At 41.8% G+C, this 280,841-nt stretch overlaps 19 protein-coding genes and 1 non-coding gene across 35 annotated transcripts; 7 read left to right on the plus strand and 13 right to left on the minus strand.

Moving 5' to 3' along the window:
- Positions 1-5,229: 5,229 nt before the first annotated feature.
- kri1 (KRI1 homolog) lies at positions 5,230-12,094 on the plus strand. Its single transcript, XM_086288416.1, has 18 exons — positions 5,230-5,447; positions 5,585-5,661; positions 5,757-5,859; positions 5,945-6,047; positions 6,897-6,954; positions 7,038-7,087; positions 7,166-7,268; positions 7,364-7,441; positions 7,548-7,660; positions 7,741-7,969; positions 8,074-8,244; positions 9,798-9,873; positions 10,034-10,149; positions 10,248-10,410; positions 10,485-10,615; positions 11,132-11,196; positions 11,279-11,374; positions 11,458-12,094. The coding sequence occupies exons 1-18, from the start codon at positions 5,363-5,365 to the stop codon at positions 11,945-11,947; spliced, it is 2,307 nt and encodes a 768-aa protein (XP_086144542.1). The 5' UTR covers positions 5,230-5,362; the 3' UTR covers positions 11,948-12,094.
- On the plus strand, positions 10,947-11,045 carry LOC147332024 (Z30 small nucleolar RNA). The gene has a single exon (XR_015128965.1). It is a non-coding gene; the product is annotated as a Z30 small nucleolar RNA (small nucleolar RNA).
- A 613-nt stretch (positions 12,095-12,707) lies between the features above and the next one.
- spc24 (SPC24 component of NDC80 kinetochore complex) lies at positions 12,708-16,635 on the plus strand. The gene is made up of 6 exons (XM_086288427.1): positions 12,708-12,816; positions 13,310-13,484; positions 13,648-13,792; positions 13,873-13,977; positions 16,237-16,313; positions 16,415-16,635. The coding sequence occupies exons 2-6, from the start codon at positions 13,319-13,321 to the stop codon at positions 16,519-16,521; spliced, it is 600 nt and encodes a 199-aa protein (XP_086144553.1). The 5' UTR covers positions 12,708-12,816; positions 13,310-13,318; the 3' UTR covers positions 16,522-16,635.
- A 1,285-nt stretch (positions 16,636-17,920) lies between these two features.
- Positions 17,921-21,632, minus strand: s1pr5a (sphingosine-1-phosphate receptor 5a). The gene is made up of 2 exons (XM_086288421.1): positions 21,402-21,632; positions 17,921-20,721 (listed from the first exon to the last, which is right to left on the minus strand). Exon 2 carries the CDS (start codon positions 20,421-20,423, stop codon positions 19,287-19,289), a length of 1,137 nt encoding a protein of 378 aa, XP_086144547.1. The 5' UTR covers positions 20,424-20,721; positions 21,402-21,632; the 3' UTR covers positions 17,921-19,286.
- Positions 21,633-37,948: 16,316 nt separating this feature from the next.
- Positions 37,949-99,283, plus strand: LOC147332027 (uncharacterized). Of its 7 annotated transcripts, none has more exons than XR_015128762.1 (6): positions 48,418-48,571; positions 49,814-49,960; positions 90,593-90,797; positions 94,598-95,653; positions 97,291-97,461; positions 97,657-99,283. XR_015128762.1 is itself a non-coding variant. In XM_086288428.1 (5 exons), exons 1-4 carry the CDS (start codon positions 60,392-60,394, stop codon positions 94,612-94,614), a joined length of 312 nt encoding a protein of 103 aa, XP_086144554.1. In that variant the 5' UTR covers positions 60,270-60,391; the 3' UTR covers positions 94,615-95,653; positions 97,291-99,279. The 7 variants fall into 7 exon arrangements, 1 of the variants encoding a protein (XP_086144554.1); XR_015128759.1 differs by having other exon boundaries at positions 97,291-97,840; positions 97,915-99,281; XR_015128758.1 differs by lacking the exon at positions 48,418-48,571 and adding an exon at positions 37,949-38,077 and having other exon boundaries at positions 97,291-99,282.
- foxd7 (forkhead box D7) lies at positions 74,913-76,425 on the plus strand. The gene has a single exon (XM_086288424.1). It carries the CDS (start codon positions 75,171-75,173, stop codon positions 76,140-76,142), a length of 972 nt encoding a protein of 323 aa, XP_086144550.1. The 5' UTR covers positions 74,913-75,170; the 3' UTR covers positions 76,143-76,425.
- Positions 96,555-104,131, minus strand: LOC147332029 (GTPase IMAP family member 7). The gene is made up of 3 exons (XM_086288423.1): positions 104,008-104,131; positions 103,485-103,633; positions 96,555-98,107 (listed from the first exon to the last, which is right to left on the minus strand). The coding sequence occupies exons 1-3, from the start codon at positions 104,030-104,032 to the stop codon at positions 97,253-97,255; spliced, it is 1,029 nt and encodes a 342-aa protein (XP_086144549.1). The 5' UTR covers positions 104,033-104,131; the 3' UTR covers positions 96,555-97,252.
- A 748-nt stretch (positions 104,132-104,879) lies between these two features.
- On the minus strand, positions 104,880-111,807 carry hmgxb4a (HMG box domain containing 4a). Its single transcript, XM_086288419.1, has 13 exons — positions 111,721-111,807; positions 111,002-111,088; positions 110,697-110,833; positions 110,539-110,614; positions 109,842-110,438; positions 109,466-109,669; positions 106,719-106,894; positions 106,548-106,629; positions 106,380-106,444; positions 106,200-106,296; positions 105,947-106,110; positions 105,702-105,824; positions 104,880-105,563 (listed from the first exon to the last, which is right to left on the minus strand). The coding sequence occupies exons 2-13, from the start codon at positions 111,036-111,038 to the stop codon at positions 105,519-105,521; spliced, it is 1,803 nt and encodes a 600-aa protein (XP_086144545.1). The 5' UTR covers positions 111,039-111,088; positions 111,721-111,807; the 3' UTR covers positions 104,880-105,518.
- A 128-nt stretch (positions 111,808-111,935) lies between these two features.
- On the minus strand, positions 111,936-116,816 carry ankrd54 (ankyrin repeat domain 54). The gene is made up of 8 exons (XM_086288425.1): positions 116,121-116,816; positions 115,573-115,620; positions 114,811-114,909; positions 114,604-114,675; positions 114,448-114,495; positions 113,172-113,296; positions 112,937-113,044; positions 111,936-112,793 (listed from the first exon to the last, which is right to left on the minus strand). The coding sequence occupies exons 1-8, from the start codon at positions 116,497-116,499 to the stop codon at positions 112,719-112,721; spliced, it is 954 nt and encodes a 317-aa protein (XP_086144551.1). The 5' UTR covers positions 116,500-116,816; the 3' UTR covers positions 111,936-112,718.
- A 220-nt stretch (positions 116,817-117,036) lies between these two features.
- foxred2 (FAD-dependent oxidoreductase domain containing 2) lies at positions 117,037-123,738 on the minus strand. Of its 2 annotated transcripts, XR_015128756.1 has the most exons (11): positions 122,706-123,738; positions 121,428-121,645; positions 121,024-121,329; positions 120,688-120,939; positions 120,297-120,605; positions 120,039-120,205; positions 119,696-119,861; positions 118,462-118,688; positions 118,204-118,374; positions 118,014-118,076; positions 117,714-117,841 (listed from the first exon to the last, which is right to left on the minus strand). XR_015128756.1 is itself a non-coding variant. In XM_086288415.1 (10 exons), exons 2-10 carry the CDS (start codon positions 121,640-121,642, stop codon positions 117,609-117,611), a joined length of 2,046 nt encoding a protein of 681 aa, XP_086144541.1. In that variant the 5' UTR covers positions 121,643-121,645; positions 122,706-123,737; the 3' UTR covers positions 117,037-117,608. The 2 variants fall into 2 exon arrangements, 1 of the variants encoding a protein (XP_086144541.1); XM_086288415.1 differs by lacking the exon at positions 118,014-118,076 and having other exon boundaries at positions 117,037-117,841; positions 122,706-123,737.
- A 147-nt stretch (positions 123,739-123,885) lies between these two features.
- LOC147332033 (piggyBac transposable element-derived protein 4) lies at positions 123,886-127,741 on the minus strand. Of its 2 annotated transcripts, none has more exons than XM_086288417.1 (2): positions 127,455-127,741; positions 123,886-125,718 (listed from the first exon to the last, which is right to left on the minus strand). In XM_086288417.1, the coding sequence occupies exons 1-2, from the start codon at positions 127,586-127,588 to the stop codon at positions 124,038-124,040; spliced, it is 1,815 nt and encodes a 604-aa protein (XP_086144543.1). In that variant the 5' UTR covers positions 127,589-127,741; the 3' UTR covers positions 123,886-124,037. The 2 variants fall into 2 exon arrangements, with proteins under 2 accessions (XP_086144543.1, XP_086144544.1); XM_086288418.1 differs by lacking the exon at positions 127,455-127,741 and adding an exon at positions 126,609-127,437.
- hmox1a (heme oxygenase 1a) lies at positions 126,510-131,283 on the plus strand. The gene is made up of 7 exons (XM_086288426.1): positions 126,510-126,833; positions 129,080-129,220; positions 129,297-129,346; positions 129,451-129,562; positions 129,657-129,872; positions 129,961-130,233; positions 130,409-131,283. The coding sequence occupies exons 3-7, from the start codon at positions 129,297-129,299 to the stop codon at positions 130,571-130,573; spliced, it is 816 nt and encodes a 271-aa protein (XP_086144552.1). The 5' UTR covers positions 126,510-126,833; positions 129,080-129,220; the 3' UTR covers positions 130,574-131,283.
- Positions 131,078-136,132, minus strand: mcm5 (minichromosome maintenance complex component 5). Its single transcript, XM_086288413.1, has 16 exons — positions 135,788-136,132; positions 134,931-135,057; positions 134,714-134,842; positions 134,448-134,620; positions 134,210-134,365; positions 133,957-134,126; positions 133,697-133,868; positions 133,495-133,606; positions 133,261-133,404; positions 133,076-133,141; positions 132,817-132,993; positions 132,617-132,729; positions 132,389-132,517; positions 132,136-132,278; positions 131,848-131,975; positions 131,078-131,638 (listed from the first exon to the last, which is right to left on the minus strand). Exons 1-16 carry the CDS (start codon positions 135,958-135,960, stop codon positions 131,537-131,539), a joined length of 2,214 nt encoding a protein of 737 aa, XP_086144539.1. The 5' UTR covers positions 135,961-136,132; the 3' UTR covers positions 131,078-131,536.
- Positions 136,133-145,134: 9,002 nt separating this feature from the next.
- Positions 145,135-149,623, minus strand: gcat (glycine C-acetyltransferase). The gene is made up of 9 exons (XM_086288429.1): positions 149,316-149,623; positions 148,457-148,587; positions 148,274-148,375; positions 148,052-148,198; positions 147,772-147,926; positions 147,378-147,460; positions 146,851-147,022; positions 146,532-146,653; positions 145,135-145,846 (listed from the first exon to the last, which is right to left on the minus strand). The coding sequence occupies exons 1-9, from the start codon at positions 149,527-149,529 to the stop codon at positions 145,695-145,697; spliced, it is 1,278 nt and encodes a 425-aa protein (XP_086144555.1). The 5' UTR covers positions 149,530-149,623; the 3' UTR covers positions 145,135-145,694.
- Positions 149,624-150,552: 929 nt separating this feature from the next.
- tom1 (target of myb1 membrane trafficking protein) lies at positions 150,553-161,146 on the minus strand. Of its 4 annotated transcripts, none has more exons than XM_086288432.1 (16): positions 160,962-161,146; positions 157,338-157,422; positions 157,167-157,245; positions 156,934-157,083; positions 156,697-156,831; positions 156,447-156,578; positions 156,106-156,222; positions 155,734-155,864; positions 155,576-155,618; positions 155,347-155,479; positions 155,150-155,213; positions 153,516-153,585; positions 153,166-153,231; positions 152,698-152,760; positions 152,411-152,450; positions 150,553-151,225 (listed from the first exon to the last, which is right to left on the minus strand). In XM_086288432.1, exons 1-16 carry the CDS (start codon positions 161,011-161,013, stop codon positions 151,137-151,139), a joined length of 1,449 nt encoding a protein of 482 aa, XP_086144558.1. In that variant the 5' UTR covers positions 161,014-161,146; the 3' UTR covers positions 150,553-151,136. The 4 variants fall into 4 exon arrangements, with proteins under 4 accessions (XP_086144558.1, XP_086144556.1, XP_086144560.1 ...); XM_086288430.1 differs by having other exon boundaries at positions 155,734-155,867; XM_086288434.1 differs by lacking the exon at positions 156,447-156,578 and having other exon boundaries at positions 155,734-155,867.
- An 8,425-nt stretch (positions 161,147-169,571) lies between these two features.
- On the minus strand, positions 169,572-179,927 carry LOC147332038 (bMERB domain-containing protein 1). Of its 4 annotated transcripts, XM_086288439.1 has the most exons (7): positions 179,882-179,927; positions 178,270-178,352; positions 174,122-174,239; positions 172,069-172,142; positions 171,177-171,291; positions 170,504-170,574; positions 169,572-170,382 (listed from the first exon to the last, which is right to left on the minus strand). In XM_086288439.1, the coding sequence occupies exons 2-7, from the start codon at positions 178,346-178,348 to the stop codon at positions 170,258-170,260; spliced, it is 582 nt and encodes a 193-aa protein (XP_086144565.1). In that variant the 5' UTR covers positions 178,349-178,352; positions 179,882-179,927; the 3' UTR covers positions 169,572-170,257. The 4 variants fall into 4 exon arrangements, with proteins under 4 accessions (XP_086144565.1, XP_086144564.1, XP_086144566.1 ...); XM_086288438.1 differs by lacking the exon at positions 179,882-179,927 and having other exon boundaries at positions 178,270-179,871; XM_086288440.1 differs by lacking the exon at positions 179,882-179,927 and having other exon boundaries at positions 169,572-170,376; positions 174,122-174,242; positions 178,270-179,871.
- A 439-nt stretch (positions 179,928-180,366) lies between these two features.
- Positions 180,367-184,314, minus strand: mfsd6l (major facilitator superfamily domain containing 6-like). The gene is made up of 2 exons (XM_086288435.1): positions 184,201-184,314; positions 180,367-183,061 (listed from the first exon to the last, which is right to left on the minus strand). Exon 2 carries the CDS (start codon positions 183,007-183,009, stop codon positions 181,237-181,239), a length of 1,773 nt encoding a protein of 590 aa, XP_086144561.1. The 5' UTR covers positions 183,010-183,061; positions 184,201-184,314; the 3' UTR covers positions 180,367-181,236.
- Positions 184,315-185,062: 748 nt separating this feature from the next.
- pik3r6b (phosphoinositide-3-kinase regulatory subunit 6b) lies at positions 185,063-193,279 on the minus strand. The gene is made up of 19 exons (XM_086290546.1): positions 192,931-193,279; positions 192,674-192,769; positions 191,202-191,314; positions 190,977-191,045; positions 190,713-190,848; positions 190,564-190,633; positions 190,288-190,471; positions 189,396-189,543; positions 189,224-189,316; positions 188,773-189,112; positions 188,591-188,687; positions 188,406-188,510; positions 188,218-188,328; positions 186,592-186,694; positions 186,427-186,500; positions 186,261-186,348; positions 186,095-186,147; positions 185,874-185,974; positions 185,063-185,792 (listed from the first exon to the last, which is right to left on the minus strand). The coding sequence occupies exons 1-19, from the start codon at positions 192,944-192,946 to the stop codon at positions 185,648-185,650; spliced, it is 2,142 nt and encodes a 713-aa protein (XP_086146672.1). The 5' UTR covers positions 192,947-193,279; the 3' UTR covers positions 185,063-185,647.
- Positions 193,280-193,449: 170 nt separating this feature from the next.
- LOC147332041 (phosphoinositide 3-kinase regulatory subunit 5-like) lies at positions 193,450-203,857 on the minus strand. 2 transcript variants are annotated; one of them, XM_086290548.1, is made up of 18 exons: positions 203,730-203,857; positions 201,513-201,630; positions 200,911-201,011; positions 200,747-200,815; positions 200,498-200,636; positions 199,672-199,741; positions 199,353-199,530; positions 198,851-199,022; positions 198,690-198,758; positions 197,794-198,590; positions 196,713-196,838; positions 196,062-196,193; positions 195,855-195,948; positions 195,660-195,736; positions 195,468-195,561; positions 195,297-195,376; positions 195,089-195,207; positions 193,450-194,075 (listed from the first exon to the last, which is right to left on the minus strand). In XM_086290548.1, exons 2-18 carry the CDS (start codon positions 201,619-201,621, stop codon positions 193,928-193,930), a joined length of 2,574 nt encoding a protein of 857 aa, XP_086146674.1. In that variant the 5' UTR covers positions 201,622-201,630; positions 203,730-203,857; the 3' UTR covers positions 193,450-193,927. The 2 variants fall into 2 exon arrangements, with proteins under 2 accessions (XP_086146674.1, XP_086146675.1); XM_086290549.1 differs by having other exon boundaries at positions 201,513-201,627; positions 203,730-203,851.
- A 2,897-nt stretch (positions 203,858-206,754) lies between these two features.
- On the plus strand, positions 206,755-255,742 carry ntn1b (netrin 1b). Its single transcript, XM_086288441.1, has 7 exons — positions 206,755-207,014; positions 207,184-208,231; positions 235,020-235,208; positions 242,303-242,452; positions 243,552-243,605; positions 245,866-245,940; positions 252,910-255,742. The coding sequence occupies exons 2-7, from the start codon at positions 207,217-207,219 to the stop codon at positions 253,227-253,229; spliced, it is 1,803 nt and encodes a 600-aa protein (XP_086144567.1). The 5' UTR covers positions 206,755-207,014; positions 207,184-207,216; the 3' UTR covers positions 253,230-255,742.
- The last annotated feature ends 25,099 nt before the right edge of the window (positions 255,743-280,841 follow it).

Genomic DNA, 280,841 nt, shown 5'->3' on the forward strand with positions numbered 1-280,841 from the left:
TAAATAAAGGTTTTATCTAAATACCTTCTGATCATTAATCATTAATTTAACCACTGTGATTCTTTTAGTTTCTTCCACAGATGAACATGTATAAGTTCAAGCGCCTTTCTGCCGTGTGACTCGTTATGTTTCATGTTTTTTAATATTTAATTTGATATTTAGGCTCTGTGGTCGCATAAACAGGATGGCTACTTTTACATAACTCCATTAATTAGGGTTAAATATTATTCATATGACAAATTTGACCGATGGTTCCTATAAAAACACCGAATGCTTAAGGGATGTTGTCCCTGAGTGGGTTGGGATATGACATTACTGCTCACCTGATACTGAGTAAACAAACTCCGTCAGCTGGGCAGACAGTTCCTGGACCAAACACTGACCTTTGCTCAGATCGTGTTTTTTGGAGACACACAACCCATATTTGAAAGGCACACACTGTTCACCAGACAGCAAATTTATCAGCATTGTTAACAATAATAAGAAGTGCATCGACTTTAAAGTTTTTAAAAAACATTTTGTGTTAGGAGTGCTGTCGATGCCTAAAACTTAAATTTATTTCCTTTTTTTGAATGATTTGTGGGTATTTTATCAGACATGAAAACAGGATCTCTTATAACCGCTGTATACTTTTTAAATAAATTAGAATTACTTATAAAAAAGCAATGAGGCAAGTTGTATAAAGTACTCAGTGCTCAGGTAGAGTATAAGAACCAGTCCAGTCCATGCATCACTGTATGAGTGCTATTTTAATTGTTGGTTTGGGTGAAGCTCTTTTTCTGAAAATAGCAAAAATATCACATATCCTCAAACAGTATGCAAATAGCTGAAAGTCTATTTAGTCAGTCTTTTTCCTGATTTGTTTATTTACTATTTGTTTGAGCTATACTTATAACAAAATTTGTTATAACAAAACCTCATTTATTCTTTCATAATGTTTTGTGTTCAAATTCCTTCATTTGTAAAAGTAACTGATAGCTAAAGCTTTCAGATGAGTGTAATGAAGTACAATATTTGCCTCTAAAACATTGTGGAATAGGAATAGAAACAAGCAAGAAACAGAAAAGAGTCATAAAACACAGCTAGCTCAAATGTGTATTTGAAGTAAATCATACAAGATAATGTCTGCACTTTACAACCAATCATTTGTCTAAGCTTTAGTTATAATGACTATTTTCTGTTAGTATTTGTATACTAAGAATTGGGGAGATATAAAACTTCATTAACTATATAAATTACCCTTTTTTGTCTAGCTAAAATATTTAATGTAAGATATTGCTGTTAGCTTCATATTTAGAAGCTTTACCTGTCAGTTCAGCCTCTTATGAGTGTATATGTACGTTACAATGACATTGGGTAAGATTTGCAACTCTATCCTATGAGTCACCTGTGAGAAATCATTAATATAGCAAATGTTAGTGGACTTAATATCTAACCGTGTCGTAGGGCCATTGTAAACCTGAGGTTAAACATTAGGTTTAATGAATTACACTGACTGCTTTGTAGAAAGATAAACAGAAAGCAACAAACACTCTACTTTTTTTTTTTTTTTTTTTATCTTTAGGCTTCATCAAAAGGTTTTCTCTTATTCAGTAACTTAATTATTTTGGAAAGGAAAATATCAAATCCAAAAGAAGAAACAACAACATATCAGAACAGCCTCATATTTCACACAGTCTTGCCCTCCTCCATCCTGTTCAGTAACTTCTCTCACCGTTTTTTGTTTAAACTAACTTTGCTCCACAGAAGTATTATTTATGTTTTGATGGTATCCATTTATGCATTTTCTGTTGTTGAGTCATAAACAGTTGCTTTACCCTCAAACTTTTTGAACATTTGTCTGAGTTTGGGACGATTTTTGAGCCCAGTAGATTTCATGCATATTATTTTTAAAGACTTTTTATCTGTAACTGTGTAAAGTTCCTTTCCAAATCATGGCTCTTTGCAATTTTCTGTTACTTTTCAATGTTTTAGCAAAGCATTTGAACACTAGTGTAGCTTATGGACATGTCTGCAATGTTACTTCTGTTAGAACAAACATAATCTGGTGAATAAAGCAGCATAGATGTAAATTCCTTTAAACGGGAAACTATTCAAAAATACAGTATAATCAATATGATGTAAAAATTTAGGCCACGCAGTCCAAATAGGTACACAAAATATGTACTTACAGAAGAGCTGACATCAGGGGCGATTTTAGCCCATTTTTGGGGGTGCTTCAAAGCACCCCCAAAGATTTCTTACTTTTTTTGACAATATTTGCTGTTTGTGTGTCACACTACTAAAAATATAAAAAGCATACAAGTGCCTGACTTAAAACAGGACATATTAGCTGCATTTAACCTTCAGTTACTCTTTATATAGTTAGGTAGGAGTCACACCATGTTTCTTTCTAGCTGACCGTCCTGTTGCTCCCATTGAAAATTATGCAGCCTATTTAAAATCTAAAACTTAAAATTGTTTTAGCCTACTGTTGTTGCTACTGTCCTGTTTGAAATGGAATGAGAGAAGCTGCTTATTTTGTCATATGTGCATGTGCCGATATTAAACCCAGGAACAACATTCAGGTAAAAATGAAAGAACAAATGATCCATCATTTGTTCTTTCATTTTTGTTCTTGTTCTTTCATCATCCAGACCATCTCCAAGGCAAGCTTTCCCAGATGAATGTGCCTGATCCCATCTGCCGGTGGATCACTGACTTCCTGACGGACAGGAAGCAGCATGTGAGGCTGGGAAAGAATGTCTCGGACTCCTGGACCATCAGCACCGGCTCCCCTCAGGGCTGTGTTCTTTCTCCCCTGCTCTTTTCGCCGTAAACACCAACTGCTGCACCTCCACCCACCAGTCTGTCAAGCTAAGCTCTGTCAAGTTTGCAGATGACACCACCGTTATTGGACTCATCTCGGACGGGGATGAGTCTGCCTACAGGAGGGAGGTTGAACGTCTGGTGTCCTGGTGCAGCCACAACAACCTGGTGCTGAATGCCCAGAAGACAGTGGAGATTATTGTGGACTTCAGGAAGCACACAGCCCCACTCCCCCCCATCATCCTGACTGACACCCCCATCACCTCTGTGGACTCATTCCGCTTCCTGGGTACCACCATCACCCAGGACCTGAAGTGGGAGCCCACCATCACCTCCGTCATTAAGAAAGCCCAGCAGAGGATGTACTTCCTGAGGCAGCTGAAGAAATTCAACCTGCCAACACGGACGATGATGCAATTCTACACTGCAATCATCGAGTCCATCCTCACCTCCTCCATCACCGTGTGGTACGCTGGAGCCACTATCAGGGACAAACAGAGACTGCAGCGTGTTGTGCGCTCTGCTGAGAAGGTGATTGGCTGCAGACTCCCATCTCTGCAGGACCTGTACACCTCCAGGACACTGGGGCGTGCAGCTCGGATCTCAGCTGACCCTTCTCACCCTGGACACAGTCTGTTTGACCTGCTCCCCTCAGGCAGGAGGCTCCGGTCCATTCGCACCAGAACCTCTCGCCATAAGAACAGTTTCTTCCCCTCTGCTGTTGGACACATGAACAATAACCATATGACTGTACCCACCACTAACACATGACCCTACGCTGTGTCACTGCATCATTCTATGTTTGGCACTGATCACCACCTGCACTCATGTATATATCATGTATATATCTATCTACTTAGCACTTTTAATTCTTATTCTCATTTTTATTTTCATGTCTATTTAAGCTTAATTTATAACAGTATGTTTGCACTGAAGCACCGCAGCAATTTCCTAATGTTGTAAACCCGCTCAACATTTGGCAATAAAACCCTTTCTGATTCTGATTCTGATCAATCAAGAATAATGTTGGATCAGTGTTTCAATATTTATATCTTTTATAAGATGTACATGTGGTTTGGTTATTTGCCTTTTGGTTGAAAGTACACTGAGAGAGGACTTTTTTTTATTAGTGATCTTAATAATATTTTTTTTCATATTAATGTAATTTTTCATCTAATTGAATACAATCTATTTGTGTATGATTGTCAGTCCAAAGAGGGAGAGAGGAAAGAGGGAACGTGAGGAGAAAGTACAAGGTCAGGAAGAAACAGGGAATAGTGACAGGCACAACAGAAACTGTTAAACTGCTTGAGAGAGTTGATCACCAAAAAGTGATAGACAGATTTGCCAACCTCAAGGTGAGGCCACATAGGTTAAAATAAAATAAAAATCTGCAGAGCCGTAGTAGTATCTGCAGTAAAGATTTTTTCATACATTGTACCATAGGCAAAGTTGCCTCCATTTTTATATATTTTTTTATCAATATTTTGTACATTTGTACATTTCAAGGACTCTATTTTTGGAGTGTATTTTGTGTATTTTTTGTGTATTGAGTGTATTGTATGACACATTCAAAATGAATCTCTGACAAAAAATGCACTCAGTTTACTTCTTACTCACTATGAGCATCATTCATTATTCTCCTGCAGTAATCAAGGTTAGGATATGTATTTTTTTTTTATTCCAATCCATTCTTCGTTTGCAGCATTTAAATAACCTTTATCAGATTTGATGGTTTTGTTACAGACTTTTAAAAAAAAAGTGTTTTGCTTTTCTTTCACAAATGTGGGGATTAAATTGTGTTAAAATGTACAAAACAGTGATGTCATGTTTTGTGACGAGGACCCAGGCACAGAGAGACTTGATGAATTTAAGAATCTTATGATTTAATCAAGAAATTTGCAGACTTGCACAGAGATGGTAAAATTATGATGGATGATAACGGAGAAGAAGACAACAGACGATGAGGACAGGGAGGATGCAGGGACTGACAGAGACAGGGAAGAAGTCTCATCGTGACGAGTAAAGTTTAGCTTGCCTGGCTGGGCAGCTCTCTGGGTGCCCAGCACCCCCAAAACTCTGATCCTAGAATCGCCCCTGGCTGACATAATGTACAAATATGGATAAAATTAAATTAATTCAACTAGTTCGTGCAAAGATCTTTTAAGGGGATAAACATTTGTAAATGAGTGCAATTTGTTGCTTCATATACGAAACTTTGTTACAATTTAAAATAACAAAAAAAGAAGCACTGGCAGTGAAAATGGTCATTTAAATTTATTGCGCAATTTATTCAGATTTTTCAGGACAGAAAAAAAGTCACAAACTCATGATACTTGGCGTTACAGTTACAGGAAGCGCGAGGATTTTGGGCTTCAACTCATCAAACTGGTAGTCGCGCGCTCCCTGCCGGCCAATCGACGTAACGCACGAATCGTACACCGGAAACCACGTGTTCCAGCGTTACCATGCTTCTGTGAGCGACCTGGATTACTTCTCTTGGCTGTGTTTACTTGTGAGATTTAAACTACAGGGGACTTTTTTCTGTGAAAACATGTCGGGCAAGTCGGAGCTGAAGATTAATTCTCAGTTCGCGCAGAAATATGAGAAGTATCGACAGAAAGAAGAGCTGCAGAGACGTAAGTGTGTCACTAGCTAAGCAGCGTGTTAGCATCCCAACGTGGGGAAGTATTGCTAGCTTTAAAAGTAGTTGTTTTCTCCAGGGAAATGTGAAAGTCGCTATTATAATCTCTGCGTTCACGCTGTGTTTGTGCAGTGAAGGATCGCTACGGAGACCGAGAAGATGAGAGTGACTCGGGGTCTTCAGAGTCCAGCTCCGATGACAGTGAAGTGGTCAGTTAGCATCTCTAACTTTTCTTTTGCTTCCACTCCTTATCAATGAGGTGCTTGTATACATAACTGTGTGTGTGTGATTTTCTCACCTTCAGGAGCTGGACCCTGGTGTTGAGAGGGATTTTTATAGGACTCTGTCGCTGCTGAAGAAGAAGGACCCAAAGATCTATGAGAGAGATGCTAAGTTCTACTCAGAAGGTGATTGTTGGGTATTGACATTAGCGTTGTTGTGATGGTTAGTAATAATCTTCATGCAGTGAAATGACTTACCTGTTGCTTTCAGGCGCATCCAGCAGTGATGCAAAACCTTCCACCTCGAAGGAGAAAGCAGTAAAGCCCATGTATCTTAAAGACTATGAAAGAAAAATCATCCTGGAAAGGGAAGGGTGAGTGAAAGTCTGTTTAACTGCATCAAATAGCGTGAGACTACATCAATCAGGGATATACAGGTAGTACCAAATTAGAGCCTGACTAATGTGCTGGTAAGCCGCTATTACTGTCTGATATTGACACATCAATATGGGTATTGATGGATATGGTGTCTGATATGAAAAATATTTTACTTAATGCTGAAAAGGTTGAGGTGTTCTGGTTGGGAAGTGTCACAAAATGACATGGTAGGGATGCAATATACACTCATATACAATCATACACTCACTTAATTAGTTACACCTGCTTTCACCCTTGTTTGCCTTCTGGACTGCCTTAATTCTTTGTAGCATCAATTCAACAACAATCATCAGAGGTTTTGGTTCATACTGACATGACAGCATTAAACATTTGGTTCAGATTGGTTAGCCCCACATCCATGAAGTGAAACACCACATCCCAAACATGCTCCATTGGATTGAGATCCTATGAATGGAAGCCATCTGAGTGCGGCAAATTCATTGTCATGTTGAAGAAACTTTCACATCTTCAGAGTCACTTGAATTACAATCTTCCCTGATTCTGATGCTTCGTTTGAGCTTCAGCAGGTTGTCTTGACTATGGTCCATATGTCTAAGTGCACTGACTTCCTGCCATGTGATTGCGCGATTAGTTGTTGAACAGGTGTGCCTAATGTATTGGCCAGCAAGTGTATTTATAATTAATTACACAGATCTTGTAAGATGCCAAAGAAAGCTAGTCCCTGATTTGCTGCTTAGTGGGTCAGGAAGCATTTGGTGTTTTCCTCCTTCATGTGTTTTCTGTTTAATTCTCTGCCTGTAACACGTCTTGTTCTTGTTTTGCAGCAAATATGAAGATGATGACGACGACAGCGATGATGAGGAGGCTGTCAAGAGAAAAGAGGTAGGCAAAGTTCTTCACTAATATGTCTCCTTAGGAATGAACAAACTGATGCTTTCATTCATCACCTCTGTTTTCCTTCAAAGAGAGCCGCCTCTCCCAGCTACATGCAGGAGCAGAAGGAGCTGAAGGAAAGGTAAGTTAAGAGACACCTCGTGCTGTCCTGCTCTCGCACTCAAAGGCTTCTTACTGAAGTCGAAATCTCTCTCTGCAGCTTCCGGAAGTTCATCCAGGACAGCGATGACGATGATGAAGCTGGTGAAGCAGACAGAGCATCCCAGCTGCTGACCAAGAGGATCAAAACACAGGAGGAGAAGGTCAGAAGCTGATACCTGGTGCTCTTCATCTTTAAATTGGCGTCATTTACAGATGATTTTCAGGTCAGGTTAAACTTATCTGTGGATGCTCGTAGGATAAAGAAGAGGCAGATTATGTGGAGTGGCTGAAAGGCCAGGGAGAACTCGAGGGTGCAGAGGAGGTGAAGGACATGGTGAGTGTGTGTAAAAAAGGCTGGAGAGACTTCAGGAAGTTACATTTTGGTTGAGAAAGATGTTTGTGTTTAACTGACTGGTTATAAATGGTTTGTGTTGATATAGAAATATTTAAAAGACTACTGGAATGACCCAGAGCTGGATGAAAAGGAGCGTTTCCTGAGGGATTACGTGCTAAACAAGGGCTACCTAGATGACGATGATGATGATGATGAACGGTATGTGGAGGACCAGTTGGTTTATGTCTTACTCGTGAAGTGAAGAAACACTGCCAGCTTTAACAATGGGCCACATGCAGGATCCCAACCTACGATGAGGTGGTCCAGGATGACGTGGAGGATTCGGAGGAGGAGGGGGAGACTTTCTTAGAGCGCCAGGAGAACTTTGAGAGGAGCTACAACTTCCGCTTTGAAGAGCCCGATTCTCAAGAGGTCAAGACCTACCCCCGAAACATCGCCACCTCTGTGCGCACCAAGGACGACCGCAGGAAACGCAAAAGGGAGGAAATTAAAGAAAGGAAGCAAAAGGTGTGGATCATGTAGGAGAAGGAAGGGAAAAAAACCCACAGGAATCCAAGTTGATCCTTTATTCGTTTGTCAATATTTGACCCCTTTCCTAAAATTTACTTCAGGAGAAAGAACAGAAGCAGGAGCAGCTGAAGCAGTTGAAGAACCTGAAGAGGAAAGAGATTATGGAGAAGCTGAAGAAGCTCCAGGAGCTGACGGGGAACGAGCAGCTCGCTTTCGATCAAGCCGACCTCGACGGAGACTTCGATCCAAAACAGCACGACCAGCTCATGCAGGTCAGTGTACACACACACACACACACACACACACACACACACTTTATTTATATATCCCCAAATCCCAAATATCACAACAATAGCTGTTTGGAGGTTCTTTATATTGTTAGGTAAAGCTAGCAATGCAGTAATACAGACAAAACCCCGACAATCAGATGATCTCATATGAGGAAGCACTTGTTGACAGTGGGGAAGAAAAACTCCCTTTTAACAGGAAGAAATATCTGGCAGAACCAGGCTCAGGGAGGGGCGGGGCCATCTGCTGCCATGTTGTATGTATGAAAACTGAGAGTCTCTGTGGAGTTTACTGTGGCACATGCAGATAGTCCAAGGTGTGGTTCTCTGTAATCCCAGGCTTTTTAGCTTTTATCATGACAACTAGCTAAAAAAAAAAAGGTTAGATTTAACCTTTATCCTGTACAAGTACATAAGCTAATCATCCAAACAAACTTCAGGCTTTACACCAGTGAACAACAGCAATTGTTCGTATTTATTTGGTGAGGATGCTGCTTTTTATATGCATAACGTTTTACCACGATGTAATCGTAGAGTGAATAGTATTAGCTGCTAAAGCTAAAAAAAAGGTGCTTCACACTGCAATGATAAAGCATTAGGATAGAACACGTTAATCAACAAAAAAAAAAAAAAAACATGTAAAATAAACATGCCAGAATTTAGCTTATTTTTTTATAAAGCAAAAGAATTGTAAAAAAAATCTTTTATGTCAGTTTTTAATGTTTGGTGTTGGAGAGGGCAAATTCACCTGTGTTTTAATCGGGATGTAGGGACAGCTGGGAGCATTTGCTCAGTACAACACACTGATCTAGTGCGAGTGTGCAGGGTTAAACCTTCAGAGAGGTACGGACGTGCCAAGGCATGCGGTGACTTGAGAAGAAATTATTAGAATCTGCTGTAAAACTTACCAGGACTTGATGTAAGGAAAACACATTTGCGGCACCATAAATCCTGCTACACAAACACACACTGAGGAGATAAAACCCACATATACTCTGTTGGGAGGAACCAAACAATCAGTGGCATATGATTGTGGATCACAAAGGAAAGTATGAAAATTTACTGCTACCCACATTTAGAGGACTTCTGGTTTTATATTCCAGTGATAAGTAACAAGATAACAATGAAACAACTTGATGTCATATAACATTTGAAAAAAATCTTTTTTGGGGGAGAAATTTCTGAAATCTTGTTAGGGTTGATCTGAGACTTGAGAGATTAAACAGAAGGATTATAACCCAAAATTTGGACTCATTTATGGAAAATGTATTTTTTTTTTTCAGTCGTAGAGAGAGAAAGGGGGGGAAGAGTGGCGTAAACAAGCTACCTGCTATGATTGTAATATGGATAAAGCTTCACATCCAGAGCAGGAGCAGCAAAGCAACAGCTGTCGGCGTTGACCTTAACGATGGCCGGCCTCCGGCGGTTCACACAGCTGCGTTGCGTTTGGCAGATTTCTCTGCTCCAGCATTTAAACCAGGAGGTCGAAGGAGGAACTGAAAGTCTCGTTTAACTTCACCGGCAGTTTGTGTTTGCAGAAATTCTTTGGCGATGAATACTATGGAGAGGAGGAGGATGAGAAGCCTCAGTTTGAGGACGATGATGAGCTGGAGGGTGAGCTAACTGAGAAGCCAGTTTTAATCAGATTGAAGCTAACATGTGCTAAATACACATTTGTGGGTTGCACTGAGTCATGAGTAGAAAGTTGATGTGATTGTGGCGCTCAGTTTATTTTTTGCATAAATGTCTGAACACAACCTCCTGTGTGTGACAGAGCACTGGAACTGGGACACTTGGACCGGAGAGGAACGTGAGGAGGACTATGGCGAGGAGTATGATGGAGAGGAGTACAGTGCTGCTGAACCCTACTGCGAGGATCAAGACTTTAATGTGAGCTTATGCTCCTTACTGATCAGTTGTCTGATGCTGATTGTCCTGATCAACAGTCTCTCTCACTAAAAGATCTTTGTTTAAACCTGTTTCTGCAGATGGATGCAGACTATGACCCCAGTCGGCAAACAGTTTCCAAGAAGAAGAAGAAAAAGGAGAGGAAGATGATGAAGAAGGAGGATCTGCCTCAAATGGGCAAGAAAAAAAAGAAGTCTCACTTTGCAGAGGTCATCACCAAGAACAAACCTGTGTTTGATCCTCGTAAGTGCCGTTAAAGCTCGCACGTGCTCTCTAACACAGCGTGGATGTTGTCTAATGGAGCGCTGTCGTTTCAGAGGAGAAGAGCTTCGAGCAGTACTTGGACGAGTACTACAAGCTGGACTACGAGGACATCATCGATGACCTCCCGTGCAGGTTTCGCTACAGGCAGGTGGTGCCCAATGACTTTGGCCTGACCACAGATGAGGTGAGAGAGGTTGCACTTGCAGGCTTTTCATTTTTGCGCAGTGGCAGGTTAATGATGATTACCACATTAAGCTGAAGTCAGCTCACTTAGCTGTGTCCTCAGTGTTTCAGTCTTCTTGTAGCCTCCATATTGGCTCTTAATGATGTCATGGATGTGTTGCAGTAGCCATGTAGTGATAATCTCATTTGCTCTCATTATTTGATCTGGCCATGCATGAGTCCGGGCACATGACACCCAACTCTGTTCTGTTCCCACATGCACCAGCATATAGAAGAGTTCAAAGCTGCAGAGCATGTGCGGGAGACGGTGTTTAGGCTGTAGGTGAATTGTTCTGCGGTGATGAGCCTTGGCTAGATTGATCTGGTATTGCTTCCTTCTGGGGAGAGCTCTGACCAGGGAATGATCTCAGCTTAATCTTCTCTCTGAGCAGACCACACAGGGATTTGATGAAGTGGCAGCAAATGCAAAATTATCCAAAAATTGATTTGAACTAATGAGGCTGCTTCCTCTCCGCAGATTATAAAGGCTAATGACAAGGAGCTGAACCGCTGGTGCTCTCTGAGGAAGACGTGCATGTTCAGGTACGCTGGTTCTGTCTTCTTTTAAGCGTTTCGTCCCTTTATCTGATGTCTTTTGTTCAACTTTTCTTCTTTGTTTTGACAGGTCTGAAAAGGAAGAGCTGAGCGATCTGAAGAACTATAAAATCAAGGCTCAGAATGACAGGAAGAAGAGAGAAATCCTTAACTCTGTGTATCTGGAGTGAGTAACATATTGATCTACTGTATTAATGAATGTGTTCCAATCATTTTATCAATATGTGACTATGTTAATTTACCCTACAGAGGCGATGAAGATGTGATTGAGGCCAAGACAAAGGTGGGCAAGAAGCGAAGAGATCGTCTGAAGAACGCTGAGAAGCAAAACACAGAAGCAGAGGATGGTAGTGCAGTACCCCCTGTGGACTCTACAGAACAGACTCTTGTTCAGGCTCTTCAGGAGGCCGGGGATGCCATTGAGGATGAGGAGGAGATTCTGATTCCCAAGAAGAAGAAACATGAAGGAGAACCCCAGATTACAGAGGAGGCGGTGTCAGCAGCTAAACCAGAAGAAGTGAAAAGTGGGACTGCGAGACCGAAATGGTCTAAGAAGAAGCACAAGCATTCAGGTGGTCGTATCCTCTCAGGAAGAATCGGGGTGAAGATAGGCGGCCGGGAGTTCAGTAGGCAGAGACTGAAGGCCTATGGCCTGAACCCCAAGAGACTGTACTTCAGACAACTCGGCAGACAAAAACGAAAAGCTCAGGAGAAGAAGGAGAAGCAGAAAAAAGAGTGACAGCTCTGCCACTGTTTCAGATACAATCCTTCATAATCATGGTGTGAAATACAGCACGGAGAAAAATGGCAAATTTTCCAAATGTTTCACTTCTTCACATTGACCCTTTTGACTGTATAATGTAAATAAAATGTGTATTAAATGGTAGCTATGAAAACCTGAAGCTCCAGTTCTGTTGTGTAATCTTGCATTGGTTGGAGTCATTTGTGCCCGCTTATGTTTAGGTGTGGGTGGTTTTTGTATGTCAGGCATTTATGACTCAGATCTGGCAGCAGCTCATTGATGTACTGGACCCCTGAGAACCTGCATGACTTGCTAATTTCTGAAACCCCAATGGCATTGTGGTTTGTTTTAAATGTCATCCACGGGGGCTCTTAGAAGTGCATCATAGCTCTGTGCTCAAAACAGCCTGCTGGTCGGCCTGTCTTATAACTGCAAAATCAATTTGCTGTATTGAGTGGGTTGTATCTTTTGTTTTGGCCAGTTTCAAAAGCGAGTGGTTGGGGAAAAAAACATTTCCAACTATAGTTGGAAAAATAACAAGGGGGAACAGGGTTGAAAGTGTATCAATACACAAAACTTGTACCTTATTCAATTCCTCATGCAAAGCTGTTTTAAGAGGTCGACATCTGCAATGTTAAATGATTAACCAGCGTGTTAAAATCACTTAAAGTGGGAAATTTAAAGTAAAATTACAACAGGAATTTCTGTAAAGTCAAGTAGTCCTCACATGTTTTGTCATTTGACTGGTGTACATTAGGGGGCGGTATGAGCTTAAGGCCGGTCTGAAAGTCAGGCTACTACCAACGAAGAAGAAAAGAAGCGGCGCGCTCAGCGGATGAATTTGAATCCTGGAGGAGTGCTAGTCGGTATGTTTGCTGTTCTAATTTGACCTCAAAACATGCTTCTTCCTTCCATAGCCCTGTTGTTACTTGATTGACATACCCTGGAGGATATTGTTGGGTACTCGTACTGTGTTTGTTAGCATTTTTAGAGCATGCTAGCTTGATACGCAACTACCGTTCAAAGGAAGCTTTGATTCGTAAACGTAAACAAGTCTTTATGGGCCTTAAAATTTCACCTATAGCGCTTAAAATGGAAACTAATGTTTTCTAAACTTTTTAACGTACAGTTTGTAACAGGAACGTATGTCCAAGAGCGAAAATAATCTCCTCCCCTTGTTAAACGGAATTATCAAGATACTCAAACTTTACTTTGTGTTATTACACAGTCAGACTAACTCATCTGGGTGTTTCTCACAGTTGCATGTTTACCCCTGAAGCTTAATGAGTCTTCATAAACTCTTTCACAGCATTAGCCGACATGTTTTCACTTTAATGTAGTATCTTCTTTGCTTTCTAGCTGCCCACTATGGCTCAAGGTCATAAATTTCAAGACTTGGAGGAGACTGGGGAGGCTTTGGTGGGATTCATCAACAGCAGTCAGCCTGACAAACTGAAAGGACTGAAAGATGAGCATCAGGCTCTTTTTGATCAACACACAGAAACAGTGAAGATTGTCACACAGATTTTAAAAGGTAAGCAAACAGCCCGTTTGTTCCTTTTACACCATCGTGTGCATTTTCATGGGCACATGAATCCAAAGGGAAGGCTGTGAAATTTTGTGGCACTCGTGTAAACTGTCTGTGTCAGAAAAACTTCATTGTATTCCCTCTGTGTGTCGCTGTCCTCCATCCTCAGATTTGGCTCAGATTGAAGAGAATGCAGGTCAGAGGCTGTTGGACATGGAACAGGAGAAGATGCGAAGGGAGAAGGAGCTGGAGAGCTTGGAGGAGCAGCTGAGGCAGTGCACAGCGAAGAGCCAGATCACTGACTCAGAATTACAGTATCCTTTTTTATAGGTGTGTTTGTCGTGAAGAAAAACGGCTATAAAACAAGTCCATTTTATCCTGAACCCTCCTCCAGGTTTCTTCAAAAAGAGTTGGAAAGTCTGAGAAACGCTGAAAATGAGCTCGAGATTCTTCAGAGTGAAGTCGAAGAAGACACCACCGAGGTCATCCCTTCAGCAGTGTGAGTGTGGTACAGTTAGTTAAAGAAGGGTTTCATCTCAAATAAGATTTAGACAAGTCTAAGAATATATGTGTGTGCAGTTGTGCATCAACAGTAAAAGTGCAGATGCTCTCAACTTTACATGTTACAACAACATTCAGTGTGAACAGTGAAGACAATCTGGATATTTTTTAATTCTGGGATTTTTCTTTAAATTCTTTCAACTTTTTTATCAGGATGGATGTGAGATGGTTCTTAAAAAGTCATGTTTAAGTTATCGAATTCTCAGAAATGGTTCTCATGGTCTGGAAAGTTCACTTTTTAATGTGTGTTTGACTTGCACAGATGGATGGTAGTGGTGGTTCAGTTATGCAGTCATTCCAAAAAAAGTCACATTAATGCATAAGCAAGCATGAGATTAGAACTGTGAGCATGTGTTTCTTTGACCTTAGTTGCTGAGGTAGCTAAGTAAATCATTGTTTTTCACGAGCAGAGATCACCCCAAACAGCAAAAACATGATCATAAAATTCATCTTGCCTGACACACCAGCTTTATGTCACAATCTCACTGTGCTGTGCATGCCTAACAGGCTGCACATAGAGCAAAGTGTGAACATCAGGGTTTTTTTTTGTTTTGTTGTTGCATTCTAGCATCAGCATTGCCCTATAAATATCACAGAGGAAAAAAAGCAGCAGGCATGCCTGTAGTTGCCAGAGATGTGCACAGACCTCTGCAAAAATAATTTCTGTTTACCTTTTTATTTAGCATTACAATATTCAACCATTAAAGGTGATTTAAAAAAAATCACTTTACTGTCAAATATTTAATGCAATGAAGACACATCTTGACAGTCAGGATTAACAAATAATCAGTTATGACAATAATCAAAGTTTTGATAAAGTTAAATGGAAGAGGAAGTGAGTTTGTTGCCTGTGGGTGTTTGTGGAAATCTTTCCTCTGAATTTGCTGCAAACCTGCACTTCCAGTTGGCTGTTTTTGTAACTGCTATGCTTCTCCAAACGGTTGCCTTTTAATGTTGCCCGGGCTTTTGACAGCTCTGGAGTAAACAGCATTTCTTATTATGCATACTGGATATGAATGATCAAAGTTTGAATATGCTTATATCAGCTATTGAATTAAGGCTTTACAAAGAACATTTTAATAAATAATAAATTAAAATAGTCAGGGAGTATGACAAATAAGAGAGCTCATCTCATGCACCACCTGGTATAATGTTGGCTGAGCAAACTTGCATTAAATCAACACTGGTTACACTTAGCTTGGCAAAGCTACCTCCTATTTCAGAGCAATCTAATGGCTGAGTCACACAACAGCAGTGTTCTTACGTCTATGTCGGTGACTTCCTATTGATTTTTTTTCGCATTCTGCAACTTGTGGTGACTGAGTTGCGATTGCACGGTTCACCTGATAGGGGGCAACCTTTCTCCAAACAGTTGCACTCTGACTTGGACTGACCGCAGTCACTCAGAGAGATTGTTGAAGGTTTGCAGATAACTATCTGATTTCTAAATACAGATTGCTCACTGCAATAATTAAATATCAATTTTTGTTAAATGTGAATTTGTCTATGTAGACAGCAACAGTGATTTTTGAAGTTGTATTACAATTAATTGGTGTATTATCAGAAATAGATTGCATGTAATTGCCAGCTTGACCCCATTCAGTATCAGACTGATTGCAGACTAATGGCAGGTTTGAGTGTCAGTGTTGGTATGTTTGATAATATCATCTTTCAGCAAAAAATAACTGAAGGGAGAGAACTTCAGTTTTATCGCATTGGATAAAACTGACAAAGTTGAACTTTGAGCACATCATTTGCAGTTGAAAAAGGTGCTAAATCACAATGTAAGGTACTGCAATAATCAGCAGATCCAGAATGTTAAAAATCTCAATATTATTGTATCTGATTATTCCCACCTCGAGTATTTCACTTTTTATATGCTTTTTAAACAATGTTGTGAGTTTGAATAATTACCACTATGACCAGATCTTGGTGGGGTTTTTTTGGGGTTTTTTTTAATCAATTGTTTGTTTGTTTTTTATGGTATCGGTACTTCCTTTTGTTTTTATATTCTAACCCTTTTATGGTACTTCCTGTTAAAATAGAAAAGGCAACATGTCTGTCTACATGTCTATCATATCTGTAAAGAGCTTTAAACGCTGCACTGTGCAGGCATGTAATCAGAGATGATCTGAAGCACTGACTGTTTGTGAATTCTGTTTATTCTTGTTTCTTTTCTCTCTTTTTTTTTAAACAGATACGTGGCTCAGGTCTACTACCTAATAACCAAGATCAAGTGGGAATATGACACCCCGGCGAACATTTTAAAAGGAGGTACAGTCATGTTTTCTCATTTTTAGTGTACCATCTTCTCTCTACTTGAAGTTTGGTGTTGATGTGGCTTCAGACCATCAGCTTCTTTCCTTACATTGCAGTGCACTATGGTGCAGACCTGGCAACCCCCATCAACATCGACACCACCTCGCGCTCTCGCATTGATGTAAGCGACCAGCTTTGGGGCTTCGTCAGCACCGAGTGGTAGCCGAAGGACGGATGTGAAGTAGTCAGAGGTGTTGAGTGTGTTATTTTTGTTTGTCTGTGGAAGTGCGTGTTCTGTTCTCGTGTTTTTAAAAATTAAAATTGTCACACCCTTGGATTTGTGCCTTTTTTGTTTAGTGCCTAAAATGTTGGTCGGGGTGCCCTCAGTCTAATGTGTTTCAGTAATGAGGATGGGATGAGACTGAGTGGTTTGACGGTCACTAGATGTCGCTGTAGAGTGTCATCTACAGCTTTTCTAAATGTCTTTAGAGATGGCATTTTGCTTTACTGAGTTGTATAGTTTAAAGATTAAAGGAAAAGGCTGTTGACAGATTTAAAAAAAGATTTAGAGGTTAAATCAGTAAATAAAGGTTTTCATTTTTTCCCCTTCATTAACGTCACCATATCAAGGTAGTCTAATTAATTTATTATAAACTGGGTGTCTTAGTATTTAATTTAATAGCTTTACTTTTCAGTGTAATTTTATTATCAGAATCTAGTTTGATTTGGCAATCACGCTCATCCTGTAATTTTAGCTCTATTTAGTTTTTATTGATCACCTTAAACATCCAAATAAAAATATCAACTTTAGTTATTTTTTTGAATTTTCCCCTCTATGTCCAGTCTGCAGTGGCTGTTGTTGGGCCTTTCTTTTTCTTTTTCAAAAGTAAAACATGAACTACGAGGCCATTAAAATCCCCCCAGCATCATTTATATGTGGCTTTGCTGAACTAGCAAGTTGTGCATTTGCAGCAGGAGAAAGATTTTCAAATATAAAGTATCCTGGTTGCCCACGCATGACACTGTGGGTTGTGTTATATACCCTCAGGCCTTGTTCTACAAGAACTAAGTCACCCCTTTCTTTGCAGGATGGTGTTTGGTTTAGAGTGGGCAGGATGACATATACAGACTTAGGGAGACATAAATTCACAGCTACCAGAATGTGGTTTCCTTACGGTAAACAGAGCATTAAGCGCACAGTTCTGTTTTTTTATTTCTGCAACTTCATCGATACCTCTGCCTCAGCACACATCATTCGGTGGTTTTGGCAAGTGGTTTCCATGGAGGTGGGGTTTTGTCACTTAAGCCCGCGTTCCAGTGTAGTATTCTTGAGCTTTCCTTTGATGATGTTTGAGTAGGTATTTGAGCTTTCAGTTCTGCCGAATTATTTAAGCGATGCTTCTGTGTAACTTGGTAAATGCTCCACTTATGGTCGGTTTAGGTATTTTAGTATAAATTAAGTAGCGGCGTGATAATTTAAGACCAGCTTTAGTAAGTAACGGTGTTGTTTCGTCTCAGAGTACCAGAAATGTGTCGAATCAAACACAAAGTGCTACAAGCACATCATTTATTGCGCGACTTCACATTTTTTCTCCATGTACAGTAGGTGGTAGAGAGGTGACATTTTTAAACCTGTCTATTGCTGACTTTTTCTTATATCTCGAGTTGGTAATTTTATTGTTTTCCTATTGTATATGTCAGGAAGTGCCAGGTATAAGTAGATATTTTCGTTGCGAGAAACAGGAAGGATGTCGACCTCTTGTGAGACTTGTGAAACTTTAGAAGACACAAAGACCTCGATGTAAAAATCGTTCACATATTTTTATTCAGTGCACTTATAAAACCATCATAACTTAAATGACAATTATACAAAAAAATACTACGCAAGTAGGTTAGAAGTATTTACAAAGTTTACAAAAAACTGTAAATATATATTTTACTCTCATTAATGTACAGTATTAAAATAATTACAGAATTAATTCACCAGGTTGCACACACTCTGATGGGTTGTGATCGGTCGCTACTGTTACTGCTGCATCAGTTAAAGCTGAGGGGGGAAAAAAAGTTTACATCATTTCATCAAACACAACGAGCTCGAGCTTTCTCCAAAGTCCACAGTAAAACATCTCACTGCCACATACTGCTCTGTCAAACCCAGAAGGCGTCTGCAAGCCTCCGCTGTCAGCTTTTATTGCTTTTAGGTATTCATCTTGTGTCGCTACATATGTTAAAAGGACCTCCAAAGCAGCGAACCACCCAGCTCAGCCCCCCCGTATGACGTCCTCTAGGCCGCTGAGCGTATGATGTTGGCAGAGGAAAAGGGGGGGGGGGGGGGGGCTCTACTGAGCATTGCCACTGACCAGAAACTCATATGGCAGAAATTACATGGGTTTGGCAGCAGCTTTGCTGGGTGTGGATGCTCCACATTTATGACAACATATCATTATGTGCTACACAGGCTGAGGAGAGATAAGGATGAATCTCGTGCTTTGGCTTTGGTTTCACTCTATCAAAATGCATTTATGTGAAACATCTGCACACACTCTTTGATTTCTCTGTACGTGCAAACACTGCTAAGTGCTCAATCAGAATACTGGCCTTGTTAAGAAGTCAAAGGAAGAAAAAAACTAATGCTGTTTTTGTTGTTGTTTTCCTACATGAAACTTAAAGCTACTATTTAAGGCACTGATGTTTCTGTTAGTCACTGTCACACTTTTATATGAATTGTGAACATAAATGTTTATATTTTTACACTGAATGCTTAACTATAAAGGTATTTCTCCCTGTTTGGACATCGCCACAAACATGTTGCACATTCTTTAGATGAGAACTGAAACAATGTCAGAGTGCACAACACAAAACTTCAACTTCTGTTGCATAGTTGATAATGCGTCTTAGTTCATAAGGGGTAATCGAATCACACACTAGAGGCAAAGTTCTTAGTCCGAGTGCTTGCTGTCAGTGTTAATTCAAGAGCGAGGCACAGTGTCATGTCCTAGATATCCTAGGATAAATGGCTTTAATCGTCGAGGGTGTAAAGTTACCGGAGGAGACTGTCGTGTCCAGGCCCTCCAGCCTGTGTGAAGCTGCATCCGTCTGCGTCTTAGTGGTGCTACAATCCAGGAAGGGCATCCCGATTTTCTTCACCTGCCCGTCTTCTGTCATGAGACAGGGTCGGCAGAGCAGCCTGATGATGGCCCTCCTCATGTCCTTGCTGGTCAGGGTATAGATGATGGGGTTAAGAAGAGAGTTGATCATAGCAATGCCCAGGAAGTAGTCTGCCTTATGGAGCACCTTGCACTTTCCGGTTGGGCAGGAGAAATCCAGCAGGAGGAGGATGAAGAGAGGCAACCAGCATGCGATGAAGACTCCCAGCACTATGGTGACTGTCTTCAGCAGGGCCATGTACTTCTGGGACTTGCGGTAAAGACCTTTCCGGTGCGGAACCGAAGCGAGGCGTTGAGTGTTGGCCTTGACGATGCGGAAGATGCGGACGTACAGGACCACGATGGACATGAGGATGGCGCTGAAGATGGTGATGCAGAAGAGGATGTAACTCTTGGCGTAGAGTGGCAGGACTGTGGAGCACTGGTCCAGTTTACCCATGCAGTGCCAGCCGAGGACTGGCAGGACACCCAGGAATACAGACAGCACCCAGCTCGCTCCAATCAGAGCGAACATGCGCCCCTGTTTATTGCCCTGGTACGGCTTCATCCTCACCATGGTGACATGGCGCTCGATGGCAATGGCCAGCAGGCTGATGACGGAGGCGGCCAGCATGATGAACACACCACCTTCACGCAGGAAATACATCACAGGTGTCATGTTTAATGTGTGGACACCAGACGTAATGATGTTCACCATGTAGGTGAAGCCTGCGAGCAGGTCAGAGAGAGTCAGATTGCCCAGTAGGTAGTACATAGGAACGTGGAACTTCTTGTTCTTCCATATGGCCAGAAGCACCACAGCGTTTTCTGCAACAATGAGCAGACAGACCAGCAGGAACGCAATGGCCTCGGGTTTGAGTCCATCTTGCTGGTACTTCTCATTGTCGAGCTTGCCCACGTACCTGTAGTGCTCTGTGATGATAGTCTTGTTCTGGTACTCACTAAACATCACAGACATAGTTGCAGAGGTAAGCCTCGGGGTAAAAGATGGGGCTGCAGCAACACAGGCAGCACGTTGTTGCGTTTCCCAGAGATTTTTTTTCTTTGCCTTTTCTGATTTTAGGTTAGATCCACAGATGAGGTGTCATACAGTCCTCCACCTGAGCATTGTTTCTTCTTTCGGAACTTAAATATGCAGGGTGGAAAGCCTTCCTTTGATGCTATCACTTAGGATTTCCTGTGGTATGACAAAGTTTCCTCCAAAAATCAAAATATTCAATGCTTGGGGCGCGCACTAGGAGGCGATGATAGCGAACCTGCATAAAACAAGAGGAAAAAGTAAACGTGAGACGTGAAACAGCGGAGGAAAGGAAACAGGGGATCACTTAAACTCCAATATTCGAAAATGCAACAACAATAATAAAAAGACTACACTCGATTGGAATTACATTAATGACTAATGAGGACAGGAAGTCTCCAGCGGGAAATGACCATTTACTGTAACAACTTCAAAATAGTTGTAATGAATTCATCGGGGGAAATGGTTTAAGCTTGAATGGAAATAACGAGGAAGCTGTAATTGATCATTTTCCTTAATTCGTTGCAGTAGAAGCTATAATTTTCTGCTTTTTAATTTCTTAAATTAATGTTTTCTTTCACCGCTACTACACATAAAAACTTCAAAGTGGCTCCCAGCTCATAGAGAGCCATTTGCCATTCATGCGTAAATATGCATTAACCTTTCCAAACCTACAAGTCCTATAGATAACATAATTAACCCTGTGCTTTTTGTATTTTATTTCATTTACTTTGCCATTTATTTATTTAACAACTAAGTCTAGCCTTAATTGCCATACGTAAAATAAGAGCTGGCCAACACACGATATGAAGTCAAAATGAACTACACTGATGAGTTTTAAAGCGAGTCATACATTTTACGCAGAATAAAAAGAAACAAACTAAAAAAAAAAGTTGGAGAATAAAAACTTTAACGCACCTTAAAAACGTTGAAATATCCAGTAAGAGTTTGAAATGAGCCCTCGGCAGGAGGAGAGGACGCAGGCTCTGCGATCACAGCGCACTACAGCCACACGCGACTGTGCTGTGGGAATAGAGGAGGGCAGGACTGAACTTGCTGCAGTGGGTTGGTCTACGACTCTTTGTTTCAACGAGATTTTTTCTCCCTCTTTTGCCTGACCCCTTCATTTTATATGTATATATGTATATATATGTGTTTGTTTGTTTTTGCCGTTATGATAAATTGCACCTCTAAGACAGATTGTTTCTGTTTTCACGGCAACACAAGAAGACGAAGAGAGTGGGATTTTTTTTCCACCTTATCAGTTTGTCCCCAGGGTGCAGCTACGCGCTGCTGTAACAGAGCTGCCAAGTGGATTTTTTTTTTTTTAATTTCAAGTGTGTATGGAAGTGTGGCTCCGTCCTGCTCCTCTGGTTTTGTCTGATTTTCTCCTTCACTCGCCCTCTCCTCTCTCAGTTCCCCACAGTTCATAAAAAATAGAGACTCCGAAAGGGAACTCAAAACTCCAAAGTTAATTTGTCAGTGGAAAAAACAGTCATTCTGTGCAGCTGGATCTGTTTAACAGTCCAGAAACCCCAGATTTCAGAAAATAACTCGGTCAGATAGGCCTCGGCTGTAATTATCTTTTAGCTCACACATCAAAACTCAGCTTTTCTTTTTTTGGCCAACATGTCATCTATAAAGCATTACAAAAATCCCTTTCAACCATGTGTTTAGACAGAAACATGTTTCTGCTTTGAGTAATAATTCGTCTCTGATATGGGTTTTCAACACACACACAAAGTTTTTGTCCTTCTCTGTCATTGAAAAAGCCCGACTGTTTGTACATAGAGACATTTAAGTGTCTGCCATACATTACTCACTTCCAAAACACAGAGAAAAACCCATAACTTGTAATATCTTCCGTTAAAATTCACACATCTCACACCTTTCATCCAGCCCTCTATCATTCACTCAACTGATTTGAAACTGCAGAAAAGGGAAAAACTTTCTTCTCTGCATGAAATGTATTTTAACAAGCATTTCCTGAAGTGACTGCCAGCTACAGATGACAGAAACCAGCTTACTTATGCTTAATTTTTTCTTCTTAAGCACAAAAACCACCAAACATGCAAGGTTTACAGCTATTTCCTTTAAATCAAAAATAAAACAAGGAACTTGAAATCAAGCGTCTTCTTCAAATAATTGGAAGCTAAATGTCATTTTGATGTTCTGTAGACTGAGCAACCAGCAGTATGAGTCCCGTGGCTCTTCATCTTCATTCTGAGCTGCGTCTCCAAACAGAGGGCAGCTTTCATCGGGAAGGTTTTGAAATAAATAGACTTCACTTCACTCTTTTTTCAGCTTTATGAATTCACTAATTGATTGTTTTCTTTACAATAATGAAAGCGTATCATTCCCAAAACCCCAGGAGGAGTGGACTTTGTGCAATGTGAGGGTGGGTGAGCAAAGGACTGGACTCTCTAAACAGGAAGCTGCTTCATTGTGCCTCGAAAGGAGAGGGATATCCTTGAGAAAAACACAGATGAAGTCACTGGTCGGAGATGACACACGGTGAAGCCACGCTGTGACTACAGATTGACGTGCAAACAACTCTTAGTGCATCTTACTCATTTCCAGATTTGAATGACTAATTTTAGAGGTTAATGAGGCCTTAAGTGGCCTTTGGCTGCAGAATTTAGGGTCTAAAATAACTAATACAGGCTTTATTTGTCATTCTCTTATTCCAGCCTCATCAGTTGCACACCTGCTGGTCTGGGGACTCTTTTAACCGCCTTAAGTGATCATGCAGTTGGTGTCTGCCTGGGCTGCGGTCGAACGGTGGCCCTGACTTATCTCTTCCCCTGCTTCCTAAAGCCCACCCAGTGATAACCAGGCTGAAGCTCTCCTTGTGAGCCTTGTCAGTCAAATGGCAGTTAGACCCCCGTAGTGACACTGTGACAAGTTCTCACTGTGCTGCCACTGATTAGTTAACACACAAAGCCAACGACAGCAGGGCTTTCTGCTCTGTCTTCTTTTCCTTTTTTTCCCACAGTAGGGAGCTGCTCCTTCAGCCCTTCCTCCCTCAGGCCACAGGCAGGCTTTTTAGCAGCAGAGTGACCAGTCGTGACCCACCCAGCCGTCTCTCTGCCTGTGGAGGCTTTCTGTGTTTGGTATGTTCTGTCCAAACCGCCAAGCTCGGGCTGATGTTTTCCTGTGACGTTAAAGCACTTGCAGAAAGGAAGTCAGTCAGTCCTGCTTTTGTCGTGATAGCTCCCTTTAGATTTGCTGCTGCTGTTTTGAACACCGTCTGCTTTGCTCTGTTTATCTCTGACTGAAAATGATTGTTTGGCCTCACAAACATGAAGCAATCAATTTGAGTAAGATGCAGCTGAAATATATGAAGTCAAAGGGTTTGTTTATTCAAGTACTTCATCATTAAAACATAAGCTGAGTGTACACCAATCACGTAAATTTCATTTGACAAGATTTTATTAAATATAACATTAAATTAAATTGACATGCAATCAAATCACTTAAAGTCAGTGTTTTGGGACGTAAATATTTTTTTGCGCATATGTTTGAAGTAAATATTGTTAAAGCGTTTGTTTCTCTTTTATTTATTTCACATCAGAAACGAAAGTGGTTTTTCACACACTTTATAAAACACCTCTTTCACGATGATTGTGTTAACGCACTATGAAAACCTGTTGCTCTCACTGCGCTGACAAGTTACTGGTGGCACACTGGTGGTGCAAAAATCACACCTCGAAATGAGATTCTCACCTTATGCTAACACAACACACAGATGCCTTTAATGTTATTTAGTGAACACAATGAAAGGAATTCACACCCCTCTAATTCTAAAGTTAGTGCTTTTTGTAATGTAGAGATGCAGTGCGCTTTAAATAAGAAAACATAAGACAACTAAGACAGGCTCATTAGTGAAGTAATTGAATCTGCGTTACAATATATATATATTTTTTTCCCCTTGAGCATTAGCTTCCCAGAGTCGCTGCTGTATTTTGCAGTGATCCAAACAAGATGTAGTTTCTAAATCTATGAGCTTTAGTTGAAGTGTGCTATGCAAACCTGCTCCGACCTGCAGTTAGGTTTGGCAACAGATATGAGAGTGGTTCTTATCTCACTATGAAGAGCAGATGGGCAGAGTCACTAGTTTCATTTAAGATTAGATGCAGAGTTCTTTGTGGGTCAGGAGTGTGGATACTGTACAAGGAACATTGCAGTTCTTAAAAACCCATTAGTAAGGTTGTTTTTTACCCCCACTCTTATGAGGGAGCAGATACTTTTTCCAGCACGAGATAAACTGCGAGTGATGTGGTTATTGTGATTGTTAGTGTGATTGACCAAGATATGAAGGTGCACCGACTGATATAACAGCAGGAATTCATCACCAGCATCTCCAGTAAAAAGAAATCTTTGTTTTTTGGTGCTACTTTAGTATTAATGCTTCATATTAGCCATTATATATATTTTAGCATTTATGTCCTAACACAAGACATAAAAACCTGTATCCTGTTAAGCTTTTAAAGCATATAGGCTGTGCAAAAGTTCTGAGCCCCCATTTCTTTATACTTTGCTAACAAAGAGCCAGACTTTCTCATCTCATCAGACTGGCTGTCTGGCGCAAAAGCTCTCCGGGCTTATTTAAAACTCGTTTTCTGTCCAGTCCTTGGACCTGACCATTTTCAGTGAAAAGCTCTGTTGTTTGTTAAGTCACTTAACACTGACCTATGAAGCATTTGAGCATTAAAAAGGCACTTAATACAAAGGACTAACCAGTGTTGTGTCTGCACAAAACAAATAACTTAGGAAAGAACAGATTTTTAATTGTATCTTTAGGAAATTTGTGACAAGCAGCCTCCCACAAAAACTCATAATTTGTTCCAATTGTTTTTAGATGAATCTATAAAAATGCCAATTTAGACAAACATAAAAAAGTATTTGTACCAAAAACTGATCCTCAAAAAGCTAGAAAATGAAATATTGGCATATCTCAGCTTGATGTGCAGTGTATCTTTAAAAACTTCAGGAACCTGGAGAAGTGGAGGACAAAAGAGGAAGTGGTGGGCATCACCAGATAGCTGAAAACGTTATGTCCTTAAGAAACAGACAAAAGACCGAAACAGGACCTGAGAGATGCGTCTAGACCTTCAGTTGATCCATTTAAAGAATGAAGCCTCATCAGAAATGGTCTCAGTGGAAGGGTGGCTGTCAAGAAGTCAGTCTTAAGGACGGGAAACAGGGAGAAAGGCTGAGGTATGCCACATTAGACATTACAAAAGTGCTGGACTAAAAATAAGTGGCAACAGGTCTTATGGAGAGTTGAATTCAAACTGTAAAAAAAACAGGTTCAAATCTTGTCGATAAATACAAAAGAGGTGAGGAGAGAGGCACAACAGTGAGTGTCCACAGCCATCTGTAAAACACGGCTCTGTCATGGTTTGGGCTTCATTTCGGTCAGTGGTGTTGGAGATCTTATTAAAACTGATCGATTTATGAACACAGAACAGTGACATCAGATTTTGATCCACTATGCAGGAAAATCTGGAAAGTGTCTCATTGACAAATATGTTTTTAGCATTTTTCAGCATGACAGTTGATACTGTGAATATGGGTAAATAGAGGATTTCCATAACGGCACCTGGGAGTTTCCAACAGATGTTCCCAAGCATTCACAAACCCAAAGAGGAGCCACAAGGCCACTAAGGAGCCTGATTATGTAAGCTTTTGTAAATTAATTTAAGATTAGCAATTACAATAACATTTCTAAAGGACATTGCTGAAAGGCTGAAAGGATTGCAAGAAAATAAAAGACCACATTGAGCATTAAAGATTCATATGCAGCTGCTGACTGGATATCACATCACTTCAGAAAAGAATGTGTCCATAAATTAGCTCTGTCTGTTAGTATCTATTCTTTTGGCATTCTTCATCTTGGAATTCCTAAGTTATGTATTTATCTTAGTTGCGTATGCTTTGTGTCCCAGTTCTTGTCTTGTGTGTTTTTTGTCTACATTTCTCAACAGTTGAGTTGACTCTAAGGTCAAGATTTTGCTCCTCCTGTCTGTTTGCAAATAAATCAATCTGAATCTGCAGGGAATATATGGAAAAACTACAACACAGGACTATTACAAAAGAAAAGAAAGAACGAGGGAAACAAACCAGAGCTGTATAAACTCAAATGTCCAGCATTGTTGGTGCTGCCAGAGATTTATGGGAGCCCTAGAAATAGCCTGTCTCTGTCCAGCTTAACTGCCACACTGTTCCATGTGCAGCTGTCCCAGGCAACATCCATGCTTTGAGCTCCCAATAAGGAGAAATAGGAAGAACATATGTAAAAACTGGATGTGTTTCTACAAGCCTGCTTCCATGTTGTGTGTTTCTGTTCAGTCTCCTCACACCTCAAACCCAATCATGGCCACAGGATACTTTGCATGGTAATTAGTTCTGCATTTAATCTAATTGTGCTTACCAACTGCATGCAGACTGATTGGAGTCTTTAAAGTTGGCATCTGATTGGTGCAAAAAGTGACATTTACATAGAGTGTGCATTACACAGCATAGAAATTCTTTCAGCAGAGCTGATCATCTAATAATGCTTTGCTTCTATTCAGCCCATGTTTGTTATTTTTAGGCAGAACTGTTAAACCCTTTCCTCCTTGTTGAAGCAAAACTGAAGGCCTCTGCAGAGCAAAATGCACTATTTTATTTCTCACATTTTTCAATTTATTCCCAAGTCTTCAGAGTCAGGAGGCGGAAAAGCTTTGTTGGTTGAAGTTGATATGGTCAGTGGGGATTTTCTGGCATAAATAAACACAGGAAGAGGCTGCCTTTTGGGACCATTCTGATTAGACATTATACGGAGCATATGTGAAAGTTAGTTATGTCCATATGAAAACACAAACATCCTCATTTACTATGTAAACCTCCACCAATTCTCACCGTAAAGCTAGACGAGCTGCAGAAAAATTATCTGTCATTTTCTCCTTATTCACAACTTTGTCTCAGCTCGCTTGCAGCTGTGTTTACTGAACTCCACAGTGGTATGAATGAAACTGAGCTATGCAGAAGGGAACTTTAGCTGACCACTCCACTGTCTTGGCCTGCATGAAGAATTAGCTTTGTATTTATATTTAACCCTCTCAGGCTCAAATTAAACTTTTTGTTGCTAATGCACAGCCAAGTCCTGCAGTCGTACTTCTGAGTAAAAAAAACTCATAAAATATGTATGTGGGGTAATCAGGTTCTTAGTTTTTAACTGTTGCAAATCGGCAACGCCTGCCTTGAGAGGGTTAATGGCAAACAGTCTGAGCGGCATTGTTGAAGCCAAGCGTAACACCTCATTAGTGAAAAAAGCTGCTTTTTCTGCCATTTGAATCTCAATAGTTTGGGTCACTTTCACTTGCATGGCTTATTGCATTGGCCTGCCTTTTGTTTTGTTTGCAGTTACCCTAAGGCCTTTCAGAGCTTTTGTTTGCACGAGAGGATCAGGACCTTTCTCATGTCTGTCTGTTAAAAAGATTTCTTCTGGGAAAATTGTTCAGAGTTGATAAGCGCTGACTGGGACTGTTGTGGAGCCACATCAATGAGCTGAACTCAATTCGAATCTTTATTTGCTTGTCCGACATCACAGATGATGGAGCTGCCATTTCTAAATGATCCTAAATAAACAACAGTGGTAATTTATGTTGTTCAGCAAGTCCTACAAGTAAACAGTCATACCAGTTTAAAAAGGCCCAATATATTAATTTTGAAACTGCAAATAAGAATCTAGAAGTTACCTTATATATGAGATCTCATACATTAATTTTGGCGTTACATATTTTTCATTTGAGTATTTCAAACAGGCAAAAAAGTCTAGAAAAAGTCATTAGTGTTAACCCGACTCTACCCCCAACACGAGCCCCAACAGGTTGAATGAGCTGTGCATTAAGAGGTTACTTGGTTACCCATTTATAGCACCAGCTCATGTTAGAAAGCTCAATTCTTTGGTTATATAAGGGTGTCAAAGTCTGCAAACTTTTTTTTACACACTGGAAGGTGTAAAAGCCGTTTGATTATGAAAACACCTTCTTGCCCTTCCGCTGTAAACCAACTGGCAGCCGTAAACACACCTGTTTTTGTTATAAGATTAAGAGGAAAGAAATACCATTTTTTACTATCTTGCTAACATATCACAGGTTACGCTGTCTTACTAATGTCTGCAGGCAATAATTGCAGCACAGTGTTCCTTACTCAGTGACACCTTCATCCATCTCATCATCCTCAAGCATTTCGCTCTTCTAATGAATTTAGACTTGCTCTTTCCACAACTTGAGCATCAGTGATGTGACCTGTAGCCTATCCAGTAGCTGTCTGCTAAGCCTTGCATTGGCTAATTGGAGATACTGAACTGCCCCTGCCAACTGCATTTGTAGCTTTTTGAAGATTTTTAATGAACTTACAGCCTGTTCAAGACGTTTTTGCTTTAGTTTGGGTGGGTAAAATTTAAGTAGTGTATTATTTAGTTACTTAGCAGTAATTAGCAAATATGTCTACGCACAGATTTTGACCGCGGTAAAGTGAGCCGTCATTGGGTTGCAGCTTATGAGCAAAGATTTGCAGATAAGTTAGCACTTTACTCTCAACCAAACGTGTTTACTTCAGTCTGTGGGTGGTTTCAGATGGCTGCAGAGGTGTCAGATGGGGTCACTATTAAAAATATGTGGTGCAACCGGTCTGTTGGCCGCTCTTGCATGTGCTGTTGTTATCTCCACGGCTATCAGTGAACCGTGGCCATAAGGGGAGACCTAGCATTCAAAGAGCTGAACTAAAATGATAGTGTCCACTGCATTTTAGTTCAGCTCTATAAAAAGCCTGCACTTTTTATACTGTATTTTTTTTTTAAAGAAAATCTTTGATATATTTTTCACACGTCTCCTGTTCCTGGTGTTCTAGAAAACACCTCTTCTAATGCGATAGCATAAAATAAGCATTAGGGACCAATTTGCAAACATTGAGGCTTTAAGTTACAGAGTCCAGAAACAGGTGATGTCACTATGGCTACATAACTATTACCCTGTACAGTCTATTTTCTCCATGGTTTGTGTGGAATCATTGCATATTGCACTATTACTTAATACAATGATTTCCTGAGGTTGCCCATTACACAGCGGTCCCACAGGAAACAGGGCTTTAGACAATGAGCGACACCCCTCTCATATGTGCAAAAAATGTGGTTGTGCAACCAACGGTAACCACTTTTTGCTTTATAAATACAAACACTCACAACAGATTAGCATGGCAGATTATTTCATGAAGTAACCGGAAGGTAACAGGCACAAGAAAAAGGACTCCAGGAAGTTCTTGCCCACAAATCACCCCATAAAACCATTTATCATTTTTGTTCAGCTGCCTGCGTATCTCTGGACTTTAAGCTAATCTTCTCCTGGCTGGACTCATAAAAGACTCATAAAAGAGTCTTGTCAGCTACACTCGCAGCAAGACGAAAAAACTGTAGAGCTGTTGCTTGAAACTCAGATCGTCTCGTCCTTTTCTGTGTTTTACCATGCTGTGTTTCTCGGTAACAACGCCGCAGCCTCCAATCCTCCCACAAACCATGGAGGCTTTGTTTCCCCTCATGTTCCACTTCTCAGACATTTCCTTCTACCGGTCGCCACATTCCTACATTTCAACATTTAACCTTCCACCTTTTACCCCCTTGGTTTTCTGCATTCTCTGATAAGCCTCAGAAAGTCATGGGGTCACCTTTGATAAAAGGGCATTCTTGCCTAATAGGGTTCCTCTGCGAGAAGTTTTTTAACTCTAACGATTCTGTAGTCAAACCCGAACCAACGATGACGTAATCCCATGTCGGTTTCATGAGCGAAATAGAAAAACGTAAAGTTGTAGATCGAAACTGAAAGGCTGACATTTGAGATGTTTCCACGGTGACAGTGTGCTCCACTGAGACTTTGGTGCCCTGCTCAGTGACTGGTTCGCTCATGTTTTAATCCATATGTATTTTTTTCCATATTAGCTGTTCGGAGGGGTGACATGTGAAGGGGCAGTTTTATGAAAGCTCGTTTTGTTCACAGAGTAGTGGTTTTTGAGATGAGTTCATCTTGGAGGCCAGAGTGGAATAAAGAGCAAAAAGAGCATTCCCACATCGGGGAAGAAAAGGAGAGAAAAAGAGTGGGCGTGGGCGGGGGAGGGATGCATGACAGGCTGTGTGGTTGGGGTGAGTCATGAGAATTACTAAACGGTCTCTGTGAGATTTATTCAAACTTTTTCAAATACAGGCCCGCCAGCAGCCCACCAACACTCTCCACCAAAGGGTCAGACTCTGGAGCTCCCTTCACTTCCACACAAGGGGAGCGTGGGCATGCTTGGCTGCTCGGGAAAAGACAGATGATGATTGTTGATGATGTTTTCGGGGAATTCAGCATCTCTCTCCGGGAAAGATCCTTGAGTCTTTGTCTGGGTTTCATCATTGGTCAGGTACCCAATGATGATCAAAAGATGTTCAAGATCAAACATAAGATTTATAATGCTGTAGATGTTGTTTACTAGTCTGTCCTGGGCTGCGTTGTCTGCGAGAACACACACAGACTACATCTGCTGTGAGTTACTGACTGCTTCTCCCAGTACAAACTACTGAATTAACTTCCAGCACGGCTGTAGTTTGTGAATGCAAGTCTGAATAGCTGTATAGATAGAAAGTGAGGGGCACAAACAGGTAGGGGCAGATTAGTGATACAATAGTCACTCTTATATGTCCCCAAAAAGTGACACAGGTATGAGTAGACAGATTGTGTGGCTCGAGACAGCAAATGACGTAGAAGTCATTTCAGCGTAGTTAGCACAGCGGTTAAAAATACCCCATTACACCACCCCATTGTCTACATTCAGCACCTCCTACCTCTCACCACATACTGACCAGTGGCCACACGCACACTTCTGTTCACCCAACTATTGTATCTGAGCTTCACCTCTAATAAAAACAAGGCTGTAAATTTCACAGGCCACAAGCTGGACTTCCTGGTAGCCTTTTTTGTTGTTGTTTTTTAAACTGAAAACTGCAACAATCATAAAGAAGCTGATCCAACGACGCGCACACACTCACATCGGGGAGATCATACATACATCAAGTCTTCATTTTTTCCCCTCTCTAACTGGTTTTTAAGTGTTTTGATTTTTGGTCCTCTATAACAATGCATTGTTTTGTTTTGTTTTCCTGTCACACAATGTTGCACTTGTATGCAGGTTACACTGCAGGAAATACTTTTAACAACGTTCTGCTGAACATGTCATCGCACAGACTATCTTAACTTTTTTTCTTCTCTTAATTCTTACAGTTTATTAAGATTTCTACTATTTATGAAACAATAGTAGCATGCAAACGTTTGGTCAGCACTTTCTTGAAATTTGTTAGTATATAAAGTTGACTACTGTATGCTTTTCCTTCATTTCTGTCATGCTGTTGCATTGTCATATATTACAGAAAGAGTCAAATAGTAGAATAAGTATGTGCACGATGTACTTGGCCTAAAAGTTCAGTCTTCAAATTGATCTAAATGCTCAGTTTTGTAGTTTTCCCCCTGCTTTTGCATTTTTATGATTATCGCATGTCTGTGCCATCTTAGGCCCACAACTCTGGCTGCTGCACAGTAGCTCCTCTTTGAAGTACCACTGAGGGTGCCTAACCACTCTTTTGTTATTTCAGGGCATTGCAGAAGAGCCATATTTGGTTCCAGTTACCACCTTTATTTTCTGACTCTAAAAGAAGTGTGGCCTTAAAGTAAGATGAGCAATGACTTCTGTGAAGCAGTCGATATATTGAGGGATTCTACTGAGACCCAGTATAAGTTACCTGAGGTTTATTTTGAGCTGTGAGTTATGTAAACCTAATCTTGAGTTTAAGAGTTTCAGAGGAGCTGGGGTGAAATACTACATTTATTTTATTTGGTATTATTATTTGTTTTAATGTCTTAAGCAGGTATAGTGTTTTTTCTGTACTATTTTAGAGTGAAAAAGAAAAGTGACACCATGCAAAACATGCAAACATTACAATTTAGATATCACTGTTAGGAAATCCCCAAGTGACGCAAATTTCAAATATCTATAAGCACACTCCTCAGCACCCTCCAAGCACCTGCTTAATATACTTAATGCAAAGAACAGTGGCCTTTAAGAATAAGAAAAATGCCCATGGGAAAGTTAGAAAGTCAAACCAAAACTGGACTGACTCAAAAAAGGGCAAGCTGTGGGCTCACGCCTAGATATCATAAAAGACATTTTCTGGATTAGTTCAGTGCATGCAAGACCACCCAAAAAATCTCACAGATTATTTTTTAATAAGGACTTTTAACTGTTACAAAGCCCGTTTCTGTTTTTGTTGGCATGAAAGACATGTTTTATCTTCGACATTAATACTTTTGAACATGAAGTCTTCCTTTGCTACCTTAAACATTTACAGTAACAGAAACTTAGAAACCACTGTAAACGCTAAACACCTCCACAAACACTCATCATAGCATACTGGTTAAACTGGCTCATTAAACAAATGTCATAGTCAAACACAGCTTTTCATACCGATGAAAGAAAATAATGAGGTCTGTGTAACCTCAGAAACCACTATTATTAATGACATAATATTGCACAGTTGCATTGGAGTACATCTGCATTCATTATTACTGTACTGTGTGTGCGCTGTGCGAGAGACATAAAATTGATCGGTGCTAACTAATAAGGAATAGAGTTTTTCCTTTGTAATCATGCAGTGACAGCTAATGGAAAGGTTTAGACAGCTGTTTACATGAGCGTGGTTTTTTGTTTTGCATGAATTTATATTAAACTTGGCTGTAGTTGCCTGATGTGGTGAAATCACTTCCTGTGGCTATTTATAACATAGTTTGTGGTTTCTGTATGTTCTATGCCATGTAAATAAAGACAGATTTTGCAAACCACAAGAAGATTTTTCACAGTTGCGTTTCATTATAACTGTTTGTTTGGCATCTGTTGATTAATGCTGCAATTATTTATTACTGCATGTCTGACAGGGACGTTATGAGCCTGTTTAAACATCTTTGGTGTTACAGTGCAAGTGGATAAGCACTTTTTACTGCTGCACAACAGCCCTGTGGAAAATATTTAACTTGCTGAGCATAAAAGAAGATATGCAAACACTATAAAGGCTGACATCCACCCTCGACCCATGTCTCTGCTTATATTTGAGACACACGTTCTTAGTACATATATAATCTATACATTGTTCCATAGGGGTTCCCTCTAAAAAAACAAACAAAAAAGCAGCCAAACAGAAACCCTTCATTACGAGCGAGATCTGTGTGTGTTGTGGGCCTGCAAAGGGGAAATCGGGAGGCTTTTTGGCTCGCCCAGACCATCACAGAGGCCAGGCTGGGTATGTTTTACTGATCCTGTATTTAACTAAGACCCAAAGTATTGTTATTCACTCTCCGGTTTCATCTGCGTCTGTCGTAAAAAAGAGGAGGGAGAAAGAAAGGGAATACTGGACCACTGGTAGGAATTCTGAATTTACTGGCGTTCCAGTGTTTTACTGTTAGTTGTGCTTCATTAGTCCAAAAACTGTAATAAAGAGGTGATTTTTTTCATTACTGGCTTGTAGGGCTTTCTCCACTTTGATTGTGGACATTTATGGATTAGATGTCATGTTTAGCAGCTTATGTTTAGTTTCACTGACTCACCTCTTTCTACTGTGTTTCCTGTGGCTCGTACAGGATAGATGCGTGTGAAAGTATTATCGCAGTACAGTATCCTTGCAAACACAACCAGCAGAACAGGTCAGGTCTTTGGCACTCGTAGCATTGATAACCTGGTGAACACAGGAACTGAATTGCTCAACGTTTTCTAGGTGCTTGTGTTTTTATTGGCTGACACGCGTCAAACCTCTGGAAACTATTAAAACCAGCTCGGCCTGCCTCGCAGACGATCACACAAGTGTGCGCTCACTCACACGTACTGTAGACACATAGCGAAACACCCCGTGTTTCACAGTGTGAGAGCTGAGGTATCGAGCGTGTCTGCCAGCTGAGCGCTTAACTCGCGCCCCCAGTGTGATTTTGATGTAGCGACGAGCTCGACTTCACTTTTATCTGCAGCACAGCCAACTCAGTTCGCACACCCACACACACAGAGACACACACTTACACACATAAACAGACTGATGTCACGGCCAATGCCAGTTCTTACAAAAAGAAACTCAACCAAGCAGTGAGTAAAACCTTCACTCTAAACATTCCACTGAAATTACCCCCAAGCCACAATTACTGTCAAGTAATCTTTTGTAAACTTTTGTAGCAACTGAGGATTTTATTTTATCTGAAAAAAGCAAAAAGACCAGAAGAGCCCAAAACCAACAGTGAATTTATCCTCCTAAATGAGCCAAACTGAGCGTGATATATTACTTCTCTGCACCACAGGACTTCGTTCTTTTTAACAAACTATTAAAAATGAATCAGTGAGTCACATCATTTCACTAAGTGACTGCAGTTTACTTTCACTCAGTCACACATGTTTCTTCCCACTGCTGTCTTTTTCTGCAGCTGAAAATAGTCCCCAACTTTCTTCCCTCTGCAAAGCAAATGATGCTTTTTTACAGGAAAAACTGAAAGAATAAACAGTCATCAAGTGAGCTAAGGGTTGGAGGACGTGTCTGCATTAGAGAGTTTGCATGACCTGGAGTTTTACATTTGATTTTACATTATAAACTCTTTAACTGAAAGCAGAAGTTATTAAAACTCCAAATGTACGGTGGAATAAATGTAATTCAGTGTTATCTGGTCTTGATGAAGTTGGGATCTTATGAGCTGGAACTTTAACGAGCATGAAATGCAGCTGTCAAGTTTCAAATCTGAGCTTTTCATCTCTACTCAGACTCTGATTTTACTCTTCTAGCAGGAAATATGCAGGGCTGCAAAATATGGTTACGTGTTTTTGAAAGTATATTAAAAAAAACCCTTCACCAAAACCAGGCAGCTCACAAGGATTGCATTTAGTATAGATTCATTTGGTTTTGGTTTTTCATTTGGTTGGTTTGTTTTTTTTAACTTACTTTAAGACGTTAGCAATGCAGTAAAAATCAAGTAAGAGTAGCATGACTGATGTTTACTTTGAATACATATAGAGGAGGACGCATGTTGGAGCATATGATTATTTAGGGGTAGGAATTTGTATTGATTTTTAAAAAGGCTGGACATGAATGACTTGAGTTTGTTATATGATATTATACTACAGTATATTTCTAACTTGGCACCTCATTCTTTTTCTCTTAAACATACTTTCTTTAAACACAACACATTCTAGGTTCAACTTGAAAGAAAGGCAGATGTGAAATGTTAAAGTGAGGTCAGAGGTCAAAGGTAACATGATATTTGGATGCGAATTATATGAGATTTAGAGTCTGCATATAGCAGTGTTATTTCCTAAATGTTGCCAGTTCAAACAAAAACAGCATCATTTTAAAGATAAAAACCATTTTATGAAAGTTTGACCTTATTTGACCTTGAAGGAGAGGTCAGATGACATCATAATTTAAATCTTTATATGGTACATTCAACATGTTGACAATATAAGCCACACTATATACATTACTTGAATCATAGTTTATAAGGCCTTTTGTCCGTTTTGGACCAATAATCATTAAGTTGACTTTAAAGACATTGGTGGATGTAAACCGAATTTGAATGGACTGTTGAAATGACTCTAGCAATAAATAACATCTTTATGTTTTTAAAAATTTTAAAAACATTTCATCATCATGTCAATAATATGTTTTTTCACATGTCAGGTTCAACATACGTAACAGTCACCAAGGTTTTCTCCTACATTGTTAAATAAAGTGTTATATTTTCTAAAAATGTTCTATATTATCTCTTTTTTATATAGATTTTTAAAAAATTATTCCATAAGGAAGAAAAAGTCAAGTATACTATATGATATTACCATAAAATGATAAGTAGACAAATGTTACAGAATGATTAAAACTCATATAAACATAGTACATAGGTGCACACAGGTACATATCCTTGGAGTACCAGTCTTCTTTATTTTTTAAAGCTTGGATTCAGCAAAACAAAATCTATAAAAAATGGCACATTTTATTTGCTGACCAATGATATCAGGTTAGCATAGTTCAGTCCCTTCCAATATTATTATCTGCGATGATGACTCGATTGTTGTAACTGTCTCCAAAACATTTCTAATGTAGTGTAGTTAATGCAGTTTTAGAAAAGGCAAAACAATCATAGGTGTCAGAAGTGAGATGTTGGTATGTGTCTAAGCTTCTGCTTCGTCAATTTTTAAACACTTTTGAAAAACAGCTTGGTGCAAAAACGTTTTCTATTTATAGATTTTCAACACCTGCTGCCATTAGCTTTCTGCTATCACACCCATGCTAATCCAGATCACTGAGCTACATCTCTCAACCATGTTTGTGCTGTTAGTGCCGTTCATAGCATTTTAATTATCTGACAAATAATATGGCCTAATGTGTGCTGCAGCCCATCCAAAAGGCAAGAAGAAGGTCTGGTGAGAGAAATTATGGTATTCTGACTTTGTTTCTTTGATTAGTAGATATGTGAATTTGTGCAATATACTCAAGTTAATGGATGTATCTAGCTAACTAATACCTCCACACTCCTAGCATTAGCTGATAACGTAGCACGGCATCTTCTGGTCTAAATATGGTCCAAAAAAGCACTCACTCAAAAGAGATCAGAAACATTACATTTACAGTACATTTAGGCTGTGGCCATTTCTTCTGTGTATAAATCTGTTTCTTCTGCATTTAAAAACATTTCTGTGAACACTATATTTTTACATATTTAAATATTATCAGCACTTAGCAATAAAAGTTTATGGGTTAAACAAATACTGATATCTGTATTTTACATTTTTACCTCCCAGTCACCCAAACACTCTGAGTGCATCTATTTAATTTAGACGATGTTACGACCCGGCTCAGCTAGGCGAGAGGGGAGGTAACATAAATGAGCCCAAAGCCAGTAAGGTCAGATTAAAAAACTTAAGGTTTATTACTGAAACTAAAAACCATTAGTGAAGCGAATCACTAGGCAAGTAAATAAAGCCAATGTACTCTCACATGCTCAAGCAACACGTTCAAATACCAAGAACACTACTCATAAGGGCTGTAAAAAAAGTATAATATGGGTTGATGAGTCACTGGCGCTCACCTGTGACCATTGACATCAATACTGAGGTGAGTTTTTGAGGATCTCCTCAACTTTTCTGTTTGTAAGCGTTCCTGTGTTTGTTGTTGTTAGCATCAGTTAGCCTCTGTTAGCTACTGTTAGCTGGTGCAACTTTTAGGACATTCAAGAAGCTGGCATAATGTTAGCTTATAACCAGCTGTTGTTGTTGTTAGCCGCCTCATTATCAGCTGTCAAGAGATGGGAGTGTCACATGTTTAAACTGCTGACAATAAGTAATTGTATGTTAATGCACATTTTTGTGTGTTAGAGCCCAGATTTTAGGCTTGAGGTGAGGACAAAGAGGATGACGTTTTATCCAGACCCCTGTCGCGTTGTGTCTTTCCTCCATGTTCCCACTTATCTGATGAAGCGGACCCCTTATCAGATGATAAAACACAGGTGTGATCCTTCATATCTTATCGGATGATGAATTAAAAATGAACGCCTATGAGTTTTTTCTCCTTTGGAAATGTCTAGCCATGTATGTAAAACATGAGTCTGAAGGGTGATGTCGATCTCAACCACAGTATTCAAAACAGCAGGGCAAGATGGCGGCTTCCCTGTACCAGTGTCCACTCCACAAGTTCATCCTATAGAAGGAAGACGTAATTACACAGTAATCTGTGTATATTTATGAGTACTACATTCTTTTTTCTATAAATAACCTCAAAACCTGGTGCTTTAAGAGTCAAAAATATGGAGTCCACAAACTTAATGGGTGACAGTAGTTTTGTCCATCGTTTAAACACCATCTATGTTTGTGTCTATGTTATGGCTTGTTTCAACATAACATAGACACAAAATCGTGTGAACTGGATTAAAAAAAAATTGAGAAATTTACTAAAATTAGATATATCAAATGTGCTTTTTGACTGGCACTACACTTTGATAGACTACTGGCCTCTTGTGATACATAGTTTCAAGCAGTAGGTTTAAACAGTTGTCCCAAATTCCTGTCAGGGATACATGTTTTGTGACTCTGGACAGTGTAACAGTGACGGGGAACAACACATGGTGACAAGCGGACCTCATCCTACTGGCTTGAGTAGTGGCTGTATAACTGCAGGCTGTGAAGTTACGTGAGGTATCCCCCTACAAAAAAAACAGACCAAGCAGGAAGTGGGATATTTTCTTTCCAGTCTAATGTGTAACCCTTGGGGCTGAATAACTGTTGCATTACATGAGAACATCTGATGCTATACACACACCTCAGCCTCCAGTCTAATTTCCCAGAGAGTCAAAATTCCCCCAAAACTAGCTCATCTGGACACGTTAATAGCAAATAGCCACAACTCCAAGCAGTCATATTGTGTTACATATTTTTGTTGATATTCCCTGGAAACTGATGACTTTGTGATGAGTCTCATCCTACTGTAGTGTTTATTATGATGAGCTGTCTAACATCAAGACAGAGCTGTGCCATTGCTGGAGAAAGTAATTTATTTAAACACATGGTTGCTGTTACTATTATCGTGATTAGCCCCAGAGATTTACTGTTCTTTAGTCGAGTTTTTGGAAATGGCCCCAGTGTCCTCGTCTTGTATCAATTCAAGCCAATTATTCCCCAATCCCTTTCCCACTGTCCTCGCTATGAGTCACATGTTTATGCATGATTCTCTCACCAGTTTTAGGCAGATGCTGCCCTTAATCACTATAAACAGATCATTGCGGTGTTCAAGCTGAATGAGGTTTATAGATCAGATCGGATGGGTTTGTTTAAAATACAAGGTTTTATTGCAGAGCTTATGTGGGAGATGATTGAGCTAAGCAGGAAGGATGGGGAGCTGGGTTTTAGTTCTGTTTGGATACCTGCGGTTTTAATGAGATAATCCTGCCTCCAGCCAGCTCAGTCAGTCATAGCTCCCGCTGTCATGTGTGCGTTGTTAGGATTTACGTGTTCTGGCCGACAACGCAAAAAGCAGCAACGTCTGGACAGCACATGTAGCTTCTCTGGGGAAGAACTGAGCAGCGCGTACTGGTACATGTACTTTTTTCTCTTCAAAGCTTACAGGTCATTGGTCACGATTCTCCCAAGGCCTTGTCGCACACACAGATTTTTTCCCCCAGTGAACTACAAATATTTGACCCACTTACTCCCCTGTGCTCCCCTTAACATTAACTGTCACAGTATTGGTATCTGTGGTAGGAAATGAGCAGCTCGGTAATTAATGCTGTACACTAGGGCTTGTCAAAGGAGTCATAAAACATCCATAAATCAGTGAGACTGGGTGAAATGCACTTTAGGTAAGAAAGTGTTTGAAGGAATGTTTCACTGCTGCTTTTCCTGGCGTCAAATCTTATTTGTCTTTGTGCTTAACACAAAGACAAATAATTACAGGAGAGGATAATTACAGGAGAGGATTCGATCTAAAAGTAATTCTTTGGTTATAGGTTGCTATAACTGCTTACTGCAAGTCTTTGTATCTGAGTAAGGATACCGTCTTGCTGAGAGGTTGGATAACAAAATTGACACCACTTGCATGTGTGTGTGTGAGTGTGTGTGATAGAAAGGGTGTTTGTAGCTAATTAGTTTAATTTTCAGAATTGGAGGGAGGAAGCTAAATTGGAGGGAGATGAACAATGACAACTTTAGTAGCAACAAAGAAAACATTGCCCCAAAAAATGATAAATAATTCACAAACTGGTCTCATCTGGCCATTATAACCACCGACAAGGAAACAAGAGAGTGGAACACATCCTGACTTCATGCAGGATATGTGAAGAAGAAAAAAGAAGGGTCTGCCAAGGTTAGGATGAGTCCAGGCCAACATTAGAGATTTACTGGGTATGAGAACTCATCTGCAGGAAGAAAATGCATATCTAGGTTTTTGTAAGCAACCGCAGTAATTACAAGACTTCAGTGCAATTAGACAACAGCGTATATTGTGCATAATTATGGACGGCTTAAACAACTAAAAGAAGGAGGCAGTACTTCAGCTTAAAAAGAAAGCAGCTGCTGTGAAACCTCAAAGAAGATGTTGGTTTAGATTAACATAAACATTAAAAAAAGAAAAAATCAAGTAACTTCACACTTTCTTATGCAGCCGCAAAGGGATTTGTGTCTCCTCCTAAGATCAAACCTGGGATCTATTGTATGCTAGGCAAATGTGAAGACCACTGCACTATGGAGCCACTAACAACTCTGAGTTGTAATTATTTTTGAGAAATATAAGAACGATTTTTCGATTTCAAAATCAAAAGCCAGTGAAACCCCAACTGGCCTCCAACTGGTAATGACATTGCAAGTCTCATTTGTACTTTGCTTCCAATTCTAATGAGAAAATGCTACCATGCTAACATTAAGATGATAAAAAAATATATAAACTGATAAACATCTGTATGTTAGACAGTGCAGGACATGCGGATTGTTGGTATGACAAAAAAGGATGCAAGCAGAGGTGAAAGGGGGCCCGACTGACCCGGACTGGAATTTTTAGCGTTGCTTCCAGTGACAGCATGGAGATACAAAAAGAAAAAACATCCTTTCATTGTTTAGATGTAAATAAAGTTGCAGTTGCGGTACTTCGGTATTTAGCTAGTGGTACAGAAGAGGAGCAAGCAATGTTTTTTTAAGTGACAGGTAATTAGTTTTTTTTTCCAGTGGATGAGAGAGTTGCTTCCCTCCTCCTTTGAATTGGAGAATGGGTCATCACTGTCGTTTGTGCTTGTGCACCAAATGATGTGCAGAGTACCCAGCTTTCCTGGAGTCACTGTGTAGGGCGCTGAAGGGTTCGCCATCTGGTGACTCCATGATCCTACTGGGTATTTAAAAGTGTATGTGGCACCAGTACACCCTAGGTCACAGGCCTGGAAAATATAAATATGTACTGAGGTTGGACTAGGAGTGCCTGGCAGAGGCCTTGGTACACCAGATCTTCACCTCCAGCAGAACTTAGACAGATTTCTTAGGGAGGCTGAGGACATTGAGTCCAGATAGACCGTTTTCTGCACCTCCATTGTTGAGACTTCTGCACAGAGCTGCAGCTGCAAGGTGGTTGGTGTGTGCTGGGTGGTAACCCCCAAACCAGATGATGGACATTGGAAGTGAACTAGTGTAACCAATTCCATCACACACCAGAAGGACTGTTATCAGGCTTGGTTTTCCTGTGGGACTCCTAACAGGTACTAACAGACCAAGCAGAGCACAGCTCTGGTGGTAGCTGAAGCACAGTCTTGGGTGTAGCAGGAGGTTGGTGAAGCCAAGAAATAAGCCTTTTGTAGCCCGGTGGCGCCAGTGTTCGGCAGCCTCGCCTCTGTCAGTGCGCCCCAGGGTGGCTGTGGCTACAATGTAGCTTGCCATCACCAGTCTGTGAATGTGTGTGTGAATGGGTGGATGACTGAATGTGTAAAGCGCTTTGGGGTCCTTAGGGACTAGTAAAGCGCTATACAAATACAGGCCATTTACCATTTTTACCATTTGTATGGCCTCAAACTGATGTTGGCAAAATATCAGGTGACTCAGAAGAGGAATTGGTGCTCCACTCACACAGGGTATGCAGTGCAAAGTGCAACTCCTTAGTGGCATGGCCCCTCGGGTGTATGAGATTTACCCTGACTTCCTTAAGGCCCTGAATTTTTTAAGGCTGTCTTTGTTGACATGCCTCTGCAACACTGCATGAAAGCATGGGGCGGATTCTCTGAACTAGCAAACTGAGGTGGTGGTTTCCATTTTTTAGAAGGGGGATTGGGGATGCACTTCAACTATAGGACCCCACGACTCAGCCTGCCTAGAAGGAGGCAACGAATTGGACTCCAAAAATAACTGCTCATTGTTCTGTAACCAATTCTGTAAAACTAAAATTAAAAAATTAAAGTAATTATTGTGGACATGATTTCTAGGCAGAATGAAGTGGTGGAAGACTTCCACTATGGTGGCCTCAGAATCTCATCTCGCCTTTTTGCAGATCATGTGATTCTGTTGGCTTCATCAAGGGGTGGCCTCCAGCTCACACTAAAGTTTGCAGCCGGGTGTGAAGTGGTGGGAGTGAGAATTAACATCTTTAAACCTGAGGCCATGGACCTTAACAGGAAAAGGGTGGAGTGCTCATTCTGGGTCTGGGATGAGTTGCTAACCCAAGCAGAGGAGTATAATTATCCCAGTGTATTGTTCAGGAGTGAGGGGGAGAGGGGATATTGCTAGACAGACTGGGATAGATCTTTTCACCAGTCTGTAGGATAGAATGATAAAGAAAGGTCTGAGAGTAAAATTGAAGCTGTTTCTCCAAAAGGTGGCTGGTCTCTTCCTTAGATACAGTGGGGCAAAAAAGTATTTAGTCAGCCACCGATTGTGCAAGTTCCCCCACCTAAAATGATGACAGAGGTCAGTAATTTGCACCAGAGGTACACTTCAACTGTGAGAGACAGAATGTGAAAAAAAAATCCATGAATTCACATGGTAGGATTTGTAAAGAATTTATTCGTAAATCAGGGTGGAAAATAAATATTTTGTCACCTCAAACAAGGAAAATCTCTGGCTCTCACAGACCTGTAACGTCTTCTGTAAGAAGCTTTTCTGTCCCCCACTCGTTACCTGTATGAATGGCACCTGTTTGAACTCATCATCTGTATAAAAGACACCTGTCCACAGCCTCAAACAGTCAGACTCCAAACTCCGCCATGGCCAAGACCAAAGAGCTTTCGAAGGACACCAGGAAAAGTATTGTAGACCTGCATCAGACTGGGAAGAGTGAATCTACAATAGGCAAGCAGCTTGGTGTGAACAAATCAACTGTGGGAGCAATCATCAGAAAATGGAAGCCATACAAGACCACTGATAATCTCCCTCGATCTGGGGCTCCACGCAAGATCTCATCCCGTGGGGTCAAAATGATCATGAGAACGGTGAGCAAAGATCCCAGAACCACACGGGGGGACCTGGTGAATGACCTGCAGAGAGCTGGGACCAAAGTAACAAAGGTCACCATCAGTAACACACTACAACGGCAGGGAATCAAATCCCGCAGTGCCAGACGTGTTCCGCTGCTGAAGCCAGTGCATGTCCAGGCCCGTCTGAAGTTTGCCAGAGAGCACATGGATGATACAGCAGAGGATTGGGAGAATGTCATGTGGTCAGATGAAACCAAAGTAGAACTTTTTGGTATAAACTCAACTCGTCGTGTTTGGAGGAAGAAGAATACTGAGTTCCATCCCAAGAACACCATACCTACTGTGAAGCATGGGGGTGGAAACATCATGCTATGGGGCTGTTTTTCTGCCAAGGGGACAGGACGACTGATCCGTGTTAAGGACAGAATGAATGGGGCCATGTATCGTGAGATTTTGAGCCAAAACCTCCTTCCATCAGTGAGAACTTTGAAGATGAAACGAGGCTGGGTCTTCCAACATGACAATGATCCAAAACACACCGCCCGGGCAACAAAGGAGTGGCTCCGTAAGAAGCATTTGAAAGTCCTGGAGTGGCCTAGCCAGTCTCCAGACCTCAACCCCATAGAAAATCTGTGGTGGGAGTTGAAAGTCCGTGTTGCTCGGCGACAGCCCCAAAACATCACTGCTCTCAAGAAGATCTGCATGGAGGAATGGGCCAAAATACCAGCTTCTGTGTGTGCAAACCTGGTAAAGACCTATAGTAAACGTTTGACCTCTGTTATTGCCAACAAAGGTTATGTTACAAAGTATTGAGTTGTATTTTTGTTATTGACCAAATACTTATTTTCCACCCTGATTTACAAATAAATTCTTTACAAATCCTACCATGTGGATTCATGGATTTTTTTTTCACATTCTGTCTCTCACAGTTGAAGTGTACCTCTGGTGCAAATTACTGACCTCTGTCATCATTTTAGGTGGGGGAACTTGCACAATCGGTGGCTGACTAAATACTTTTTTGCCCCACTGTATAGGATAAAGAGTTCAGTCATTAGGGAAGGGCTGAGAGTAGAGCCAAGAGCTCCACATTGAAAGGAGCCAGTTGAGGTGATTCAGGTCTCTGACAAGGATGCTGGGAGGAGGCCCCCAGGGTACACGAGGACAAGAGATTGAAGACTGAAGAGATTAGATCTTTTGGCTGGCCTGGGAAACATTCTGTGTTCTTGGATAAGCTGGAGGAGATCTGCAACACATCCGATTATATTTACGGTGATGATGCTGATTAGATTCACTTGTATACTACCTTTCATACCAGCTTTATAGTCTCTAGGGGCTGGAGATCAGCCATATAGCTCGTGACACATTCTGTCTTGTTGTGTTTGGGGTCATTGTCCTGTTGAAAAATTAATTACACAAACCAGATAGGATGGCATGTCGCTGCAGGACGCTGTGGTAGCCATGCTGATTCAGTGTGCCTTTAGTTTTGAATAAATCCACAACAGTGTCACCAGCAAACTACCCCCACACCAACACACCTCCTCCTCCATGCTTCACGGTGAGAACCATGCATGTAGAGACCATGTGTTCGCACAAAGACACAGTGGGTGGAACCAAGATCTCAAGTTTGGACTAAAGACCAAAGCACAGATTTTCACTGGTCTCATCTCCATTCTTTGTGTTTTTTGGTCCAAACAAATCTCTTCTGCTTGTTGCTTTTCCTTAGTCATGGTTTCTTAGCAGCGATTTAACCATAAATGCTTGATTCATACAATCTCCTCTGAACAGTTGATGTAGAGATGTGTCTGCTGCTGGAAATCTGCGTGACATTTATCTCGGCTCTAATCGGAGGTGCTGTTAACTTGTGATTTCCGAGGCTACTCTGAGGACTCTAAAATATGAGACATATTTAGAGTCATCAATTTTTCCTGTGCAAAGATAAGATACACCTTTATTAGTCCCACACCTGGGAAATTTGTTGTGTGACAGCAGAAAATGGACAGGGCAAAGTTACGGCAGCAAAAATTAAGATAAACAATGGAACAGAATAACAGAAAAGAATAACCTACTATATAAAATAGAATAAAATACTATGTTGTCAGAAAAATTACACTTAGTGGTATTGCACGTGTGTGTGTGTGGATGTGTGTGTGTGGGTGGGTGTGTCTGTCTGCACGTGTTAGGTCAACTGCAAAGTCTTTGTTGTGGAGTCTGACAGCTGATGGAAGAAAAGATCTATCTATCTATCTATCTATCTATCTATCTATCTATCTATCTATCTATCTATCTATCTATCTATCTATATATCTATCTATATATCTATATATATATATATATATATACACACACATATGCTGAGGCTGCATCCTCTGCATATATTTCTAGCAGCTCCTGCCTCGTGGATTGCTAGATGATTACACCAAATAATGTGGTTGAATGACATCAGACAAAGCCTTTCTCATTTCAGCTTGTGCAGATAAAGAACGTTTCTAATTTTCTCTAATTTCATGTTTGCTCAGTAATTAGAGTTGCTGATTACCCAGCGTGGGCCAAAAACTTAGTTACACTTAAATGCACTTAAATGCCTCTGCTGTAGAAAAACTTCCCTTTCCTTTTTCAGCTAAAGAAAAGTCATAAACCACAAAGGGGAGAGCTGCTGTGAACAACCAGTAAACCCTTATGGAATCAGACCTGCAAAACATTTTGGAAATTTGCAAGCTGTGGCCTGGGCATTTCCTCAGGAAACTGTGGCAGGGAGCCTGAGGGTGGGCCATTTTTGCTGTTTTGTGGTTTTACACAATGCATGCATCTACAGCGTGTATTTCTGTAAGTGAGGAAATAGATGCAAAATACAAATCTAGACCACACTGGGGTTTGCCTTTTTTTTTTTTGTATTTATTTTGGGTTTTTTTAAACAAAAAAGTGTCTGTTTTGTATTTTTAAATACACACCTTTTAACTTCTCTTGTCAAACTTCACCTCTGAGGAACTGCAGAACAGGAATAGGACTTTCACACATCCCTCAGACCCAGTCTTATACAATCTGTTACACCATTCAATCTATTTTAGGTGGTGAAATGAGCTTCCCATTTTTATTTGTCTTCCTTCACCAACAGGCACAGCAGCTTCATAAATGGGACGTGCCCTCTGAGAAACAGGGGATAGAGGCCTACACACACACACACACACACACACACACACACACACACACACAAAACTGCACACACTTTTTTAGTACCAGACAGGCTTCACCGATTGCCAATGAGTCACAAACGGGTGCCACAGTGAGCACAGACAATGGCACAGTTACAATTACTGGACTGAAATGTGTAATGGCAGGCGCACCTGCAAAAAGCAAAGAGCCATGTGAACCAGGCCACTGCCAGAAAACAAAGAGGGGATTTGTTCTTTTTTTCACTCTTCTATCTTTTCTTTGTTCCAGTAAAGAACAAAAACAAGAGCGTTTCTGCGTAGGGTGAAACATTGACACTGTGCAGCAGCTGTGGCGCAGATCGGCTCTGACCTACACATAAACCTTCACGTTTAGATTTCAACTCTCACCACAATTCTCTGTCATCCTGCATCGTCCCTGTTATGTAGGACACATGCAGCATTAACTAACTAATGCTTCCACTTTCACACACTGAATCAGAAAGTGAAAAAAAAAAAAAGAAGAGGTAGAGAAACACTAGTGAGCGCTATCAAGGATTCAGTGACACAGGTTAGACGAGTTCAAGGTGGATGACTCAGGGCTATCAACAGATTAAGAGTTCATTTTAAAGTCATCATCGCAGCAATTTACTAAATCTGTACAAACCTGATGCTTCCTTTACATTTCTTGGGTTTTAAGTTAATCTACATCTAAAAATAACAAACCATTTGCAGTAAGTTGTGCTCTCCTGCTCATTAAAAAAAAAAAAGCACGGTTATAACAGGCTACAGTGCTTGATGGAGCTTAGGGGAAGCCCTTTCGTAAGTTTTGGAGGCCAGCGGCTGAGTAACAATCATCGAACCTGACAGGCCTCTCCGGAGTGTTTCTGGGTGGAGCAGATGTATGGTTGTTGCACAGCACGAAGCATCACACTTAGTCCAACACTCAGATTCACAGTTGTGTTTAATAAAAAAAAAAAAAGGTGTGAACGCTCTTTTGCATGCAGCCATTTCTATATTAATGCAACACTTAACACCAGGCCTGTTTCTAGGTCATGAGGTTTGTGATCTGACTTTTATTTACCAGAATTAAGTATATGGGCTTCTTAAGCAGAAAATTCAAAAAGAACTGTTAAGATAAACTTTGTTTTACCTCGGATGTGAGCCAAAACAATAGAATGGGAACACATAAGCGTGAGACTATCTTACAAAGTTAAAAAGCTTTCGCTTTATTTCACTGTTAGATGTGCCAGCGTGGCCAGTATGTAGGACGTATGTATGTTCTCAAATGGTAAATGTAGTTTGTAGATCAGCAGCAGCGTTATCAGTTGAAAGTTTCCTGTTGTTTTCTCCCTTTTGATGTATTTCCTCTGTGCCATTCACGTTTGAGCTTCATTGTCCTGCAGTTAATGTGCTCTTTTGCTGAGATGTGTTGACCTAAATAGATTGTTGTGAAATTGTTCTTAGGTATCCGAGAAGTAGCAAAGTCACGTCTTACCGGCTGATTGCCAATAAAGAAAACTGGTAAAATGAAAATTATTTGTTGTTTTGTTGTTATTGTTGTTGTTGTTGTTGTTTATGTGTGTGTGTTTTGTGAAACTCAATTTAAAACACATATTTCTTTTTAAAACAGACTGATACTAAAAGAAGCTACAACCTTTGAAAATTCACCATCCACAGCATTCAGTAAAACTCATGTTATAAAATAAAATAAAACTAGACCTCAGTTAGTTCTTTAGCTAACAATGTCTTTGTAAACAGAAGATTTTCACTTTCCCTTAAAGGGAAAGGACAAGAACAAGGACTAGCAGATGTTTTTCATGATCACTATGTTAAATGTCTAAAAAAACGAACTAGCATAGAGCTGCTAACATTGCTATAAGCCCAGACAGCATCAAGGATAAACTTGTCCTGTTTCTAGGTAAATAATACACGACTTCTTTAAGTGTGTGTGTCTGTTTTTAAGAGAAACATCCTCCAAAAAATGTTATTTTATGATAAACTACTTAACCTTGGAAGTAATGTGTTGATTTTTAAGCTAGTTAGCTTGAGCTAAGTTGAGCTGCTAAAGCTTTTTTTTACTTTTATCAATTTCTCACACTTTTGCTCGTGTTTGTCTTGTTTTAGAGGAGTTAAAAAAACAAAACATGTTCTTATATCATACAAATTACACCTCACAGGAAACCTGTCATTTGAACTGGTTATTGTCTGACTAGTTAAAAGATATTAAGCTAATGCAACTTTTGCGATTAACATGAACTTGAAATGGTAGCATCTCTTCTGAAGTAACCAGCTGTAAGTGTGTTAATGTTCTTCTGACTGGCAGCTTTGGCGAAACTAAAAGCTAGCCGTCGCGGTTTTCTGGGCTGTGTCACAGATGTCGTTCTCATCACTTAACACCAGCGTTTGGAGCCTTGCTTATAACTCAAAGATGCTTCTTTAGACCCAAAGTACAACTCTTTACTGCTAAGATGACAGAGAGGGTTATTCCTAAAACTCTCAGTGATCATCAGAACAGAGGTTTAGCAAACAGTCAGCAAATGCCATCACTGCACATAACTGTAGATTTTTATTTAGTTGTCAATATTCTATATGAACAAATGCCCGACAATAGCACGCTGACTAACAAAGCAGCAAAGTTAGTCATTTGACAGCCCAAATATCTCCCATAAAGCTCAGTGGTTACAAGAAGACACAACCTGAGAGAACTGTACCCTCCTCCACGTTTTCTCAGGCTGCCATCAAAGCTATTTAAAGGTTCCCACACACAGTGCAGTCCTGGCTTTCTTTGGCCTCTTCAAACACAGCTCGCTTTTCTATTCTTATTCTGCTGTTAGATTGTAACTCTTCATTCGTCTCACAGGGTGAAGTTAAAGTTAAAAAACAAAACAAAGGATACCTCGTGACCTTTTTTACTTGCATTTCCCAACAGAAAAATTTGTTTTAGTTGATATTTGAATCATTTCTGACTTCTCAGAGTCCAGTGTCTGACTCAAATTTGAGTATAACAACATGAATGCAGTTCAGAGAATTCATGAATTTTTAGTCTTAAAACTGTTTAAAAACTGTTTGTTCTTGTTTTGTTTAACATATATATGTCTGTAGAAATTCCAAAACTTGTAAACATCTTTTCCTCCTGTCACATTGTCTGTTCTGTGCACAGCTGGAGCCTCCGTGTCTGTTTTCATTGTGTCGGAGAATTCCAGTGTTGAGGCTACGAGTGCGCTTTTCCTGGCTCTTCACGCTTTCCTCCCGAAGAATCGGAGAAGGTACCAAGCGTCATTCTGCCACCAGTGCACTCCACTCTAAGGTGGGTGTGCCTGTTTTATTTTCCCATGACATCACTGTTTTGTTTTTTGCTGTTGATGTGCTGTTTTGGAACACTGTGCATGTCTGGACAACAAGTTACCTCCCTGAAGGAAATATGGCCGTGCTCCAGGACTATATATTACTTGGAAATGGCAAATCTGCATGCATGTTTGTTTGTAAAAAAGTCCTTATGCATGCATGAAACTCTGATGTCAGGAGTTGTTAACTTAACTTAGAGCAACTTCCTTTTTAATGCAAATCCTAATTTTGTATCTATGGTTTGCAGCGCTCTATTTTTGCATATAAAACCTCACTTTTATTTTACCACTCAAAAAAGTTTCCCATGATCACTTAGGTTGTGTTTCTTTCTCTTTTGATGCCTTTTGTTTCAGTGGGCATTAAAAACATTTTCACCAAAAGACCAAACCTGTCCCTTCCGGTGCTATCCACCGGTCTGTGTCGAGAACAGCAGCAGACAGTAATGGGTGGTTAACCACATAAGGGTTCACACTTTGCAGTAAATTGCTGTAAATCAGCAGACCTTAGAATTACCCACTCAGTACAAATTAAATCAAGTATAATGATTCAGAGGACACATATTTAACCTTCCAGAGTCATGCACACACCACCCCCACCTCTCCTTTAACCCTTTTGCTATTTTTCCAACTAATTATGACTAAAACGCTGCTTTCCTTGGGATTTTGGAAACAGTCCAATGGGATTTTTACAAGTCCCCATGAAAGACGAGAAGTGAAATGAAAAGGAAGTAACACAACTTGCCATGCATTTTGACAGGAAGTCATTATTTACTAGTTTTGGTCTGCGTGTGTGGGGGGTAGGAATGACGTGGGTGTCGCTTAACCCACTTGATTTTACTGCTGATACATTTGATCTTAAAAAAATCCCCTTGTAATGGACTGGCTGCTTCCACGGTAGAGGAGCTCTTTCTCTTTCTCTCTTCTCCCTCATGCAACGACGACTGGCTGCTGGCCTGATGGACATGATGGAGAGCAAACACCAGCCAAATCCCCTTACACAATGTTGCAATTCCCTCAGTGTTTGTGGTATTAACCAGAATCACTTGAAAAGCAATTAAGACTGCATTGTTTCACAGAGTGATACCACTGGCATGCCTTGTGTGTCTAGACACAGAGATAGAGCTATCTAAATTACTGCCTGATTTCTTGTGAAGAAGAGAGTGGGATTCCTGAGCCCTATTGTTTTGGAGGACAGTCCAAGGCCTTGATGTGGGCTCTGGGAGCAGATAAAATACCTAGAGACGGATGTCTGTGTGCTCATTTATTGAAAGCAGTTGAGGAAACATATGGGCTCTCTGACCAGCGATGAGCCCCCATGGTTTCCTCTGATTGCACAGGAAACGGGGCCGGTACATACTGTAAGAGCTGCTTATTCAAAATTCACAAGTGCTATTCGGCACCATGACTGACAAAAGTCTGTGTGCGCGTGCAGAAGCCACAGAGGCAGGGAGTGTAAACAGTTTGGAAGTCTGCGGCCTGAGGTCAACCAGGATCAAGGCGAGTCCTTAAAAAGCCCGTAAACAGTCAGAGTAGGTTTGTTTTCAGCTTGTGTCCAAACAACGAATGACGCGGCAGCTGGGAAACTGAATTTGATTCATCATCCGCGTGACGCAGTGAGACGAGCTTGAGCTTAAGAGCGAGGGGACGTTACTGGACAGACCTAAGAATAGGGGCCCGACAAAAGCGCATCATCCAAGAAAACAACCCGAAAAACACCCACAGCTTGTTTGTTTATTGAGTAAAATAGCAGCTTAATCTTTCTCACGGAGGAAGCGCTCATTCTTATCATCACTCTATCAGCTAAGCATCTATGGAGAGGAAAGGGATCTCCTTTGCACTTTCACACCTTAAATTAAATCAGAAGGCTTTTGAAGACTCGTGGCCAAACCGGGAGTGAGAAAAAACGAGCCTGGCTGCCCTTGTACCCATTACCCCATGCCTCCCACACACATACACTCATAGCCCCTTATCACAGTTTGTCATCGAACACTCATATCCTCACATTGTCCCAGAGGAAAGCTGACCTCCCAGCTGTAGATATAAACTCGATCCAGCCCTCGTGTTCCCCCTCATCCTCCTCCTCCCTCTAATGAAGAACAGCCACAGGGTGACAGGGCACGAACGCTGCACTCTGAGGCAAAAAGCTGTTTTCGGCCTCTAAAAAGTGGGCTTTCCAAAGATCTAAAAAAAAAGAAAAAGAGCTAGCCTTCCCCAGCCCAAACTGATGTTTTCCTCAGACTTGGGATGCAGCTGTGGCCTTGCGTGACGTCCACGAGGAGGGGATCGACGGGAAGGTTGTGAGGTCAGCAGAGGGCGTTCGCATAGGCACCGGCCCAAGTCTGGAGAAAACACTCCTCTTGTCACCGTGGAGATGGAGCGAGAGACTCACCTCTTTCTTTCTTTCACTATCTGTGTGGTTTCACTCGATGTGTTTGGCTTCACTGCTTTTGTTCTTTTGCTCGGAAGTTTACTGTGAGCTCTCGGTAATCCATCACTGCTTTTATCGACAGATGCGATCGTTCACTGATTAAAGCAGCGCTGCAGGCGGCTCATAATGAGCTCACATTCAGTTCAGTGATATCCGAGGGCAGTGATATCAGAGTGTGTTAGTTGACGCCATACTTCTTTTTTATTTTTTTTTATTTGTGATCGCGGCATTCGAGGTGAAAGCAGATGCTTGTATTCCTCCTAGTTGAGTCTTAAAAGGAGCATGTATGCATTTGTGTGTTTAAATACACCACACACACACTTGCTTATTTACGACTAACTTTACTTGTTAAGACAGTTAGTCCTCTTCGCTCTAGCTTTACACGAGCACAGCTAAACACACCATGCCCTGCAAACCCTGCTGAGTCCTGTGGTTAGCATTGTGGTAAGTGTGGGGCCAGCTGGCAAGGCTATCACGTGGGCATCTTTTGCTGGAATCATATTTGGGTCATTTCTTGGTAACAGCTGATAGCTGATACCCCTCATGTTTATTTTCATTTTACTTATTAGCACCACAAATTGCTGATATTGTAGATATCGGTGTGATACAATGGTTTCTTGAGCCCCTAGATTCTGGTGTTCTAGAGATGCAGATCATGCCATACACACAAATGCAGGAAGTAGTATACAAGCATTAAATGTGAGTATGTGTTGGGACTGAATTAAACTTTCTCAAAATTTAACTGAAGGTATCATAGAAAGAACAGACACAAAAAAGGACAATTTGTTTGTGATTAAAAAACATTACAAATATGTATACATAGTATAGGGAGAGGGAATGTAGCCCTAGTTATTATATACTATCCTTTAAAATGAAATTTTGAATGAAATGTTTTGGGGGGTTTAAAGTTATTTAATACAGTTTTATATAAAACTGGATATTGTTCAGATAATTTAATCAAATATCAGAGTTAGGTTGATTTGGTCAAGTATTTATATCCATAACCTATTTTTCAGCTGACCAGTATTTTTAGGTACTGCATGCCAGCACTTTACTCCTTGTAGGTCACTGCTTGGCAGCCAGTTTTCACTCATTTATATCAACAGTTTCACTGCTTTCCTGCTCACATGCACAAAGGTCATATCTTTTAGGCTGTCATGTGACAGTTAAATGGAAAGATTGTGATTAATGCCTCGGTAAAAAGGAAACTTAAATTTCTTACGGAAACGCTGTGATAATAATAAAATATTTGTTTAAATGATAGCATCCTTCTGAGTCTTTTTTATTTTTTTTTGGTAGGTACATTTTGCATCTCTATCACATGCAGGCATTCACGTTATTTTGCAAAGAGCGCAGTGATAAGAATACATTTACTGTGCATGTGAAACTTTGTGTGTTTGTTTGTGTTTGTGTTCAAAACGTGTCTGCGCAGGACGGGCAGACTGTGGGTTCGCAGCTTTCTTGTGAACCACTCGTCCGACAGTGTGAGTTACCGTTTGTCACAGGAAATGAAAGGCAAAAAAATAAATAAATAAATAAACAAAAAAATCATAGTGTGAATTAAAAAAAATGTCCTGACTACACAATTCTTTTTTCACAGCCTTTCTAAGGCCTGTTTGTCTGTTTCGGTTTTAGGGTTAAAATCATACGTCTTGTTATGGTTAGTGGAAGGGTTTTAAGACTTAGCTGTAAGCTGGTTGGTAGAGTTTAGAGGTAACAGACTTTGGGAAAACACTGGAACCACAGCAGAGCTTTAGCCAAAATGTGAGAACCGCTTGTTGAGAAGACCTTAAATTTAACAGGTACGAGCACGCAGGGTTGAGGTTCTCTTAATTTACTGTAAACCTGTATTTTTCATTTCTTCTGGGGAGACTCTGCAGACCTGGTGATTCCTGATAAGATAAGTCAGCTAGCTGCAAACAAGTCATGCTTCTCTTCCAGCAGGGCGTCTGCATCTTCACTATCACTCCTCTTGTCTTGTATCATAGTTTCCCACGGATCGTGGGACTTAACAGGACTCTGTGCTTGCTAAATATGGGGATTACATTCTAAAGTAAACCGTGGTTGATTAATGCTCAGTGGAAGGCCGAGAGATTACCAAGGCCGCTATCTACGAGGAAAACAATGAGATAAAGACACAAAGAACAAGAAACAGAGCAACGGTGTGAATGGTGTCAAAAAAATATGTGCGCACTTACTTTCTGCCTGTAGTTATTTTTTTCTCAAGTGATGTAAGACCTGGCCTCGCACTGTATTTGGATTCCCATCATCATAGTTGTGATATTAACAGACCCGATGTTTCTTCTTTATAAGAAAATGCATTTTGGGGAATAGCTGATGCCTGTGAGATGTTAATACATCAGACTGTGGGAACCTGTGTGTGCCTGAATCATAGCATTATGATATTAGACATCAACAGCTGAGTAATAAGTGACAGCTAAGACGTGGCAGACGTGGCCTTGTAGAAAAATGTCCTTGTGTGAACTACTCACACCCCAGTAAGATTCCTAAAACTGAGTTAAAAACAGCTGTACTGTATTCAGAGTTGTCTTGCAGAAACTGTGGGGGCATGAGCAGCACGAGGTGGGGTATGACCCAGATTTGTGCTTCAGCTTCAATCACATGTCAACTTTCAGCCACAATTCTCAGATTCAGAAATACAAACAGTGTGCCACTTTGCTTTGCGGTTTGCTTCTCAAGGTGGCAAGGCTGTCGCCCAGTCTTGTTTTTACTCTTAAGTATCTCCGTTTAACTTTTTTTTTTCCATTTCATACTTTCTCTTTGTGCGCGTTCGCACCTGCTGTTGTGTGAATGCTCTGTGGTTTTCAGAACAAGACGAAGAAGAGACGCTAGAATGCAGGATGCAGGAAATTTCCATGAGCTGATTAAATATTCTCACATCATTGTCGTGTGCCTTCCTCTTCCCTTCCATGAGGCTGTTTAGTGTATATTCCAGACAGTCAATTGGGAGTTGGGTGTTTTTTGGAGACTATTTTGTTTTGCACTTCTGCAGTAGATAGAGTGGGAGGGGGGTGGGGGTGGGGGGTTGCTGTGGCACGATTGTTTGTGCTGGATATTTGAATAAATTTTGGACAAAACTAGAGAGAGAGCAGAGAAGAAGTTAATCCATGTCCAGAAGTGAGCATGCCAAATCTTATCCCTAAGCAAATAATTCAACAGCATAAATTTAGGCCTCAACAAAGGCCTCAGTCAAAATCTATATGACTGTAAGGCTGATTTGGAGCCAAAAATGATTTATCTTTCTATAATATACAATAAGCTATCAAAACATTGCAAATGTATGATCAGTAACACAGTGTTTCTATCTGCTAACAATTCAATAATAGCAGCAGTTTCTAACAGTTCACGTTACTTGTTTGTTAGGAGACATTTGTTTCCAGATAAACGTTCAATAGTTACACTTTTTCTTTAAGTCATCTTGTGGGTTTGAGCTTTTTTTTTTTTTTTTTACATCTTTACTGTTGATATTGTGTCTCCTGCTTGGTTTAAAGCCAAAATTCAATCCAAAAGTTTTCTTTAAAAAGGTATAAAAAGCATAAAAACTCAAAACTGCAGTGGCCCTAAGAGGTCAAAAACACTGCAACTTAAGAAAAAGAAATTAGAAAGAGACATAGAAATAGAAGGAAAGCTATTGAAAAAAAATCCACTGCACAATAAAACACATTAAAACTGAATAAAACACAATAGAAACAAACAAACAAAAAAACTGGGACACTTAAAAGTAGCAGAGAATTATATATATAATATTATGATTATTCATATAATACTGTAGATGCATGTTTGCTGTTCCACAGCTATTACCTCACCAAAGACAGTTCAGTTGAGGTTTGTTTGTTTATTTCCATTTTGTGTTATTAATTTAATTCAACTTTCATTTTGCAGTGTTTTTCTATTTTCTGTCCTTTGACCTTTCGGGGCCACCGTGCAAAACAAAACAGAGTCACGGGGAACTACAGAACTGACTGATCATTTTCTGTAGGCTTACTGAGAAGCTGAGAAAGTTGGCCCCTTTCTCAATATTCACAATCACAGTCATTGCATGCCCACTGATTAGCACTACTTTAATGTTAAACAAAAGACAAAGAAAACAACAGTGTACAGTTTATCTGGCTATATCTGGTAAATAAGGCCTTTGCAGACATCATTTCATATGTGACGCATATGTGAATGAGCTCCGCGGCCACTCTCGCTTCTCTCTCGTCTTCATCAGCTTGGTTCTTAATTTGGAACAATATTAAAGTATTTATCTATTAGGCATTTTTGACATTTCCAGGAAGAGAGCTCACTGTCCCTGAGCCTGTGTGCAAGAGGCAGCTGTTGCAACACTGTGCAGCACAGACACGCATACACACATAGACACACACACACACATAGACCACTCTTTCTCACCAACATGCTATCTTTGCCAGTAAGTCTATTTTGCTGCACTGTTGAGAACCTTATGAGAACAAATCCACATATCAACCGAACTTTACATAAATAAGGTCATCTCCGCTGGAAGAAAGGAATGGCAGACACAATCTGTCAGCTTCATCTGCAAATCATTAACCTCTTTTTCTTTTCTTTTTTTAAACATCAGTTGTTCCAGTATTGGGTCCCACAGTACTGTTGTGCCAGTGCTAAGCTGGCACTTAATCAGCCCTTTTATAATAGAAATACATAGAAATATATGGCACCTCTTTTTGTGAAAAGAGCGAACAGAGACGCTGTTCTTGTGAGCAGCTCTGTCGAGCACTGTCACTGGGATGTCTGAATACAAACAAATGACATTTATGTATAACTGACCTATGTTTGGTTGACAAAATGCCATCATCGAAAAGAAAACAACTGTCTGTCTCAAAAGGGCTTTAGTGGTTATGCCACCACGCCTGAAGGTGAAAACCCCTGCATTTGGTATGGTAATCTGCCCCGTGAGCAGCGGCTGAATCAGTCACTCTGAGCTAAACAGAAACCCTGCGACCCTTATTGGACTTTTGATGTAAAGGTTGTCTCCCATGGGAAAAACTGCTTCACAGAGCAAGCTGCATGCTAAAAAGTACATGTTTTATCAGCTCTAGTGACAACATCACTACAGCTCATACATACATGATTATCTCAAGGGGAGATTGTTGTGTAAAGCTCGGCTTTACTCTAGTTACTGTAGTTGCTGCGTACCAAAAGGCTCTGAAAGAGTCCAGATTCTTAGGAGTCTGAATGGTTGGCCAGGGAGCATCACAGCACCAATAACTGAAAGCAGGACTTATGGCTGATTTAGACTTCTGCGGTGAGTCTTTGTAGAGTGTACTACATAATCTAAACGCTGGGACTTTTTTCCCTCCTTGGTCCCCTCTCTTTGTTGTGGTCAGACTTTTTTTCTTTGTTTTTCAGAGACAAACATATTTGTCCCTCAAGTTTTTCCACTTTCTTTGCACATTCCCTCACGTCCATTCCCATAGTTTCGGCAATCTCCCTCCAGGAATTTGCTGACATTTGAGAGTCCTCATATTGAGGCGATGAGTGTTATTCTCTCGCTGAAATTCACAAACTGCAGCGACAAAGTAGCCAAGTATGTGTAGGAGGAATGAAGAGTACTGAACGGGCCAATCGCAACAGTTACCGGCAACACGTAGTTATGCTTCCAGGGATGTGCATGTGAGGTCAGTTCTTCACAAGGGTTTGTGGTTACGAGGTAGGCAGGGCACAGATTTAACACAGAAGTATAAATTCCCTTGTGAGCTGCCCGCCAGTCGCTGTGCTGATATTGTGCACAACTCTACAGTCCAGTATTGTTTTAACTCCCCTAAAGCCTCATGAACCCAAACTTCAAACTTCCAGCAGATGTTCAGTACTACATGTATTCCACTAGTGAATCTATTACTGTTTTTTTTTCCCTCCCTCCTTGGTTCCCTGCCTTCATGGGGCAGCTCGACTAAAGAAGGCCGTGGGCTGTTTGTTTTACGCTGAAGCCTGTTTTTAAAAAGTTCCTGAATGCTGGCTGGGAAATGGAGAGGCAGGAAGAGAGCAGGAAAAAGAGCCAAGAAGAGAAGAAAAAGACTTTTAAAAAATACGACAAAAAGTAAGAAAGGATGCCAAAGAACACTTGCGAGAGATATTGCTCATGTCACCGGTTTTGGCCTCCCCTTGTCTCTGTAACGTATTTCTTGCGGTTCAGAAGGTGAAAGGGAATTGAAGTCAAAGGCTCAAAAGTTTGCTTTGACCCTGCCCCGGTGTCACCAGTTTATCGCTTTTGATGATTTCCATGAGTCCGGGTGGAAGACAGTGACGATATCCGTCTGTGTCAAAGTAAGGAGGATTCAGGATGGAGGCCTGGGGATTTTGATGAGCTTTGCTTTATGAGAAATGTGGAGTTCTGCCAGGGGATGTGAGGGACTCAGAAGGGGGCCTGTGACCTCAACCGCTTCTCTGCTGTGACTTAAGAAGGGGGTTGTGTGAAACGGGTGCCTCCCTCACTCGTGGTTGTGCGTGGGAGGGAGGTCACGGACCCACCCTCCCTATAGAGAGCGCGGGCTGATGAGGGGAAAATAACAGGGTGAAGTGGCCTGAGGGGAACGCTGTAGTGGCACCCTCTAATCACAGCCGCCTCACTCACATATGGATGAAGAAAATATACGTTGTGCAGGGTCAAACAAAGGAACGCACACACACAGAGCAGATTCTTTTATAGTTAAGACATATAAGTGAGTAGGGCACACACACACACACTGGGTGTTGTTAAAGCTATAAAAGTTCAACTAAAGTACAATTCTGTTGACCTTTTGGCACAAGAAATTGCATCAGTGACCAATAAGAAGTTACCGATCTTTGAGAGAACAGAAAATTGGAGGCATAGATAGGAAAATTGTTCATAAATGATAAACTAAATTAAACAAATTAGGGAAAAGATCATAAAACACTGTGGCTGATAACGTGGCTAACTAGCATGTTAGCTCACAGGATAACCTTGGTTTAAAAGGTGTATTTTTGCATTTCTTATTTTCTGACATACAAACGCTGTTGATATGTAGACGGTAATATCAAACATGGCCAAAGTTTCAAATAATGATGTCACTTTATGAACAAATAATCCTTGTGAAACAAAAGCTCAGATTTCACTCAGTTTGGTCTGTGGGAGACGATATTCCTAATGAGCTCATTCCGAGCACATAGCTGTTGCTTTAAGCAAATCCCCACCCAGCTGGTGTTCAAACCTTCAGTTTTGGGAGTGGCAGCCAATCAAAAGAAAGGTAGTGAACATCAAAGTGCTTGCGTTACAAAAAGATGAAGCTTAGTATAAGATAAACAAAGATTACTTGGAAGTCTGAATCATGCATCTACTTGAGATCAAGAATAAAAATATGTACAGGACCATGTGAAAGTCTGGAGCTACGCCTCCATCTTTATATTTAGTTTTTCTAAGGAGATTTTTGTCATTTTCTTAGAAGAAGACGTGAGCAGTAGTTCTCCAGGATTTCTGGAGAAAGTTTTTCTTTGCATATTGGCCAGTTTTTCCTTGTACCTGACCATTTTCAGAGGAGTGGGTTTTTGTCTGTTTAACCACGTAACATTCACCTGTGAATCAATCAAACATCAAAATGCACCTCAGGAATGAATCAGTGTTGTGTTTACTAGGGGTGCAACGATATTCGTATCGATATTGAACCGTTCGATACAGTGCTTTCGGTTCGGTACGCATATGTATCGAACAATACAACATTTGTAATTTATTTTATCAATTTTCCTTCTGACGATGCTGTCTGTGTTGAGGGCTCAGTGAATCTGTGTTCGACTACTCCGCCTAGGCTGCACTGTAGAGCGCAGATCCACTGAGCGCTCAACACAGACAGCATCGTCAGAAGGAAGAGCGCAGGGCAAGCTAGCGAGACAGAAGTTAAGCTCTACTTGCAACAGGCAAATTGAACCTCATTCAGATCTGGCGTTTGGAATTATTTTGGTTTTCATGTGACGTATGACCCTGAAGGTAAGCGAGTCATGGACTAAAGTAAAACAGTATGTTGGATGTGCCATGCAATGCTCAATTACATTGGTGTGAACTAGTGTGTTAGCGCAGTTAGCTCGTTAACGTGTTGGCCGTCTAGCCCCATGCACGGAGTGATCGGCGGTAGCTCGTTAACGGAGATTTGCCGTGTTGTGGCGTTAAGGTCATTTCAACGAGATTAACCTTAAAGCACTAGTGGGAACACAACGAATATGGCTGCACATTTATGCCGACATCATCCTAGTGCAAAGACAAAAACAACAAGCATGCTACTAACTTTAGCCGAGTCATTTAGACAGCTGTTAGCACATGATTCTCCTTATGCTGCTGAGAATATAGCCCAGAAGAAGCGGATAGTATAGCTTTTATTTTGGAAAGAGCCATTTCTCTGTAATAAACTCTCTTTTCCAAAGATGAGTGATTCCTCAATCAGATACAGGGCTCGCAATATCACTAGCCCAACGTCCTGGAGCTAGCGATTTTTTTCAGTCGGGCTACCAAAATCTTTCTCTTCCCTGCCCGTCGGGCTATTGTAGGAAAAATATATGTCAATGCTTTTGCATTTTTTCAGAAATGTAGCTGGGTAATTATGTCATTGGCATCGGTGAGCCACTGTCAATATGTGACATATTGAAGTCGCGTTTGAATTTGCGCTTGTTTTTTTGCTTTCACTTTGCAATCGTGCGAACTGTGTATAGAGAGCGACAGCACTGATCTGTGAGTGATGATAATTTGTGCACCAATTCCTCTGACATCGTCTTATTAATCGTTAGCTTACTATGCAAACATGACAAGTGAAATCTCCCGCAGCTTACACATGTGAGAGGTTGATCGCGCAGAGAATCGCTGAGCTTATGTGAGTGAGCGTGTAAAAGCATTTCAGTTCTGCTGAGCCAAATAAGACAGGTCAGGGTGAAGAAGTGACAGCCAAAGAAAAGCTTACCACAAAACGGAGAAGTTATGACAAATCAGACTATAAGGCAAAAAGAAAGTGCAGCTTTATGGTTTCATGGACAAAAGAATTTCTGTGGCTGCAATATGATGAGCTAAATAACCAGGGCTGCACATAAGTGGTCCGCAGGTGCGCATTCGCTGTCAAAATAAAAAACACGCACAAGGGTTAGGGTTAAATTTAAAAACTGTACTTTTGAGTTAAAATATATATTTATAATTTTAATAAATGACAAATTAAAAATGCATGAACATTTTTTTGTATCGAAAAAATATCGAACCGTGACACCAAAGTATCGAACCGAACCGAACCGTGAATTTTGTGTATCGTTGCACCCCTAGTGTTTACCCATAACAGACAACTTATCTTTAGACATTTTTGAGTAAACTAGACGGGTAGAGGACAAAAGTACTGTTCTGTGTCTGTAAACGATCACAATGTGTGATCTATTCCTGTGGCACACAGAAACCACACTGGCTGAATTTGCACCGTTTCAACTACACGTCATTGAACATAACCTTTAAATAGACCGGTGGGATTTGATTCACAGCACAACAGACTTCAGACAGATTTGCTTTATCTGAACTTCTTGTCTGTTTTACTTCCATTTCACATGACTCTTTTCAGAAAGTCGGGGGCTTAGAAAGATGAAAAAGAGACTTCACAAAGCTTAAATTGCACAAAAGAAAGAATTCAGTAGAGTATTTGTCGATCCCATGTAGCTGGTGCAGCGTGTCAGGGATTTTGGTATCGTGTGATGGAGACTTGGCTGCCAAGCACAGAAAGGGCAGAAGGGCTAAAAAGTCTTTTGTTACACATGTGCACATGGTCCCATGTGTTTGAGAACAGATGAAAAACTGGTGGTTTTGTTTGAACGGCGTAGCTTGAATTAATATGTGATGTTCTCCGGTCACAGCTGAGAGCCGGTCTGTGGCCGCTTGCACGGGCCGAACAGCTTCACACATTGTGCTATTCATCATCTCCTTCAGGAAGATTTATTTCCACTCAGTTCCTGTCTGACGTCTTTATTGCCAACATTTGTTCCCGCTGTTAACATGTTCAATGACTTTGGTGTTTGTGTGTACGTGAGTGTGTTTTAAGTCCAGCATGATCAGATCAGAGGAAGGTCCAGGCTGTTGGCTGGATCTCACCTCTGGCTCACAGGGAAAAGGGGGATGACCACTTTACTGAATATCTTCATTGTGCGGTGTAGGCTTTATGGCTACGTTAGGCGATTAAAACAGCAAATGAGACACATGCGAACACAGTCACAGTTAAAGATTGATATTTATTCATACCACTGCCTTTAACAGTTGTGTTTTTAGTCCTTTTTTCTGATGCTCTTGTTGATTCTTTAATCTGTTTGGGGAAAAACTAAACGTTCGCAGGATTTGAGTCTCAGAGCTACATTTAGTTATGGTCACTATCACTGAGTCTGAACACAAATTTTTGCTTATGACTCAAGTGCGCGAAATTGCCACTGTCAGCCATTTGACGTCAACTGTTTTGCAATGTGGTTACACCAAAAACACATGCCAGCATCGATAAAAGGAATGAATAAGCCTGGGGGTATATGATTTTAATGGATTTCGCAATTAGAAATCAGTTGCCAGGTCCCAACCCTAATCACAATAAAAGATCTGAGTGTCAGGGATCTGTGTGAAAAATAAAGACAGTTTCTTCAAAGAAGTTGGACCAAAAGCTTTTGGTACCATTGTCATTAAAACCAAACAGAGAAGAAAAGCACTATATAAATGCCAGTCCTTTTGCCATTTGTGGCTCTTTCATCATCATAAAAATGTGTTATATAAATGATGAACATATTAACAACAGCAGAAGCATATACATGTAATCTAAAAGAAACGTGGTGCAATAAATATTAGTTTGCGGAAGCAAAACCATGATGCCTGCAGTTATTTAGCCATAAATTAAAGTGATACAGAGAGTGAAACCACAGGAGGAGCTGGATTAACCCTCGTGGACAAAGAAAATAATTGATCCTCTTAAATTAACAAAGAAAGTCCCAGCCTATCTCAGCTACCATAGGACGAGAGGCAAAATATACACTAAAATATACACTCCAGTCTGTTACAAGGAAACAGATACCCATCCAAACTCACAGCCAATAACAATCACCAATTAATGGGGAAATAAAAGATTTTGAATTGCTTTGGCACCGCCATCCTCTATGTATCACATTTATTTGATTGCAGAACCAAACGTTTCCTGAGCTTCGATCAGATTGTTGAGCTATATCATTTGCAGCGCAGTCAATTCTGAAGATATGTCCAAATGCGCAGCTCTTTATCGAAATGAGCTGTCCTGTGGGCAGCCCTGTGGAAGCACTGCTTTCGAGATCGCCCTTTGGTAAAGGTATTACCTCTAAGATCTACCGTTTACTGCAAGATCAGTTAGCTGACCCTCTTTCCAAAGTTAAAATGGTAAATGGTAAATGGCCTGCATTTGTATAGCGCTTTTCTAGTCCATAGGACCCCAAAGCGCTTTACACTACATTCAGTCATCCACCCATTCACACACACATTCACACACTGGCGATAGCAAGCTACATTGTAGCCACAGCTGCCCTGGGGCGCACTGACAGAGGCGAGGCTGCCGGGGGGGGGGAGAGACGGAGTACCTAGACAGAAGCTACACAGACATTATATATATATATATATAATAATCTTTTTGGAGCCAGGGTTTCTCTCACGAGAAGACATTTTCTAGTACTAGTTTGTGTTTGCCATCACTTGTAAATGTGGATTGACTCAAACCTTTCGTCTTGTCAGCTAGCTGGCGGCAACATAGCAGCAGGAGTTGTTTGTCACACCCTAAAAAAGGTGACTGATTTCATGACAGATTTGATGTGTCACAATCACATCAGAGTTTACATTGGTCCTGAAGATAACACGTGAGAAGCTTACAGTCCTGTTATGTGTGGTTCACAAAATCTACTTTAAACCATTATTAGTATTGTCCTGGACGCCACCCCCGTCCTCCGAATTCCTCCTGACTCCAGTGTAAAATTATCAGATGAAGCCAATAGCAATAAAGATTTTCTCCTTAAAAACAGGAATCTGTTTGACCATTTCACAGCTTGAAAGGCAAAGTTAGAAAACATAAACATTCCTCTGTTTCATACTTGTTTTTCTTGGCTGGTCGGTTTGTTGGACCGGCAACAATAAGCACAGACACCAGAGCCTTTGAGAAAAACACTCGCTGTAATCGGCATATCTTTAGTCTTTTAATAGCTCACCATTTTTTCCCACACACACATCAAACAAAATGCATTCCATCTTTAAAGCCTACAGTCAATAAGCTGTCTTGGCTGCTCATAAATAGTTTTCACTCTAGCTAAAGACAGCTGTTGTTTCTGAGGAAGCTGGTTAACAATATTTAGTACTTATGCCAACACACAGGACTTGTCAGAACGTGCTTGCCCTTTGTTACACTTTCTCTTTGGGATTCCAACGTCACAATGACAAAGAGCTACACCCACGGGCATCAGTCATAGCTGTTACTTAATCACTGATGAAGGAATTTTTCAAGCGTTTCTGGCCAAGTTTATAGGTCCCACAATTCTCATGGTAGCTGTTTGTGCAAATGCCTGTGTGTATGTTTATAGGGTGTCTACGTGAGCAGTCACATGCTTGCATTTTGGTCTGTGTGGGGGGCTGAGTAGGCAGGTGACCTGGATTTCCCATCACTGGACACTTATCCCCAGGAAAGAGAAAGGGAAGCTGCAGCGGGTCTGTCAGCAGAGATCCCCTCATTGATCATTGGCACCGTGACACACTGCAAGCACACATCAAGTGATTTGTTGGCTAACACTGCTCGAGACACCTTGGTAAGAGTTCACACGCCATTTAAAAGAGACAACTTTCATGGTGTCACTCCTGCACACAAACAGATTAAAATAAACACACAACATTTCACTAGAATTTAATGGACTTGCGTATAACAAGGATAAGTGGGTCTTTAAGCTTTGGGATGGTGAAAAGCGGGACTTGTACTGATACAGAGAAAAGACTTTGGGTGTTGTCACAAAATCAAAACATCAGTTTCTGAAAAATACAAGCACAACAATTGAATCAGCGACACAGGATTGTCTGTTCCAAAATGATCTTACTACTTACCCTACCATTAAAAGAATACCTTAATATCCATGTTACTGTTTATATTTTTGAACATTAATATTTACACAAATCCAGAGGTGGGTAAACCTTTAGCAGCAATAACTTTAAGTAATGGTTTTCTGTGTGACTCTCATATGGTTGTTTGGTCTTTTTTAAAAGATTCCTTCAGTTCATTGAGGTTTGTGGACATTTTCTTTAATGCACACCTCTCTTATGGTTTCACTGCAACATATATAATGAGTTGAGGTCTGTTTAACGCAATTAACCCATCTCAAAATCCCTGAAATGTCTCTGTCAATGCATTTCGGGCAGTTTGTCCAAAGTTTGTCCATTCTGCACTCCAGATTGAGTTAAATGCGTTAAAACAAATTTTTATTGCATAAATCTAACATGTTAACATTGACAGCCCTACTTAAAAGTAGAGAGGTTGTCTGTCTCCTGAGTCAAAACTGAAGTGCTGTGGTTTATTCTGATTCAAACCTTTAGAATTCAAATTCTTTGCAAACCTGGGCTGTTTCCTCCTGGGAAACAAGCCATACATGAAACAAGCCATACTTGTTTAGTCTTTTTCCATTTGCATTGTCATGACATTTAATATGTAACAGACTGACAGAGTCTGAGATATCGCGCTTGGGTTCTTTGCAGTCTCTCTCAGCATTGCATGGTCTACCATTGGGGTCAGTTTGCTGGGACATCCATTCCTGGAAAGACTGTGGCATTGTGTTAACACACACCTGAATTGTGCTGCTTTTATTGAGGCGCTGACATTTATTGACGGCTAATTAATGGAGAAAATCAGATGATCAGCACCTGGCTGCTACTTACCATCCTAATTCCTACAGAATCAGTACGGGTGTACTTGGTCTTTCACAGGACTAGATAGAATTTTGCAAAAGCTTCATTTTTTTTATGATTCTGCATCCATCAGTTTTATGGATGCAACACCCATGTACATGCTAATTAGCACTAACAGCTCTATAAAATACTAGAATTTCTCTCGTCACGTACAGTTGTTATGAAGAACTGATGTTATTCATAGAGACTAACCTCATTTTTTGTACCACAATGTAAAAATGTTTTTTAATATCTATTTATCGTAGGGATCAAGAGTTATTAACCAGGCTCAAGTGGGCTTTCAGGAAACGTTCTGCTCTTTTTAGATACTTTTTGACGTATAGCTAATATCTATGAGAATTCCTATAACACAGTATCCAGCATTACTTCAAAGACCAGCTTTCAGTTCTTGTCCATGTAAACAGGATTAACAGTTTGCCGTAGCATACTCATAACACACCTTAGCTACAATTAGCTGACTTAGCTAACTTGTGTAATATCAGCTAGGTGTAAAACATTTTAACAAAGCTTAGCATTCAGCTGATAAAAGTGACAGTCACACTCAGCAATCATTTGGTCTATTTTTGTCTGCAGCTGCCTGAAATGTAAGACTTGTTATGGTCAATCCATAAGAGAATAATTTCACACACTCCAAACACTTGCACGTTTGCTTGTATGAAGCTTGTGAGGCCACTGCTATTAAATCAGAGCAAGGTGATCTTCCATTAGCCTTTTCTGCCAAATGCTGGTAAACTCAACAAAAGACTTGTGTCTTACATCATCTGTGCAATGTGTAGTGTTGTACTGCGCATCTAGATCGGCATTATTCAACAGACAGCTGAATGAAAACTAGAGCCAAATGTCGTTTGTCATCCCACGTCTCCTACACGTTTCCAAAGCAAATGGTCCCATTCCAACAAAAATAACATGCTCAACACATTAGGTTTGAAAAACCTGTGGGCAAAACTTGGAACAGAGGCCCTGTATCTCAATCCATCCACACCTGTGTTTTAGTGGCAGCGCTGTTGCTATCCAAGGATGTCAGAAAGGTCACGGGCTTGAAAAGAGAGCCCAGCTGGGTTTGCTGATGTGACTCCGATGGAAGAATGTGTCTGTCAGCGTTGAACTTGTCCAGTGGGACTCACCCCTGGAATGTGTTTAGTGTCACGGCTGAAGGTTTTAGGTTTTGGCTTTGGTGCCTGTCTAAAACCACTCCTGCAACGTGCGTATGAGTCTCTGGACATGTAGCTGGAGAAGTTATGAAAATGTGATGGCTGATTTCAGAAATGGTTGATATAAAAAAGTATGCCGTTGTTTTAATCTTTAATGTTCTGTAGGAGTTCATGACAAGAACGCACAAGTGTTCACGGTTTCTCTGTCAGAGGGGTGTTGATGGATTACGAGGAGAGGAGTGTACGTTTGAGGCCCTCAGAGTAGCAGCCTGACTTCTAAATACACATCTGAGCCACCAGGGGTCATGACCCCAGGGTGTCAAGGGACCAGTTGCTGTGCAGGGCCTCTTCATGCACAATGGAGCAAGTGGGGGTGAGTGCATGTTCTTAAACCACTTGCTTCAGATGTCAGAGAATAATTTACACTCATGCTTTCATGTCACACCAAGAGCTCTGACATATGCTACATTTCCTTATTTAGAAAAGTGTTACTGTCGCACATATGTTATTTTAAAGGATAGAAAACCCCAAAATTAGTATGAAGTATATGGGGTTTTAGAGCTCTGATTGGAGAACACGTTTTAAGTTCCCCTTTTCCTTTTCTGTTCACCGCAGCTGTTTGGAAAATCTTTGCCCTGTGAGTAAATGGAGAAAACTGGCTGTGCCGAGTTTCAGTGTAAGCAAACCATCTCACGCTTGTGTTTTTCAAGGATTACCAAAACCAGGTGGTCTGCTCCCACCAACCTCTGAGATTTCTCACATCCCGTCTTCGGAAAACCTCATGAAAGAAAGTGTGCGGCTGCAGCTTGGCCGAGCGTGTTTATACGCTGGATTCTGAAGTATCATTGCCCAGGCTCTCTGCCATCTGCCCGCTTACATCACGCATCCCTCCAGCCGAGATGTTGTCTTTTTGTTTTATTTCTCAGGAGATTTTTATCCAAGCAAACTCTCTTCATACCACATTCATATTTTTTTTTCCAGTGAAATACATCCGTGTCCCTTTCAGACAAGTACAAACAAGTTGCCAAAGCAGTGCCAGTCCAAATGATGACAGTTAAAGATTAGCATCACATCTGAGGCCAGCCTCAGATGGGAAGTGAAAGAGTTCAAGCAGAGCAGTAATGTGTTGTATATTTTTTGCATTGCTGCTGTAGGTCTTAAACTGTGCCAGAGTATCTCTCTTCATCATCCACTTGAGACTGTGAAGGCAGCCAAGCAGACAGGCAGGACAAACCCAGCAAAAGCTCTCCTGTGACTTCTCATTACAGTCTAATAGCTTGCTAGCTGCTCCAGCCAGCATCCTGACCTCTGACTATCACTCAACATGGTACCTGCTGAGCCTTAAAGCACTACATCTACATTCTTTCCATCCTTGGGCCTCTCCGCACAGCGGCTCAGGGGCGAACACTACACTTCAGACAAACCGCTACTGTCAGACTCAATAAAAAATAATGTAGGAAATGTCAACCCTGTCTTCCACAGGCATTTGGCCGAGCACAGCAGTTTTCTGAGTCAAAGAATACCAGAAGAACACTTAGTTCACTTAGTTTAGCAGAGCGCTGATGCATTCTGACACTCTGACCGAGGTGCAGCGTGTTACTCCGTCTTACATGGCACACGCTCCACTCGACAGCACGCTGAAAGAATTCCCACACCACTTGTGGCCCTAAATGTAAACAGAGAAATAAATGTAGAATTGAATGAAGGCCTTGTGGCAACCCAGTTTCAGACGCCTGGAACTTGATGTAAAACATTTCTGGTGTAACAGCGCCCTCTATTGGACATTTCAAGAAACTCCATCCATCTCTTTCTGGATAGGGTACACAGTTTTCAGTCAATCTGTAATCACACAGCAATCACTGTGAATGTTAATTGGAGTTATATGTGTCCATTCATTTAGTCACTTTTTTAACTGCTTGTCCATTTTAGGGTCTTGGAGCCTGGAGGTTATCCCAGCTGTCACAGAAACAGGATGCTCCCTGAGCAGGTTGCCAATCTGTCGCAGGGCTGAATAAGTGAGACAGGCAACTGTACACTCTCCCAAACTCACCTGTGGCTAATTTACACTCACCAGTTAAAATAACAAACATGTCTTCTTAACTCTGAGAGGAAGCTGGAGTACATGCAACATGCAAACTCCACACAGAAAGGCTCTGTTTTTCCAAAATTGTCAAAAAAAAACTGATGTACATAGAGATCTGTGTGCATAACTTCCAAACTGTAAAGTTACAGAAGCTGGATGCCATAAAAGCTCAGAAAATCAAAGGAGGTTTTATTGTTACTGAAGCCAGTAAATTGTTTTAATGAGGTGTTGAGCTCGCTACAAATCAGTTTGCTAATGGCAGCAGCTGTTTTTGGCTTTTCATTGTAGTGAGAGACTCAGTTTTAACTGTATCAATCTGACAACACTTTATAATAAGCTAAAAGCTGTAACTTCTCTGTAATTAAATGGAATTTCAATGTATTTTATTTGATATTATAATTTATTATTATTTACATACAAATACTTAAAGACAGGTCCACCAGAATAAGGGGGTAACAAGTCAGAATTTTACAGGAAACAAAGAAATTATATTTGCAAATATACTGTAGGTTAATTAAAGTAGTCTTTAAGTAATTTTAAGTACAAAAAGCAAAAACAAGCAATATCTCCCCATTTTAAATACGCTGTTAAGGGCGCAGCCCATGTGGAGTGGCTTATCTTATCTAACTTCCAGGTATTTCACAGACACTGCTTACCTCTACTTTTTTTCACAGTTATGTTCAAACAGTTTATTGTGAAAGGAAAAAAAAGTTAGACTTGGCTCCATCATGATAAGGTCACATAGGCCTGCAAATCTTTACATAATTTATTTATTTATTTTTGGAAGTCGGTAAGGCAGAACAGTCCTTATCACATTTACATTGATCAAATAAAAGGATAATTGAATAATAAAACATCATCGAGCAAATCAAGACAATGCATATTAAACAAATCTGCAAAAAGAAAAGAAAAAAACATAAAGAGACAAAATTAATCGGCTCCAATAATACATCCTGTGACCCAAAAAGTATATTTGTGATATAAAATAGGGAAATATTGCTTGTTTTTCTGGAAGAAATTACCATAAAATTGCACACTACCTAAAATTATTTTTGCAGTACTTTACTTACACTATAATTATTCATTTGTTTTCTGTAAAAACTGCCCAGTTACCTCTGTATTCTTTAAGTATTTGTAGCTAAATATAATTAATTTCAAATAAAATACACTGAAATTCCATTTAATTACAGGGTTGATTACACTTTTACCTCCTGGCTGTATTATAAAATGTTACCACTAGTTCAGTTAAATTTGTTGATCGCTGTTCTGTCTCAGGGTGTTTTTAGGGAAACTGGGTTCAGAGCGAGAGTTAATGATGACTTAGACCTCTAAAGTAGAAAAAAGGTAAGCCTTTGAAGAGTCTGCTCATACAGCACAGAGACGGGCTGGGTTTGTGTTTCTCTTTAAAATATAATTGAGTGGAACTCTACAGAGTATTCATTCAAGTCAGAGCAATTCAGGAAAACATTTGAAGAGTGAATGCAGAGTTTCCATCCATAGGACTGCATACTTTTAACAGTATTGTGGTTAATGTGATGCATAATGTCCAACAGACATTCAGGACACAGTTCTAGGGTTGGTAAATGCTAAATGGACTTAGTTGCTCTCTACTCTAACTAAACACTCAAAGCTTTTTTTCTTTAACTAGAACTCAAATACACAATCTATTCATACAGTTATAGCTTTATTATATTGTATATATATTTTATGATTGATTTTATTGGTGCTTCTGTGGTTAGCCCTGGTTCAATTTCAGGAGGAGACACAAGCTCAGCCTCAGTGGGGTCACAGACCCAGATAAATGGGGGGGTTGTGTCAGCATAAAAGCCGTGCCAAAGCAAACATGCGGATCCATCTGCCGTGACAATCCCTCGGGCATTAAGGGGACAGTTGAAAGTACCTCTTATATTTATTTATCACCACAAAAGAGTGACATTATTGGTAGAATTCAGTAGTCTGTGTGAAAAGATGAAGAGAGGTAGGAGTGCAAGAGATGATCAACTTCCAACAGACACAGAAAACCCCCTGAGGAGCAGAGGGCAACAGGAGAGAACGAGCGAGAGTGAGAACAACAGGTGTGTGTTTATGAGGACACTCATGCCCATCCATTTTCTTCCACTTATCCAATTCGAGGTCCCTGATGGGGGTCTGGAGCACATCCCAGCTGTCACCAATCTATTGTGGCGCTAAAACAGAGACACTGACAATACAGTTCAATTCAATTCTAAGCAATTTTAATTATATAGCACCAAATCACAACCAATTTGCTAATGTTTTAGTAAGGACCCTGCAATATTACAAAGGACCCCCAATAATCAAACAACTTCCCTATGGGCAAGTACTTGGCGACAGCGGGAAGGAATTATTTTTCAAAGTATTTTTCATACTTTTAAAACACATTTTCACCAGATTATATCTTCATTAGATTGCTGCCTCTAGCTTTAAGCTATAGCTCCGTGTTTATGGAGGCAGGAGCTCCGTGCACATTTAAATGATTGTGTGCCACCCCATTTTTGAGGTCTGCGGGGTCCCTCTTTCTGCTATGTTCCTGTAGGCTGTGTTCTCTAATTATGTCGATGACCTGTAGCTAAAGAGTTTACCCCTTTTGCACCACAAGATGTCAGCACTTAGTCAGAGCACCACTGTCTTGTAACTGATAGCTTGTGCCATTCATTGTAAACGGATCCAGTCACTGAGCAGAGTGGCTGAAGGGACAAGAGCGCGTTGAGATAACGAGATGCAGGGAACAGGTTGCATCACCGCCTGCATGCTACAGAGCTGTTTGTCAGCCCGTAAATATTGTGTTAATGACCAGTTCAGCTCGTGAAATTTACACATCTCGCCCTCCCCTAAACGGTGTGAGCGTGCGTATGTGTGTGTATCAGATGTGTGTTTGGCTCAGCACATCTGTTTTTTTCTCTTCTTCTTCTCTCTTTTTCTCTCTTCATCCAGTTATGATTCATGATACCTTAAATTACACGTTATATTATGTTCACTGCCCTGCCAAGATTTTAAGGGAATCAAGATGAGAGAGGGGGGCATTGTGAGAAAACAACCTCAGCTCTTTGAAGCAGTTTCAACCTCTTCCAATGAAAAACACGCTCGGAGGTTGGTTTTTTTGGGAGGGGGGGGGGGGGGGGGGTGTTTTTATCACTCCCTGAATCATGTGAAGTGCTCGAAGCTTTCACTGAGATAAGAAAACATTTTAACTGAAGGAGCCCGCAACAGTTTCATAACCCAGTTTCTGACCTGCGCGTATTTGCAGTGTTCAAGAAAGATCCAGTGAGACCCCCCCCCCCCCCCACGCCGGCACAGCTCCTGCCAAATGATGTTATTACACCGGCCCTTCGGAGTCTGTTCAGTCTCCCACTTTCTCATCTGCGATACAGACAAATAAAATCTGTACAATGGGCGTTTTTGTTAGATAGCAGGGTTGTAATTTTATTTTTTAAAAAGGCCTTGTTGATTCCCAGATTTTACGCGTTTTATCATAAAGAAAAGAAGAAAGGCTTCATAGAGGGGGCCCCGGGTTTAATGTTGCATAGCTTTTTTGGTGACCCTTACAAAACAATTACCAGAAATAATAACATTAATTTATAATAAAGAAAGAAAAGAAAAGCGGAGGCCATATTTGTCACTGTAACATCGGGACTCATTCATCGCCACCTGAGTTCATCTGACAGCGTCTCCTCCACCGTCGGTCCCCCAATAAGTGACTCCAGCGCGTGCAAGCTCGGGAACCGTGCCGCCCTGAGAGTGGCCTACCTTCAGCTTTTGTAGTGATTTGACGCTCTCGCCTTATTGAAACCACACATTGCGCTCGGGCCTGTTTCCAATGTGAAGACATGCGTGATGAATTTGGGAAATCATCTGCAGCTTTGCTGGTACCGTATAGCCCACCCAGTCCGGACCCGGTCTCTCTCTTTCTCCCCCCGCGCCTCCCCTCTGCCCCGGGGTATCAATACGATTAGAGGCAGGAAATGTGGGAATCCCCAACAAAGGGCTCCATCATTAAACACAAACAACCAGAGGCCTCCCAACAATACCGAGAGCGCCCTCCTCTCCACACTTCTCTTTTATGTCTGAGCGAAGTGAAAATCTATTACTTTCATCCCAATATTACCAGTCTGCGTTCAGCTGCGCATTATTAAAGAGGATAATCTGGCGAGGTTATGACGGATTTATAGGTGTTCAAATGGAGAGCAGGCGGTGTAGAGTTTCGCCCAGCAGATTACGCAGACTGCACATCAAATATTGTTTCTCCCTGCATTTCACACGTGGTCACATCTAGCAATATGTCCCTGAGAGAAACGAAAGAATTCAGAATAAAATTCAGAATAAAATAGATATACGTACATAAATAAATAAAATAAGATATGAGATATAAAGGGCGCATAGTCTCTTCTTATCGGTTTATTCAAGGAAGGCGCTCATGCAAGGCAACAAATTATTATTTTCACAGCTGCCCAAAAGCAGTCATTCCAGTGTTGTACGTCTGAAAACGTGTAATTGTGAGTCAAGTGTGCATAAAGTGCGGCTGCAGGAGACTTCGAGAGGGATTAGGGTTTAAGTCCTCGCCTCGCGTAGAGAAGTGTTTGGGGATTTTCCCTCTCACACTTTAAATTATAATCTGATATCCTCCCTCCAAGGCGTCAGCCGGCAGATTCGGAAATATAAATGTGTCATTTTGGTGTAAACTGACTTTCCATCACCACCGTGCTTTAGATTTGATCGCTTTTCCTGTTTTAGTTGGAAAATAAAACGAAGAGTGGAAAAAAATACAAATAAAAAATATTTTAAATTCTTTGTATTTTGAGTCAAATCTCATTAGGTTCCATACAGAGTTTATTAAAGACTGCTTCTAGTGGCGAAGAACATACTCAAACTTTAATATTTTGCGATACAAAATTGTGATTTTAACTTATAGCCGTGAAAAGGTCACGCGTCACACTTTTCTCCAATTAACGTTTTCTGGTGTATAAAAAACACTCTTACTTGTTGCATTTTTATATATAGTTGCCAATGTTTTACGCAATTATTGTGAAATTAATTTTCCGTGGAAACTTTATTATTCCGCTCCAAACAATCTTTCCTCTGATTTCCTCGATGGATCTCTGATGTGTCCGCGTGGACTTGGCACTGATGTGCTGATGATGAGAGTGCACTGGCTGGATGGCTGGTATAGGCCTCTTTGGTCTTTGCGCCTTTGCGCGGTTTTCATTGGTCAGGAACCTTTCCCTCGTGCCTCGACGTGACATCACAAGCACCCGACCAGCAGGAAAGCAGGAGAGTTTACAGATGGTGCTGGACATCTCCGAGGACGCACGCACTTTTACGCACAGCCAGTCCTGGCCGCTTTTTTTGCGCTAAAAGTTGTGAAAATAAAAGGATATCAGCGTAGATGCTTTGCGGTTTGGAGAATCTAAAGTAGGAAGTGGACTTCTCTCGGATCGTGTATTTGTGAATGGAGATGGGCCGTGCATAAAAATCTTTTCGTCGCCTTTGAAAGAAGAGCTCTCGCTCTCCCACCTGTTGCCAGGTGGCGTTGGCTTTAAAACCGCGGATATCTACTATGATATTAGGTTTGGAAATCATGGAGGATATTGTTATCGACGTGGTGGGGGAAGGACTCAAAGACAGCGCAGAGGAGCAGCTTTTACCTTTGGATGAGTCGCGAAGCGAGCACGAAGACGGCACGGAGACGTCCAGCAGCCAGAGTAAAGACAGGGAGACCTTCAGCCCTGCGCCGGCGTGTCTCCCTGCTCCTAAAACCAAAGGTCCCGCGTCGGTGAAGCCCCCATACTCATACATCGCTCTGATAACCATGGCCATCCTTCAGAGCCCAAAAAAGCGGCTCACCCTCAGCGAGATATGTGACTTTATCAGCCACCGCTTCGTTTATTACCGGGAGAAATTCCCCGCCTGGCAAAACTCTATCAGACACAATCTTTCGCTCAATGACTGTTTTGTAAAGATGCCAAGAGAGCCCGGGAACCCCGGGAAGGGCAACTACTGGACGCTGGATCCCAACTCCTCCGACATGTTTGAGAACGGGAGCTTCCTGCGGCGGAGGAAACGCTTCAAGCGGCAGCATTTTCGCTTCGACCCGCTCAAAGAACAGCACCTGGAGCCCAGCGCGCTCCACGGCTTTCCACACAGCGCCTACGGGCTCGGCACGGCGGCCCTGCAGCTGCCAAGTCTGGAGATTTACCCCTACCTCCATCACCACGCGCCTTCGCAGTGCGGCCCCGCCACCATCCCACCTGTGAGCAGTATCCTGCCGGCTCTCTCCAGCTTCTTCTCGCGCAGCGCCCTGTCAGCCAAAGCTTTCCTTCAGTCTCAGCCGGGCATCGACGCTTTCTCGCCGGCACAGTGCACAGCGTATTCCTCTCCTCTGACCTCCAGCGCCGCATACGTCTCCCCCGCGCTCTTCCACCCGGCGGCTTCTCCGCACTTCCTCAGTTTACACCAGGAGTACCAGAAACTACAGACTCAGCGTGGCATCGGCGACCTGGCCAAACACATCCACACCAACGATGAATAATCCCCCCCACTCCCCTCTCCTTAAAGCGGACTTTAATTTGTATTTTCTCAGGTAAACGGAGACATTTGGAGCAGATGCTTGCAGTGGAAATTGGATGGATCTGTTTTTGTTTTTTTACAAGAATGTTGCAGAAATGCTCAAAACTTTTCCTCGATCTCCCCAACTTCATGGCAAAAACAACAGACGCCCTTTAAAAAAAAACCTGATCATGAATTATCATCTTTTGTTTAAATATTTAAATGACGAGTTTCCTTTACGTCTTTTTTCTGTAAAGAAATAAAGCTGAGTATTTAAACCTTGCGTTAATTTGTATTTTGCACACATGCATGTCAGGAATCATGCTTTTTGAAATCATTTAAATGTGCGTGCACGGTTTTGTTTGCTAACAGCTGTTATACCTGTTATTATTTTTATCTCTGGGTTTAAAGGGTTTTATATTCCTCGGTTTCATTTTTATCTAAATTCAAATTATTCATAGTAATGTTCAGAGGGGCAGAGAAAGTAAGCAGTCAAATTGACCTACATTAAATCAGTGCGCAGTCTTTTTTAGCCTTATGTCTTACACGCTCTCATTTTAAACACGTGACTTTCTTCTGCTTTAAATAACTGATCAAATACAAGCGAAGGTAACACTCGTAATTTTGGGATTTTTTTTTCTAATTATGGGTCTCCAAGATCTTTTATTATTTATTTAATAATCTGATGTAATATTTAAAAGGAACAGTGGCTTGTTAAATAAGAAATGTCATTATTTTTCAAAGTAATGGAGAAAAGCAACATGATGTTAAAATAAATAACAGGCGGGTCGAGGTCAAAGGCACTTTGGATGGCCTCGTTTTTAATGCGCTTTAATAGAGAAATAAGAAAGGTTCTAATCACACCAAGCTTTTAAAGTAAGACTAAGCGCATAGCTTATATTTATATGTATAAATATGTATAAATAATATTTATACAAGCTACGGTGTGTGTGTGTGTGTGTGTGTGTGTGTGTGTGTGTGTGTGTGTGTGTGTGTGTCGTTTTTATAGCCATAACGCTGAAAACATACATGCCAATAATAATTGGCTTATTTTGCAGGACCACACACAGAAAATGTGTGCAACACATTTTCATGTCAGATATTCATAAAGGCTTTCTGCTCATTTACTGACCAGAGTTTCCACACAGGAGGTTTTCCCAAACATTCCTCAATTCAGTTTATGTTTTTTCCTTTTTATAATCATGGTTTTGTCGTCTTACTTAGAAACATTAAAGAAAAAAAACTTTTAAAAATCCGATTTGAGTATTAGACAGTTTTAAAGAAGTAACTTTATTTAAATTCTGTTTTAAAAATAACAGAAATAAATAAATTCTGCCTGCGTTTTAAGCAATGCCCCTAAAAACAATCCTCCACCTCACAGGTTTCACAATAAGAAAATATATCAATCAGATATCACTCTATTTTTAATGTTGTGTTTTTTTCCAATTATTTCTTTTCCATTCCCAATTTATCTTCCAATCTTTAAATCTCAGGTAAACCCAGTCTGATTAAATCAACCCCAATCTGAGGCTAAAATAAATATATCAGTCTTTCTGCTTGAGCAGAAACGCTGTGATTCAATCTGCGCGTACACAGAATAAATCTAAAAATATGTATTTCTGCTCATTTTCTGCTATTTCAAATTATCTGATTTATTTTCCCCTTTCCTTTTCATTTAAGTGCACGCGGCACTGCCTCGTAGTGAGAATGACAGTAGTAAAATAATTCGGGGGTTGCAGAGCATGGAAGTATTTATTTAATTCTATTCTGACTCTGCTTTAGATGGATTACCACGCTGAAGCTCTTGGACGGGGCTGATGGATCGCACCACACACTTAGTCCTTTAGCAGGCTTTGGCACCCAGCGAGGGACTGAAACAAATAAAAAGATTGTTACCTGATGGCGAGCTGTTAAGCTGCCCACTCCTAAAGGAAGAGCACATGCTTGCGCTGCATGTCTTCCTCTTTCTCTGCACTCCATTCAGGAAATGTCTTACCATTTTGGGATGATCAGATTTAATTCAATCTGTACTGAGGATTTGTTTTTTGCTTTTTCTTTCTGTCTTTTTTTCCTCTTATAACCAAATGTCTAATATTTCTGGTGCTAATCTTAAACAGTGTGGCAAGAGCTGTGGTTCAGCTAATCCGTCATAAGATTCCTATCATGCACCGGGGCCCTCTTTTGCTATTAGAACTTATCTGATTGGAAAGCTAAACGTGCAGCTGCACATATATACTTTTAGTCAGCATCTGTGCTTTGCTTCTAATAGTGCTGTGCTCTACTAGAGTGTGGTGACTCTTCAAAAGTGCTAACACAGGGTCTTTATTATGCACTTTTGTTTCGCACAGAAGGTACTGATGCAGCTTATAAACAGCCACACGCATGCTTAGTATGTTCACTGAACTCTATTGTTATATGACTACAAGGATAAGGGAACTAAAATGTAGTCTGAACCATAAGTAGCTCCAGCATAATAATTGAATGCTTACACTGTTTTTGTAAAGGGAGCGCTTCATTCATAAAAGGATCTTCTTCAGGCTCCAGGGTGGATGTGCAAACCTTTTTACTCTTACTCTAGTTTTATTTATTTACTGCCCGAATGTGTGCGCACACTCGTTCTTTTCCTGTAGGTATGACTAAGGCACAGAAACGCTAATAACCCCATGAAATCATTTTCTTATAACAAGCTTGTTCTGCTGGTGGGGAGCCAAACAGAAAAGTGAAGCAGACAAACGCTGTCACAGAGACTGATTGGCAGCCAGGAAGAAAGAGTCAGGGTCTTTTACTTTCTTTTTTCTTTTTTTTTTTTTGGAGGCAGAGCACCAGTGCACCTGATAAAATAAGCAATTCAGACACCCCGGGCTCATACTCATGTGCACACACATCGGTTTTCCATACTGAGGGAGGTAAAAGTTGCCAGTGCAGTGCTTAAAGTCTTTTTTACTCTCCTTTTTTCCCCTTTGTGCGTCATTAAGTGTGACATGTTTTATTAAGTCTTCACTCGTGCTACGAGTAATACCTCTTTTTTTTCAATCATTAACAGCAAGATTTTCCCACTTTCAGCCAGACCTTTCTCTCTCTCTTTTCTGTCTTTTTACAAGGTCACCTCAGAGTTAAATACAATCTGCAAAGTCATTCTGAGTTATGAAACAAGGGGATTGAGTTTCGCACCCTAAACGGGACCACAGAGAACTTAAATCAGTGTCATATTAAGATGATTCATCACATAAGTGGATGTGCAGCTATGTGACAGCGTGTCAGCGGTTGCGTGCCTTGTCGCACCAGCTGCGGAGGAGTTTCCGCTCAGTTCCACGCCGATGACCAGTCGGGAGCTATCTCGGCTCGTATCTGATGCGGAGCTCGCTTCTCTGGGAAAAGTGAGTCGATTCGGTCAGAACTCCATTCATGCCTGACAGCATGGCCGTACCCTGCTTTCGTTCTCCGCTCTCAAACGCCAAGCCAAACAGGCAAGATAAACTCATTGGCGGAGCACCCCGCCTCGCTGCCTTCGCTTCTTCTCCTTCCACACAGCGAAAGCGGGGTGAGCGGTGCATTCTGGGACAGCCCCTGCGAGTTCAGCCAGGACAGGAAAAACAATGCGACTGTGTTGTTTGAAATGCGTAATTTGAAATAAATTCCCCTTGAATATTTTTCTTGCCCTACACTGTGCTGTTTCTTTTAATAAGCGTCTTTATTAAGAGGCTGCCTACGAGTCGTGGGTTAAGAAAGTGTCCGAATTTGGGCTGCAGTGGGTTAATTTCACTATGGATGAACACGTTGAACCGACGTTAGTGTTATATTTCATATTTCTGTCAGATCGCCGGATCAAAACATGCCCTTCATCTTGTGCGAGTTCTTTCCAAGGGTCGCTTGTTTTAGTGTAAATATGAGCTCAAATTGACCTAATTTGGGAAATGTTACCCCCGTAGCCATGTAAACTCTGCGTCGGGTAGATCCACTGTTGCAGATAAAGTGGTCAGTGATTTGTGTTATTTCACTGGGGTGTTTTGAGTTTTGTTTTTTTCTTTCGTGCAGATTCAGAGTGGGGTGAACAGAATGGCTACTAGGTGCTGTGGTTTTTCAGTTATCATTAGTAAATCTCACACCTTTCTGCTGAAGCGGATCACAGCTGAGGTTTTCTCTCCTCTCACTTTAATGGCTGACTTCCACGGGCCTTGCTCGCTCCTTGGCGTTTGCTTTTCCTGGCAGGGCCAATCCCCGCTGCCCTGCTTCAGGGAGTTATTCAATTATAAATCTTCCACCCTTCTTTTGCTGCCTTTTCTCTCTCTCTCTCTTTCACCGGTCTTTGTGTTACCCAGCCAAGCCCAGTAAAACGCACTGCTCCGCTGGTACACCCCTCTCCAGTCTCGTGCCCAAGAATTTATTATGCTCAGGGTGGTGAAGCGGAGTGCGGTGTGTTTTTGGAAAAGGGACCCCCCCTCGAGCCTCAGTGCCAACAGATGACAGTGACATATAGCAGGAAAGCCACCCAGAAGGAGAATGATCTCACACCTCAGCCACGCGCTCACAGGGAGTGGGAGAAAATAAAGAGTAAAAGATCTACAGCTGGGGGTGGGTGAGTCGAGGGGGGTGGCGGGACAATAAAAATCAGAATGAGAAGAGGAAAGGATGGAGAAACACAGAGGTAGAAAAACAAACAGCAAGTGAACGATCCCTTGAAGCACAGACTTATTCAAATACTTTAGGTTACTTGCTAAACTCGGACGCTGTAGTTTAATAACTTCCAAATAAACCAAAGTATGTTAAACCTCTGAGATATTCTCTTCCTACCCTCAGACCTCGGCTTGTCTCCGTCAGCCAAAATCTGGAGGAAATGCACTGCCCCATTAGGCATCTTGAGAAAATCCACAGTTGCGTTCAGGATTATACAGTACATAGATCGTTCTTTTTCTTTTTTACCACATCTGTTCTCAAAAAAACCAAAAAAATCTGCAAAGCACTCGATCTGTGCTTCACTGGGTGGCACTCGGTCTTGGCCTTGCTCCCTCCTGTGCTGCTCTCAACCTTCCTGGTGCCCTTCTGTTCCCCAGCTGGCGGCCTCATGCCCTTGCCCTGCCCATGCAGCTTGGCATTACCCTCTCCAATGTTTTTTTTTTTTTGGTGTGTGTCTGAAGCAACACGTGCCGGCTTGGCGTCAGCGTGTGAGGTATGCGCTGCAGGTAGAAGTCAGCTTACCACGAGAAACGCTCACCCTTTACAGGCCTCAGATCAGTGTGATGTCACCCACAACAGCCCCTGAACCACTTACTGCACTAAATGAGAGCCATTAGCCGTACAAACAAAGACTTAAAGACTCGGTGTCATTTAATCAAAAAAAGGGAGCAGGAAGCACAATTAACATCAGGGCTAAGGTGTGTCAGAGAGGGGTCAGGTTATAACCATGCAGGCTCATGTTACAGTCGCGCAGTCAGAGTCCCGGTGGTCGGTGTAAACCTAATGAGAGTCAGTAACCCCAACCTGGCTGCAGCCCGCCCGCTCCGTCTGATCTCCGTGGAAGACAAAGTGGTCTGCCTTCCACACCAGGCATCGCTATGAAGAGCAGGGTACGCTAGCCAGTTAATAGTTGGAAACCTCTCTTTCTCCCTCTCCGTCTGCTCTTTTTCTCTATACCGCTCTCCCCCATTACATTTGGTTTTTCCTCCCTTCAATAACGTCTGCAGTGGCATATTACAACTTGGAAATGGATTTTAAAAGGGAGTAGAAAAGGGTGCCAGAATGGGAAAAACATGGATTGGCTCAAGGGAAGCAGATTAAGTGGGCATGCCAAACCTCACGCTTTGTAAGAAACAAGAAAAAGACCCCCTTTTTACATTAATGCCCTGAGTTGAGGACCAACCGCATAGTGGAGGGAAATCAAAAATCCCACCCTCTTCGAAAGGGAGAATGAAAATTCCAGGCGGTGAATTGTCACCTCATATGGATCCTTTCCCCTTCGGTGTCCCTGGAGTGAATAAGGCTGTAAGGTGCCGTAAGGTGCTGTGAGGCTGTCAGTGTCATTGCTGCAGGTCTCTGTGTGCTCAGGGAACTGTAAAGCCAATTCACAGGCCTGCAAACATCCTGTAACAGCAACATAAATCCACTAATTCAGGCCTTTGTGTTTGGTAATGGATGTTGTGCCGTACTATGTAGATGTGATATGATAGGATTGATTGCTCTGAAGATCACTGAGGCTGCTTTCTAGCACCGCCCTGCCACCCAAACTGTCGGCCGACGAGCCGCTCATCCCATGTTGCCTCTGTTGGTGGTCCCTGGTGTAAGCTATATTTTCCCCTCACTTCTCTCTCTCTCCCTCGCTTTTTTATAGCTAACACAAAATTGTTCCTAATTCGCTGCTGCTAGAGGGGGGTAATTTGCGGCTTTTGGCTGAGTGTTGCAAGCCCCAAATTTGAAAAAGCTGCTGAGTTGAAGGCGTTCTGTGAAACGCGGTAGGAGCAACAGTAGGGAGAGGAGACAGAGAGGGCCTAAATTCAATCAGCTAAAAAGGGAAAAACAGCAAAAACATGATAATCCTCAAAAGGCTGAAGGCTGCTATGCAATAATAACTGTAGGGTTATGTAAGCTGTAGCCACCAATAATTATGGCTCTTTTAATGAAATGACGACTTTAATGTCTCCTCTTTTATTCCAAGTTAATGCGATTTCCTTTTTGCTCATATTTTTTTGTCGTACTATCTTGGCTAAAAAACTGTAGCTCGTACTTCACTTGTGTTTATTTTATCTTGTCTTAAATTCCTTTCGATTAAAAACAGCTACAGCTGATTCTCTGCTGCAAAAATGCTATCTATGAAAGCAGAAATGGTTGCTTCTTACTAATGGCAATTTAATGACGAGCCGTATTCTGGTTTAGCTCTGTATGATGGTCAGCAGGAAGCAGTTCAGTTTGGAGCACCTCAAGGACCTGTGATCAAGCCACTTTTATTTTCTCAGTAACAACAATTTTCTTCATTGCTATCCAAGCTCTCTGCAGCTGTGGCTCGTCTTACCAAGATGTACTTAATTAACTCAAAATCATTTTTAATATTTGGCAGTCTTAGGTTATTAAACTCTGACGAGCTTCCTCCAAGTTGACTTCTCTTCAGTCAGCCGAAGACAAGCCAACATAAATAGTTTCCTGTTATAATTAGACATTTAAATAGTTATTTGACTCAATAATTGTCTTTCTTTTATAAAATTTTGGCATGTTTGCTAGTATGTTTGTTAACATTTTTGTTCTTGGGTAAACGAAATGCACCATTCTCATTTGTCCAAGCTAAAGCTATCACCAGCAGCTAGCTAACTTAGCTTAAGGTAACGACTGCAAACAGTAAACTAAATCCCCAGTTTGTGTTTTAAATGTTTTTACATTCACTTAAGGAACACCATATGTAATATTTGGTGAGCTGACTTTTGTTACTATTGGATAAAGCAAACATATTTTCCCCTCTGTTTAAAATTGCTTTGCTAAGCTAATGTTGACATCTATTGTTTGTAAAAGCAACAGGGACTGTGATGATTTATTTGATTTGATTTGATTCCATCAGCACAGTACCAACACTTTTGGAATCCAGTTATTGCAAAGCACTGACATTTGTAACCAGTAAACTAATTAAGTGAATTAAGTGGCCGGCTTTATCAATATTTCATTTGGATCAATGGTACTTTTCAATATCAGAAGATGCTATAGTCGCATTTCTGCAAATGAGCAGCTTTGATAATTAAAAAAAAATAAATAGAAGTTATGATTTGAAAAAATTGTTTTGGTAAAGGTATTGATAAGCTAACAAAGATTTTGAGACAGCTAGCTAAAAATAATAACATAAAATAGCTTTTATCTCCAAGTTGTTCAATTTTAAAGCTGAAAGCAGATAAATGAAGAAAAAGCTAAAAGTAGTATATGGCTGAAAAAGATGCAAGTATTAAAATAAACAGCTGGGGGAAAAATATCCAGATTTGTCTAAACTGCTTAACAACTCTAAAAGAATAAATAAATAAAATATATTTTTTTATTCTGACCTACTGTCTACATGACGCTGGAAGGTCATGCAAACAGGAAGTACGAGTTTGGTTGGCCACTAGCTGTGTTGGTCACAGTGTCTGGATCTCTCTTTACACCCAGTGCTCTACTTTCCCAGAGCGAAGGGGGCTGAGAGCTCTTCCACGGCCTCGTCGACACAAGCGCCCTGAGAGGTGCTCATTCATTTTGATTAACAGGGCCTTCCTCGCTCTCATCCCGTCCTCGGTGGTTCGCGCTCTCCTTGGGGGAAAAAGCCCACATGGATGTTTTTCTTTTTTTATCCCACATGGTTTTTCACTTCCACAACAGCACGTCATTACCCGCGTGTTTAAACACTTAAGAACAGTTTAAAAAGGAAGGAGAGGAGGTGGCGGTAGAGGAGGAGGAGTGAAAAAACACTCACGAGCAATGAACAGTTCTACATTAACTCTGTATCACTCAAGGGAGCTGTAAAGGCTGCCCTGTAAGCGAAATGAAGTCAATAAATAAATGTGGCTGTTGTCAGATGTCTGGAACCGCTTGAGAGGGTTTCAGCAACAGGGCAGCCCACCATGTTGAAATGAAGGGTGATAAGTTTGGGCGGCCCCGCGGAATTAAACGCTACAACTTGCTGAGTGCCATTGACTAATGAGGGCGGGTTTGCCGCATGATAAATTCAAAAACAAGAGGAATGTTTGATCTGCAAGAAACCACAGTTTGTTGAAAGTCACAATGCCTGCTCAGCTCCGGGTGGGAAGAGAACACCATCACAAGACAGAGGAGGTTTATTATTTTATGCAGATCCCACATGAGCAGCCTCTGATAATGAAACTACTCCCCCAGAGGCCTGCTTTCACTACAGTCAATCAAAGCACATGTGACAACAAACAGAAGAAAGAGACAGGAACTGTCAGTGGACCGCTCCAGTTCATGACTTCATTGGATTCAAATATCTGTCAAAACGCCAACTTGCTGTGATGCGACTGCAACTCTTACTTGGCAGGCCGGCCGCGTAAGAGAAAATATAAAAGATGTGGAAAAGCAGTAGCAGCTGGACGAGTGTTTTGCCAAGTTAAAGCAATTGATCGCGAGGGTCCAAGGAAGAATGGGTGGGTGAGTGGGTGGGAGCATGGTTCAGAGGAAGCGGCAGGTGTGGGGAAGAGAAAACACAATCACATCTCAAGTCAAACAAATCCGTCTCCACTGATGGAGATGGATAGAGGGTCAGCATTCCAATCCTTGCTGGAGATCCCCACCGCGTAGCCCCGGGTCCTCGCTCTCACTGCTGCTGCTGCTGCTGCTGCCACTGGGCCAAACATCTGGACGGACGGGGAGAAAGGAAGTAACAAAGAGGAGTGGAGGGGAGAACGTTTTCCAGAGATGAGTGAAAAAGGTGGGATGAACTGAGGTCAGGAGGAGAGGTGAAAGGTGTTAGAGGAACAGGCTTGTTTATCTTGGGTACTCCCCGTGGAGGAGGGAGCCCACAAAAGTGAGCTTGTGTTGGTGGGGGAAAGTTCACACCCTTCTTGTGGCTGCCTTTTATTTCTCTTCATCTTCATCTGGTTCGCTTTGTCTCTTTGGAGCATTTTTCTATCATCATCTGGCCAGCTGAAGGTCAGAGGCTGCGGTAAATGGGGGTAACATTGTGTTTAATCCTTCACCCAACACTTCAGCCTCTTCTATCAGTCATCCTTCACAGTGCAGAAGCCTCTAACTGCCTGCTAAAAACTTTGCTCTTTTATTTATTTATTTTTTCTTTGTGTATTCCCCAGGAGTCCTATAAAAGCCTGTGCAGCTCTTGTTTTCTCTGCAAGTCGAAGGATGAACTAGAGCTCATAAAGAGAAAACTCAGAGGGCACACTGAGGTCCTGGGCTCTGTAAAAGGCGGGGGCAGCAGCTCTGGTGCTGGTATAGTGGCAGTGGAGAGAAATGTAGAGTTATATAGACACACACACACTCCACACCTTGGGAGCATTTGATCCCCGTGAACACTGCACGGCCCGGAGAGGACACGCTCTGTAAATTTTCCTCGCTCCTGCGTGCTGTGTTCTCTGTAACAGCAGCCTGAGCTTGTAAAAATAAAAAATAAAAACCACACACATGACAGGTGCCAAAGTCAGGAATGTAAAAAAAAAGTGAATGATGAAATATTATCATGGTGCTTGCTTGTTATTTTTCTTTATTTTTTCTTGGTGTCGTGTACTTTGAGAGAAAGCGTGTGCCAAAGTGTTAGCGTGTGTATTCCACGTGTATGCAGTGCTGGGATTTGTTACTTGTGACAGTTCTGGATAGAAAAATATATTTTTTATTTAGTATTATTAGCAAGAAATGGTTAAAATATCAACCTTATGATGAATTGTTATAAGTGATGGACACACTGTCCTATTGGATTATGAGTACTAATGCAGTATTTGGCATAATAATTGGTATGTTACTGTTTTATTTACCTCCGAGCTCATTTACCTATCCTGTTTTTCTTTCAGCTCTTTTATTAATTGTTCACATTTACACCAAAATCCAGTAATATTAGCTGTTTCAGTAGTTTATCTGTTACTTTTAGCCATTACCTTTTTATGTGCTAATGTCAGCTATTTAGCTATTGCTAATAGCTAACAGTTTTAACTTAGCTTAGCTGAACACTTTCAGCAGTTCCCCTGTTTACTTGATATCAGTCTCTTAAGTTTTATATTCTGAAGTTTTATTAATTTCATGCTTTTGCAATATGTAACATTTTCTCTCATCCTCTCTTAATTTTTAGCTAGCTATTACCGTTTATCCATTAGGCTACTCTTAGCTAACAGTGTATTCCCTGTTGACTTGCTGACCTGTTTTCTTGTGTTCTGCTGATCATATAAATCAGCATTATGCATATGTTTTAAACTATATAGTCCAAAAAATATTTTTGTGGGACTGAAAGTTTGTTCAGAATAAGTTTTACTAAACCTCTCAATTACACACTGTTGTGGACAACAAGTAGCCTAGCATAAAATCACATTTCCACTGTCCAAAGCCACCAAGCAAATATGTGAACAAATATATTAACCAAAATGTGCTTGTATGCCTGAGATTTCTTCTTCTAAATGTGCTTAGTTACATTCTGCTGCAGCTTGCATGTGTGTGTTTTTACTGCTGATGGCACAGTGGAGGATTTATTTGAACAGATGTGAACTCTCAGTACCAGAGTGACCTCAGGTCCTACTTGGCTACACTGCAGCTGATCTCTCTGCCCTGGAAAAATAACACTCAGTTTAACAGACTGACCTGTGGAGGAAAAAGCTCGCAAACACACTGTCTAATAAGTCGAGGAATAAGTCTACATTTCCTCTCACAAGTTAACTGAATCTCTCTGTAACCTTATCAGAGCGTGCCTTGCTGCAATGTGGAGTGCATATGTCAGGGCATGTCCTTGTCTTCTGTGAAATATCTCAGTTACAGTAACCAGACAGTACAGTAAAACCAGAAGTTATATTCCTTTCAAAGTCAGATATATGGCTCGGGATTTATACTCTCATTGACTGAAAATGGAGGGTTTTATACCAAATGCACTGCACATTAACAGCGTTGAGCATGAGTTAGAGGAGTCCAGAGGTTGCCGACAAGAGCCATAAAGGAAGTGAATTTATGTCTCAGAGTGATACAGGCGGGAGGTCAGAGGCAGAGTTAAGTGTGTAGGGTCGACAAGGATGAAGAGACAGCAATGTTTGGATAGAGGACAGGGGAGAGTGATTCTAATTTATACCCCACTAATTGGAAACAGCAGAGTCCTGCACCTGAATCGCATTTTCGGCCCTGTGGCCAGCGCTAGGCCTGGGGGACGTGGGAGGGCGATGAGGGCTTTGGGGGGGTGGAGGGATGGACTGGAGGTTAGGGTCAGTGTCAAAGGCAGCATTGTTGTTTCTATCCCTGCAGCCAGGACAGAGGTTTTGTGGTGTGTGCGTGCATGTGTGCAGATTTGGAAACGCAAGATGCCCGTGTCTGAGCAGAATTAGTGTGTGTATGTTTGAAATGTTCTGGGGGTCATGTTGTTGTGACAGTCTTGAAAACACACCACACACACACACTAACGAGGCCGGAGCCAGAGTGAGGACCACCCTGGTGCAACAGAGCGAGAGGAAGGAGGGGGGAAAATCAGCTTAATGTGTCATGGTTTCAATCTGACACGATCTAACATATGACATGGCTGGACTTCAGCAGTCTTAGCTTCCTAGTTAAATAAATATGACAGCCTCCTGAGGTAATTACCATGCTGTGACCAAGTTGAGTCATAGCATCCGTTAATTATGAGATGGGCCGTGTGATTACAATCCCTTTTTTTTTTGTTAAATCCATGCTGCGAGTGAGTTTCTGATGTCTGTAATATTTCAGTGAGTGATGGTGTATTCAGATGTTGGCTGTGACTGGGGTCTGGCATTGTGCTTAAAAGTGAAGTAATCTTGGAATTTAGATTGAAAAAACACTGACTTTGCTTGATGGGCTTCATATCGGCACGATCTGTTTGCACTGCTAAGCCACAAGTCAAATCCGGGCCTATGCCAGAGATTCCCACCCAAGGGCACTGGCGCTGTCCCACAAGAAGGTAGTTAAGTGAGGTCCATGAACTGTATATGAAAGGTGACGCCAACTGTGTGTTTGTGGACTCGAGATGAGCAGTTTGTCTGTGACTATCTTATTTCATTTCATTTTTTTTTCAGGGGGTGGATCTGCCTGAGAAAAAGTAAAGAAACAATCCCTCATACTGAAGTGAGCTGTCAATCAAAAAGTAGCCAAAACTTAAAGAATCCTCTGTTTTATTATTTATTTTACTCTGAATGGAACCATAATTGATAAAATGAAATTCATAGTCACTGAAACTTGTAATTATTGCTTAAGACTACAAATTAATTTAGAAGGGCCATAAATAAGGTGAAAATTTAATTTTCTAATAGTTTTCTACACAATCTGCCACCAGAGGAGTCGCCCCCTACTGACCACTAGCAACAATGCAGGTTTAAGAGACTTCCACATTAGCTTCACTTTCATCTGTCTTTTCTACACATTCTGAGTATCTCAACTAATTTGGAAAAAATACAAAGTATGTAATAGATATTGATTAAAATATTCAGAGAGTCGATACATTTGAAACATTTGCTACATTTGAATTGCATGAAAATATGACTGAATTTGAATGAATTTGGCTTGTAGTGTAAAAACATTTTGAAAGCCCAGAAATAGCAGAAGAGCTCTACATAAATGCCAGTCTATTTAACAATATATATAACAGAGTGAAATGGGGCAAAATAAATTTGTCTAAATGAGCCCATTAGAGTAAGGTAGCTTGCGGTCGGAAAGGAGCACTCAGGTTTTTCTGCTGAAAAAAAAAGGGGGTAACACGGGCTCTGAACTAGAGATTTATGCCTGTTTTTCTAACACTGCTGTGTGTCTTTGTGCGTGCGTGCTTATGTGAAAGCAACGCATCAATTCAGTGCTAAGTGACGAGCTGTCAGCTTTCACAAAAGGACAGACAAAGACCCCCTTAATACGAACGATGCACAGTGCAGATAAACACACATAAACCCCGAAAACCAAATTTCTTGAAAAAAAGGGGGAAGAAATGGCGGCTGGATTTAGACATATGGGGAACATATTGGTGGCGGAGATCTGATCACACGAGTTTCCTCTGAGGAGAAGAGAATACAACAGGATTTAGATGTGGTGGGGGCTGTTTTGTTTCCCTTTAAGTGTGTGTCAGTCGTCTGCCCTCCTTGAGGATGTGAGAGAAAACGTTTCTCTCTGCTTCATCGCTTCTCTTGATCGACAACTTGATAGCCTGCGCACATGACTGAGTGTGCGCAGGCCAGAAAGACACACGCGCACTCGTCCCACTGTAGTGGTTTGCAGAGAGACAGTTGTCCTATGATACTGCTTTTTTTTGTTCTTTCCACCTAGCATGTATTCTGTTGACTGAGCTCTGAGCGCACATCAAAGCCACCACAATCTGTCTGTTTCTCTCACGATTTGCCCCCCCACCACACCACGTCGATCTATGACTGAGCACAAACCATGCACAAACTAAAACACATTTGTATATGTGTATGGTACGGGAGGGACTCTGCATTTTCTTTGATCACTGTTCATCTGACATTGAATTAGTTCCTTTGTAGCGTTCAGAAACACGATCGATTTGTTATTTGACGTTGAAATCCTTGATTTTAAAATAGCCGCTCGTATTCTTTCCCTTTGACAGATCATGTTACTTTTTTGTGTTGAAAAGACACAGAACCAAAGTTAGTGCGTGCGGGGTATCCCCAGTTTTTTCCTCGCTGTCTTATCATTTCCACATTGATTCCACTGCCCTCTCTGGGCTGAAGTAAAGCCACTGCAGCTGCACATCTTAATCTTACTTTTCCCTTCATCCTGCCTGTCATGTTTACTCCCTGTTTCTCTCCCTCCTCTCTTCTGCAGGATGCATGGTTTCAAAGGGACCACAGAACAAATCAGAGGCCCATCCCTGCGCACCAATGGCCTGTCTCTCATTTCAGATGGAGATTGAAGGGCACGTCTGCTCCGGGGGCGCCCACCGCCCTGAGGGCCTCTGCGTCTCCCCTGCGTGAGAGCTGGACCGCTACACGCACCAAAAAACCCGTCGACCCCCGCAATCGGCTGTCTGGTGAGCTCAGTCGCTGGAAAAGCCCTAAAAAGCCTCGCCTACATCCCTTGTTAGCTCAAGGCCGTGTGTGAGTGGAGTGTGTTTTGGGTTTGGCGTCACTTTGAAAAGATATGACAATAAACGGGCCCTGGAGCAGGAGTTATTATGTGTTTGGCTGAGAAGCGGGAGCTCGTGTTGCCTCGACGGAAGCTGGATCTTTCCCAGCGTTGTTTTGAGGTGCTTTGGGTTTGTTAGTCATAGCTTACTGTAAAGTGCCTCCTGAGACGCTCCTATTTAGAGATTGTTTTGTGCGCCTCAACTCTGAAGTGGTATCACGGGCCAGCTCCCCTGGCTTTTTCCTGGCGGAGGATGTGTATGCATCTGCAAAAAAAACCCAACAAAAAACCTACAAAAAAAACCAACCGAGGCCACAGAAGATCAAATCCAGGTTTGGACGACGCATTGTATCAATGCGAGCTGTGGCTCCAATCTCCCAGAGTATCTGTCTCCAGCTCTGGTCTTTCTAGGCCTCCATTAAGCTCCTCTAGCTTTCATATGACACGCCGATACCCATCATAAGCTGCATGACAGCATATGGACCTGAGTGACATTTGATGTACGTGGCAGGAGCGAGTGCAGCTCCTCTTTGCGTCTCCCATTCATGTGGTGGAGGGAGGATTAAGACTTGATCCAATAGAGCAGAAGTGGAGGAGAACGAGCCGGGGTCAGATCTGCCTTGAATTAAGTCAGTGTTGCAGCAGGAATAATACAGTCACCTCCCCCAGAACCCAATAATACTACTGAAGGATAATGTGTGTGTGTGTGTGTGTGCTTGGCCTGTGCCGAGGCTGCGACCAAACCACAGGCTGGTGTCCTTTACAGAGAATAGGGGTCTCTGTTGACGGTTCAAACACAGCTCGCGGCCCCAGCTTCAAAAAGGCCCCCAATCATCGCACCCACTTACAGCCAACGGCGCATGTCACTTAATGTGGACCACACTATCCATCAATTATGGTGACGCTCAGGGGCCATCTAACACCCGCACCGCAGCTCCGCGTAGTGAGTTGTCTTCTTCTCTGACTGAAGCCCCCCTCCAACCCCTCCTGCAATCCTCAAAGCCCATCTGCTGCAGGAGGTGCAGCGTGAGGCCGCTAACTCCTCAGAGCTGTCACACCAGCAGAGCTCAGGCTTTTCTGCTTCTTTCATCCCGCGATGTTTCGCTCCCTAAAGCTCATCCTCCTGCAAACGTGGCCTCCTGCAGTGCGCTTTAATAGCTCACTTCACCCCTTTTCTCATTCTGATTGTCATCCTTTTTGCACCATTCCCGTCATGCCATAGATTCCCTTTGAAGTGTCCCAACAGTAGGCTTATCCGCACGCCTGTAAGACACACGAGCCCGTGACCTTACCCTCCTACTAGCTGTTTATCTGTCCCTTGGCAAGCGAACTGAGTCAAACTGGAACTCATTTATCGTCATCCGATTCTGACATGTTGCCACGGGGTATTAGTTAAGCCCCAGTGCCTTTTTGGCATCCAAGTGTCAGAACGTATGTTAAGGTTGTACGAGTGAAAATAAATGACTCAAATGTGGCGACCATATTGGGAAGTTCTCTTTTAACAGACGGATGCCGGCGGGGCGTACAAACCTGAACCAGACCGCACATCCGAGTCTCAGCCCTTTTCCTCTTTCTCCCGTCTCCAGTCGCTGTCCGCACAGGACATCTTCCTCTGTCACATCTGGAGGGGGGTGTGGGCGAAGAGGCTCGGGTCAGGCCGGAGGGGACGAGGGGTGGCTCTCGTTCCGGCCGATTCGCCGAGCTGTCCTCCCGCTCGAGTCAGCTGCTCGTACACGTGCAGAAGCTTTGGTGTGCATTCATGCGTGTGTGTGTGTCCATCAGAGCCCTAACCTCAGCAGCTGTGTGTGATTTTGTATTCATATCATCTGGGGGGCTTCTTTCTTGTTGTAGTTTTTTTTTCCCTTTCCTTCTTCTTCTTCTTCTTCTTCTTCTTCCTGTCTGTGCTGACACCTTGTTCTGTGCGCTGGAGGTCCTTTATGGTCAGATCATGGATGGGAGCTGCTTCGTGTCAGCTGCACTGCCTCTATTTCTGAGTTTCCACTTCATCTGGGAAATAGTGCACAGACGCTTTTCTATTTTCAGCAGTGTTTCAAATTTAGGAGAAAGGACATCCATGCTCTTTTTTTAATAGCTCATCTTTGTCTTCCATGTTATTTCTGCCATTTTAATTTCTTCTTCTTTTTTGGTTTTCAAAGCAGTTTTGGTATGAAGTGTTACTAATTGACATTCATGAAGGTTCTCTCATATTTAAGTGCACAGCCTTAATTCATGCATTTCAAAAAATAATTGGTGGGAAAAATTATCCCGTAGCTATTGGATATAAAATTTCAACTAGTTTAAAAAAATGTTTATAAGCCATATTTGAGATTTTCAGTAATGCCTATATTCATGTACTGCAGTTAGTAGAGCACTCTGTAATGACAGAGAGAGACATGGTACTCAGAGAGTTTAAAACTTTGAGAAATCCTTTTTAAACCTTATTTTTGAGAGACAATGATCAACCACTTTAGGCACCTTTGACAGCTGATCACATGAAATGTTTTAAGTCTGCTCTGACCATTTAAATTTGAATTAATTTAGGTAATACTCCAAAATAGCTCCCCAAATATGTGCCCACAGGCAGGGCCGAGTGGGAAGACTTTGATAATAGATTGCATAGCTGATGAGTATAGTGTCAGACGGCTCACTGTAACTACCTACAAAATACTAAGTTTGTAAGAGTTAGTAAAAAGTAATAAATCACAGCTTAAATGGTTTAAATACAAATGTGACTAAATGATTTTTAAAAAAGAAGCGTTTGGAAAATATGTAAAATGTTAGAAATCAGTCAAAAAACATCTGGTGAATTTTAAAGCTAACATAAGAAAAATAAAAAGTCTGGACTCACTGTTTAAAATTTTACATTTCATATTTAAACACTTTAAAATTAATTTCTAACACTGCAGTAATTACATTTTAAAATGTAGAAATAATTAAATGAAGCATCACATAACTTTTTCTTCTTCTTCTTCTTCTTTGTTTAATGATTATTTCCTATCATAGTCTGGACCCGCTGTCAAATACTCCCCGCTGGACACACACAGACACAGACGCACAGTCGGACGGGGCGAGCACTGCTTGGTAAACAATCGCAGCCACACATGCTCACGCTAGGAAGGAACATGAAAACAGCACTAATGGGAAAAAGATGAGAGGGCTCACAGCGAGCACACCCAGAGAGGAGGAGGAGAGCGAGCCGGCAGTCGGACACCGCTCGCTGCCTCAGCCCTGCATGCCGGCACACAAAAACAGCCCTCAGATAGAAAGATAGTTCCTGAGGTCACACTGTTTAAAAAAAAAAAGGAAAAAGATTGGTGGGTTAAAAAGCACTCAGCTGATTTACAGCCTCTGTGAACTCGTGTGATTATTTTATCCGAACGTTATATTATTATAATTTTGCTGTACTACTTTATTTCTTTCCAGCTATTAGAGCTAAATTACCTTAAATTATTTTTGCTTTTTTGTCAAATATATTTAGAATGTTTTATTTACCCACAAATTCTTCCAGTTACAATCTGGCAAACAGTCATATTTATTTGTAAATAAAAAAAAACTAAATAAAATTTTAAACATGTTTAACCACTTGCCATAATGGTCGTGCGCTGTTCCTGTAAAAAAAGAAGAAGAAGAAGGACGGCCTTGTGCTGTGAGGGGAAAGAGTGTGTCATCTTGTTTATTTTCCTTTGGTTTGCTGTCTTTTTCCAGGCCATGGGGCGCGATGATAACAAAAAAATATTGCGGGCGTCCGTGTCTTCACAGCGGACTGCCCTCCCCCACCACCACCACCATTACCACCACCAGACTGGATCCGACGGGGGACCGCAGGGCCCTCGCAGCAACATTTTTGCCGTGAGGGAGAGGAGCAGAGAAGTTACCGCCTGTGAGTCAATGACGGCTCGCTGCTGATTCCCCTCACATGTTTTGCTTGTTTTTTGGGGGCTTTTTGCTTTTTTCATACAGGCACAAATCAGCTCCCCTCTCTGTCCCAGTGAGGTCTCATCCTCCAGAGTTAATACTGGCCGCCGTCACAAGCTACGGAACTGGTCTTGATTAGTGCTACTGAACTGAGATACTTATGTACGCCACATCCTTCTGGAAAAACAAAAAAAAAATAATAATAATTACACTCCCAAAAAATTCTCATTAATTTTTCTCCAGACTTCCAACTCCGTCTCCGCGCTCTCTGCCTTATCCGTGGTGTGTATCCACTAAGACTGAATAATATTTGGACAGGTGTTCTTTCATATACATTCACTTGAAGGAGTCTAGCGTGCAGTTTCATAAAGCAGGGGGGAAAAGAAGCATATCCTGGTGAGTGGGTTCTGAAGTTGGTGCTGTATGCTGTAGTCTGTACTGTATGTGTAATCCCTAACAATAAAAAACTGTTTAGCACTAATTTTCCTGTACTTTTAAAACCTTTTTTTCCTCCCCGTTTCAGACAAGAGGAGGCCACATCTGGAAGACAGATGTAGTCCCAGAGCTTGTTCTCTCCCTTTGACTCTTGCTCTCTCTCTCACTGCTTCTCACTCACTCTCTCTTTCTCCTGTCCTTCCCTCCCTCTCCTCTCTCTTTGGGAAACATGAGAGCCGGGCTAATTCTCTCTCTCTCTCTCTCTCTCTCTCTCTCCCCCTTTTTCTCCCTGCCTTGCTCTCTCCCTCCCACCCTGGCCGGACCACCCACATTCGGAAACGCCTAGCTGCTCCTGAGGCAGAGCCGCCGGCAGCTTAGAGAGACCAAGAGGCAACAGCGAACAAGAGAGATGTAAGGACGGGCCATGATGGACGGTTTAAGCAAGAGTGTCAGTTACTGCCGTGTCAAAGCCATTGTGTGCTGCTGAGAGAGTCTGAGGGACTCATCTGCTCCAGCGTGAACCCTGGGCTTTTGTTCCTCGCACCACAGATATCTATATCCATTCATTTTAATCTGCAGTATGGTAGAAGCCATTGTAGAAAAGCATCTCAAGAGAACACATACATACTACAAGTAACCACAGCTCATCTCTGTGAAGAACAATCACTTCAGATTAAAAAAAAATCACACTGGAGTGTACTTAAAACAGCAGCTTTTATTTGCTTGGTAGGCAGTAAATGATTATCTTTCAGTTCACCTCAGAAAACTTCAAACTTCTATATAAAGGTCAATGTCACCACCTTGTGGATTCTTCTTGGTATTGCCTCCTAACAAAAGTGTTTCAAGCCTTCCCTGTGCCCTCTCTAAAAAGCATAAAACAGGTTCAGGAGTTGTTACTTAATGATAAATAATTTCTTTAGAGATCAGTAATAGTCCACTCATAAGGACGAGCTGCTTGCAAGGTTATGAATAATCGATTTGGCTGTTGTATGATATCCTTTTTATAGGAAAGTTAAAAGGATATTCAAAATTTTCACAGTAATGGGTTTAGATGCAGTTAGTTTGACGAGCTAGTGTAGCGCTAGCTCTGCACTCTAGGTCAACTCTTTTAAGCTTGTTGATTTTTACGTTTTCGCTGACTTTTTTCATTGACAGAGGAAGGGAGGGAAAAGGGAGGGGAAAACACAAACAAACACAGCAAAGTCAGAAACTAGCTTGTGAACACAGCAGCTTAAAAGTTTGACATTTTCCTCAGAAGCTGATGGAGATCAAAAATAGAGCTAAAAGGAAAGGCAAGTTGGACAGAACCAGCCACCCCCAAATAAATTTTATTATGTGTCTTTTCACTGTGTCAAGAACCAACTATTTGCCAACGTGAAAAAAAAAGAACACTGCTAGCAAGCTTGGTTAGAAAGCTGCATTCATCAGGACATCTCGGATGCTCTGTTAGGTCCCAGTCACAGAGGCCTCCACAACCAGCTGATAACTAACGGTCTTTAGGAAAAAAATGTGCATTCCCTGATCAATTGGCAAGTGGCTGCAGAAGGTTGCGTGCTATCACTAGTTGAAATAAGGTGTGTCCAGTGCTCCACTGAAAACCTCTGATTACTTTGGTTACAGCAAACTGCTGCAGTCTCCCACAGTTTGCATGGAAGACAAGTTTTCGCTACCACTCAGTGGTTTGTTTACAGACGAGATGGCGTCTTCATGTACTTGAAGTACAGAAAGAGGCAAAGATCTGAGTCATGCCGACAATATTGAATACTAAGCTAGCAAAAAAGACAGCGGCAGTTACATTTGAGAACATACCAGCCGAAAGATTTTTCAAATCCAGCAAACCCGTAAATAATTGTCCTTATTTACGGGTTAAAACTGATCTATAAAGCATTATTTGTAATCAGGGAAACATGTTATTTTGTGTTAGTGGGTAAGCCCACAGCCCAGTAATACAGTGGTTTGTGGAACACAGTAGAGTGGCTTTAAGGTGCAACTTAAACATGAGATTGCTTCTCATTTAGTTTTCTCTGTTTTTCTTCGCCCCACTTCAGTAGCCACAGACCCCACAGTGGCCCCAACCATACCTCCATACGTCCCTCCCACGAACAGGCCGACCAGTGACCCCAGCAGCGACTCCCTTCTCACCAGAGAGGACAGCCACCTAATCCACCCAGTCAGCTTTTCCCACAAGCCCCCGAGGAAAGACGGAGCAGAGGTGGAAGGTGAAACATCAGTAGAGGGAAAAATGCTATCTACATCTACATTCAGGTCACCTATGCTCCTCTCTGCTTCTTCGCGGACCTCTTCCAATTCTTCCTCATTCTCCAGTTGGGAGTCTGTGGGAGACACCTGGTCATTCAGCTCCTCTCTTCTTTGTCTCACTATCTCTGCCTGCCTCTCTCTCACCCTTTCCTCAGCCTCCTGGTACAGAGGGCAGCTAAAGTGTAAACCCCCACTCTTCATAACTGCCTGCTCGACTTTCTCCAGCAGCTCCTCCACCGATGTCCTTCCATCTTGTTCTCCACTGCGGGCTTCCAGGGTGTGGTAGCGCTCTCCACATCTCTCCACCAGCTCCATTAGGTCCTTTCGCCATGTGACGAGGTATTCTTCCAGCTGCTCGTCCTCATCCAGCACATCTGTGTGGGTGAAGAGTATGATGGTATTTCTGCTTACAGCAGAGGAACCAAAGAGCTTCTTCAGGACATCCAGTGCCTTGGCCTCTTCATCAGCCGGCTGGTTTGCTGGGACACAGAGCAGAAAGGCGTGTGGTCCAGGGCTGGATGAGGCAATGAAGGAAGAAATGTAATTTCTTCTTTCCTCTGAGTTACAACCTGAACCGTACCAGGCTGGACTAGAGACTATCACCACCTGCAGAGACGTGACAGAAGCATAAAGAAAAAGCAATTACAATTGATTACAATGCACCTGTTTAAAAAAATGTCTTATTTACAAAGATTTTTTTTTTTTACTTTGGTATTCTTAAACTGAACTCACTACGTGAATGAAGTTCAGTCTGTGTGTGCATGGCAATTCCAAAATTTCTTCACAAATTTCATGGATATTTACACTTTTATAAGGATTAAAGTCAGTAAATTCAGAGATTTACTGAACACATTTTTCATGTTGGAAATAAAAGCACTGAAAAAATATGAAAAGACTGAACTACATTGGACTGCACTGTTGAGATACCTTTGCATCTTTATCTATAAGTGTGTTTAGGACTTACTCTTGTCTTAATAATACACTAACTCTATAGCAAACCCTAATATTACAGCCTTACAGAATCCACTACATGTTAGCATCAGTGGTTCTGCTGATCCACTGAAAGTTACTACAACCTGCAGTTTGCTAGCTCCCTTTGACCTGTAAATTGTTCTTGGATGTCAGAATTTGAATTGCAGAAGCCAGTTTAACACAGATTTATGGATCAATCTGTTACCAGTGAAAGCTATGGAACCAAGGAACAAATCTCAGGGCTCAAACACAACTAATTCAAATTACTACTTGAGGCTGGCTCCAAAAGCGAGTCGATCCTCTGCTGTTAAAATACTCGACTCAGAAATGAAAATAACACATTTACAGCTAAAACAGTTTTGGTCTCAAACATTTATTCACATCCTTATAACAATTGTATGTTTGTATAATCCACCTATTTGAATTTTTTAAGGCTAGTCAGTTGAGTTCTTGCTTGTGGCCCTTTGGCCTGTTTTTAATAGCTTATCTGACAAATAACAAAGCTTTCTGTGTGGCACAGCCCGTCCGAGAAGTGTGCACTCCAGTTTTGGTTAGTAAAACTTGAGTATTTTATTAGTTTATTACAAGGCATTAGCCAGTATCTCTGTTCATACAGTTTACAGATGCAGGTTGGCAAGCAAGCTTGTTAGCATTAGCTTATGATACAGAAATTCACAATCTTGACCTAATACGGGCACTTCTGACTCGGAAAAAAACAAAAAACAAAACATTGGTGGAAGCCAAACCCTAATGTTAAAAAATTAAGATTAAAAAATGTGGGTCACAACCACAGTGGCTACATCCATCTTTTATTTACAGCCTGTGTATATCTTAATCTCCCTCCCCTTCATCCTCCTGTCCTTGTCCATTGTCAGCAGTTCCTTCACACTAATAAATGTATCTTGCCTTGTTTGCTTATATTAGAATTACACTAGGCAAGCATTTCACAGCAGTATAATAATAATAATAATACATTTTATTTAAATAGCGCCTTTCAAAGCACCCAAGGACACTGTACAACAGATAAAAACTGGAAATATACACAATGGTAAAAATAGAAGATAAAAGTTAAAACATACAGAAATTTAAGAATAGGCAATTTTAAACAGATGAGTTTTGAGGGTGGACTTAAAAAGAGAGAATGAACTAATATTTCTGAGGTCCGGGGGTAGGGAATTCCAAAGTCGAGGGGCAGAGCAGCTAAAGGCCCTCCCTCCCATTGTGATCAGACGAGCAGAGGGAACAGAGAGAGAAAGAGAAGATGAAGATCTGAGGCAGCGGGATGGGAGCTTCATCTGTAATAAGTCAGAGAGGTACGGTGGAGAGAGAGAATGAATAGCCTTGAATGTATACAGAATTATTTTAAAATGGATGCGAAATTTGACCGGGAGCCAGTGAAGTTGCTTCAGGATTGGGGAGATGTGGTGGGTAGAAGAAGTCCTAGTAATAATACGGGCAGCAGAGTTCTGGACACGTTGGAGCTTGTTGATAGATTTTTGTGTGAGGCCAAATAATAATGAGTTGCAGTAGTCAATTCTAGAGATAACAAGATTATGGATGAGAATGGCAGTGGCGTGAGGTGTGAGGAAGGGGCGGAGGCGATTAATGTTACGGAGTTGGAAATATGCTGCACGTGTAATATTATTGATATGTGAGTTAAAGGATAATGTGCTATCGAGAATGACACCCAAGCTTTTCACAGAGGGAGAGATAGGGACCAGCGAGTTATTGATGGTGAGAGAGAAATTGTTAATTCTGGATAGCAGTCGTTTAGTGCCAACCAGAAGAAGTTCCGATTTATTGCTGTTGAGTTTAAGAAAGTTGGAGGAGAACCAAGAATTAAGTTCAGCTAGACAGAGGATGAGGGAGGGTGGAGGAAGAGTAGAGTCAGGTTTGGTAGAGAGATAGAGCTGGGTGTCATCGGCGTAGCAGTGGAACTGAATATTATATTTACGAAAAATATGTCCGAGTGGAAGAAGGTAGATGATGAAAAGAAGGGGCCCGAGGACAGATCCCTGGGGCACCCCAGTGGATAAAGGAGAAAGCTGAGAAGTGAAGGATTTTAATTGAATGAACTGAGTGCGGTCAGATAGGTATGATTTAAACCAGGCTAGTGGAGTGTGAGAGAGACCAATAGAAGCTAATCTGCTAAGGAGAATGGGATGAGAGATGGTGTCAAAAGCTGCACTCAGATCAAGAAGGATAAGGATGGAGAGGAGACCAGAATCAGCTGCTATAAGAAGGTCGTTTGTTATTTTTATAAGAGCAGTTTCAGTGCTATGTAGAGGACGAAAGCCAGACTGGAACTGTTCATAAAGGTTATTATCAGTTAGGTGAAGATGGACTTGTGAAGCAACTATTTTTTCAAGGATTTTTGAGAGAAATGGTAGATTGGAGATAGGACGAAAATTATTAAAGTTGTTGGGATCTAGACCAGTTTTTTTCAGAATTGGGGTAATAGCAGCAACTTTGAAGGAAGCAGGAACAGTTCCAGTGGTGAGTGAAGAGTGAATAATAGCAGATATGAGGGGAAGGAGAGGGAGTAAGCAGGCTTTGACGAGGACAGTGGGGATAGGATCGAGCTGGCAGGTAGAAGGCTTTGATTTATGGATGAGATCAGCAATATCAACTAAGGATGGAAGTTGAAAAACAGAGAGGAAGTGAGAAGGGGGAGAAGTTAGGACAGAGAAGCTACATTGAGCATTAGGGTCCAGGTCTAAGTGTATTTTATGAATTTTATCAATAAAGAATAGCATTAGAGCATCACAGAAGTTAGATGAATAGAGATGAGCAGTGGATGATACATTTATTAGTATCATCCACTTTGCCTTCCTTGGAGGCTGTAAAACAAATTTAACTGCATTGACCACCCAGCAGATTCAGGTGTTTGTTTTTGCTTTGGTGTGAAGGCTAATGGTAGAATTACTGAGCCTATTAACCACATTTGTTTGTTTTTTATATATATAGTTGACCACATGAGAGCAACAGCTGCAAAGTGATGAATATATTTAGTATCAGTGTGCATCAAGATTTCACACCATAGAGTACATATAACAAGGCTATGATTTTACAACTAACGTGTTAAAACAAACCCAGGTCTGTTGGCTCAGTTTCTTTTGGCTGGTGCGAGCGCTGTAAACCAAAGCCTTGAGCAGATACGCCCCGAGAGTTTCACAGTTGCTTATTGGTTTTTTTTGCAAAATTTTGAAACCCAGTCATGCTTAATTTTGTGGGTTTTCTTGATCATTTAAATGTGCCTGGTTGGTTAAGCACACATTTCTTTTTTCCTGTGAGGTAAGAAACTCAAATGAATACTGCAAAACTGGCTTTTAAATGCATTCGTGCTCATTGTTGCGTCTGAGTACATCAGATTGCATTTCAGATGAGAGGATTCAGTGATGTCGACATGCAAGAAGGTGTTTACAGGAAATGCCACTGGACAAAATTCAGACCGCATCTATCATCTGCACGATTAAGCAGCAGCACGTTAACAAGAAGAGAGAGATTTATTAGGAGTTACATTTTCTTTCACACAAACATGTTTCTGTTATTAACCATTGTAACCACTGGTGTCGCCAAAACAACCAGAAATGGATCCTTAATATTTATCATGTTTATATGTTTTTAAACATATATGTTTAAAATATTAACACAAGCCCTTAAATCCTTCATGTAAATATGCCACACAGACTAATTTTCATCTGCAGTCAATGGCAGGTTTATGGCAAACATTAAGACAAACATGAATTTGATGGTCAGTTTGTCGTCTTCACCACTGTAGCTGACAGTTCTTCAGCAACCTGCTACTTGATTTTAGCATGTAGCTGTAAACCAATCAGGCATAACATTTTAACCACTGTCAGGTGAAGTGAGTAACACTGATTATCCCTTGATCGTGGCAGTTTTTAGTGGGTCCTGACTCCTGCCCACCACCAAAAGCTTCAACAATGAGCACATGAGCACCAGAACTGGACCATGGAGCAATGGACGAAGGTAGCCTGGTCTGATAAACCACATTTTCTTGTACATCACATGGATGGTTGGCTGCGTGCGCATCCCTTAACTTAGGAACATCTAGGCTCATGATGCACTGTGGGAAGAAGGTGAGCTGGCAGAGGCAGTGTGACGCCTTGGCCAATGTTTTACACGCAAACCTGGGATCCTGCGAACCATGTGGTTACTTTGACATACCTACCTAAGCATTGTTACAGAACATGAACACCCTTTCATGGAAACAGTATTAACTATGGCTGTGGCCTCTTTCAGCCGGATAATGGACCCTGCTACCAACCAAAAATGGTTCAGGAATGGTTTCAGGAGCACAATGAGTTTGAGGTGCTGACTTGGCTTCAAAATCCCCAGATCTCAATCCAATCAAGCATCCGTGAGATGTGCTGGACAAAGAAGAACAATCAATAGAGCCCTCCCCCCTTCACATTTTGATGCTAGATCAGGCCTTCAGGGGTCTAGTGGAGTCCGTGCCTCGATGGGTCAGGGCTCATTTTGGCAGCAAAAGGGGGACCAACACAATATTAAGCAGGTGGTGATAATGTTATGCCTGATTGTTGTATAATCATATTATGAACATACATCTGGCAGGTTACAGTAGGTGGACTAAATGTAGGTAAATTATTACTTTATAGACTAAACTTAAAACTAAATCATATTTAATCTAAATTGTAATAATTTTGTCTGAAACAGGCCTCTTATGTAATGAGACACTGAGTCTCAATGACCACCATTATAAAAAAAAAACACATAAAACAACAGAGGACCCAAAATTGAACCCTGGGGTACTTCGATATTAATGTTAACTGTTTAGGAAATTAACACATTAATAGATAATAAAGTTTTTGTTTTTTTATTGACATTTATACTCATATTTTAAGGTATTGTATTTTGTAAACATCTGGCTATAATGTTTCAAAAGCACAAAAGAGACATGCAGACTTCAGAAATAAGCAGGTGAACTTATAAAGGACCACAGTCCATACTCGTCAGTTATTGTTACCTGTCTGCCCGCGACTTCCCCTCTGTGTTTGCTGCACTCCTGGACAGCATCATCATCTGTGTCCTGCTGGTAGTCTTGCAGGCCGAGGATTTTGCATATTGCAGTCTTCTTCCCTGCCCCACTCCGGCCCAGCACCACCAGCCTCAGCTCTGCTCAACAAGAGAGAGAAAAAAACGTTTTCATGACACGCTGCACTTATTTCATACACTGAAGTGTGCTCACTTTAAAGGGACCGAGTTTTTAAATTCACTTATAGCCCAAAATAACTGCCATGTATAAGCTGTCTGCTCTTTATCGTGCGAGTTGTTTACAGAGATAAGGCCCACCCTGTTTGCCGGGTGTGCGTGTCGTAAGCTCGTCTGCTACATTGAGCTTTGAAGCGTTTCACCTCAGCTGGCTGCGCCCTTTGCAGCTGCTGCTTCCCGTAAACCGACCGTGGAGGAGCCGCGCCCCTAACTTTCCTTTCTTATTTCATGGTTTCTGCCCCCGAAACGCCACATGCGAGACAATTTATCAAACCTACCTGACTGTGTAGCAGATGCTGACATTTCTGTTCCTGCTCGCTGTCGTATGTAGCGTTGAATCAGGCGTAAACACACACTTCCTAATTCCTGCGGGCTGACTCAGCCCTGCCTCTGAAGTTCACTCCGCCAGAGGTGAACACAGCTCCATCTGTTGTGGGAAGTGTTGATGGCACCATGCGCACATCAGGGCATGGATGTCGGCACCGAAGTTTACAATTGTTAACTCGGGGGGAATAATTTACTCAGTTTAACTGGATGACTTTATTTATCAAATGACCAGTTGGTTTTTGAGCATAGACTTCTTACTCATAAGGTAAGACAGATAAGCCATTTATAACTGCACCAATCCATCTGCTGTTAATGCAAATATCTAACCAGCCAATACTCAGTGCATTTAGAAATGCAGACATGGTCAATATGACCTCCTGAAGTTCAAACTGAGCATCAGAATGGGAGAAGAAAAGTGATTAAAGTGACTTCGAACATGGTCTGGATGTTGGTACCAGACGGCCTGGTCTCAAACTGCTGATATACTGGGATTTTACCACACAAACACCTGTAGGGTTTATACAGTTGTCTGAATAAAAGAAAATATCCAATGACTTAGTTAACTGTAATTTAAATAATTACAGCCACAGTATGCACAAGATCTGACTAAACAACGCATCAAACCTTGAAGCTGATGGGCTCCAGCAGCAGAAAACCACACATGGTGCCAGTCCTGTCAGTTATGAAAAAGAAACTGAGGCTACAGTTCACCACAATCAGAGAGTAGTGGATGGTACCTGGTCTGACGAGTCTAAATTTCTACTGTGAAAACTGAATGGTAGGGTCAACATTTGACATAAACATGGAAGCATGGACACTCAGAATTCATTAAAAAATATTAGCTGAATCTGGGAAGTGATCATTTTAATGTTGCCACATGGTTCAAGTTTAAGCCGGCGGTGAATTGTTGGAACAGCTCTTCACGACAACAAAGTCACACCTAAAGGTGTATTCAATCAAGTTTTCACATGTTATATACACAGTAAAATATTACATGTATAAAATGAGTCATTTATACAGAATAAAAGAACAACTAAGCAGATGTGAAATATATTACATTATGTCAGTGATTAGCAGGGAACTTAAAGGTTTCTGTACACTTCTGTAAAAAAGAAAAAAGTTCAATATGTAGACATGTATTGAACTCTCATGCAATTAACGTGCCACTGAAGAGCTAAGCATACACAAACACACACATTCAGTCCACTACATCCATCCATAAAACAGACAGTTGTACAGTAACAGTAAAACCAAGCTGACGTGCCTTGTAAGATTAACATGTTCCATTCAAAAATACAGCAATTAGAAATCTAAGAGAAACAAGTTCTTAAAAAAATACACTTTAAAAACACATCGATGCTAAAAATATCCACATTTTTCAAATGCCAAGCCGAGGCTTAAATTAAAGTCCAAAGGATCTCCCTGGTCAAGTGTTTCTCCCAGATTTCCAGTCATCTTTTCCTCAAAGTCCAGGCATGATGTAGGCGATGTTGTCCAATGTATTTGACTGACAGAAGGAGACAAGAGCTTTGTTAGCAGTTAGCGATAAAAACCACATATTATACATTGAACGGTTATCAAAAACAAGCAGAAACGTTTAACAGCAGAATCTGTGAAGAATTGAATGAAGCTGATGGTACGATACCAGGACGTTTCGAGGACATCCATTTAACTGTGGTATCTGTGCTGTGAGACAGGTCAGCGGGCCCAGCGCGCACAAGATAGAGTCCAGAAGAACAGACAAACTCCCGGATACAGCCACCATCCCCTAGTGCGAGAAAACATGGCTTACTGGTTTCATTGCACATTAACAAATTCAATTTAAAACTTTGCATTTATGCTTTTATTTCTAGATAAAAGCTTTTATAGGTGTGCGCATTTAAAACTCACCTCTGTTTCCTGGAGCCGATGTCCAATTAGGGACAGAGACTCTCCCAGCAGCTGCAGGTGAGCCGCTGCATCGATGGGATCGACATCTGGGACTCGAGCCGGGGACAAGGACATGGTGCCAGGCGCTCTGGTTGGAGACACCACTCCTGTCGATGTCCCTGCAACTTTACAGAGAAAACGGCACTTACAGACGGCAGCAAAGATCCAACAGTGAGTGGACTAAAAAAAACACCGCGCTCACAGTCAAATATACCTTTGCTTTTGGTCTCGCTGGACGTCTTGTGTTTGACCGTCGTGGCTTCAGCTTTGTTTTGTTTGTGTTGCAAATACTGAGCTTTCTGCCTCCAAACCTACAGAAAAACACACACATGAAGCACACCACCAGCACTTAAGTGTAAGCCACACTGGATTATAGCAAAAGACAAAAACCTACCAGCTTGTCCTTTTCAGGCATCGCCTTCCAAACCTCTGCCAACTTTTTACTCAGTTCGCCAAACACTGCAGATTATATGCAAACCCATTCAGTTTATATGTTTTTTTCTTACCGTTAGATTTAAAGTGCTTCATCACAAATTATACTGTATTTCAAAGTTTTTCTCACCTAGTCCCGGCTGTTCTGCATTTATGTTGACCCTGTACTCCTTACAGAACACCTGATACGCTGTTGTGTTTTTCTTCTTGGGCTTGATGACAGAAAAACAACAACAACAATTGAGCACATCATTAACATTTCCTTACAAAGAACGAGAAATGTAACTAAATACTATCTCACCTTATCTTTATCCTTCTCGTGCTTGTCTCGATCTTTGTCCTCCTTCTTCTTCTTCTCTGTCGTACCGTCGCTGCCTTGGTGGTGGTGCGGAGGGATAGGCGTGCCCATGGCATACATAGGGCCCACAGCACTGTGAGTGACCGTGAGATGGGAGTGACTGTGGCTCTTTGATGAGTCTGGTGACAGTCATACAAAGATAAATGGGCAGATGTAGAGTTAATTACACTGGCTTCAGAAAAGAAATGGGCCCTTTTGTGAAACATTGTTATGGATGGAGTCAGTATTAATACTCATCAATTCAACTGCCCAATAACTGCATTAATTCCCTTCTCCTCTAAGGAAGCAATGACACAATCCTGTGTTGGTCTCTGATGACAGTTTAGTACCTGAAACAGCCTCAAACAAAGCACAACGCTTTGCAGAATATGCAAGAAAACGGTTCCTGCTAAAAGTGGAAACCACAAAAACACGATCAAGTACAACCAGACTATGAAGGAGGAGATACTAGAAGTTGGTGTTATGCAGTCTAAAAGCAAACAAATTTACACCATATGACAGGAAGAGGAAATTACTGATTAGGTTAGACGGTGGGAACGCTGGGTTTTAAGCAGCTGGATAAAAAAGTTCAACCCAAGATCCAACATCCCAGGTGGATTTTTTTTTTTAAATCACTAACAATATTGTGCAGCTGCTGACTGCCACTAATGGCAGTAGCTAACTGGAAAAGGAGGATGGCAAATAACCTTTATTTACTTAAACTTATAAATGCTGCTGAATACAAGTAGCATTTTTCTATATCATCAGAAATATTGTTATTGAGAATCTGGAGCCTATAGCACCCTCCTCCCAGTGGTTTTTAGCTCACACTTAGTTCAAAGTGCTTCAAAGTGACTAACTCAGAGAGGGCCCTCATGACTAACCCCACCCGTTAAACATGCCTCCAGGCCGGTATCACTACTAGAAAAAGAGGTGGTGGCTGCTGTTTAACCTACATCATTTTAAGCTATAAAGCTTCAGCAGTCACATCAATTCATTTCAGCTTAAGCGTGCTGTAAAATGTAGCAGCAGTGAATAGGAAAAGAATCACTGGCTTTTCCCCTGCCAACGTTACAGCTGTGTTTACATTACAAAGAGCTTTTAAAGACTTCAGCCTCTAAATGCCACCTCCTTCCTTGATATCATTTGCGAAAGCTCTCGGTGAGAACTAAAGGATAATGAAATGCTTCTGCTTCAAACCTAGCTAAATCCCACACTCGACGGTGTCCTCGAAAGCAGAGTTTCCTGGCAGAAACCTTCAAATGCCATTTCCCTTAGTCATCAAAAGCCACTGTGTTGACAGCATTAATCAGAAGACAAATCACATCATGAGACATTCAAACCGGTCAGGTCCCATTCATCAGTCTGCTCAGACTGTTTGTCATAATGTTGTTTGCCAACTTCACACACTAGTTTTTATCTTAATGTACTTGACATGACAACAATATACTCTTACCACAGTTGTTTATTCTTTTTTGTTGATCACATTTTTATGTTTATCTTTATTTTGAACACTATGCACAGTGTAGTTTGTTTTATCTTTATCATTGTTTATTCTATTACAGTTGCATTGTGTGGTTACTGCTGATCCTTGTTTCATGCTGAACTGGGCTTTCATGAGGCAATCACTTACCTATGCCTCACTGACTTGAGGTGAACACTGAACCTGAACATAGGAAGCCGATTTTAAAAATGCTTTATGAAAACAGAGGATATCAGACACCTGAAACATTTAGTTTGCTAGCCCTAGAAATGTGTCTGTCACCCAGAGAGGAACAGCTCAGGCTCCACTTGCCCTCCTCACGCTGTCGAGCACTGAAATACTTTCCAAGTTAACTCATTATCGCCTTGCAGCTGTTTGTTTGTTTTTCTGTCTTTTTATCCAACACAATGACAGTGGATTTGATTTTGACATCTGACAGTATGTTACTATTTTTTTTTTTTAAATGGAGCATAAACTGAAGCTAACTGTATCTCAAGTAACTACAGACTTATACAGACATACACTGTTACCTTCACTTGAGGTGGAAAAACGTTCATATTTAGCCAGTCCTCTTGGACACTTTGCTTAAGCAAACAGCCTAAACTATTTTTAGAGAATGCTGAGTTTTCTGGAGTTGCCCTGATGTTTAATTTATTTTTAACTTAGTGTATTGCATTTAGCTGCGTTTTCTGAAAGACTGATTGCACCACATTAATACCATGACTCAGGGTAGTTATACCAAAGCGCATGACTTTGGTATAACTACCCTGTAAAACACGAATTTAAGTATCACTGTATCAATGTTAGTGCATTTCCTAAGGTTCCTAACATTAGAAAAGTGTATTAGTATAGTAAATCAGCACGTGTTATGTTGTTAACAGTTATGGTTACAGTTATGCTGACACTTTTAACAACTAACAAAAACCATGGGGAGAGTTGAAGCTGACTAAAGCTAAATTTTCCAAGTGAAACCCTGATGCAGCAGGTTTCCTCTTGTCAGCCATAAGGAAACCAATTATTAAATGTTGGCATGAAACCACAATAACTGCTGGCAGCTAGACATGAGTCTGGCTAGCTGGCTAACTAGCAAAGACGGTCCCAAAAAGTGTAAACTGTGTTTTTATGATCATGTATAAACAATAGAGACGCCTCTGTTTCCACAGTTTGATTCCAATACCAAAAATGCAGGACAAAGTGTTTCCAAAAAAATGCTTCTGAGTGAACTCACCGCTAAATCCTTTGCTGTGCTTCTTGTCCTTCCCACTTTTCTCCTTGTCTCTGTCTTTTTCTTTGTCCTTTTTCTTTTTGCTTTTCTTGCTCTTCTTCTTCTTTTTTGACAAGTGCGTATATGAATCGTCTATAACCAGTTCACCTGCCTCCAGTTCTGCCCCAGAAGAAGAGCTTTCATCTCCCATGCCACCTCCATAATGTCCTTCATACCAGAGTAGAATAACAAATATTAATTTAAGAATAAATAAAAACTGAGGAAATGGATAGTGTGCTGTGTATACAGAACTGTGCAAAAGTCTTAAGTCAGACTTTTTTTTGTAAGTGATTAATCCAAATTTGAACATTTTTTGATCGAATGTACAGATTCATCCTACCTTCCACTTCCACCTCTTTCCCCACCACAGGCAGCGGATCTCTATTCTGCTGCAGCTTCTTCTTGGGCGACTTTGAAGGTAGTGCCCCCTCCCGATCCTTCTCTTTCTTCACCCCTCCTTTGGAGGAGTGCGGCGTGCATGGGAAGCTCTCTCCCTCCTCTTTCTCTGGCGACATGATGAGCTTCATCTTCAGCCCATCCGCTTCACGTAATGTCAAGGGCTCTTCTTTGGGGACGCCGCCGTGGAACAGAGAGGATTTGGAGGAAGAGGAGCTGGAGGAGTGCTTCTTGGAGGAAGATGATGACGAAGAGGTGGGACGGGAGTGAGAGAAAGAAGAATGGCTCCCCGTGCTTCCACCGCCGCCGCTGCTCTCACGTTTGCGGTCCTTGGAAGAGTGCGAAGAGAAGGACGGGTAGGAGGGCTTCTTATGCAAGTGGGGGCTGGGATCTGAACCTGTGGCCAGGGGAGAGGTGATAGCCTGCAGGAGACCCATCGCCGTATCTGTGGGATGGGATGATGAGGGAGAAGAAAGGGGCGGGGAGCGGTCCGAAGACTTGTGCTTCTTCTTGTGGGGAGGAGGGCCTGAACCATCATGGTCTGTTGAGAGAATAAAAAGAAAGAAAAATACAAGCTCAATTACAAGAACACAACATGACAATATATCTTCCCAGTGTTAAATTAAAACACAACCACTCACCTCTGTAATGGTAGTCATCGCTATGCTTTTTCTTCTTTTTGTGTGATTCTCCTCCCAGCATGAAAAGTTCTGAATCCTGATTTGAAAAATATCAAAACCATAATAAATAGCTTCCATCATGAACACTGACGGTGAGCTACTGATGACAAATAACTTACCTTAGGCCTTTTCTTGGAAGACTTCCGTACTTCAGCAGCAATCTCCTCCTCTTCCCTCAACAGATCTTTGTACGACCTCCTCTTCTCTCTCTGGCTGCGACCAGCCACGAGCCCCCTGTCTCCCTCCATTCCCACATCTAAAATGCACAAAATCCACGTCATATTTCTGGCTTCCACAAGAAAAAAAAACCCTAATTATTCTGGTCACATGTGCATCTCATTCAGAAGAGCAGCGATTAGACTAAAATGCAGTTTTGTTACAGTTCGTTTGTGTTTCTGGGGGTACTAAAGTCACACTTCATTACCAATGGCTTCTCTACCCTTGATCTCCTCAAAAGCCATGGTCTCCCCTTTGCCAACACTTGATATGAGATGTCAGACAACACACCGACCTGTTAAGTAAAAACACCAAGAGCAAAAATCAAAACACTAGTCCAGACATTAAATAACATATCAACACCAGGGGGAAAGAGAGTCAGAGCAGTTTCAGTAAATGTTACAAGTGAAAATAATAGTCAGGTATAATTTCCTTGCAAACAGATTATGTCTTGCTTTAACTATTCCCGGTTAATCCTACACTCAGCCCTCGAAGCAGCTTGGATGTACCTAAAAGTGCTCAATGAGTAGCAGTTACTTCAGGAAAAATGCTATTTGTGTTATACTGCATTTATAATATGGCCCCACTCCTATAAAAAGAGTTACAGAAAATTACAGCTAAAGAAAATTTCCCGCCTACTTTCGTAAAGATACACAAACACACCCCCCTCTCTATCCACTTTCACCCTGTCGCTTCCCAACATTTAAAGGCTCCCAATCAGTCATGCCGAGTGTGCCTTGAGCTAGCCGGCGAACAGCGCTAAGGAAAGCTCGAGGCTTTTCCCACAAGCTAGGCCGCGGTCAGCTCAAGTGGACAAAAGAAACCCGCGGGCATGCGTTTAACTCCGCTCCTGTCTCCATCTCCTATGCAGTGCAAGAATGTGTAGTTTGGAAACACCGGGAGGTGAAGAAAAATAATTTTTACTACCTCCAAGAGATCTCCAATTTACGCGGGTCCCGTCGCCATCTTTAGTATCGGCGAGACAATACGCGTCGGTGCGGGGGGAGGGGCTTAGGTAACGTAGCCAATCGGCGTAAAAGTAGCCATATTAGCAAGCCTTTGATTAAATCTCTGTATCCACTGAAACAAATGACAACTACAAAGGCCCTCTCATATAAAGACACAGACAAAAATACTATACATATATCCAAAGATAACAATTTATTGATTTACATCAGTTTCTAACAACCAAGTCAATCTTACAGTACAGTTCACACAGACATGCAACACAAGAGGAAAAGGCAACGATACAAAGAGGCTGTCCATAAGAACCAAAAATCACAACAGTGATAAATGTTAAATTATTTTGTCTCAAATAATCTTTACTGGTAACCTGCAAGAAATTAGCATGAGCACACAAACACAATCGCACGTTGACTCAAATGCTGTCACTCGCGCAGCACTTCCACTAGCTTCCTGTTCTCAGTGTGTTTTGTCCTGGTGAGGGGGGTTCTTATATGATTAGCATCTAATCATTTTAGCCAAGATAATAATGTTGTGTAGCACTGTTAGCACCCTGGACAAACTGCGAAACTCTCACCGTTGTTTAAGTTCAATCACCAAAACGCACAATTTTTGGCATTCATTAATTTAAAAATAAAAAACGTCAGCATAACATCAAAACAACACTCATTTAAACACACACACACACACACATATATGAAGCCACATGCAGTGGCTTTGTACCCCACCAGTGAGGTACAGCCCACAGTTTGAGAACAACCAAATAATTACCAAAACAAACATATATAACAAAAAGTACAACTGTTCCAAAGGGCAATTTATCTTAACGCTCAGTTTAAGAGATGACCACAGCGTGGTGGTTCAGCTCGTGCTGGCCAGGTCGAAGCTAGTAAAGCAGAAGCTTGTGCCCCCCCCCCAAAAAAAAAGAGGCGCTGAGTTTCACTTCTTCAGTGTTTTATCTTCTACCTGTCGCCCAAATTCTGTTTCTGTAGACTGAGTGATGTAAAACTGGCCAATAAGTCAGTCACTTCATCCACCTGTAAGAAAACCACAGAGCTGTGTAAGAGCTGGTGAGAAAAAAAACACAAATCTAAAATACATATTAAAGTTTTGTTGCGTTGTCCAAATATTATGCGTCCATCTGAATAGGAGAATTGAAGACTGAGTGATGAGGTCTCACCTGCTCTTTGGTGCGCGTGTGCTCCAACTGTGTCGAAATGTGCTCCAGCCTCTCTTTAGCTTCACTCTGGCCCATTAAATTCAGGTATTCTCTCAGCATCTGAATAATCTGACAGGCAGATAAAAAAAATAAAAATAAAAATTCTCCATCAATGGGGAAGAGCGGCAGAGTCAGACTGCGTGTTTCCAAACTCAGTTTGCATCTACTATTCTAAGAAAGTAAAGCCATTTTCTACCTGTGTGACTTCCCCTCTCAGTGTTTCTAAGCTGCGTGAATCTCCCTCCTGCAAAATGTTCAGCTTAGAGCGTGCTAGATGCAGTGGGGTCCTGCCAGCTCGATCAAGGGCATCCACGCGGGCTCCTTAAGAAAAACAATAACAAACAAACCTCTCAATTACCCATTACCTTCAATTGCCTTTAAATTCTAATTAAGTTATCATCACATTTCCTCATTTATTAACTCAGATTAAAGATGGCAGCCATGAAGAAATCAATTATCAAGCTAACGAGTTTCCCGTCCAACATATGAGCTACATGGTTTGTTTTTTTCTAGTGAGGCCTTTCTGGTCAGATGGGAATATGGCACAATTTGGGGAAAAACAACAGACATCCACAGGGCATTTGAGTCAAGAGCCTCATTTGGTGTTGTAGATCAAAACCAGAGATTGTATATAAAAGATGGACAAAGTCACTGTGACATCACCAACTGTTTAGCGAAACCCTGTTACGAAGGTTTCTTGCAGTTCTGAAACCAGAACTGAAGAGTGAGGGGCAGTAAGGCCAAGAAACAAGAATACTGCAAGCTTAGAGGCTGATGGAGGCTCAATCACACAATAAAGTGAGCGTACTGATCAAGGGAGGTGGGAATATTATTTGATAGATTTCTATAAAACCAGATGCGTCGCCTCCTTGTGGCCATTAAAATGAGTCAGAGGTTCTGGGCACTTCCATATTTGCATAGTTTTTCAGATCTGGAAGCTATGTCCATCTTTTACATACTCAGTCCATGCTCAAAACCTGCCTCAAGCTGTCTTTCTTCAGGCTAATATTAGCTTGTGTACTTTATTAATTTATTAGCTAACACCATAAATTAGCCACCGCCAGAGTCAAGTATCATGTCTAATTTAAAGCTAGCTGGCTAACTACAACCCTACTAACACCACATTGTACTGCATGTTGTCTGGTGTATTACCATATCAGGACACTCTGTGGTGAATTATTAGCAGCTGATAGACAAATCTCTGATCGGCTGATGCATATGCACTGGATTTTAATTATCTGCCAGACTTGAGCGTTAAGTTTTTGGACAAACTACACTGGTAAAAAACAAATGTCATTGTAACTGGAGTACTCCACCCCCATTTCCACTGTTCCAAGTGCTTAAAAAGAAACATGCATGAATTCTTACACGTTTCCTTAGGGCGATACACCTCCTTATAATATCTAAAGCAATATAGTTCTGGTAATTGTTTCACAAAGATGGAGAATTTAGCTGCTGTACAAAAGTCTTACCTCCCCTTAGCAGTGTGGTGATTACAGGCACATGGTTGGTACAGGCCGCTGTAGGAACATGGGGTGAAAAAAGTGAATTGTGAAAGAAATACACGATCCGATGCAGAAATCTGACTTCAGTTTTAGTTTTGAGTTTTCTGGGTCATGGTCTCTTACCCAGATGGAGGGGGGTATTCCCCAGACTGTCTCGCTGGTTGGGGTCAGCACCGTGGCTCAGCAGCAACTGCACTATAAACATAAAACAGACATTGGGAAAGAACAATGATCAACTGATATTAAATCCAGGTAAAGGTAAGGACATTTATGAGCATCAGTCAGAGTTATATGAAGCGCAGTAAACAAAATCTGCCACTGACAACCTACCAATGCTCTCATTGCCATTGCACGAAGAGAAATGAAGAGCTGTCCTTCCTTTGTCATCTGCTGCACAGGGGTCTATATCATCTTGCAGGAGCTTTCGGACTGAGGAAGAAAATGTGAATTTCAAAAAAAGGAAATAGAAAAACACAACTTGAAGTCATCCCTCCCAGACAGTGCTCGCAAGGTGTTTTACTGTATTCGCCCATGCTTTTCTTTTGTTTAAGCAAGACCCCATGCAATTCTCTCCTTCTGGGTATAAATGAAAAGTCACTCACTCACCTCCAACTACTTAAAAATGCAGCAGCTAGGCTTTCTGATGTTTTAGCAAATGTCATCACATCACCTCAATCCTGACCTTTCTCCTTGTAGAGTTGATATTTAGGCCTGATTTTAACTTGTGGGGTGAAACTTTGTGAAGGCTATGATGTAACCTACACTGAAGTGGTCAATGTCGTTGGTGGCATTTGTGCTGGTGCATTAATTACAATGTGGTCACGTCGCAGTGTTTTACTGGCTATTCCAAGAGTAAAAATTACATTTAAAAGCCCAAGGCTCACAAAAAGCACATTTTTGTTAGTATTACTAATTATGTTGGCAATTTGTCTTTCATGTATGTCTATGCCGTGTTTTCCATGTAATCTCTAATGTTACCCTGTTCTGTTTTTGGCTTTAATGTCAGCCTTTCTTTTTAAATTTAATATTCTGGCTTTTGCCTGTCTGTCAACCCTGTTTTAATCTGCTACATAAAAAAAACATTGTTCATACCTGTGTCAATATCATTGCTGTTTGCTGCTTCCCTCAGTCTTTTGGCAGCTGTTAAAAGAAAACATTCAATGACAGGGACATTAGTATTTCTTCCGGATTTCATGGAAAGAAGCAAACTGCACTGCATTAGATGTGAGACCTTATACAGAGGAGCATTTTATCAATTAACAACACAGGAATAAGAACTTCAATACTGAGAATTATGTTCTTATTCACTGTGACACATCTTCTCAGCATGCATTACTTACTGACATGCATTTTCACTGTTACCATACCAGCTCTCAGTTTATGTGACATTAGCAGTATGAGTTAGTGCTGGTTAGTTAGTTTCAAAAGAATTTGCAAATTGATGATGATTCATCTCATGACATAACCTTTATAGGTTAAAAGCATCGGTATCGGCAACACTCGACCTGTTATTCACTTGGTATCGGATCGATACCAACATTTGCAGTCTTGCACAGCACTACTTAGTTTGTGCAGCGACATTTTCAAACACATAACTACAACTCCGCACACACTATTTCTTTTACCATACCGTTGCTTACCATAAACATCTTTACCGATGGGACCCAGGTTCCGCACGGCTCTGTGGTGCCGCCTGGCCCTGCTCCCCGTTATCTTCCCCAGTTTGCACGCCACATCACCCGCACCGAACTCTCCTCGCCCCGGCTCCCACAGCAAGTGCAGGTACCTCAGTTCTTTGTCGTCTCTCTGTCCGAGTCGACCCAGCACCACTTTGCCCTCCCCTGTCCCACTCATCCCAAACCCGACAGCACCGTTGCCCATGTCGTCCATCCCGTCCACGTTACCCCGCTGCTGCTCCCTGTCCGCCGCTCCCTCTACGGGTCCCTGCTCCACCATGTATTCCCCCTCCGAGCTGGACGGGTCATTATCCGAGGCAGGGATAGCGCTCCACCCATCCATACTTTATCTTGGCATAGAGAAGCTATTTTTGCGCTGTACTCGTTGCATAAGGTACCTTACAACTCCTGCTGAAGCTAAAGGGAAATAAAGCCGCGAGTAGCATCGGGAGTCCGCCTCGTCTGAAGCATGTTTATCTTGCACCGACTCTTCGGGCCGTTACACAGCGTCAGAAAACACAGTTACTCTCCCGGTGGCGTCACTGCATCCTGGAAAAATGTAAAGTGTTTAAACTGCGGACGCCTTTTTCCTTCACACATCAAAATGTCCCCTATTGCACATTTTCCACTTCATCGGGTAAAAGCCACGCCCATCATACAGCCAACAACCTCGAAGTATGAATCACCAATCAGATTAAGAGATGCTCACTCACTTCCGTCCAATGGCACGATCGCAATCGAGCAGCCAATCAAACTGTTCCAGTGCTGGGCCGACGATTGCGCTGGGCATGCGCACTGAGAAATGCACTAATGTTACCCAAAAGCCAATAATTTAAATTAAAAAAAACAAACAAAAATAACTAGAGTTTCCTTTTTGATGTTTGTTTAATCATTTACCATAATTTTTATGCATAAATATTTGTGATACCCACCCTCCACCTGTAGAGCTTTACATGATATATAGATCTGCATGATATGAAAATAACACACAACATCCTGTATACAAACACTTGTGAAAATAATTACTTGGGAGCTTTTATGGGACAGCGTACCTCTCCCTAAAGTGATGAGCAGTGGTTTCCAATCTGCAGGTCTTGACTCCCAATGATGGTCACATGATATATCTAAAGCATCAGCAGTCAGCTTAGAGAATAGGAAATATATCAACGTGATATAATAAAGGATAATTGTAGTTCTTTGTTTTATTTAATACTTTGAATACTAATAACATAAAGAAGGGAGAATTAGTCTTTGGTTGAAACAATCAAGCAGCAGAACTCTCTAAGAAAAACTGCTTTGTTTCAAGCCGGTAAACAGGTTGTGAAACACAGATCTGTAGGATGGCATTCTGTCCAAAAAAGATTTGGCCTCGTGGAGGTAATGACTGCAAGTGCTGGAGGTAGCAATTCTGAAAAATCTTACAGGTGCATGCTGCACGCTTAGGTAAAACAATCATAAGTCAAGTTTCAGTCCTGAAGATACGGATGCTCCAGCTGGTGCCAGGTAATTTGGAAATGTCGAGTCAGCATCGGATGTGCCTACGTCTTGCTCGGTGTGCGTCAATCCTGCGTCATGAACGCGCTGTCGCAGCTGGCTGTTGCGAGGGATCCCCTGCTGCTTCAGGTATCCCTGCTGGCAAAACAGTGGTGGCATGCGGTGGGTGAGGGATAAGTGGAAGCAGGATTCTGAAAAACCGGAGGACAGAAGGGAATGAGTCAATCTGCCAGCTGCTGAAAGAAGTCATGTTATTTATCTGATCATTTCTTAATTCCATTTAAATTTAGAACAATGGATTACACAGGGAATACATTAAATTACAGTAGATGTCTTTCTGAAAGTGATTTTTACTATTATTACCTTCACTATTATCTTCTTCAATACCATTGCCAACACAGTGCAGAGGAGCTACCTAAACATAAACTGAAAGCATGCTTTATTCACAGGTGTACTTCTTTTCTTAGACGTGTTTCTCTGGAAAATTTAAAAACTGAAAAAGTAGGAACATACCATTCTTTTTTTCCAGATAAGCTGTTAATGTGTGCATTACCTGCATAGAAGGCCCTGAGGTCAGTCTGGAGACAGTGCTCCAGGAAGCGTCGCAGTGGCTGGATGTGAGATATTGGAGCGTCCCATTCTGTGAGGAAGTCCTCCACTATGTGATGAATGGCTTGGGGGCGCGGTAAAGGCCAGCCGTTGGGACGTAGCTTCATTTCTTCCACTGGGGGGAAAAAAATATCACATTTTATTTTTTCCCTGTCAAGTATACAGCGAATCTTTTTTTGATGGTGACACCATTCCTACTCACCAGAAGGTAGTGTTTTATAGTAGTATAAAACAGGGTGAAGAAAGTTGGATTTCCAAGCATTAGTCCACTCTGTTTCTGCCCTGCTGCGCCCCAGATAGTCTATTTTCTTCTTCCCATATTGCATGACTACAACTATTAGTCCATGCATGGAGACATCGTGGCCAGAAAGAGAGGAGAGCTGAGGCAGGGCCTGGAGTGGAAACTCTTCCAAGTATTCACAGTGAGACCTTAGAGTCAAGTAGAAAGGAGAATAAAATATATAATGAATATCAACAACTGCAGCTTTGTTTCTTGTGATGATGTAAGGCGGTGTCATAGTTTGGAGACTTTACTCTTCTGGCAAAGAAGGACAATAACTGCCTAATATTGAAGGAACTGGACATCAATTTAGTTTGTTCGAAGATCAGAGTGAAATGAATGTATTTGATTAAACAGGTATTCTGTTCTAGTAGCTGCAGCTCCAGCAGTGTAAAACAGGCTAAACAGCAGATTAGAATCAAGGATAAAAACATTTTCTCAACAATACAAGCACATTTGTTTGACAATGCAACTTAGGCATGTAGACATGATCACTTTGAGCTCCCACAATTCAAACTGAGCAACAGAATGTGGAAGAAATGTGATTTAAGTGACTTTGAACATCGCATTGTTGCTGGTGTCAGAGTGTTTGAGACTGAGTGTTTGAGAAAGTACTGATCTACTAGGATTTTCCCCACATTACCGTCTCTAGGGTTTAAAGAAAATGTCCAGTGAGCAGCTGTTCTCTGGCTAAAAATGCCTTGTTGATGCTGCTTTAAGCCGATAGGATGACAACAGTAACTCAAATAACCACTTGTAACAACCAAGATATGTAGATGAGCATCTCTTAATGCACAGCATGTAAAAACTTGAAGCAAATGGGCTACAGCAGCAGAAGAAAAACGTTGCCACTCCTGAACAGGAAACTGAGGAAAAGATTACACAAGCTTACCAGAATTTGCCAACAGAAAACTGGAACAGTGCTGCAATTTTTGGAAGGTAGAATCAGATCATGGATACCCATGTTTTAGACTGCATACTTATTACTTGTAAAAGTGGCCTTTGACTACAAGGGATGCCCCAAAAAGTTAGCTGCTCCCCCCAAAAGTCAGTATGAATTCTGAGACTATCAGGACATGTAACCTAATAAGCATGAATGAGCAAGAGTGGAAAAAAGAGAACAGCTGGAACAAGCAAGCATGCAATAAATACTTACCCTCGAAGAAGTATGACATCTCCAAGCACCTCAAACATCTGGTATGGCCCCGAGGCCTCGTCGACCCGCTTCAGAATCCACGACTGCAAATGTGTTGCCAACAGTTGTGTTGATGGCCACGCGTTCCTGTGGTAACGGTGTTCAAGTAAACGATGTACAGCTCGTGCTGTGTTAGACAAAACACAGTTCATGTTAAAATCATCCTGATCACAGGTCGAACTGGCACAAAATTCACTTTTCTGTCGTACCAACTACATTTGCAATAGATCATCTGATGCCACGGTGCCTTTAACAAACGGTGACGGGAATTTCAAAATGTCACAAAACAACAGCAGTCTGTCACCTGTGTAACGGAATCCATGCACAAAGCCGCCAGCAGATGAGCGATAGTCTCTGGAGTGAGATGCAGTTCCCAGCACGAACAAACCCGGGGTGTTCTTCCCTTCGTACCAGGGCGTCAACTCAGGCAACCTCCCTTTGGCATTTTCACTGTTCGGTGGGCAGGCGGAGCTGAGGAGAATTTTTTAATACGATATGAGCAGGCTTATCTTACATATTGTGCTTAGATAGAATAAGAAGAGCACGTAACATCAGCCTTCACCTGTCAAATATGCTGAAGTTGAACCGGAATCCGAGGCATCGGATGACTCGATCATAGGGTTTTCGCATGGGGAAGTTGTCGATGTGATGCCCCGGCAGTTCTTCCTGTGTCGCATCAAAACTGTTCCTACTGTGCATGTACTTATTTAACGTGAGATACAGCTGTTTCCTTTTCTCTTTCTTCTTTCCACCCAGTCTCCTCTTGCCTTCCTCCTTTTGTTGAGCGATAACGATCTTCTCCAGACGGGCCTCCGCCAGCCCATCGAGGGACTTCAGCTGATACGTATCTATCAGCTCATTATTCACAGCTCTGGATAAGCAGGGGAGCAGGTTTAAGAAATAAAATGGGACATAATAAGTAATGATTGTTTTGAAACCATCCTTTATTTTACCTGAGATCTCCCACGTAATGCGTTTGCCACGCAAGGCGAACGGGGCTGGAACTGAGCATGTGCACCCGACTCGCTCTTCCTAAGATGCTCTGGGCTGTTTCAAAAGCAGAGTTTCCCTTTCCCAGAATGAGCACAGCCTGGTCCTTGTAGTCGTCGGGGTTAGTGGAGATGGACTCATAGCCCTCAACCAGGTCTGCACCGACAAAGTCCACCGTGTGAGGAACCCACAGGCCCGTGGCTACCAGGAGGACGCTGATGGAGAGAGGACAAGAGTGCAACAGAACAATCCAAACCAATGCAAATTTCTCCTCCGAGGATCATCAAGAGACAAAATACCTGCACGTGTAGTCTGACGCATGTTGGTCAGTCAGGATGTAGTGTCTTCCCGTTGCAGACTGCACTGCCCTGATCCTCCCAACATCAACACCATACTGTACCCTCAACCCTAGCTCCCCCACAAACAAGGACAGGTACTGAGGGAAGGCGTCAGCGGGCGGGTAAAAGTCATCGCTGATCCTCTTGAAGAGGAGGTCAGGTTTATCGCTCAGCAGCGAGTTCCAGTCGTGGCGCAGGTTGAACTCTCGGTTCCCCCTTCCGGTGTAGATCTTATTGATGCTGATGAGCTTCCTGTGCCTGGGATACCTTGCCATGCACAAAACAAAGCAGAGAAGACGTCCCTCAGAGTTTATACGGGAGGATAACGCGTGTGTTATGTTGAAAGCTCGCCCAAAGTTCCTTACTTGTTGAAGAAGCTGCCGGGTCCCGAGTTCCTCTCCAAGATGACATAGTTTCTCCTGGCCTTGGAGAGGAAATATCCCATCTGCAGTCCTGCGGGGCCGGCTCCAAGCACGCAGTAGTCGTACCGGCGGGTGACATTGTGGTGGCGGTTATCAAAAGAGCTTAAAACATAGCCAATCAGGATGAAAAGGATGACAGAAGGAAGGCTCGGATCCATAACCTGATGAATATGAGGCAATGATGGAAGTAAAAAAAATATATATATATTAACACGATGAATATATAGGTAATAACAATGAAACATCCGACTTTTAAACCCTTTTGAGATTATTTGCGACATGATTTGTTATCCTGCGTTATCCTGCTGGAAGCAGCCGTCAGAAGATGGGTCATAAAGGAATGGACACGGACAGCAACATCAGTCAGGTAGGATATGACATTTAAGTAATGCTCAGCAGCTACTAAGGGGCCCAAAGACAATATCCATCACACCACAAAACCGTTAGCACTAGGCAGGAGGGATCATGTTGTTTATTTCCAATTCTCACCGCGCCTTCTGAATGCTGAAGCATAAACTGAGACCCATCAGTGCAGGCAACACTTTTCCAGTTTTCTTTAGCCAACTGTGGTGTATCATCAGTTCCAATACAAAGCTGTTTACAGGTTCTTGTGCAGTGCAGTCCCACTTGATGTAATCCATATGTATAAGGGCACGGCACTACATCTGAACCTAAAAATCGTACAAATTTTATCCAAACCAGTTTTCTACACTGTATTTTTTATCATCGAACATTTTGATTTATCATCTTCCTCTTGCGTCCTCCCTATGTGCCACCTGCCCACACAAAACCAACCTATTTCAATAAATGAACAATTTTCAATACTACCTGGATTGTTATAAACAGAACAAGTCTGGATTTTATGATAAAACGTATTTGTCATGTAAAAATATCGAACAAGTTTGGTCAAGTTAACTGTGTCCGAGCCCAGCCTGCGTAGGTATTTGGGAGAACGGGCTCCATGCAGGAGCTCCACATGAAGCCACAGAAACGTATTCGGTATAAAACCTAAAGGGAACCCAAGGCGATAATTAGTAGGGCTGAAGCGAGTAGAACCGTGCTAAGAGACACAGGTGTAGGGTCCGCAGGGGATCCCGGGCTCTCCGTGAACTCTCCAGCCGATGTTATATCACTCCGTCGAGGATGCAGCCACTGCCTTCGCCCGCTCAACCAGATGTGAGAACAGCTAACGTCGTCAAACACGGAGACCTCACACCTCACCTTTCAAATGGCTCGATCCTTCACGCGCAGCATCTGGAGTTCACCGCGTGTCGATCCGGTCACGGCTGCCACATGTTTACTGTCCTGCATCTTACACAGATTTCTCTGTGCGAGAGAGAGCAGCAGTCCTCCACAAATCCACTGGCACAGCCCAGTTCGCCCCCGGATGACAAACACCAATGGAGGGGAGCGTGCATCAGGGGGCGTGTTTACGACCGGAGCAGGCGAGAAAGGAAGGAAAGACTCGTTCTTATAATGGGGAATTACTCAACAGTTACATAAATACAGTTTGGAATAACAAAATGTGTCTGATATAACTTTATCTAAAAAAATAAATAATAAAACGTGCTTAGACAATTAGCTATAAGTCATAATCTGGAGTAAGTAAAAGTACAAACATTTTAGCATCATAATACACTTCCATACAGCAAAAGTACTCATGATGCAGTGTGCCCCCTATTTGGAATAATATACGCTAAATTATTGCATCATTATTATTCTTTAATGAATAAAGCACTTTAATTATACAGCTACACACTGCTGGGTAGCTTTATCTGTAACTGCTTTTCCAGCAGTGTGGGCCAGGGCCCCCTGGTGGACAGCGAACGTACTGCAGGCTTAAGTGATAACAAATTCAGTTTGAAAACGCTAACAAGTATGTACAGTTACATTTTTATATACATATATTTATCTATATAAACATTGTATTAAAACCGGTAGCAAGAACAGGTTAGTTTGTGATATTACTCATTACTCTGACCTAAATTTACTGCTCTGAGGTTGAAGTTGTGTCCCAGTGGCAGGTGGGTCACACATTGGCCGTAACAATGTCCACGTGACTGAGCAGCACTGGCATTTTATAGCCAACAAGACGTATTGAAAAAAACCTGGTAATTTAGGGCAGCTGTGGCATAAGCCTTACATTGGGTGGTCTTATAAATTTAAGCACTGCTTATCTGTTGATTTATATATTTTAAAATTTCAAAATAACATGTATAGTTTTTAGATAATTGATATGATTGTATATTTAAAAACAAGTTAATATAGAAATACTTAAAAAATTTCAGCTATGTGTAATCAATATTACCTCTGTGGCTGGTTTAATCAATATTACTGTATATAAACATTTTGGGAAACTATGTGTGCTGCCGTGCATAAAGACCAACAACCAAGCATCTACTGAAAGTGAGAAAACTTTATTTCAGAACACAAAATTAAAGAACGTGAGTTGTTTTTTAAGGGTAAAAAAGCAATCCAAGAAACAGAGAAATAACTGTTTACACTGATTTCACATAAGTCCTTCCTTCCTGCTTTTTTTTTTTAATCTCGACATTATTCGTGCCACGCCTCGAAGCAGTTCCTGTCTGCAATAAGACACAGGGCCACATCGCACTCCCTACACTTCCAGGGGGTAGACTGATATTCCTTCTTTATCAGCCTGCACTGCACGCAGGTCCTTCGTCCGTACGAGGCCCTCTTGCTTGCATCGGGTTGGTTGGAGATCGGCACGGGGAGGTGGCCACTCGGGCCTTTGGTAGGGGGGACGGCGACTGTTACGCCACACAGCTGGGCAGTCAGCTCCTCCAGGAAGGCCCTGTGAGTCATGGGTTCCTCGTGTTTCTCTCTGCAGAGCTCCTTGTGAAGCAGGAAGCTGTTGGTGGCTGCAATCTCCAGGAAGTGTAAGAACAGTAAACGGTACCAGCGTGATGTTTTGTGGTGTACAGAGTAGGATTGTGTCAACTGTTCTAACATATCAGCACCTCCCATGTACTTGTTATATTCCATGACAGGTGTCGGGCATGGAATGAATCCGACGGTCGACTTGCCATCCTCACTTTTCACTCTCCTCTCCACGGTGTGTCCAGAGAACGCCTGGTGGACTGTAGAGCAGATGCTGACCTCACAGAAGTCCTTCCACTTCACATAAACCACAGGAGGTTCGCGGATCCACCTCAGGGTGCCTTTGGGATCCTTTTTTGTCAGAGCATTTGAATGTGTGGTTGGGCAGCCTCTCCTGTTGTCTCTGTATGTTCCACACGCTCCAACATTGAGGCTCAGCAGGTCTCTAAAGAGTTTTGGACTGGTGTAGAAACTGTCCAGAAACAGGTTATAACCACTGCCCAGGTGTGCAGACTTTATCAGGGTCATAACAGAGTCGTATGCAAGCCCAGTGCCTGACTCAAACCGTGACCTTCCAGTGTACACAGCAAAGTCCAAGATGTAACCGTTGCTGCTGTCAGACAGAACAAAGAGTTTGAAACCCAACTTGTTTGGTTTTGCTGTCCCTTTCTGAATCATTCCAGCGTGGTTCTTCCTCACTATTGTCCTCTCATCAATCAGAAGCTTCTGCCTAGGGTGGTAAAACGTATTGCAGGCGTGTTTGATGGTGTCCATTAGGGGGTTCAATCGAAACAGATGGTCGTATTGCGGCGTTCCCTTCTGCCTGTCATTCTCAACATCTTCCTCGGGATCACTCATGTGGATGTTCCAAGATATCACCCGATACCTGTCCTGTGACATGACGTCAGCCGGAAACAGCACACTGAATATCGTGTTCTTTTTCCAGTAGTCACAGATGTTATCCAGTTTCACCAGTGAAAAGAAGAAAGTGAGTCCGACATAATTTAGGAACTCTGGGACGTCGAGGTCAGTCCATGAATACTTTTTGCCTTTTCCAATGTTTTTGGCTGCTTGTTTGTTTGTGTTCTCACAAAGAGTTGAAATGGCTTCATTGCTGAGAAACAGCTTGAAGAGGTCCAGCGGCATGTGTTTGTTGTTTGAATTCAATTGATGTCCGGGTGGTCGGGCTGGGACGAACCTGTTAGGCGGCGGACAAATGTCTGGATCGTTCTCTGTTTTCCAGGATTTGGCTGTTGAATGTGGAGATCTTTTTCTTTTATGGCCTCTCGTTACACTGAGTGAAGAACCGTCTTCTTCACAATAAGCAGAGTGGTTGGCATCTTCTTCACCAGAGGTGCAAGGCTCTGTGTGCCCATCCTGTTGATCATCATAACTGAAAGAAACAGAATAAGTATTATGGTCATTTATCTCAGGCCAGTGTTTTTGTGGTTCAAATGTTTCGCAGTATAAACTATAAAGAATGGTTGAAATTGCCTGATGCTGTTCCTCCAACCCATCCAAACTTAAACCTGTAGTGTAGGTTTGCTTATATCCTGTGCCTGGAAGGCCCCATCCCCCACAAGAATGTGTACTATGAAGACTATGGCTAAAACCCTAACCCCCACCGTCCCACCCACCCACAGACACACACACACAGTGTGACCAGATAAAGTCCAAAGGTGCAAGTAAAGAACATAGCACTCATTTCATCAGTTCATTTCACTGACCCAAACCCCTAAAATACACCTACACAATTAAGCACATGTTGATCTACTGCCATCAACTGTGTTTTAACCAGTGTTGGTCAAGTTACTTGAAAAAAGTAATCAGTAACTAATTACTGATTACTTCCCCAAAAAAGTAATCCCGTTACTTTACTGATTACTTATTTTCAAAAGTAATTAATTACTTAGTTACTTAGTTACTTAGTTACTTTTTAAAAACACGATTTACAACCTGAAGAGGTGATAAAGCGATAGATCTTTCAGCCCAATTCTACTTTTTCTACATAATCCATCATACAAAATGTAATCAAATGGAAAAGTCTCTTTTTTAACTTGTTTTATCATTTTTAATCTTTTAACTTTATGCATCAAGCAAAAATTTAATTATATGCAACATTCTCTGACTTGAATAAATGAGTTTAACATTTAAACCTATTTTCTGCACATAAAATAAAATAATTTTTTGTGTTTACACTCACTCTTTCAAATAGATGCAAGTAAAACACAGCAGAACATAAATAAAGTCAAAGACTCAGCGGTCCTGTTGCTCTATTTTCACCTGTAAAGCAGGACTGCAGTAGGCGGAGGTTTACCCTGGTGCAGGTGTGTAGCGGTCAGTGGAAGGATACGGCAGTGTCTCTGTGAGTTTCCCATTACGTCGTTGCGCTCTTGGTGCTTCCTTGGAAGTTTAGGGGTTTTTTTCGCTGTAAAAAGAAGTTTTCTTCCCACGCACGATGGACGCTAATGTTTTTGTCACTTTTTATGGAATCAAACTCAAAGTAAGGTCAGTACTTCCACGCTTTAAACGCTGCATGCTCATACTCTCTCCCGCACTCGATATGTGATCCATTGTTGATCTGCACACAGCTGTTGTCACTAACGGCGCACTCGCTTACGTCACTGTCGTGAGACATTCTCGCAAAAAATCACGGTTTTAGTAACGCAGTAACGCAGCGTTCCTTCGGGAAAGTAACGGTAATCTAATTACCGATTTTGCAATAGTAATCCCTTACTTTACTCGTTACTCGAAAAAAGTAATCAGATTACAGTAACGCGTTACAAGTAACGCGTTACTGCCCATCTCTGGTTATAACCACTTAAAAACTTCATTTTATTATTTATTCCTGCCACACGTCACGTGTCATACCATACTTACATATTATGCCATTTCTACTCCTCATTTATGTATTCATGAGTTTTCTCCAAGTGCAAAAATCTGTCCTGTGCATTATCATGCAATCACAGCTCTCTCTGAATACATTAACGTACTTTAAAAATATATTTTTAAATATTTTATATGGCTGGCTTACGGTCTGCAGGTTTTTATACCTGCAGTCTTGCTCTAAACACCATCAAACTCTGCCCGTACTAAAGCTGCATTAGCTTGTAAATACAGTATACTTACTCTTCCGCTGGATCGAGCCCCTCGTCGTAAGCTAGTTCGTCCTCCGTGAGGAAACTTTCTGCGCCAGACTCTCCTTCGTCCTCGCTTTCAAGCAGTTCGGGAGCAGCTTCGTCGTCGGAAGCCATCGTAGCCATCCAGGATTTTTTTTTTAAAAAGACACAACTCCTCGCGTGAAGAGTCTCTTTGGCGTCACGAAAGTGAAGTAGTTATTGTTTCCTCTTCGTTTTTTCTCTTTTTTTCTTCTGCGCAGTTATTGGCGGTAAATTTTCAATTGGCAGGGACTGCTTTGTTCTGACATCACTTCCGGTAAAGTTCCCTAAAAAAATGGTACAGATGTTTTGTTCTCGGCTAAAACAGCTTTTAGTCAGCAGTTCACTACTTTATATGTCTGTGTGTAATACATCCAAATGGAAAGTTCTCCCTTTAAATTATTAAAACTAATTTATCTTTCTGAAATAACTTAATTTACTTTAAAATGTATTTTTAATTATTTCTAGGCAACGTTTTGCCAAATTTTGTTCATTGTCATTGAGTGGTCATATAGAGCGATGCAGTTCTGCTAGCTTTTGATTGGGTAGCGGACGTCATGGATAAGAAGATACTCATATGTGCGAAAATTTGCTTGTTGTCTTGTTGTCTTTGCTTTCAGCCTTGAATTTTAATGTTTTAGAGCTACCAAATATCCACAGAGCTTAGTTTCCTGTTTAAATACAACCTCATCTGTATATATTGATGAAACATCGAAGCAAAGATTTAAAATTTATATTTCTCACGTCATAAGATATATTGCCACTCATTTTTTGCTTGTAACAAAGTGTCTACAGATACAATTTCAAAGCTGTCTGTGTTATGCAGATGCAAAAATGGTTCACAGTTTGAGCTAGATGCTCAAATCTTTAAGGTATCAGTGTTAAGTTGCTTACTTTAAAAAAAAGAAAATCCTCTGAATACAGTCAGGTAACAGGACTGGACTGAAAATAAGTGAAAAAGCAGACAATGTGTAAAGAAGAACAGCTTTTAAAGACCTGCAGAAAGCCTGGAGAACTACTGAAATAATACTAAGAAAGTCTGTCTCCTTGGAAGTAAAGTGGTTTTGCACAGTAGTGTATAAAGCTTGATTGTGCCTTTCAGTGTTGTAGCTATACAAGAGTTACTACACACTTTTTACATGAACAAATTACAAAAATGTACTTCTAAACTATTAGAAGTTATACAGCCAGCAGATTTTTTCGGGGGGCCCTTATATTGCGAGGCAAACTTGGAGCCAATAAGCTCCTCGTCTTTTTGGGGCTTCTTGGTGTAGCTTCTTGTGACATTAAGTTCAAAATCTCTTGTTCTGTCCCCTGTTAATAGATGTTTTTTTAAATGGAAAAAAACAAAAAACAACTACAAAAAAAATGCTAACAATTGACAGATAATAGCTACAGGTTTTGAGAATACATTACATGCTACTTTGTTTCTCCATAAGGACTCTGTAGCCACATGTAGCCAAAGCCAGCTCAAACATGATTCAAGAAAATAAGCTTTAATGCCTCGTCATGTTTTCTGATATTGCTGCTGTGTCCACATCTCCCCTGTCATGTGAAGCATGACTCAGCAATCACACTTCTCATTTGACTCAGCAGCTGGAGCTTCACAGCTGTATATAAGAGGAGGGAGGGAGCTGAGAGGCCATGCACTGAGGAGCAACCGTTCAGAGGAACTGACCGGACACGCTGACAGCCGCCAGCTCTAAGGATCGAAGACTCAACTACACTTTACTGAATGTGAGTGAAATGCATTATATATGTATACTCTTACATTTTGTGTACCTATACTAAACCAATGAAACCATTTGAACAGATGGACACGATGAAGAGTGCGAGAACGAATGAGACAGGAGAAGTCGGCAGGTATGGGAGATCACTTTACTGGAAATTCGCAGCTTTTGCACTTAAAGACATTTTAGGACATGTTGAATGATTGCTCCCTTTCTGTGTTTCCCTTCTGGCCTCAGCGATTTATCAGAGCAGATTAAAGCAGCCACTAAGGACAACCACGTGAGGGCTGAAAACACACAGCTGATGCTGAGTTACCAAAAGGGAGAGATCACTCTGGTTCAGTATAAGGTGAAGTGTGCACAGTGGCTGGATACACAAACCACTTTCTGTTCCTTTTCTTTTTTTTCTTATAAGTGGATGTCTATCTTTATGCGTCTTTTAGGTCCTGCTGTGCTCCCTCTACGAGATCTACAGGGCTCTGGAAGATGAGATGGACAGGAATGCTTCCGATCCAGCCGTTGCACCAATTTACTTCCCTCAGGAGCTTTCCCGTGTGGAATCACTGGAAAGAGACCTGGAGCATTTCTTTGGATCAGAGTGGAGGAAGAGAGTGATCGTCCCTGCAGCCACACAGAGATACAGCCAGAGACTGCGACAGGTGAGCACCGCGTTTTGACGTGATTCATGATTCATAACTCAGAGTGCACAAGAACCAGCGCAACACTTCCCCCTTCTTACATTCTCAGATCGGCAGAGAGAACCCAGAGCTTCTAGTGGCCCACGCCTACACTCGCTACCTCGGTGATCTCTCAGGGGGACAAGTGCTGGGAAAGATTACCCAGAAATCTCTCGGTCTGAGCAGCAAAGAGGGGCTTTCCTTCTTCCACTTCCCCGGTGTGAGCAGCCCCAACCGTTTCAAGCAGCTGTACAGGAGCCGGATGAACAGCATCGAGCTGACAGAGAAGGAGAAGGCCGCGGTGCTGGAGGAGGCCGTGCAGGCCTTTGAGCTGAACATACAGGTGAGAGACCTCAGGACGAATTTTTCTGTGCAAGCCCTGACCAAAAATGACACCAAGAATTGCTCCACAGTTCTCAGTGAACTCAGCTGAAAGAGGAACTGAAGCTAATGCATGTAGAGCCAAAATGCTGCCAACACGCTAATCCCTTTTTTTTTAACCCCTTGTTTCCTCGTAGGTTTTTGATGACTTGCAGAAAATGCTGAGTGTTGCAACAGAAACTGCGGACCAGCACAAAGACAGATCCCCAGCGGCCGTCCTCCCGTCGTCATCCATCGTACAGTTCACCGTGGGACTGTGTGTTGCGCTGGCCACTATTGGAGTGGGAATGTATGCTTTGTAGGCTCTACCTGTACTTATACTGGTTGTGAATCATAGATTGTACATAAGACATGGCTTTAGCTTCTGGGTTTTTAAAAAATGAAGGCAAACAGGAGAATACGTATGAATGATTTTAAAAGGAAGTCTTGAAGGTTCATGGTCTCAATCACCAGTTTAAGGCATACAGATAAAGATGAAAAGAGCTATTGTTACATCACCTAGTTGTTCCTCTTGGAATTCTCTTAATTTAAAAAAATGACTCAATTTTCTTCTGAATATGACCTCAAACCAGTGATCAGGACCACAGAAAAGTCCGGAAAGTGTTTAGCAAAGTCATGAAAGGTTGTTTGTGTCGCCCCCTGGTGGTGACTGAAGAGATTGTAGTTTTAAAAGGTGCTTCCACCTTGGCTTCACATTCCAAACCCAGAAGCTACAACCATATTTTGCACCGTCGATGGTTCTTGCAGAATATAAATTACATTTTGTGATGTTGCAAGACTTGAGGCGTCACTAACCAGTGAGTGGGATTAAAAAGGCTCCATCCATCTTTTATATACAGTGTGTGACATGCACATTTTGCACTTTACTCAGTTTGGCTCTGAAAGAGAAATCGTGACTGACAATCTGTCAACTCCAAGCCAAAGCAGTGATTTTACTTGTCATTTGTGTATATTCATCAAATCGTGTCTCTGTTTATGATCTGTTTAATAAAAAAAAAAGAAATACTCTCAACATTTTAATGTGAATTTCAATACTTTATTGTTATTTATTTTTTTAAACACGGTATGCAGACATTAAGTAACATCTTTAGCTTGATACAAAGCACTAGGACCATCTTAGCAGTGACTCTTCATCCACCCTGTTGGCATGCATCCTGCTGTACAGAGCTACAGCTGAGATGAGACACTATTCTGGCAAACATAACACCACAAATGAAAACTATTTACAACAACAACAATATGGTTATCTCATAGAGCACTTTTCTCTACTTGACTCTGTAGAGCACTTTTCTCTGCATGCGGTGCTGAAGCTCCCCCCTCCTTAACATCAGGTGGAGGACTTTGTAGATGGCGTGCTCTGGATATTTCTGCAGGAAGGACAGAAAGAGGTCACTAACAGGACCCAGACCAAAACTGATTCTTTTGTCAGGCATGTAAAAAATGTTTCTGAGGTCTGTTTTTACATGACTGACAAAAGAGAACTGAACACTATTCCTGTAATCATCCCAATGGAACACGAAACACAAGCTGGGCACAGAGTCAAATCACTGTTGTGTCCCCAGGTTGATATTCTCACCTGTTTGGTGAAGTCCTGTATGATGCTGTGCTCTGACACTTGCGAGCCAATGGCGAAGCGTCTCTTCAGCTGCTTCTCGATGCGAGAGATCATTTCCTGGTCCTCCTGAGAAGTGAAGCCTTCCGCTCCTGGACACAAAATGTGGTTGGCATGCTTAGCTGAGGCTTAACACTTGGCTTCCAGCAAATTAAAAACAAAAACAAAAGATTCTTTAATGGAATAGCTAATATGGTTCAGTTTAATGAGGTAGATCTATCCACTAGACCCAAAAACATGACCAACGCCCACCTGAAAGGCTGCCAGACAGTGCAGCGTCCAGCGTGGAAACCTGGAAGAGCCTCAGGGCCTCATCCACCTCCTCTTCTCCAGCCACCGCCTGCAGCTTCATCTTAGCCAGCGACTCTGCGATGCGCACGACGGCCTCCAGCTGCCTGAAAACCCGAAACATCAGACAGACGATGAAGCGAGAAGATCCAAGTACTTAAGCTGGGGTAAAAAGACGCATTTACATGATCATTTATTAAAATAAATAAAAATCTACCTGACTGTGATGGGGATGGAGGCTCTTTTGTCGCTCTCCCTCTCGTGCTCTCGTGCTCCGCTCCTCATCACCACGTATCTGTTTTTTAGCTTCTCAGCAGCTGCAGCAGACAGCCGAGGACCACACTTACTGTAAATGGGCAAATTATTATTATTATTATTTATTTTTTAAACTAAGTACATGACAGTGTGTGCGATCAAACTAATATATGAACTCCAGGACACTTACGTTCTTGCATAAGCGATGTATTTCTTAAATGTGGTCAGCGGGATCTCGCCCTCGACACCCTCGGTCTGCGTCTGCGCGCTGAGGTGGACGTTCATCACGTGGCGAGCCAGCGTCTGTAAACAGACGCGTTCAAACAGTTACACTCTGTAACAGCTCCAACCACACGAGGGTTTAACGCCGCAGACCTTCGGCCTCCTTACCATGTCTCTCTGCTGGTCGTGCTGGTCCTTGATGATGAAGATCATATCGAAACGGGACAGGATGGTGGGCATGAAGTCGATGTTGTCTTCGCCCTTTGTGTCGTCCCAGCGGCCGTACACGGAGTTGGCTGCTGCCAGCACAGAGCAGCGAGAGTTCAGGGTGGTGGTGATGCCAGCCTGGGAGGAGAGCCCACGTGTTAGCTTGCCTTCAACACAGCGACTGCATTTTACTTTCCTTAAATGCACAAAGAGGCGATACCTTAGCGATGGAGATGGTCTGCTGCTCCATGGCCTCGTGGATCGCCACTCTGTCATCCTCTCTCATCTGGACAACAAACACAGTGTTATCTTTAATAATGAGGCCGGAGATCAACTGATAGTTTATTTTGTGCCAAGTTTGAATTCTTGTTTGCAACTTAGCAACTTGTGCTGCTTCGTTTTTACCTTGTCAAACTCGTCGATGCACACGACCCCGCCGTCGGCCAGCACCATGGCTCCCCCCTCCATGATGAATCCTCGGGTGCTGGGGTCCCTGAGCACGGAGGCAGTCAGACCGGCCGCGCTGCTGCCCTTACCGGAGGTGTAGACCTACAGGGGACAGAGTCGAGGTTCAGGATCAGTGTGAGGGGTTTACACCGGATTTGTCATAGTGACGACAATCCATTCAGGATTACTTACCCCGATGGGCGAGCATCTCTCAACAAACTTCAGCAGCTGAGACTTGGCTGTGCCGGGATCACCCAGCATCAGCAGGTTGATGTCACCTCTACGAGTGAGACCATCAGGCAGCCTGCAGAGGACAGAAAACGAAAGCACTGCTGGGTAAGTCAGGGACTTTTACAATAAAGGTGGGTATCTATGTATTGTGCTTAAAGCTCACCTCTTTCTTGAACCTCCAAACAGCAGACAGGTAATGGCCTTTTTCACATCATCGCTGCCATAGATGGATGGCGCTATAGACTGTGACAGAGAGTTGTAGACGTTAGGAGAAGCAGCCAGTGCCCTCAGTTCCTCCTCTTCCTGTGGGGAGACGGATCCAGTGGCACCACGGCCTAAAAAAGGAAAAAATATCCACACTTAAAGCCAGCTCTGCTCGCCTGAAACGCATCACACCCACGTCTTAATGCAAAACCTCTTCACCTGCGCCTTCTGTGTCCACCTGGATACCGACCACTCGCAGATAGGACGCACGAATACCCACGCCAACCCCTCTCTCTTTGCCTTTGGCTTTTGGTGCAGCCATCTTTTTGATGGAGTAAATACCCATGATGGTCACCCTGTTTCCTGGGACCACGCGGTCACACAGATACCTGAGAGACAGGTGGGAAAAAGCACGAGTGTAAAAGCAGCACAGCAGCAGAAAAAGCTCAGTGTCAGTCACACAGGTGCTTACCTGTCGCAGTAGAGCTGCAGGTGACGGGGCATCTCTCCGTGCGGTACAGCATCCGGGGACTCCTGCAGGCGAAGTGTCTGGAAGTCGACGCAAACGCAGCGGTCTGGGATGATGAAGTAAGGGTCCACAGGACACTTTACCCTGCCAGCACTCTCACTGAGAAAAGAGGGAGCCTCGTTAAAGGTGATTCTGGGTGAGGAACTCGAGCGGAGGGATGTTACCCCATCATAATACTCACGAGTTGCACTTGCGCGGCAGGGCATAACCCTGCAGCCCTGGAGGCAGGGGGATGTTGGGGATGACGGCGCGGCAGCCGCGACACTGCAGACACACCTTGGTGGCCTTGGCTTTGACCGCCGTGGCAGAGATGATGATGCCGTGCACCTTCACCAGACGAGACACCTGCTCAGACTGCAGTGGACAGAAAAAGAAAAAAACAAGAAAAAGTGTGATCAACCTGTCAGTAACTCCTACAGTATGACACACAAAGAGGCCTGAGAGTACCTTGAGGCTGCGGATGGATGCGTGATGAGCGTCGCTCTTCAACGTGACCTGGATGTCCTGCACAGCCTCTTCCCCGACAGGCCGGGGACGGGTCACCTCATCGGCCACCTCCTTTGCGGCTTCCTCCAGCTGTAAATTAAAAGCAGACCTTCAGACAAATGCGTCGGACAGATGGATCGCCCACCGGGACGGAGTTTGTGCGGTGTGACATGCTCACCAGAGGCAGGTTCTCAGTCGGCAGCTTGTAAAGACAGTCTGACAGATCCTCATCGAAGCTGGCGAGGTCCTCCATCTCCACCTCCAGCCAGTACTCTCCCAAGGTGTAGTGTCGCTTCAGCTCATCTCTAGTTGAATTTAGGTACAAGTGAAAATAATGCAAATTCATAGGCTGGATGAGCCCAAAATTGGCACATTTAGAGCTTTAATGGCAAATGATTCAGATGCTTCACAAAAGGATCACAAATATAACTACTGTTGGTCTCTACATGTTATGAAGCTCAAGACGTGCTAGAGCAGGGATGTCAAACTCATCAGCCACATACATCCTACTTTAATCTTAAGTTGGCCAGAGCAGTTTCCTTTTTCCCCTTTTTTTATCATTGATCCACTGTAAAACAAAACCAGATAGTCGACAGAAAAGTTCAATTTAGTCATTTAACTGTTTAGCTATTACTTTGGTATAGAATGGATGACCATGGGGGAGGTCTTTATTCACAAGAAAAGCTGTAAAACTGATAAAAAAATATAGTTAAAAGTCCAACATTTACACACTCCTTCACATTTTCCAAAGCCTTTCCTTGGGCTACACTGGAGTCTTCGTCGGGCCGATTTTGGCCCTCGGGCCTTATGTTTAACACCTCTGTGCTAGAGTCTACATTTTCCACAAATTCAGCAGCCCCTGTATTTAGGCCTCCTGCCAGACTAATGAGCACTTTAAAAAAAATAATCTCAACAGTAACTTTGTAACAAAGACAGTTCTTATTAGCTATATTACCCATATTGAGATCAGATCCTGAACACTCAGGGTGCGGCTGTGTAACAAACAACAGCACGGTGCGATCGCTGTTACCGTACCTGTATTTATAGGTGAAGCCGGTGCGGTCGGTCCCCACTCTGAATTGTCGCAAGAACTCACGGAACCGCTTCTTGATCTGGATCCGCTTCTGTCCACCTTCGTCCCCGCCGGGGCCCTCTCCACCTCCGAAGCTGTCACTGTAGTACACTCCTGGGTCGTCAAAGCCAGACATGCTGAATGAACCAGGTCGCAAAAGACACGAAGAAAGCGGAGTGTAAGGAAGCAAACCCAGACAAAAACAACTTTTTCTTCTTAGTAAGAACTAAGCAGGATGTAAGGTGCCGCACACAAAGCCTCCTTGCGGCGTCTCTTTCGCGGGAAAAACTGAACTCCTTCCCTTCACTTTCCCGCGAGCCGCCTCTGCGTGGCGTCATCTCCGGCACTCTGATTGGCTGATAGGAAAGGCCGTGCATAGCTATTGGTCGGCGTGGCTCCTCGGAGGTGGGTTGTCAAAGTAAAGGTGGAGCTTGTGAGCACTGATGGCGCGAAAAAGACAGCAGGAGGAGGGTAGAGGGAAGCGTGGGGAGCAGGGGCGGAGCGTGGGGGTGGCTTACTGGGCTTAAGCCCGGGTTGTTTTGTCAGAAGCCCGGGGTCTTTTGGAGTGTAATTTTTTCATAGTTAGATGCCTGGCTGACAACTGTATAAAACAAAAAGTAAACACAATATTCGAAGCACGTAGTGCACACTGTGGGAATTTACGACTGTGCGTGAATCCCCCCTGATATTGGTATGATCCGAGCTCAGGCATTAAGCGACTGAGCGAGAGGGCGGGGCAGCAGAAATCGCGCTGTAATATCCAGTTAACTGTCCACATTTGTACTCTGTTTTTCCATTTATTATATTTTTTTTTCATTAATTTGTCTGAAAAAAAGATCCACGTAGTAACCAAAGAGAGCCTAAATCAATGGTCTCTAATAGCAGCCAAATTATAAGAGCTTTCATTAGTGATGGTGAGATGAAGCCTTGTGATGAACTGAAGCTTTCCATCCAACTGGTCGACTCATGGTTCGAAGCACTGTGACGATTCATTGGCTCTACTGCGCCATCAAGTGGACGATTAAAGTCAGATAGGCTCAATGATTATAATGATGTGATGTGTAAACCTCTAAACTTAATAAATAAATTGTTTTCATGGTTATTTATCCCGAATATTGTCTCAGTATGTCTGATACAAAAGAGAAAGTGGAAACTATTAGGACAGAGTTTTGGTATGATTGTGTAACAACCATCATGGTTGTAAACCGCCATGAGTCTCCCATCAAAGTCAAACTTATAGACTTTGGCCTCGCATGTCCTGCGTCTGCAGTGATGCCTGGTGACTGTGTGGGAACGGTTGGTTATTGTGCACCGGAGGTTATGCTTGGCCTTCCTTATAACGAAGCAAGTGACATGTGGTCTCTGGGGCTGGTGGCTGTGGAGCTTGCTACAGGGGTGCCACTCTACCCTTCGGAGAATGACTATGATTATCTGAAATTCATCATAGAGACTCAGGGTCAGCCACCAGATCATGTGCTAGACTCTGGCGTGTACACTGAAAACTATTTCATTGGAGACAAATACAAACAACAGTGCTGGACATTTAAGACGGAAGAACAATTTAAAGGCTCTGTTCCAGGGACAGGACATGAATCCCTGGAGACAAGATACATAATACTTACACGTCTGGATGACCTCGAACAGCTAATGATGTTTAGACGAGGACCAGAAGCTGGCCAACGCTTATTTGTCAGCCTAATTAAAGAGATGTTGGCCTTGGATGCACACCAGCGGATAACACCCTCTCAGGTTCTCCGGCATCCCTTTTTCAGCCCTGGCCTCTCTAAAAGGTTCCCATGTATCAACATTGAAAGACCATACTGAATCAGTCTCCAGCATGGCATCTTCCACCCTGGACAAAAGTGATAAAAACACAAACTGGGGTTGGAAAATGACATTAACAGCAAATTATACTGCAAAAATTAATTAAGCTGCTGCAATAATGATCACTTTGGCTTTTTTTTTTAAATTTTCACTCCCCCCACCCCAACCAGTCGTGGCAGAGGGCTGTCCCTTCCTGAGCCTGGCTCTGTTGAAGGTTTCTTCCTTTTTAAAGGGAGTTTTTCCTTCCCACTGTTGCTAAATGCTTGCTCATAGGGAAATCTTCTGATTGTTGGAGTGGCTAAAACTCTAGGGGAAGTAGCAATTCTTGTGAAAATTAAAAAAAGAAAGCCTACCAATCTTCAAAGCGCAGCAGCGGACACCTTACCATCACATCAGTCCTTCAATCAGACCTAAAACACCACGTTTACAGAAATAAATTCCATACAAATTGGAAATAAATTGTGTAATAATTGTTGTTTTTGATTGTTTATAAATATATAGTGCTTCCATTCAGCCTCCTAGTAGACATACCTGTGTTATAAATGTAAAACTCCTCTGATTTTCAGAAAGGTTGACCTCTGACCTTGAAGTCAAGGTCACTGAGATTTTCAGTAGATGCAACCATGGTATTGACTTGAAAATTCTACACTATCAAAGACTTAGGTGCCCACAGCATCTCGCCATATACAAAAGATTAAAAGGTGTTTTTTCTAGGCTTTTATAAAGATTACAAAACACAAATAACAAAAATGACAATGCTATTTTGATGTTTTCTAATGTAGCGCAAAAAATGAAACAAACCCTAAAATTAATAAATAAAGCAATTTTTTTTAATCTTAAACTACTGGATAACAGCTCTTTTCTAATAACATTGAAGATGCTGTTTAACTGCTTTTCAGCAGTAGTGCCCTACTAATTAAAGACTCAGCATCACGCCTCTGTGCTGGGTCAGGCCACAGGACTTCATCCACATTACATGCTATGGGCTCTCTTGCAAGGCAGCGAGGAAAGAATCGTTTAGCATGCCGAATCCAGCTCTGGCAAGATTCCACTGCTATCTCACCACAAGCTCCATTCAATGCTTGAAGTAGATTTTCCTGTAAGGGTTTCGGTCTTATACTTTCAATCTCCATGCTGAGAAAAACTCCTCAATAGGGTTCAAAAAGGGAGATTGCGGTGGAAGAAACACATTGATAAAATGCTGTTCATTGTGAAACCAATTGCATATTCTTGGACTTCGGTGAAAGCTCACATTGGCCCAAATGATATGGGATGCTCTGCCTGCTCGCGATCTCTCTAATCAAGCAAAGCATCCCGTAGACCATCTGGGAATGTTACTATAAGTTCATTGTTGTACAGCCCAACAGTAACATGACTGTGGAGAACCCCATAGCTGCTGATGGCAGCACAGATACCGTAGTTACAGTTCCACCACGCTGGCCAGGCAGTTCAATAATGGCACGTTGACCTACGACATTGCGACCTTTTCTTCTCCTTTTTGCTAGATTCAACATGTATGTTGTCTTTTACATTCTCTTGCTGCATTTCACGCAGTCAAATTGCATTATTCTGATGGACCATATCCACAATAAGTGTCTCCTGGTGTGAGCACCCTCATGTGGCCTTCCTTCAATTCTAAACAAAATACCAAAATACCATAAGTATACTTGTATACATAGCACATGTATACATTATACTATTTCATTTACAGAACTAAAATTAGTTTGTTGTGTAAAGAGAATCTTTGAGCTTGACTCAATGGTTAGGCCTCATGAATACATCTTCATGGATGAAGCTGTATTCAGTCTAGCAAAAAGCAGAAGAAGAGGTTGCAACATGTGTTTTAAATTTTGAGTGGTAGTGTGTTAATGATGAAAACAGTGTGTTAGTTCTGTAGCCTGTGTGCACCATTCTGGGTACAAGTGTTAGGCTGCCAGGGTCGTCGACCCAGTGTTTTGTGTTTTTGGTTCTTTGATTTTGTTTATTTCATTATATTCTAGCTTTGCCTTATAGGTCATAGGATTATTCTTAGTTTAGGTTATTTGTGTGGGTTTTGTTAGAGTTTTAGTGTTCTGGTTTTCTGTCTGTGATCCATAGTTGCTGTCTCCCCTGTCTGCTGTATCCCTGTGTCAAGTCTGCATTTCTGTGTTATGTTTCCTGTTTTACTTTGAAGGTCCATGTCTTATGTTAATGTGTCTGGTTTTGCTTCCCCTGTCTCGTTAGGCCTGATTTGCCCCAGCTGTGTTTCCGTCCTGTTTCCCATTCCCTGATTGCTCCTCTGTGTATTTAAGCCCTGTGTTTCTCTGTGTCCATGTTGTGATCTACCATCATGTATGCGGTGTGGCCTGCCTGCGGCTACTTTCACACTGCAGGTGAAAACGCTCAAAGCGGTCCGCATGCGCTGTTACGTTCCCCTGGGGGGGGGGGGGGTCTAGGCGGTGAGGGGGAAGTAACAAAAGTGACCGGGTCAGAAAAAGGAGTCAAGGAGGCGAAACAGTTTAAATAAAACAGTTTTATTGAAGTAAGTCAACTAAAAGAGATGGACAAGCCGTTATCACCATAAAACACAAACAAAACGCAGGCGTTGGTCAAATAAAGCAAAAAGTCAAAAGGAAAGCACAGCTCACTAGCTGGAAACCACAACACACAGCTCACTAGCTGGAAACACCACACAAAATGGCACTCTGGCCCAGAGCTCACCTTTCCCTGGGCTTAAATACTTTTAATTACTGATGTGAGTCAGCTGTGTTACAGGGAAAGGTGGCACCTCAGGCAGAAGAGGTGGTGGGACACGCCCACACAGGCACCTTCAGGAGGAGGCCCTGCTAGGGCCGTAACACCCCCTCCCATAAATACAAACCCGTGGTTTGTCAAATTATCTCGATAACCAAAATGATTAATCAAGTCCGTAACCATTGCATCACCAAATTGCAGGTTTTCCACCTACTAAACCCCATAGCAACGGTTAGGCATTGTCAGCGGAAGCTGCCAACCCCATCTCAATGGGTTCAAAATACTTACTGAAGGTGGCCCCAGACCCTCAAAACAATGTCTCATGTGATGGCTAGGGCTTTGAGCCATCACATGTGGAGAACACAGGCAGTCAGAAGACCTTTCTGCAACACTTTGCAGACGATTCCTCAAGTCACCGGTACAGGCATGTTTGTTAGCCAGGGTTGCGGGTCTTACTGGTGGTTTTATACACAGCCTGTCCCCCTGCAGGTCATTTTGGGGACCTGGGAAATTGTCAACCAGCGGCCGCTCAGGGTTAATTGATCCCTTACACTGACCACAGGAGCCCCTTAAACAACTATGCCCCAAGTGTGGTCCTTTGCTGGGCCTGACAACCTTGTTAGTTTGAGAACCATGAGTGACTGTTTTCAAATCAGGCCTTCTTCCCTTTCGATACGCTTTCCGCTTAAGTGCCAGTTTCACACAATCAGCAACCACATGGCCAGGCTTGTGGCAGAAGAAACACAGTTTTGCTTTGGAACTTGAAACCACCACTTTTTCAGCCTCGTTAGCTGGCTCCCTCCTAGCTCTCCAAGATGTATTGTAGTGAGAAGGGATGTCACATTCTACAGCATTTGTTTTATGAGTTAGGGTAAACTCATCTGCCAGTATGGCAGCCTGCTGTAAAGTGGAAACCCTCTGTTCACTTAAATAAAGAGCAATACACTCAGGAACAGAGTTTTTAAAATCCTCCACAAGCATGAGCTCACGTAACAACCCCAAGCTCTTAACCTGGCTTGCAGAGCACCACCTACCAAAAAGCTTTGCCTTCTCCTGAGCAAAGTCAAGGTAGCACTGACCCTGTGCCAACTCCAAACCTCGAAAGTTCTGCCTATAGGCCTCAGGCACAAGTTCATAGGCTTGGAGGACAGCACTTTTAATCTTTTCATAAACTAGGCTGTCCTGCATAGACAGACCAGAGCAAACTTCCTGAGCCTTACCTGTGAATTTACACAGCAACATCACCCCCCACACGTCTTCAGGCCACTGTAATGCAGTTGCTATGCTTTCAAATACACTGAAGAAGCTCTCAACACTGGATTCACAGAAAACGGGAACCAGGTGGATGTTATTGCCCACAAACGAGCTTCTAGACACCTGTGCACTGATGGCTGCATCAGCCATTTTAGGGGCCGGAGAAGGGTTAGAAAACACACCCTAATTAAGACACAACCACACCTCTCTGCCAACTCACTCCGAAACTACACAACTTGGTTTAAATGACCAACTTACCTCTTACAGTATACACAACAAACACAACTTACCCAGTTCCTAAGCACAACAAACTTTACCTATCTTCTGGAGCGTGCCGGGCTCGAAGCAACTTGAAAGGCGAAACTTCAGCGACCGGAGCCCTGAATTGCCTACCCCCAACAGGGAACTAATCCCCGCCCAGGATTACTCTGAAAATAAAAAAGGCAAAATAACAAAAGAGTGCCCGAAGGAAGAACTTAAAACAAAGCTCAGCTGGACACTCAACTGGGAAGTTGAATCTCCAAAGGTAAAAAACAGCAAGATAATCAAAAACCAATTCCAACTCAAAACTCCCTTTTCAACGATCCCGGACGAGCCCCCACTTGTTACGTTCCCCTGGGGGGGGGGGGGGGGGGGGGGGGGGGGGGGGGTCTAGGCAGTGAGGGGGAAGTAACAAAAGTGACCGGGTCAGAAAAAGGAGTCAAGGAGGCGAAACAGTTTAAATAAAACAGTTTTATTGAAGTAAGTCAACTAAAAGAGACGGACAAGCCGTTATCACCATAAAACACAAACAAAACTCAGGCGTTGGTCAAATAAAGCAAAAAGTCAAAAGGAAAGCACAGCTCACTAGCTGGAAACCACAACGCACAGCTCACTAGCTGGAAACACCACACAAAATGGCACTCTGGCCCAGAGCTCACCTTTCCCTGGGCTTAAATACTTTTAATTACTGATGTGAGTCAGCTGTGTTACAGGGAAAGGTGGCACCTCAGGCAGAAGAGGTGGTGGGACACGCCCACACAGGCACCTTCAGGAGGAGGCCCTGCTAGGGCCGTAACAGCGCAAAATCAGACGTCACACACAACGCGCTCTGTTTAGACCCAAACCAAACAGTATTGTTTGACTGATGGCTTTAATATAAAGACTTGTTTCGGACTTTACATTTCCCAATTTTGTTTTAAGTTATAAAGTTATTGTGCTATTTACATATGGCCTAATAATTATCCTTATTGCTGTTTTAGAGAGGAGCGGTGCTTCAAAGGATAGTTGCAGATTTCTGTCAGAATCTGCAGATTATACAGTACAAATAAAATGTTCACGTTTCTCCAACGCTGTCTTCCCAACAGTTTCACTAACATCTATACTGGATGGCCCGGAAGCGTTCGCGATGTCTTCTTGGGCGCTGATAATTGGCGTCTGTCTTGTGTCAGTGACGTAAAAGACAGATTTAATGCGAGATGACCATTCAAACAGCAGTCGCTTTCTAAAACATCAGATTTGTATCGGATTCAGTACCACATACGAAAGTGACCCAGGTCGGATTTGAAAACATCGGATTTGTGCTGTTCACACTGTCACACCATGATCGGATATGGGTCGCACAGGGTCAAAGTCGATTTTTGATGCGCTTTCGCCTGCAGTGTGAACGCAGCCTAAGTTTTGTTCTGTTTGAGTTTAGCATTAAAGCTGTTTGAGTTCACGTTTGTCTCCACAGTCTGCACATTGGGTCCTTCATTTCACCACTCCTGCCTGCACACTAGTGATGTTGAGATGAAGCCTTATGATGAACTGAAGCTTTCCATCCAACTGGTCGACTGTCAAGAGATACATCACTACAAACAGGACAGTGGTAACAACAGTAGGCTACGGACAATTTTAAGTTTTAGATTTTAAATAGGTTATACAAATTTCAATGGGAGCCGGAAGGTTGCCGGTTCGAGCCCCGGCTCGGACAGTCTCGGTCGTTGTGTCTTTGGGCAAGACACTTCACCTACCGCCTACTGGTGTTGGCGAGAAGGGCCGATGGTGCGATATGGCAGCCTCGCTTCTGTCAGTGGCAACTGTGGCTACAACTGTAGCTTGCCTCCACCAGTGCGTGAATGGGTGGATGACTGGGTGTGTAAAGCGCTTTGGGGTCCCTGGGGGGGGGGGGGACTAGTAAAAGCGCTATACAAATACAGGCCATTTACCATAGTACGTCACGAGCTCCCTCGGTGGAGTGAAACGCTGCCGTCTGCTCCTTGCTATCTAAAATATAACCGGGCACTGACGTAAACTCTTCTGTTTAATCATTTTCTGTTTGACGTTTATTCAGCTGTGTGAAACCCCGGAGGAACCCTCCCGAGGGATTAATAAAGTTAAATTATAAAGTTTTATATATATATATATTAATATATATATATATATATATATATATATATATATATATATATTAATATATATATTTATATATATATATATATTTATATATATATATATATATTTATATATATATATATATATATATATATATATATATATTAATATATATATATATATATATATATATATTAATATATATATATATATATATATGAGCAAGGGCTCAGAGAAGAGCTCGAGAGGATGTGGAGGGTGAAGGTAACGGTGGTCCCCGTGGTAATCGGAGCACTAGGTGCGGTGACTCCCAAGCTAGGCGAGTGGCTCCAGCAGATCCCGGGAATAACATCGGAGATCTCTGTCCAGAAGAGCGCAGTCCTGGGAACAGCTAAGATACTGCGCAGGGCCCTCAAGCTCCCAGGCCTCTGGTAGAGGACCCGAGCTTGAAGGATAAACCGCCCGCAGGGGCGTGCTGGGTGTTTTTTTTTATAAATTAATATATATATAAATTAATATATATATATATAAATTAATATTAATATATATATTAACCCGAGTAGCGAAAGACCGCGGGGGTTTGAAAATGATGTGTCAATCGGCTCAGATATTTGAAGTTTACACAGCTACATTCTCACCTGAAAATATGTTAAGTTTTTTTTTTTTTTTGCAACCCAGAAAGAGAAATAAGAGTAATATTAAAACTAAGTCGCTGCCGCCATTGTTGGAAACTGGAATTGGCTGGGCCGCGCTATGAATTCTGCAATATGGTTTTTCAATTTTGTTGTCTGGGTGGAAAATCGGGAAAAATTTGGGAGAATGGTGGCTCCGGGAGATTTTCGGGAGGGGCACTGAAATTCGGTATTCTCCCGGAAAAATCGGGAGGGTTGGCATGTATGGTTGTGGCAACATCATTAACCTTGTCAAACACCTCAGAGTAAATCATATCACAGAATATGACGAGCGTATGCTGAGGTGAACTGAAGAGGAGGACAGGGACAGGTGCTGCTAGGGCGAGACAGACGTCTCTCACGGAGCCCTTTAGTGCTGCTGGCAAGGTGTTCAAATAGCGCACAACTTCAGGTTTTTTATTTCTATATGATGAACTCTGCATTATTAAGTGATAAGAACAAGTAATCTGATGTCCTGTAATCATTATGATGCTATAATTTGAGATACAATAAATAAAATAAGCTTTTGTACAAAGTATCGGATCAGTATCATCGATACCACCCTGAATATTACTTGGGATCGAAAAGGAAATCAGTGGTATCACACATCTAGCATTTAGCATCTCAACTTCAGAGGAGAATTATGGACTTTTCTTATGAATAAAACTCTTCTACTCTTTGAAGGATGTTTAATGTTTACCACACATGCTGATAATCTATGCACACTATGTGTCACCATTATCTTCACAGTCATCAGAATCACATTTGCGGGGTGGATAAATGCCCTTTCAGAAACATTTTCTCACTCATGAAAAGTGTTTAATCAACTGCCCTTTTTGTTCCAATGCAAACACTTTAGCAAAAGTGCTTTAATCAGTTAAGCAAGCACAAAAATAACATTCACCTCCAGTGACCTACAAATATAACTAAAATTTCCATCACCATCATTCATGGATCTTGAGTAACAGGCAGCGTGACCCTGCAATTTCAAGCAGTTTTCTGAATCCTTCTGATTCCAGCTCGTTTGTTCGATTCATGAGATGACGCCGTGCTTCCTGCCAGTCTGGATGAAAGCGTCAACACAGTGGTCGATGTCTTCGTCCGTGTGTGCTGCCGAAATCTGAACACGGATTCTGGCTTTTCCCTTTGGTACGACTGGGTAGGAGAATCCAATCACATACACTCCTGTGGAGGGAAGACACTACTGTGACACTGTATAAACACAGTGGCAGATTCACATACTCTCTGCTAAGTGAGTCAGTTTCATCTACATTAAAGAAAAAAATAAAGTTAACGTGGAAGTGCCAAAAAAACTGCAGTTCCTTGAGCGGCCACTTGAGGCTTTCTCCAAAAGTGAGTCAATCCTCAGACTCCCAGAAATGAACATGTTTTTTAGCTTGGTACAAAAAACTACTTTTGGTCTCTAGTTGTAGTTTCCCCCTTCACAACAACAGTGCAGGTGGTGAATTATTTTATTACTCACAATTTTAAACTGTAATAAGGTAAATTTAAGCTTGTGGGCACCTTGACTTACTGATAAATGGCTGTACGGGAAACAGGATGTTCTAGCTTGTCCAGCAAGTCAGTGTGGTCAGTTGATGAGTGTAAAAGCAGTATTTAATTTCTTTCTTACTTAGCACTAATTAGCTTGTGTAGCCATAGCACTTACTCAGGTTAGAGCTTGCTAACCAGCCTTGCTAGCATAATAAACCAATAACTTAGCAGTTGTCATTCATCAAAACACGGTCATGTCTGACTTAAAGAAAAAAACAAAAAAAACAACAACATGGCAGAGGCCAGAATTTGAACATTAATTCTTTGAAAATGAATGGCTAACATTCCATCTATTATATACAGTCTATGGTCTCACCAAATTTTAGCATATCGTCAGCCATTAAAGAGGCCAAACGTGCATCGCCAAGCATCACAGGGCAGATGGGGTGAGCTGAGCCTGCAATGGTGAAGCCGGCTTGCGTCATCTTGTTCCTGAACCTGATTTGACAGCAAAGAGAAAACTATTATACTCACAAATTGGTAAAACCAGTTGTAAGCAGTATAAACCTTATCACTAAGTGCAGGACATCCTATATATGATATTAGTATTGCTACAGATAAATCGATTGGCGTTTATGATGTACACAACACTAAAAACATAGAAGACTTCCACTGTTTGTAAGAACAAAACATACCGCATCGTTTTGGCCGTCATGCTTTGGGCAATCTCGTTGGAGGCAAGCAGCAGTTCCACAGCCCGTGTGGCACTGCCCACCACAGGAGGGGGGAGCGCGTTGGAGAATAGGTAGGGCCGTGAGCGCTGCCTGAGTAGGTCAATGAGAGGCTTTGGGCCGACTGTGTAACCACCTGAGAGAAAACAAAACAACTACATCACACCTTGGATAAGTCTGTTAGTACCTGCTCGGATCACTTGGAACCTCGGTTAGAAGGAGTTTCAAAAACAGTACCTGGGTAACAGGTATTATTAGCTAATGGAAAACCCTGAAAATCGAGTAGGTACTAATGGAAAAGGGACTTTACACTCGCATTTATTACAGGAAAAACTTTGAGTAAATATCAAAAGTGGAATTGTCAGGTGGGCCGATGCACTACACTAAACAAATGCTTCTTTTCTATGTCTGTGTTAAATGTACAATGTTTTACTAATTTATACTTAATAAAAAGATGTTATGAGAGCCTTCATGTTAGAATGGAGTCATACCTGCTGCTCCTCCCAGCGCTTTGCCAAGAGTGGAGTTAATAATATGAACTCTATCCATCACTCCAAGGAGTTCATCAGTTCCTCTGCAAATCAGAGGGAAGTGGTAACATTAGTTCGTCACCTCTTGATAATAGAGATAGCTAAACTTTATCAAGAGCCCAGTCTCACGGTAGTTACTGTAAGACGGGGCTTTGGCGACACCTAGTGGTCATATTGAAAAAGACACTGAATAAAAAAAAAACTGCCCTAAAAGGCTGTTCATAACAATCCACTCTTCTCTTAGAAATTAAAAATGATATTTGGGCACTACACTTTTATGATTAGGGGTCTTTTGTATTTTATTTTGCAAAATAACCGATTTATGATTTTTCAGTTGAAGTCTTTTCTTACCCACCTTCCCCGAGGCCCTAGGAAACCTGTGGCGTGACATTCGTCTATAAACACCATGGCTCCGTACTGCTCAGCCAGGTCACAAATCCCTCGCAAGGGAGCCACATCTCCATCCATAGAGAAGACCCCATCTGTCACTACCAGACGCATACGAGACGACTGAGGACAACAGAGAGTGCAGGTGATTGGTGTGTGACCTCCTCTGAGTAAGCTGTCATTTTTCACTCTCTTCTAACACACTGCAAGGAGAGTTGGATCAAGAAGGAATGTTTTACTCCACGCACCTGAGCTTCTTTGAGTTTGGTTTCCAGGTCACCGAGGTCCATGTGTTTGTACCGCAGCCTCTTTGCTCGACACAGGCGAATGCCATCGATGATTGAGGCGTGGTTTAGCTCGTCAGAGAGCACTGCGTCATCTGGGCTCAGCAGCACCTGTTGTGAGAATAATTCAGAGTTATACTGATCGTAACGGGGGAGGTCCTTAGCTTCAAATCCATTTGGACCTACCTCAAAAAGTCCCGCATTGGCATCGAAACAGCTGGCGTAGAGGATGCAGTCCTCTCTCTCGTGGAACTCAGCGAGCTTCTGCTCTAGCTTTTTGTGGAGATCCTGTAAATCACGCATTACGCAAAATTAACCTCATGAATTAGACAGCTTTGGGGTGATATGCGTGATCTTTAAGCACCAGACCTGCGTCCCACAGATGAACCTGACAGAGCTCAGTCCAGCACCGTGTGTCTTCAGAGCATCGATTCCTGCCTGGACCACTTCTGGATGACTGGACAGCCCGAGGTAGTTGTTGGCGCAGAAGTTCAGTATACCTGAGAGAATTTTGGATGCACAAAAGGAAAATTAAGGTTAAAAAAGAGAGAGTCACTGTCCCATAATAACCTCTTTGAGCATGTCAAAGCTGGGAGTAGAAGTTCTGCTTGTAGTTTTAGGCTACAGACGAGACAAGAGAGAGAAGACAAAGAGTGACAGAGAAAACAATGCATGGGACTGTGGCACTGTTGGGCACATGAAATGAACGGGGTCGTTTTGGTGCACGAGGGGTCACGACCTAAAGTCTGTGGCCCATTCATAAATCAGCAGAGTCAATCTCTGGCAAGGGTTCATGCTGAAATATAAACAGTGATCGGCTGCTTTGCTGGAACAATAGCAAATAAAGCAGAGATTAACTGGTGCAGTGCAGTTAAATGCTAGAGCCTTCACAAGTCAAACAATGAACTTTGCATTGTACAAAGCACAAAACAGCTTTCTGTTGATGATATAAAGACCACTTTACAAATTATTTTGAATTATTTAAAGCTTGAATCTCATACTTTTGCTGTTACGAGTTCTTGGTTAATGTTTTTCCAAAGGCTGCGCCGAGAATAGCTTCAGAAGTGCAAAACAAGGGAGTAGCAGGGATTACTTCAAGTTCACCGCTGAGATAAGAACGTGGCAGAACTGAAACCTTACCTGGGACGGTGCGTTTAAGGACCATCACCGAGGAGGGTGCTACTGCTCACTTATAAAACTGCTGTAACTGGAAACTCCTAGTACTCACTGCCACGACTGCCGTCCACGCTGATCTCAGGACCCTGCTTGGAGGTGATGATCCTCTCCGATTTCCACGTCCCCGCGGCTCGGATCGTCTCCAGCTCGTGTTCCAGCACCGCCCGGGCTTCAGCGGCAGCGGTGTAGCTGCGGCTCAGGCCCGAACACCGCAGAGCCCCCCGGAGCGGGCTCACCAAACTGCGGGCAGCTTTTCCGAGAGACATAGCGGTGAACTCGTTATGCTGTTAAAGATATATGAACCGTGGCACAGAAAGGCTCAATGTAAAGAGCAAGCGTGGTTGCGTCACGTAACAAGGGTAGGCGTCTGTCTGGAAGACCAATCAGAGCGCAGGGCCGCTGGCAGGTGGCTTGTTTGGGCCAATCGCATTGCAGACAGTTTTTTTTTAACTGGCTGATATCCACTTTGGTAGTCCACAGTCTGATGCCTAATATAAACTATAACAACATTTTACTCCTTTTAGTCACGTTTCGTACGTTCCAAATACTTTGTACATCACAGGAAGTACTTTGCGTTTTAAATATAGTACATTTATAGCAAAAAAAATGTGACAATACAGTATGTTACAACTAGAAAAAAAAACATTGCTTGTTTTTGAGTGTCGGCACCGAGATCGAGATCCCCCCCCCCCCCCCCCCCCCCACACACACACATTTATTTCAGTGTGTTGAAAGTGCCTTCAGTATCCAGACTGAATACACATCACGCTAAAACACAAACAATAAATGAACCATGCATGTGTTTTTTAAATAAAAATGTACTATTCCTTTGCCACCATTAAGTATTTTTTTATAATCTGTGATAGTACTATATGGGTACCCAGCTGTCACCAGCCTCACATCCAGCCCAGGTGGACACTGAAGTAGAGCGGCTTCTCTGGCAATCGATGGGTTGCTTCTTGGCTCCTGCAGTCTGGATGTCAAAGTATCCTTGTGCAAGATTTCAAGACCTGAGTTGATGCGTCCATCGGAGTTTGAACATGTGTATGAATGAATGTATGTGCGAGATGCTTTGAGTACTTGGGTAGAGCAGACCAGTCCATTTACCATTTACTATCAAAATTAGAAGAGACAGCCTGTGGCAATATAGAAGGACAGGACCAGTCTTTGCAAATTTGTAAATAATGTGTTCTTATGCCTCCATTTTTTTTTTTTTTTTTTTTTTTGGTAATGGCAAGAAAAAGTCTATAAACATATTTAAAAAAAGACAGACTGCAAACACACAAATCTCCAGTTAATACTTTTAGTTTAATATGACAGCAGTGTGTCATCACTTGTTGTTAAACTTCAAGTAAAACATCTTCATAGGGACAAGCTGAATGTGAAAAAAACTCATAAATTTTCTTCAGCATCCGACATCAACAACGACATAAAGCCTCAAACTATTACCACAAGTTATGGCTGAGCTTCTCTTACAAGTGTTTGCTACTTTGACAGGGGCATTTCTGTACCTCATCATCATCTTTAACAATATATATATATATGTATATATAACAGCAATATAGTACATCATCTATGTTGCAAAATTTGTAACAATATTCTCATTTAACAGCAGGAATGTAACCATAAAAAAATGTGCAAATGTTTGCTTGTGGATCAACCCTCGTAACAACGTCAAGTAAAAACTTCGGTCTTTCCGCAGACATTAGTTTTAAGTTAAAAAACACATTTGCTCCCCCCAGCAAAAGAGCAGGGTACACATATACAATGTCATTTGCCATTCAACTGTTCATTAATAAGAAATCTCCATTATCCAGCAGGTGGCGCCGGAGCTTCATGAGTAATGTTAGTTTTGGCAGGTTTAGGTGAGACTTTAAGACTCTGAGTTGTCTTGCGAGGAAGCTCTCAGGGACGGCAGACGCTCGGCCGCTTTCGCTCTCTCTGCCAGAAACCTGTCGAACTCTGGGGAGGCAAGCAGGAGTCACTTTAACAGACATCTATAGGAAAGTTCCTGCACTGAGTAAACAAAGCCACAACTTTGGAGTTAAAGTGAGCTGTGACCAGACATGTGAGTGCTTTATGTTTCATTTTTAGTCCTTGAAGTAGTAAACATTTGGGGGTAAAAACAAAAGTCCTTCTAACCTCCTTGGTTACCTTGGTAGAGGTAACACGGGGAGCTATTTACCAAGCATTAAAGAAGCTCACTGCAGTTCACCAGTGGCTCAAATATTTTAGCAGCAATCTGAATGGACAATAGGTTTTGTCTATAGCTTCAGCACAGACTGCATATAAAAGATGGATAAAGCTACCAAAAAAAGAAAACAAAAAACAATCCCATTTTCATGCCTTAACCTGAGAATTTTAGCTGTCGCAATGAGTGTAGAGTGGATTTGACTGAAAAAACAAGGATATATTGATAGTAGTGAGCTGTCAATCAAAGCCAGCCATGATCAAATGCCGTGTTCCAGATACACTGGAATATCTAGGCATGTGTTGGAACTCACGAGCGATGTCAATCCCGAGTTAGCACATTCCAGAAAGAGCAATGAAAGAGAATATTGGTTCCTAGCAAGGTAGAGACCTTCAGGTATCACTAGCTATAAAGCCTTTCAGAAAACACATTCAGTGATGCAACCTGATCAGCGCTCTGCTATGGCTCATTTAATGAGTAACAAGTACACAACATTTGCAGTACAGATCAAATATTTAGAGTTTTACTACTGTTTGAATTCAGCGCTGCTATCTTGGATTTCTAACTATGGGTATGTTGGTCCACTCTGACTTGAGGGAGTGTTCCACTAAAAATTCATAATTTCCAACTTATTCAGGAACGCAGTCTGAAGCATACATACCATGCCATGTTGAAACTGAATTTAAAGGAGTGACCAAGATCATAGGTTCAGACTTCTGTTTGAAAGCAGACACTGCCACCTGCTGGCCATTTGACAAAGGCAACGCTTCCATATAGACTATCTCCATTGTTTTATATACAGTCTATCAGCTCTAAAAGAGGGTGTGTATTTCACTGCAAATATTCCATTTAATATAACCAAAGAAAGTTTTCTGTTTAAGAGTGTGTGCCCCATGTATTAACTTGGTTATAAAATCTGCTCCTTTGGAACAGGACATATGGGTAAGGATCCTCACCTTCACTGGTCACACCATCGGAGTCCTCAAAGTCATCATACTGTGTCATAAACACAAAATAAGTATATTTGATTATCCTTTAAGATAACTGTGTACCAAATTTCAAATTAAACCCACCCGCTTAGTCCTTTCTTTTTATAGTCAGTCACCTTTATGTAGATATATCTAAAAATTTCTAATACCTTGGATTGGTATCTGCAAAGTCCACCAACATCTTTTCTTTTTTAAACTTTTAAATACGGCAAAGTAGATTCGATGAATGAATATCATTCCCAGTTCAGACTTACCTCATCATCCAAAGCAAGCCATTTCTCAATATCATCCATTACACTGGACTGGGTGATAGGAATCTAAGAAAGAAAGAAGAGACACAGATTGGCTACATGGATAAAACTTCATCAAGGTTGACAAAGCTACGAAGCCATGAAAACAAAAACGAAAGTCAACCGCAAAAACAACAACAAAGAAAAATCACATGTGGCTAAACATAGCATTCAGTGAGGAAGACTTCGGGTGTGACAACAATGCAGCATATCAAAAGTGCAAACCGAACAGTGTCATGCTCTTACGACGCCACAACTGGTCATGCAAACCTTTGTGCTCTATTTCAGTAACTGAACCACCAAAGCCAAAAAGTGACCCAACCCAGACCACAGCAAAGTAAATCAAAACTGTATGAAAAGAACCAAAAGACAGAGGGTATGAAAAGGCGAAACCAACGTAAAGCCAGGGCACGTTTTAAAATTCACACCCACCATTCCCCTTTTAATCATCCAATCTAACTTTGGTGAAGAGCTGCGAGTGGAAGCTGGACTGCCATCCTTCACGTACAGACAGATTTCATTCAGGAGGAAAACAGTTACTCAAACAAAGTAACACATACTCAGGCCTGTAGCTCAGATATTATGTACAGCACTTGGTGCTCTGTCATATACAAAAAAACCCAGGATTTCACGTATGCTTGCTGTTTAAAATAAATGTAACAATATCATAACTGAATTTACTTTTGGTCCTAAAGGTCATGTCACAGCTAAGTAAAAGAAAAAATCAGTTATAGTAGCCGATAAATCGAAACCTTGCAAGCAGTATAGACATCTTTGCTTACAGGTTCAGTGTTTTGTAGTTTGCTGTCCTGAGCTTGAGCAAGACCGTCCACCACAACTCCGCTCCCGTCTCTGAAAGGCAAAAATTACTAATAGGTTAACTGCAACGTAATCTAGTAACCGATATTACTTTTAACAAAGTTAAATGTTGGCTCATGTGTTCAGGAACAAATAAAAAGAAAGACTGGGAACTGTCACCACAAAACAATTCTATTAAATCACCGTAATTTACTTGAATAGTCACAAAAAATTAATTTTAAAACCTATTTTCACATTTATTTGTTCATATAAGGGCAAGGGTGGTTACTTCAAGTTGTAAAAAGCCAAATTGTTCAACCACCTTTAGCTAGCTATTTTAATGTTTATAACTTTTTGTCACAGTTCTGGATCATTTTGAGTTGCTTGTGTTTTGGTATTATTCTGTATTATGGTTTATGTTCTGATTCACTTGTTGTGCTGTTTTGATTATTATTATTATCCCATGTTTTGGTTTAATTCTTGTTAAGAGTTTAGTTCTTAGGTTTAGATTGGGTGCTCCCTCTGTTCGGTGTCTAGTCTGTGTCTCTGTGCCTGTTGTGTGCTTTGTGTTTTATTTTGACAGTCTCTGTTCTGTGTTCAGTCTCCGTCCCCATGTTTTCTCTTTCCCTGTACTGGTCCCACATCTCCTGTCTAGTAATCCTTGCCTCTGTTACCATGTCAGTTATGTTGTAGTGTTAAGCTCATGTCTTTGACTCCGTGTCGTATTCCTGTTTTACTTTGATAGTCTCGTGTGCTTGGTCAGTGTATCTAGTTTTGCCTTCCCTTCTCTCATGTCTGATTTGTCCCAGCTGTGTTTCCTGCTGTTCCCCATCCTCCCGTGATCCTACCTGTGTATCTTACTCCTCAGTTTCCCCCTGCTTGTTGTCGTTAACCTTCATACACCCTCTCTGTGCTGTGTTTCTCCCTTCGTGTTCCCATAAATATTCTACTTTTCAGTCTGGTTTGTTTTTCTCGCATGTGTTTCCTAGTTTCTAGTTTCCACTGTACGGTTTAGTTCTAGTTTTCATGTTTGAGATTTTGGTTTACTTTTGTGAAGTGTATTTCTTATGTGCAGTTTTTCCCAGGAATAAAGCTGCGCCTTAAGTTTAACTTTCAGTTTCTGAGTCCTGCGTTTGGGTCCTTCATCCCGCCTGCCACACAGCACTTGCCGTGACACTTTTAGTGATTTATTTAAACCTTTTGTTGATAGCTAACTATCTGAAATTGTTAACAGATTATGCATTCTTTTAAGCCAAAGGTTTGCTTTTTAGCTAATTATTGCAACCATTTATATAAATTCTTATTTAACTATTTAGGCCAGACTGCGATTTCAGTGAATTATTAGTTAACTGAAATCTGTTTATTTTGAGTTAATTATCAATTTTCAGCTATTTCAGTTGTGTATTTATCAGTTAAGAGAGTTACTTTAAAGTTTAATAAGTGCTTAATAAATAATCTATATTCCTTTAAGATTCCTTTAGACTAATGACTTAATTTTGCCTTAAACAAGACATTTTTGTGAGTGGTGCAGCTCTACAATTTAAAACATCACCCTGCTGTGCAAACATCTGTTTATGTCATAAAGGTTGCACATTTATGATGCAGGTTTTTTCTGTACCTTGGTCTTTGTTGAGTTGACACATTTATTTTCTGTGATAAAGTGTCATCTGATTCACTTGTACCTGGAAGAAGAAACGCAAAAGGAACAAATAAAGAGCAGAATAAGTCTCCACGTTCTGCATGAAATTAGGGATCGCTGCATAATTCCTTTCCCTATGCTTGCCATGATAAAATATATCTAAGTACAGTACTTACTAAGTTTTGCCATCTGACTGGACAAACTGTCAGATTTTGGAAAACTCATTGAGCTGTCATTGGTAACTGAAGCAGCCTCTGATTGGCTGTCAGTCTTCAAGTCTAGCTCTGTTAAGTTGACATAGGTGTGGCCCTGAAAGACACAGAGGGAAACAGCACAATTTAACCAGTTCACGCCGTTATGACTACTGTGTGGAAAGACTCCAAAAATGGCCGCCACGTTCTTTACCTTCTGCTCTGCGTTCTGACCGTTTGTTATTCGTCGTTCAAACCTGCCGACGACAGAATGAAATCATCGTGTGCAGAGAAACTCCATGCTGAAATATTGCCTTTCTCTTTATTTTGCCAATAAACACGATGACGCGATGGAGAGAATGGCGCAGGTACCTGTGGTAGCGATTGAAGGCGGTGTTCATTTCATCGTTAGTTGCTAATAACTCTTCGATCAGCTTCTCCTCGCTGAGTCTGGGGACTATCTTCACTATCCTGTCTTGCATTTCTTTACATACTGTGTATAACTGCTAATGACACAATCAGACAAAGAATGCGTGGGTGGGGTGGGGGGGGCGTTGAAGGGCCAGATGCAACACAGAACGTATAAAGTAGGAGATCAGTTAAGGGTAAGGCACTGTTACTCAGCATTAATGGAAAGGATCACACTCACAGAGAATATTACACATTCATGCAGTAAAACACACGCAGCTTGTTTTTAAATGTGACTTCATTTGTGTGTGTGCGCTTGTGTGTGTGCGTGTTTACCTCCAGCAGCTCCATGTCTGCTTGTTTTACCGTAACTGGATCTAGTTGACTCATCAAATCTGACATCATAGTCAGGTTGCTGCGCACCACTCCTAGCTCTGCCTTTAGCTTCTTCACCTGGAATATCAACAGCACTTACTGAATAAACACAGGTACGGTGACTCGATGAAAAGAAGAAGGCGGCAAATATTGATTTTATAAGGGTTGGAAGCGAAAAAGAATTAAGAAGCACAGCTACAAAAAGGAGTTCTGTGACTCTATTGTAACCAACATAGAAAAGCCAGTTAGCGAGAAGCACAGTGCAATTATAATAAGAGTAAGTCCCTTTCCAGTCCCATCACCTGGCTGTGAGTCAAGGCATTGTTTCCCTCAAGGGCCAGTTTTAGATCAGAGGTCTGAGGTGGGATGAGCGGTTTGGAAGACAGGAGTACAGCAGGCAGAGTAGTAACAGCAGGCCCATTGCCAGGCAAAGTCTGATAAGCAAAGGCGGAGAAATGACCAGACAGGAAAAAAGACCAAAGATGATGATAGGATGATAGGCAACACCCAACTGTTAGCAATAAAACAAAGGTCACCCAGCCCTGTATCCACCTTTTTCGGGGCTTCGGGTGGTGTGTAACCTTCCAGCTGATTGGCGGGGAACTCGAGTCCTTTCCTTCGCAGGTCTTCGTAGACCGATACTACACCCGTCAGGTCGGGTGAGCTGCGGAATGCATCGGCCCACGCCTTGACAAGAGAAAACCACAAATTAGGACTAGACAGTAAACCAATGTGACACTAAAGAATGACAACAACTTTATTCTTTTATTCCCTTGAGCCACACCTCACCTGTATGATGCCAAGCACTCTGTCATGTAGGATTTGTGGAGGGTTGTTCCTCGGGATAATCGACCGCACCAGAAACCCTTCTATGAAATCGCGCGTTGTAACCAGGATGTGAAATCTGTAGCCGCAGTTCTTCATGCAGGTCTCGAGGACCTGAAATCACAGAGTTTCAGAGAAATGCCTTACCAATTACAAACTACACACATCTGATGAGAACATAAAGAGTCAACACTCACAGTCAGCGTTAGCATAACCTCCTTGAAGTTCTTATTCCCCACAATCCTTTTTTTAATGGCTCTGAGTGCATCTTTGGGCCTGTAATTACAACATTTTCAATAGTCAGCCGCATGCAACCTCAAGAGGACAAGCTTGTTCCTGATGCTAACAGATAACGAATGTGCACACACCCTTCCTCTGAGCTGTTGATTATGTCACAGATTTCCATGTTGAGTTCCCAGTCTTCAGATGGCAGGCTGGAGCTGGTCGCACGCTCTGTGCAAAGTAGGTGAAAACATGAAACATGTCTCATTGTTACATTATAATTAGTAGAAATACATGAATTTGTTATTCCTTTATGAGTAATACATGGTAACAACATAGAGACAAATTCGCCTTTAGTAAACATTATTTTCATTTCCTATGTCAAGGTTGTGATTGTGTGGCGTTCCACAGGGACTGACCTTAGGACTCCCATATTTTTAATAGGAATATAAATAGGTGCCTTTTAATACATAGGGAGCAGACATTACAGACAGTGTTGGGAAGGTTACTTTTAAAATGTATTCCACGACAGATTACAGAATACATGCCCCAAAATGTATTTTGTAACGTATTCCGTTACGTTACTCAATGACAGTAACGTATTCTGAATACTTTGGATTACCTATTACATTATCATGCTTTTTTACAACTACATGAATGTGTGATTTATTACAATTGCTGAAGGCTACTCGCCATACCAACTAGATGTTTAAATCTTAATATAAAATGAGTAACAGTTGGGTGGACATTAGGTAAGGCTGCACTTTTTGCAGCGATCTCGTATAGAAAACTATTCCACGCGTATATAAAACAGGGACCTCTGGCTAATACGTCGGGTTCATGTCGGGCTCGTAGCCGAAAAATAGCTTTACTTTGTTGTCTGGGTCAACTTTGCTAGCGAGAGACAGAGAGAGGTGTTGAAAGGCTGCTCCAATGGAACTTATTGTTTCGGAGAAAAACACGAACAAAGTGTACAGTCGAGTCTTAATAGCTTACTTACAACTGGGCTCATCAGGCACTCTTTTTGGCTGCAGTGGTTATTATTATATTTACATGCTTCCAGCTCCCGTTTCTGCTCGGTGACAGCTCATTTTTCCACTCTCCTTTTTCTCCCTCCCTCGCTCACAGACACATAACGGGTATTGCAGTCCTTTCTCCCTGAAGCACGGACTACACTGCCCATGAGGCTACATTCTTTAGGCCTATGCCTGTAACACTCTGCCTATTGCCTTCATATTAAATAATTTTTGTGAATAATTTTTAAAAATATTTCTTCACGTCATTATGCAAGTAGGGGTGACATGGGCCGCGACATTGAGACACGGGCTTTAGAGCCTCTTAATGCGTGTTTTGTTTGGAGCGTGGAAACCAAAAATAGAGAGGGCATAGCTGAACATATGGAAAGTAAAATACCACCGTGTAATCCCTTTATTTCAGCAAAGTAACTGTATTCTGAATACAAACTTTTTAAACAGTAACTGTAACGGAATACAGTTACTCATATTTTGTATTTTAAATACGTAACGGCGGTACATGTATTCCATTACTCCCCAACACTGATTATAGAGCCACAGTCAAACTGTAAATTCTGAAATTTATACCGAAATTGTAAAACCTCCTTTAAAAGTGACAAGACTTAAAAGGATGCCAATAATGGTAAATGTCCTGCATTTGTATAGCGCTTTACTAGTCCCTAAGGACCCCATAGCGCTTTACACTACATTCAGTCATTCACCCATTCACACACTGGTGATGGCAAGCTACATTGTAGCCACAGCCACCCTGGGGCGCACTGACAGAGGCGAGGCTGCCGGACACTGGTGCCACCGGGCCCTCTGACCACCACAAGTAGGCAAAAATGGGGTTAGTATCTTGCCCAAGGATATTTGGCATGTAGCCATGGGATCGAACTACCGACCTTCTGATTAGTGGCTGACCTGCTCTGCCACCCTGAGCTACAGCCACCCTATAATCAAACATACAGACTTGGAATATTTTAAACAGTATACCACGGGGCTGACCTCAGTCTCTGAAAACATTAAGCTGCTTTTTGTTTGTTTTTTGTCTGCTTGAAGTTGTAGTAATTCCAGGACTGTATTAATTGTCTTTTATTAATGTTTTTATGTGTTTTTTCATATTATGCAAACCCAGTTTTGGAAATATTGGGTTTTACATTTTACTATCTTATGAAAAATTACAGTACATTTTAAATTTGATGACAGAAAAAAGAAAAGAAAACAAAGAATCATCATCAATGACTTTTTTTTGTCACTGTCCCAACATTAACCAATTTCATAACCTCCAACAACGACTTGCAAACAGTCAGGCAACATGCCATTTCTCCATGTTTGCCAGAATGTCACTGACTAGCCTATATGCCTTAGTGACCGAGGTGTCTAATGTCTAATTCACCCTATTTAAAATTTTTGTGTGGAAAAAAAAGATTTCATGTTAGAAACATTAAAATTACATGAAAACCATTAATTTGCTGGCACTTTTAATTGGCAAAAGATAAAAAAGTGGGCACTTTTAATAAGGTTTGTCAGGAGTTACATTTAAACTATATCAAAATGTGCCATGAGAACACGGCACATTTTCCTCACTCATCAAAGTGAGGAAAAGGAAGAAGAAAAAAAGAGGAAGAGGAGAAAATGATCATAATTAAACATAATGCTGAATAACTAATTGTTGCTACTCTAGCCTTAACTGTGGGGGACAGACACTTCCACTATCATCACGTTAGTTCTTTTGTTTGCTTTGCCCTTTAACATAAGTGAACCTAGCCTAGCAGAACAGCCAAGTTAGCACAGCCACAGTCAGTGATGGGACACTGGTAAATGACTTGTTAGCATAGCTAGCTGGCTGATATAATGTAGCAGATAGTAATTACAGTAATATTACACTTCGTAATCGTCAACCTAGTGTTGGACACTGTTGCTAAAATGAACACGCTGCCGTTTGTTGATCAGTGTTTTACCTGTAACTTTAGAGGATTGTTGGTGGTGGTGGCGTTGGATTATTTATAGAATAATGGTGATGAATGCTGGTTGAAGGGGCCCCTTTGAGAATTTTTGCCCTGGGCCCCCATAGACTCTAGAACAGCATGTGGCTTGTTTGGATTTTTGATCAGTTTACTGTGTGGAGGTTAAACTTTAGACCAGCTTATCAGATGACTGAATTAACTTGACCAAAAAACTGATGGAAATATTAAATTCACTATATTCAAGACTAGGCTATATTTAAGTTTTCTTTAGATTATAATATTATTTAGATTACAAATCGTGTAAAGACTTTTACTGCAGCTTCAACTAAGATCTCCTCTTCTACATATCTTAATGAGCATCTCTGGATCTCCACCATTATCACTGACTACAGCCAAACGATCGTCAGATTTGGGTCAGGGGGATGTCGGCCACTCTTTGCGGCCCGCCCAGCTATTTGCAGGTTAAGGCAGAGCCGGGGACAACCAATCAACTGAAGCACCTCAGCGTCTTCCTCCCGCCTCTGCCAAGTCATTGTCTCACAGGGGCGTCAATCAAACCATAAGCCGTTGTTCTTCTGTCAGTCCTAATGAATTTAACTTGATTTCTATTTCTCTAACATAATCGCATTATAACGCATCACCCCGACAAAAGCCTCGACAATAAGAGTCCACAGAGCAGCTCTGCAGGGACGTGACTGCGGGAGATGTAAGGTGTCGGTATAAGACGCCCGAGCCTGACTGGAGAATTTTCTTTTTATGCAGTGTAAAGACTCATAAAGGCGCTCACCGATGCGCTGTCCCACGGGCGTGCTGAACGGATTCCCCATTAAAAACTCCATGATGAGCGCGGTGAGGGGCCCAGCGAAGCACCGACGTCTCCGGGCCGAGCCGTATGCGACAGCAAGCGGCCCCGCTGTCTCTCTCTCTCTCTCTCTCTCCTGCAGACTGCTGCGGCTTCACACAACAAAGTGGGGCACCAGTTGAACTGCGTCATGCGTTTTAAAGGGAAAGCAGCCCGCAGTTATCAGATGGTCAGCGTACCAGTGTTAGTACAGCGTAACTGCGCCACACACAGGCATTATTCTTTGCTGCATGCACTGCTGCCACTCTATTAGCAATACTTACCTGCGTGTAAGAAGCACAGTTTTGTCTGAGCACTGAGTAAGGGTCCTCTATTAGAGTCAGATTTCAGCCATAAGCAGCAGGGCACCCCGAGATCACTTGAAATGTCACCTAAGAAAGGTCGATAAATGTTTGTTTTTGTGTGTCATAGATCAATAGTTATCATTTAAAAATGAAATATTTTGATAAATAAGTTAACAGAGAGACAATTAACCATTTTCAATGTAAGAGCTGTGGTGACGTTCATGCTGATGTAATTCTGTCCGTTTTTATATTTGCATTTTACACTAGTAAGCCATGAAAATGCACGTGTTGGATGTATAATGCACAAATGATCAAGCATTGACAATACAGAGCAAATGTCAGCCTTGCTGAGGTGGGCTGTTGGTGATGGGTTTAGTAGCGAGCTCAAATCAAATCAAATCATGGTATAGTTATAGTTTCATGCGACTTTAATATCTCAGCTGACCAATTTAATGCTTCACATTCAAATATGTCACATGTGCTGTATATGTAGTTTTGCTGCGCTGGGTTTTAGGAATCATCTCAGCTATGGAGGCTGACTGAAAAACAGCAGAGAACAAAACTATTCTAATATCCTCCTCATTTTACCTCTGGGTCCTACGTGGTTATCAACCTGCTCACTGCATCAGAGGAGAAGGGGACAGGATTTGCAGCTTGTGACTGAGACACAACATTGTGTGTGTTTATGAGTGAGATAATTACATTTCAAGCAATAAGATTTTCTGGTTCTGTGAATGCATAATTCTTATTTTGGAACTTAAACACATTTACCCCAATAATCCCTCTTGTTGATCTACACTTATGGATGGCTCTTAAAAAAGAGAGACTGACAATGCTACAAAGCAGCCAGATAACAAAATGTAACTGAGCACCACTGCTGTATGTTTACAAGTAAATGCGATAACTGAAGTATCTGCTTTGTTATTGTTGTTGTTGTTTTTGTGAGGAGCCATTTCTGTGGCCTGAATATTGGACTGCTAGCTGTTGGAATGAGGGAGTTCATCATTGCTGCTGCTATTTGAATGCAGTTTGAATTAAAACACAGGTTGATTCCTCCATCAGCTGATGCAGAGACCATCCAAATAACTGTAGCTGGGATAACGGTTGTGAATAATTAATGGAGAATCTCCCGAACCACTCACATGCAGCTGAATATCTCTGCTATATCTCTCTATCTATCTATGATAGATAGAGAGATATAGCCTAACCTTTTTACATAAAATGAAATACAATGCACACCATCTCTAACTGTAAAAAGAGTTAATTCTCAGTGCAGACAGTTTTGTATGTAAACATCAATCATGTGCTTCTCTGACACCAAAAGGTATATGGTGAATGCAACTAAAATGCAAACAACTTGGTTGTTCTGGAGCTCTCAACTGAACGTGGTCTTCATCAGGTATTACATACCATAGCTGGAGAAAAAAACACTCATCTTAACCGATTGCACCACAGTATCAGTTCCTTGGGTCCTAAAAGCTGAACAGAAAAGTGCATTTATAAGAGTTTGGATAGCTAAGATACAACAGACCTGGACAGGAGAGGCTCTTCATGCTTGTGTAGCTCTCTGCCACACGGGTGTGCTGTTAGACTTTAACTCAAAGTTTGATCCAGTGCATGATCAGCAAACATCATAAGAGCCTGGTTTTAATTTACACCCTGATCCTTCCTGTCCTTCCCTGAAACTGTTTTTTAAATATTTAACGCCACAGTATCATACTTATATTCACATTTTGCATTTTACTCAATTGCTTGGTAAATCACATCCCTAAGAAAACTTTGGGTCAGGTGATATTCTTGACAGAAAAAACTGGAAAAACGACAAACTACACAACTAGTGGGAATACCAAGAGCTTAACAGGAACCCCAAGCAGGTTTTTCCACCTTTGCTTACGGTAAACAAAAACCCCTGAACACATAATAATTTTTTAATATATAACCAACACAACAGAACTTTGCAAACAGAAGGATTGTAAAACAGCAATTCAATATAAGTGACATCTGAAAACAAGTCTGTTCCACGTTTTTAGTTTCACTATGGACGTAAACACAGTATAGTTCAAAGATGACTCAGCTAGTCAGTATAATGAGTTTCAGCATATTATATACTAGGTATTTTGATATACATTCACCAGTCACTTTATTGGGTACATATGTTCAGCTGCTTGATTAATGCAAGTATCTCGTCAGCCAATCACATGGCAGCAACTCAATACATTTAGGTTTGTAGACGTGATCGAGATGACCTGCTGAAGTCCAAACTGAGCACAGAATGTGTGAGAAAGGAGATCTAAGTGACTTTAAACGTGACATGGTTGTTGGTAACAGACGTGTTGGTCTGAGTATTTCAGAAACTGTCAATCTGCTGGGATTTTCCCCACACAAACATTACTAAGGTTTACAGAGAATGGTCTGAAAAAGAGAAAATATCCAGTGAGTGACAGCACTAATGCCCTGTTGATGCCAGAAGTCAGAGGACAATGGTCAGGCTGCTTTGAGCTGATAGGAAGGCAACAATAACTCAAATAACCGCTTGTTACAACCAAGTAATGATGCAGACAAAGTGAGTCTACATTTCACACAGGCTCACTTAAACTAGGAAATGTTGCCTGGTTTGATGAGGCTCTTTCTGCCACAACATTCAGATGGTAGGGTTAGAATCTGGCCCAAACAATGTAAAAGCAAAGATCCACTCTACCTTGTGTCAACAGCCACAGAACAAACCTGGAGTCAGTTAATATTCCCGCATGCAAAACTGGAAAAACTACAAACTGCACAACTTGTGGGAATACCAAGAGTGTAGCAAGCAGGTTTTTCCTGCTTTGCAAACAGTGGACAAAAACCCCAGAACACACAATGTCACACACAAGATCACAGGAACAGAAGGCAGATCAGCTTGCAGTTTTCCAAGAAATAAATGACCGTTTCCACTGAGAAATGTCCCTCAGAGTGACAGCAGGGTAATACATTTGTTATGTTTGACCGTGACCGTGGTGCATGACTCAGACTCGGTGACTCACAGCCTGGCAGAGGTTATAGTTTTACTCTCTTACACCCGCAGATGCCCATTAAAACAAACCACAGACACTATCCGTAATTATTAACATGCTGCATTTTGATCTGTTCTGTGATCACCCACATATTGCTCTTCAAGGCATGTGTGATCATCGCTGTCTAACAAGACAGACGCTTTTTTTTGGTCCTCTGTCAAACAGGGTGAGCCTGTGATTATTGCACTGCAGTTAAACCCATGTCTTTTAAGCACGAGTCTCACAGAGTGAGCGTATCTGTCTGTGCAGTAATGCTGCAATGTAGTAAGCCACTGTTGCTATGCTACCACTGAAGTATGGAGACAAATGCATGTAATTACTAAATACAGTAACATATAACACTGTAGCTACATAAACAATGTAGATATTTGCATTAATAGCAGTTAAAATGATGTGTTGGCACCAAAGCAAGTGGTGTAGATAGTTCTAGGAGTATTATAATCGGGACCATTTCTTTGTGTGTCCTGATACATCAACAGCAGCTAATGCTTTTCTTGAAATGTATTTTAGATATCAGCACTTAGAAAATGTTCCAGAGATCATGTCAGTCAAAACTGAGATTTTAGTAAAAGGTTCAGAGTGTAAGAAGAAAACGCCCACTCCATTAATCTGAATTCTCCAAGTGACATGATCCTTGCTTTTAAATCAGAACTATACTATAAGGGTTTTCTCAAAATATTTGAGAAAGCATGGTGGCACGGTGGTTAGCACTGTTGCCGCACAGCAAGAAGGTCCTGAGTTCAATTCCACCATCAGGCCGGGGTCTTTCTGTGTGGAGTTTGCATTTTCTCCCCGTGTTTGCGTGGGTTCCCTCCGGATACTCCGGCTTCCTCCCACCATCCAAAGACATGCAGCTTGTGGGGATAGGTTAATTGGATAATCCAAATTGCCACTAGGTGTGAATGGTTGTCTGTCCTTGTGTGTTGGCCCTGCGACAGACTGGCGACCTGTCCAGGGTGTACCCCGCCTTTCGCCCTATGACAGCTGGGATAGGCTCCAGCGCCCCCCGCGACCCTGAAAAGGATAAGCGGAAGCGGATGGATGGTTTTTAAAAGACTGAATAATAATCATATCTTTTCTTATTAAGTAGATCTTCAGTAATGTGCAATCATGTGCGAACTATCTTAGTCAAGCTCTTTAAGCAGTCTTAAGGACTACTCCAAGTGCTTTCATGGACTTTCCTGTAATGTTTGTCCACGTAACCTGCTGAATATGTACGGAGCTCTGTCATCCCACAAATATTAATGAGAACCTATTACTCAAATTGTCACCAAAACACTCTTATTCTATGATTTGTAAAGTGTGTTAGCTTGATTCAGAGTTCAAAGTAATCCTTAGTTATGTTATGCTAGGCCCTGATGTGGCCTATCAGTTCATTCACTGTGTAAAATGTGCTGTTATAGCTGTTTTTTCCTTTAAGGACCTGACTTTAAACTCATTTTCCTTTGACTGTCTTCCCCCTGAAAACAGAGAGTTAGAGCGACAGATACATGGGGCTTTGGTGCCTACAGCTGAAGCTATTTTATTTAATTCAATTTAGTTTGATTTAGCTCCAAATTACAACAACAGTCCTGTCAGGGCACTTTATATTATAAACAATAATAATAATGGATTGCATTTATATAGCGCTTTCTAGACACTCAAAGCGCTTTACAATTCCTCTATTCATTCACTCTCACATTCACACACTGGTGGAGGCAGCTACAGTTGTAGCCACAGCTGCCCTGGGGCAGACTGACAGAGGCAACTGATATCGCGCCATCGGCCCGTCTGGCCAACACCAGTAGGCGGTAGGGTAAAGTGTCTTGCCCAAGGACACAACGACCAGGACAGAGAGCCCGGGGATCGAACCGGCAACCTTCTGGTTACAGATGCGCTTCCCAACCCCCAGCACCAAGCCAGCACTTGGCCATGGTGGGAAGGATAAACTCCCTTTTGACAAGACTAAACCTCAGAGAGAACCAGGCTCAGGGAGGGGCAGCCCTCTGCTGTGATTGGTTGGGGGTGAGGGGGGGGGGGGAGACATGATTGAGCTAGAGATTAACAATAACTAATGATTAAATGCAGAGTAGTGTGGTGGTGTTTCATCATCAAAGTCAATCAAAGAATCAGCTGAGAACATAAAAAGATTTTAAAAAGTGATCACAGACAATTATATTTCTTCTCCTGTAGAGATCAGGACAGTCCTGCTACGAGACAGAAACAGTGATGGCAGTCACCAGCCCTCAGAGTCACTGTGTGACTGTTTCACCCAAGAAAATTTTTATTTCTTAGAGCTAATTTGGTTCAAAATGTTATATAAAAGTGCCTTTTCCCCTCTGTGTAATCACAGATACGACACAAGGAGCAATTAAAACTCCTTGTTGTAAAAAGTGTGTCTGTGACCAATGTTTTTATAACTTTTCTCTGTTTTCCCTCCCACCACCATCTCCTTCTCTTGCAGCCAACAGTGTCTGCATCCCACTATAACGCTCTGTTTGGTTCCCTCTCCCAGCGCCTGACATGCCGGCACATAAAGATCTTTCATTTACTTTCCCTGGAGTAAATGTCAGAGATGATTTCCAGAGGGAAAGAATATAAACTGCCTCAGAGCGATGCAGGCCTCTCCAAACGCGTGGGCAGCACCATGAATTGGTGTGCTTCCTCTCCACCGCTGGGGATTATTCAGGGCATTTAGAAGAACATACTGTCAAAGCAGTTAAAAGAAAGGGAAGAAAGAAATAAGAAAGCATAAAGTCTTTAATTGGCAAAGCATGATATTGCCTTTCTTGGGACTCTTTAATGTCTCATCTAGCGCTATGTGTGAGAACAAGCGCTTCCACAAGCATCTAATTAGAGTGGCTTGGCAGTAACTTGTCTACGTTCACACACTATGGAGCCCTGATTAGTCTTCTCAGCCTGCAAATGAAATGCAGTGGAGAGTGTTGCTCATCCGTACATAGGTCTGTTTATCTGAAACGAGCTTTATCAACTGTCATGAAAATGCAATTGCAAAAGTGACTGCCTGGAGGAGAGGTGCAGATAAAAGCAGGGCAGACAACAGCAACTGAAGTGAAAATTCATATTCAAGCAGGATGGTCCATCAAGAAGCATTTTTTTGGTGACAGTAGTTCTGCTTTTGGACACAATAAATCTCCACTGTATGAGTCATCAGTGGCCGCAGTGTGTATTTCTGTGTGCGTGCGTGTGTAGAGGAGGGCAGCTGAGTTAAGTTATGTGGAACTGAAACCATCTGGTTTCTTCCTCATCACAGAGAACAGAAATACCTCAACTCGTCACCAGACACGCGCAACAGCCTCTCATCCTGTTGTCATGGCAGTAAAGCGCAGGATGGCGAAAAAATATTTCTTTGAGCAGGTCAGATATTTATGTTCATGGCTTCCACCAAACAGCTGGTTTTGTTATCTGGTAATTACACTACGTGTAGTGTGGCAGAAGTGTGGCACACGCACAGTAGCTTTTTAATATGTAATCAACATGACTGAACTGTGCAAACATTATATGGATTATAAAATAACTATTCAATATGAGTGACATCTGATAAGCTTTATACTGAAAACCAACCTAATTGTTAGTTTGACCATGTAAATATACACACATATACACATATACATAACTAAAAATATTTCAGCACATCTTATCCCACTCACCACTGAGCCTCTGATCAGCTGTGTGTTAATGCAAGTATCTGATCAGCCTATCACATGGCAGCAACTCAGTGGATTTAAGCATGTAGACATGGTCTAACTCTAACCTGCTGAAGTTCAAACCGAGCATCAGAATGGGAGACGAAAGGTGATTTAAGTGACTTTGAATGTGGCATGGTTGTTGGTGCGACACAAGCTGCTTTGAGTACTTCAGAAACTGAACATTTCTGTCATGGTTCTTGCTGCTCTGGTTGCTGTGCTCACCTTCTCCTCCAGGGCGGCGTCTGTGCCATCCTGGATTCCACGCCCACGCTCTAATCACCTGCTGCTCATCTCTACTGATTATTCCAGGCAGTACTTAAGGCCTCAGTGGAGTGTTGGTCCTCATTGGATCGTTGTACTTACTTCACCCTTCCTTTCAGATTGAGTGTTTTCATTATCACAGACTGATTGAAGAGGTGTGTGAGTGAGTTTTTCCCCAAGCCCTGGACCTTCCCTCTGAACCCCAGGAACCCTCTCCCCACATTCACTGTATATATGTACAAATCTCACCTGGTGCTGTAAATAAACCCTTTTGTGCTTGCACATCTCAGAGTCCTGCATTTGAGTCCTGCCCAGCAAATCGTGACAATTTCAGAAACCATCACAGTGAAAGAAAAACTGTCCAAAGAGCATCAGTTCTCTGGGTGAAAATGTGTTATTGATGTCAGATGTCAAAAGAGAATGGCTAGACTGCTTCGAGTTGATAGGAAGGCAACATTATGTTAAATAAGGTATGCAGAAGAGCATCTCTGTATGCAAAACATGTCAAAGCTTGAAGCAGATGTTACACAGCTGCAGAAAACCTCACTGGGTGTCGTTTCCATCAGCTAAGACACAGAAATTGAGGCTTTAATTTACAAAAGAGAGAGTTTACAAAATCTTACAATAAATGACTGCAAAAACATTGCATGGATCCATGCTGCTGTGTATTGCTGCTGATCATGCTCATCCCTATATGACCACAGTGTTCCTATGTTCTGATGACTGCTTCCAGCAGTCAACACATCATGTCCCAAAGGTCAAATCATCTCAAGCTGGTTTCTTAAACATGACAATGAGTTCACTGTAGTCAAATGCTCTGTTGGAGATCTGGACATAGATGTCATTCAGGCAGCTTTGAAGGCAAAAGGTGCTCCTAGCAAGCTGTATCTAATAAACAATGCATATCAATCATTCTTTCTATCTATGTAATATGTACTATTTTAATAATTACATGAAACATTATTCTTATTATTAAAAATTGCTCATGATTTTATAGCTGAGTCTGATGTTGCTGATGTGTTGATGATATCTTTTAAAAATGGGAACTTTAGAGCTGACACTGCTGCTACACACAGCTGGAGTAGTCTCTGGATGGAGTCAGCGAAGGAGTCCATGAACTACGTGGACCACATATTAAACGAAGCACAGGGAAATATCAGCGAGTGATCACCGAACACTTACAGAAGGGAGGAGGCTCCTTTAACCAGTGGATCTAATATTTAGGACAAACACAAAGGAAGAGCACTAAAAATCTTTATTACAACACTCCAAGATGCTACATTAAGAGTTACATGAAACTTACTAAACAGTGGACACAGTTGTTTACTATGAATCAGATCTCACATGTGAAACTCGTCTTTTAAATGTTCTTTTTAAACAAACACTGCATGACTCCTTACTAAAAAACAAGTTATGCCCAGTTACAGTCATAACAATGTAATTACATTAATCAATGCGCCACAGCAAATGCCAAAGTGAGACTGGTAAGAGTTTGCTCTCAGAGAGATATCTGCATTTCCACTTTCTAATATATCTTCAAAGGCTAATGGCACCGTCAGAGCAGCTACAATAACGTCTAAGTACTGTAACCGAGCAGGAATCATTAGCAGATTCATAAGGCGGCAAGCTCTCCTGCTGCAATACACGGTATTTCACAGCAGCACACCAAACAAACTATTTCAGTACATGTCACTCACATTACAGCAGAACACATATAATCTTTCCTGTAAGGACACAGCTGATACAAGAAAGCACTGAGGAAGCCTGTTTATGTGCACACACGCACACACACACTAACAAACGTACATTTGAAGATAGTATCAACTGTTGTCACTTTTCGTCTTAACGTCTGGTCACTTGGGATGTGTGACGAAACATTTCTCCCACTGAAAACTCAACGCCCAGATGAGCAGAACCCACTTTCTGGGCTTTCTGAGTCACATGACGGAGCAGGTGAAGCCGCAGCAGTCTTTCAGCAGCGTGAGGCCGGTTTTCGTGAGAAGCGGCGCTGAGGTCTGCTGGGATTTAAACGCCACCTTTCGATCTTGCGAAGCACCTGAAGCTTAAAGGAGAGGACATGACAGTACAATCACCACAGTGGGTTCACAATCATTAAGATTTACTGGTTACTTAACTGGCTTCAATAGTTAACTGTTAACTGCCAGCTTTCTGGTTAGACTCACCTTTTGCAGCCAAAGCTTTGGGAAATTTGGACTGTAAGAAGGCTGCCATCTCTCTGTCTTCCTCTCTCTCCCTGTGAAAAAGCATATTTCCTTGTTATTCACTGTGAATTACAGGGTTTAAAATTTTTATTACATCTTGTTAAACACCACAAGGCTTGCTTTAAATCCCAGGCTGTGGGCATCACAGCATCCTCACAGTTCAGAATATTTTCGCATTTACTTTAACTAACGAGCGGAGGTGACTGTCACGCTCCTGCTAAGTTTTTACAGGCAGATTTTTCTCCGAAATAACAACCTAGTTATCAGAAGCGACAGCTGATCTGTGAGTGATGGTGGACATGCTATCATTAATTAGGAAAATATACAAAGGGGCTTCGTAGGAGTGGAGCTATATGAAGAATTAAGTAACAAATAACTAATTAAGGCTTTAAAGCTGTATGCGCTTTTGTCAGTGGAAACATCACATGAAGGATCAGATTATTGCCCAGATTCTGTTACACGGCAAAGGTGGTGAACCGAAGTGCTCTGACAGAACAGAACCGATAATCAATAATAAACTGTAGAATTAAAAGACAAGTCAGGAGATGCTTTTTATGTCTGACTCATCTCTGTAATCCCCCTGAATACCAGAGTGTGGCACTCAGTCAAAGTTCTTTTCATCCATTAGCCTCACCTCAGCCTTTCAAACTCTACGTCGTCCACAAGGAAGTCTCTGGTCTCCACCAGCTTGTTGATCTGCTGCAGCAGCTTCTCTTCTCTCTCCCGGTCCTCTTTGGACTTGTCTTTGTCTGTTCAGTAGTCACGAGACAAGCCTTCTGTTAGAAATTGTAGTCACTGTGCAGTGTACCAACAGACTTTATAAAAAGAGATGGATGTAGCCACTGTTCCAGCATCTGTCAGTTTCATTGAGAAGCCTTGAGCTTTAATTCAAAGCTGCTTCATCCTCTATTTTACTCCCATCGTGTTGTATTCAGTACGATGAGAAACGAACTTGTTATAAATGTTAGTGAGGTGAGTGAGTAGGGTCATTTTCATCTTGACTTCTTTTTGGGACCACAAGAGTCGACCAAGAATATAGATTCTTATGCCCTTCTGCACTCAGCGGGGGAAATAAGTACTGCGTCCTTCACTGAATTTGTAAGTTTGCTCACTTCCAAACAAATGAACAGTTTGGAATTTTTTATGGTAGTTTTACTACTTTTCTTTTTAGTTGCCAGAGCAACTGTCTTTTCTCTCTGGGTTGCCATCTCAACTTAATGAACAGAGGAATGCGAGTATTCCTTCGACAATAAAGAAATAAAATTTAAGTAGAACACAGAAAAGGCTCCAGAGGCTCATTGTTGCTTTACCTGAAAACCTTTCTTTTAAAAAGTATTTTTCTTTAATTGACAGCAAGCTCGTTCTGAAGATGTGCTTAATTCACTCCAGTCCTCGCTGAACTGCGTTACTGGAGACAGCTCATATCTTTTCAACTATGACAGAGCAAACAAGAACCGCACAGGGCCCGCTCAAAGCACACTGTCACCAGGTTAAAGTCGAGAGGCGCAGGCTACTTTTTAATTTACCTGGAATTGAGACAAGCTTCTGCAACTCCTGCTTCAGCCTTGTGATTTCTTTGCAGAGCTGGATGTCGTCCATCCTGAGAGAAAAAAAGACAAATAAAGAAAATATTTCTTCACCAAACTTTAGATATCTGCAGCAAACAAGCTGATATTCAGGTAAAACAACAGTTAAGCTACACTTGTCTTCACATGGGCTTTAGAAAAAATATGTTTTATGTGGTAATTCCCACCTTGTGTGACAATTGTATGGGTATATCAAAGAAACAACCACTGGACTCAGCTTTTGGCCACAGATGACAGTGGTTTATTAGCTGAAGTAACGCCACCACATTGCCCTCTGTGAATGAATCACACCCAACAGTATCACATCTCATTTTGTCCTCTGACTCTGATGGCGATTTCCAAACAACAGGGGCTGGTTGCATGGGTATTATCTGTGTATGTGGCGGCGTGTGCGCATACGTGTGGGCTGCTATAAATAACAGTGGTGTTAAAAAGAGGAAAGTGACTGTAATAGATGTGCTCTGAGCTGCTGCTTTAATTAAATAGGTTTCACTTCAGTGTACTTCAGCTGTATATATGCCAGCGTGACTCATAGGCTCACAGCGACATGTTTATTCAAAATGCTTGAAAGCAGGAGTTTGTATGAATGTCACAGAGAGCCTAAAGGACGAGGATGTGTTTGCTGCCTATAAGAGGACTTCTGTGGTACAACCCCCCCCCACCAAAAACAAAAACAAAAAAACCCCAGGAAAGATACTCAGAGAACATAGAGATCAAAATAAACCCAAACAGTGTTGGATAAATAATAGAACTATGCTTCAAAGGTTGAGTTTGAGATTCACCTACTTAATTTTGTTACTTTTAATCTTTTTAGTTTTTAAGCTTTGCTACCCAGATAAAGGGGAGCCCTGAATGTAAAACGTTTATCTTATTATCTCTTTGCTAATGCTGTTCTCTAATAGTTAGCTAACTATATTAACTGCTTAAAAGGATGTGCTGTTAAACATTAACAACAGAATGGAAAGTCAGCCAAGAAATAACTATATGACCTGCTTAGTTGTTGACATTGGGCAAAAGTAAACTTAAGTTCTTCAAAAGTCTTGAGCAACCCTTCATTTCTTTACATTTTGCTAGGAAAATGGAAAAGTATGTGCAGTGATTAAATGAAATGTGTGCAAACTTACATGGAAACACAGGCAAAAAGAGAATTTCTACAATTGTGGTGAGCTTGAAAGTCAGTATTTGGTACGACCACCGTTATTCTTGAACTCTGTTATGCCTGAACTTTCTTATGCAGACTTCTTGTAGTGTCTTTAAGTAGTGTTCAGGAACAATTCTCTAGACTTCTTGAAGGACATTGAAAGCTTTTCTTTTCATGTTGGCTGCCTTTTGTTCTGTTCTTTGTCAAGATTAACCCTTCACTGCTTAAATAATGCTGAGATCCGGGCTCTGGAGAGACCAATCCATGACTACTTTGTGTTGTGTTAAAACAAAACCCAGAACAACAATGATTATTTTCAGTTTTCAAGTTCACCATATGGCTATATTATGCAGTGCTAGCCTCTCTTTCTTACTCTGCTGCGCCAAAATAATGAGAAAAGACCAGCAGAAACAAAAGCCAGCTTTCAAGATCGAATAAAATAACAAACAAACTGTGGGTGTGTATGTGCTGTTCGTCTGCTAAGGCCTGAAATAGCACGGCTGTTTTCCTCACTTCCATCATCCACATGGCTGCTTCAGTCACTGATGGTTGACAGTTGTGGTGCATCATCTCTGACTCCTGAGGGTATCTTAGCGGTATATTGGTGCATTCAGATCCCTGAACTTTAAAGTTTTGTAGTGTATGTGGCAGCAGGGGACCAAACAGTAAAACATCACATGAGATAACAGAGGAATATTTCATCCTCTTACAAAAGCTCTCCTCCTCCAACAGACAGAGAACCATAAATCCTAAAAAAACAAACTAAACTAATGAGATGTAGTCTGGATTTATGCCCTGAGCATGTTTAAATGTACCTAACACGAAGAGGTCTGGAGAACAGGCAGATCTTACATGTATCTCAGCTCTGACTCTCTCCGCACGAGAATGTCTCGTATTCGTTCGATTCTGAACAGCTCTCCTTCGATATCCTCGACGGTGATTGTGGAGTCGGCCATGGAAATGACATCATCTGCTGAGAGACAGACAAGATCAGAATACAGCTGTTTGGGTCTGATAATACACCTTGGAGAGTTTACTCATAGTTAGCTCCGAACATGAAGGCATACAGAGGACCCGTTACGCTTTTCCTTATTTTTAAACATGTATGTATAGCTGCAAAGTGTGCACTCGTATTAAACATAGCCAGAGTATTATATGATGATCTCAGTGTATGTAATCCGTGAGTGCCCTAAGTGCTCTGTTTTGCCCATTTTTTCACCTTGTGGCTCTGAATGAAGTCACTGGGAGCGGTTATCTATAGTAGACCTGAGAGGTCAAAAGCACAAATATAAAATATTGCAAATATCACACAAAACACAACAGAAATTGAATAAAACACAATGGAAAAAGAAAAAACACTGAGAAAAAATATCACAAAAATCTTGTTGCTTTATTGTCTTTTGTGGAGACCATGAAGCAACAAGCTAACAGCAAACATGTATCTACAGTATTAAAACACACATGAGTGGCTTCTTTTTCTCCATCACAATAGAGATGAACCCTCCACTTTTTTTAAGCGTGTCTCAGTCTCCTTCACTTTCACAGCTGTTCTGTCACATTATTGTGTTCCCAAAACCATCTCTGAATGCTATAAGTCAAGAAGGAAGTCACCTAGGATTTTCAAATATTTACCATAGGTGCATCTACTAAGAGGCTGAGGTGTAGCACTGACGGTCATCAGTATTTTTCTATTTGCTGCTGTTTTCTTAAGCTGCAGTGTGTTTGACCACTCAGGGCCACCGTAGATACCCCTGATATGGTCATGTCCGGCGCACCTATATTCAAATCTTATATTTAAGGGGCAGCCAATCAGATGAAACTAGCTTAAAGAAGAGGAGAAAGAGCTAGCACAGTTTGTTTAAGATGGTGGATAAACAGAGGGGCTACAGCCTCCAGACTTGTTAAGATAAATAAGCATTATTTTGAACTGTGACTTGTGCAAAGCTACTCTGGTAGAGTACATGAAAAAAAAAAAAAAATCTCAACAAGCATGATATGTCCCTTTTAAGTATCTTTTGTTAACTGAATTACCCTGGAAATCCCAGCATAGCATAGAGTGTGATGAGCAGTCTTCATAAGAACAGCTGATTACTATTACCAGCGTGTGGTTTGCATGTGTAACTTTAATCTATGTATACTTCTAATATTTAAATGTAGCAGCAGGACAGGTGTACAACTGGATTTTTTCAAGAGATCCAGGTGCAGAGCTTTGGTATTGTGGGTGCTGATTCATGCATCACAGGCTAATTATGCAAGCTGTTGCTGTCTGTGCACATTGAAAGCAAAGTCAGGATTGTTGGCTTGTCGAATACTTGCAGTTTTTATTTTAACTTGATTGCAACAATGGATTTTAACATGTAAGCCATGTGTGGCAAATTTCTCCAGGAAAATCAAAATCAAGATAGTCAAACAAGCAATTAAAACCACCTTGGGTCTAAAACAGCTTCCCGCTACGATGTGATCAGAGCTTTGTGGATACTTCCCCCAAGTAACTCTCTGCACGTCCCTGAATAACTGCATTCCCCACCCTGCTCCCGCAGCCTCCTACTCCTCACCAGGAGCGATGAGTCATCCAGCAGAGCTTGGATTGGCTTTTAATTACCCGACCTTGTGTGAAAACATACTACAATCACACTGACTCACAGCGAGCCAACACAAACACAAACCCTCAAAACTCCCCACATGGCAATCCCGCCGCTGTTCATCTACATATTAATTATCAGCAGGTGTTTTAGTGTTGAAGCAATCTGCATGCGTTCCTTTTCTTGTCATTTTTTTTTTGGCTCCGAGCTTTCTGTCAGAAACTGTTTGAAGCTTTTTATTTCACCCTGTCACTTTAAATTATTCACTTTGTACAGAAGCTTCATGTCAACACGCAAACTGTATCGTTTACTCGTCTCGAGCACCCAATCCAAAAATCTTTGATGTCGTTTCCTTTCAGATTTTTGCTGCTGTCAACCGTAACTTTTTTTTTACCCTTTTGAATGTTGCTGTAGGTCCATAAGTGTGTGACAAAACTGAAGGTGCAAAGACCCACAAGCAAGCAGCAGCTGAAGGTGACTGCAGCAAAGGCCAAGCAGAGCAACACAAGGCAGGAAACACAGCACAGAAGCACGAGTTCTAAATTTTATCCCACTATTAAAAATATCCATCCATCTTCTTCCGCTTATCCGGGGCCGGGTCGCGGGGGCAGCAGCCCAAGCAGAGAAGCCCAGACCTCCCTCTCCCCAGCCACCTTCCCCAGCTTGTCCGGGGGAATACCAAGGCGTTCCAAGGCCAGCCGAGAGATATAATCTCTCCAGCACGTCCTGGATCTGCCCCGGGGCCTCCTCCCGGTGGGGCATGCCTGGAAAACCTCACCCAGGAGGCGCCCAGGGGGCATCCTTGGCAGATGTCTGAACCACCTCAGCTGGCTCCTTTCGATGTGAAGGAGCAGCTGCTCTACTCTGAGCCCCTCCCAGATGGCTGAACTTCTCACCCTATCTCTAAGGGAGAGGCCAGCCACCCTTCGGAGGAAGCTCATTTCCGCCGCTTGTATTCGCGATCTCATTCTTTCGGTCACTACCCACAGTTCGTCACCATGGGTGAGGGTAGGGACGTAGATCGACCGGTAAATTGAGAGCTTCGCTTTTACACTCAGCTCTCTCTTCACCACAACAGACCGGTACAATCTGCACCAATCCGTCTGTCGATCTCCGGCTCCCTTCTCCCATCACTCGTGAACAAGACCCCCAGATACTTAAACTCCTCCACTTGGGGCAGGAACTCGTCCCTGACCCGGAGTGGGCACTCCACCCTTTTTTTCCAGCTGAGGACCATTAAAAACATTAATTACTAATTACGTTTGAGTCTCTGAATGCAGAGAACAAGGCATAAAAATGTTATTCCTAAAACAATTAATGAAAAACTTTGTTGGTCACAATCAGAATACTTTAATGATCCATAAGAAATGATGTAGGTTATAGTTGCTCTAAGACAGAAACAGACTAATTAAATAATACGATATATTACAAAAATTACAAATTTAAGAAACAGCACTAATATATACAAATCGCTCAGTTATAAATATTAAGAATATTACAGGGTGAAATATATATGATTGACACTTAACTCTAACCTCTGTCAGGTCTCTTAACTATAAGCTGAAATTCCACACTTCAATCACAGCTTTTACTTTTTGATTTAAGATTAATTATGATAAAATTACAGAAAAAAGTGTCATTGTCCAAATACTTATAGCCCTAACAGTATACAGATGTTCCCATAAATATATATATATTTTTTACAAATTCAGTAAAATGTTATTTTAAGTAAAATGTTCTAATTTTGGTCGGCATATAAACTACAGCTGTTGGGACTACTGACCGAGGAGACTTTGTTTGGGCTGCAGAGTTCAGACAGCTGCATCATTCTTTAAGTAAAAAAAAAAAAAGTGCACGCCTCAGCTGAATGCACCACTTTTCCTCTTCTTGTGTCACAGAAATGTGAATACGTGGAGATTATCTTCCACTGCGTTTCTTTTTTTTTTTTAGAGAAAAAAAATCTATATGTCAGTTAAAGAGATTGACAGTTTTTGCTCTCATTAAAAAAAAACAAAAAAAAAAAAAAAATTAAAGGATTACTTTCAGGCACATTGCTGCAGACCAAGCTGCTGGTTGCCTCATTTTGCTTTTATTGCCATTTGTGTATTTATATTTTAAAATTTGAGTATATTAGGGAATGACAAACAATTGTAATAAAAAAGGTTGACATCGTTTAATTAATTGTCCATACGAGATGGGATTAATGTTGATAACTGATCTATTCTAGTAAACTTCTTACACATAGCCCGCCCCCAGCCCGAGGGAGCCCTGGCTACGGCCCTGCTGACATACAACTTTAACATGATGCTCACAGTGGTGATCTTCAAGGATCTAAAAGTCTGCTTCCTTCCTAGATCACTTCTCGCAGCAACAGCACACGCACACAGGCAAACTCAAACACGATGCTCAGAAAGTCACCTGCTTTTTCCACCGCTTCATCCACCTGCGTGTCTTCCAGAGCGCCGCACACTTGAGAGGATTTTCTCTCTTTTTCCATTTTTCTTAAAAAGAAAAAAAAGACACTTCTTCTTCTTTGTCTGCAGAGGAAATTCAAAGGAGATTCTCGCACAAGCTTAAAATGAATATTAAAAGGTGTCCCCCAGGTCCATGCAGCATTGCCCAAACGTGTGAGGAAACACAAAGAGAGGACAGCTGCCAGCTGATGCTGAGTCCATCCAGTCCTACAGCCGTGGATCTCTGAGCATGGAAAAAAGAAAGCTGTTGCACCTCATGCGAGCTCCGAGGCTCCACCTACTGACTGGCAGGAGCAAAGCAATGAGTGCAAAGTGGGAGAATGTGGAAAATTATAATTAAATCCATCAAGAGAGAAAAAAAAATGCTCCAAACTAAATTTGTTCTTTCACTCTGAGTCACATTAAGATCTTAAAGGATGTCAGATTATAAGGAGCCTAAAGCCATGCCAGGTGATATTTATAGACAGCAGTGCTTGTCATGAATGTACTCTTTCCCAAAGTTGGGGAACGAAATCTCTTTATAAGCAAGTTCTGCTTTTTTAAATCCAAAACTGAACCGACTTCCCTTCACTTCACCTTCAGAGGAGCACAAAAGTCTGAATCAGAATTCATGGAGATCAATGAACGGAGACATTTTAGTCAAACTTTCAAATCCTTCCCTCAAAAAGTTCAGGTATACCTCTCATGGTTCCACTCTCAGAGAACCATCATCATCAGCGTCAATGGCAGTCTATCTCAGTGTGGATTACTATGGTGGTCATAAAAAAAAAATCTCTACACAGGTTCACTGGATGTTAGGCAAAGGCACAAAGGTATCCTCATTTTAAAACAACAAAAGACAACAAAAGTTAAACAGACTTCTTCCGTTTTAATGGTTTTCTCCACTGTAACCACAACAGTAGCACTCTCCACAGGAGAATCCAGCTGTCTATCATCATGAATTTTTCATCTAGCCTGACTGAGTTCAGCTCTCGACAAAGTGGAGAGAACTCGATTTCACGCAGGCGGGCCCTCGAGGCAGCAGGCCAGATGTTCGGGGAGTGCAGCATGCGTCTGCCCGCACACTAGAGCTGCCACTGTGCCATAGATAGCCATGTCCCACAGCCACGAAGCCAGCCAGACACTTCACACATTTGTTGCCACAAGCCCAGAAGCACATGAAGGAAAATGACTGCCATTCATGTTATATGACAAGGCAAGAACATCTGTAAGCCCGACAGAGTGAACACTGTTTCTAAAACTGGCTCAAAATGTGTCGCACATTCAAGTTTTTACTATCTACTTTGGCTTTCAGGTCATGCAAAGTAAGTAGCAATATAATTATTCAAACCCCCCAAACACATCACAATCATTTCTTTTATATACCATTAAAAAAAAACAAAAAAACAACAACCCTGCAACTATAATAATCTTATGGAGCCCTTAGATCAATGCTACTTCACTGCATAGAAATTAAATGTTTAGCACTTTTAAGTGAAGACAAAACCGGAGGTAAAATATCAGATTTCACAGTTTTCATTTGGAGACAAAACGTTTTGGGATTTTTTTCCACTTACAGCAGAGGTGTCGAACTCCAGGCCTCGAGAGCCGGTGTCCTGCAGGTTTTAGATACCACCCTGGGTCAACACACCTGAATCAAATGATTAGTTCATTACCAGGCCTCTGGAGAACTTCAAGACATGTTGTGGAGGTCATTTTGCCTTTTGAATCAGCTGTGTTGGATCAAGGACACATCTAAACCTGCAGGACACCGGCCCTCGAGGCCTGGAGTTCGACACCTGTGACTTACAGCATTCCCACAGACTGTATACAAAAGATGGACTTAACCAGTGTTACTCCACTGACTGGTTTTTAAAGCTTTTAGTTCAGCAGTTTATGCCATAGCCATCTTGAGCAACGTTGAATCTGACTGAGGACTCTATGAAGTTATACTTGTACTTGTGAAGCCATGTCCTATAGCAGCGGTGGGCAACTCCAGGCCTCGAGAGCCGGTGTCCTGCAAGTTTTAGATCTCACCCTGGGTCAACACACCTGAATCACATGATTAGTTCATTACCAGGCGGCTGGAGAACTTCAAGACATGTAGAGGAGGTAATTTAGCCATTTGAATCAGCTGTGTTGGATCAAGGACACATCTAAAACCTGCAGGACACCGGCCCTCGGGGCCTGTAGTTGCCCACCCCGTCCTATAGTATACTCTCATTTATTGTCTATTAAACTCTAAACTGGACCAAAATTTACAAAATAAGAACACTTGATGCTCAGAATTGAGACCATAAACTCATTGGAAAAGCATTTATGATAAATTGGTTCAGAAATAGGTTCTCTTTCATATAGACTTCTATGTAATTGGAGTCCTTTCTCCAAACGTAGCATTTGCCCCCTGCTGGTCAGTGCAAGAAATGCAGATTTAAGGTTTCACAGTCTAAATCCATCTTTTATGGAGAGAGAACATCTGACATGAGCTGCCTTCTTTGCTTTAGAAAACAATAACCGCTTATGCAAATGTACATTAGTAAAAGCTCAGGAGGCCCAGAGATGAATCCCAAAATCCATCCGTAGAGCTGACACTCGCAGACTGATAAAAGAAAAGAAAATAAAAAATGGAGGGACAGACTGGATGACGTAACATTTAATTCTGATGGAAAAGTAATGAGAAGGAAAAGTCAACACTTTTGATTGTAATGAATCCTGTCAGGGTGGGAAATTAATCATCCCCATCTGGACTGTGCAACTTGGTGATGAAGAGTGACATATCTTTAAGCAAGGCTGCAGAGCTCGAAGGGAACGATGACTCCCATTTCCATATTAATAGCAAAATCTGATTCATTTATTATGTGACAGTGAATTTATTCTTCTTATTCACAGAATTGCTTTATGCTCCTTTTAGTATTTTCACCGTCTGGAGGTTTTAGTGGTTTACCTTCCTTGCACTGTTGTTGTTGCTTTTGTCATTTTCCATTGCTTTATCAAGCCAGTCTCTCTCCTGTTCTGACTCGGAGTCACTGGCCTCGCTTGCGTCCGCTGCCAGCAGGCGGGAATAGTTAATCCTGCGGTGGTGGGGGGCTTTCCACTGGAGCAGGGGCAGGCACACACACCACACCATCAAAACCATCGCCAGTCCTCTGAACATCCATGTGAGCCCGATGCTTTGGGCCACAAACCCTCCAGCCAAACTCCCCAGTGCACTACCCAGATGAATAGAGAGGGACTTGTAGACCCTCCTGACGCTCCTCTCAGCCCCTGGTGTGGCGATGTCCTCACACTGGAGCTTCACGGCCCACCAGAGAGCTCCGCTGCTGAAACAACTCAGCACCTGAGCAGGCAGTGCAGCCCACGCTCCCCAGAGGAAGGAGTAGTAGAAGCACTGCAGGCCGAGACTCGCGGCTCCAACTGCGAGCATCCTCCTAGGGCTGAGCAGCCTGGAGACTCGGCCAGCCATCAGAGGGAAGGCGGCCTGCGAGAGCAGAGCGAGGGCAAGAGATAGTCCCATGTGCAGCTCACTGCTTCCGCGATCCTGCATCTGCCACAGGAGGAAGTTGTCGATGGCCGAGTTCGCCACCCCGACCAGCAGGGTGGTGAAGACGCAGAGCACAGCCTGTGGGGAGCCGCGCACCAGTTGCAGGGCTTTCAGGAGCCCGCTGGTCCTGTTTCGCTTCTTGTTCAGGTAGAGAGGGAGGGACATGGCCAGGGGCAGGACCAGAAATGCCAGGCTGGCATAGCAGTAGAAATGCACCACACTCCTTGAGGTCTGAGCAGCTATGAGGCATGCCAGTCGGCTCACCAGCAGGCCGGTTACCCCAACCCCGCATGCTGCTCCAAGTACACCCCACACCCTGGTGCTGCTGTAGCGGTCCGAGGCATCCGCGAAATCTAAATATTCGTAGAGGCCGTCGTCTACATTCCACTCCAAGGGTGCGGATGCCACCTCCCACACACACATGATGATGAGTATCAAGAAGAAGAGCTGATGCTGAGTGTCCATCACCTTTAGGCTGCCCAGGAAGCCCAAAGAACTCTCATCCTTTTTCTCCCCCGTTTGCTGCTCTGATTTCAGCTCAGACCTCTTGTTTCTGACCGGAGTTGCCAAAGAGCTGCTGGAACTTTCAAGCACCTTTGATTCATTCTTTTGTGGCGCATAAAGAAGAGGAGATTCAGTGGTATGACTGTGATTGTGATGGTGATGATGATGAGGTGAAGTTTCATTTGCAATAACAGGAGCTTTCCTATCAGCATCAGGAAGATGAGTGACAAGCGACTGGGAAACATGAGGTTTTGGATGGGATGTTACAGGTCCAGTGATGTTCACTGACAATACATCAGATGGATTTTGGGGTGGGCCGACATGCGGATCCGAGGCGTTACAAGTCCATGCATGCATATCCGTGTGCGGGATGAGCAGGAGGAGCAGAGCGGCTGCTGCCGAAAACACGACAGAGCCGCAGATCACTGCTCGTCTCTTGTTGTAGTGTTTGGAGAGCAGGCTCGCCGCGGGGCTCCACACCAGCGTAATAAAGTGCTTGGTACCCATGACGATGCCCGTCATGGCAGGAGTCAGGCCAAGCTGTCTGAAGTACAGGGTGAGGAAGGGCAGCAAGCATGCTTTAGCGCAGGAGCACAGGAAGTTAAAGGTTCCAGCCATAGCGAGGGCTCGCTTTATGTCAATCTGCTTGATCCTCTTCATGTTTGAGCAGCTTAGAGTCCGTCCTGCTAGCTGTCACATGGAGCGATTCAAACTGAGAGAGACAGAGAAAATATAAAAATGTTAGTGCAGACATTTCAGTCTTTTGATACTAATACATTCTGAAAAGGCATCAGGCATCATCATACAAAGATTTGACCTCTGACCTCTCCTTAAAGAAAGGCAAAATTATCTAAAGGTCAAAGTGGTAATAATGTTATATAAAGCTATTTAAAACTATGTTTCTTCCTGCCATTGTTTATATTGACAGCATATAGATATATAGGGATTCTAAATATTACGTTCCTTTGACCTCTGACCTTTTTTAAGGACAAATAAAGTCAAACTTTCATAAAATGTCTTTTATCTTCAGAAGTGTGCTTTAGATTCTGCTGACTTTGTTTGTATTGGCAAAAATCAGGAAATGATACTGGTGTATGAGGACTCTAAATATCACATTACAGTTTGCGTGGAAATATCAGTCGCATTTGACCTCTGACCTCAGTTTTACATTTTCAGATCTGCTTTTTTTTAAGTTGACCCTAGAATGTGTGTTACATATTTAAAGAAAGGATTGTCAAGATGCCAAACTAGATAGAAATACACTTTAGTTTAATATTATATAATAAGCTCAAGTTATTCATGTCCAGTCTTTTAAAAATGAATCCATTACTTGCTCACAGATAACATCTGTGCAGTCAAAGTAAACACCTGTCATGCTATCCTTGTATAGCATTTAAGAAATATTAAATGCGGACATTCATTTTAGTTATGTTTTGCCATTATGTTGGCCATATAGAGTTGTTTAAATAAATAAATTGAAGACTCCAGGCGATTTATTTCTGTTCTCAGGTAATAAAATGATTCCTCGTGCTGTTCCTAATGCGATAGAGGCCCTTAATAAATGAGTTGAGGGCTGGCCCTCGTTTATTTCGCTGTAGCTCCAACAATAATAAAGTATCTGTTTTTATAGTAACTTATCCACACTCACATGCGAAGCAGACAGACTCAAATGATCACCCTACAGCGACTTCATTGTGTTTGAGGAAATAAGCTGACACGAAAAAACGAGGAAATGACAGACTGTCAGGAAACCACCCGTCAGGCTGGACGCACCTGTGCCTGCAAGATGTGGAGGACTAGTCCACGTCACGCCAACTTTATAAAGGAAGAAAAACAAAGTTTAACATTTACCTTTTAAATTCTGCCCAAGTTCCTTATCCTCTTCTGTCGATCATTTCCCACCCGCGACTCCGACAGCGCACTCCCGGGTTTGAACCTTTGTTGCTCTGAGCTCTGGACACCTGTAGCAGTCGGGTACGCGCTCAGCAGCAGCAGCAGTGCGAGTTCACACCTGTGGGCGCAGATTCCCACGACTATAGCTCCTCCTGTTGGTGTGGATGCCCGTGTGCACTACAGAGAGCATCGTCGCAGCTCGATTAGGCGATAGGCGCAGTTCATCAGAGAGTGATCAGAGAGCTCCAACTCCTCTGTTTTGATGTCCAATTACACGTTATTAAAGCAGGTCATCTGGTTTGAATTTTATGTTTGTCTCCTCAGTGCAAAGATAAAAATCTTCAGTAAGAACCACTTCAGTTAGTGTGATTAGTGCTGACTTTAAAATGACCCCCTTTTTGGGGGGATTTGAATCTCCGGACTTCTTTTCTTTTGAGCAATGAAACTTGTGTGTTTGTTTGCCTGGATCATGGCTCAAGTCGCAGAAAGCATCGTACAGCAGTTTGACACAAAGCAGAAAATACCAAACTCCAGCACATGCTGTTTTTTTTACACCTCTGCTCTCTAACAGGTGTCACATGGAGTGATTCAACTTGATTCAACCCTAAAAATTCACATACATCAAGAGGTTCAAATCACATATATGTTTCTTTCTTCTTCTTTCTTTTTACCTCCCCAGCATGTGGGACTTTAACCTCGTCTGCTGGATGCCACATGGCATTATTGTAGTATTTCATTGCACTGATTAAGTTGATTTATGACATAAAAAATCCACGACCAGCTTATAAAATATAAAGTTTATTATTGAAAAATGGCCACAGGTAACAAGCACTTGGATACTTGTAGTACTTTGTCTTTGAAGCAAATTAACTGAACAGGTACTTATGTAGAGCTTTAATACAAACACTCAAAGCACATTTTACTGCAAGCCTCATTCAACCAATCACGCCTGTTCATACAAGCACTTTTTTCCTGTTGCATACACACCTCTAACATTCACACATTCAGGGGTAGATCGATGCATTGGGATACTTCGACATGCAGACTCGCTCTGCATTCTTAGTTAGTAGAATCTAACTACTTTTTCTCCTGTAGAGTATCCGTTAACTCTTATCACAGGATTTGTAAGCATTTAGAATTCAGTTAGCGAGAGAGATAATGGAATCCAAATAATCGTGTGTTACTAAATTAAGAGGATCCAAAGGGATTAACATTAATGTTACTAAACACAAGACAGTGTAGATGATTCTACTCTGCAATGTAGAGGTGACCTGCTTCTGCCTCTAGCTCTAGCCCACCACGACCCTGAACTGTATGCGAGGTGAAGAAAATGAACTGATGGGTGGACGGATATGCTTTGCTAATGTAACATTAAGATGACTGTGAAGCAGTCAGCCTGTGTCCCTCACATGCTGACACCAGAGAAGCTGTTGATTGGCAGTGACATGACTTTGTCCAGATACTTGCTGAGTGGCAGCTCTTGCTCGCTGCCGATGCTGTACCTACACCGAATGGTGCAACCCGGGTCCAAGCATGGAGAGATTTCTATTCTGTAAAAGAACAATGCAGCATGTTAGTTTTTCTTAAAGGGCGAGAGTGGACAAGTAAAAACAGAAGAAGCATAAAATTACTTTTGGACATTGGTGTATATCCTGTGAGGGTCTTTGTCCAGACACACGCAGAGTGTTCGTTGCTCCATTGTCCTGATGCTGATGTTTCGAGTTTCGATTTTCTATCATTAACAGATTCAGTTAACGGTTGCCTTCAGATATGGATAAAGCACTTCCACTGCATCATGCATAATGAGATATAACTAGCCAATAATCCAAGGCAGAAGAGAATAACGTCTTACTGTGTTGTATGCGGGGTTCAGAGAGTCAAACCTTGCAGCCAGGTAACTCTCCCCTAAACAAAATGAAAAGAATGACTCAGTTTTTTCTCCACATAATTCTTATTGCACTGAAATAAAGCAATTGATAAAAAAAAAACCAAACAAAAAAAGAAAACCAACAACAAACCTGACGCTGAAGCTGCCGGCTCTGAGGTAATCACCACACGCCAGGTCATAGATGCTTCTCCTTTAACGTCTCGTTTGCTTAAAGTGGCCTGTTGAGAACATCAGTGAGTGTGAGTCTGTGTGCAAGTGTGACAGTGTTAATGAGTGTAAAAGGATAAGGGGTGCACCTTTGTGTAGTTGACCGACAGAACCACGCCAAAGAGTTCCACCGATGACTTCTTTTGTCGTACAGAAGGTTCCCCTGTCAAAGACGAGCCAGTTTATGTCGCCATCTGTTACCGTGGTTACATCAATATCCACACACACATGCACAGAAAGATTCGCACACATACTCTGCTGCCGGTCTTTAAGGTGTCTGAAATCTGGGATGTCGGCCTCCAGGTGGGACACAAACAGCTCCTCCACTGAGGCCAGATCAGAGTTGGAGAGGGTCATCTAAACACACGGCATATTTAATCAAATCAAAAACCAGCGTGAACAAACGAATGACAGCACCTACCAGACTCTACACTGAAGAAGTAACTGCTAAACTTAGTTTAGTTAAAGCTGTAACATTTGAATTTGTTTGGAAACAGTGAATGAGCTGGAAAGACATTTGGACGCCCATCTGCCACTTTATTAGGCACGCATGTTCATCTGCTATTGATGCAAATATGGAGTCAAACAATCAGCAACTCAGTGCATTCAGGCATGCAGTAAGGATCAAGTCACATATGTTTATAAAGGCATGTAGGTCAAGATGACGTGCTGAAGTTCAAACTGAGCACCATGATCTGAGTATTTTAGAAACTGCTGGTCTGCTGGCCAGACTGTTTTGAGCCAATGGGAATGAAATTATTACTCAAATAGCCACTCTTTACAAACGAAGCATGCAGAAAAGCATCTCTGAACACACAACACATTGAAGCAGATGGGCTGCAGCAGCAGAAGACCACGCCGTTCGCTGCTCTTGTCAGCTAAGAACAGGAAACTAAATCTACAATCAGAGTCACAATACTTTTAGAATTAGAATGGGTTCACCAAAACTGAACATTATCGTGGATCAACACACCAAAATCTCTGAGGAAGGTTTCCAGCATCTTGTTGAATCTTTTTCATAAATAATGAATTCAGCAAACTGTACCTAATAAACTGGCCAGTGCATGTCACCAAAAAGCTTGTGAAGTTATTATGAACTGAGATCAACATTTCTTGTACTCTGATTTGGTCCACCTAGTGGATAAAGTGAAACATTTTCTCTCATCTTAGCTCAGATTTGTTATCCACACACTGTAGGAAAAATATTTTATGCTAAAACTTGAAAAAAAAAAAAACAGTTTCCAAAAATAACACAGCATTTAAATTAGATCAACATGAAATTTGTTACAGTCATAAAAACAACAACAACAACAAGAAATTGTTGCATAAGTGAATCCCTGAGAGGGGAAAACCCTCAGATGCAAACACAGGGACTGGTTCACCTTTCTGTGAGTTGAACTATGTGGTTCAGGAGCTTAAGAATACAATTTGAAAATTTGGCTGTTCCCTCATCTATTATTGGAATAATGAACAAGCCAAGTCAGTTTTGGCTGTGAACTTTGATATTACTACATTAGAAACAGAGAAAAAGAACTGAAACTCACTGAAAATGATACAAAGATCCACACACAAATAAAACTAATGTGAGAAATTATGAAACAAAGATATGACACAGGAGGTCTAATACTAAATGTCTAAGTCCCCATATCAGCAGGAAAACATTTCATTGTCCAAACTCTAAAACTCAAATTCAACACGCAGTTACACGATTTGACACAAGTCCAGCTTTAAGTAAGAAAAATAGACATTATTTATTATTATTTTCTTTTTAGCTGAATTCTGCTACGATGTTTGACACATGAAAAGCCAGCCTTGCTCTTTGCCTTCCACATTTAAATGCATGTAAAACACAATATCTACACACGATAGCTCTGCTGTACCTTAACTGAATAGACCGGGAGGTTAACTGGCTGTGTCCCACAGCGAAGGTAGTAACACAGGGTGTCCAACAAGTAAAGGCTCAGCTCTGTCGGTTTCCTGGAAACAGAAGGCTGTGCAAAGGGCGGACAGGATTAGATGGACTGCATATAGTTATTATTAATAAGATGTAATCGCTACAGTTGGTTACCAGCTCAGGTAGCGTCGGGATGGCAGCTCCCAGACTGCTAACGTTGACACTGTACCACGGATCCACTCTCTCCAAACAGGACGCCAAAGACAACCTGCTCTCATCCTGTGAGGAGTATTAAGAGTTACGTAGTCCTCTACACTCACACCTGTCAGAGCTGCTTTGAATGTGTCAGTGTAACTCACAGGTGAACTCGGTGAAGCCTCTGCATCAGAGACTGGGATGTAGTACAGCTGCAGGTCTAGTTTCTTGGTCAGCATGTTACGTTTGGCCTCTTTCTTGCTGTATGGACATTTTTAGAAAAGTTTATTTAAAAGTGGGCATGCACACACACACATACACACACTCCAGTATTTGGGATCCTCACCGTATGATGTAATAAGCCTTGGTGAGCTTTCCCAGGGTGCTGTCATCCCCCAGTACCACAACTCGAGCCGTGTGACTTCGCTCCTCTTTGAGTAGAAGCGAGTTTCCGGTAACATCTTCCTTCATCTTCTCCTCCATCAGACTCAGTTTTTCTGCAGACTTTGGCTTCTTCAAGGCATTTCTCCGTTCCCGCAGTGTCTTTTGAGCCGTGTAAGGCAGCTGCTCTGCTTCGTCTGAGTCCTTTAAGTCCTTCACTATCCCGCTGTCTCTTGAGATCCTTTCTTTGTCATCCTTAATGGAGTTGGAGCCAGAAGGTAGGGCAAAGTCTGTCAACAGATTCCCTTAAGGAAAGACAAATTTAACGTCAGTTTCAAGTAAAACTGCAGCCTTCTTGTATGTGTGGTAAGATTATAGATATGAAGCATCAGTTTTTGTTTGTTTGATGGGCTCACATAGCATCTCTTCATCTGTCCACATGAGGAAGTTCATCTCTGGCAAGGGCACTGTAGTGCTGTACACAGGACCTTGTTCATCATGCAATACATCTGAGAGAAGTTGATAAGAAATATTATTATTATTATCTCCACTTAGAATAACTTGTGTTATAACACACTACACTCAGACCTTTTTCAGAGGCAGCCAAGATGTGTTTGTATATCTGCTTCAGCCCCTTCAGATAATCTGCACGACTGCCGGGACCATGCTGTAAACTCTGCTTCACAGTTTCAACCACATCCTGGAAATATTGCCTCACATCATGGTCCTCTAAAACCTGGAAAAAAAAATTAGGGGAACACATCAGATCTTGATGAATAGCTTGATGTGAATAAGGGAACAAAATGACACAGGAACATCCATCCATTCCACTTCTCCCTTTCAGGGTCACAGGAGCCTATTCCAGCTGTCATAGGGCGAGAGGCAGGGACACCCTGGACAGGTCGCCAGTCTGTCGCAGGGCTAATGCACAGAGACAGACAGCCTTTCCCACTCACATTCACTCCCATGGGCAATTTAGATTAATCAATTAATCTATCCCCACTAAGTGCATGTCTTTGGATGGTGGGAGGAAGCTGGAGTACCCCGAGAGAACCCACGTAAACACAAACTGGATTTGAACTCAGGACCTTCTTGCTGTGCGGTAACAGTGCTAACCACCGTGTCACCGTGCAGTGGAAAACAAATCCTTTCAGTGCTGGACTCAAACTCACAGCAAAAAAAGTTAATTTTGTTAAGTTTTCCTTGATTTGATTTGATTTTTCTGAGCAGTACATGTTATTTTTTATATTTATAGAAATCAAGGTGGCGTGAACTAAAGTTCTGTTTTTGAAACCTGGAAAATGAAACCTGATTTATACATATACACCATTTGAACTAATGGGTGATTAGTTCATGTAGCTTATGTTTATATTTATATACATAGTAAATAATAAATCTGGGATCATGAAAATGAATGGGATTCATCCTCTGGGGATCACTACTGTTTCTTTGTCCAAAGCACCCTCATGGATGTATTTACCTCAAGAGCTTGAGCTAGTCTGGAGCTTTGGCAGGTCGTCCCTAACCCTGTCTCCAGCACACGGAAAAGCACACTTTTCTCCATAGTCTGTGTGTTTGTGAGCCGGCGTGACACTTCCAAGTATGCTCTAACCGTAGCTTCCAGTGAAACAGAAAACACAGCTGGGTCTGCCAGCACAAACACTCTGCAGGACACAAGCAGGAGACAATAATGTTGCGATATACAGTTGAATCATTCTGATACAGGCCTGGAGGGCTTTCAATATGGCCTGCTTACTTTTCCCTGGCAGCAAAATGCTCACTCTTGATATTTTGCTCTGCGATGACTCTCTTCAGGTACAGAGATCCTGTTGAGGAAAGGGTTTGTCTGGTAAGAGTGAGGGCGGATTTTAGTATCGAGGTCACGCGTGTAAGGATATGTGATACCTGGTGCAGTCATTTCCATCTTGATGCTCCTCAGAGTGTGCAGAGCCACAGCGGAGTATGGCGATGGCAGTATCAGCAGTTTCCCCAAACACTCGTACGCTTTGTGATAAAGACCTTTAGGAATTGTGACACCTGACTGGGTATTGAAATACAGAAAAGCCTTTCAGCCTGTATTTGTACATTATTTACAGCTTGTTGCTATTGCTGCAGTGTTTTCATGAACAATATCGTATTTTCAGCTGTGTGTTGCCAAGTGCGTCTTACCTGAATGACTACATAGTAGAGCGTGTGCAGCACTGGGTTGACAGACATGTAGGTTTTTTTCTCATGGAGCTACACCAGCCAAAAAACCCAGACAAACAAGAATTCAGTATCTGAATTCATTTTGTACTTTTTAAGCAGAAGTAAAGAAAAGAAAGTCTTTAAATGCATTGCTTTTGCACAACTGCACAACTTGATTTTGACTAGACTTGATGAAGGACGACAAACCTTGGAAACTGTTGTTAACGTCTTCTCCAGCTTTTGGACCAGAATTGAGATTATTGAAAGGCTGCAGGAAGGATTGACTTCCACCTTCCTTTGGAGGTTCCATACCAGCATTCCTGCAAATCAGGCAGACAGTAGTTTGCTTGCATTGTCTCAGATAAGTGTGACTATCTATTTTAGCAGCTAAATTATCCCACTGTGTGTGAAAAGGGTGGAAAGTTGATACCACTACTATTAGCTAATTAGCTTAAAATAACTAAGCTCTGCAGCCCCTAATTAGGTATCCCTCACTCAAAACTATAAATCACAGCTTTAGGAGTCACATAGTCATGTGTTAATACTTTACACTCACCGGCCACTTTGTTAGGTACACGTGTTCATCTGCTCATTAATAGAAATATCTAATCCACCAATCACGTGGCAGCAGCTCAAAGGGTTTAATTATGTGGACAAGGTCAAGATGACCTGCTGAAGTTCAAATCGAGCATCAGAATGGTTGTTGGTGCCAGTCAGGTACCATGATCTGAGTATTTCAGAAACTGCTGATCATGGAAACCATCTCAAGAGTTTCCAGAGAATGATCAGAAGACGAGAAAATATCCAGCTAGCGACGGTTCTCTGGGTGAAAATGTCTTGTTGAGTCCAGAATTGAGAGATGAAGGGGCACATTGCTTCAAGTTGATAAAGCCAATGATAACTCAAATAACCACTAGTTACAGCCAAGGTGAAGAGGATCTCTGAATGCAAATATGAACATATTAAACCTTGTAGGCAGACAGGGCCCCACCAACAGACTGACACTCCTGCCACCAAAAATCAGGAAACTGAGGCTACAGTACAGTTTGCACAGGACAACAGAAGATTGAAAAAAATGTTGCCTGGTCTGATTAATCTTAATTTTTGCTGCAACATTTGGGTGGTAGGGTCAAAATTTACATGAAACAGCATAAAAGCATGGATCTATTCTGCTTTGTATCAGAGGCTCAGGCCTTCTCACCAGATCTCAGTCAAACAGAGCATCTCTGGGAGAGTCACATCATGGATGTGCAGCCAACAAATCTGCAGCAGCTTAGTGATGTTGTCACGTCAACATACACCTAAAACCTCTGATGAATGTTTCCAGCAGCTTGTTGAATTAATGCAGTTCTGCAGGGAAAAGGAGTCTATCCCAGTATTAGGAGCATGTGCCTAATAAAGTGTCCAGTGACTGTATGTGTAATAGATTGTAAACAAAGGGAAGGAAAACAGGAAGTGATAAGGAAATATATCACAGTTTTAGAATCTATTTATTATAATTAGTAATTAAACAATACTGTTAAAATGATCGCCTGCAAACTATCTGCTAACGGAAGCGTCTGTTTTACTAGACAAACACGTTTCTCAGCAATGATGACGAGTTTTTAATAATCCATTATGTTGCTCTTTGACTTCAGACTTTGATTTCAGCGCGCTTATATACTTTCAGTAGTGGATACCTTTGCGGGAACAACTCTCGCTCTTCATCTCTTTGAAAAGAGCCTGGACATCATCACACAAGTTGGAGTCCCAAGTGGAGGAGAGGTCCTCTTTAGCTGTTAAAACACACACACACACACACACACACACACACACACACACACACACACACACACACACACACACACACACACATTTTGTTTGCATTCTCTAGACTCCGAAACTGCAGCTTTTACTGGTGAAACGAGAATGCCCATGAAGAAATGAAAACTCTCACCTGTGGGATCGACCATCCTTTCCACTCTTCAGAGTTTTTGAAGGCTTAATTTTAGCACAGCTGACTCAAACCAGAACAAATCACAAAAAGCCCTCTCCTCTGAGGAGAGAGTTCAGCACTAGTCCCCAACAGCCCAGCAACCGAAACGACAAAAATTGAACTGAGTACAAATACCTGATACCCTGCAGTGAAAGGTAAGTGCACTTCTGCTTTGTTGTCCGATGACTGGCTCAGCTATAAATACATCGCATCGTTACATTGTTACTTTCATTCCTGCTCTGTGTGCAGCATTTCTCCAAAGCTTACTACAGAAGCTTCTGTCCGAGCGAGCGTTTTCAAGTAAGTATGAACACAGTTCCCTCCTGAATATTCCCTGCTGCTTCCTGTTACTGACATAATGCCATGATGATCATCACATTGCTATTTTAAGCATGCTCGGCAGGGTGTGATTAACTTATTGGAGGAAATAAAATTCTGAAACAAAACGTCACTATCCAAACAGATGAGTGTAGTCTTTATTTCAGTTGGATGAGCTACAAAAACAAAGTGAAATGCAAATGCTCATGAAGGTTTAAAAAACCAACAACACATGAGAATAAATAACTTAGTTTATTACACAACATTATTGACTTGAAAATGTACACATTAGTACTCAAGTAATCAGTTTTCAAATCACCCACAGCAGATTTTAACCCACCCCTACACAAACAGTGCCGGTAAGACAAGAACCTGTAAAATCCCCCAACACACCGACAAGTACACCCACATTCCTCAGTATGCAATGAGCGTGCCAGTGTGTCAGAAGAAAAAGATGCGTACACTTCCTTAACAACAAGGCGGCACACCTTAATCTCAATTGTGGCGCACGCATGAAAAAATGTCACTCTTTGTCAGTCTGTTTATTTTTCACCAGCTGTACAGTGTCCCTGTCCTCAAACATCCCAGCATTAGAAAGAATCCCACAGCTTTCTTCTTCTTCAGTGCGGCACCGAGCTGGTCATGGATACGAGGACGAGAAAGAGGTGATGGGGAGGCAGAGCATAGAGCAGTAGGATGGGTGCAGAGGCTGAACTTGGCCCAGCAGCGGTTGGTAGGTCCTCCAGTCCAAACCGCTTCCCGGCTTACAGCACAGAGACACCTCACACCTGCGGGCGAGACAGAGCAACACTGCATTAGACTCGGAGACGCTGAGGTTGTGATTCACATTCGGAGAAAAAGGAGGCACAAGAAAGAAATTTGCCCCCCATCCCCATCATTTTCTCTCAATGCATTTAACAGATTACATAAAACAGAAAATAACAGCATGTGTGGCATATCTGTATGTAGCTGTGCAATGGTGCTGAGTGCAAAGACATTGGAATAAATTATGGAATAAATCAGGGACAGTGAACTAATTACTATATATACAGCATATACATAAGGACAGCGTATAAATAGTACATAGGCACTGACAACAACAAAAGATAACATATACAGCACACTTTGGTTCAGCTTTGTTCAGTTGATATTTAAATCAAGTATATTAAGTGCTGCTGATTTATTGTGCTTCATAATTGGGGCTGAAACCTTAAAGGTTTTGTTGTTAATGCTACAGTAATGCACAAATACAAAAGTGCAGCAGCTCATCTGGTGTCCTTCTTTCTGAAGAAGAAGAAGCAGGTCTGGAAAATGCTTTTAAAATGAGCCAATTGGTCCTGTTGCTTAAAGTGGGTCTTGGGAATTTTTCGTATTTTGTTAACAGAAAAGAAAGGTCATAAAGAAACTGTAATAAATCCACCAGCTTTGGGCTTTTTATCTAAGGTTTTTGTGGAAGTCTGGATAAAATTACTAAATTTATTTTTTGTTATCAATTTATGCTCCAAGACATTATTAGAAGTTAAAGTATTTTGAAGTTTGGTGAGAGTGTTTTCTTTGTGTAGGGGTCCCAAGAAAGAGGGCAAATGAAAGACTGAGCTGATATGTTTTTCAAGTTATAAATATGAAAGATCAGCAGCTCAACATCTGTCCACATCTTTTGCTTGTAACAGTGTAATTTTAACACGTTGCTTTGATCCTTTCATGTAAGTCACGCATCAGAGTATATTTATTTTCCAAGGCTTTAAAATGCAGGAGGAATTCTTTCTGCCACCAAAGTCAGAGGTGATGCTTCGTTTTATACCTGGTGACACTTTGAATAAACTTCTTTTCATCCTGATCCAAACACACAGCAAACGTCGTCCCGGGATCGCTCCCATTCACCTGCATCTTGTCCACCTTCACTTCTGAGACTGAGATCTGCTGCCGGAGGGAGAAGAAGTGTGAGGAAGGGAAGGGGGGTTGTTTCAAAGGGAGAGTGAGCACGTCATCACATTTAATATCACCCTCACCTGTTTGTAGCCCTTTTTGGACTTGGAGCACTGCCTCTTCAGGACTTCAGTCATTGTGAGCTGCAGGCTCTCTGCTGAATCTGCACAGGCAATATTTGAATAGCTTAACTTACAACAAAGCATAGGCAAGACAAAGAAAAAAACAAAAGAAGAAGTGGGAATCACACGCACCGAGCTGCTGAGGTGTCCTCCACTGTTTGTGAAGATTAATCGATGTGCACATGATTTCTTTATTGATCCACTGGCTCCTCCCACTGATTGCCACCTGTTGCCGAGTCACAGATTAAGGAAATACGTCAGGCTGTGAATTTAAACATCATCTTATTGCTTGTGTTGCAGGAAACAAGTGTGTGGGAACAATACCTTGTTGTATGCAAGGCTTAGTGTTAGAGGGACAGCCTCTCGTTCCTCATCAATGCCAAACCTTTTGCTGGCAGCACCTTCAGAAAGAACACAAGGGAAAATTAGACGCACATGTGCAAAAGTGTGTGTTTGCCTGAATGGTGTCGCTGCTGTCTGATTACAGACATCACAGACTGATTTCAGAGTGTGACTCACCCATGGCCTTCACAGCTCTGGTTCCAGCCGTGTGTCCAAGCTCCAGAGACTGAATAAATACTTCCCTTCTCCTCTCTCCTCCAACCAGGGTGAGCTGTGCAGAGGAAGGAAGTATTCATGGTTATTGTGTCCTGTGCATGCCTGTGTATGTGTCTGTCTGCGTGTGTGTGTGTGTGTGTGTGTGTGTGCGCATGAATCTGCTCTGACCTCAACCTGGTAAAGCTGCACCAGAACAGGCTGGTCTGCATGTCTGCAGTAATAAAGCACCAAATCAGCCAGCAGGGGCAGCTGCTCCGTACCGCTGTTGCTGTGCGATACGCTGTCATCCTTAGAGGCCGCCTGAGTCATTTAAAAAAACAAAACAAACTATGTTGTTATGTTGGCAGCATGTGCATAAATTAAGTATGCTCATTAAAATAGTTTTGCCCAACTCGCCCCTGGTATAAGGAGAACTGAAAAGGTCGCTATTTTTAGGATGAACTTCTGAAACACTGAAAAGTCCCCACAAAACTGATTCAGCTCATGAGGTGTTTTCAGATCTCCAAAAAGTCCTCCACACATGGAAAAACTGAGAGATTTACTATGATCATCACTATGATCTCCAGCCATTTCATTGCTCCTTTCATATAGCAAGTGCCTCACAAGACCTCAAAGGATGTGTCCAAAATGAGGCCTAGCTTACTTTTAGTGCTAGTTTGCTGTAAGAAAAATTAAAACAAGGACACTGGATTCTTTATTCCCTGTAATTCAACTTCATCACTTAAGGATAGTGATTGGAAAAACATCAGCGACTTTTATAGACTTCTACTGTGTGGCGTATGAAACACTGAGAGGTGATGGTGACTGAGTAAAATATACCTGAGAGAGCACGTCAGAGGACAAGCTGAGCAGACTGAGGACATTTCGCTCATACCAGGGATCCATTATACCCAGCATGTGAGCTATATCTGTCGTCCAGTCGTCCACTGCAAGGCCATTTGAGTCCTGTATGAAAAGTAAGGTTGTCTGTTCAATTATATTAATGACATTTTATTATCCAAACTGTTTGCACAGCCATAAAAACATGGCTGTTATTTTACAGTACTCAGTGCTTAATGCTACCCGGTGTGTTGTGCAGCCGACAAATCTGCAGCAACTGTTTGATGCTATCAAGTCAATATGGACCAAAAATCTCTAAAAGTAGTAGCTGTAAACCCAGTACTAGCAAGGTGCACCTAATAAACTGGCCATTGAGTGTATATATCAGTTTTAAGTTTATAACGAGAAAACTTCAGAAATGGCAGGTTGTTGAAAAAATGTCTACAAAATCAGATTAATGCGAACTCAGCAGCCAGTGCTTTGGGTAATGTTCAGAAATAGTGTCAACCACTCATAAAGGAACAGTCTGATGAAATTGTTCTAATTACCAGCAGGGGGCGACTCCTCTCTTCCAGACTTTTAAGAAATCTATGAGAAAGTGACTTCTCGCCTCCCTTCATTAATGATGTCAAAATATCATTTGTTGAAGTTTTATTTAACGCAACGCAGTATCAATTTTGACATGAATCTATTTAGAGAGAAGCTGATTGTATGATGATTTGAAGTGTTGCTATGAAGTTCTTATCAAGTTGGTTTTGTAAAGTTGAACAAACAGCAAGCAGGCAAAACGCTCAGATAAAGGTATCGAAACAAAACTAAAATAAATTTGCTGGCTACATCCATCTTTAATGTACAGTCTATATATTTGACGTCTAAGTCCTGGAGAGAAAGCGAATTTATTATGAACAATGAAAAGACGTTTTTTTTGGAGCCAGGCACATAAAGTACTCATTCATAGCTGATCAATGAAATTAAAAGTTGTTTTAAGGATTATTCTTTAAAAGTGGTCCCATCCTATCTATGAACATATGGAGATAAAAGACGGGATAAACTGAGATGCAGAGGTGGCAGATGTTCTCACCACAGAGGTAGTGGTTTTGGTTAAACCTACTATCCGCTCCTCAGTTGGTGTGTGCCCTCCTCCCGGACTTCCACTTTGTCTTTTGGTGGGAACAAAGTAAAACTGCAGCTTGCACACCTTGGTGAGCTGGGGACATTTGCTCTCTTTCTGATGCAGGTCGCTGTAGGCTCTGGCCAGCCTTCCAGCCTCTCTGTCACCTCCAAACACCACCACCTTGACGAGGGTAGGTGCTTCTACCAGATCCTCCTCGTTGCAACTCAGGATCGGTCTCCTGCGGACGCACAAATGCTTTTGAGGGGAAAGAGGATCCAAGGGAGCAGGGGACTCATGAAGGGGATGAACTTTGGAGGGTTTGAGGTGTGACTGAGTTCTTTCAAAGTCTTTGTGGTAGGCCATGCTCTGGACACGGCGGCAAACCCTAGGACTGCGAGAGGGCTTGAAAAGCAAAGAGAAGCCTAGGAGGGATCTAGACTTCTTCTTTGGTTTCTTTCTAGGTTTGGGCTGTCTGTCTGGTCTTTCCTCTATGTCCTCCTGTGTTGTCTCCTCGCCCGATTCCACACCCGATGAGCCAGACGGCACAGACCAGCTGGAAGACAGAGAATAGCCAGAGTCCCTGGAGGACGAGGACGCGGTGGAGATGCGATGACTTTGAAACTCAGGATGATCTTTGTTTCCTTCCGGTTCGTCTTCCTCATCAAAGCTGGTGTCGTTATTGTCATCATCGTCAAGTCCGGTTTTAAGGAAACAGTCTGATGAATCCATGTCATTCTGAGCTCCAAGAATGTGTTTCAGAACATCTGCAGTGATGCAAAGAGCAGGATTAGCGTTAGCAGATTATCCTGTAGCTCAGTTAAAGGAAGCTTTAGTCATAAATCTGTTTAAACTGAGCTTGTTACCAAAGTTATCATTTTCCCAGTGGCATTTGTGGCATTTGGGGAAGGGCAGCGTGAAAATGTCAACAGCTCCTGATGAGAAGAGGAAATACTGAGATTAAAGTGAACAGCGCCATTTTCATATATAGTGCTTTCATGTTATTTCATGTTATTCCCTGACCTACCCATGTCTGTGCCTTCATCGGCATGAGCAGGTATAGCAAGGCTTTCTTTGAGACTCTCCATTCTTTGGAGTATTCCCTCTCTTGCTGATCCAAGATCTGCTGCAGAGGCTGCCATCTCCATGCTTTCTGTCAGTGACTGCAGAATCTGGTCCAGCTCCTCAGGCTGCTTACTCTGAAAGAAACATTAAACATTAAGAAAAAAAACAAACAAAGAAAAAACTTTAAGGGGAAAAAATTGTGAAAAACCTTTAGATATTTACAGCTTGCAACTAGGGATGTAGTTCTCCTGTAATACAGTAAAATTACATATAATATATAATAATATTTACCTACAAATAAAGGTGCGGTATGCTAGAATAAGGGGGAGGCAAGTCAGATTTTCACAGGAAGCAAAGAAATAATTATACCGTAGGCAAATTTAAGTAAGTGATTTTAAGTAATATGCAATTGAAAAGTATAGTCACATTAGAAAGTGTTACCAAAACAGTCAGTGAGGAGTCACCTGCAGGGCTTTGTGGAGCTCCTGTAGGTCATGTTTGGTGCCCAGAGCTGCCTGAAAGCTGTGCAGGATCAGAGTGATGGTGACGTCTCTGCTGCAATGCTGGGAGGCACTCAGCTGCTCGGAGACAGACCGCACCTCTGTAGGAACATCATCATCTGGACTCACCAGCAGTACCGTGCTGCATACATTAACGCCCACAAACACACACGCAAATGTTTAGTGCGCACAGAAATATCAGCAATGTTTAACTCATTTAACAGATCTTTTTTTTAATATTTTCACTCACATTCTGTAATCATTACATTTTTCGTGGACTTACATGGTTTTAGAGCCGTGAATCTCATGGGAAATACCCTGCTCCGTCCTTACCAGTCTTTGAAATGAAATACCTACAGCAAACAAATAGGAGAAAGGTCAAATACATGGATCTACAAGTATGAATGCATGAGGTGGTTTTGTCAGGGAGACACTGCCTCCATGTGGTCACATGGTAATTAACCAAACCAGTGTTTTCTATATTTTCATGTGTCAACACCAAATGAACTCTATTAGACCTTCAGTGTTGTTATATTCTCTCTTATAACTTAACTGGTAAAGTAACAATGCCTTTTTGGTTGTTAGTAGCTTACTTTAATAACCATTTTGAGGAAAGGCACATCAATGCGCACATACACCACACTTGGTGTTCTCTACTTTACACAGAAAGTAGTACCACAAAACTATAAACTGATTTTACTAAATACATAACAAGTGTCAACAGCAGTCAGTCACTAAGTGGATTCATATTAGGTGGCACTTAATTCTACTGGTGGAAGTTTCCACATTTACCAGCAGAATTAACCACCATTTGGGATTGTTTGGTCAAGTCTGATTACCTGATTAACCAAGTCTGATTAACATTAAACTGATAAGTAGCTTTGAGTTAACTCTAAACTATCTGTTAGCTGCTTTGTTTTGAACTCAGTTTGCTTCCTCCTTCTCTGATTAAAGGATACAACCTTCTTCTTTTTGTTTCTATTAAACTGGCTTTGCTGCCAATGACGCTCACTATTATTGTATAAACACTTAGCTAGTAGTAACTACTGGTGGTATCTATTGTTATGTCTTTCATATTTTACTGCTGTGCATATTAGTTTCATTGCAACCTGGTGCTCGGAGCTCCTGCTGGATGACATTAAGCAGACGTTTAGCAGCAGAACTGCAGGGCTCGGGCCAGGACAGGAAACCATGGAACAACAGGTTGGCGTCCTGCAGCACGCCACTGTTTGCTGGCAAGTAAGGAGCCTGCAAGAGTGAGTAAGTGTTAATGTAAGTTCCACAAATGTTTTTACTGTGCAGCTGATAATGGGAGGATTCCTTCTCATTTCTGTCCTGATCAGTAAATAATAACTCACTCTCAGGAGGGTGGAAGAGAACAAGAGCGAGAGCGGCACAACCAGCTCATACTGACACTGCTCCAGCACCTGTAGAGGAAGAAAAAACTTGAATTGAAACCACTGCCTTTCCTCCTATAGCAATAAACAGCGCAGAAATTGATGTTGGTGTTTCGGCTTTTCACCTCCTTTGTTTTCCTCAGTATTTGCTGTAGAAGGATGAGGAAGTTGTGGGGATCTCTCTTCACAAGTTCCTCCAAAGACCAGCGATTGATGCACAGTCCGGCTAGTCAGGGCAGAGAGAAATTTTAAAAAACCTGAACTGAGCTGCGTATTTCTCCTTTTAGGTTTCAGTCTGATGGCAACCAGTAAACAGACTGTTCAGGTACTCGGCTTATAGTTAGAAAGATGCTTGAAAACGATGACGCCACTTTCACTTTTGCTGCCTGTTTTTCAATGAAGGGTTTTTAGTTAGAAATTTTAAAAAAGGATCTTGCATAACCGGATACTTGCTCATTCTGTGTGTCACCACTTTCAATTCCCATTTTTCTCTTACAGCTCCCAGTTCATTGAGGGTATAAGTCTTATTACATTATTATTATTTGGAAATAATAAATATTTAATATTTTAAATAATATTTTAAATAATATTATTTTAAATAGTTTTACAGTTTTTCCACCAGTAGTCTTAACATGTCTTCCCCCGCCCCCTCATAGTGGTTTGTTGGGCTGATGATATCATTTTCTGGGGTGTTACCATTAAAAGCAGCTTTGCTTTTGAATCCTACCTTTCCAGAGCTGTGTGTCAGGAGTGTCGACACCCAGGTGACTGAGGCAGCGCTCGAGGACATGCTGGATTCGATCCTCGGTGCACGAGCTCTGATCCAGCGTCTGCATCGTCTTCTACTGAGGCAGACAAATAGAAAAAAGCTAAATTACTCCCTTTGATGCTTTGGTCTCTTTTGGTCTCTGGTCTCTTCAGTCACTCAGACTTCCCACTGATGGTGCTGGCCACACTTTACAATCATTGTTTATCCCTTTCCAGACCAACACTTGCTCTCACAAGCAAACAGCAAGTGTCCAACCAGTGTCCACAGCAGGGTAAAAAAACACAGCAGACTGGCACTTCCTAGTAATGCCAGTGAGTCACAGACTGGGGGAGTGGACCGGAGATGAGCTGGTGGAAAACAGCTCAACAACTTCTACTTTTTCATTCTTAAAATCAGCTGGTGACACCACATTCATGTGACTCACAAGCAAGTTGGAAATGACTTACAAACGGACAACTTCCTATTTGAGCCTCTTTAGTCCTAAATCAAGCAAATGTGTGACTTTGAAGTAAACATGGTCGCACAAGAAAAAAGAATTGCTGGAATTCACTTACATGCACCTGTGGTTTGGGCGTTCACACTTTTAGCTGCAATAAAAAGCGCACAGTGAAGTAGGTAGCAGCATGAGCAGATTCCCCTGAGACATGGTTTGCTGCAGTATTTACTTAACTCAGATCACACCCTATGACATGGATGAGAAGGAATATTTCCCCTGGTACTTTTTCTAAGGAAGCTGTAACTGGAAAAATGGGCTAATCTCAACCAATCAAAACGGGAAAAGGCCTCTCTGAGGCACACAGTGTAAATTAAAGGGAACATCTTGTGTCATTTATATATATATTGTCGATGCTCATATTAAGCATGCCTAATGAAATAACGTGAGCAAAACGTTTCAAGGCTTCAGACTGCTCCAAACATGTGTTTTCCAGCACTTATTTCTTGTCTCAGCTTCATATGATGTCACTGAGATAGGATGTCGCTTATACGGTTATCTCAGGCGCAACAGCCCCACCCACCTGCTGTCCAAACTTGTTTACCAGAGGCAGTCAATGAGAAGACAATTAGCTTAAAGGAAGGGGAAGAAGATTAACAACAGCTTGTTTTAGACAGCAGGCCCAGTGTAAAATATGTAGGCATTATTTTGAATAGCAAATTATCCAAAGAGTTCAGCAACAACCAAAAATATGTAGCTTGAAATGTGGATAAAGAGTCCAGTTGAAATTTTAAAAGAAAAATGGAACTACTCTCTTTAGACATGGGTAGACATGCAGAGCGTTCACAGTATTGCAACATAGTGGTGACGCCGAACTTTTATTTTTTTAAGGGGCTTGCTTCCATGGTCAGATGAACTCAGCTAACCTTTCACCAACATCACCAGTCTAATGAGATGTTTCAGCCACATATCCCTTACTTTCAGCTGCCTACGGTATTTCTTATAGGTAATGATTTCAAACTTTGTGTAATGTGTTTGTGTACATGAAGACACACACAAACACAGAGACACACATCCTCTACTTGGGAACGGCCGTAACAGAGGATACAGAAAAACAGGAATTAAAGCGGAACATGAAACAAGTCAATGACACAGACAATGACTTTTAGTCACGCTGTGGCTTCGTAGTCGTAGTTCAAGCTTAAAATCTAAAGCTGCAGGGCACGAAATAACTACATCTGCACATAGCACATGACCAACAAGGATATGCTGGAAGTATTTGTTTGCAGCAGCTACCTGGCATATCCCCTAGCAGCGAGCAAGTCCATCAATTGTCCACTGAGGAAGCAGGTGTTAATCCATTGTATGCTTTCAGGTTATATTGTTCAGGCCTGCCATGTAAACATGACGTGCCACAATGCAAAAAAAAACAACAAAACCATTATTTGATGGGAACTTGACACAATAGGATTGCTGCACTTTAAGCCAATCAAATGTATTTTTATGGCGTGACAGCCTGGTTACATCAACATCAGCTTTCAACAAAAGAAGAGGAACAGGAAATCTGCAGAGGTTGAATTAAAGTTTGCCGTTAGGTCTCTTATAAGCTGGGTGATAGATGCTCGTTCTAAAACGAGTTACAGACAGCCTGATATGAGCAGAGATGCACATGCAAGTTGATGCTTAAATGTTTTTAATGCGCATAAAATTAGAGACAACCAGCAAAGCGAGATAAATCTTACCAGTGAGCACTGTAATCTGTGTCCTAGATCATCCCAGATGCACCACAACTGAGAAACGCCAACGAAGGGAAACAATACAGAGACCACATCCTCCTGTGTTGGTGCTTTTCAAAAATAGACCCTCCAACTGCACAGCTAAGAGAGCATGTGCTGCAAAACAGGAACTTGATGAGTCTTTATGCTGAAGTAGTTTACACAAGACATTGTGCTGAAGCAGTAGGAGGAGTCTTTTTTTAAGACAGACCTCATTTGACTAAAGTTGTTCACAACATTGTGCCATAAACGTCTAGACTGTTGTGATCAAATGTGTCAGTCCCCAGAGATAAGGCGATAAAAACTGGGGTTCTTAGTCCTTTACATAGAGAAATCAATCACACAAATTTCATATAAATTTCTGAACACAGACTCCACAGCATGCCAAAGCCTCTTTGGATGGCCTATGTGAGTGTAAGCAGTGCACATACAGCAGTTAGGAAAGCTGTTTTAGGTAGTAAGTGACACCAAGAGATGTTAGCTACTCTTTCTGGTAAGAAAACCCTTTAGTAGGAAACATATTTATGCCATTACTGGTAAATGCCTGTTCACATGGTATAATTCAGTGAGTGTCAGAGGGAACTAGATGTGTGCATCTTCTCTGTGCCCTGAGTGCAGGACTCTAGTTCCCTCTAGTGCATTGTGTGAGTAGAATAAAGGGAAGATAAAGTGAGGTAGGATGTCAGTTAAGTAGATTTTGAATCCTTCTAGATGCAAAATTAGCTTTGGCGGTTTCAGGCAAATACAGTAAACCCATTAGATGCTTAAACCAAAGAGAGGCGAGCTGAAGCTGTCGCTGATCTGTTTTTCCTTTTTAAAAACATAAGAAGAAGAAAATAATTATGTGCCTGGTTAATTTCCTGCTATTAAAGTTGATATCGCTTCTGAGATCCATAATAGCCTGTTTAAGTTAACACGTTCATGTTTCAACTCATTGTAGGGTGTCTTCATCTCTTGTGCTCATGTTTAATACAGGTATTACCAACATAGGACAGTCTTGTCAGGGGAGGCACTGGGGGGACAGCAAATTTTAGGTGCTCCCCAAAGAGAAGCGGGATACAGCGGTAGAAGACCATGCTGGGCACCACTCCTAATAGCTAAGAAAATGAAACTGAGGCTACAGTTTGCATGCACTCACCTAAATTAGTCAACTGAAAAAACACTGCCTGGTTTGATGAGTCTCTTACTGCTGTAATATTCAAATAATATGGTCAGAATTTGGAGTAAACAACATAAAAGCATGGATCCATCCAGGTGGTGTAATGGTGGGAGGAATATTTTCTTGGCACACTTTGTGTACCAACGGAGCATCATGTAAAACCACAGCATACCTGAGTATTGTTGCTGACCATATCCACTGTCTTATGACCACATTGTTCATATCTTCTCTGGCTGATTCCAGCAGGATAAAGAACTTTCTTGGACACGACAGTGAGTTCACGGTGCACAATTTTCCTCCACGGTGCACAATTTTCCTCCACGGTGCACAATTTTCCTCCACAGTCATCAGATCTCAATCCAATATAGCGCCACTGGGATGTGCTTTAACAGATGATGCACATGCAAATCTGCAGCAGTTGCATGATGCTGTCATGTCAATACAGAACAAACCCTTTTAGCAAATATTTCCATGACCTTTATCAGTCTCTGCCGTTAAGAATTAAGGCAGCTCTGAAGACAAAAGGTAGTCCAACGCAATATTAGCACAATGTAAGAAATAAACTGCTGAGTGTAACTTATTGTTGCTTTGTGTATCAGTAGTGATGCTCAATGTGCTACATTTGCTTTTGTTTTGTGATGTTTCCTCTTTTACCTAACATTATCACAGCATACGTAAACACCCAAAAGAGTGTTGCAATTCTGAAACATTTATCAGCTTCCCCTTTCCTATCAACAACCCAGCAATTTCTAAAAACATTAATCAGAGTAAAATTTTATCTACAAGTTACCAAAAATAAACAATGGTTAAAAAAAAAGACACACACACACATATATAATACTATATATATTTATAGTCCCTATCCCTAATCCATTTCATCCACTTGTGTGTGACTCCTTCAGTTTCCAACACCAGAGGTTTCCCCAACTGGGGAATGATGGGCCATGAGGTCATTTTCAATATCTAAATTGTCATGGTGCGTACAATTTACAGAGAGATGGGGAATGGCTCCAATCACAGCTTTGTAAGATGGTGAAAGACGTATCCTTAGCCCCCCTCCTTGATTCAAAGATGCTCTTTCCCTTCAAAGGATTTCGTTATACCTGGATGACTGAGCATGTATCAAGACATTCTAAGTACTCGTTCATATTTTCACAACACTTACTTTATCTGACTTTACAACCTTGTTCAAATAAATAAAATAAATGGAATCGAAAAATAACAATCCCAATTAAAACTGAAGACAAGGTTAACAAAAGTTAACCTATGATAAAAAAAAAAGATGGCTTTAAGCTGTTTATATGTAATATTTCATTATATATCTCATTGAGACGACAGTTCAGATGATTTTTTTTTAATGTACAGTGTGCCTGTTAGGCAATGTTGCATCACTCCCTTGCTGGCACATTAGACAATAACGACATGAAAAGGAAGGTTGTGTCTTGCTACTTGCAGCTTACTGGGGCTGCAAACGTGCAGCTGATTTCCTGTGCGTGAAGATAAGGATGTGGTTTAAAGACCAGCGATGAAACCACGGTGGTCATTGATGGTATCTTAGACGTGTTTTTTTTTATTATTGTATCTTAGTTAAATAACACATACATACACTGTTGATTAAAGAGAGAGAGGTAGCTGAAAAAATCAAATGACTGCATGACTCTTAAGTTTCATTTCGAGTTTGCTTTTTAAGCTTGTAGTTCACGTAATATGCCGGACGATGTCGCTGCTCCATCTCCGACGTCGAGACATTAAAAAAGAAAAAAGAAAAAAAAAAGCTCCGACTCCTGACTGAATGAGCGGAGCCCCCTTTTTTCTATTATAACAGAGAGGGAATGGGACAGAAGGAGATAGAGGTGGGCAGAGGTGTGACTGAGTGGACAGGCAGAGGCAGAAGGAGGGTCAGAGCCAGCTGGGCATTTGCCATATCTTGGTTTTATTCTGGGTTTTTTAAAGAGGGGGGGAAGTATAACTATAGCAGTAGTTGCGGATTAAATCGGATAGGCTGTTTCTCCAAATTCTTTGGAGTTCTCCTGCACTTTCAGGCTGAGCTGTATATTTGGAGGTAGTGGTCTAGGTGGAGTTTTCTTGGCCCTGTAAGAATATTTTATACACATTTATTTCTTTTCATGCATTTGTTTGCGTCCTAACCCACTCTCTAATTTCCTCGTGAGCGTTATTTATTGTTTAATAGCTGTCTTGTTTTCTTCTTAATACCTGACTGCAGCGCTGCTAACTGATTATCTTGTCCTCGTCGTATTTCAGCGCAAACCCACCCCCTACGACTCACGGATTACAATGCAAAGGATTTTGGAGGTTTGGGTCACCTTGGTGACAGTTTCTGCGCTTACCAAATGTGTCTTTGGGGGATACGGGTTCAGCATGTTTGCTGCACAGTCTTCCCCTCCGGACCCGTGCTATGACGAGAACGGGAATCCTCGGAGATGCATCCCCGACTTTGTCAACTCTGCTTTTGGGAAGGACGTGCGCGTGTCCAGCACCTGCGGCACTCCGGCCGCCCGCTACTGCGTGGTGACCGAAAAAGGAGAGGAGAGGAGTAGGGACTGTCACACGTGCGACTCCGGAGATCCCAAAAAGTCCCATCCACCTGCCTATTTGACAGACCTCAACAACCCTCACAACCTCACCTGCTGGCAGTCTGAAAACTACGTGCAGTATCCGCAGAACGTCACTCTCACCTTGTCCTTGGGTAAAAAGTTTGAGGTCACCTATGTGAGCCTGCAGTTCTGCTCGCCCAGACCCGAGTCCATGGCGATCTACAAGTCCATGGACTATGGCAAATCGTGGGTACCTTTTCAGTTTTATTCCACTCAGTGCAAGAAGATGTACAACCGGCAGAACAGGGCAGCAATTACGAAGCAGAACGAGCAAGAGGCGATCTGCACGGACTCCCACACAGACATGCACCCGCTGACAGGTGGGCTCATAGCCTTCAGCACGCTGGACGGCAGACCGTCGGCACACGACTTTGATAACTCTCCGGTGCTTCAGGACTGGGTGACAGCCACGGACATCAAGGTGATCTTCAGCCGGCTTCACACGTTCGGAGACGAGAACGAGGACGACTCCGAGCTAGCCCGCGATTCCTACTTTTACGCAGTGTCGGACCTGCAGGTCGGAGGACGGTGCAAGTGCAACGGGCACGCTTCAAAGTGCGTCAAGGACAGAGAGGGGAATCTGGTTTGCGAGTGCAAACACAACACGGCGGGACCGGAGTGCGACAGGTGCAAACCTTTCCACTACGACCGACCCTGGCAGCGCGCCACGGTTAGAGAAGCCAACGAATGTGTCGGTAAGGGATCCCCTGTTTTCCAATTCACTCTGGAAATATTTAAGCATTTATCAGTGCCAAAATAATCGTAATGAGTGTTGTTATCAGTGTTTTCTGCTGTACACACACACACACACACACACACACACACACACACACACACACACACACACACACACACACACACACACTTAATTCTAGCCAGGTGATTATTCGTTTGTCTTTACTTTTGTTTTTCTCACTCCAGTCTCTCCAATTTAAAATATCATTTTGCGCCTAAGTCTAAAATGCGTACTTTACGCACAGGGAAATATGGTAAATGGTGCTCCTTAAATTAGAAATAATTAATTTCTTTTTGGCTAAATATATTTTATTGGAGGAAAAGAGGAGGAAAAGGCCTTTATGTCAAAAACAAGCTGAAATCTCAGCACCTGCGCAGTGAAAACCCCTCAAACTAAAACGTCTATATCTTCAAAATACTTTCTTGAAAATTAACCAACTTATTGGTGAATTATTATCATTTATAAGGGTATTTATTATACTTTTTATATCTCTCAAACCAAATAAACTGTTGTTGAAACGACCGCAGGAAAAAAATAGCAAGATCTTTTTTCAGTAGAAATTAGGACTAATTGCTGTTTCAGCAAATTAAAGATTTCGCCAATTTAGTTTGAAAAAAAAAAATACAAATTACGCTAAAAGAAACACCAATGATTTCTAGGAGGCAGGTGCGCCACCGTGAAATAAAGAAAAAAAAAGTCTTTTTCTGTTGTTTCCCAACTTTCACATCCTCCATATCAGTTCTGCAAAAACGCACTTTGTCAACCTTTGATCTTTATCAACATCCACAATAAATCCATGAATAGCAAAGAAAAGGCAGGAAGTCGTTTCAGTAAACAAAGCGCGCCTGCCCAAATGCGTGACTTCGTTTTGCCCCGCGTGTTTCCGACTGTAGTAGCAGCTCTAATAGGAAAGGAAACATTGCAGCTGCACAGATACACTGCAGGGGCGTGTTGTGTTTCCATAAGCAGGTGCTATTACAGATTGGACGGGCGATTAGGGCGGTTTTATTGACATTTTTGGCACGTAGAGTATAAACTGCCACTTTAGAGGCAGTAAACTATTCAGAGAGGAGGACAAAGCGCTGGGTAATCTGAAGCCAGATCTCCCCTCTTTTTTTTTTTAAATTGTAGGGAGAGTGTATTTGCTGCGATGCTGATTATTTCTGAACAGAGAGCAGGAAAGTTTATATCAACAGCTTAAAGCGAAGCAAACCTGGAAATGTAACAAAGTCTCCGACACTGCCATGGTTTGCTCAACCAAACGGAACAAGTGAACAAGTTGTTCCCCTTGGCCTCCGCCTTTCGCCCTTGCAAAAGCCAGCATGTGAGTGTATTTTACTAAAACAAAGGCTTGTCACTTGTGGCATCCATCTCGCTGTAAAGGGGAGGGAGGGAGGGCCCCCTTTACACCACCAACTCACTTTTTTTTTGTGCGACTGGTGTCATCAGATAATAAAAAAAAAGCCAGACTGATCATGTCTCCCTAAGAGAAAATAATAAGGGTGTCCTGACACCTTTTGCATGAAAGAAGAGGAGCCAGGGGGAGGGGTTGTTTCCACTGAGCGCTCTGGTCCATATGGTCTGGCGGTGGGGATGCAGAGTTGTGGCGCTAATGATGTGTCTGGATTTCTCCTCCCCGCTGGAGGACATCGCGGTGCTGAGGGAAGAGAGAGAGAGAGCGGTTATGGGAGAGTTGGTTTCACTTATTGTTCAGGACAAAGTCAACTTCCCATGACTTTGCATGCAGGGTCGTCATCAAAAAAAAGAAAAGAAAAGAAAAGAAAGAAAGAAACGCATTTACGTTGGCAGCAGCATTCCTATCAGCTGGAGGTGAACGACTGACAAATTTGACCATAAAACAAGAGGGGCACGGGTCCCCCCTCCTGCTCTTTCCCCCTCTCACTCTCACCCCGTGGAATGCGTTTGGCCACCCAGCGTTTCTTCATAACTTCCATATGAAGGGAACGTCAACATTTACAAGGAGACATCGAACGGCTGCAAGAAAACCCCCCAGGACATTCAAAATTACAGTAAAGAGACTGAAAAAAAGATTAGAGCGAGACTCAAACTGTCTCTCTATAGTCACGAGGTTTTTTTGTTTTTGTTTTTTTGCACATATTTTATATTAGAAATAAAAAATGCATCATTTATTTTGGTATTGCATCTCTCGCATAGTTGTTTTTAATCATCTTATTATAAATGGGAATATTTTGCATGTTGGGCAAAAGTATCCACTTCTTTTAAATCTCCGTGCGGCCCTCAGCTATCCGGAGTCATTTAGGTGCCTTTACTATGCGCGACCTTTCAAAACTCTTTGAAACTTTCACCCAATCTAACAGAAAAGGTAAGCAAGTAAAAGAGACGGCCGTGAAAATAAAACCACGCAGGCGCTGCTCTCAAAACTGTGCCGTGGAAAGTAAAATAAATGTGATTTCAAGTCTGAGAAAAGCTCAGCAAATCATTTAAATCCGCAATTCATTTTTTAAAGTGTGTTACACGTTAAAAACTGCAGCATCTATAGTTTTTCTCCAAAACATATTTTTTATTGCGAGCTCTCTGTTTTTTAATTACGTAACAGACACTACTGTCACACACACACACACACACACACACACACACACACACACACACACACACACACACACACACAGCTCGGTGCTTGTTTAATTACTCAGTGCGTGATGATATTTGACCGTGAGCCATAAAGGAATGCATAATGTTGGGAAACGCGCACATATGGTGACACATCAGGCTCTCATGTCCCAGGCAGCTGCTTCATATTCTCTTCGTGTTCCGCGTATATGGCGCTCTGACCCCTGACAGTCAGGCCCCTGCTCCTCTCCGGCCTGAGTGACTGATGGGCTGTGAAGGTGGGGGTGGGGGAGGGGGGAGTGTACTGTGGGAAACTTTGGCTTGCCAAGTGGGTTTCGAGACGAGATGAAGATGGTCCCTTCACTCATACGTGTAATTTTGCACTTGTTCGATTTATGCTTTTGCTTTTGCTGTCACCCTGCCGCGTGATGCTCTGTTTTTCTTTCTTTTCTTTCTTTCTTCTTCTTCTTTTTTTTTTAGAACCTCCGGACAACTGGAGGTGCAGTCAGTCTCATACAATTTTGAGGTGAATTTTCCTGTAGCTGCTTTTATGTGTCTCTAAGTGTAAGGAAAAAAAGTGTTTGTAGGAGAGATTCCATCGAGCAACCCTGTAGTGTAGAAAACGGCGTCAGGCATTCATTAAACCTACACAGATATCTTTGTGAGGAAGAGCCAACCTATTTGCCACCCACAAGGCAGCTGAATTAGGATGTGATTGTATCAGACGGCTGCTGGCTGACTCTGCCAGTACACTCTGTAATAAAGAATCTAAATGCACGTTCACGTATCTTTAAAGAGCCGCCGGGATTGACGGTAAATATGACAGAAGAATTCAAATCAATGCTACAGCTGCCTTTGAAGTGGCTTCTTCTGGTCACATGTAACCCAACAGTCCTCTTAAAGACACTCAAGTACTGCCAACAGCAGCACTCGTTTTTAAAATGCCTTCATCTGAATTTTAAAATCCGTTAAAAATGGATGTTAATGTGCACTTACTGCCAGCGGAAAAGTGGATATTGTCGCACAATATTTTCATCTGGAAGAAGTGTCCATGTTCAAGGCCATTTGCATTTGTGCAGCTGGGCTGTGCACTTGGATTCAATCGAATCAGACTTTCAAATCAGTCGGGTTATGAGTACCTTGCATGGCAGCAGTTCAGAGAGAAAGAGAGAGAGGGGGGGGGGGGGGGGGGGGGAGAGAGAGGAGACACTGCTGGAGACAGGAGGGAACCAGAGCCTGGCGATACAAGGACACCGCAACCATGTGAGCCACTCCACATCTAAAGCCCTGCTTTCATGTTCAGTTTACCGCTGAGCCATGATGATTTCAAATATGGCTCAGTGGCACCACTGACACCGTTTCTGCTGACGGTGTCTGTGCCACCCGCTCCCCGCCCCTGGGATGCCAGGTTAGGCCGGGCCAGGCCTGCTCACCATCTGGGTCTCATTTCAGCTCCTTAGCAGCAGCCCATGTGACGGGAGAGAAGAATTTCTGCAAAGCAATGATGTCATAGGTTTCCTTGTAATAGAAGCTGCATTCGGGTCCCTTCGCTCTTACCCCCCCCCCTTATTCTCTGGCCTGTCGCTGTGTGGCAATGCCAGGGGGCACAGAGTCAGCCCTTTCTGTTGAATTTGGAAGCTGAGACATATTTGTGTGAGTGTGCATGTGTGTGTGTTGCGGGGTAGAGTGAATTTTCTTTCTTTATGTTTTTTTAAGGCAACAATAGCCAGAGGTGACCGCTATTTTTGGGCTTGTTGTTTTGATGGGTTTCATACGTCTTAACAAGCAGGCACAATACACACTGTGTTTGCAGATGATCAGACAGGAAGGTTTTTAGTCCCTCTGATAATAAGTGAAGCGTTCATAAACAACACTGGCGAGGAATCAGGTTGGCTTTAATAGGGATAGTGATAATAAAAAACAAAGTAAATGTTTGAGTGAGCGACATGCTCCTGTTGTGGGCTGTAAATGATCGCAGGAGGAACAGTCTTTCCCCCCTGGGTTTGAAACAACCTTCACTGCGCCGTGCAAACAGTCTAAAGCAGACTCAACAACAGCAAAGCAAAGTGTCTTTAATAAAGGTGGAATAATGAGAAGAAAATAGAAAGAGATGTTCAATAAAAAGCAGTTAATAGGAAACAGGTGTGCTGCAGGTGAGGAAACACTCGGGAACATTTCTGGCACTGCAGCAGCGTGGAAAGTCAGACACCCTTGACAGAGTCCAACCGGGACCGGACCGCCAGGCCGCCGGACTGACGAGTCTCAGTCATGTAGAACTTGTCAGCGCTGCACGGCTGCAGCTCGGAGGCGCACAGGGAGGAAATCTCAAACGGGGTGACCGACGGGAGAGAAAATTGCAGGCAGTAATGAAGCAATTTATTTCAATCAGTAAAATCAAATGTGAAGCAGACCCGCCTGTGCTTTCCTTATGAATATGAAAAAAAAAAAAAAAAACTATCGGCACAGCTCAAATGACGGACTCCTCTGGGGTCGACCCTAGCAGGAAAACTGGAGACACTCGCTGTGGAAACTGTGACAAGAACCATTATCCATCATTTTCTTTTGTTTTTGGATCCATTTTTTAAAGGCCACTTAATTGCGAGGTTATCTCGAATGATATTTGAACAATTCCAGATTCCTTTGGCATTTGTTGAAGGAAACCCCAAGAACTGAGATGTGACTGCGAAGAGTTAACGCCTACCAGGGCTTTGTTTGCCATATCTCATCATATATGATGTACTTTTTTAAAATCAGTAATTTAACTTGACAATAAAATACCTTAGAAGCGGGATAAAAATTAATCTTCAGTAAAGAGACTTAGTTCTTCTGTTTTTGAGTCTTGGTCTGCTTTAGACTGTTTGCACAGCACTCGTGAAGGTTGGTTCAAACCCAAAGGAAAAGGAGGTTATCCCTGGGATCATTAACAACCCACAACAGGAGCATGCTGCTCACTCCAACATTTACTTTGTTTTCTATTATTATCATAACCATATCATTATGGTTATTCCGCACCAATGCCTTGTTTATGGGCACCTCACTTACTATCAGAGGGGGTTGAACCCCTTGTTAAAGAAAGTCTGTCCTATCTACTTGAGCTAGAACTTTCTCACACTTATCATCATTTAAGTAAAAAGAAAGAAAAAAAATACTTTAATGATCTCAAAGTGACAATAAAATAATAAAACTGCACTGAATTAGTTGGACAAATATAACTGTTAATAACAAAAAGAAAAGTAAACAGTCATTTTAAGTAATTTCATAAATAAAAAGAAAATGTTACATTTTCCAACATACTATAATTAACACTCTAAATTTTACTGTAATTTAGCCCCAGATATATAAACATAATGGACAGTGGATGAAAGCTGGTTGTACCTCTTGGGTTTGACAAATGAAGCAGGAACACCTTAAATCTTCATGTATTCTCACGGCCAGCAGGGGGCGACTCCTCTGGCTGCCAAAAGCAGTCCAGCTCTATAGAGGTTTATGGGAAAAAACCCTCATTTTCTTTATCGTATGAGCTCAGCAAACACTTTCTTGATGAGTTTACTTTTAAAATCTCTAGTTTAAAGTGTTGTTTAATATGGAGTGGTGTTCATTTTGTAATTCACGTCCCCTTTAGAGTCATAAGGGAAGATAAAGCATCTTCTGTATAAGAAGCTTTTAATGAGAGGGCAGTGTCCTTCGGTTTCTCAGTAAAATCCACCCGTTGCTTGTAATGACTGGTTTCCAAAACCAGCATGTTAAATGCTTCAATGCTCAGCTTGAAGATTCACTATACAGTGAGTGATGTCACAGTACTTCCATCCATCTCTTCTATACAGTCAATGATAAAAGCAAAACATATTCCCTCCAAATATTTTGTATACAGTCCTTAGTCCATATTGCACATGCTCTTTGCTAAAGCTATTTGTCCATGACCATAAACTTAAAAGCATGTTGTGTGGTTGATTACAGGGAAATCAGTGTTTAGTGTATTGCACTTCATAGACCTTTCATAGACCTTTCTGCTCAGTAGGACTACAACCTACGTTTTTTTTGTATTTAAGCCTCCATGTTAGGTGATCCTTCATGCTGGAGCTGGATACGTCCAGAAATACATCATTTAGCTCTGTCACGATTACAAGTGGAGAACAATGCTTCTGGTATTGGCCTTCGCTCTGTCGCCTCCAGTCTGTCTTGCAACATAAGCCTATGTGCCTTTGGTAAGAGGTTTCTCTGTATACAACCAAACCATAAAACAAAGAGATGTATTTGGGGGATCTCAAAAAAATCCATGCTCCGCTACAACCCAGTGTCCTCTGGGTAAAGCCTGCATGTTTTGAGGATTTTGTTTTGTTGAGCTCATAATTCAACACAGACACGGCTGTTAGGAGCCAGAAAGGTTTCACTCGGGCTTTTAAGAACATACTGAAAAATCTTGTTCTGCGAAGTTGTGGATGGTGGTTTGGAGAGGTGACTCAGTGTTTCGAGAGGAGTGTGTTCACCCTCGCTTAACGCTCGTATTCTTCACTCAGGAGCTGTTGGACGCCATAACAGCAGTGTCGACTAGCACAGAACACAGAACATGCTGACACCTAGCATACAGATTGCTTTATTATACATTTTAATCCAAAAGTTTTAGCCTCTGTCAGATGACAAGAACCACACGTAGATTTGGACACATGATGGGCTGTGAAAATGGCCCAAAATATATAGTTTCAGACAACAAGTGCAGTTCATCCAGCCGTTCTTTTCCTTTAATGGAATTTATTGCACAGTAGAGAACAAAGTTTGACTCGTGTTGCACAGGTGTCGCCTTCAGCTTGTGTCTCATTGCATGACTGAACTTACAGCCAAGAGTAACCCTGGCTGAATGATTGTCTCTTAAGCTGATGCTTCACAGAAACAGTCAGTCACATGAAACAGTGCAGTGACCACAGCATAAGAGCTACTGTACTTACTGCATTTGAACAAAAACATGTTTAGATAAAGTCCACTTGGTCGGAGATGCACAAAACACACAATTTACACCAAATAAAATATGGAAACCAGACTTGACTCATGCATGTTTGAAATATGATTTCTCATATATAGGTCTCAGCTACCACACAATTCATCCAAAGCATCAAATTGGCAGATATCGTTGGTGGCTTGAAGTCCTGTAAATCAAAGACAGACAAACCTCTAAAAACGGCAACAAATTTGTTCAGTGCGAACAACATAATTTTAAATACAAGTGAACCATATTCCACTGTCAGACAGGTGCCTGTTAACAAAAAACTTAAATATTTTCACTTAACTGGAGAGAATTTTGTGTTTTTGTTCTCTCTTTCCGCTGTCAACTCTCATCTTTCAAAATAAAAGCACCCACTTCAAAATAAAACCAGCAAGATGGATTAAAATCAAACTTCAGAAAATTCGCAGCAAAATGGACAAACATGAAAAACAAGACAAGACATCAAGTATGTTAAAACAAATGACATATGTCAAACTAACTTTAATTTTATTATCCTCCCAGGTTGTCAGCTATGACCCTTTAATGGCTTCCTATTTATGATCAGACATATATAAATTTCAGACCTGATCGGTAGGTCACTGTATGACATACTCCTGCTTGGACTCCAATTACACTCACTTTCAGATCCTAAATAATATTATGATTATTATTATTTTAATTCTTCTGTTTATTTGACAACAGACCACAGTGTCAGTGCCACAAGGTGAATGGCGAAGACAGCTCTGAGTGTTTATTTGTCTTCATTCTTGCTCACGTAGCCGAGATGAAATGGATGCACATGTTTGTGCGAATGTGCGGATGCTCGACTCTTTGTGTCCATCGTCTGTCTACACGGAGCTGACTGGGGCTTCCAGGGTGGCATCGAGACCACCTAGTGTGTGCACATCGAGCCCTTTTGAGGCGCTGAAGCAGTGCAGCCTGGGAATGATTAATGGGCCAGCGGAGTGACACGCTCCGCAGCTCAGCTTCAGACCCCCAGCCAGCTCCCCTGCTGTGTCGCCACCCGACACAGCCAGCTCAGTGACAACGCCGCTTGTACGACCACACACAACACGCTTCCTCGGTGTCACTTACCCAACTTTCCCCCGGTGCCACCTCCCCCCAACCTCTCCACTAAAAAAAGCATTAAGCAGCTCCACTGTGGAGGAAACGCTAAGCTCCTTTAGCTGGTACCATCCTTCCTGCTGCGCTGTCAACACAGGCGTCTTTTTACTGGAAGACAAAGGCAACAAGTGACAACCGGCTCAGTTATAGATGTCTAACACGTATGGTCATCTGCAAAATGTCTTGAACCCTACTAGAATAGCATTGATAGTAAGTCTTTGCTACAGTTTTATGGGAAACCGTCATTAGTTTAGGCCTCACAGTGTGTGTGCCTGATCTCAATAACATCATGTAAATTAAACGTGACTGCTGTTTAAACCTTCACCACGCATTAGAAATTCCAGCTGCTAATGGCCTCACACCTCTTTTCACTAACAGCAACTTCACTTTTAAACAAAGGATAGACATAATATGCCGGCCTCAAAGAGGAAATAGAGCTGCTGGTCCCGCTTACATATTTATTTTTCCATATAACCTCTGCGGAGGCGTCTCCGAGTGGCCCTGTTGCTCCATAATGGATTTCTACATCCTCCTGTGCTCTGGCCTCATCTCTCACATACCCCAGTGACCAATTCTTCTCTGAAAGAGAATGAGGAACCACTTATTGGATTTGAGGGGATATCCAGCAGGATAGATAGAGAACAGGAAAATTCTCTGGCTACCAGACATCGTTCCCTAAATGACTATAAATATCCTAGGGTTCCACATCTGCTCAAAGGCGGGAAAACCTGGGGATTCATCAGCAGGAACTCTCCCTCTGCTCACTGTGTGTGTGTGTGTGTGACTGATGCAGACTGCTTTAGCAGCCTGGGAGCAAGGAATCATCCACAGGCAGAGGATTAAGCCGCCTTCCAGTCTCCTGTAACTCTTCCAGTCTGAGTGGGCATGTAGACTGTTCCCATCCTCCTCTTATCTCTTGTTCAGGTCGTCACAGCTACCGTGGGGCAGATGGCTCACGATGCCTTAACAGGCTCAAGCCAAACAGTATAAAGTGATTTCCTTCCTCTCCTGATTCGTCTGAGACATATAACAGGCGGTTTCCGTCCATCTCTGCTCACAGGAAAACCTCAGGCGCTGACTGTGCTCAGGCAATGCCGAACAGCCTATAGCCTGCAAACACCTACATGTGTTTATTTACACGGATAGCGAGGCAGTTTCTCATGATAGGGAGTTAGAGATAACGCCTTGTATCTGGTTCCCACTTATACAGGCATTTGGGAAAAATGACCTCAGAACAGAGAAACCAAACAGTATGTTAGATTTGACCGTGACATACAACTGGTGCAGTACCTGGGCTCTGTTACGGCACCATTTTTGTCTTGTGGCACTAACCATAAGACTTTAAAGAAGTCACAGAAGTGACTGCAAGGTTTCTATTTACTTATTTAAAAATGCATAAAAAAAACATAAAAAAGACTTAATGTAGACACTGATGCAACAGTGCTTGCTGAGAAGTTACAGTCTGTTTGATCTCACAGCTCATTGTGCTTGCTCTGATTTTGATCTGAACATTACAGATTTCAAAATTAAAAATGAAACTAAACAAAAAAACCCACAAACTGAGCAGATTCTTAGACTGACCTGAGGTTACCAGACCACTGTGCTCGCTCACTATCTCTACTAGCAGATTGTGCATTAGCCACAAAAAAAGCCCCAACAGAAAAAAATGTTAGCATTCCTATTGCATTGTGGGTAATGTGCATATACAGTGAGGCCGAGATCAGAGAGTAAAATCATAAATATTTAACCCTGTTTTATATACAGTCATTAGCCTCTGGAGCTAGAAATGAAGCCAGAGCCAAAAACTGTAGTTCCTAGAATGACCACTTGAGGCTGGCTTCTGAAGTGAGTCAATCTTTATAGACTCCAGTATTAAAATGCTGAACTTCTGAGCTGAAATGAAAATGAACTTGTTTAAATTCTTCTAGAAAAAAGGGTCTTGGTCTTTTTAGTGCTATTTTTTTTAATCGTTAACTTAGTTTCCATGGGTCTTTTCCCGTGTGTTATGAATAAATCTTCTTTTTTGGGTACCCGTACTGTTTTATTATGTTGTATTTATCCGCGACACCTTAAAGGCTGGTCCGTGAAAATATTCTCGGACATAAACCGGTCCGTGGCGCAAAAATTGTTTGGGGACCGCTGGCTTAAAGGTTGGATTATTTGGACCATATCTGATTTGAATGACAGGTGGGTACCAAATCAGCACCTGTAGTCACTTACCATCAGCTAGGCCACATATATTTAAGGTACATAACTGGACCTATTACCCCTTTAAAGCCGGTTGGAGCAGGCACGCTCCATTTTGTGTAACTATTTTTAAATCCCTGTAGAACCGGAACCGCGTAAGCTAGCGCAATAATTTTTTTTGCATATGAAACCGGAGGAGTTGTACTTACATCTTATGCCATCAGCTTGTCCTAGGTCACGGTTTCCTTCCACATATAGCTTTGCAAAAATTGCATAAAAAGCTCTTGCAGGAACAAAAACATAATATTCCAGAAACACGCTTTGCCGATCCGATCAGCTGTTCGTAACACTTCTCACATTGAAACCGACGTCGATCGCATGTCCGCCATTTCCTGCCCGAAACCGGAAGGGACGTTGTTTTCGCGGAAAATATAGTTTTTTATTTGTAGGCCTTAAAAGCCTATACTGGTGTTTTTATAAGTCATGTTTGACTTTATTCTTTTCTGAATAGTTTCTGGGATGCTTAGAACTCGAATTGCACTGCTGGAAATAGTTTATGTTGATGCACATGCTGTTTTCTTTGCAAATTTGCATCATCGTTTTTCCTTCAGTATATAAAAATTGGTGTATCTCAAAAATAAAACTATGAAGACACTCAAATTAAATTTCCTGTTGTTGTAAACTATTTTTGCAACTTTTTTGTATTTAAAGTTTTGAGGGATAAACCTCTTAAATTTCTCCAAGTAGAAATTTATGTAAAAAAAACCAAAACGATTTTCAATTCTTTTGTAATTTATTGCACTTTTTTGCAATGAATGTAGTTACTATGGACTTAATGCATTCATATTATTAAAATATGGGCTATAACAGTTGTATTGATGTATAGCAACTTTAAATGCTCCCATAAATGGCACTACAGCATGTAAAAATATAATGTAAGCTCTGGCGGACTTGGTTCTATGGTAGGTCTTAAAGGGTTAACCAATGATGTTATCTTTTAATGCAGTTATTTGAAAAAAAAACATCAGATGTAATTGCAGTAATTGCACTAACAACTAACAAAAAAGCATGTGCATTGCGTTGTGTTACTAATTAGCAGGTCGGCATAATGTAACTAGAACAGCTATGCAATCTGTGCGTGCACCTTGACGACCCCAAATGTCTCTTTAGTTCTTGTTCAAAACAACAACAATGATAAAAACAAACAACAAAAGACGCTATAATCAAGGATTCAAAAAGAGCCATTTTAAACTAACAGTTGACGTTACTGTGGCCATCTTTCACATACAGTCTTTGGCCTGTGACTCTTGTTATGGCAGGCAACTGGTAATGATTTGCAAAAATAAGGGTCACGTCCCTTTAAACAGTAAAATGATATATTAGTAATAAACCAGGCAGGTCTGACTGACAGCTGAGGCCTTTGTACTGCATTTGTTTTACTCATTACTCCAGTAAGGTTCAGGTTCACTGAACATTGCCACTAAGATTTCCTCAGTTAACGTGCCTCAGGAAGACACCAAGCCTTTTCCTCTTCACTCAGTACCATGTCCTGGAAGCCACCTAGCAACCAGGACAAACTTTGGGACGAAATGTACACAGCAGTAACAAAATCCCTGTGACTTCTCAGTGTTTCCATAAAAGCAACCATTAACCATTATTTTCCTAATTTCCCCCCCCCCTCCTATCTGAAGAAAATCTGATGCTGTTCAAGCTCTAAGAGTTTTCCTAAGTTGGTGTACAGCTTTCCTTCACACCTTTCTTTGACTTGTAAAGAGTTTACACACCACTGTGTGCAAAAACTCCACAAATGTCTCAGTGAATTGAATGAAAACTGAAAAACAATTGCACTTAAGCTTTATCTTTGATAGCTAGGACAGGGGGTTAAATGTGCAATCTAAAATACACAGGAGAGACATTTTTGAGATGGGAATGTGGCCAGTTATAAATAGGCCTTTGGAGAAAAGTGAAGAAAAGCACAATAAACATGCCACAAGAACGATGGATTGTCACCTCAGCATTATGATTTACAGCCTAGTGGCTTCCTGCCTCTTCCTCCCTTATTCCCTCTGCACGGGTGAACACCGTGGAGCTGCCGTGTGCCGGAGTGTTAAAATAACCTCCTTGCTCTGTGGGGGAGATTTGGACCTCAGCCTAACACTGGAGTCCTGCAGCAGGACTGTTTAGGACAGGTTTAGTCTGGAGAATACCTCTTATGACCACAAGCTCAATTAGGCTCAATTCATGTAATGCCAGGTTTACTGTAAATACAAGCCGTGAGCTGGAGGAAACTATTCAGGCCGGCCTCAGTTCGGTGATTACAGTTAGGATAAGTGGGTGATTTTCAAATGTCTCCCTATTGTATCAACACTAAACCACAATTCCCATAATCCAAAATTACTCACAAGACACAATGAATAAGAACTATAGGCTGCAGTAATCTAGACAAAGGACAAAATAAGTACAAAGCTTGTGGTGCCACAAAGGCCACACTGCTCCAAAGTCTTATCCTACGTCATGCCCTGTTCCAACCAGCTAGCTTTGTGACTCAACTTCAGTGACAGAGAACTTTTAAGATCTTGGTAATGACATGGAGAAAAAAGGTTTGACAAAGGTATATGGACTTACAGCGATAATTTATGATGTAGGAAATCTGGAAAATGTTAAGAAATTAGTAACATTTTTTTTAAAAATTAAACACTGACTCCTGATCAGATCCCACTGCTTACTTATGCAGGTTAAAAATGCAAAAGTAATTTTAACTCCATATACTCTGGCCTACAGTACCGTGCAAAAGTCTTGAACCACCAGCGTGACCTTAAGAAATTTGAGGAAACTGGGAAACTGGATAAGTGGAGGACAAAAGAAGAAGTGGCAGCTTTAATCTACAGCCGATGAACAGTATCTGAAAATCATGTCATTAAAAAATAGGAAAGAAATCCAACAAAGACCAGAAACAGGACCTGAGAGATGCAGATGAACCTTCAATGGAAGGAAGAGGAAGAAACAGCAAAAAAAGTCTGAGGCATGCATACTAACTCCCAAACTAGAATGAAAATGAGTAGCAACAAGTCTTATGGAGTGAATTTGAATTTGAAATCTTTGGTTCAAATGATCATCAATATGTACAAATGAGAGGGATCAGGCGAGGCGTTACAACAGTGAGTGTCTACAGCCATCTGTGAAACATGGTGGAGGCTCTGTCAATGTTTTTGGCTGCATTTCATTCATTTGTATTTGAGATCTTGTTTAAATTGATGGAAATATGAACACAGGAAAGTAATATCAGATTTTGATCCACTATGCAGAACCATCTGACTGCCAGCAGCTTAATTTTTCATCATTACAATAACACAGTAGAAGCATACCTGGATAGAAAAACACAGTGGAACAGCCTAGACCTCAACATTAAATGGTGTAAAGAGCTACTGAAGTAATGGATGAACAGTTAAGAAAGCTGGGCACAGTGGTGTTATAGCATTTAGATGCAATCCGCATGCAATAACCATATAAGCTTCCTTTAGAGACAGAACGGGGGGAACAGAATTTGCTTATCAAGCTTAATGACCTTAATGACCGAGGACCTTTTCATCACCTCTCCCATAAACTTGAGGAAGGAAAGGAGCAGCACTCCTGTCAGCCTGTTTCCACACCTACACTTTGGAAGCGCTCCAGTTCATAAATGAAAATATACAAGGCATCAAACAAAAACACACAGCTCTATCAGAAGCTAATAAGCTTTTATGAGATTATTACTCAAGAGAATATTTCAGCAACAGTCACAGCGGGCATTTTTAGTCAGTGACGCAGTTGTACACACACACACACACACACACACACACACACACACACACACACACACACACACACACACACACACACACACACACACACACACAAACACAGAGCATAAAAAAGGAAGTATTCTCCAGTGAACGCCCCGCAGTCTTGAAAAGCAGTGACAGCAGGATGTTCCGTCACCAATCCATCAGCTTTGTGCTTTAATTGGTCATTTTAAGTGCAGTTTTGTTTCCTCCAGTGGGCTGCCAGGAAGCGAACCTCAAACGCGATCAAGATTTGGCTCTGCGTTAAATTTAAACACATGACCTCTGATGGTGGGAGGATCAGGTGAAAGAGAGGCCTCGACAACAGGTCTGGACATTTAAAGAAAAACTAAGAAGAAGAAGAAAAAAGAGAGCTAATAGCCAGCATGTAAACACATTCTTTTACACCCACCCACCCCATCCCCATCCCCTCGTGTATCTGTGTCCCATTTCATTCCAAAAGACGAGATGAAAAGCGTGACAGAAAAAACGAGTGACACGCAACAGAGGTTCCAAGTGAGGCTGTTGCAGTTACATGGCGTATGTTCCAGCAAACTGAACTAGTGCTACGCCCACTCCCGCCTCCTCTGGACCGCTCCCAATCCTACAACAAGAGGATAAATGGGCTGAGATACACTGGCCATTATGCGTTATTATTCATAAGAGAGGGTGTGTTATCGTTGGCACCACCTAGCAGCGGCTGTTTAGAAAGGGGAGTGAATAACTCTGGTCATTACTGATTGCACAATTACAAAATGTGGCTGCTACAAAATGTCGGGTCGGTTTTGTTCAGCCCCCCTTGGAAGTAAAACGGGTCATGGCTCGGATCAGTCAGAGCTCACACACTGCAGAGAAACTGGGAAGTGCTTCATTGTGCTGTAGCACATGCAGAACACTGTGAAGGAATGCACTGAATGTTGTTAGAATAAACATTTTTTGCGTGTGTGTTTTAAGCAAGTAAAGCCAGGATAATGTCTACAGATCAACCTGGCTGCATTAAAACCTGCAGGCAACTGCTGCTCTTTTTAAATCACCTCCAACAGGTCATTAATTGACACACAAATTATTACCAGCTAATCTTAAACTACACTGGCTAATGGTAAATTGCAACGAGCTGATGTCACGCTGCATTACCTAATGACATGCACTACACTGAGGAGGAGAGGCCAGGCTGACTTTGGGTGGCTGTTTATGTTGAGGCAGTGCATTCCCCCGTTCGCCAGGCAACCAAACGGTTTACGAGCAGTTACTCACACAAAAGCAAGGGGCGGGCTGATTGCTCAACTAATTGATCTCCACCAGAGATCACAGAGCCGTGCTCATAAAGAGGGAGGGGGAACGCCTCCCATGACATCAGCGCATGCTGCACGGCGAGACGGGACCTGCAACTCAGGGAAAAGACTTCTTCCCACACTGAGAGATGCAGTCGGCAGAGAGTTTACACACATTTTGCAACCAATAATCAGCAGCGGGGTACTCTGCTATTAGACAAAGTGGTTGGTGGTATAATGACAACCTTATTAGAACTCCGAAATATAAAATAATATACACATAAGCTTCATGGGAAACATTTGCCATGCCACCTTCTCTTTCAGTGTTGTGCAAAAAATTTGCTTCCAAAATCTTGATTATGCCTAACACCCACAGGGAAATTCCTGTTAGGTCAGAGGCCAGCTTTAGTTGCTGAAATTCCCTTTTTGTGAGCTGACAGGTGTTCGGTGTCTTTCAGCGAAGCTGATGTGAGCCAAGAGTTTAAGCACAGATTAAAAAATCATTGTTAAATTCCATGTAGTGAAAAAAAAATCTACTTTTCATGTGTTTTATATAAATATAAGTCATTTAATCTATTCTAGATTTTGGATTGGAGCAGCTATATGTTTTTCTTATTACACAGATATGAGAGAACAACAACTTTCAAGTGTGATAGAACTGCACAAAGACTAAGACCCAATAGCTGGGATTATTTCACATAATCCCATATTTCTTTTCTCTGTCTCTCTTTTAAACACAACCCATCAATTGATATCTGCACCGAGGCCAAAAGCAAACACAGTAATGCCGCACGTTTTCACACAGACGAAGAAACATGCTCGGGCCTGGGCGAAGTGGCAAAGAGGGATGGCTTTAGACAGTCTTTCATTGTGAGGATAATTCAGTTCATTAGCACCACTCATACCTTTCATCTCTTATCTGGTCCCCGGGTACAAAGTGCAACCTTGTGTTGTCTGGCAGCTCATCGGAGGTGAAAGGTGAGCTGAGCGATGGCTCATTGTGTTTCTGTGTCTGCAGTTATGGTAGCGGAGCTGTCGCAACTCCTGCCAGCAAGGAGCAGATGTGTGGCTGCCAAATTAGCCGTGATGGCATCATTAGCCTGATAGCATCTGCCCTCATAAAAGCAGGCAGATGCTGCTAAGCTGTTCTGTTAGCCTTTGGCCTTCATATGGAGTGGACAGAGGTAATGGTTCTTGTCAGCTTTGCTTTTGCTGTCACAGACCATAAAATATGTGATGTAATGTTAGCTCTCTATGAAAGTGTAAAAGATGTGGTTGCAGTTGTTTTGAGCCAAAAATTCAAATAACCCAAGGTGGATAGCTTTGCACTGCCGTCACGAATGCCTAATAGGTAGCACCAAGCCAAGGTTTGCGATGAGCCATACTTAGTGTGTGAGGGACCCTGGTCCCTGAACTAGTCTGATAGTGCCAACAGATTCCTAGCCCCAAATCTTGACTCCTGGTCCTTATCCATATCTTGCGTTGACACTTGATGGCTGAAACCCAATCACCCTGAGCGGGTAGACCACGTGGGTTGGCAACGCGGTGGAGTCGGGGGGACAAAATGAATGTGAAAACAGTCAAGTCAAGAATCCAGCAGACACTCTGTAGCCTCAGTGTGTATTTTAATGTACATCCTGCCTGGCTAGAAATGAAACGAACCAAAAAGAAGACATTTAACTGTTATTTATGTTTCTGCCACAGCATTGTGCTTTCTCCAAGATCATGAATTTAACCTGATTTGTGGAACATCTCCGTGGGCTGGCACTGAAATGAGCTGTGATCATTCAGCCCCAAAGGCCACACAGGCAGTTTAGTAGCTGGGGACCAAAGAGGACATTGTGGCATATCTGAGTTTTGACCGTGCAGCGATTATCTGTCGCCAAAGCCGAAGACTTGAGAGGGAGAGAACGTTAACACGAGCTTGACCTCTTCCTTTATTTAATGTGGATGAACACAGAGGTGTGGATTGAACCACACATAGTGGGAATCTGTGTTTTTTTCCAACAATCTTCTCTCAGATGCTTATTTAGTAAAAGATCACGCACTAAATGTAGCGCTATTGTTTAAAAACTGGTCAAATTATTTCTTGTATTTTAAAAGCTTCACTTTGCTATGATGCGCTCATCACATTGTCAAGATAAATACCCAGTGAGAGGCTTGTAGCTCTGACAGTTTCCACAAATATGTCAAAGAACTGTTTTGTCCACCTTAAACATTACGCCCCACGGCTGCAGTTTGGCTGCGCCCCAACTGGTCACAGAAGATCTCATTTTAAAAGGATTTGTTTTTCTTCCCAGTGCTGCCGAGGTCTTGCTCATAGGGAATTGTAGGATCATAGTGATTTTATTTACCTCACGATATAAAATGGCCTGAGATAAAATGACTGTGACTTGGAGCTCTATAAATAACAATTTGCAGCATCATCGCTGCCACAGAGACACGAGACTGAGACAAAAACTGATTTCACAAAAAAGCTAAGTTGGTGGGGTTTTTTTTATTTCTGTTGCTTTCCCCCAAACTACCATCTACTCACTATTAAAGGAAGTGGATTTTTAAGCAATTGCAAACTTGACTTGCCACTTGGTGATTGTATGATAAACAGTGCAGTAAATCCTGTTTCTAAAATCCTGTAGTTAAGTGCATGTTGCTCTGGTTTCTTGTCCCTGGGAAAATATATGGACTGTAATTGTGAGGATAGTTTTGATCTACAGTACTGCAAAAAAAAGTCTCAAGCCATCCCTCATTTCTTTTTAGCATTTGTGTCCAACAAGCCAGACTTGCTTGTAAATTGTCTTGAACAATAGGCTTTCTGAAGGTTTTGCAAAGTTCTTCTTTGGACATTGACTGCTTTTTGACTCATTTTCAGCCCAGTCCTTCTACCGGACCATTTTCAGTGGATTATTTTTATTTTTATTTTTGAACCAGCGTTGTGTCTACACATAACAAACAACTTAGCAAAGAACCAATTTTGAAGTGTATCTTGTCAAAAACACACATTCTTTGTTCCCCATTTTAAATATAAAAAATATGCCAAAGACACCACAGTTTGACAGACATGAAATACTTTGGCATAAACAAAGTTATTCCCAAAGAGCTTTTAATCAAAAGCTTCTCTCAGCATGGTGTGCAGTGTGTCATTGGAAAATACATAGAATCAGTTCATCCAGTGAAGCCTCGTCAGAAATGGTGTCACTGGAAGAGTGGAAGAAGCCATTATTGAGGAAGGGAAACAGAGAAAAGGCTGAGGTGTGCTGAATTACACAAGAACTGGACTGAACATCAGCAGCAAAAGGTCTGGCGGAGTGATGAATCCACATTTAAAATGTTTGGTTCAAACTTTAAATAATATGTACAGAGGACAGAGGTGTAATAGTGAGTGTCCACAGCCTTCTGTAAAAGACGGTGGAGGATATGTTATGTTTTGGCCCTGCATTTCAGCCAGTGGTGTTAGAGATCTTGTCAAAATGTATGGAATCACGAACACAGAAAAGTACCATCAGATTTTTGATCCACCATGCAGTAACATGTAGAAAGCATTTAATTAGGGACAGCTTCATTTTTCACAGTGATAGTGATCTCAAACACACTGCTAGTGCAGAAAAAAAAACTACCTGAATAGAAAAACAGACAATGGAACAATCAGAGATGGATTGGCCTCAACATTACTGAAACAGAAAGAACAGCCAACATCCAATGAAGAGCTTTGAATATCCTTCAATAAGCCTGGAGAACTATTTCTGGAGACTACTTAAGAAAGCTGCCTAAGAGACATCAGGCTGTGTTGAAGAATAAAGGTGGTCATACCAAATATTGGCCTTCACGCTTTTTAAAACAAAACAAACAGTTTTTGCATTATATATTGTATTTCCATGTGTGTTCTGCACATCTTTCAATAACTAACTGAACCCTTTTCCAATTTTCCTAGCAAAATATAAAGAAAGCTGCTAGAAGGATGCTTGTCACTAGAAAATACAGCATGTACTCTCTATAAGGAAATGGCTCTCTGGCTCTCCTGTGATATTGAATATCTGAACGTGGAGTCTCTCCTTTTCTGTTTAATATAAATAGTATATGAGTGATAAAATGCAGCAAAATGAAGGCCCCTTTCTCATTTTTCAAACATCCTGCTACCTCCAATATGTGCCTCATTAAAACCACATCTCGAATACCAACTCCTCATGTTCCGACTCAGTTGTTTATCTCATTCATGCCATCTCCTTTTTGGCTTGATCAAAGAAAAACGAAATCTTTAAATTATTTTCTTATTCTGATGCTTTGTTTGTTTACATAACACCAAGGTGACGGGGCAGAGGTCGATGCGTAAACCCGATCCATATTCTGCGGGAGATTGAAATCTCCCCTTTGCAGATCCATTTGGTTCTCGTTCAGTGTTTAAATTTTTTTCTGAAATCATCAAAAGCGCTCCGGAAACTTGTAAAAGGATTCATCATCTGGAGTCCTTGTTGTTGAAGTCCTTTGTTGTTGTCTTTGCCCTCATCAAAATCGCAGCTGCTGCAGCGTCGTGTGATCGAAACGTTCATTGTTTGGTGTCGTGAGTCTGGTGGAAGCGAGCCTGGAGGCAGCTGCGGGTGGGGGTGGGGGGGTCGTGGATCATTTTTATGCCTTTGCATCACCGAGTAAAACGTGCTTTATTAAAGAAAGTCCAGGAATTCTGTGCGACACAAGCACTGACTTTAATAACGAGTCCATTCTGGGGCCGTGGCAACTGCAACACTGTATTTATGACAAAGATTTAAGGGCTGTTCATCATCAATCATCTGCTTTTCTGCCATCCGTTTTATGCAACATGATGTGATCAACGACTCCGTGGCGTCTTTATGAGCCTTAATAGCAACGACTACTGCAAGAGAATTAAGGATAATCTCTTGGTTGCGTTATTAGAAGTGGATTTCTAGTTTTAAGCATCAGATTAGGGAACCACCTTATCTATTAAAACTACACTGCTACAGCTCTGTACAGTATTTAAAAAAAATATATATATAGCCTATATATATATATACACACACACACACACACACACACACACACACACACACACACACACACACACACACACACACACACGCAGGGGACGTGTTTGCCTATACAGCATTAAATAACATTAAAAGAAGTCAAAATATGACTCTGCTATACTGTATGTAAAATGTCATTGGCATAAAATTCGCTATGGAAATCCTCCAAAAAGACTACTTTTTATTATAAATATTTTATAATACAGTTTTATAGTTGAGAACAATAAGCTGTAAAGAAGGGTGTAACTGTATAGCCGAAGCCATAAAATAGTTATGCACATGTTTTTTGAAATGATAAAATGTTGGGGGAACTGTAAATGTATTTTTGAGCTCCATCTAGGAATCAAAAGTGTTGGAGAACCTCCTAAAAAAGCTTTACATATAAGTATCGCTTTTCTGTGTGTTACTACTAAATGATACTACACTACTACAGAGACATAGCTGTAGAAATGAGGGAGAAAGCTAACTTATTATAGTGTAAGTCATTTAATACAATTTAAGTGTTACTTTTCTTTTTATAATACACATAAAGTACAGAAGCACTTCATGGATATGAATGAACTCTTGCGACTTTTCTGAAATATCACCCACATATGCGCCATAGGTGTTATGCAAGCATTGTATAAGCTCTGTGCACTGGAATCAAGTACACGTGACGCATTCGCAGTAAGTGCGCGTTTGTGTCTCTGTGTGCCCAGATCAATAAACCCACTGTTGTCGTGAAAATATGGCTCTGTAATCTGCAGCCTAAGTGCTGTCTTTCCCTGAGATCACAGACCGCCATGAGACATGAACCCTGTTTGATTTGGCGCACGCCTCCCGCTCATCATACCAGCGACTGTACAGGATTACACACAGTGAGAGAATAATTGCTCCTGGATAAGCAACAATTGCGCTGGAATTCGTTCCTTCTCCACCTCTGAAGAAGCGGCACATTCTTTTCAGCCGACACACACACACACACACACACACACACACACACACACACACACACACACACACACACACACACACACACACACACACACACACACACACACAGAAAAAATACAACCCTCTCATACATGTTGTATGGTTAGACATCTGACACCTGTTGACAGGGTTGGTAAATTCCTGCTGCCGCCATGGCGCATTTTCAAACCATCCGTAACAAAATTTCATTAGAGATCATCGTGCACAGACATTTGATTGTTTCTGAAGTGTAATCCCCCCCCTTGTAGACGGGACGAAAAACCGCCTCCACCAAGCTGTGGGATGCGTAATTTTCATCCAATATGCACACCCACCGGGAGCGCTTCCTTACTAACCCTGATAGATGGCACTTGAACATAAATAGATTGCAATAGCATAGCTCTAAGTAGGCCCTTGAAACCAAATGAAAGCAGACCCAGAAAAGACACATTGCCACTCTGGATGTCCAATCAAAGCAAGCAGCTGTTTTGCAGTAACCATTCCTTTCTAAACTCATAGAAGATGAAGCTCTGTCCTGCAGTGTGTCTCTCTGATTGCATACAGTATGCTAGACCTAATAAAATAGCTTATTTAACCAAATTAGCTAAATGTTCTTCTTTAATGAGCTGCAGTCACCCGACTGAGAACTTTTGCACCAGTTTTAGTATTAGATGGCAGCAGCATACAGTGGAATTATTGGAGTTACTGGCCGAGATTTACCTGTGGCTGGGCTTTTCACTAACTCAGTTATTTGGCAAATGTGTGACAGATTTTATTGAGAGGCATTTGGAGCCTGCTACTGTGCACATGGCTTATTATCAGCACTCAAGCTATTGTCACTGCAGGAAAACCACTACAGTGGCAGTGTGAGCAGAGTGGGGATGTGTGGATGAGATAACACAGCTCATTAGAAGAGCCTGGGGACAGCTGAGGAGATAGCACTTATTATTTTTCATGATGCTCTCGCAAACATAGAAGTTTTTTTTCCCATGTGAAGTAAATATTAAGGATCATTGACACCAAATTTTTAAAAAAGAATGAAATTAAGATGTATTTCCTGCTTTTTTTGTCAAATGTTGTTGTGTCTGAAAAGTGATTGTGTGTTTTTAAATGATGACTTAAGTGTTACAGTATGTGGAAAGATGAAAAGTGCAATACCAGCATTGGCCTTCTTGGAGAAAGACAACTAAGAGCATTCCGTTACCTATTCATGAAAAGGCCCTGTTGCATTTTCCCTCACACTTCCCTTAAGTGGAGATAACATCTGGGATAAGAAAGAGAGTAAGAGGGAAAGGGAGGAGGGAGCCTGTGTGTGTGTGTGTGTGTGTGTGTGTGTGTGTGTGTGTGTGTGTGTGTGTGTGTGTGTGTGTGTGTGAGAGAGAGAGAGAGAGAGGTTCTTCAAAGCCTGGCATAGTGCGTGTTGGATCAGTCTTGGGGAGGGAGGTGTGGGAGATAAGCCTGCGACAGCTGCCAAACACCTCTGTGTTTTACTGTGTGTGTGTGTGTGCGCGCTTCTGGGCCTCCCATTCAAAAGCAGTGTTTTTGAATCCCAGCCACCTGCCAGCTCCGGTCTCTTATGGCAGGTGTGAATCCGTTTGTACGTGATTCAGACCACTGATGAACACGGAGCATATGTGACAGTCTTATCGCCTGCATCTCCCTGTAATAACAGCAAGAAGAGCGCACTGATGGAGAGATTACCAAAATGTGAGGTACTGTGGGGGCTGCTCATAAAAATGGTACATGACTGACAGAGGCAAAAAAAATAAAAAAGTAAGAAAAAATAAATTATATATATAACACAAAGATGATAACAGTTGAGAATTTAAATGTGTTTAATATTAAAACAAATATGAAATTATGGTATATATATATATATATATATATATATATATATATATATATATATATATATATATATATATATATATGACAAAATGGTGGTGGCTAACCAACCGGACATAGTGGTGGTAGACAAACAGAAGAAGACGGCCGTAGTGATCGATGTAGCGGTTCCGAATGACAGCAATATCAGGAAGAAGGAAAACGAGAAGCTGGAGAAATACCAAGGGCTCAGAGAAGAGCTCGAGAGGATGTGGAGGGTGAAGGTAACGGTGGTCCCCGTGGTAATCGGAGCACTAGGTGCGGTGACTCCCAAGCTAGGCGAGTGGCTCCAGCAGATCCCGGGAACAACATCGGAGATCTCTATCCAGAAGAGCGCAGTCCTGGGAACAGCTAAGATACTGCGCAGGACCCTCAAGCTCCCAGGCCTCTGGTAGAGGACCCGAGCCTGAAGGATAAACCGCCCGCAGGGCCGTGCTGGGTGTTTATATATAAAATAACTTGCAAAATTACCCTGCCACAAAAAACACTAAAGTTCCCCCAAAGCAGTGTCTTGTTTCACTTTTGCTTAAAAGGCAACGCATGCAACAAGACCTGGCAAAAATTATAGAATCAAAACACCTGAAGGACCACTTTGTAGCAAATAGAGCGAGCACAAATATGACACAAAACAAAGTTTGAAATGTGTGACGCATGAATCAAACAAGTTTAATTAAATTAGGTTAATTCATCACATATATTTTCCAAGTAGAGGAAGAATTGTGGAATCACTTTGTGTTCTGCGAGTCTGAAACAAATACCTGCACAAATCTAAATATGTTAAAACAAGCTGTTGTACCTGGCTAATTGAAAGGAAGCGTGGCCCCAGCAAGAGAGCTGTTAGTGGAAACAATGGAAAAGATTATGCAACTCCTTAAAGATTTTATTTGCACCAAAACAAGAAATGAAAAGCAAATGTGCAGAAACATGAGCCAGTGTTTGCGAAGGAACGGTAAGAAATGGGCTGAATGAAAAGGGACGTGCATACAGTAAAGCCAAAGTGAAAAACCAGCACTAACACTGAAACAGAGATTACAGCAATCATGTACTGTCTGCCGACATTATGCTGAAACTTTAGTCTGGTGACGTTTTGGTGAAACAAATAAAGACGACTGCCTTAACCTTCCATGACCCGAACTCTTTCATGGCATGCATTTTTAATTTCCCTTTGCTATTTGTGCTGATTGGGACCTGATGATACTCTACAAGGGCCTGAGATCCACATATGAGGACATTTGTTTAAAATTGCAATAGAACAGTGGCAGTACAATATCCTCGTAAGTAGATATCAGGCCCTCGTAGAGCAGAATTTTGTATTGTGGTCTAGATAACCCAAAATGTGATGTCCACATATGTGGACGCCAGGCCCTCGGAGGTTTAGAAAGAAAACAAGCACATTTGCCTTCATCCTGCTCATTTATCAAATATGGGTTGAATGTCCGGTGAAGGGCGAAGAGAAGATGATTACCTCACCAGGAAAGCCTGACAATGGGTTTCTGATCAATCTGCTCAATCTATCTATCTATCTATCTATCTAGGGATCTGGCAAAACTTTTGCCAGATCCCGAGTTTGTTTTGCGAGATCTCGCAAAAGTCTGTCTTAATTTTTTTTTCTCCCATGTCCCCTGCGGGGCTCCGTATGTATTTAATGGACTATGCTTATAAAGTTTTGACTTGCCATTTTGATTTTTATTTGTTTTTTTATTTTTACTTTGGACAAGGAGGTAGAGCCAGAAAGGTAAACAGTATTAGTTAATGCTAGCTCTAGCACGTTAGCTTAGTTAGGACATAAATACCTCAGTGTTATGACAATTTTCATAGAATTTAATGAAGTATTTATACAAAATCAACACTGTACACTTGTACTAGCCTATGCTTATTTTCCCCATGCTTAATTTTCTGCTCAACATTTGGAAGCAGCCTCAAGTGGCTCTTGGAGGAAACACACTTTGTGTCACTTGTGTGTTTTGAGCCAAGCTCACAGGTCAATATAGCTAGCTTGTTAATTGCTTAAACCAAGTATTACTGTCATTTCAGTGACTTGTACTTGGTTTAATAATACTTGTTCTGATACACTTCTTGTTATAGCTAATAATCTAATAGCTAATTGAATTGAACTGTGTGACCAGTGACAAAAGTGTGATAAATTAAACAGGTACAATGTCATTTTTATTCACACGAGCTATGATTTCAAAAATGAATTCTTTATTTAATGCATCAGTGCAATATGTATCTTGGGGTCGATATTAACAAGTCTCTCAGATGCGTGGGAGAGCGGAAGAAAGTTTTCCTGCCAGACATCACCAGAGTTCAGAGGTTAAATTCACAAGCAGGTGGCCCAGCAACACAGAGCTTGAACCAGGACGTTTCTTTTAGAGGCTTCATTATTTGCAATCCAGACCACAGCACACCATCTGTTTCAATAACCTCGTCTTACTCTGACGAACCCATACTGAGAGATTGAACTCTGTGATGTTTTTTAAGAAAGTGCATTTTCTCAGACTGAATTTGGCTGCCTCATAATTGCAATTTGGAAAGTCTTTAAACTTGTGTGCCTAGTTCGTCACTGTCAGATAACAAGCTCATATTTCTAAAACGTCACCTTTTCAGGAGCTAAGAAAAACAGCGTTGTTTTCTAGCTTGATGACACCGCATTTGGTTTTGCGTGTCCACGGGTTTAGAGTGTGTCAAACGACAGGGGACTGTGTAACCACGCAACCAAAGTGAAAACATGAAAATCAGAAAAACTGAACGGTTTTCAATGGCATTACCACAAAGGGTTGTTTAAATTCAATAAACTAAGTAATGAACTTATTATGCTTAGCCCAGCTGCAAAATGTCAAGGTAGGAGTTTCTGCATTAGTGATGAAAGTCTCCCTCTCTCTTTCTCTCTCTATGCACTCAGCCTGCCACTGCAATCTGCATGCCCGCCGCTGTCGTTTTAACATGGAGCTGTACAAGCTGTCCGGCCGTAGAAGCGGTGGAGTCTGTCTCAACTGTCGCCACAACACAGCAGGACGCCACTGTCACTACTGCAAGGAGGGTTACTACAGGGACATGACCAAATCCATCTCTCACCGCAGAGCTTGCAAAGGTAACAGGATGGTATGGTGTAATTCTTGGAATATGAATGATCCTCAGTCTTTCTCTAAGACCAACCTTTGGACACATGTTGAAGGTGTCTTCCAAAAGGAAAAAAAATGCTGTGCTTGGTACAATGTATACAAGTAGAAACACAACAGTTTAAAACAGACTTGAGTAAGCGACTTTTGGCTGCTGCCTTATCACGAGGTTTGGCATAGCAGGTAGCTCCATGTGTTTGATTTGGCAGATTTTTACACCGGATACTCTTCCTCACATATCCCCAAAGGGATTTGTATCTCTGCCTGGGATGAAACTGGGGATGTTTCGCTTGTTAGGCAAATGTTTAAAACCACCACACTACAGAGCCGGCGAAACAGATTTGAGTAAGCAACATCTAAAAATCTCATATCTTGTAAGCTGCACAAAAAAAGGCTTAAAGCCAAAAATTGAGGGCTTTCAGGTGTGGTTGCTTGAAAAGAGATGTCCACTAGGTGTCACCTCAACTCACCTGTACCACTGACCTGGACCTCTTGAGCATGTTTTCAGCGTTGGTGTGCTTTGGATTATAAAAGCCCAACATTATCTGAATGTCATTATCTAAGTCAGCGGTCCCCAACCCCCGGGCCTCGGACCGGTACCGGTCCGTGAGTCGTATAGTACCGGGCCGCGAGAGTTGAGGCTCAGTTGTGAAATGTATCGTTTTCAGGGTTTTTATCAGTTTTCAGCGTTATTTTGTTATCATTTTTATCGTTAACTCGGTTTTCCTGGGTCTTTTCACGTGTGTTATGAATAAATCTTCTGTTTTTCGGTACCGGTACTAGTTTTATTTTGTTGTATTTATCCGCGACACCTTAAAGCAGCGGTCCCCAACCTTTTTTGCACCACGGACCGGTTTATGCCCGACATTATTTTCACGGACCGGCCTTTAAGGTGTCGCGGATAAATACAACAAAATAAAACTAGTACCGGTACCGAAAAACAGAAGATTTATTCATAACACACGTGAAAAGACCTAGGAAAACCGAGTTAACGATAAAAATGATAACAAAATAACGCTGAAAACCGATAAAAACCATACATTTCACACCTGAGCCTCAACTCTCGCGGCCCGGTACTATACGACTCATGGACTGGTACCGGTCCGAGGCCCGGGGGTTGGGGACCGCTGCCTTAAAGGCCGGTCCGTGAAAATAATGTCGGGCATAAACCGGTCCATGGCGCAAAAAAGGTTGGGGACCGCTGATCTAAGTTGTCTAAAAAAAAACATCCATCGAGTCAGTGTTCAGTATCCCGTTGGCATAAGATGAAAGCAGCTACAAGAAGTCACCAACTGGTTTGTGAAGTCCTGTTTTGAAACGTTGAGGTGGGTGTTTCTGACGTGGTTTTTTGAAGCCAGTGTGTGTCAGATCTCACTGCGAAATTGCAAGTTGTTAGCCAGTGAGGATTCCCCAGATAACCCTCCAAAATAGACTTTTATTAGGTATGACCCAGAATCATATTGTTATTGACTATTGGTATTTCTGGCTCCAAAAAAAGTGTGAAAAAACCACCACATGCCCACACCACCAATGTCTGGGTATGCGACTATCTTTTATATACAGTCTATGTTTGGATCCAGAAATCCCAGCCCTTTAAAAGAGATGCTACCAAAAAAATAAATGAAACTTAAGTTAAGTAATACAAATTTGGCCAAGAAATACTACAAAAAAATGCCTACAAAAATCACAAAAAAAAGGAAAGATGTAGTTTTTATAGAAACTGTAACCTCCAAAACCAGGCTCTTTGTAATAGTTTATACACTCACTCTTCACCATGCTCAGGTATGACAAGAATTCGTTGAAAAGTTTCGAGTAAAGCACACACCTGTCTTGGTGTCGATGAAAGGACCCCTGCAGCTCCCCAGATATTTGAGGTTCTCAGTGAATCCCTGACAAGACAAACATAACAAAGCAAAGGTGCGAGCTGATCCACTGAGTGGAGCGGTGAAAACAGCTCGCTAATCGTCCCTCTCTTCCATTCATACTTCCAATGCACGTACGCATGTGGACGGGGAGAAAGGAAAAACAACACGCGCACACAGGTGTGAGCACATACGTCGAGCTGCAGAGGATTAATGTGCGTGGGGGACAAAAGCTGAGCTCCTTCTGTCTTGCAGCTCCTCTGGGAGTAAAGACAGGCTCAGAGGCCCTGAGCAAACAAACTGCTGTCACTCAGTCACATGCACTAGCAAAATACTCAACAGATGCACAAACAGTCCTGTGTGAGATATGTACAGTAAGAGTGCATGGACCATTGTTCTTTATTTCTGTAATCAGTCGGGCTAAAGTTTGCCTTTTGGATGGAAAGTCTGGATAACAAATAATGTAATTTTTTACTAACTTTACAGCAGTGCCTCAGCATGCTTTGTTTAAACAATATTTCACCCTGCCTCTGTGCATTTAATCTCCAACCTCTTCCCACACACTAATGACAAATGAGAAACTCTGGATAGATGCTCATAGTGTGGTCTTCAGCCACATCCACCGCTGAGCTCTGATTGGCTGGTGACAAAGTCTTGAAATGCCTATCCTCTGGTGCCCCTATCCTTGGTACACCGCTGGCTATCAAAACACCGGAACAGCAACGTGATATTTCCTACTGCATGCCACAACAGCTTCCTCTCCTAATTCACTCAGACTTCTCCAGCTCGCATGAAAGGAAAGCGAATGCACGAGAAGCCGAGCCCACAAATGCGTTTTATAGAGGCGTTTTATATCAGAGACACCCTCAAACAGAGCTTGCTGCATGAGGCGAACTGAAGCCTGATAGATCATCTGCGCACTTAGCTTAAAACATGACGAATGGTTCACTGTTTCAGTCTGCCAGCATAAACATTTTCTCAGGCTATATTTGGGGAGTTGTTCAGTTCAGGGGGTCAGAGCTAAGAGCAGGTTATTTTAACAGAGGTTCTCACTGCGCCTAATGGTGAAGCAACACCCATACATCTTTCCAAAGTCTTTACAAACAGCTGTACTGTAACCTGAACACTTGAAGCCCTTCTTCCCATCCCCTTCACGTGTGCTGCTCATTGCTCTGGAATCAAACCCAAACAGCCTGATTGCTGCCTTACTCCTCAGGTGACAAAAACACGGTGATGTGACATCAGTTAAAAACCGCTATATTTATTGTTCAATTCAGCCAACCATCCCACTCTGCTGTTGTTGGACAGGAAATACAGCGCAGCGCCAACACAGCCAGGAGGAAGTCTGCTTTCATTCTCCGTTCCTGCGCCCGCCTGCTCCCCCTCCACCCCCCAAAATACTTCACATCTCAACAAAAAACATTCCTCCCAATAATTTGCTTGGAGGTTTAGTGGGAAAAAAAACAGGCTCTTCCTTATACTGTGCCTACTTTTCCAATAGCTACATGGAATGCCTCATGCTTTATTTCCCAGATTAACAACTTCACCCCTCATCAAGCGCAGTGTAAACGTGGCTCATGGAGAACCACAGCGCACGCCGCCCGCCCCTAACAGTTTGTTTTTTCTCGAATTACCTCCTACGGTTGGCAGCCTAGAAGTATTTAACTAGGCACGGTGAGTCCAGAGAGATGGAACTGGTACATGGTTCACTGCATCGTACCCCCCCTTCCCTCCTAAACCATTCAGTAACCATTCATGAAATTAAGTCATGTTTCCGGTATTTAACACCTGTAATGAGGGCAATAGTACTGTAGTTTTCCAGTGGTTAATATACAGTCTAGCCTATCCTTCCGCTTACACAGTTTTAGATCAAATATTGATTTGGAAACCTTAAAGAGTTTCGAGTCAAGTCTACAACTACTTAAATAAATATGATTCAGAAAAATAATATTTAGGAAATATGCTTACTTGCTTTCAGCGTTAGTGTTATTGTTAGCAGGCAGTTTAGGCACATCTATAATGATCACTCTGAATCTTTAGCTGAATTCTTTCTTTGATAGAAGTCTGAAATAATTTTACAAGATTAAGACATTCATATTAGTGGCAGACTTAAAGACCCTCATTAGCAATGAGTAACTGCACTGCTAGCCAGCTTAAGCTAATGAGGCTTACTTCACCTACAACAACAGAGGTAAGCAGCATGATTGACAAATCTGACACCACCGAGCTACAGGAGATGTAAACTAGACTTGGAAGAACCCCAATTTCTACTTTGAACTATTAAAGATGTCATTCGTCACCTCGTGCAGCCATCTTTAAAGGTACTGATGGTAAATTCTTCTGTTTAAATACTGAAATAGCTTAAAACTCTCCAAAACTAACAACAGGCTTTAACGCAAATGGAGGAAACATCAAACTTTTTGTTGTGCTCCTCAAATCATTCCTGAACCATTTTTGCTTCGTGGCAGGGTCCACTATCCTACTGAAAGAGGCCACAGCCACCAGAAAGTACTGTTTCCATGATAGGGTGTACATGGCCTGCAACAATGCTGAAGTCTCAAAGTAACATCCACATGGATGGCAGGACCAATGCTTTCCAGCAGAATATTAAATAAAGTATTGCACTGCCTCTGCTGGCTTACCTTCTTCCCATCGTGCAGGTGTCAGGTGTTTCTACATAGCCAGTCATTTACGTGATGTAAAGAAAATGTGATTCATCAGACCAGGCTACCTTCTTCCATTGTTCAGTGCTGCAGTTCTGATGCTCATATGTCAATTGTTGGTGTGTTCAGTAGTGGGGAGGGGTCAGCGTGGGCACCCTGACCTGTCTGCAGCTATGCAGCCTCATACACAACAAACCGTGATGTATTCTGATGCCTTTCTATGAGAATCACCAATTTGAGCTACAGTTGCTCATCTGTTGGATCAGGCCACACAGGTCAGCCTTTGCTACTCTCATGCTATCAGAGAGCCTTGCCCGCCCATGACCCAGTCACTGGTTCACCACTGTTCCTTCCTTGGACCACTTTCAAAGATACTGACCTCTGCAGACCGAGAACATCCCATAAGAGCTGCAGGTTTGGAGATGATCTAACCTACTCATGTAGCAATCACAGTTTGGTCCTTGCCAAACTCTCTCAAGTTCTTACATTTGCCCAATTTTCCTCCTTCTAACACATAAACTTTGAGTACATAATGTTCGCAGGTGCCAGGATGAAGTGAAAATCAGTGTTATTCACTTCTCCTGGTCATAATGTTGTGTAAGTACCTTTAAAGCATGAGTGTACTCAAATGTGCTAAAGAGAGTTTCCTCTTACAATTAGCAACTCTGTCCTAGTGTGTGGAAGATTCATTAATCCACTTAAACACCATAATAAAATTACAATCTCTCATGAAAAAATTTGGCTTTTTCTCTTTTTTTTACACTGCAGCAAAATAAATTAGAGCCACTTTAATTTTAAAGTCATCATCCAGATACTTGCTTCTATTGCTTGCCCTGGATCTTAAGTTATATCCATAAAATTCACCAAAGCTCTCCTCCAAAGTCATATTTCAATGTCTTTTAGTTGTTGGCTTTACTCTCTGCGCCCTGAAAACGACAACATGCTTGTCTCCATCCTGCTGTTATTAGTATCTGAAGCAAAGCCACAACCTGCTCATGAACTCTTTTGTCAAAGTGACATTTAACTCCCTGTGGTCTGTTGCTCATGGGAAATTTTGTTAATTAACTCCTGCAAAAACCTGAATTATTGAATAAATAACGAAGTTGGATTGTTTGAGTCTTTGGTTACAGCCTTTATCCAGACATATGAAGCAAGTCTCACAGCATTTGTTGACAAAAGACCTCTTCCAAGCCTGGATTTTAATCAGTGTTGTCATAAAGTCAATAGGATTTTGAAATGAGGTTTAATTACTTGTGGAGCAGAAACCAGAAGTTACAGTTTAGCTTTGTTCCCATACTAGCTTGAAATTTTATTTGTATGAACTGATATTTTGCAGTATATACATGCAAACATACAGTAGCAGTCAAAAGAAAACTAAGCTGGTTGAAATGTTTCGACTGAAACAAAACATCTCTCCATCGCATTGTTAATTTTTATCGTTAGCTTATGTGATGATCATTTTATTGCAGCTATGGTTTCCGTTAAACGACCATCCCTTGGATTTATGTGAAAAACACACTGGTGTTGATTTCTTGGAGGGGAAAAGAGGTAGATCCCTAAAAATGTCACCATTTGGTTTTATTTCAGCAAACTGGCAGAAGCTTTTATATGATACGAATGAGGCAGAAGAAAAACAAAGACGTTAGGCTTTCTTAAAGAAAGATTTAATAAGCATCCCCTAATGTTCATAAAGCTCCATAAATTCCAAGTAAAAAGCAACGTCTACTGGACCACTTCAAGCAAATTTCGAATGACTCTGCTGGTACACATGCAGGACTAATAGGGAGGTTGGGCTTCAACTTCAAACACTGGCTTTATAGTAAAAGTTTGGCAGTGACACACACACAGAACAAATTTCTCACATTTAACGTGCGATCCTCCCAACTAAAAGCTTAAACACACTTTGAAGTGCGTTCCACTCGTCCATTACTGGGAAACATTATTCAGGCAGTATTTGCAAGGAGCCCTTTTGCCAAAAGGCTTTACATTGGAAACTCAATCTGAAGAGCGCACAGCCTGTCTGATCGCACCGAAGCAGAGGACTCAAAGCCGACTCGCGAGGAGCTCCCTGCCCTCACGCACAGACACATCCGCGACGCGCACACGCCAAACATTTGGTGTCGTGCTGCGCGGTGAAAGTGAAACACTGTAATTAATCAAGTTATTTACCCTTCTGCGTGCCTTCCAAAGCAGACCTAATGAAGAATCTTATGGTCGTAATGGGCGGAGGGAAGCAGTGTAATTTGATTGAGGTTTTATGCTGGTGCAGGGCCCAGTTCCCCATCTGTGATGGTCTGGAAGCAAAACACAGCCTCCTCTAATGCAAATGATTTCTTACTAGGTTTTAGTGCTAAGATGACTTTTTTATTGTATAGAATATGTAGAGTCAGCAGAGGACAGGCCCGAGACATGCTGTAGTCATTTGTAAGCTGATATCTGTTTTTTACTTTTAACCGCTCGTGTTTCCTTTCTTTTTCTTTTTTAACTTGCAAGTTGTTTACTTGTGTACAGTTTAGCTTGGTGCTCTTCTTCCCTCTTTAGCATGCGATTGCCATCCAGTTGGAGCAGCAGGGAAGACGTGTAATCAGACAACAGGCCAGTGTCCCTGCAAGGACGGCGTGACGGGGATCACCTGCAACCGCTGTGCCAAGGGCTACCAGCAGAGCCGCTCTCCCATAGCCCCCTGTATCAGTAAGGGCTACTTCTACCACTTTCATTTATCAAATATTGTGTTTCTTTTTCATTTTAAATGTTGCTACAAGCACACCTTTAACCAGATCACCTCCTACACCTCTAATTGGAGGTGGTGACACCCAGGTTGCCTCACAGAGAGGACCTGAAAAGGACAGACCGTGCCTTTTTATCCATGAATCCATTGCTCTCTGTCTCTCATCCCATGTTATTTTTATCCCCTTGTTCCATCACTTTGGATAGATATTTGGCTGTTTAAGCCTGAGTCTGGATAAACAGACGATTACAGCTTGACTAATATGGCCTTGTTTGCCTTCGAGGCCGTTAACTCGCAGTAAATCCCCCGGAATGAATCCAAGGGATTGATGGCTGATATGTTTATTGGCTGTATCTACCCCTGGCAGATTCCAGGCCCTTGGCAGTAAACACCAACGTCTCACAAAAGCAAAGATGGGTCACTAGTAGCTGCTTTAGCTCGGGACATCGTAGGTGGCTGGTATGAACAGATAAGACAACAGCAACGTCCACGGTGGACGTATACACCCTAATGATTGTCCCCTGTGCTAACAGGGTTGACATTTCTGATAAAGCCCATGTGTGGAAGTGGAGCAGTGGTGTTTGTACAGTAAGAATCAGAGTGTTTGGCCAGAATTCACAGAGATAATTTCAAAGTGCAAACCAGCTGGACCAGGATCTCTTTAATTTTGCTGGGGCAGTTACAAATGTGGTGTAAAAGCTGGAAGAGACTCAGCTAGTAGAGTAGAATGGATTTGGTTTCTTGTAACTTTTTCAGATAATGTCTTTTGGTTTTAATAGTATGATATTAAATTTTTGTGTATATCTAAATCGCTGCCAGCTCCGAGTTTAACGAGACCAGCGGCCTTGGCTCACTGTACCTACAACATACCAGAGTCAGGAGGGAGCAGGACATTAATAGGAAATCTTTTCAGTACATCTGTGTGTCAAAATCAGCTTCGTGTCCGACGGCACTTGGAAATTCCTTCATGTTCTCACAGTTGGAATTATCGTTATTCAATATACAGAACAATATGGCGGCAGAGAAAATTGTCTCTTCACTGTGCTCCTTACTTTGTCACAGAGATCCCAGCTGCATCTCCGACAGCGACTTACAGCAGCTATGAGGAGCCGACAGGTGAGTAACCAAAGAGATTTTGTGTCGTTTTTAAAATAATAATTTTTTTTTACTACATATTCTGTTTTCAAGCTGCTGTTGCCCTTTCATTTATATTAATTCAGCTATGTTAATGTATCACCGTGGGTGGGATTTTTTTTTAACTAAGCCAACTGTTCCTCCATGCGTGAAATCAGAAGTGCATTTTGAGCACACGCACATCTTTCCACGCTCCTCAGCTAAACGCACGTCGGCGAGGTCAGACTGATGCTGATGTAAACTCCAGATATTTTGCCAGTGCTCCCTGTGGCCTTGTTGCCCGTATTCCCAGCCTGCCCAGCAGCCTCCCCGGGGTTTCGGCCCTAATCTGATTACATGCTTCATTTGCACCAGTTTGTATTTCAATCAAGGCTGGCTGTACCAGCAGTGAAGCTCTGCCTGAACCTATTGTTCATGTGCTCTGACAAGAATCTCCATGTCAGGCTGCTGGCATTGGATCATGTGCCACGCTAGTATGTGCAGCAGTTTTTGGGGAAGCTCTGTCCTATTTCAAATTATTCTTAAATAACCAACAGCAGCTTAAATAAATTTCAGCATATTAATGAGTTTTCACCGTGATCCAGGTTTGTTTAAATAGGCTGAGTCACCTCTGATCATCGATCAGCGTCTGACGAGAGTGGCGCCACTGACTTCAGCGTGCTTTGTTGCGAGCCCCACTTCCTGCTATAGTGACTGCCGAGGCTGTGTGGAGTTTGGATTCCTGTCAGAGACTCCAAACAGACACCACCCTCCAAATTAGGAGCAGTGTGGTCCCCGGGGACCCCGCAGAAAGAACGTGGCACTGCTGCAGAGATACACAAAGGGGGCGTTTGTCCTCACAGCAGGAGATTGGACCTTAATGAGTGCCGTGGGTGTAATGGCCCACAGCAGCAATTGCGCTAAGGGGCTAATGGGCAACGTCAGCTATCAAAGAAAGGTATGATGAAGGCCCCCAGGGGCCTGCAGGAGATAAAGAGCCCCACCACCACCACCACTTCATTTACATGGAAATCAGGCACGCTCGATATGGACTCGTCAGATTCATTTACTTTGGGATTTCCTCTTTTCTTATTTTTCCCGCCAACCCAGAAACCAGCCAGGAATTCCAGCAGAAATGCTTTCTCTACATACATGAATTCAATCCTCATCCCACGTACCAAACCGCTCTTTTTTCCTCTCCCTCTCTCTCTCTCCTTTTTTTTTGAGAGGGAGGAGAGGGGTGTTTTTTTCTTTCTCCATCATTACCCAGGCAACCTCATTCACACAGAGTATAATGGGGAAGAAAGGGGAAGACTGGACAGAGGGCTGGAAGAAATAATGAAGTTTGTCCATATTCAGGCAAGCTGAAAGGTTCCCCCTCTCTCTCAATTGCCCCCCTCCTTTCTCTTCAGACTGCCCAGCCCAGCTTTCCCACCCCCCACCCCCCCATCCCCCCAGAGAAAGGAGCACAAGGCTTATTGCTCTGTGAGAGGCAGAGTGGGAAGTGGGAGGGGGCGGCGGGGGTACACTTGGAGATGGTCTGCTTCCAATTTGTGTCAGTCAGTGGAAAGTGGAGGGAACAAATGATTTCAATTTTCAGTTTGGCCTCTGGTCCCACCACCACCTTCCTCATTACAAAAGGTACCTGGCGGGGTGACAGCACACCAGAGTGGCCATCGATAAAGCCCCATGGCGCTCAAACCCACGTTCACATACAGTGAGGTAAAAGTGCAGGGGGGGGACGCTGCTGAGACATTAATCATAAGTCTGTGAGCTTCTCTGTCACTGCTACTCTCTGGAGGGATCCAGAACATTTAGCCCCGGCCAGCCTTATAGAGTATTCACATTCTCGCCTCATGTGGCTTAGAGTGTGCTAAGGGTCCCCACTAATGTCTGGTAGGTCTCCGGTTAATTCCCCCCCCCTGCGACCTTCTCTTGTGCACGAGTGACCTCAGCAGCCCTCAGAGCTGACATAAGGGATGCCAGGACAGTGACGAGGGAACGGGCTGGAATGGAAAAACATGGGAGGCGTATAGTAGGAGCGTGTTGACGGACACAGGAGGATCTGTGTAAGCTGTAATCTGCTTCACAGTGGCACTTTGAAAGCATCCTTAAGACCCCGGGGGCACAAGGAGCGTGACGTAAGGGACTAAATGTGAAGGTCATCCATCTGAAGCCCTGTCTGACGATGCTCACATGCTGCGAATGTAAATTTAAAACATTTTCGTAAACTCCTTCCCCTTCTCTGTCTTCTTTTCCTCAGATTGTGAATCTCACTGTAAAGTTTCCAAGGGCAAAATGAAGATCACGTTGAAGAAATACTGTAAAAAAGACTACGGTGAGTGAGCCCAGCACACAGGAACATGCCCCGCCAGATGTCACAAGGTCAAATGTCTCAATTAATCTGATCCGGAGCATAGCCAGTCCACACCATGTAGCTGGTCTTTGTGCTTTACTGCTAGGTTATTTTAAATAGCCTTAGAACACGTCCACTAATATAAAACCATCTCTGCTCTCTCTGAGAGTTTCCATGCACTCAAGTTAACATGTTTGACCCCTGGAAAAAAAGGTTTATAAAAAAAAAGCACTCTTCTGAAAATTAAGCTTTTCAAGATGTGTGACCGTCAGCCAACATTCTGTCAAGTTGTAATTGCTCATTTATTATGCTGATTCAGCTGATCTGATCGCATCACGCTTGTGACATATTTCTTTTTCTTATCCCTCATGAGTACAATAGAGACTCGTTTGAAGGTGCATATACATCAGAATTACCATTAGCATGGGTCACCGTGGGTGTTTAACCTTGATTAAGTCACTTATTAAAGTTGCTTGTGCAGTTGCGTGGCTATAGCGATATAAAAATAGTTGGCCAGTCACCACACTCAGCCTGACTTCATACCAGATGTTTGTGTTAAAAGAGTGTGTTTGTTAGGAAATAGAGGATGTTTTGAAAATGTAAATGCGTACAGGATCCATACCTGAACGCAAATGTGGATGGTCAGATGATGCTGCAACTGGCACACTGGTGCGAGTTACTGGTCTTACATGATTAGAACCAGTCATCAAAAAGTGTGAGGTATGAGAAAAGTATGGGACAAAATTAATATGTCAGCAAAAGTATGATATGTTAAAAACGTCATATTGTAACAAAAAAGTATTTAAAGTACGTATACAAACATTTGGAACTATACAGTGGAGAAAGTAATGAAAGGGTCCTTTGCTGAATATGCAAATTTGCTCACTTTCAAAGAAATGCACAGTGTCAAATATTTTATGGTAGTTTCATTTTGATGCAAAGAGACAGAATATCAATCAATAAACCATAAAAAAAACCCCACATTACTTAAAAGTTATACATTTGTTTGCATTTCATTGATTGAAATAAGTATTTGATCCTCAAGCAAAACATCACTTAGTACTTATTCTCCAGGTTTGAACACATCTCAGGTGGGATTTTGGCCCACTGATCTTTACAGAAACTCTAAATCCTTTCGTTTTCTTTGCTGTTGCTTGGAAGCGCACAAATTTTCTACATGATCGTATTGTGCTTCTTCTTTATCCACTCCTTAGTTGGTATGTTTTCTGTCACTATCATGCTGGAAGACCCATCCATTTCAGGATACATTTGCCCTTTAATTTAAGTCATCCTGTACCCTAAGCAGAAAAATGTCCAAAAGCATAATGTTTCCACCTCCGTGCTTGACTGAGAGGATGGTGTTCTTTGGGTCATGCTCACCATTTCGCTGCCTATAAACACAATGGGTCCAGTTGATGCCGTAGAGCTCAATTTCATGAGAAAACGTCTGGTGCACCTGCACATGTGCCATCTTGAGCAGAGGGACATTGTGGGCACTGCAAGATTTTAATCCATTATGGCCTATTAGTATTAGTAGTGAATATTTAGTCAGTAATGTGAAATTTACTTTGATCTGGCCTTTTTTTTGTAGCACCTCTGTTGCTTTTTGCCAAAATAACTGAGTTTTTTTCACAGCCCTACGCAAGCTGTTTCTTTTGACTAAATTAGACAGAAGTCTCACTTTATGTGAGCACACACAAAGCCTAACAAGAGAAAGCTGGGGCTTCATAAGCCCAACCATCACGGTTGTCTCTTACTGGGGTTTTAGGTTTTGTGGAGCCAGCTAACGTGAAGAAAGTCTGGCTTGAGTTGAGCTTGGCTTGCAATAGATTACTTTGGCCGAAAACTGGAAATTTAATAATTTAATCAATCATTATAGTTAAAGGAAGATTGTTATTTCCATGCACGGTAATTTGGATTTGGCAGTGGATCTGTTACCATTTTTGACACAAATACTTTGAAAGCAGGAGGGGGAAGCAGCAAGACAAAACAGGAATCAACAGACCTGATACTGATTAAGTCAGTCACAGCACAAAAGGTGGGGCTGGTGTTCAGGTGGGTTGCAAAGTGGCATGCAAATGCACTGCGATTATGTGCAGGCTACAGCAGCTTAAATAGATATCCAACATGGAATTTGCTGATGCTAGCTGATCTTCTGGGATAGTGACTAAGCTTCACTTTGTGACTTGCCTGAATTTAATTTGATCACTTCATGCACATTATAATTTGTGATTTTTGTTTTCCACAAATTAGCTTTTTTTTTCTTCTTAATAGCCAGCTAAGCTAACTGGCTTTTGGCTCCAGCTAAAAATTTACAATGCAGATGTGAGTCTGATATTGTTCTTGACATCCAAAAAGGGTGATCTAATCACTTTGGTGATTTTAAAAGGCTGAAACACAACATGAGGTTAGTTATTATATCTCACAGAAAGTAATGCTTAGATGTGAAGATTAGGAACTGTTTAGGATGCATTGCTTTCTCACTATTTTGTACTGGGTAAAAGCCATATATATACAACCAGTTGTAAAAGAATCACAGTATGGATGTCTGAACTATGTTAAAATTATAGCAGCTTTGCACCCCTGCAGCAGAGTTTGTAAAAGACAAAGAGATGCACAAACATGCACACTCACATACGCTTTGCCCAGGCTGGTTATTCTGAAGCTTTTTGCAAAACCTACTGCAATTTCAGAGCAAATCACAAACTATAAGGGAGGCCAAAATACACAGAAATCAAATTATGTCGTCAGTGAATGTGCAGGACACGAAGCGGCTGCAACAAACCGTTAACACGGCAGTGCCAGGTGTATATAAATATCACTATCACTGTGTTAAAACTGGCTGCAGGATATTTGATGTTTTGATGATTAATGATGCAGGTCCATTATGAAGCAGAAACCACAACCACACAGTGGTGGGGTGATAAAATAGACAAAATAACATATGCAGTTATTTAATTTCACTCTATCTCTCCCTTCATCTACATGGTAAATGATTCAATGCAGATTTTCAGCAATGCTAATCAGTCACACTGTTATCCATTATCTGTTATCACTGGAACCACATTTGTTAACAACAGAGACAGATACACAAAAAGTTTCAGCACATTATCCGGAAAAGGTAAACCACCCAGTTTTTAGTTAACTCACTAAAACTAACTTCATGTCAATTCATGCAAAAACTGGTTGCTGCAAAAAGTTTGTCCTGATCAGGGCTGCTGAGAGCCGTTCCTTTCCAGTTACGTTGATCTCTGTCAGAGCTGACTAATGCGTCTTTCAATCAAAATCATTGGTGAAACGTCATCAGTTACACTTTAAACAGCATCCAACTGTAAATTGCTCAACTGTATTTGACCCCCCGCCCCTGCCCGTTACAGTTGGGAAGACAATAATTCAGTCCATTTGTGACATTTTGCTACTGAGCCAAATTTAGCTATTATTCATATTTCCCTTGACTTAAGTCTTAGTTACTGGAGCTGAGACAGGCCGTGCAGCTAAAAATCTGCCACGTTCATTAAGAAAAAAGAAAAAAAAAAGCGGAAAAAAACTCTGGAAGCAGATGATTCTGGCGGCGCGGCACTGGGACATTATGGCAGACATCATTGCTTAGCATGCATTTCCTTTGCCGTGGTCTAATTCATTTCTCAGGCCTGTCGCCTCGCTTTTGTGGGGTTTTTGAGTCTCTTTTCTGTTCTTCGGAGAGGGGGGGGCACCCCCATGTGTGAGTGGCGATGCAGGCCCCCCGGGGGTCACGGGAAGGGGCCCTCTGTTTAAACACAGTTGTGCACTCCGCCGGCACAGAGCATTCCTCGGGGCGCAAACAGGTGGTAAATTAACCAGACGGTGACGGATTGCCACCCCGGAGAAAAAGAAATATGTTTTGTTTATTCAATTTTTGTTTTTCATCATTGCCGTAGCTACGGAGACGGAGGACATAAAGGGATTATATTCTCGCCTGACACCCTCCTCTGCACACACATACCCTCCCTTCTCCCTGCCACAGGGAGGACAATGAATCAAAGGGCCGCGTGTTTACCGACGCTCCGGGATGGTGCTCAAAGGCAGGGCCTCCCAGCCTAGCTGGCCACCTCTCTTCGCTCACCCGAGGGTAACAGGTCCCTGATCATTCACTCAGCTGATAACCAGAGGGGACAGGGGCCTCTGCACGGTAATTAAGCGAGCTCTAATTTCATTAGCCCTCGCCTGTTGGTGGCACGCAGTGTCAAGTCGCAGCACACCCAAAGAAGATAAACCCAGTGGGAAGTTTGGCTGTGAGAGGGAGGCTCGGTTGGCAGCCATTGTGCGAGTTGCAGGATCATCTTACACTTCCTCTCACAGTCTGCCTCACCAAACAGTGTGCGCTATTTTGTAATAGATTGCTTGACCCCGTGCTCCCGTTCCCTCTGTGCTGTCTATTTAGCTCAAACCAAGTGGCAGAAGGTGTGTGTGGATTTGTGTGTGTTTGAATACGTCGCAAAGACTGAAAACATACTTGAGAGAGAAAGAGAGAGAGGCAGACCCTGACAGAGAGACTGCGCCTGACAGAGTCTCCTCCAATGAGTCGAGCACAGCAGCTCTGGGGAGGAGAGCGCTATCTCCACTGGATTCTCACGCTGCGAAGTTGGATGGGGCTCTGGGAGCAGAACCCGGACAGCTCATGAGGTCGGAAACACATCCCGATTCTGCTGGAACTTTTTCTGTGGCTGCGAAGACAAATAGTGGCCCCTCCTTTCCTCCCCCTCCTCCTCCTCACACACCCTTTATGTGTCTGGATGAAGGAGAGGGCTGCGATGAATGGCGGGGCTGTGAGAGCTCCCTCTACTCAGCCCAACAAACCTTCTTTCTTCTGAAATTGTGTGCAATTTGCTCACACCATGCATCGACACACATACTTAAACACCCCACTCCTTCAGTTCTCTGCATTCTTGGCAGCGATATAAGACGGGCGATGAACACGGAAAGTGATCGTGTTAAGCCAGAAAGGCGACTATAAGGCCAACCTGCTTTAAAAACAGAGAAAGTAAACCCTATTTTGTTATTATTATAAAACTGCAGAGGTAACGCATTAGCTGACACAGCGTTAAATTGGGTATACAAATGAGCATTATATGGAATCTAATGAAGTCTTGTCCAGATTAGATTGTGTTTAGGTGCTAAAAAGCGTCCTTACTGGCACGGGAGAAGCTTGCACGGACATCGACCAAGAGGACAAGTGTACAAACTTTCCATACATCTCAGTAGCACTCTATAGTTAGTCATTTCTAAATCCAAGCTCCATCAATATGATGACAATTTAGGGATTCCAATTCATGGTTTGCTGTTTTATAATTCAACTGATGTGTGAAAAGCAGAATATAATTGCTTGATGAACCACCCGCGGGCCTCTCTTTGAGAATCTGGAGCTTAGATGATATACTATGCATACCAAGCTAACCCTCCCTCCCAGGAAGAGTCCTTCACTTGAAAGACATATTAGCTCCGGCGTCTTCGCTGTTTAGCTCTTGCTGCTATCTTAGTGATGCAGTAATTACCTGCTTGGTTTGATGGAGAATCTACACAAGAAAGCGTCAGCGAGTGGAGCTCGAGTCACATCCTGGTATGAATTCACTTGCAAGTGGTGCACCAATAGTTACCAGGTTTGGCCTGATTTAGCCTGAGGACGTCCATGTTTAGATGTTCAGGTCTAACACCTGAAAGACCAGTTGAAAAGCATTTGTTTCAGAAGTTATATTACTAGCAGATGTGGTGTTTTCCTATAAAACTTCTTTTTTGGCCAGTTATGTTTTGAAAAGAGAATTAGAGAACCCTATATCCTATTTCTTCTCTCTTTAACCCAGCCTGGCCACCTAAAAGTAAAATGCCTCCGTGCCCTTTATGCCGATGCGTGCTTTCAGATGTTCTACATCAGAAAGCGTAGTGCAAAGGGAGTCAGGGAGTGCTGTGGAAACTGTTGCTGTAATAGGGAGTGTGCTCAGGGGCACGAAAAGGAAAGGTCCTAGGTCAGAGATGAAGGGAGGGGCCTGTGATATGCTGCAGATTACTGGGTTCAAACAGACATTTTTATTCACCCTTTCATGCAATGATATATAAACGCTGTTGAAATAGAAGGTGCTTGTCAATCATTCCCACTATTTTTCCACTTCACTAATTCATCTCAAGGCAAATGTGGTCATTTAAAATAATTTTGAAGGGCTCTATTTGCTGTAGTGTATACTTATAGAAGTCGATTTGATATATAATTATATAATTATAATTATATTATACAAGTTGACACTGTTACAATATGTTTTTCTGTCACTGGGTTGTTTCCAGGACTTTTAAAATGGGGAGTGACTGAGAATGCACCAGAGGGGCCACAGGAAATCAAACTATTTAGTCAGAAATTTTTAATGTACTTCAACGTGGAAAACATGTATACAAGTCACAATTTTCAAGTTATGCAGCCATGCATCCTATTGCATATTTGTTATCAGGAAAGCAGACCTGCTTAACAATTTGAAAATAGCCTTGTTGATGGATACTTTATTGAAAAGTAGAAAAGAAGTATAAGATACAATCCTTTTTAAGTGCCCCAATAGTTCACTGTATACTAGTATATTGAAATATACTTAAAGTACCTTAAATGTACTCATGTAACATGACACTTTTTACAGTCTTCTTCAGGATATTATTGGGCTGCAATTATTGCGTATACATCTTTAATGTTTAATTGGTGTTGGGGATTATATGTTCAGTTAAATGGTGCACCCCATACCTCGGCTGTAGACACACCCCTGCTGGTTTGCATTGAATTTGGTAAAGAATTTGACATTTACCTGTAATTTTAGCCAGATATTTAGATTTTAACCAGTACAAGGGGTGCTGATATCCACACTATATTACTATATTACTATATGACTTGAATCACTTTTTCTTGTGGGTGACTTAACCTGTGCTTTTCTCTTAAACCAGCTGTTCAAGTGCACGTTCTTAAGGGTGACAAGGCGGGCGAGTGGTGGAAGTTCACGGTCAACATCATTTCTATCTACAAACAAGGTGAGCACCGCATCCGTCGTGGAGACCAGCTGCTGTGGGTGCGCGCCAAGGACGTGGCCTGCAAATGTCCCAAGATTAAGCCCGGAAGGAAGTACCTGCTCCTGGGTACAGACGACGACTCCCCTGGGCAGAGCGGCGTAGTTGCCGACAAGGGAAGCCTCCTCATCCCTTGGAAGGACCTGTGGGGCCGCAGGCTGAGGAAGTTCCAACAGCGCGACAAGAGGGGGAAGTGCTAAAAGTATCTGCAGAGGAGAGGGAAAAAAGAGTCAGAGGCAGAATTAGGCCTCTGATGGGATGAAATCAAGGACGAGGGATAAGGATGGATGAAAAAAAAAACTGGAAGAATTAAAAATAGAGAGACAGGTAATACGTAGGAGAAATGTGGAAATGACTGAGTGCTGCTGCTCTGAGCTGGAGCGAAGAGTTTAGTGTTTTCTTCTTTAGGAACAGTTGTGAAGGAGCTCATTCAACAGTCTGTCTTTCAGCGGTTGTTTTGTTGTATTATTGCAGAGTTTGCACCTAGTGTTACAGATATGTCTCACCCTGATCATTTTACCCACAATGCATTTTTATTAAAGCCCCTTGCTCAGTTTTTAAAGAGTGACACATCTTCTCTGTCACCCTGTTTGTGTCTTCAGAGGATCTTTTTCCACTGTGGTGTAAAAATCATTGTCTAGTTCAATGAAGACTTATAGCACGGCCGTAATTTCTCTCCACAACCTGCCAAACGTTAGCAAAAAAGTTTCAGATACAAGTGAAAAAATGGTAATTGTTGTCTTATAGTGCCATTCTTGCTCATAGGCGAGTGTTACCTCAGTAAAACAAGAAAAAAAATGCCATTTTTCTGTACAATGATCTCACTACAAGCAAGCCTTTGCTCAGCGCTTATTGATATATCAACAGTATGTTGTGGTTGTGACCTCTGCAATGTAAAGTAACCATATTTGGATACATAGACATTATTTTTAGTAGACGATGCCGTAGCATCAAGTAGGTGTAGAGTAGATTTGTCAACCATGCACTTATTTTTACTAGTCAGACGTTTAAGAACATATAAAATATGTTCCAACATTTTTAGAGTGCTGTCCAAAAAAGGGAAAAAAACAAGCCTTTACCATTTAATAGAATGTATAGCTAGTAGAAACCCCGCTTGCCTCACTCATGACTCCATAGGCTGATGTTTCTGGTGGACTGTAACAACCCTGTATAAATCACAACTACAGTGGAGTCAGAATGTAGTTTTTTTTTTTCTTTAATAAAGGACTAATTGTAAGTTGGACTTCCCAAGCATTTCCCAGTGGGAGAACTGATGAAGTGAACTATTTCACCTCATTAAATAAAGGGGGGAGAGAGAGAGAGAATATCGACCTATCAAGCAAACCTCATACCACTGACAAACTGCATGCTCACTATTTACTGTAGCTGACTGGCTAATGATGATTGTGAATTATGTACACATTTACTTTGTACACAATATTCAATGTTGTGGGAAAATAACCTGTGGAGTGATAAAAAAAAAAATATCACAGATGTTTATTTAGCACACTGTGTAAAATATTCTTCACCTCAAAACGACTTTCTGAGGACTGAATTTCATCGTTAAGACTTGGTACTGGACAAAAAGGCATGACCGATTGTCTACATGTTATATAGCTGTATAGTATTACTTTTTTGTTGTTGTTAAAACATTAACTAGATCTATCCATGTGAAATTAACCAGAGTTTTTTTTTTTTTAAATACTAGAGGCTTAATAAAAGAAAAAGACAAACAAATGAATGTCAGACAAATTTCTCATGTTGTGCACCCAGGGGATCACACATACTCTCTCTCACACACAATCACACACACACACATACACTGAGAGAAACTTGGACTGAATTTACACACACACGCGCACACAAGCAACACCCAAATACACACATGTACACTTTGACGTAAATACACGGGTACACCTCAGTACTCTGTGCATCATACTGTATGTATTTGTTGATTACAAAGTTTTTACAAAGTCTTCGCTCACTCAGCTGTACCGACATTTTTCAACCTGCAGGCATCTGCAGAAAGGTACGGCCCGCCAGACTTTTGTTCTCCATGGATATTATATCAGAATAATTATCTGCTCATGTTAATACATTGGCTTGTAAATGTTGTTTAGCAGTGTCCATTGCAAATGGTTGTGTAATGTCTTGTAATACTAATATATTATGTTTATCGAAAATGAATATATTTAATGACACATGACAAAAAAATGTGGCTTTTGTGGTGTTTTGCTGTCGATCTTTTATTTTTTACTTTTACATTGGATTTTAGACGGCTGTAATGAAAATGATTGATGCGTGTTTGGCTATTGAACAGCTTAACAGACCTGAAATTTAATTTGAAATAAAGCTGTGCAAAAAAAAGAAAAGAAAAAGAAAAGAAAGAAAAACAAACAAATGAGGATCTGTTGCTGAAATTGCATGTTTAGCTCCTATTTCCTCTTATGATCAAAAAGCTTCTTTTGCTATCACGACACAACAACACAGTTCCTACTATTTGCTTCAAGTTTCAGCTGCAACTGGAAACCACTTTGTAACATGAATTTTGCATTGCAAGACATAAGAAGAAGAATCTAACACAATAAAATGTTCCTGAAAGTCCTGCCAAATATAAAATTGTAGATTTTTCCATTCTGGTAACACTCTAGATTACAGCCCCCCAAAAGTATAATTTGGGTATGAGAGCTCATGCAAATACTTATTTGGTAGTTACACGCTAAGTACAGGAAAAGAGTTCAGGAGGAATAAGAATAAGTGGGTTTGACACACAGTAAAGTGGTAAACACACAGATTTGCCTTTAATGCAGCAGGTAGTTAAAAAGGGTTACATTTTAAATAATGACAAAATACTGATGTAGACATTGCAGCTGTCAGATCCAATACCAGATGCTCGCATCAATGTTGAGTTTAAAGCTTTTAGATCTTGACATATCATTGCAATAAAAAAGCTGCACATTTATTGAGATTTATTGCACAATATACAGAATAAAGAGTATAAAAAGCCATCAATTTAACAAATTACACTCATGTGCAAAAGTCTCAACTCACCCCTTTATTCTTTATACTTTGCTTCCAAAGAGCCGGACTTACTTGTAATTTTTTAAAGTGGTCTTGACCAGAAGTTTTCTTGACTTTCTGAAGGTCTTTCAAAGTTTATCTTTACCTAACCATTTGAAGACAAACTGGCCTTTTTTATTTATTTATTATTTTTTGTCGTTAAGCCACTTAACACTGACCTGTGGATCATTGTAGCATAAAAATGATGGGATCTAATTCAAGGAATGAACCAGTGTCGTGTTTGCTGTGTTTTCATCAATGTGTGGAGATATCTCCAAACAAAAAACAAAAAAACACCCATTTCCCATTTTCCTAGCAAAATATAGAGAAATGAAGGGGTGGCTCAAGACTTTTGCACAGTATTGTATAGGAACTGTGCATAAGAGCCATGAAGATGTTTCTTTTTGGTGCCATTACACTTAAACTGTAGGGACAAACGTGTTAGGTTACATATCTTAAATTTATCATTTATATGTTTCAGTCCTATGTCCCCAGGTGTATAAAATTAAGCACCTCTGCTTAAGTTCTATTATTGCAAAGCATAAAGTGTATAAAACATGGACATAGCTTCTGGTTCAGATAAATGAAACCGGCCTGGAAGTGCCAAAAACCAGGCTACCAGATAGCAGCTGTGGTTGCAAAAACTCTTCCAGTCCTATAGCAGTTTTCTGTTTTGTTATAACATGTTTGAAAATGCAGGATTATGTGTGGTATCAAACTGAACGGCAAACGAGTTGGTAATCACAAATACTTTGCTGTTTCATAACCAGACTCACACATCCAGGGTTTTGTTGCAGTTATGTTGGAGGAAACTCTCATGTTGAGGGTTCAAAATGCAACTTAAGAAAACTAGTGGGTGATGTCATAGCAGCTACGTGCATCTTTTATACTGTCTCTGTTGCAAAGCATTTAGGACCCATAGCAACTCAGCCACAAAGTGTCGGACCGTGTAACGTTACAGAAGCATTTAGTGCGTAAAATTACAGAGTTCCACATCTTTAACATCATTAACATCAGTACAAAAACTGTGTGCCAAGAGCTTCATGCATGGATTTCCATGGCTGAGCAGCTCATGTAGGTGTAAAGTGTAGGTGGCAGTACTTTTGTCCATATTGTGTACAAATTACTATCATATTTTCTCTGCTACAAAGCAACTGAGTGGAGCCAAGGAGCATTTCTATGCTGTACAGAAAAGTAAGCACTTACAAATTATAGTGTCTCGTTTTTGTTGAAGTATATTCCCGTTGTCAAAGATTACATTACATTTACATAATTAAAGTATCTGAAAAACGATCGCGTTGCTACGTTGTTTTAAATCTACAGGATTTGGTTCGTTTTTCCGAAGACGTGACTTCTTTAAACTGAGGTGTCAGTGTGACAGAAAAATGTGAAGCCAATAGTAAAGCATTAGCAGCAAATAAATGAAAACATCGGCCGCTGCCAAAGAACTTGAACCGTGTCCTGCAGCGCAGATCATTTGTGTTGGATCCTGTGCCTCGATAGACTTCACAGACAATAACGACTGGCTGTAAGATTCTGCAGGCAAATTACTAAAAAAGGGTGATATCACCAACGTGTCTAATCCAAACCGCAGATGTTATTGTTGTAGCTGGGAGGTTTTGGATTCGGTGGAAACCCTTAACTTATTCCTACGGGAGCTTTTTTTACACAAAAGCACACTATTCTGAACCTGGTCCAAATGAGAGTCCATCTGTCTTGGCTCATGGAGGGGTATTGATATACTGTTCCTCCAATGCCCAGTGCAAAACACTCCGAAGGGGCCAACCAATTATACAACGAGTGCTGAAAGCTTAAGCTGTGTTCTCCATTAATATAAGGCCACCAGGATCACTAGAAACAGAATCACTCCAATGGCAAAAAGAGGAGAGAAGAGCAAGATATGAGGAGCTCAGTGGATAAATGCATCGTCAAAGTCTATTAGGTTTTGTTGTTAAAGGTATGCTTCGAGCTCCCTGACTGCTCTGTTAGCGAGGTCATAAAGGCCTGAAAACACCAACAATCTCACTCCACCAACAGACTCTTTCGGAGTCCGAGCGTTGCACAAGAGAGAGACCGCTGGACTGTAGTTTTTCTCATGATTTGGGCGGGATGGGAGAGCTGAAAAGAGATCTGGGCGTGTGTGAACTTCCCTCTCAGTATGCACAAAGATGAGGCTGGAACAACAAACACACAGACACAATATGATGATAGTTTTGTGCGTGGAAGTTACCCAAAGTCGACCTAACGGCGGGGTCGGGTTTTTCACAGCAGCAGCAACTTGGAACTTTCCACACAGACGAATCCCTCAGCCATTGTCCTCCTCGGAAAACAAAGCCAAGCAGGGTGTTTCTGATAGCTCAACAGGCTTAGGTTGTAGCTTTGGTGGCAGGGTGGCCCGCTGGCCTTCGGTTATGTGCTGTGCAGGAAATGGAAACAGCAAGTGGCTAAAAAGTCCCATGACGAGCAGTATATCCTATATGTCTGCTGATGACAACAGGATGGAAAAGACCCTGATTTCTTTATCAGACCGAGCCCATAAAAACAACCAGACGGTTTGAATTTATTGCCTTTCCGTATTGTTCCTTGCCCCCTTGTTTTTCCCCGAAAGGTAACCAGCTGCCATTATGAGACCACTGTGGCTGTCTGCAATGTTGAAACAACATCACATCAGGGGCTATGTAACTTCCACATATTTTAAAAGTCTACAGAGACACAGCGTGCTCCAAGGTCCTTAAACCCAACTGGCCTCAAAGTAGTCCAACACTTTGGGGAAAAAATAGTAAAAGGAAAGGTCCTGCTAACTGGTTGTGCAAGAGCCCACGCTATGAAGTTTGTATGAGCTTTTTCAGCACGAGTTTGGAATAAATCCATACACTGAGAAATCGATGAAACACCCAAAAGCTCTTAAAAATTCATTCTGATAAAATGACCACAATATTGGAGCAGGAAGCACCTTGTTCCCGTGCATAGACCCTCACCAACAGGTTTAAATCAGCAGTCAATAGAAAATGAACAAAGAAACCCATCTAATAACAACCTTATTACAATGTAATTACAGTGTATTTCCAATTCATCCTCCAGCTTCATTGTTAATATTTTGTTTTTACTGTTTTTGTTCTTTTTAAATGCACTTTAAGAAGTTTGCAGCAAAAACAAGCACAGAGCACAGTCGTTGTGAAAGGCTACGTGAAAAAGTAGGTGTAAAATTTTTTTTTATAACACGTTTATTTTTTTCCCCCTCCCAGATTTTCAAGAACACATTCATGAAAATTGCTCATGTATTCAAGTTGTTATGTATTTAAATGTTATAACTGTTACAGTAATGCACAAAACAAAGTCATAATAAAACAAACCAACTATATTCCCAAAGTATCCCTCAGCAAAATGTCCTTCCCAGTCTGACCTATTCTCATTTTAATTAGCTTTAAGATCAGTCTATTGACCTTGAAGGAGAGGTCAGAGGTCAAATGTGACATGATATTTCAATTCCTTGTGTGGTGCTAAATCTTGACAATACACCGCACACAGAATCATAGTTATCATGCTTTTGGTAACGTTTTCACCAATAGGTCATTAAGTTGATGTGGAAGACCTGGAAGTCAAAGTCGAATGGATTATTAACATGAAGTCTATCGCATTAAGAGACAGAATGACGCGCATGCATTTAAACGCATGCAAACCAAAAACATAACGATTAATACTTTAAAGATGTTTCACAGGACAACCTTAATGAGCTTTGTTTTGCATCATCTCACAACTCCAAACAACTTCAAATATTTAAATCCATCAATTCTAATCAGTATTCACCGACGACCTCTGCACCTCCAGGAAAATCACTAGCATTAGTTCAAGAAGGGCTCCGCGAGTAGCACCACATTTAATTTTAGTCAAAGAGCCTCCATCATTTTATCAAGTCAGGAAAGATTTTTCCTGATTTTATGCATGAGATTTCTGCAGGCTCACTCTGAGATTGGAAACTACATGTAATCACAGTCTTTTGTTTTTCTGAAACCCACTTGGCCTCCTGCTCCTTCTTCTTAACCCTCTGTAAAAACCGGAGCTGCACCACAGATGCTGTTTTGTTTGCTCCTAAGCACCCGACTAAACAGAGAACAAAACAACACTGTGTTTTCTCAGCTGATTAAATGCATTTCCAACCTCTGTTTGCTTTGCTTCTCATAAGGACGAGAGGAATAATGAAAAAAAAAAAAAAGCAGAGCAAATTTCAACTCGCAATTATGCAAATGTGCGTGAAGATTGACAGAACATGACAACTCGGGAATTTGGATTGACAGTTTATCTTCAGGCAGGTGGTGTTTGGTATTTTTCAATTCATTTCGCTTTCATTTACATGGCGCCAGCTGACAACAGCAGTCATCTAGAGGAGTTTTATATTGTTAGATAAAGACAAAATTAGGTTCTCTAATAGCTCCTCTCCTTTGTTTCTTTTAGTGGTGTTTTGCATCCATCGATGGCCGCTCTTTTGATTCCCAGTGGTCAGGGTTCAGCGAAATGGATAATTAAGAGACAAACAATGATGCACCTTTGGAGACAGAAGGAAGTCCTCTATATCGGCCCGCCATGTGATCAGCGTGATACGTATGCGAACACACGTGCACAGACACACAATGCTTTACACCCCCTGCTTTTGACACCAACACCTTTAAGGCCCTCCCCACCCGGCCATTCACTCATTCACTCTTTCCCAAAACTGCGTCTCCTTTTCTGCCTTTTCTTCCTATGCACATAGTTCAAAAGCTGTATTTCTGGCTTACTAGATTGGAGCACAAAGGCTCTTCTTATACATCCCGGAGAAGCCCCACTAGAGAGGCCTCGATCCCATCCCGGTTAGAAGAGCGCGCACAGAAAGAGTTAGCTCTCCTTTTCCCCTCATTAACATTCCCATACAAGATTAAGCCACTTGGCTTTTGGATGGTGTGTGCTATATTTTTCACCCATGCAACCCCTCCCTCCCCCCTCCCCACCCTCTCTGCATTCTCGTGATTCAACTTAAATGATCGGTAAGACAATCAGCTCATAAACTAGCCCTGCTTAATGTCTATTCATTTACGCTGCCGGGTCCAGGGGATGCCAGAGTGGATAGATCTCTGTGGAGTTGGTGCCATGAGGAGAGTCCTTCAGTTGCCTTGGAGTGGCACCCCATCCAAAGGGACACCAGACACAGTTTACCAGAAACTACAAGCAATTTATACATTTTTGTAGTTTCAAATTAAATGCCAAAGTAGAAACTTTTTTGGCTTTTTTTCCGAGATAACTGAGCAATTTATTCCTACATAATTTCAACTTATTAGTTAAAAAATGAGTTTTCATTTAGTTTCGTGACAGAATCTGCCAGTTCTGTGAGTCTTGTTGTCTACTGTCTACTCCCGTGAAGCTGAATAAAGATGCAGATGATGTAGTTAATGCTCAGCTTGTGTAGTTTAGTCACAAATTCAATAAATTATACTACCAAGGCTACTGGCGTGTTACAGATATATTGCATCAATGTGTAGAATCTGGAAAAAACTGACTTGGCTCACTCCCCTTTTCCTCCCTCCCTTCCCTTCTCATCTGTATACACTCATATCTAAAAGTGCTGGCTTGGACCAGAAATACTCATTGACTAAACAAAGTGCAGAGTGACTTCAGGGTCTGGGATCTTCAAATAAACCCTGCCTGGGTGTCATGGTGACCAGGAAGTGGAATTAACTGTTATATTAGCTGACCTTCATCTTGTTGTTTGTCCCAACCTGCCTGGCTGGGCCCCGGGCTGGCGCGTAACCACGGTCTCCGGGCCCAACAATGCGGGCATTTCCCTCGGCGAAGAAACACAGGCTTCGGGGGTTTACTGAGCAAACAAGATGAGCCCTGCCAAACACTCCTCGCTCCCACATTTCACAATCGCTTTCTATATCACCATTTCTCCTTCTTTTGCTCTGGCCCATCCGTGGAGATCTGAGAGGCTAGCAGACAGTTCTGGGTCGAGTGTGAGGCTGAAACGTACGCAGACCTATGGTGAGATTTAGTTTTAGGAAAAGCACGCAAGGCGGTCGGTAACTATCTGCAAATGCCACGCTTCAGTTTCCAGAGCGGCTGCGAGGTTAATGTGAAACAATTTCTCAAAACCTTCCCCCTTTTCTAGTGTGCAGTCTGATAACTTGTATTCAATCAGTGGTCAGAACAGGAAGTAGAATATTCACACTTTTTAGAACCTACTAGACTTAGAACTGCACGATGAGGGCTCCTCAGTTCATCTTCTGTCTGAAACAGGCTGCTAGCGCCTTTCCCTTTAAGGCCACCCTCACCTTCTCCTGATTGGCTGTTCCATTTTAAGAATATCCTCTGACATCACACAGAGCAAAGAGTAGAAAAAATCAGAGCATGTACAGCAATTTGTAAATTGGGCTTGCATACCTCATTATTATTATCATTCACTTTGCCCATGTTTAATATGAACATCCACAACTGTAACAGTAAATGACAGAAAATAAGAAAAAGCATTTTAAAAAACAGCATCTTATAAGAATAGTTATTAAATAACATTGGTATTGGTCAAGTGCAACTTTTGTCAGTTTTCCTACATCTGCATGCTTCTGTTTAAACCAAAATTTTATTTATATCACACTTTTCATTCCAAATAAAGCACGATGTGCTGCATGAAACGTGAGCTACAGAGACTGCAACAACATATGGATAAAGTGAAACTAAATCAGTTGAGTGAATAAAATAATCAAGAACAACAATCACAGAAAAAAACAACAACAATGCGCCAAAAGAAAAGTAAAAAAAAATAAATAGATAAGATAAAACCAGCAGCAGTAAAATGATAAGAATCATAAACTAAAACTAATAAAAGAAGTATGAATGAAATGAAATAACATTTAAGATCAAAGACAACCAAAAAATTAGAAAAAATAAGAAAATCCTCCAAATTAAAATAGATTTTAAAAAAAAGGAGAAGCCAAATAAAACCATGATTAAGATTGGGAACAAGATTAGTGAAAGACAACTTAAAAAGAACGTCTTTGGTTTGGTTTCAACACTAATCATATTGGAGCACATCAAATATGGCGTGGTGTGACGGCTTCAGCAGCACTGAGATCGTCACCCGTTTCAGATAACCTGAGCTGCTTCATAGTTTACATACGAGTCCTATGATCTTTAAAAATAGCTAAAATGTTTAAATCAATTCTAAATCTAACTGGAAGCCAGTGTGGAGCTGTGGTGTGCAACACAGAATCAAACTCTGGTCAAGAGGAAGGACAGGTGAGATTGATTTATCCACACAGATTACAGGATTAAAGAAGATGTAAAGTTGGATCATAAGAATTAACTTAATACGCTCCATGATGTGTGATCTGAGAATCCCAACATCCAATGTCCATATATCCATACATACATCCTGCTATGCGAGCTCCACGAGGAGTCTATGGGCTCCTTTTGTTAAGATGAAAATCTCATTCTTTCTGTCCGGTTTGCATCTCTAAAGGAATCATAAAAATCATGACAGGATAAATAAATAACAAAAATAAATGAATTCTGATAAAACTTTGTAGCGGTGCAGCGTGGGGTCATATACTGTACCATACTATTGTATAATAAGCTCGTGTTATTTATTACAAATTACCTACTGCCACATAATCTGAGTTTTACTGCAGTACACTTGATTTAAGTACGTTTAAAAAGAACAAAGAAAAGAAAATGAATATACACAAAACACAATACAGTTCCCTTAAGAGTAAATCCCGCCTTGGCGATGGTTTGCTCTCTCAGAGGGCTTCTTGTTTTCATTTTCCTCGTATTAATTACGTCACTGATCTTGTTTCAGTGCATTTACAGGAATTTTTCATGTCTGTAAGTACAAGCACACAAGAGGCCCCAGAACGGCGAGACGAGCCAAGCTGTCATTCTGTAACCGCTGCATTGTAGCTAATGCTTATCTTTGTGGTGTAGAGAGATCAGTCGGAAGTTTAAATACTGTGACATGAAAATGGTTAAAGCCGAGTTCAGTCACGTGGCAAGCCGATTAGTGAACTTTAGAATCAGTAATTTTATCAAACTCACACACAAGCATATTTTCCAAATTTGTGTGCGAGTATTGGATTTTGGCTTTACAATAAATCCTATTCAATGAAACTGTCTTCATGTACTGTGACTAAAAAGCATTGATTTTTTCTTTTTTTTTCCCAACAAGCCGTGTGTTTAAGAGGTTTGCGTCTGCTTAAGCCATTAGTCAGACTGTTGTTCCATCCTGCTGAAGCGGACATAAAAGCAGAGCAAAAGGAAAGTGGTCCTGCGCTGCTAGTAAATCAGGCTCCTCACTAGCTCAGATTAACACAGGGAGGCATCAAACAGTCAGGAAGCAGCAGAACCGCTGCACAGCGAAGCAGTGGACAGTGCAAGAGACAATTACTTGTGCACTTTCCTGTATTTCCTGTGAGGTCTAAAACAAGCACTGAATTTGTCTCAGAGGAAGACAAATATATGTCAACAGGAATTTAAAAATGTACACATTGATAATAAAAGATATTATTTCTGAGATTTAGGCCTAACACTACATTCTCCTTCAAAAGTATCAAATAGTGGGTGCAGAGTGTCAAAAATACCACAAATATCAATGCTCGGGATTAAAGAGAGAGAGAAAAAAGAAACAGCTCCTCCTCTCTACATGTGAGGCCTGATGCTGCTGTTGCGGATGCGATGTGTGTTTGTGTGTTAATGTCTACCTGTGCGTGTTTCACAGTGGGTGGTTGGATTCAATTTTTGCTGCTGCATCAAAGTGGTGTGGCCATCAAAAGCCCAGCATCAACCCAGGGATCAAACACGCCTCACTCACCCTAATCATCAGGAGGGTCACAGGAGGGAGACACGGAGGCCAGGAGCCAGGAGGAAATCCATTTTCAGATACCTGCACACACAGACATTCACCTTCAGGATGGCGACCTTGGGTTTATGGCTTTGAGATTTTTGTTAGGACATTTTGTACGATTATCAGCAGTTGCTAAAGTGTCCAAATGGCTTTGATTACCTGTTGCCTACAAATTAGTTTAAAAGCTCAAATGCTATAAAAATGCTACATGTAAATACCTTGTTCAAAACAAACTGGTGCACAAATTAAAATTTTTCTTAAAAATGATCACCCTGTCTCTGTGTCCCCTGTGTGTAATAATGTGTGGGGGCTGAGCTGGTCCTCTGTGGGGCAAACATTTGAAGAATTACTGCACTGAACAGAAAAACAGATCCATTTTCCTCTTGAGGAAGATTTATGCCTTTAACGTTCTTCGTTCATCACTGTTTTAATATGTTATGCTCTTCTGATTCAGCGTGTCTCATGTAAGCAGTTAAAAAATGTTAAAAACAAAAATTCATTTTGGGCTGGTTTTTAAATCGTTATTGGCCGCTGCTGTCAGTTATGTGTGAATTTTTAAGGCAAGTTGAGTCAGTTTGTAAAACTGGAAATATTGCTGCATAATTTATTCACTGGTGTTACAGGTTGGACAGTGATCTCTGGGACATGTGTTGCAGTAGTGTTAAAATTGAAAGCATAGAATAGCTTGTGTTGGCTTGTTGTAAAAATCCCTTTGAGTGCTCAGAGTAGAAAAGCTCAGTCCATTTACAGCACCCAGCTGCGAATGTGTGAACTGTTGGGATCATAAATAGGAAGCAAATGATGGCTTTAGCAACCTTTGAAGCCTTGATGTTAACATTTTGCTAGAAAAAAAGTCTCCATATTTGACCTCATGTGGACTTCTTGACTGCTTCGTGTGGACCATGTGCCATTAGATATGCAATGAATCGTGACATAGGATAGACCACAAAGGATCCAGCTAATACATCCCTCATATCCGGAATAAGAAGTACATTAGTGTGCCACATTTGGAGGAGGCTTTCTCTCCATCCATTTTCTTCCGCTTATCCATTTCAGGGTCGCGAGGGGGGGCTGTATCTTAGGTTGAGAGGCAGGGTACACCCTGGACAGGTCGCCAGTCTGTCACCAGGCAAACACATAGACACAGACAACCATTCAGTTTCTAATTCACCTATCTCCACTAACTGCATGTCTTTGGGCAGTGGGAGGAAGCTGGAGTACCCGGAGAGAACCCAGACAAACACACAGAAAGACCGCGACCTGATGGTGGAATTGACCTCAGGACCTTCTTGCTTTAAAGCAGCAGTGCTAACCACTGTTCCACCATGCCACAGTGCTGTCCTGCAGGAGGCTTTGTTAAATTAAATACGGAGAGCCTTCATTGCCTCGCTGTGGGCTAATAAGCCTAGAAATGCAGCCTTCAAAGGATGCAGGCCCTGTATGTCGACACAGCTTAAGTTATCGGCTAATGCTAGCAAGCTAACTGCTAATTAGCGATAAACAACATAATAATCTCACTCATCAAAGTGGAACAGAAACTTTTTGGGTGAGCTGTACTACACAGAAGACCATTTATTGGTCAGACAAGTCCACTGAAATGCTCCAGAAAGCATCAACAACACAAAAGAAAAGAAACTCTTGTGAGGTTCAATGCTGTGACTCAGATTTGGGGAGGTGCCTGTGTTGCCACATCTGCAAATACACTTTCTATAGTGAACAAAATTCATTTTTCAACAGGTTGTAAATATGTTTTTAATTGTGTAAAGTTGGACTTTTTAATATGGGACTCTGTGGAGACTCACTCATTTTTGAAATAGCCTCAAGTAACCAGTCCAGAAAGTGTCATTTTTCTGGCACTTTATTTTTCAGCACCACAGATTGCCAGGACTCCTGAGCTCCAGCACAGTTAACACAGAGGCTGGAAAACCCACTCCTCGAGTCACAATGTTTAATATGCAATAAGTGGTTTGTCAAGATAAGTAGAAAAAACTAATTTGTATGATCTTTTCTAACCAGAGACTAACATCATCTATCCCTTAAAAATACCCCTGTGACCAGGATGGAGCTTTTGAGTCCCACTTTCTCCTCATCCAATCATGATTAAGATTCCTGAACGATGCATGCTGTCTGCTACCATCTGGGGGAACGGTTAAATTCTCTATGACCAAACAGAGTCTGGATTACACCTGTGTGAGAAATGATAAAACATCTCTCTACCTCTTTCTTTTTAAACACAAAAGACAAGAACATTAAAAAAAACATCAACACAGGGCTATCACGACTAATCTGATGCTTGTATGTGCACAGACAAGATAACCAGCCCTACAAGAAAAAAAATATCAACCTGTTCCAGATTTGTTTTTCTCGAGGAAACAAGAACTCCACGGTTGGACCATAATTAACAGCTAAGCCTTTCACATGTGGTGGGGAAAAACGTTGATAAACCAAGTACTTCTAATCACACGAACACATTATCAGAGTGTGACAGCGCATCTCAATGCACTTTCATCCTGTAAGCAGTGGTGTGAATCTTATTGGGCCTTAACGAGCAGTGTCTAGACACATGTCCAAGGGATTACCTGAACTTAATGAATTAATTGTTAGTAATTGAAGAATGGGTGTTGAACAAACACTGAAGGTGCAGCGTGTAATGATATCCAAATACTGAAAGTATTGATAACAACTCTGATATTGGTATTTGATCGATACTAGCGTGACAAGATCAATTTTTACATTTGTTTATCTCCTGTAAGATCAGTACATTGTACGTTGTTCAGTACCACATCTGTGCAAACACCACTCCTCTTCAATAGATTTGACTCTGCAGTCACAACTACGCCCACTCCTGCTCCTCCGTCTTCTTCCCCCAGTTCTCCTGAACATGTGGGCATCTTCACTGCAACTCCATCTTCTCCTCCAAAAGTGTGCTTTTCAACCACAGCTCGCCTTTTCCCTTCCATGTCTAATGTGGCAGCTACTTCCCCTCTCACACGTCTTCCTCCAGCCTTGTCTGTCACAGAGGCAAGGGTGAGAGCGGGTAAGACTATGCTCTGGGAAAGCTCCTGGTCCAGACGATGTGTGTCCAAGGTTGCTTACGGACTATGCTGCCCAACTGTGTTAACCTCTCCAGCGGATTTCCACCTGAGTTTACAGTTGAGGTCAGTGCTGGCACTGTGAAAAACATCCTGCATTGTGACCCATAACACAAGCAGTGAGGATTTTTAATTCTAGCAGATGAACCAAGTCAGACATATGATTTCCCTCTGGAAAATACTAATGCTGCATATCGTATCGACACCAAAATTTGCAGTATTGCACAGCACCAGTGGGTGATGTGCTGACATGACTGTTTGCCACTTTCCTAATGAGAAACGTGTGACATCAGCAGCCTTTCAAGACTGATCCACAGTTTCTGGCGGTGAGAGGAACCCACTCCCTCACGTTTTTGCAGCTGTGGTATCGTCAAAACCGAATGGCAACTACTAGCTTAATTAATGTTTATATTTATTGAACTACTCAGAGCTGACTCCAAACTAATTGACACCATGTCAAATATGCCGCCAGTGTGGCTGCATTTTTACTCAAAGGAACAGCCAAAAAAAAAAAATAGAAAGAAAACATGGTTGAATGCAAACAGCTCAACTTCTAACATGGCATAACCTGTAAAAGCAGTAACCTAATTTGTCTCTGTTTGGTTGTTCCACCAGCTTTCATGTTTAAAGCCCCAGGCTTTGAATGTGAACGTATGGACATTGGCCTATGTTAACATGTTTGGCCTATTTATCATTTTTATAATGCACCACAGGCACAGCTTCACCAGCTACACCTTCTTATCAGGTTCCTGCACAGATCAAGGGTAGTGCGAAGCCACCTCTCCAACAACACAGAAAGTCTATAGTTAGGAGTTAAGTTCAAAATAATGACACTGAATTATTTATTATGCTACAAAGACAAGTTTTCACTGTAGCAGATTTAACTCATCTAGAGATCATGTGCGTTCCCCTCCCACCCGCAACTAATACACTGATTCAAAATAAGCTACAACTGTCCAAAATTTGCTTTGGTTGACTACAGCTCTACTTTAAACACACTAATAGCCATCAAAGCCTTGGAAGTTGGATAGAAATTTCATCTTGGCCAGATCTGACTCACATTTTGTTTTCCTATTTTGTTCCTCATCTCATTTTCTGATTCATCTGTACCTCTTTTGTTATTAAGCACTCATCAGAGAGGTCTCTATGACCTCTTGTGCTTGTTTTTCCTCATGCGGGGAGCCTCCGCTACTGTCAGCAGCAAACCTTTTTTGCAGAAGATGACTTGGACAAACCCTCTCTGACACTAATATGGCCCACAAACAGTCACTCTCTGGGGTTTACAAGAGGATACATGTGACCGCTCAGCTCTGATCCAGACAGAACTCGAGGATGTTATACACAAGAAAAGGAAGAGGGTGGCGTCGCATTATCTGCGCGCTCTGGCCTGCGCCAGTCTTCCGGTTTGGACTGGAACTGGTGACAGACGCATTCCCCTTCAGTTTCACATGGAGGTTTCTCACAGCATCAGCACTCGAGATTGCGGCTCACGTGTCTGGACGGCACGGTAAACTTTCATTGGGGCGGCCAGTCACGAGATCTTGTTTAGTGTTGCTCTTTTATTGTGTCTGTAGCAATTAGGGCAGCGTCAGTTCTTGTGAAGTTAGTGAGCATTGTTCATCTTGTTTGAGATTTACAAGGCGACCATTAACACTTATTTCTTGTAATTCTGGGTCTATTAAAGAAAAATGGCTAATAAATAGAACGAACGTGGCTAAGTGAGACACAGTGAATGTATGAGTTCATGCAGAAAACAGTAAGCTACGAAAGAAATTTAAAGCCTTCAGGTAGTTCTCTTGATCCTGTAGCCTGTTGCTAGTAGGCCTACCTTGACTTGTTTGGCCTTAACAACCACAGAAACAATCCTACCCATCGAGGGTGTGTGTGTGTGTGTGTATGTGTGTGTGTGTGTGTGTGTGTGTGTGTGTGTGTGTGTGTGTGTGTGTGTGTGTGTGACACAGCTTGAACACATTGGAAGATGGAACTCATTATCCACTTTAAATAAGATGTCAGATTGGAGAGGTCAAGATTGCATCAATAACATGCAAAACTACAGCCACTAAAGTCCTGTACGTGACTTTTACTGGGGCAGGCGAATCATATGGAAAAGATAGATGTAAGCCCCAAATCTTTTTTTTATTAGACTACTTCACCTTGCGTGCCGCATCACTGAGGGAGAGAGTGGAAACAGCCTCTGTGCAGACTCAACAAGCTAAAAATGTGTGTGTGTGTGTCACAGAGAGCATTCCTGTCTGTCCAGCATTTCTACGTCCAGCATGTGTGTGAAGCTTGACGAGGTTCCCCTCTCTTCTCTCCGGGGGAGCTGTTGTGAAAAACTCAATGGACGTCTCTCTTCCCAGCATCTGGTTCTTAGAAGTGTCTGCGAACACATGGGCCCATTAGTTCCACCTCCGGGTGGACTCCTGCCCGATCCACACTGATGTGATCTCACAGGAACCTGGGCCAGCCCTCCCTGGAGACCCATAACCACCCAAAGGCACAAGAACAAATAGCATAGCACTTATGCACACTCCTTTATGGCAGGTGATTCCTTGCCCTGTTTCCAGAGCATGCAGGAACTTCAAAGTATCACATTCACGCCATTGTTCTCACCCTTGGCTTCCTCATCTCCAACCTGCCACATAGTTGGATTTTTGGCTGGGACCAGAGTCAGGCATATGCAGGGGAGGTCACAGGGGAGGGCTTGCCGGTCTGCTTTGAAGCTAAAGAAAAGGGGGCTTGGGCCCATACACTGTAGAAAATAAATGAAGTTACAGCCTAACAATCTTCTTTTTTAACTTTTAAACTGAAATTAAGTCCATCAATATTACTTTTTTACTTTTTCTACTGCATGTCATTAATTTTGGTTTACTTTATCGCGTAGTTTTTGGTTCTCTTCCTTCCTTCTCCAACGAATCACGGTAGACAGCTGCCTCTCCCTTCTAGTCGCCAAGTTGCTCATAGGGATCATCTTATTGTTAGCATTTATTGTCTAATATTTCCATATTAAGTGGCTCGAGCTGACTGCACTCAGGATTCAGTGCTTTAAGGGTGTACAAGGCATGGAATTAAAGAACACTGCCAGGAACATGAAGCAGCATTTTTGAGCTGTTGTAAAGTGATATAATACTGTTGATACATGTTTGTTATTAGCTGTTTACTGCATTTTTATATTTGTTGGAGTTTTCTTAAGCTGTAGTGCATTTAGACCTCTTAGGGCAACCACAGTAGTTTCATTTACCCTGCATGAATGGCCAGAAATGAAAGTGTACAGACTTTTTTATGTAGTGCGGTACCAGCTCTTTGTCTTAACTATATAGTATGTATTCTTTCCAGAAATGCCCATTTTGAGTCCATTCATTTTCACCACCTCCGTGGTTGGTTTCCTCAGCCTTAAGTTCTGCAAATGTGTTGGTTTCATCTCTATCTCTGCCTTTGTCTGTGTGCCAAACATTAGCTGTTTATCCTCCATGTTAAACTTTCCATGAGTGCACTCGTGGTTTTCATCGTTGCCTGCACCTTGTGGTTTTGTCTCCCTGATCGAATTGATATCCTGTGCACTGAACTCTGCCATCCTCTCCTAACAAAAGAGTGTGTGAACTTCTACCTGGTCTCCCGAGTCTGAGAACTGAGCCCTTTTGTGGAGACTGAGTTGTTAAAAATCGATACACTGCTTCCTGCACTTTAAAATTGTGCTTTTGCTTTTGCAAGAAAAATGCATCACTCTCTAACTATTTCTTACATTTCTTACTATAGTGACGTGTATTACATCATGCATTGCTTAGACATGGAAAAATTCAAAACGTGACAGCTTTTGAAATGTTTTATTGGACAACCACTTTTTAAAAGACAGCGTTAGTGACCTGTCTGTCTGCAAACCCTAAAATGTTTCATTTCTAAGTATGTATTTCTACGTCGTGTTTGACTGGAACTGACTAAGATTTAAATTGATTTTGCTTTTAGTTGAGCTCACAGCACAAATCGTGTCATACTCACTCATGATGACTGCCTATTGAAAGGTGCTGAAAAATGGGCCAGTAGGAGGCAGACAAGAGGAAATAAATGGTACAGGGTGAGATGCGTGAGGAGTGGAGGTTATCCACCAGCTGGGGAAACACAGTGGCTGGCAGGTTGAAGATTTTTGTGGTAAAAATCAGCTTTAGGGCCAATGAAAATGTTTGTGCAGAAAGGTTTCAAACATCCCCACAGGAAATAAGAAGACTGCTCTTCACTGACAGGAAACATACATCCTCTCACTCGCGTATTACACAGAGCCTGGCAAAGGACAAATTCTTCCTGACACTGTGGGTGGGAGTCCAGCACAGGAATGAAATGTCACGATGACAGAGTTTGCTGGTGAAAGATTTACACATCAGAATGCCGCAATAAATGCATCACTTCACTCTGTTCTTGTGGTATGAGCTTTGAGTCCCACCATGAATCACAGATGAAAAATGAAGCCACCAATGGGAGCGTAATAAGCTGCAGTTCCTTATATGGCCACTTGGGGCTAGCAAAGTCAGTTCTTAGACTTTCATTCTAAAATATACAGTGAAATAAATTAAATAAAATTAGACCCCAGCCAGTCAGCCCATTTTTCTGAAGACAATAATAGTGAAGGAGTGGTTCTAGATTCTGGTTCTTTGGACTGCATGTTTTAACTATTTAGGTCTTTCCTCACTCCAAGACACCTGATTCAAATTCAGTCTGTTATCGGGCAGCTGCAGCACATAATACCCAGCTGGTCATTTGAATCATGTGTTCAGGAAATGGTAACAAGAACATTTTATGGGAGGAAAGAATTTTATTGAACAGTTAGTTAACATAACTTGTCCATGAGCATAGACACAGACACACAAAAACACACAGTTATTGGTACTTTGTTACTCTGGGGTGGTTTTGGCTCACATCCTAGGCCACGACCACCCCCGAGTAATCCATCAAATTCGTATGAATTAATTAAAGATTGAAAGGTTGGTGGTTTGATCCCTGGCTGCTGTGTATGTGTGAATGTCAGATAGAAATGTATAAAGAGCTCTGAGCGCTCAAGTAGAGTAGAAAAGCACTATATAAATGGCAGCCCATTCGCCATTTATTTATCTGTTGCATTAAACACTTACATGAAAATGTAATGCCTTGATGTTTGTTAAATAAAAAATTTGAAGCAATTAGTTGTTTTCGCATAAATTTGCAAAATGAGTATATACAAAAATACTGACATTTTGGCACCGTTATTGCACATTGTTGGCCTGAGGCAATGAACGAAAAAAAATCCTGCTTAAATAAATACGTTAAATTAGAATCTGTCTATAAACAAATACAAATACTTCTTTAGATGTTCTTGAACTTACACATATTTTTTCAAATATGCATATTTAAATTTAAACATGCATGAAAATGACATTATTCTTCCTCAAAGGATTGCTCCACCCCAAGTCAAAGGTTTGTTTGTGTGACAAAATAAGTAAATAGACGAAAAAGGGAGAAATCACCGAAAATTGGGTTTGTTGCTCAAGGACAACATCGTGCCATATATGGCACGATGTTGTAGATAAGGACTTAACCTTCTATAGAAGGTTAAGTCCTTATCTACTAGCTGCTCTCTTACTCACAAAGGGGTCACCACAGCAGGTAACTGCACACTTTAGTTTTTTGGCAGATTGCTTTAAATACAAAATACTCTACCTGATGTAATTCCAGAGGGATTTGTGTCTCCCCCGGAGATGAAACTGGGGAGCTTTCACTTGTTAGGCTAAGCTGTAAATCCCTACACTAGGAGACTTTAAAAACTATGGGTGGTCTCATCATTTTTGTAAGCAGTTTATTTTGTGCGCTAGCTTTACTTTATATCATAAATGTTTAAAAACTAGAAGAAATGTTCTGTTTTTAATTCTCCGTTTCTTTGCTTGGTGGTAGTGTCGTGTTGTACACAAGAAACACACGATGAAGAGCCCACAGTGTTGTTATTAGCTCTGTGGCTGCAGAGCTGGGTCTTATGAGCACTTCTTTTTAAAATTTTCACATACTTGGTTTTGAACCAAAGTATTGGGCACATTTAAACTTTCACCTGATGACACTTGATGTTAAACTTTACAAAACCCCAAAAAAGGTAATAAAGTGATGATGATTCAAACCAACCAGTGTTACTGTAGCTATAGTTTTTGGGTCAGCCACTGACATTACAAGCATGAGTAAAGAAAGCCTTTTGATATTGTGGGACTTTGAATCATCCATCCTTCCCATCAATCACCTCCTTTTTCTTCTAAGAATACTATATTTTTTTTTACCTGCTGAATTAATAAACAAGTCAGAATAATAAAATTTTCTGGGGGATAAATGGCATAACTTTTTCTTTTACTTTGAAGCCTGAACTGGACACCAAACAAGGGAAAATGTGTCTAAGGGTAGAAGCCACATGAGATTCAGTTCTGCTGAACCTCCACATATAATGGAGGTGAAACAAACAGAAATTGTGGACCTGGAGATGACATCACCAGCCTAGGATCTTTTGCCAGAGGCTGAATGTAGGGAAGATCTTTTTTCCAACACTTGGCAAGGGAGACTTGTACACTCCAATCCCCTTTTATTGCTGTTTACCCCTTTGCCAAGCTTTGTCGAAATCGCATAGTTTCACAAGATGAATGTGGAAGAGAAAAAAAGACCCTACAGCGTGGCTTTCTACAGTCACCACCCAGCCCTCCCTCGGGTTTCAGCTCTGCACTGTATCTGTGTGCGTCTAGTTGTCCTGAACCTAAATCTTTTAGTGTTGATTCTTCCCACCTATAAAAGGCTCTCGCATGGATGTGTGTTACGCTTTTAGTGCTGTTATCTTATTAAGCAGCCGGAGAGGTGAGGCAGCATCCTAACAGAAAGGATCAGGCGCTCTGACCCACAACCGAGTAACACTCAGCCACCCCACACTTTTTCTAAATATGTACACAAGTGCACAAGAGAGCGGCAGCGAGCCCAGAGGAGACTGCGCTGGCGCTCGCTGCTACACCCGCGAATCATAAATCCACCGTCGGACAGGCAGGCTGAGCTGAACGTTTCGACACTGTGGGCCAGGTGATTTATGGATCGATGTAACCTCTGGAGTTTAAAAATAACAAGAACAAACCTCGCCTGGGATGGAATACCTCTGCGCTGAACTGATACTGCTAAACCACTTTAAAGACATTTCATCCACTCACCAGGAAAGTGTGAGGTGGAAAATTGGATGAGTTATGTGATATATTATAAAAGACACCCAGCTCTTATATTTTAATAAAATGCTGAAATGGTGTCGGTGTAGTGCAGGGAGCTTATGGACTGCTAACAGGGGAAAACAGAAGGTGTTTAATGAGAAGTCGTTAATGGAAACATTATTAAAGCATACCGTTAACAGCCTCGTTCATCGCTCAGACTAAAACCGTTTCCTCCTGACTTCTCTGTACATGCCGTTTAGAGCGAACGTCACTTACTCCCTAAAGGAACCTCCTCTAGCGACCTCCGCCAACTCCCAAAAGCTCCTCACTATAAAAACCAGCACCTGCAGGACAGAGGGGAGCGCCAGTAACTCACACCGTGGCAGATCCCAGCTCGAGTCTTTCTGGGTGAAGGCCTTCCTGCGCGTCAAGGGTTTGCTCTGATGATAGAACCCGCCACTTCCTCACCGGGCCTCACGTTTAATGGAGTGCAAAGTTCCCTTTAATATTTCTACAGGTGTCAGGCACGAGAGGCGCAGAGGTCTTCTTTTAATGCAAAGCCTCGTAAAACTTTCCATAAAAGCTCCTTTTAGGAGGACAGCACATATAAAATATAAGGCAAAGAAAGCCTATAAGAGTTTGACTTTTTGAAAATGCTTTAAAATCAACGGTGAACTATTTGCCTTGATTTATAGAGTTTCTGCAGGAATTTGTACTCGTATGTTTATCATTTCATTTAAACCTTATTCTGGTGTTTTGAACATGCGCACAATCCTATCTGCTTTGCAAAAAGTGGTTCCAGTATTGGAGTGAAGCTCTAACTTGTAATTTTACAATGCAACACAGTTTATCTTCGTTCGTCTCCTAAAAATCAGCTGTCCTTTGATACCACAGATCACAAACTCGGCTTAACAATGACGTAATGCAGACAGATTGCCGTCCTTCTTCTAACGCTAATTTGTGAGGCTCACACAAGAAGCTTTCACTGTGGTAGGTGTTGTTGGGCACTGCAGAACAATCTAACGCTGTTTCCCCAGCCACATACAGCTGTCATCATCGCCATTCACAGGGCCTAGATGAGCAGGAAAACACTAATCATGTCATCACTGTTCTGCACTGGAGCAAGAGCCCTATTTAGCGCGATAGCAGCGTGTAATTACACCGTCCTCTGGGGCTGTGGCATTGTGGTGGGCCTGGCCAATGCCAAGAAAAGCAGCGGAGGAGCTGATTAACTTGGACTTACATCTTGCATTCTTTTGCAGTGCCTTGCTGCACCGAGCTGCATGCGCGCTACAAACAATCGCCACTAATGACGTTCATTTATGGCAAGTTTATGTTCCCAAAATACCTCAAAGACCTCTGCACACACACAGCGTAAACACATAAATGGAAACATGGTGCCACGCATAAATTCTTATGTCTGCAATTTGCTAGTACATATTCCAAGACACAAACAAAGCACAGGCATGCTGTTATTGGCATATACACATTCACACATGCTGTAGCGCTTAAGGCCCAAAAAACTTTGAACTTCTTTCAGCTGCTGCAGATGCCAAAATAACAAATTCACACAAATATGTCAACAGTGCTAGGAACCTACAGCACTGCCTTAAGCAGTTAGCTAACATTAGCATACTAACATGGTCAAAATGGCTCTCTTGGACAATACTCAAGTGTTGTGTTTATGATAGTCACCATTATCACCAGTCAAATAAATAACACTCCTCACAAAATATATCTGAGGTTAAAGGTTATGCTATTCATTTTGCACTGTCTCCATTTGCTTACCACAAGCTGTCTTACAATGCTTGAATTTTGAGGATTGAAGTGTTGTCTCAAATCAAGCATGGCCAGTTGTCAACTCCTGGAAATTATTACAGAATTCATCTGGGATTTCTGCATTTAAAGATGAAGATTCAACAAACATTTTCCAAACAATTCCACATCATGTGTGTCATCCAGGTAATCACAGTGCACTGCTACATATGTACCAGTACCTGAAACCGCTGGGACCAAAGTTACAGACCAGTATTAGTTATTTGCTAATCTGTGGGTATAGAAGAAGAAAAATGAAAAAGAAACACTCTTTAACCATGCTATAAGAGACGAGGTTGCATTTTCTTCCACTAGAGGGTATTATGCAACTTCCCCGTTAGCATCACTTATTTGGAAGATCAGTACAGAGCTGAGCAGAGAGTAACCAATTAAACAAATAACTACACATAGTAGATTTTAGAGAAATGTGTTTATGCTTTGTATGTCTGAAAGGAAAATGATATCAGGCAATATATCAGAAAGTCAGTTTTTCAAATCAACAAATATCGGTACCAGTATCTGTCTTAAAATTCATCTATCAGTAGGGCTCCAGCAAAAGTACTTATGCACTGAAAATAGCAAGCATAGATATTAAAGTAGGGTATCTGAGGTAGAATTTAAGGGTGAAAAAGTCCTTATTAGTTATTAGTTACAATTCACCCTGAGAGCAACCTGAATCTGGATCAAATTCAATGCAATTCTTACGACAGAAGAGGGATTTTAGGGATTTCCTCCTCATGGTGGTGCTTTGTCTGGGCTTCATCAATGTCATTTTCTGAAAAAGATGAAAGTGTGTAGAAAACGTAACGTTTATTAAGATACTTTAGTCTAAACTGAGGTTGAATCTGTACTGCCTTACTCACTCTGTCTCTGTTACTCCTCTTCAGCGGCTCCACACTCAGTTTAGGAAGCGGTAGCAGAGCTTTTGAAGACAGATTTTTATCACCATTTATTAGACTGCACCTCACACATTAAACCTAACGCTTAAAATATTGCCGGCCTAATATTAAGAAGTGCATACCAGACGACCTCAGCACTGGTCCTGGAAATGCACGTCGACTTTTTATTACTTGCTTTGGTGTGAGTTTTCAGCAGGACTCGCTCTATCTCTGTAACACAGTCTGGGCAACAATTAGACTTGGTGACATTTACTTGGCCTTCAGCACTGACACACATATTCATTCACAAGGACACTTCCTTCGTATTGGTGACACTGGATAGGAACCACCACCCTTTGATGGTGGAAATACCTCTCAAGGATATCCTGGTACAAGCTGTTAGCATGGCATTTTGGAGCAGGCACACTACCACCTTTTCTATTTATTCAATATTTATTAATGCACAGCGTTTCTAAACTGCATGCATACTGCAAATCATGTAAGAATCGGAAAAACATAAATATAATTTTTATAATAAAAGTAGGCACACAAGAAGAAGAATAAAACTATCTCTGAGCACACGCTCTGCACTCAATCACAGTTATGGATCACAATGTTTTACATGCATGGATTTGACTCCATAAACATCTGGGTTTTTTCACTAACAGCCGACAAATGTTTATCTCAGAACAGAGTCAAACCAGTGAGGTGATATGAGAAGTAGTTTATTTTGTGGTTTTGCAAAAACATAGCTGCGCGCTGCTACTACATCATGTGGAATTCTTTGTAAACAGAAGTAATCCAAGCGCATACCTGACTTTTCAACACATACAGTATCTGCTTAACGTCCCGCCACAAAAACATCAAATGCCTCGGCCCAATAGAGGCAACAAGCCAGGACACAAAAGGAAAAAAAAATCCTCCTCAAAGAAAAAAAAAGAACTGATCAAATGATTTGACAATTTTCCAAAAATATTAACACTACAAATGCACGCACAAGCTGTTGGTTACAAAAGAAGCGTGTCCAAAAACATGAGCTGAGGACTTTTATGATGGCTGTATCCCTGCACTCAACAAGTCATTCCACCTCTATCCTTCACCCTGAATCCAGCAGCGTGAGCAGCAAGGGTGTGAAGATTAAAAGCTTATCCAATTAGCCTTGTGCCTAGACCAGCTAAACCCATCAGACACATTTAAAACCAAAAGCTACGCCACACATCCGCAGAACACAAAGAAAAGTAGGAATTTTAAACATAAAGAAGATTTTTTATAAATAACATTAGAGAGGAGAAAGCTTTGACACTTGAAGCATGAACAATATTGTGACAAGACCACACCGTGTGTCCTTAAGGACCGTCCATACAGATTTTGCTTGATAACATTTCTAAGAAAAAATGCTTTAAAAACATCCAACAAACTTGATTACCAAAGAAAGTGAACAGTCCTTTCCACTGTGATTGTAAAATTTGCACTCAAATAGCACCATAATGATGCAGGGGACTCAAAGTGGTCAATAAAACACCCTGCAATTGAAGAGAAACCACCACTGCGGACTGACTCTGACTAGCAGCCCATATTACAATCATTCGACTTAAGTCATTCATAATTAAAGGATGTGCTCTGTCAAAATCTATGACATAATTATTCTGGGCCACCTCTGTGGTTTTCACTCATGGACTCTCCAACGTGCTTCAGAAAAACAGAAGTACCCCTTGGCCACATTCTCTGCTGAATACTGCCCTCTGCAGGACTGAAGCGACATGGCTCAAGAAGTGGGAACAAGTCCACTTTTGAAACGATGTTGGCATAAAGGAAGACTGTTTTTTTGGTCATGCTACCCACTCGGGGATTAATGTCACATACAGAGAGCTCTAAAGGCATTCATGCGCCTTTCATTTTGCCATAATTCACCCTGCACAGATGCCACCCCGGAGGTCAGCCGCAGAGGACAACTGAAGCCGCTTTGATTTAAGGTGTCATGGGTCATTTATGTCTAAGAGAGAATTATGACACTTTTTTTCCTCATTTGTCATCGCGGCAAAGCTCTGGGTACGTAGACGTGAAAGCGTCCCACCCACACATCTGGGTGGTCTGCCCACCCAGCTGAGTGTGACCCTAATAAAGAGTTCTGTGACTCTAAACGGCGCCTGTTCTGCCGCGAACCTCGCTTTTGTTGAAGTGTCTGGGGGCAGTGATTCACGACACATTATGCAAAACAAAGAAACAAATAAAACCCTGTTTGCTCTTAAAAATGCACTGCAAAGATATCGTCTGGATTTTATGGCATGACATAAAATGAGTTTTACTGCCATTCCTAATGGAACGGGCCTTGGTCATTTTCAAGGGCTCACCCCTCGTCTTGATAGTTGCAGCTGGAGGGAAATCCCATTTAATTATGCAAAAAATAAAAATAAAAATAATGCAAAATACATCCTTTAATTTGTGTTGTATACTTGACTTACTTTGAAAGTGTGAAAAAACAATACATTGTAAATATAGTAAAGTGTTGCACTAGAGATACAAACATATTTACGACTTTGCATTATGAGTACATTTTTTAAATACTATGTGTGCATATTTCTAAAACTAGTTTATTCAGATGTTGTGTGAAAAACAAACAGCACAATAATCAACTTACCTGTTTTATTTGCTGCATTTCCAGATTTGGAGTATTGTGCTACAGCATGGCATGAATATCCTTCTTTATTGTTATCTTATGCTGATAATTTAATGGATCTTAATGTATTCATCCATTTTGACACTTTAACATTATTATTTATTACAACACGAAGGAGAGTAATTACTTGTAACTGTTTCTTCTTCTGAATTTAATGAAAATGACTTTGAGGTATGCATCAATGGTGCTTTTGAGTGTAAAATTAGTCATAATAACATAAATAATGTTTTTGTTCTC

Source organism: Aulonocara sp. 'chitande type north' Nkhata Bay, linkage group LG4, assembly GCF_057382095.1.
Source record: "Aulonocara sp. 'chitande type north' Nkhata Bay isolate Kocher_YH1m ecotype deep benthic linkage group LG4, A_spYH_male_GT1.1, whole genome shotgun sequence".
NCBI lineage: Eukaryota > Metazoa > Chordata > Actinopteri > Cichliformes > Cichlidae > Aulonocara > Aulonocara sp. 'chitande type north' Nkhata Bay.

What these genes read in the sequence shown, in the direction of transcription:
- pik3r6b (XM_086290546.1), bottom strand. An exon ending in CATTTTGCTGCCAGGGAAAA is followed by an intron (nt 190,472 to 190,563) that starts GTAAGCAGGCCA and finishes TGTGTCCTGCAG; the next exon opens with AGTGTTTGTGCTGGCAGACC. An exon ending in GCCGGCAGCTTCAGCGTCAG is followed by an intron (nt 186,148 to 186,260) that starts GTTTGTTGTTGG and finishes CATTTTGTTTAG; the next exon opens with GGGAGAGTTACCTGGCTGCA.
- s1pr5a (XM_086288421.1), bottom strand. Translation starts at nt 20,423, where the DNA reads ATGTCTGTGATGTTTAGTGAGTACCAGAACAAGACTATCATCACAGAG.
- foxd7 (XM_086288424.1), top strand. Translation starts at nt 75,171, where the DNA reads ATGATATTAGGTTTGGAAATCATGGAGGATATTGTTATCGACGTGGTG.
- LOC147332038 (XM_086288437.1), bottom strand. Translation starts at nt 178,348, where the DNA reads ATGGAAAAAGAGAGAAAATCCTCTCAAGTGTGCGGCGCTCTGGAAGAC. An exon ending in TGAAGCGGTGGAAAAAGCAG is followed by an intron (nt 174,243 to 178,269) that starts GTGACTTTCTGA and finishes TCTGTCTCTCAG; the next exon opens with CAGATGATGTCATTTCCATG. An exon ending in GAAGCTTGTCTCAATTCCAG is followed by an intron (nt 171,292 to 172,068) that starts GTAAATTAAAAA and finishes ACTACTGAACAG; the next exon opens with ACAAAGACAAGTCCAAAGAG.
- foxred2 (XM_086288415.1), bottom strand. Translation starts at nt 121,642, where the DNA reads ATGGATCCGAGCCTTCCTTCTGTCATCCTTTTCATCCTGATTGGCTAT. An exon ending in GCGTCAGACTACACGTGCAG is followed by an intron (nt 120,940 to 121,023) that starts GTATTTTGTCTC and finishes TCTCTCCATCAG; the next exon opens with CGTCCTCCTGGTAGCCACGG. An exon ending in AACTTCAGCATATTTGACAG is followed by an intron (nt 120,206 to 120,296) that starts GTGAAGGCTGAT and finishes AATTCTCCTCAG; the next exon opens with CTCCGCCTGCCCACCGAACA.
- LOC147332033 (XM_086288417.1), bottom strand. Translation starts at nt 127,588, where the DNA reads ATGGCTACGATGGCTTCCGACGACGAAGCTGCTCCCGAACTGCTTGAA. An exon ending in GGGCTCGATCCAGCGGAAGA is followed by an intron (nt 125,719 to 127,454) that starts GTAAGTATACTG and finishes TGTTTCTTTCAG; the next exon opens with TTATGATGATCAACAGGATG.
- hmgxb4a (XM_086288419.1), bottom strand. Translation starts at nt 111,038, where the DNA reads ATGGCTTTTGAGGAGATCAAGGGTAGAGAAGCCATTG. An exon ending in CGATGACTACCATTACAGAG is followed by an intron (nt 110,439 to 110,538) that starts GTGAGTGGTTGT and finishes TTCTCTCAACAG; the next exon opens with ACCATGATGGTTCAGGCCCT. An exon ending in ATCGGCTCCAGGAAACAGAG is followed by an intron (nt 105,825 to 105,946) that starts GTGAGTTTTAAA and finishes TTCTCGCACTAG; the next exon opens with GGGATGGTGGCTGTATCCGG.
- LOC147332029 (XM_086288423.1), bottom strand. Translation starts at nt 104,032, where the DNA reads ATGTCAGCATCTGCTACACAGTCAG. An exon ending in AGCATCTGCTACACAGTCAG is followed by an intron (nt 103,634 to 104,007) that starts GTAGGTTTGATA and finishes CTTGTTGAGCAG; the next exon opens with AGCTGAGGCTGGTGGTGCTG. An exon ending in GGGAAGTCGCGGGCAGACAG is followed by an intron (nt 98,108 to 103,484) that starts GTAACAATAACT and finishes ACGTCTCTGCAG; the next exon opens with GTGGTGATAGTCTCTAGTCC.
- gcat (XM_086288429.1), bottom strand. Translation starts at nt 149,529, where the DNA reads ATGTCTCTCGGAAAAGCTGCCCGCAGTTTGGTGAGCCCGCTCCGGGGG. An exon ending in CCAATGCGGGACTTTTTGAG is followed by an intron (nt 148,199 to 148,273) that starts GTAGGTCCAAAT and finishes TTCTCACAACAG; the next exon opens with GTGCTGCTGAGCCCAGATGA. An exon ending in TGACGATATGCTAAAATTTG is followed by an intron (nt 145,847 to 146,531) that starts GTGAGACCATAG and finishes TTCCCTCCACAG; the next exon opens with GAGTGTATGTGATTGGATTC.
- LOC147332041 (XM_086290548.1), bottom strand. Translation starts at nt 201,621, where the DNA reads ATGCAGACGCTGGATCAGAGCTCGTGCACCGAGGATCGAATCCAGCAT. An exon ending in CAGAGCTGTGAAGGCCATGG is followed by an intron (nt 195,737 to 195,854) that starts GTGAGTCACACT and finishes TTCTTTCTGAAG; the next exon opens with GTGCTGCCAGCAAAAGGTTT. An exon ending in TAAGCCTTGCATACAACAAG is followed by an intron (nt 195,562 to 195,659) that starts GTATTGTTCCCA and finishes ACTCGGCAACAG; the next exon opens with GTGGCAATCAGTGGGAGGAG.
- LOC147332027 (XM_086288428.1), top strand. An exon ending in CCCCCGCAATCGGCTGTCTG is followed by an intron (nt 90,798 to 93,895) that starts GTGAGCTCAGTC and finishes TTCCTATCATAG; the next exon opens with TCTGGACCCGCTGTCAAATA.
- spc24 (XM_086288427.1), top strand. Translation starts at nt 13,319, where the DNA reads ATGGCTCAAGGTCATAAATTTCAAGACTTGGAGGAGACTGGGGAGGCT. An exon ending in TGTCACACAGATTTTAAAAG is followed by an intron (nt 13,485 to 13,647) that starts GTAAGCAAACAG and finishes CTCCATCCTCAG; the next exon opens with ATTTGGCTCAGATTGAAGAG. An exon ending in ATCACTGACTCAGAATTACA is followed by an intron (nt 13,793 to 13,872) that starts GTATCCTTTTTT and finishes ACCCTCCTCCAG; the next exon opens with GTTTCTTCAAAAAGAGTTGG.
- tom1 (XM_086288430.1), bottom strand. Translation starts at nt 161,013, where the DNA reads ATGGAGTTTTTAATGGGGAATCCGTTCAGCACGCCCGTGGGACAGCGC. An exon ending in AGGTTATGCTAACGCTGACT is followed by an intron (nt 157,084 to 157,166) that starts GTGAGTGTTGAC and finishes CTGTGATTTCAG; the next exon opens with GTCCTCGAGACCTGCATGAA. An exon ending in ATGCCTTGACTCACAGCCAG is followed by an intron (nt 156,223 to 156,446) that starts GTGATGGGACTG and finishes TTGATATTCCAG; the next exon opens with GTGAAGAAGCTAAAGGCAGA.
- mfsd6l (XM_086288435.1), bottom strand. Translation starts at nt 183,009, where the DNA reads ATGAAGAGGATCAAGCAGATTGACATAAAGCGAGCCCTCGCTATGGCT.
- hmox1a (XM_086288426.1), top strand. Translation starts at nt 129,297, where the DNA reads ATGGACACGATGAAGAGTGCGAGAACGAATGAGACAGGAGAAGTCGGC. An exon ending in TCACTCTGGTTCAGTATAAG is followed by an intron (nt 129,563 to 129,656) that starts GTGAAGTGTGCA and finishes TGCGTCTTTTAG; the next exon opens with GTCCTGCTGTGCTCCCTCTA. An exon ending in ACAGCCAGAGACTGCGACAG is followed by an intron (nt 129,873 to 129,960) that starts GTGAGCACCGCG and finishes TTACATTCTCAG; the next exon opens with ATCGGCAGAGAGAACCCAGA.
- kri1 (XM_086288416.1), top strand. Translation starts at nt 5,363, where the DNA reads ATGTCGGGCAAGTCGGAGCTGAAGATTAATTCTCAGTTCGCGCAGAAA. An exon ending in TCAAAACACAGGAGGAGAAG is followed by an intron (nt 7,269 to 7,363) that starts GTCAGAAGCTGA and finishes GGATGCTCGTAG; the next exon opens with GATAAAGAAGAGGCAGATTA. An exon ending in CTTAACTCTGTGTATCTGGA is followed by an intron (nt 11,375 to 11,457) that starts GTGAGTAACATA and finishes TTTACCCTACAG; the next exon opens with AGGCGATGAAGATGTGATTG.
- ankrd54 (XM_086288425.1), bottom strand. Translation starts at nt 116,499, where the DNA reads ATGGATGGGTGGAGCGCTATCCCTGCCTCGGATAATGACCCGTCCAGC. An exon ending in CATCGGTAAAGATGTTTATG is followed by an intron (nt 115,621 to 116,120) that starts GTAAGCAACGGT and finishes TTCTTTTAACAG; the next exon opens with CTGCCAAAAGACTGAGGGAA. An exon ending in GAATACCCCCCTCCATCTGG is followed by an intron (nt 114,496 to 114,603) that starts GTAAGAGACCAT and finishes ATGTTCCTACAG; the next exon opens with CGGCCTGTACCAACCATGTG.
- mcm5 (XM_086288413.1), bottom strand. Translation starts at nt 135,960, where the DNA reads ATGTCTGGCTTTGACGACCCAGGAGTGTACTACAGTGACAGCTTCGGA. An exon ending in CATCCATCCGCAGCCTCAAG is followed by an intron (nt 134,621 to 134,713) that starts GTACTCTCAGGC and finishes TGTCCACTGCAG; the next exon opens with TCTGAGCAGGTGTCTCGTCT. An exon ending in ACTGTCTGGCAGCCTTTCAG is followed by an intron (nt 131,976 to 132,135) that starts GTGGGCGTTGGT and finishes TTTTGTGTCCAG; the next exon opens with GAGCGGAAGGCTTCACTTCT.
- ntn1b (XM_086288441.1), top strand. Translation starts at nt 207,217, where the DNA reads ATGCAAAGGATTTTGGAGGTTTGGGTCACCTTGGTGACAGTTTCTGCG. An exon ending in TCACCGCAGAGCTTGCAAAG is followed by an intron (nt 235,209 to 242,302) that starts GTAACAGGATGG and finishes TTCCCTCTTTAG; the next exon opens with CATGCGATTGCCATCCAGTT. An exon ending in CAGCTATGAGGAGCCGACAG is followed by an intron (nt 243,606 to 245,865) that starts GTGAGTAACCAA and finishes TCTTTTCCTCAG; the next exon opens with ATTGTGAATCTCACTGTAAA.